This window comes from Anabrus simplex, chromosome 1 (assembly GCF_040414725.1).
Source record: "Anabrus simplex isolate iqAnaSimp1 chromosome 1, ASM4041472v1, whole genome shotgun sequence".
NCBI classification, from domain to species: domain Eukaryota; kingdom Metazoa; phylum Arthropoda; class Insecta; order Orthoptera; family Tettigoniidae; genus Anabrus; species Anabrus simplex.
The window spans coordinates 688178781-688465362 of record NC_090265.1 but is presented as its reverse complement, the minus strand read 5'-3'; the positions used below and the strand labels follow the sequence as shown (position 1 = coordinate 688465362).

The window sequence follows — 286582 nt, the reverse complement described above, 5'->3', positions numbered from 1 at the left end:
TAAGAGACAAGTGGTCTAGTGTACTGCAGAAGAACTCAGGTTATTCAGTGCTGAAAAGGGTACATCAGGTAATGGATGGGGAAAAGGTAGACTTACCAAGTGAAATTGAATTGAAAAATGTAGATAAATTTCCTATGCCCCTCTAACATCTGTGAGTGTGGAGCGTACTTTTTCTGCTTTCAAAATGATTTTAACAGACAAAAGACACAGCCTGACTGTGGAAAATTTGGAGAAGATTATTGTTATGTACTGTAAAGCAAACTACGAATGAAAGTACTGTAGGAATGTTCCTGACAAATAATAAACACATACTCCATTCGCGTTTATGCCGTTATTGGATACCTACAGTGCTGTAATTGTGTACAGTGATTTTAGTATTAAGGTTTTAGATCAGTACTGATAATGGTATATCATATAATCCATAACTTTTTTTGTCACATTACTTTTTATATTGTTTTTGATAAATGTCTTTTTTTATTATGCCTTAATTTTGCAGTTATTTCGGTTAAGAATAGGGATACCACGTTTGTTAAAGTAAAAAAGTATCACGATACAGTTTAAGTGTATATTGTAATATTTTAAGCTCTATTTCCTGCCTATCCACACATTTTTAAAACATATTTTAAGTGCCTGTTTTCTCTTTTAAAAGCCTATTTACTTGTTTTAAAAGCCTATTTTAGGCACCTAATTTTTTTAGAGCCTAAAATCCCAGGTCTAGTTATAAGATATGCACAACACCCATTTGAATTTTATACAAAACAATGAGTTCAGAAAACAATATAGATTTGACAAACGTACAGTATTAGATGTACTAACGATGTCTGAAGATTAATTGCGGAAATATAATAATCGAGGATCGCCCATATCTCCAATAATACAGTTGCTAATTTTGTTAAGACATTGTGCTACAGGTAAGAGTAAAATTATTGTTACTATAGTGCAAATTTTTTTGCACTTTCTACTCGTCGTGTTATCTAGTTAGGTTAAGGGATGATCAGTACAGATTAATGCATTCTTATGGTAAATACAATAGACTCTCACACTTCCAAATCGATTCCGCTGATTTACGAGGAGTAAGCCAGCCCTCGGTATGTAGAATAATCATAAGAATATCGATCCTGATTGCCTGAAAGAGACCACAGTTTGTTTTGTTCCCAAATGAAGCTGAATGTCGAAATAATGCGCGTCGTGTGTATGAAAGATCCCGATTCCCTGGAGTGGTTGGAACTATTGATTGCACCCATGTACCAATAATAAGTCCAGGTGGCAACCCTACTGCGGTAATAGGAAAGGAATTTTTACTTTCAATTGTCAAGGGCATAATCAACCACAAGATGAAGTTTATTGATTTTGTGATTGGTTGGCTGGGTTCTACATATAATAGAATTTTCAACAACAGCAGGATTTGTTTAAATTTGAAAAGGGACAGCGACGTGGATTACTTGTTGGAGATAGCGGTTACGTTTGCAGGCCATTCTTGATGACACCCCTTAGTAATCCTCAAACACCACCGGAAGAAACAGAGTACCTCCCACATTCTTGCTAGAAACGTAGTAGAGAGAACATTCGAAAGCTGGAAGGAAAAATTTCAGTGTTTATCAAGGAAATTTACATTGAAATTAAACAACATACCTACTCGATCAAATTCCATTATTATGCCCAAACTTCAACTTCTTTACGAATATTATCAACAACGCCCTCCAAAAAACGGCAGATACCCAGCGATATATCTGGCTTACGCAGAGTTGCATATTCTTCGCTGCTATGTACTAAGAACACCACAATTAATCATGCACGCATATTCATACGAAACCCTTAATTTTAAACCTCAGATTATTATTCAATCTCCCTCCTTATCACCTCACCCCCCACAAAGTACCGCATCAATTATGCCAACAGTAAAGAAACTTAAAATATCACCAAGCAGAAATGACATAAATACGTATACAGATGGAGCAAAGTCCCAACATGGGGTAGGAGCAGCATTTTTTTAAATTCCAATACGCACAGGTTTTCAGTATCACTTACCGAATAATATGACTGTTTTCAGTATCACTTACCGAATAATATAACTATCTTCACGGCTGAACTCTTTGCAATTCGACAAGCTCTATCATATGTGCAACAACCTGCGTTTTCGAAAGTAAACATTTTTACGGATTCCCAAAGTGTTCTCCACACCCTGCATATCCCCACGCAGTCCTACAATGGTTATTTATATGAGGTTAAACAAATGCTGTATCAACTTGAACATTCCGGAGTCTACATTACTTTAATATAGATCAAAGGACATTCTGCACACCCAGGTAATGGTCAAGCTGATCTAGCCGCTAAAGAAGCAAGTAACTCCTTATCAGATCCCCTTCAAATCAAAGTACCTATTACCGATTATTTTCCATTTATCAAACATGAAGCTCGTCAATCTTGGCAAAATTTATGGCAACGCTCGGCAAGTACCAAAGGGAAATTCTTTTTATCAGTTGCAACCCTATATTCCTACAAAACCATGGTACTTAAACGGATCCGATACTCAACGTCGCAATATCATACGATTAAGATTTAACCATGCATTAACGCCCGACTACAAATACCGCTTTAATATTTCTAACCTCCCATACTGTATCTGCGGACATCGCAACGGAGATAGTAACCACCTGCTCTTTCAATGCCCTCAATATGCTTCCCCTCAACGTATTTTATTCAAGCAATTAATAAAAATGAACATACCTCTGCCAACAAGCATCCAATGTTTATTATTTGAACCATCACCCCACATAATTTCACTTTTAAACCAGTTTCTTGAGCATACCAAATTAACGTTGTAAACAAACGACCTTCTTTTGTTTTAACAGCTATCATAGGTTTTACACTCCTACATTCTTTGTAACCCTACCTCCAATCACTATGCCTCACTTTTGAATACAACCGCTACTTAACCTTTGGTGTTAACTATAACATGAATTTATGTGTGAATAAAATACCGTAATGTGTGAGCGTGTGAATAACAAGTCTTATTTAACAAATATGAGATGATAATACATACATACAGTGACTGGGTAATAGTACAAACAAACCTATGAGCAAGAAGAAGAAGAAGAAGAAACAACCTACCTCCCGTCATTGTGGCTACCATTGTACTCCATAACATTGCTGCAGATCGTGGTTTCCTGAAAGAACCTGATGAAGGGAATGAAGATGGTGAACATCATGACTGACGTACACCCCAAATGTTGGGAGCTGTAGCCAGAAGACATATCACAGAACGATATTTTAACTAAAACTGTTCTGTGGCTATCTAACAACATTACCCATTCATAAATGCATTACCACAATTATATAATATCATTTGCTTCATAAAATTGTTTTATTAATGCCCTAAATTCTATTTTATAATAATTGTGCACATTTATATAATAATAATAGTGTGTACATTAATGTCAGTCATTTGAGGTTAGGTTAATACATCCATTATTGGTTGTATTTTGCTTTCTTTATTTTATGGAGTTCATTCATCTGCATGATAGTCAACTTATGCAACTCCTCTTGGAATCTCATCCTCGCTGCATGGACCTCCTTCTCCTGGTATATCAAGTTCCCTCCTGGCTTGCAGATATGACACTGCCACAGCTCGTGGTCTAGTCACACCTTTGGACATACCGGTAATTTTTCTTCGTTCTGTGGCTTCCTTTTTCAGCTGATGATTCTGCCAGTAATGTAGGCCCACTCTCAGCTCCCAATGTTTCCAGTACTTCAGTGACTTTATCATACAACACCTCCTGTTCTGTCTCCTTTCACCCATGAATCCATCACTGTCAAACTCACTCGGAACTCAGATTAAGGTGAGGTACCACACTTTCCACCATTGCCAGAAACCTGTCATCCTTGTCATCTTTTGTACTAGGCCCTCCACCAGTTGCAATACTTCCCTTTCTTTGCTCCATTTTGTGTTGTCTGGATCTAAATTTAATATTTTTCCAACACTTTTTCAACTGCTCTTCACTTCTCTTGCTTGTGTTAGCTATACTACGAAATTTTACACTAATGTCCTCCCACGCTTTTAATTTTTCCCTCATAGTAACACTGTCTGTGTTTTTGTTTTCAACTATATCTTTCTTCTCTTTCACTAGTTCTAATAACACCTCCCTTTCATAGTTGTTGAAGGCTTGCAATTTTTTCTTTCCATCCATCGTCGAGAAATAAAAATTAACTGGATTGGAATGAGTTTAGAGTCCAATGTGATCTATAATGCAGGAAACAGCTGAATTTCTTCTTCTTCACCTTCATTATTAAGAAAAAAACATTGAGTAATGGGAGATGCTACACTGCTCTTCCAACGTTTCATTTCCAACTTCATATCTAATTCTTAACATCGTAACGTACCAAAGTCTACTTTGTAAAAGTTGCGTCTATGAAACAGACTTCCACGAAACTCACTCACTACACAAACTTACGTAAGTCAAAGTCTCGTTCATGAATACGACCCTGAGGTAAGGTGCTCTTCAGCGATGAGTCTCGCTTTCAGCTGTTTTCATCACGCAAAATCAGAGTTTGTCAGACACTGAGAAATTCCTACTGGAATGTTTAACCCCACCAGTGGAAGAAGGAGGAAGTGTAGTCATGGTTGACATAACCTCACACACAGTGCGATCATTTGACTAAATTACTAATACTAAATGGATGTACATCACTTCATAGCCTTACATACAAGTAATTAATAATTCAATATTGATATTTGCATTAGTTACCCATCAGCGAGAGAATATTGTTTTCAAGGTATATCTGTTTATCACACTTGAGTCAATATCCCCCTTATAACTTGAAACAATTTCCAACACTGTCACACTCTCTTGGTCATCACTATTTAACCACAGACAGACTACCTCACTCACACAGCTCTCCTGTTGGCGCTGCCGAAGTCCACAGTTCGCAGTCCAGCAGTTCCATCGGGGACCACCACATTCCCATGCTGGGTCCGGTCGACGGGGTCTTCATTCCTGGTGATGGTGATACACAGGTCCTCACTTGGCATTCGAAGCACCGCTGGCTTTCCCCTCGTTCGTACCTTTGTGTTCTGTCAGGTGGCATCCTCATTTCGATTCAGACCCCATTGGTTCTCTGTCACCTAGAGGGAGCCCCACTGGCTGTATCATTGCCATCGCTGCCTCTTCCCCTGGAACATCGTCTGAGCCTCCCCATAGTTCTGCTCCACGCTGGACATCCTCCCTGGACAGTTCACGGTGCCGTGGAGCTTACTGCGACTGTCAAGCGCCTTGGCCTTGGTGTCTTGCTGGTACGGCCCATTCACCGTCGCGTCGTCAGGTTGTTTGGTCTCTGTGTCAAACACCTGCGGCGCTCCATCGGCGTGCTGAGCGCCCTCCCACAGCCGGATTCGGCATTTAGCTAGCTGGTGGACACCGCTGTGCCCGCCAAACTCTTCCACAGCTTCCTCGCAGGTCGAATGACTGCGGGCTGCGTCGTACTTCCATTTTCTGCCCACGAAGTCCAGCAATCAGGTATTCGGCTCCCTCTTCTGACATCAAATCCGGTCTTGAGCTGGGCCTCCATTTTCCCCTCAAGTTTTCCAAACTGGGCCTGAATGAAGGAAATTAACTGTTTAAACATCACCACAGTCCTCTGGTCGTTCTTCATTATCGATTCCAATGGATTCTAATAATCCTGTTACACGGTCGCCAGTTGATATATCCACAAAGACGCACACGAGATGCTGTTGGTTGGTACAATTATTTTATTCACATCTATTTATAAATTAAACACACACATAACCTTAATCACTGCTGTTACAAACAAAACACATCACAAACTGCTATTTTAAAAAACCAGCTGCCTGACACTTCAATATGGCGACTGCATCCACTGCGTGTCATGAGTTCACAAGTTTATCTTTTTACACCATAACTCTACTGAACAATAACTCGCTAACCAATAACTAACTCTTACCGTCAAGATCGTCTATATATCCTGACCAGACTTCCAGAAAGATATGTTACAAGAAATACCTTAATGGAAATTCCAGACTGCCTAATATATAGATTATAATGTACAGAATATTCTCTATCGTTATAGTGCCTATTACGAGGGCAGATCAGAAAAGAAGTTGCACTTCCCAGTTATGGCCATTTATTACACCACCTATACAACAGCAACACAACTATAACAACATACACTGTAATGTCACTTTTCCACATAGTTTCCAAGAGACTCCAAACATTTCTGCGAACGCACAACCAACTTGTCGATGCCGGATGCATAGAAATTTCCTCCAGCGTTCTGCAACCACTCGGAGACAGCGGCCTTCACCTCCTCATCGGTCTGGAAACGTCGACCACCGAGCTCCGTTTTGAGCTTACCAAACAGATGAAAGTCACATGGCGCTAGGTCGGGACTGTAAGGTGGATGTTGCCAGACCTCCCACTTGAAACGCTGCAGCTGTTCTCTCGTTGGTGGGCCTTATGAGGTGTTGCGTTATCGTGCAACAAAATCACACCGGCGCTTTTCTTTAACCCTCTCATGCATGAATTTAAAAAAATTAAATTAAAAATAGTGTAATGTGATTTTCCTGGTTAAAATGACCCTATTAGATGATACAAACATAAAATACAAAACGAAGTTACCATACTTGGCGGGAATTTGATGTCCTCATATGAGGACACCATGCATTTAGTGGAATAATGTCAACGCGTAATACATTTACTACTTTGGTTTATTATACTAGTATTTACAAGAAATTTTTACACCTGGGGCAATTGTGTGAGTACAGCGAAATCACACTGGTCCTACAGTGGCATTTATATGTAACTGATGTACTTCACATGTTCATATTTCAGTCAGTGGTATGGAAACTCCGAAAGCACTCTGGAAATAGTGGTACATTATATTTTCCACAAGTATACCGGGTTTTACATGCGCAGTTTTTGTCACGCGTCTTAGCATTTCTAGCCTCTGTTTTCTGTGGATAGTGTCCTACTCCATCCATCCTCTTTTCAGCAGGCCCAGTATGTGTAGCCTGTTTCTTCAGTGGTGATGATGGGCCATTTTTGCTTGGCCGCCCCCTCTTCCTTGGTGCTTCTCCTGTCTTACCACTGAAGATAAGTCCTGTTGCCACTCGGCTCTTGAACTCAAGCAGGTCCATAGGGGTCTTGCAGTCCATTTTCCACAGTAACCAAGCAGTTACAACTGTGACATTTAGCACATGGTAAAAAATCCTCATGTACCATCTGCAGTTCCTTATACCTGTAAAGAGCCACCAAGGAGTCCATGAGATCAACACCACCCATATTGCAGTTACGTATTCATATACCCTTCGGTCTGTCAATTTCAATGAATTTCTTCTCCTTTCTACACCATCTTCTGGCCTTACCAACTGGTTCTAAGCCTGCATATGAAGAAATGATATGAAGTGCCGAATTATCAACCCACCAGATTACTGTCAAGCCAACTGTTGATGTTGTAACTGATGAGCTTCCTCGACCCTCTTTCTTCAGGTCCTTGGCATCTTTCAGTTTTTAGTAGTATCCTTCAGCCTATTCTCTGAAGGGCCCTACAAACCAGGTATCAATTCTTTCAGTTTCAGCACAAGGGGTAAGTTACATGCTGCTATCTGGTGGAAATGTTGTGAACTACTATAATCTTGTCCTACAAACATCACTCGCTCATCTGATAACATTACAAACCATTTGGAGAATCCTGGAAAATAAATATTGGATGAAGTTGAGAATACAAGCTAACCTCAAAAATAACATATGGTAGTTTGATGCATGATGTCCTCATATGTGGACGCCCATATTATACCAATATTGTGTAAAGACTACAAACCAGAATAAGCTGAATTATAGTGGTAATGATAGTAGAATGTACAAAATGAAGAACTACCCACCTACCTTGGGCATTTTCAAGATAGGAACAGCTCAAAACAATTGGAAACTATGTTGACTTCTCACAAAATGGTGAACCATAAATATTGTGTTTTCAATTATGCCAATTAAATGCTCCCACCTGCTGGTTCTTTCAGAAACTGATGTTTTCCACTCTTACCAGCCTAAAATAATCTTTTAATAACTTTACCTCCGTCTTAGGGAATTCCAGGGAATAAATAATGCCTAAAAATTCGGATGTCCTCATATGAGGACACCATGCATGAGAGGGTTAATCGCTTTACGCAACGGTGCAACGTTTGACAATATGACGCCGCGCTGATCGTCGTTCCTTTCGGCATGAATTCCACGTGCAGCAAACCCTCCATGTCGAAGAACACTGTCCCCATAACCTTACCGGCCGAAGGTTGAACCTTGGCCTTCTTTCGTTGTGGTGATGAGGGGTGCTCCCATTCCATTGATGTTCGCTTCGTTTCGGGGGTGAAATGGTGGACCCACGTTTCGTCGCCTGTGACGATTCGCCACGGAAACCCATTGCCATCTGCAGCATGGCGTTGCAAAAATGCCAGGGAGGATTGGAAACATTGCCCTTGTGCTCATCGGTGAGAAGACGTGGGACCCATCTTTGACACAGCTTACGATATCCAAGGTCCTCGTGAACAATGGCGAACACACTGCCATACGACATGTTCAGCTGCATTGCGATTTCTCTCAGTTTAATGCGCCGGTTCTGTCTAATGATCGCATTCACACTGTTGACCTTTGCATGGGTCCTGGACGTTGCGGGCCTGCCTTCGCGATGGTTGTCCGTGATATCCGTGCGTCCGGCTTTGAATTGCTGACACCACTTTACGATACCTTGCCGGGAAATGGCCCGCTCCCCATACACAGCACTAATTTCACGATGAATGTCCTTGCAATTCTTCCTTTTGGCCCATAGGAATCGGCTTGTCGCACGCACCTCATATTTGGAGTGAACGTCCAGTTGACGTGCCAATGCATTTGGCCGCTATTCACACAATATTAGACAAGACACCAGAGCGACCTGCCTAACAGACGTGTGGGCAATGTCTGTCCCTTTCTCCGCTGTGCCCACGTTTGTGACACACAGCGCGCTGGTGCAACTTACCTTTTGATCCACCTACGTATCATTCTGGAAGTTACAGTGTGTTTCACAATTATGGATTATAAATTACATATACAGGCAAGAATGAATTATATACATATTCTTACATTAATTGAACTGATATAATTGTTTACATACAACACATTTTTCATGACATAACCTCACAATACGATTTGACTATATAAATAATAACAATAGTATATACTTGCGCGACATAACCTCACACACAGTACGATCATTAGGCTACATAAATAATAATAATTCGAGCTCGATATTTGCATTAGTTACCCATGGGCGAGAGAATATTGTTTTGAAGTTATATCTCTTTATCACACTTGCATCATACTGTGAGACTGCATGTCACCTGTGGGCACCAGTATTCTCCCATTTCATTTTGGGACCATGGATTCCACAGAGGACACTTGTACACCAAGAGAATAATATGCTTCCCTCTGTTAAAAAGCTTAATGGTGATTATTACGTGTATCAGAAGGACAATGGACCATGCCGCAGATCTTGCTCACACTTGCGTAGCTTGAAAACGAAGCCACCTCGAAGTTCAGACCTCAGTAAAGTTGAAAACTTACGGAAAATTATTGGACTTCGCATCACCATCTCCCAATCTAAGAATGTGTTGGACCTCCATCAAAATTTCCATTATCTGGATTGACTATGCTGTAAGGGCCGAGCAGCTGCGAGATAGTGGGTTCGAACCCAACTGTCGGCAGCCCTGAATATGGTTTTCCGTGGTTTCCCATTTTCACACTAGGTATATGCTGGGGTTGTACCTTAATTAAGCCCATGACCGCTTCCTTCCCACTCCTAGGCTTTTCCTATCCTATCATCGCCATAAGACCTATCTGTGTCGGTGCGACGTATAGCAACATGAAAACAAAAATAACATCTGGAATGAAATTACAAATGAGGAGGGCCGTAAGTTAGTCAGACATGCCCCCTGTATTCATGACTCTCAAACAGGCTGGAAGTCCTACTGGGTATTAGGTACCATTATAAACTATTCCTTTTGTAATGAAGTTGTGTTATGAATTTAGAAAATATTAGAAGAAATATTACCGGTTTAACACTCTAAATCCAGAAGAAAATTGCAAATTCAGTGTTCGTCATTTACAGCTTCTAATTTTTTCACTTTACACTAGCACTAATCATCTTAAAGGATTTGATACCGGAAGAGAATTTATTCCAATCCCTTATGGTCCTGTTTACGAAGGAAAACTTGCCCACATCAGTATGTTGGTTATTATTACACTACTGTTAGTGACAATTGCCACCGGGATATGTCACATTTGCGAGGTATTTGTTAATAATAATTAGGTACTTCGGTATATGACAGTGCAATGTGTAATTGTGTCTAGTTGTACGCGACAACTTGAAGACGATGTCCCAAATGCAACGTAAGTCGTGGATGTCGGTTATTTTGAAGAGATGCCACATGGCACAGCCCGCTGTATTTTTTATTCAAAAGAAGTAAAATACGTCTGCAGATTAAACTTCTGGGATGGTCCGACACTTAAAAACACATGAGGAGGAATAGTCACAGAACACCTCTGGCCCGGTCTGAATCACAAGAAGGTACCCTGCCGACGATTGTGAGGCATCCAGGTAGGTTTACATCCTAATAACAGTTATTAACACATTATACCAGTTATTCAGATAAGAAGTTCACTTGAAATAACTCATGAACAGTTTAAGATACTGGCATTCTGTCTTCACTTTCGTTAATGGTATTAAGGATCTCATAGTTCAACATGCAGTGCTTTCCTAGGCTTTTGACAGAATTTATCGTCACACACGTTTCCATATGAGAACTGCTAATGATAACTATCAAACTTACACTCGTAGTTACTGGGACGTCGCACAGCTCGCAGCGCACGAGAATCGGTCTCGAGAGCGTTGCCCATCACCCCCGCTGAAAGAATTAGAGCAAAATCAGGCATTTTAGATTACACGTTCCACTCATATGTAATGGGGGTTGCATATGTAGCAAAGCACGTCTTCCCCATCTCAAGTTCGAACATTGTACGCCTCTAGTATCCTATCTACAGTTATTCAGCTAAGATGGCCACTCCAAATATGTCGTGAACAGTTTTAAGACACTGACATTCGTTTTTCACTTTCGTTAATAGTATTAAGAGGTTCAGAGTTGAACATGCTGTGCTTTTCCAAGCTTTTGACAAAATGTTTTGGCTCACACGTTTTCATGTGAGAACGTTATTTCACGCAATAACTGCCAATGATATACTATCAAGTTTACAGCCGTAGTTACTGGTACGTCGCACAGCTCACACTCCAGGAGGATCGGTCTCGAGATTGTGACGGCATTCTCGAAAGTCGAGCGAGAGCGTTGCCCATCACTAAGTTTCTCATTACATGCAGCACAAGTATGCGAATGAATAGGCTAAATACAGAAACTGACGGGTACTGTAGGTACATTTACCTGGATACTAGAGGCGTGCATATTCGAACTCGAGACGAGGCAAGACGCGCCTTGCTGCATATGCAACCACCATTACGCACGAGTGTAATCTAAAATGCTTGAGTATGCTCCAATTCTTTCGACAGGTAGGTGTACATCGTTATCAGACCCCACATTCAATATCATATGACCACTGCTTGTGTTTATCGATAATTTGGTGACAAAAAAAATAATTCCTTACAATGTTATATAGCATTCGCGTCATAATTAGGTATTTCGGTATATGGCGGTGCAATGTGTAATTGTGTCCAGTTGTATGCGACAACTTGAAGCCTGTGTCCGAAACGCAACCTAAGTCGTGGATGTCTGTTATTTTGAAGAGATGTCACATAACACAGCCTGCATACTATCGCTGAATAGGAATCGTCACAAAACACCTCCGGGCCGGTCTGCATCACAAGAAGCTACCCAGTCGACGACAACTGCGAGGTATCCAGGTAGGTGTACATCCTATATATAGGCTAGTTATTATCAAATTACACGGGTTATTCAGCTAAGAAGTCCACCTGAAATCAGTTGTGAACAGTTTAAGATACTGACATTCTGTTTTCACTTTCGTTAATGGTATTAAGGAGCTCATAGTTAAACATGCAGTGCTTTCCTAGGCTTTTGACACAATGTATTGGCACACACGTTTCCATATGCGAACTGGTGATATACTATCAACCTGCCTGCCAACCCTTCCGATTTTTCCCGGAAACTCCGGTTTTTAACTCGTCTTCCGATTTATTTTTACTTCTTCCGATTTTTGACTAATATAACCTCTAGTGCGGCCAATACTCTTCCCTTAGGATAAAGGATAAATTCTTATATGATTGTGTAGTTTACGAAACGTCATTTTCAAGCGTATTTATTTGATGCTTTATTTCGTGAGTGTTTCGTCCGTCGCCTTCGTGTATCGTGTTTTCCGCTTACCACAGCAGCGTGTGCGTTTTATACAGCTGGGGATTCGGGGCGGCAATCGTCCTGCAAGCAAGAGAGGCTAGCGCGCGCTAACGACTCAGATCGGGTCGAAAGAATGAGTTTGTTATTGTGTTGTTCGCGCGCTGTTAACATCGTTTCTGTGCGTAGTTTCGTCGGCGTTGTAGGCCACGTGTTTTTTTCTTGCATTTCTGTGCTTTTCTCTATCAAAGTCGTATGTAATAATGTATGGGGCATATTGAATTGTTTTGTATGTGGTAGTTCCGCGAATTTAAGTGCATAATTGTAATGAATTGAATGTTTTCAAGGGGGCTGTGTCCATGACAGCTTCTGTTATTTTCTTATCTCGTTATGGCCAAAAAATATAACAAACGTTATCCCTAAGTGTTCAGAGAAACCTATAAATTTCCGTTCAATTTACCGTCTGATAAAGGAAATTACTATATTTTCTCGCGTAATTAACGCCCTTGCATAATTTACGCATCCCAATTTTTTTGGGTCCAAAGTGGAGGAAAAGAAAATGTTCACGTACTTGACGGTCCCACAACTTCGAACATCCATCACTCAGCTCCGGATGCGTTTCGAGATAAAGATGTTAACTACTCAAGTAGCAGGCTTCCTAATGCGAAAGCGGGCATTCCAAACACAGGGCAACGTGCTGTTATTAGCCGTCAGGAAATCCTACTGCACTAGTTTTACGAGTATTTTGGGTACGGGACATCCCTGTGATCTCAAAATTGTGTGTCAGTCCAAAGTATTGGAGTAATACGGCCTCATACAAACTCGCGGTAATCAGTTACGCCGAAACATACGAGACTAGAGCAGCGGGCAGCAAGTATTCCGTGTCCAAATGAAATGTGTGCTACCGCGGTAACAGAAGTGCACTTCAAACGGCCAACAAGTCTCGCAAAGCATTTCGCGGACCAAAACGCGGTAAGTTTCCGCAAGTAGAGGATTATCTGCTTGAATATATGATTTAGTTACGCAATGTTGGATAAGCCGTTTCTCACGAAATGCTGTATTTTAAAGAAAGAGAAGTAGCCGCGGCACATGAAATGAATGTTTTGAAGGTTAGCCGAGGCTTGATTAATTTTATGAAGAGAAATTGGACTTTGTCTTTGACAAAGAACAACATTATGCCAAAAAAAGACAAATGAGTTCAACCATTTTCATCGCTTTGTGATTGAGAAGCGTAAAATGAAGGAATATTTGATCTCCGTTATAGGAACCGCAGGTCAGACGTCCGTCAGTTTCTATATACCACAAAGTCGAAAAGTCGATAAGAAAGGAGCATACAGTTTTAACGTATGCGCTACCGGAAGCAAAAATCAACGATGTACTGCAATGCTCGCTGTAACAGGTGATGGCAGAAAGCTTGCACCTTATGTCGTTCAATAACGAAAAACAATGCCTAATGCAAAATTTCCGCGAGTGATCCACGTTCGTATTCAAGAAAAAGGGTGGATGGATACGTCACTCGTACAAGATTGGATACGAACGGTTTGGGGTAATGTAGCAGGGTCTCTCCTTCGATGCCCGGCGCTTCTCCTGTTGGACAGTTGTGTTTTTTTTTGTTTTTTTTTTTTTTTGTTTTTGCCAGTATGTCATTGAGGTCGTATGGTCAGCTCGTAATGGGAAGAATATTTTCCAGTGTCGATACTTCAAACCCACGTGTCTAACTTACCTGATGTACTGGTACCCCAATTGGACTTTTCAGAAAAAATCTCACGCCGGGATTTTACGCCAAATGACGATAACCGCAAGTGAGTTGAACCAATTGTGTTTATATTATATTTGATGTATATTTTAAATGTAAATGAATTGCCAATAATTTATAAATATCTGAATTGCTTGAATAATTTACACATCACAAGTTTTCGCCTGTATTTTTCGGCAGAAAAGTGCGTTTATTACGCGAGAAAATACGGTGTTATGCATTTTGTTGCGTGTGTCGGTGTGACATAAATATTATTATTCCTATGTAAGTGTCATAAATGAGTGATCAGGTGCATTTTCTTGTAACCACTTTTATGTTTTCTTAGTTTAAGATTTTAAATTTAATGGTGAATTCGCATTGTAACTGCACATACGTATGCCTTTTATCCTGACCTTTTTTCACGTAGATCTTGGTGGAATATATGTGATGAAATCAAAGAATTAAAAAATCTTACTGTTTTTGGTTTCTAAAAGTTGGCAGGTATGTATCAAGCTTACACTCATAGTTACTGGGACGTCACAAAGCTTGCAGCATAGGAGAATCGGTCTCGAGAGCGATGCCCATCACCCCTCTCGAAAGAATTGGAGCATACTCAGGCATTTTAGATTACACGTTCCACTCATGTGTAATGGTGGTTGCATATGTAGCAAAGCATATCTTTCCTCGTCTCCAGTTCGAATAATGCACGCCTCTAGTATCCAAGTCGGTGTACATCCTATCTACAGTTATTCACAAATTATACAGGGTTATTCAGCTAAGATGCCCACCTCAAATAAGTTGTGAACAATTTAAGATACAGTACTGAAATTCAATTTTCACTTTCTCCTATGCTGCAAGTCTTGTGACGTCCCAGTAACTACGAGTTTAAGCTTGATAGTATATCATCAGTTCGCATATGGAAACGTGTGTGCCAATACATTTTGTCAAAAGCCTAGGAAAGCACTGCATGTTGAATTATGAGCTCCTTAATACCATTAACGAAAGTGAAGACAGAATGTCAGTATCTTAAACTGTTCACGACCGATTTCAGGTGGAGTTCCTAGCTGAATAACCCGTGTAATTTGTTAATAGCTGTATATAAGATGTACACCTACCTGGATACCTCGCAGCTATTGTCGTCGACTGGGTAGCTTCTTGTGATGCAGACCGGCCCGGAGGTGTTTTGTGACGATTCTTCTTCAGCTATAGTATGCGGGCTGTGTTATGTGACATATCTTCAAAATAACCGACATCCACGACTTAGGTTGCGTTTCAGACATAGGCTTCAAGTTGTCGCGTATAACTGGACACAATTACACATTGCACCGCCATATACCGAAATACCTAATTATGACGCGAATACTATATAACATTGTAAGGAATTATTTCTTTTGTCACCAAAATATCGGTAAACACAAGCAGTGGTCATATGATATTGAATGTAGGGTCTGATAACGATGTCGAAAGAATTGAAGCATACTCAAGCATTTTAGATTACACTCGTGCGTAATGGTGGTTGCATGTGCAGTAAGGCGCATCTTGCCTCGTCTCGAGTTCGAATATGCACGCCTCTAATATCCAGGTAAGTGTACCTACAGTACCCGTCAGTTTCTGTTCTTAGCCTATTCATTCGCACAATTGCGCTGCATGTAATGAGAGAGTTAGTGACGGGCAACGCTCTCGCTCGAGAATGACGTCACAATCTCGAGACCGATCCTCCTGTAGTGCAAGCTGTGCGACGTACCAGTAACTACGGCTGTAAACTTGATAGTATATCATCGGCAGTTATTGCGTGAAATAACGTTCTCATATGAAAATGTGTGAGTCAATGCATTTTGTCAAAAGCTTGGAAAAGTACTGCATGTTCAACTCTGAACCTCTTAATACCATTAACGAAAGTGAAAAACGAATGTCAGTATCTTAAAACTGTTCACGATATATTTGGAGTGGCCATCTTTGCTGAATAACCCTGCATAATTTGTGAATAACTGTTGAGAGGATACTAGAGGCGTGCAATGTTCGAACTTGAGATGGGGAAGATGTGCTTTGCTACATATGCAACCCCCATTACATACGAGTGGAACATGTAATCTAAAATGCCCGATTTTGCACCAATTCTTTCAGCAGTGGTGATGGGCAACACTCTCGAGACCGATTCTCGTGTGCTGCGAGCTGTGCGACGTCCCAGTAACTACGAGTGTAAGCTTGATAGTTATCATTAGCAGTTATCATATGGAAACGTGTGTGACGATAAATTTTGTCAAAAGCCTAGGAAAGCACTGCATGTTGAACTATGAGCTCCTTAATACCATTAACGAAAGTGAAGACAGAATGCCAGTATCTTAAACTGTTCACGAGTTATTTCAAGTGAACTTCTTATCTGAATAACTGGTATAATGTGTTAACCCTCTACTGCATATTGCAACAAATAACTTTTCACCTGTGTAAATGGATAAATATTATGGACAGAGGTAGTTTTACGGCACACCTTCAACTGTACATTCAATTAAACACATATCGCAGTGATGCCTTTTTTTTTTTTTTTTTTTTTTTTTTTTTTTTTACATAAGACAAAACAGCCCTACAGCCGAAGGTACTCCTTCCACCCCGTCAACATCCACCGTTTATTTTACGTGGGCTCTCCCCATCATATTACCACAGGCTTCAGGAGTACCTCTGGCTCAACCTCAAAGACATTACCGACCTACGGTCGTGCAAGTATACTTGCGCCCTGCAATACGTACCCATGGCCAGTAGGCAGTAATGTTCGGTCTTTGAATGTTAAAGGCTTAGGGTAAAATCGTGGAAAATCGTATATATATTCCAATATGGCAATCCATATTTTACGTGGGCCCTCCCCATCATATTACCACAGGCTTCAGGAGTACCTCTGGCTCAACTTCAAAGACATTACCGACCTACGGTCGTGCAAGCTGTACTTGCGCCCTGCAATACGTACCCATAGCCAGTAGGCAGTAATGTTCGGTCTTTGAATGTTAAAAGCTTAACGTAAAATCGTTGGAAAATCGTATATATATTCCAATATGGCAATCCACATCACATACGAGTGTTAAGCTATTAGGCCCAGTTAAGAATTGCTGGTATATCCAAACCACTGAGCGTATGTTGAACATTAAAGCTTGAAATTTTCTTCACCAAACGGAAACGAAAAATAATTCATGCAGTAGAGGGTTAATAACTGTTATTAGGATGTAAACCTACCTGGATGCCTCACAATCGTCGGCATTGTACCTTCTTGTGATTCAGACCGGGCCAGAAGTGTTCTGTGACTATTCCTCCTCATGTGTTTTTAAAGTGTCGGACCACCCCAGAAGTTTTTCTGCAGACGTATTTTACTTCTTTTGAATAAAAAATACAGCGGGCTGTGCTATGTGACATCTCTTCAAAATAACCGACATCCACGACTTACGTTGCATTTGGGACATCGTCTTCAAGTTGTCGCGTACAACTAGACACAATTACACATTGCACTGTCATATACCGAAGTACCTAATTATTATTATTATTATTATTATTATTATTATTAACAAATACATCGCAAATGTGACATATCCCGGTGGCAATTGTCACTAACAGTAGTATAATAATAACCAACATACTGATGTGGGCAAGTTTTCCTTCGTAAACAGGACCATAAGGGATTGGAATAAATTACCTGCAGCAGTCTTGGATAGATTCTCTTCCGGTATCAAATCCTTTAAGATGATTAGTGCTAGTGTAAAGTGAAAAAATTAGAAGCTGTAAATGACGAACACTGAATTTGTAATTTTCTTCTGGATTTAGTGTTAAACCGGTAATATTTCTTCTAATATTTTCTCTTCATGGAATTGCTTGTTGTAGTTGTTGGGTCATTGTGCTAACTTTACATATGACGCGAATACTCTATAACATTGTAAGGAATTATTTCCTTCGTCACCAAAATATCGGTAAACACAAGCAGTGGTCATAATATGATATTGAATGTGGGGTCTGATAACAATGTACACCTACCTGTCAAAAGAATTGGAGCAAACTCAAGCATTTTAGATTACACATTCCACTCATGCGTAACGGTGGTTGCATATGCAGCAAGGTGCATCTTGTCTCGTTTCGAGTTCGAATACTTTACGCCTCTATTATCCAGGTACGTGTACCTACAGTAGCCGTCAGGTTCTGTACTTAAACCACTCATTCGTGTACCTACCAGTGCATACAATGCCAGAATGCGTATCCTTTATAATTATGTTATACTGCGTTAAAATAGACCTCGGTAGAAAAGAACGCCTTAGTCGCTTGTTAATACGTATGTACGAAATGGAGAAGGCCCGTGGTTGGCTATTCGCATACTCGGCACACACAACGTTCAATTCCGACACCTGTACGCCTAACGACACGCTGCTCGCCGCACAATACAGGGACAACGCTCTCGAGATCTCTCGAAATTTCTCGCGAAAAATTGTGCCTGCGCTAGTCTCGAGAAATCCCGAGAAATCTCGAGACCTAGTCTCAGACTGCCCATCACTAGCTCACAGTTCAAAACGCAGTACTCTCCCAGGCTTTTAGTAAAATTTATAGGCACATAGTCGGTTCAGAGGGACCCGGGTTCGATTCCCGGCCGGGTCGGGGATTTTAACCTTAATTGGTTAATTCCAATGGCACGGGGGCTGGGTGTGTGTGACGTATTCAGCATTAGAAATCATCCTACGTAGGGCCCTCATCTTCAAAGACATGCGGGTTGCCTAATAGGCCGTCTAGAACTGACACACCAAGTACGGTTATATAGAGGAAAGTGCTCCATGCAAGTGTCATTCCGTGCATATGTCACCATCCGAGATCTGACACACCACGTATGGTTATATATGAGAACTGCTGATGATATACTATCAAGCTTACACTCGTAGTTACTGCGACGACGCACAGCTCGCAATGCAGGAGAATCGGTCTCGAGATTCTCGCGAGAGTCTCGAGATCTCTGACGTCAGTCTCGAGAGTCTCGAGTGAGAGCGTTGCCCATCACTAACTGCAGGTATGTCAAGAGCGTAGGTTATCAGAGTAATTCTACAAACCCATACACAGAACTGGTTACAAAGCTCGTGAACCGAGTTGACAACTACTTTAATATACCATATTTTATCACATATTCTTCACGCTTTGTTGAAAGAAAGTCTAGTCTCAAAATAAGAGTGCATAAATTAATGTGAAAAAAAGATTTCCAGTACATTATGGGCCAATTATGTAAACATCATCGACTGGAGATTAGTTTTTAATGTAAGTTCAGAAACTGATCGTTCCGGCCCCCGTGGTGTAAGGATAGCGTGCCTGCCTCTTACCCGGAGGCCTCGGGTTCAATTCCCGGCCAGGTCAGGGATTTTTACCTGGACCTGAGGGCTGGTTCGAGGTCCACCCAGCCTACGTGATTAGAATTGAGGAGCTATCTGACGGTGAGATAGCAGTCCCGGTCTAGAAAGCCAAGAATAACGGCCGAGAGGATTCGTCGTGCTGACCACACGACACCTCGCAATCTGCAGGCCTTCGGGCTGAGCAGCGGTCGCTTGGTAGGCCAAGGCCCTTCAAGGGCGGTAGTGCCATGGGGTTTGGTTTGGTTTTCAGAAAATGATCTAAGATCAACGAATCGAAGTTCAATTTTGATCCCAGTTCATATGTGAGCGATGGCAACAGCGCAGAAACAGCTGAGTATCGCGAGTCTCGTTGAGCTTTGTGAATCTGTTTTCCTTCGTATTTTGTGTGCCGAGCAAAAGAAAGAAGGAAAAAATGACTGAAATGAAGCAGAAAAAGGACCGTTCTAATTTTCCCGAGGAGGACAAGGATGCCCTAGTTAAAATCGTACTGGGCGAGTTGGCCGTGCGTTTAGGGGCGCGCAGCTGTGAGCTGGAATCTGGGAGAAAGTGTGTTCGAGCCCCACTGTCGGCAGCCCAGAAGAGGGTTTTCCGTGGTTTCCCATTTTCACACCAAGCAATTGCTGGTGCTGTACCTTAAGGCCACGGCTGCTTTCTTCCCACTCCTAGGCCTTTCCTATCCCATCGTCGGCACAAGACCTATCTGTGTAGGTGTGACATAAAGCCAATTCTAAAAAAACACGAAGTAACTTCACTCCTAGCCCCATCCTGAGACAAGGGAATCGTCTTTACACAACCCCAAATGTTCTTTTCTATTGCTGACCTGGTTGTTTCATGGGCTCGATTATAAGGTCGCTCTGCAGCTGTTCCGGCATGGAGTACTGGAGTCAGCAGGTAACGACTACACTGTTAGCCACTGTCTCCGAGGAGTAGGCCTATGCCTTCTGGAATGTCACCTGTTTCGAAGTGAGCATGCACTCGTAAATTAATGAAGATATTGGTATCGTGAGCAGATCCTAGCCATCTTGCTACGATCTTTAGGAACTTGAGCCGAGCATCACAAATAACTTGAACATTTATCGAAAACCATCCATGAAGATTCCTATGAACTTCTGCGTTATCACCCCCCGGAGATATTATAGGTATGTGGGTACAATCTATAGCACCTAAAACACCAGGGAAGTGTTGTACATTGAAAAATCATGCATGATTTTCCTCACATCAATTTGTTCAGGAGGCATTTTGATAAACTCGTGTTTCAGTGCAGCAATAAGATTAGATACGCGATGAATGGCTCTGCAGACTGTCACTGCATCTACAGTACATGCAGTAAATCACCAACGACTAACTGAAAACTTATCTTGATTAAGTAGTTTCATTTTCCGTATTGATAGTTAACATGTAATATAGATAAGAAAAGGTTCCACCTTATCAATACCAATTTTATTTATAAAAGATTAACTTACAGGACCAGTTTCAACTTTTTGAACAGTCATCAGCTGTACATTGGTACCTTTACATAAGTCAAATATTGGTTGAATTGCCTTTCCAAATGGAGAAGTTGTGGGGAAGCACTATGTCCAAGCATTCAAACTGGGCATGTTTAAGAGTAAAAATTGGTTATATGGTACAATCTAGATAGTTAAAAGCGAGTTCCTGCCTAAAATTTGTGTAAATTAGCTAAGTTTTAAAAGTACAGGTATGTTAAACACTCTAACATGCATAACACATGTTAAAATCACATATTAAAATCCTTTATAATGGTTCAGATCACTTCATTGGAATGGATTTATACGTCTTGCGTATGTCTATATTGTTGTTTGAGTCCAATGTAGATGAAGAATGTCAGTGCTTGCGTTCATGGGCAGTGCTCTCATGGGGGTTTCTACTATATATTAAGATATATCCACTTGTATATTTGATAGGTTTATCATATTGTTAATAGCAATTCCAGTGACTTATGTAAAGGTACCAATGTACAGCTGATGATGTCAGTTCAAAAAGTCGAAACCGGTCCTGTAAGTTAATCTTATATAAATAAAATTGGTATTGATAAGGTGGAACCTTTTCTATATTACATAACTGAAAACTTCCCGTGGCAAAGAATCTCAACTTTAGTAATAGCATGTGCATTGGAGACAAAGGTTTGTTTCTCTTGGTAGGTTTAACTAGAATATCATGCAACCTGAGTTCTAGCTGTTCCACAGTATGTTTTCCCAAGCGATCCCTCAGTTAAAACTTCTTATCCCTCAATTCTCTCATTGGATTTCCTCTTTCACAGAACACACGGGGAGCCCGACAAAATGAATCATTTTCATCATCAGAAGATATATCTGAGAAATCTGAGTAATCAGACACCTGTAAAATACAAACAAGATAAGATAATAATGTAAGCAATTTATCAAGGTTATGCTATGGAATTATTACATTACACTGCAGTAAAAGAAGCGTAATATTGCCTATATACGGACAACAACTATAGCTAGCAATGTATGAGGTTAGACTTCAGTGTACTTTTTTTTACCATTTATCGTAACAACATAGGTAATATTTTATTAACAATCAGCTGTTCTTGTATCTCAAGTAGAAAACAACTCCTTGAACTAAGATTAAAGAATTTGATCGGAGAAATTTCTCCAGTCAAAGTTGATCTTAGTTCAGTGCGATAACGTTTATACAATACAAATGTCCGAGTTTTGCGTAAATTGATCATGAACCGACATCAATTTCATCTGATCTAAGATCAAACGGTTTATACAATCGGCCCTATGTGTTATAGTAATGCACTTAGTTGCAACATAATTTATACTGTCATCTGTATATATAAAATAAGAGTTTTGTCTGTACATTGCTCAGAATTTAAAAAGAATTCTATTTCTGTATCGGTCGTGTCCACAGTAACAGGGAAATGTACTTTTTAATTTTCTGTAATTTCTGTCTGTATGTACGTACGTTCATCATGAGAAAACGGCTGAAGAGAATTTAATTGAAATCGGTATGTAAAGTCGAGGAATAAATCGCTACAATCTAGACAAAAATAATTTTATTCAAGCTGAGTGAAATGGTAGTTTAGATGAAGGCCTAAAATGTCATTCTCAAATATTTATGTTATTGGTAGTCCTATCGATAAATACTAAATAACTTACATTTCTGATCATTTATGTCTTATACATTTTTAATATACCAGCTATAATAACAGAGATATTCACGAATTCGGATTTTGTTGCTAAATCCATATCAGCACAGAGTCACGAGAAAATAGATTAACAGATTTTAATGAAAACTGATATGTAAAATTGAGGAATATGGAACTACAGTCTACATTATAAATAATTTTATAAGATGTCTTAATATCACAGAGTCGGAAGGAAACTAAATGTGAAGGCCTACAATATAGAAAGCTCATAAATTTGATCAACAATAACATTACAATGACCGTTGTTTATTTTGATGTGCTTTGTGTCTTCTGCTGTCATTCATCTCCGTTAAATGGGAATACTGCTGCGTACAGAGTATAACAACCTGCCTGAATATTGGCAGGAAGTAGTTGGAAAGTTAGATATCTCTCTCTTCTTTAGCATGCCATTCCATTGGTTTATAAATTTTCTGATACTACTGGTACACAACACACTGGTTCATCACATTCCAGCTATTCAATCCCTACTGAGGCATTGATTAGAACGAGCAGTGTGTATATTTAATGGAATAATGGCAGAGGAGTGTTCACGGCTGTCTGCAGCCTGGTCATTCCAGCACTGGAACTTTGGACCGACAGTGTAGTACTGATGATAAAGATGTTGATTCCCATAGGGAACCTGAAATATTTGTTCCGAATCAGTAAATTTATAATATAGTTGGTCCGTTATTGGACATTATAAATTTTCCAGCTAACTCATTCCTGGTTGCCAGTGTTTCGCCCCAGTGTGCCAAGTTGGGCTCCTCAGTTGGTAAATGGCACACCCACCAAGACGCATGGCTAGTGCACGAGATAGCTGGAAAATTGATAATGTCCAATAACGGACCAACTATATTGGTATTAGCTAGTACTGTTCGTTAAAAGTGAGAAAATGTGCGGATTACATTTGATCGAGTATTTTGTACGATAATATTCCTTTTATTATTATTTATAAGCTTCATTTTCTGTATTGATTGGATTCAATTTATAGACAAGAAAAGTGTTCCACCGATCAATACTTATTTATTGTGAATGAATTATTACACTAGTACTGGTTTTGGCCTATCATGGCCATCATCAGCTAGTACATAACATTTATAGTCATTAAACAAAATTACAAAGATGTTACGTTAGATATATTTTACTTCCATTCTTCATTAGACATTCGGATGATCTAACGTAACATCTTTGTAATTTTGTTTAATGACTATAAATGTTGTGTACTAGCTGATGATGGCCATGATAGGCCAAAACCGGTACTAGTGAAATAATTCATTCACAATAAATAAGTATTGATCAGTGGGACACTTTTCTTGTCTATTAAAAAAAAAACCATTCCTTTTAATCGCTACATTCCTACTGACGTCATTGTAATGACCTATGTTGACTTCAGTTAGGAAAGCCACAAAGACAGTCTTTCTGAGAATTTCGTAGCAAAGTACGGAGTCTCCTAGACTTTACAATGAATGAAAATGAGATGGTGTCTGTCTGCTCATTTATTTGTTTATTCTTTGTTTCGGACAGGTTCAAAAACTACTGGACTACTGAAATTTGTTAAGGTTACAGCTTGGAATCCCAAGTCACGCAAGGAATACTTTTGATTCTGATATATTTCACTGTTTCGAATTAGTAGGTTTTTTTTACAGGGGTATGTCCCAAATTTGAGCAATTATTGCTCTGCATCAACTAAAATAATGGGTAAACGGCTGGCCATGTTGAGAAATGAAGTGCACCGAGTGGCCTTCAAATTAAATTTTATACAAGAACTATAATTATAAGTTTCTTCGTTAGTAACGGTTTTCATGAAAATGAAGATTTACTGGTTGTGGTCCACGGCAAAATAACTGAATTAATAATGGGTGAGGGGCTGTTGTCGCCTTCATCAATGAATAGGCTAGTTATTTTGCACGTAAGTAGGGGTCACGTGAAGCTATATTCGTCATCATTCGTATATTGTTCATTTGATAACAGGCAAGCTGAAGAATGAGCATGCCATTCTACAGAAAGCTTTTGGAGGCTGTAATTTTATTGATGAAAGTGCTAAACTTGCTTATCCATGTTTGAGAACTGTTGCGGCTGTACTTTATGTATTCAGACATTTTTATTGTCATTGTCCTATTATTTATATTCTTTGTTTCTATCTTTTTAATACTGCATAGGTTTAGGATTCATATTTTGTCAGTTTATAATTCACATTTCATTTTGTGTCACTAACCATTTTATAATCCTTGTTCATACATCTGTACGAAGAGTGCCATTAATAAAAATGAGACAGACTCTGTTTGTTTCTTTGTTTGTTCCTGATAGGCTTAAAAATTACTGGACAGATTGACTGAAATTTAGTAAGGATTTTGCTTGAAATCCTGAGTCACGCAAGGGATACTTTTGATTTTGATATATTTGACCATTTTGAACTAGTGCGGGGTGCGGGGGGTATGTCGGTATGTCGCAAAGTTAGGCAAATTTTGCCCTACAACTAAAATCATGGAAAAACTGTTTGCCCTATCACAAAATGAAGTGCACCCTGTGGTGATGAAATTTAATTTTTTAAAATTTTCCTTGTAACATTGACAGTTTGAGAAAATTCAGCTATCTTGTGTTTTTTTGGCTGTAGTCTACGGCAAATTAACTAAAGTAACAGGTAAATGTTTGGCCCTATAAAAAAAATGAAGTGCACCACATGGCCTTAAAATTAAAACTTCTACAACAAACATCCTATGCATTTTCTTCGTAACGTAAAAGTTTTCAGGAAAATTCGGCTTTCTTGTGTTTTTGGCTGTCGGCTTCACCAATGAATAGGCCATTTTGCATGTAAGTAGGGATCACGTTCGGCCGTGCTCATCATTATTCGTGTTAAGTCATTACAGTAAAATATCAGTATAACAAAATTTTGGTGACCTCTGAAATTAATTTGTTATACTGAAATAAATCAATTCTTAAGAACTCACCTAGTATTATATCAGTTAGTAATTATTTTTAGGGGAGGAACTACGAGGTCATCTGCCCTGTTATATCTGTTGCACGATCTATAACTTCAAAATACCATTATGAGTTACAGTATTGACAGATGTTTTCAGAAAATCTATTTTTTACATTGTACCAGCAAGTCTACACATTGTTCCAGAACCTCATTTTTTGAAAAAAGTATGTGATTTTCTTCTGAACAGATCCAGACACAAAAGCTCGTTCCAAATAGTCACCAACCAATGCACATGAATTTAAAACAGATTTTGACACATCACTTCGTGACACAAGAAAATCTTGAAGGCTACGTGCCATGTTCATTGCCTGCTGAAGAGTGAAGCTCTGTCTATCACAATCATTTTGGGGGTTGTCTTCCTCTTCCTCCTCATCACATGGATCGCTTATCATTCATAATGTCCTCCACAATTTCCTCATTGGTGATTTCTTAGTGGACTATTACATCACTATCTACATTGATGTAGTCGGTAAGACTTACCGTAGATGGCACATCCAACATTGTACACAAACGCTTCCAATTCTCCTCGGTTTTCACAACATCCAACACTTCACTTTCTGCGATGTCTTCTGTAAAAACCACTCCAGCTTTTCTAAAGCAGTTTGTGATTATGTCTGCATTCAGGAATTTCCATGCAGCATTAAACATCTGGATTGCTCCCAATTTGTTTATGTCTCTTTGTGGCAACATTCGTGCACAGCATTCGATGGACCACACAAGCTCGATAATGCCGCTTTACTGCATGAATTATACCCTGATTGAGCGGCTGCAGAATTGAAATTGTATTTGGAGGCAAAAATAAAACTTTTACATGCTCCAAATGGCGAGGCACACAATTATGAGAAGAGCAATTGTCCAATAATAGAAGAATTCTCCTCTTTTCGGCCTTCATCCAACGTTCCAAGTCCAACAACTACTCTTTGAATAGCACAGATGTCATCCATGCCTTAGAGTTGTGCCTGTATTCACAGGGCAGGTGTTGCACCCCCTTGAAACAACTTGGCTTCCCGAACTTCCCAATTATGAGAGGCTTCAGTTTGTCCGTCCCTAAAAGAGCTGTGATACGTTCTTTTGAACGTTTGCCCCGAAAACACTTATTTCCCTTGAAATCAAGGGTTTTGTTCGGCATTAGTTTATAAAATGACGCAGTTTCGTCTGCATTATAAATGTCTGCTGGCGAATATTCCTTCAAGGCATCCATTAGAGTATCCAGCCGCAATGAAGATGCAACTTCCTTCGGGGCATCGTTAGCTTCACCAATTATAATATTGTGGGATATGCCATATCTCTCCCAGAACCTATGAAACCAACCAGCACTACCCATAAACTCAGGTGAGCCAAGCGAACGTGCGAAAGATCGCGCACGCTCACTTAACAGTGGGCCATTTATTGGAATGTTTTTACTCCGCATTTCCACAAACTACGTATAGACGGCTTGGTCCACCTCCTTGTATTCCCGATCTTACGCTGTGGACCTAGGGCATTAGCATCAATATTTTCCTCTATTTTACTTTTTTGTTTTCAAAAAGTAGAAATTGTTGACGGGCTAATGCCATACTTCTTCGCTACTTCTCCTTTCTTTCTGTCTTTCTCTACTTCCGCAAGTATTTTACATTTTTCACTCAATGAAAACTGCTGTCGCTTCTGCTTATCCATTTGCGATGATATGAACTTATTTATTTAACGAAATGCACAAGAACTTTGCAAGTTTAATTATATAACCTTAACAGAAACATGTTGCTTACGAATTAAATACAAAGAAAAAACATGCAATGCATGATGCGACGAAACTGTTGCATTCATTGGTGGATTACATACATCGCAATCCTACTCAGCGAATAGTGTGACGTCTTCACTGATCTCTATACCTGGATGGCTGGTAGCTTGGGTAGCAGTAAGCCGAATAGAAGATGACTGGCGCAGTAAGATGGCAGTGAGCGCACGGTGCAGTAGACCACGAGGAGCGCGCTTGCTTTGTTTATGCTTAGTTCAGTGACGCCAGGCCTCTTGATTGTAGTTCCACGAGTGTTCTGTGCTTTGTTATTGCAAAGTAAATAGTAGTGTATTTTACGAATTTAGGTTTGTTGCCTTGTGGATTACAAGATTCAATTTAAATATGTATGTGTTTATCTGAGTCCGTCTCTGTGGTGTAGTGATTAGCGTGATTAGCTGCCACCCCCGGAGGCCCGGGTTCGACTCCCGGCTCTGCCACGAAATTTCAAAAGTGGTATGAGGGCTGGAACGGGGTCCACTCAGCCTCGGGAGGTCAACTGAGTAGAGGTGGGTTCGATTCCCACCTCAGCCATCCTGGAAGTGGTTTTCCGTGGTTTCCCACTTCTCCTCCAGGCGAATGCCGGGATGGTACCTAACATAAGGCCACGGCCGCTTCCTTCCCTCTTCCTTGCCTATCCCTTCCAATCTTCCCATCCCTTCACAAGGCCCCTGTTCAGCATAGCAGGTGAGGCCGCCTGGGCGAGGTACTGGTCATTCTCCCCAGTTGTATCCCCGATCAAGAGTCTGAAGCTCCAGGACACTGCCCTTGAGGCGGTAGAGGTGGGATCCCTCGCTGTGTCCGAGGAAAAAAGCCGACAGATGATGATGTGTTTATCTGAAATATGAATGAAGAAACATTCTACGGGGTATTAACATACCGCAGTGTTCAGCTTATGGATGTACAAACAGAACCGATCAGTAGAAGGAGAAATCATTTCATCGGGGAGTTTTATACTGTACATAAGAATCTTCCTAGGGTAGTGTTTTGAGTTTTAGGTTTATTGTATCTTATTTCGCATATTCCGGGAGCAAAATTGCAATTAATTTTTGTAGGTTTCCTTTCTCGAGACCCGAACATCTAAGATCCTTGATTAGGAGTATCAGGCGGGAGAATTGGGAGCCTTCTAAAACAGCTGTTCTCTGCTTGGATCACTTAAGAGGAAGACTGTTTTGATAGAAATGGACAAACTGTACACCTTAGAAGTGATGTACAGCCAACTGTTTTCAATTTTACTGAACATTAACTGCAAGTAAAAATTTACTTATATTTTTTTTATTTCTCGTAATTAAACTGACGGTTTTGATGAAATAATTGACGTGACCTTATAACAATCTTAGAAAATGAAGTCTGGGGGAATTCTAGACCTTATTTACATCAGTAATAATTATGGGTGGGAGAAGGGAAAGTGTGGTGGATTTTTGGGGCTATCCCATTATACAATTCGTGGTATTTGGGACTCTTAACTGGTGTTACTTATATCTGATGATGACTATCAATATCGCTTTGCTAGCTGAATTTAATTAAAGAGGTCTGTAATAGTAAATTAAGCTGCAGGTAATGTGATATATTGACAAGTTTTGAATATTTGCTGGTTTTATAAATGTGTACATTTGCTTCAATGATATTTTAATTTGATAATATGCGCGTTATTTCATGGAAACAGGAAACAGAAATTCATTATCAAGCACCGATTACGAATGTCGAATCTAGGCCTGTATAGTGAGCTATGTTTATAGGTACATCATTTTAAGAATGCATAATTTCATGGCATACATGTATACAATTTACAGCAATGTTTCCAGAAACTGGTTTTCACTTGTATTGTGTTACCGATCGCTAATTGCATGTATTCAGCACCTAAGTTAATATTTGTCGGCCGTTATTATACACTCATGTTTATTGCTATCCCGGAGATTTAGTGACCTCGGAATGACGTGTCAGTGATCCCAATGTCCTTATGTTTTGAGTGAACATGTCTCTATATTTTTAATTATTCCAATGCGCCATTAATTGCGACTTAAAATTGACTATATTATCATTGCTTCCCCATAAGGAGAGCTCTAGGTTGGGTACGCCAACATGGCTAACCGCACGCTCAACTTGGCGTACTTTCTCCTGCAGCGGAGACCTGCCATCAGCGATCCATGTATAGAGATCAGTGGACGTCTTATATTGGTTGATGGGCGAAGCCTATTGGTTACACAAAGCGTAGCGTTCATTGGTGGATTGCAAACTTGGCACTCCTAGACAGGAAAACTTAAAGGGTCCACCTTTTCAATACAAAAATGTTATAGTTTTATTTATAATATATATTTGCACTTGGAACTAGTTTCGACGCTGTTTGGCGTCATCATCAGCCAAAATGTGGGAAATAGGCCAGCATGTAGGCATTTATATTACACAAGGCGTTGCATTAAACAATACACATCTTACAAGGAGATAAAAACAGGGACGAATATAGAAACAAATGAATCGTTGAGAAAGCAAAAGTTATACATATTAAAAATAGCCTTAACCACACATCTTGCAGTGCGAAAATATTCGTCTTGAATGATTCTTGACTACAAAACACACGCGCACACATTTCTGAAGAGCCAGCAGGCAGGAAAAAGTAAAGTGAAACCTTAAGAGTTCTTCTGAGAAGAGTTCATCATTTTTTCTATGTTCCGACTAACTAATGAATTCTCCCTTGAGTTCCTGATAAACATACACAACAGGAAATTCTCCTTCACTCTCAACAGTAGCTATAAAGACCAACGGTAAAATTTCATTTTAAATATTGTGCAGAGACGTGAAAGCATGATCTTGAACATGATATAACTTCTACAATTAACCCAATTTTTTTACACAAGGTGTTACATTAAACAATACACATCTTACGAGGAGATAAAAACAGGGACGAATGTAGAAACAAATGCATCGTTGAGAAAGCAAAAGTTATACATATTAAAAATAAGCTTAACCACACATCTTGCAGTGCGAAAATATTTGCCTTGAATGATTCCTGAATACAAAACGCACGCGCACACATTTTTGAAGAGCCAGCAGGCAGGAAAAAGTAAGGTGAAACCTTAAGAGTTCTTCTGAGAAGAGTTCATCATTTTTTCTATGTTCCGACTAACTAATGACGTCTCCCTTGAGTTCCTGATAAACATACACAACAGGAAATTCTCCTTCACTCTCAACAATAGCTATAAAAGACCAACGGTAAATTGTATTTTAAATACTGTGCAGAGATGTGAAAGCATGATCTTGAACATGATATAACTTCTTCATTTAACCACCTTTGAAAGTCTCTCTCTATTTACATAGCTTCATTAACACCACCATTCTGTAGATGCACAAAATAATCTTGTAATCTTCACAGTTCCGGTATTCAGCTCGACAGGAATATAAAATTGGTATTAAGGAATACGTTTTCTGAGAGTTTGGAGGTTGACTGTGCCAGTATTTGTGGTGTATTGTTGCAGCGTTACGTTACAGAAAACGTATTCCTTAATACCAATTTAATATTCCTGTCGAGCTGAATACCGGCCCTGTGAAGATTACAAGATTATTTTGTGCATCTACAGAATGGTGGTGTTAATGAAGCTATGTAAATAGAGAGAGACTTTCAAACGTGGTTAAATGAAGAAGTTATATCATGTTCAAGATCATGCTTTCACATCTCTGCACAGTATTTAAAATACAATTTACCGTTGGTCTTTTATAGCTATTGTTGAGAGTGAAGGAGAATTTCCTGTTGTGTATGTTTATCAGGAACTCAAGGGAGACTTCATTAGTTAGTCGGAACATAGAAAAAATGATGAACTCTTCTCAGAAGAACTCTTAAGGTTTCACCTTACTTTTTCCTGCCTGCTGGCTCTTCAAAAATGTGTGCGCGTGCGTTTTGTATTCAGGAATCATTCAAGGCAAATATTTTCGCACTGCAAGATGTGTGGTTAAGCTTATTTTTAATATGTATAACTTTTGCTTTCTCAACGATGCATTTGTTTCTACATTCGTCCCTGTTTTTATCTCCTCGTAAGATGTGTATTGTTTAATGTAACACCTTGTGTAAAAAAATTGGGTTGATTGTAGAAGTTATATCATGTTCAAGATCATGCTTTCACGTCTCTGCACAATATTTAAAATGAAATTTTACCGTTGGTCTTTATAGCTACTGTTGAGAGTGAAGGAGAATTTCCTGTTGTGTATGTTTATCAGGAACTCAAGGGAGAATTCATTAGTTAGTCGGAACATAGAAAAAATGATGAACTCTTCTCAGAAGAACTCTTAAGGTTTCACTTTACTTTTTCCTGCCTGCTGGCTCTTCAGAAATGTGTGCGCGTGTGTTTTGTAGTCAAGAATCATTCAAGACGAATATTTTCGCACTGCAAGATGTGTGGTTAAGGCTATTTTTAATATGTATAACTTTTGCTTTCTCAACGATTCATTTGTTTCTATATTCGTCCCTGTTTTTATCTCCTTGTAAGATGTGTATTGTTTAATGCAACGCCTTGTGTAATATAAATGCCTACATGCTGGCCTATTTCCCACATTTTGGCTGATGATGACGCCAAACAGCGTCGAAACTAGTTCCAAGTGCAAATATATATTATAAATAAAACTATAACATTTTTGTATTGAAAAGGTGGACCCTTTAAGTTTTCCTATCTTCCATTCTCGGTTCAATACGGACAAAAATGAAATTCTTAGATTTAAATTGGCACTCCTACTCAGCTAACAGAGCGACATCTTACATTGGATGAAGGGCGAAGCATATTGCATACCTACCAACTTTCCCGATTTAGGCGGGAGACTCCCGATTTTCGACAGATTTTCCCGCCTCGTGATTATTCTATTATTTCTCCCGATTTTAGCTTATTTTTTGGTGGACTTCAAACATTTGTTTTCAAATCCCGCCATTTCAGCTTTTGTATGCAAGTGGCCAGAAGTCCTTTGCTCATTGGCTGCTTTCAAACAAAATATCTACGTTTATTAATGCGAGAAATGTGCGCGAATGTGCAATGTTTATTGAAACCTGTATATCGCGACGCATATATCGATCGTCAATCTCTCGTTCTCGCGTGCTATGTTCGTATTCATTCACATCAGTCTAGTAGATTCTAGAGATTAGTCTCTAGATATGGAGCCGTTTTTAGTAATTAATGATAGAATTTCAATGATAACAACTAGTGACTTCTCTAGAGATTTTAGGAACCATTTGGAGACAATTCTGACTAATTTTAATTTATCTCAATATAAATAAAATGAGTGTGTGTGTGTATATTGTTCAGAATTTATAAAGTAACAAGGAGAAATGCAGGTTTCAATTTTTCGTACTGTCTGGCTGTCTGCCTGCCTGCTGCCTGTACGTATATATAATACATACGTACGTACGCGCATCACGAGAAAACGGCTGAAGAGACTTTAATGAAAGTCAGTATATAAAGTTGGTGAATAAGTCGCTACAATCTAGGCTATAAATAATTGTGAAATGGTAATTTAGGGGAGGATCTAAAATTTAATTCTCACATATTTATGTTATTATTGGCCCTGTTGATAAATACTACATAGTTAAAGTTATATATTATTGAATTTCCTATCATTTATGTCTTATACATTCTTACCGTACCGTCTGCAATAACAGAGATATTCGTGAATTTGGATTTTTGTTGCCAAGTCCATATCAGCGCTGAGGTACGAGAAAATGGGTGAACAGAATTTAATGAAAATCGGTATGTTAAGTCGGGGAATAAGGAACTACAGTCTACGCTATAAACAATTTTATTCACCTCGTTCGAAATGGCAGTTTAAGAGAAGGTACCAACATTTAATTTTTAATTACCTATCTAATTGGTCCTATTGAATAGTACTACATAACAAAAGTTATAGAGTGTGCAATTTCTGATTATTTATGCCTTATTCAGTTTTACGGTACTGACTATAATAATATTGTGAAGATGATTATAAGAATGAGAAAAAAGTCATGAAGGAACGATCGCTTGAATAATAACACAAGATGGAGTCATAAAAGAAAGGAGGACTCACCTTACATTAGATGCTCTAATATCACAGAATCGGAAGAAAGCTAAATGTGAAGGCCTGCAATATAGACAGCTCATAAAATTGATCGACAATAACATTACATTGCCAGTGGACTTGAGCGAAATAAAATAGCTCTCGTGGACCACACACACACCCCCCCCCTGTGGGTGGGGGATGCAGACAAAAAGTACACCCACAGTATGCCCTGCCTGTCGTAAGAGGCGACTAAAAGGGGCGAACTAGGGACGTTTGAATTAGAACCATGAGACTACGAGTACTTATAATTAGTACCTCCATGCTGGGTCGCTTTTACTTGCACGTAGTACCACTGTGTTAGGTACACAACAGATTTGTGATTAGTAGCGATAGTGTGTGAATCGGTGAGTTTTACAGTACCTGTGATTAATACCACTCTATGAGTGACACCATGGATCTGTCTTGCCTATGGTTAGTAGCCACTATGTGAGGAACAGCACGTTTTGAATTGTGGTCAGTGGATGATTTTGGACTTTTAAATAGTCATTACATTTCGTCTCATTTTGTACCATTACGGGTCGATGACCTAGATGTTAGGTCCTTTTAGAAAACAAGCATCATCTTAAATGGAATAATGACACAGGAGTGTTTGCAGCTATCTGCGGCCTGGTCATTCTAGCTTTGGAACTTTTAACTGTTACATTGACATTGTGGTACTTTTCTTTAAAAGCGAGAAAATGTGCTGTTTTTCATTTTATTGAATGTTTCATATGAGAGCATTACTTTTAATCGTGACATTCATACTGACATCATTGTAATGACCTATGTTGACTTCAGTTGGGAAAACTATAAGGACAGTCTTTCTGAGAATTCTGTAGTAAAGCACGGGTACAACAGGTAGTTATTTGAAACAAAAAGCATTGCGCTTCGCATAATCATGCGGGCGCTTGATGCAATATATAAATTTATGCATTTGCTAAGTAATGGCATTTAAGTGCATGACCGATACATACCTGTGGAGCACGAGTTCATACATTTTCGGAAGGCTTATCAGATAAAGTCAAATAAATATGAAAGTTTATTTGTTCCACCTTTTCAATACATAAAAGAAATTAAAAAAAAAAAAGAATTAAAACTGTAGGGACATGTTTCGCTCTTCAATCAAGAGCATCATCAGCCTATATCTCAAACTGAAAGGTAAATAATCAGGTACCTGATTGTAATTAAATTAAATATAAATGTGAAGATGATACAAATGGTGAGCGAAATGGTTGACAATAGTTTAAAGATTGAAATATGGATAGTCGTAAAATTTATATACCCTCCTGAAAGTCCTTGTTTAAATATAGCAAATAGGTGTCCTGTGGAGGTTGAGGGCATAATAGAAAACTAATAGATCCTAAACATATTGATTAACACATTAATGAATAAAATGTAGCTGACAATTCCAAATGGTGCATTAATACATTGCTCACTTCAAGTGAGGTCTACAGTAACTTGCTATGTTGAAACAAGAAGAGTAGTAGAGAAAATTTATCACTGTTAAATATTTCGAACGTCGGGAATAAATCAGAGTGGAGTTCAGATCCAATTCTTAAAATTTTTATAGTGTGGAGACGCTTCTGTGGTCCATTTTAAGTGAGGTTTATAATATTATGTGAAGAAATAAAATTGTAGTCCAGATGTCCGAGAGAAGAAGGGTGCTTGATGGTAAGTGGCTTGTCAAATGGTAGTTGGAAGGAGTAACTTGTGTAGAATTGAAAGAGAAATTAGGATTGAAGTCTGAAACAAAAGGAGAATTGTGTGTTAAAGAAAGGATTTTAAAGAAAGGAGAAAAGAGAAAATGAAATGTGTAAATTGCTTACCTTTTTAGTAATGTTGAAATAGGTTGGCTTAAAGAAGAGTTGAAGAGAAAATGTTTGTAATTTCATTTATTTTCAATTGTAATAGTATTAAATGGTTGCTATGGTAGCGATGAAATGACTGATATTTAAGTTACTAGTGTTGCGGAATGAAGTGAGATTAGAGGAGGAGAGGGTTGAAGCAGTGCTAAGTTTATGTGCTGTTGGCTGTGGCGGGTAGCAGGAAAATTAGTTTAAATCTTAGAAAAAAATAAAGATAAACGAAAATCAGTATCAAGAGGAATTCATATAAAAATGATCTATACTAAAGTCGATCTTTAGTGTGGAGATAAATTAGTCTTCCTTTCGAATTACGGTGCGGGAGTGAGGGAAAGTGTGGCAGTGAACAAACATAACTTTTTTAAAAAATATATAGAACAAAATAAAGAGAAACGATATCATCAGTACCAAGAGGAATTCAAATAAATGATCCGGTCTAAAGTCGATCTTTAGTGAGGAGAAAAATTAGCATACCTTTCGAATTACGATGCGGGAGTGAGGGAAAGTGTGGCAGAACAGAAGGTGTTACTTGTTGTTTGAGCTTCTGGTATTATAACGGTGTGAGAAATTGGGAGGTGGAAGTGGTGGAGGTAGGGGGTTGCGAGGGGTGTTAAGTTTATGTGGTGGGATTATGGGTGTGGGTGGGGTAGAAGTAGTGTTTTTTGGAATTAATGGGGATTTGGAATTTAATAATTTAATATTATTTAGAATGTTGTGTTGATTTAAATTTAATGTTAGCAGTAATTTTGGTAAAATTTCGTATAGTGGGTTTTTTATTTCAACTAAATCGTTGAGGTTTAGATTTTTGTTATAGTATTGGTCTAAAAATATATAGATGTTTTCTAATTCATTCATTAATTTTCCTTTATTTTTTAAATAATTGTGAGGTCTTGATATATAGTGATTAAGTGATGTCCGGTTTCTTTCATATGAGAACTCATAGCTGAGAATTTGTTATGTTTGATAGCATTAAAATGTTCTAAGTACCTAGTTTGAAAGCTTAGGCCTGTTTGACCAATGTAAGAGGCGCCACATTGTTTGCATGCGAGTCTGTATATGCCTGAACCTGCGTATAAATTGTTGTTAGAGTTGATTATGTTGTGACTGAAGAATAATTTTTGGTTAGTGTTGGATGTTCTATAAGATATGCACGTGTTTAGTTTTTTTATGGGGTTTGAAATTTGGTAAATGTTTGGATTGTTGTACGTGAAAGTAATGAACTTATTCTTTTTGGGTTTGTCAGGGATGAGGTTTGTTGTTAATTTGAGTTTGATTTTGTTGATTAAATTGTTAACTGTTTCCAGTTTATATCCATTATTTTTTGCTAAGTTTTGTTATATAATTGAGTTCTGTATTTAAGTTAATAGGTGATAGAGGGATTTTAAAGGCTCTGTAAATTAAGCTGTGAAAGGTAGCTAGTTTATGGGATTTTGGATGTAATGAAGTATTTTTTATTGTTGTTGAGGTGTGGGTAGGTTTTCTGTAAATTTGGAAGTCAAAGTTATCGTTATTACGTGTTACTGTGATGTCTAAGAAATTTAAGGATCCGTTGATTTCATCTTTAGTAAATTTTATATTTTGGTCTAAGTTGTTTAAAGAATTTAAAATATCAGTACTGTTATTGAGTTCTTTATCAAAGATTACAAATGTGTCATATACATATCGAAGCCATATGTTATAAGTCCTTTTATATTAGTAGAAATTTTATTATGTTCTAAAGAATCTAAATAGATGTCGGCTAAGATGCCGGATAAAGGATCTCCCATGACTAGTAGTGTTGGGCAGACCGGAACATTCTCTTGTTCCGCAACATTAGGAACTTGAGGCGGAGTGTTTCGGTACAGAGTGCCGAGACACGGGACACAGGACACAGGACTGTAACTGCGTCCTAGAGAGAACTTCAAGAGGCAACAGGACATGCTCCGCTTCAGCTGGAATGTGCCTGAACCGAACGTGCTGTGCCAAGGCCGCACTAGATAGATTAGTTGGCCTTGGCTGTCTGCCTGTCAATACCGGCTGTGTGCCGCCCTGTGTTGGAGTGTCAACATTTTTTCATCCAGTTATATCTTTAATTCCAAAGCGATGACCCGTGTTTTTCTTGGGCTTAAAAGTTTCCTTAAAGGCCAAATTAATTTTTAACATCAATTCCCGAGAAAGTAATGAGGGAAATTTTCGAGATATTGAAGAAAGTAAATGGAAGTTGAGAGGGAAGGAATTCGAAGTGCAGAGAGCATAAGGCAGCGCGCACATTGGGACGCAGGCGAAGCAGCTAAAGCAGTGCAGCGCAGAACAGATTTTTGTAATCCACATAAATCATTGCACCATCGCAAGTTGACAGACAGGGCAGGACAGAGCAGAGCAGGCCGGTTCTGCACCTACTTCCGCCTACCACGCGCAGTCTTCGAAATACAGTTTCCTGCGCACGTGTCACGCACTTAGTTAAGAAATGGAGGAGAAAATTACCACAGCCATTCAGTCTCACCATGTTTTGTAGGTACTATGTGAATCATGTGGACTGCAATGCAGTAAGTATGTATGTATGTATGTATGTATGTATGTATGTATGTATGTATGTATGTATGTATGTACGTATGTATGTTCGTGAGAAAATGGCTGAACAGAATTTAATGAAAATCGGTATGTAAATTCGGGGAATAAGGCACTACAGTCTAGGCTATAAATAATTTTATTCACGCTGCGTAACAAGGTAGTTTAGAGAAAGGCCTAACATGTAATCCACCGAGCAAGTGGCCGTGCGGTTAGGGTCGCGCCTCTGTGAGCTTGCATTCGGGAGATAGTGGGTTTGAACCCCACTGTCGGCAGCCCTGAAGATGGTTTTCCGTGGTTTCCTATTTTCACACTAGGCAAATGCTGGGGCTGTACCTTAATTAAGGCCACGCCCGCTACCTTCCCAATCTTCCACCCTTCTTCCGTCGCCGAAAACCTTCGATATGTTAGTGCGACGTTAAACAAACAGCAAACAAAAGAATGTAATACTCGTATATCTATGAAACAATCCGTGACCCAAGTTCTCGCAACATATAGAATTTAAGACAAAGATCTAATGCTGATTATGGAGAGCATCACCGCCGACTCCGTCGCCGTCATCCATCATCACATTTATGTGAAGAGATAAATACGGAAAATCATTTATCATGTCTTGTCAAATATAAATGCAAACGCGTTCACAACAGATTGTCAATGTTGATTGATTTTAGTATCTTATGTCTTGTGACAACTAGATGAAAATCTAGCAGTACATTTGTAAATACATATTTTTCCCTCTCCCCCACTGTGATCCTATTAACGAATTTACCATGCAAGTTGGTCGTGTGGTTAGGATCGCCTTGCTATGAGCTTGCATTCAGGAGATAGGGGGTTCGAACCCCACTGTCGGCAGCCCTGAAGATGGTTTTCCGTGGTTTCCTATTTTCACACTAGGCAAATGCTGGGGCTGTACCTTAATTAAGGCCACGCCCGCTACCTTCCCAATCTTCCACCCTTCTTCCGTCGCCGAAAACCTTCGATATGTTAGTGCGACGTTAAACAAACAGCAAACAAAAGAATGTAATACTCGTATATCTATGAAACAATCCGTGACCCAAGTTCTCGCAACATATAGAATTTAAGACAAAGATCTAATGCTGATTATGGAGAGCATCACCGCCGACTCCGTCGCCGTCATCCATCATCACATTTATGTGAAGAGATAAATACGGAAAATCATTTATCATGTCTTGTCAAATATAAATGCAAACGCGTTCACAACAGATTGTCAATGTTGATTGATTTTAGTATCTTATGTCTTGTGACAACTAGATGAAAATCTAGCAGTACATTTGTAAATACATATTTTTCCCTCTCCCCCACTGTGATCCTATTAACGAATTTACCATGCAAGTTGGTCGTGTGGTTAGGATCGCCTTGCTATGAGCTTGCATTCAGGAGATAGGGGGTTCGAACCCCACAGTCGGCAACCGTGAAGATAGTTTTCCGTGGTTTCCCATTTTCACACCAGGCTAATGCTGGGGGTGGCTGTACCTTAATTAAGGCCTCGGTCGCTTCCTTCCCATTCCTATTCCATCGTTGCTATAAGACCTATCTGTGTCGGTGCGACGTAAAAAATATAAAAAATAATAATGAATTAAATTCTTTGCTTAGTACATATGAACGCCGAACATCGGTAACATAGAAATATTGTTCAGTCTTGTAAACTGGCGAAGGTGGTTGTTTTTACTGCGATTGTCTTAAGCTGAATAACCGCGTTGCCATGAGCACAAGGGAAATCGTGAAGATGACTAACAAAATGAGAAAAATCGCGAATGCTTGAAGAAAAAGAAAAAAAGAGCCTCTTTACACTGGATGCCCCAGTATCACAGAGTCTAAAGAAAACATGTTATTTCTGAAAACTGACGAGACCCTGCGTGGCAATGTGCGCTCACATCCACTTCACAATTTCGTAAGCTTTGCGCTGTTCTGCTCTGCTCTTCCCTGCTCTGCGGCCAACTGCTTTTCAATGTGCGCCCGGCCTAACAGCACGAAAGTACAACAATGTATTCATCCAGTTATATTTTTAATTCCAAAGCGACGACCCATATTTTTCTTGGGCTTAAAAGTTGCCTTAAAGTCCAAATTAATGTTTAACGTCAATCCCCGAGAAAGTGTTGAGGGATATTTTCGAGATATTAATTACTCACTAATTACTCACAATACATGCCAATACATTCAACTGGTAAAAATATTCCTGAATTGGTTACTTTTAAACACCTGCATTGTCATTGTAACCGTGCTATGTGTATTTTATATTGACCGGAAATATCTTAACCTAAAAGCAGCCTTTAACGTGATTATTGGGCGCGAATTTCAGTGTTCCGACTGTTCGTTCACGTTCCCTGCAGCTTTATGCTGGACATGGCCATAACTACACACATGCACACACCACACAGCACGTTCCGTACAGGCACACTCCCAGTTCCCACTGGCGCGGAGCATGTAATGTTGCCTCTCGAAGTTCTCTCTACACTGCGCAGTTACAGTCCCGCGTCCCGTGCGCCCACTGCACAGTTCAGCTAGTAGGCGAAGGGCAGTGCATAGTGGCGCTTCTGTTGGGACAGCGAGTCAGTGTCTCCGGCTCGCTTGAGAATGTTTCGGAACAATTGACACTCGGTGTTCTGGAACAGCTGAACATAACTGTGCACCGGCACCTTGTGCCGAAACAGGGACATAGAGCCCAACCCTAATGGCTAGGCCATCTTGATGGTAAATTTTACCATTAAAAGTAAAATAGTTGTTTTTTAGGACAAAGTTTAGGAGTTTTAAGAATTCTTCCAATTCAAGTCTGCGGAGTTTACTGTGTTTAGAGAGGTTGTTTTTGATAATATTTATAGTTTCGTTGACTGGTACGTTAGAACGCATATTAGTGATATCAAAAGAGCACATAGTATGGTTGGGTGATAAGGTGAATTTTTTAAAAATATTACAAAAGTCAACAGATTTTTTTGGGGGGATTTATTGTTAAAAATGTAATGTTTTTCGAGGTAATAGAGGTGTGTAATTTTCGGCCTTGTACCCTCGTTATAGCAACAGCCGGGCTTTGAGACAATAGCAGATTTGACCAATTGTATCTCCTGATTTCTCATCAAAATCTCCTGATTTTTGGTTTTCTAAAGTTGGCAGGTATGATATTGGTTACACAATAGTGATTGCCTTCTCAATCGCGTACGGTGCATATATGGAAAATGGCGATCATATCGTCTGAATAACGAAATAATGTAACAAGAAAAATGTTGGTCATAAAACAGGATGAATTTTAGTTTTAATTTGAGAAAATATGGTCAAATTGGTAAAGAAAAGAGCTCAGTTTTAATTTGTTAAAATGAAATATTTTTACACACAACAAATAGGGAAAAAGGAAGGGACGAAAAAAATTTCGTTATTCTGAAAATTTCATTATACTGGTGTTCGTTACAGTGGAATTCTACTGTATTCATTTGTTAACAGCCCAGCTGAAGAATGAATGCGCCATTTTGTGGAAAGCATTTGGAGGCTACAGTTGTATTGTTGAGTGTGCTGAGCTTGTTTATCCATATTTGAGAAGCGCTGTGGGCTGTATTTATTTATTCAGTCATTTTCATTTCCTGTTTCTATTCTCGTCATTGCCTAGTATGAGTTTTGACTGTTTCTTGCCAAGTTTCCATCTTAGGCCAGAGAGATCGGCGCACTCCGAGTATGTGGACCATGGTGAATTTGGCACCATAAGAACACATTGCCGGGTCTTCCACCTTTAGGAGGTAAGGGTGTGTAGATCTTTCATGACCTTTCCTCAACCTACACAAAATGATGGCCTCTCTCCCAGAAGGCCAAAATGAGGACCGCCATTCAGAAGTTGTCTTCGTACAGTTATAAAAATTGAAGGATGATCCACCTATCCAATACACATTAATATTTGATGCAAGTTATATTCACATTAAATACATCATGGGACAAGTTTCAGCCCGATAAGGGTTATCTTCAGCCATTACAATTCATGTGGTAAGAGAACAAAACACATAACTTATGTTTACAATAAACACTTTTGAGAAAATTCTGCTATCTTGTGTTTTTGGCTGTAGTCCACAGCAAAATAACTGGTAAATGGTTGGCCCTATTGAAAATTTTTTTGTTTTAATCTAAGATTGATCAGTCCTATGATAGACACACAAAAACATATGCCCTTAGACACTTTAAAAATCAATTCTATGAACTATTATGTAAGATAAAAATATATTTTCAGTCCTTGTTAATAAAAATCTAGTGCAGTTGATAATGGTAGATAACTTATACAGCTTACATCAATCATCAAGTGTGACATAGGATTTGGTAGTCTAGTTATTTTGCGATGCCTACCTCTTGGCATAGGGCCACTGGCTGCACGGTTTACACTGTTATTGGAGCAGGGAGAACCTGCACACCTTATATACCCGCCATGGTAGCTCACAAAGCATGACATGTGGACTACACACTGGCAACATCCAAATGTAGGATATGACTAGACTGTGTACCCCCAAAATTACTGATGAGATATCTGCCAATTACTACCCCTATTAAACACAAAATGTGAATCAATGCCGACTGCCAGAGGAAACTCCCAACATTTTAAGGTAGGTTATTGAACTACAATTTTGTTATATAATTTCTTTTGACTGAAAGACCTTTTATTTTTTGCAAGACAGCCTTGTGGAAGAATAGTATATTTTGTGAACAAGACTGAAGAAATTAAAAGTCAGATATTATTCAGCTACATGATGCTCAGTAATCAACTGAACTTAGCAGTCTATGACAGAAGATGGGATAAGAACTTTAAATTTCTGCTGGACCAATAAGAAGTATTTCACCCTAGTGATGGGCAATGCTCTCGCTCGAGATTGATGTCCTTCATAATTATGTTATACTGCGTCAAAACAGACCTCTGTAGAAATGAATGCCAAATTGCTTGTTGACACGTATTTACAAAATGGAGAAGGCCCGTGGTTGGCTATTCGCATACTCGGCATAAACAATATTCAGCTTCGATTACCTGTAGGCCTACGACACTCTGCTCGCCGCACAATGCGGGGACACCGCTCTTGAGATCTCTCAAAATTTCTTGCATGAAATAATGTCTGCGCTTGTCTTGAGAAATCCCAAGACCTCGTCTCAGACCGCCCATCACTATTTCAACCACAACATCTACGATATTTCAAAATTATTTTTTATTTACAAAATGTAACAGTACAAAAATATAGATATCACAAAACAAGGAACATATTTTTTTTAAAAAACAATCTCTTTTGGAAACATTCTGGTTGTTCTTGAATGATTAAGTTTCCACTAAACAGATTATGGATATCATGTACCATTTCCCCACCTATTTTGGAGCGAGATGCAACTATTGAGGCACTGAAAATTGGTGTAAACTTAAAGATCTTAACAGATTAGCAACAGTCAACAACAATATTTTATGGTAGTGAGAAACACACCATGCAAGCTTCTGTATAAACCTTCCACTTTCTTGGTTCTAATTGTGCATCTTCTTCCATCATTTTCAATCACCTAAAAATATGCCCCCTTTTTTCTTGTTCTCTTTGTGGGTCAGCTTATTATTTCTGACAAATCTGAATGATAATCAACTAAATTTATGACCACCAATTAGTGCTTAGAGGTGGTACGTGGACCATTATGAAAAAAAGATCATAATACACAGCTGATCTTTTGACACAAACTGCTGTGCAAGATCAGTGGAGAACAGTGCATTCTGGCTCAGTCAAGATTTCCATGAACACTTCAAAGAGCTATCACAGGTGCACTGAAATTCTCAAGACATCAATGCAAAGTGACGGAATGAAGAAGTAAGTAAAGGTCTGAAGCTAGCAGAATAACATGAGGAAGACTGGCACCAGACCACAGAGGAAACAATAACAGTAGAAAAAGGTCTGGTGGGCAAGATTACAAAAGGTAATGGACAGTTCTATGTACAAAAGGTAAACAGAATTGGAAATACTAATGGGATATGAACTGAACATATCTTGGTCATGAAATGGCAGAGGATAAATAAATTATTTTCACATTACTTTCAATGATTTACTGCCATCTATCACACAGTTCCCTAAATGAAATGAAATGTCGTATGGCTTTTAGTGCCGGGATATCCCAGGACGGGTTCGGCTCGCCAGGTGCAGGTCTTTCTATTTGACACCCGTAGGTGACCTGCGCGTCGTGATGAGGATGAAATGATGATGAAGACTACACATACACCCAGCCCCCTTGCCATTGGAATTAACCAATTAATGTTAAAATCCCCGACCCGGCCGGGAATCGAACCCGGGACCCTCTGAACAGAAGGCCAGTACGCTGACCGTTCAGCCAACAAGTCGGACACAGTTCCCTAAGATATCCATGAACACATTGTTCATAAGTTAAAAATAGCAATGTAGACAACAGGCACCAATGAATTTACTCAAGTCACTGGTGATAGCTCAAGAAGTAAGATGCATGAATGATTATGAATTATGATTATGAATTTTAAAATCTGTTTCTCCAGCAATCAATTTCATACAAATTTGCATACAATCTGCTGCCTTAGTATTATTTCTGGGAATAATGTGATTTCAATAAACACTGATCTGTAAAGTAAACTGCAGTATTATAGTGAACTAATGAGTAACCAATAATAATATTCTTAAAAATTAAAAATAAACGTATTCAGTTCCCATGGGTGTAGAACATGAACTAGGATAAGAATGATACTGTGTGCAACTGAAGAACACAGAGGAATTCCTGAGAGAAAATTATGGGAAGAAGGTCCCGCTCATAAAGTGTCTTTCCTCCCAAATTTCCATATAAAATAATAAGGATAACAGATGTTAAAGTGTAATCGTCGCATCCTTTATTTTCAATACAAAAATCGGACTTTAAACCTTTAATTACATAATCGTCGCACGTCCAAATTTTGTTCACTCATCTGGTTAAAAGGTAAATGGAACTGCAACGTAAGTTGGACATGAATGCGCAATTTAAATACGTGTATGGTTTATGGGCAATTTGGCAACACAGTCACGTTTGCGACATGTTGCACAACGTATAAATAAATAATACCGGTATATGTACGACGCATGGCTTACCGGTAGACTATCGGCAGTTTGACAGCGTGGTCGCGAGACAGTGTACTATTTATTCACCACCTACATATTATGCTTACCGGTAGGCTATCGGCAGTTTGACAACGTGGTCGCGAGACAGTGTACTATTTATTCACCACCTACATATTATGAGTTCCCATTTGAAATACATAAGGCTGTAAGTTATCGCTTATCGGCAACGTCGCCAGGAAATACCGGCTAGGTAGGTTGAATGGACCTCGAACCAGCCCTCAGATACAGGTAAAATTCCCTGACCCGGCCGTGAATTGAACCCGAGGCCTCCGTGTAAGAGGCAAGCACGCTACCCCTACACCATGGGGCCAGCTCCTGTGTTATTGCGCACGAAGTGAAATCCAAGACGATAACGCAGATTTCCACGGAATTATTCAGCCGAATTATATACGATGTCTCAGTTGTCATCGCTAGACTCTTATCTTACTACTACGTCATAAGTGTCCGGGCATGGGATGAAAACTTTTATCCAAGCAGTCAAGATAATTATTATCCAATGCTATTAAAGTTTTATTTTATAAACTCGTCAGTAATGTAATGTAAAATCATCAATAACTGGGAAGAAATATTAACCTAATTACCGTATGTTTAAAAGAAATTGAAAAAAATGAATGTTTGTTACTGACGTCTCGGAATACAGTCAACTATACAGTAGATCTACACCGCGCTAGCTAGAGCTCCGGTTTGCGAGCTTTGCGCAAGCGCAGTAGTGTGTCGCAACCAACGAGCTAAACTGATAAATTGTTGCATGCTTCCTTGCTGCCTAACAGTATTGGCTGCTCTGGAATGGACAGATCACAGATGCATTTATTTATTTCAGATTTACGTGATTACTGTAGACATGTTTGCGTGAGAATTTAAGTTTTTAATTTGTGTTTTGGGTGTTTGCAGAAATAATTTGTTTTAATAGTGAACAATTACGGAAAGTCATTTATATCGCAAAACATTAACGTGTGAAGCATTTATAAGCGATTATGGGTAAATATAGAAACTATTCTGCGGGCTTCAAGCTAAGCGTAATTGCCTTCGCTGAACAGCACGGGAACAGAGCGGCAGAAAGAAAATTTTCTGTGAGTGAAAACTTGGTGCGTGACTGGCGGAAAGTAAAAAAACAAGCTAAAAAGCACAAACCCTTCTAGACGCGCGTTTAGAGGTCCTAAAACAGGGAAGTTTCCTATAATTGACGAAGAAGTGTTTAGGTACGTCAGTGAAATACGTAACAATGGCTGCAGTGTATCATATGAAATGTTACAAATTAAGGGACAGGAGGTAGCGCGCAAACACAACATACCGGTAACTCAGTTTAAGGCGACTCGTGGGTGGATTAAGGGATTCATGCGACGACACAATCTGTCAGTGCGAAGGAGATCAACACTAAGCCAAAAGTTGCCTGCTGATTACACGGACAAGATTGTAAATTTTCACCGATTTGTCATACGTTTGCGCAAGGAAACTTCGTACTTGCTTTCTCAAATCGGTAATGCCGATCGGACTCCAATCTTTTTTGATATGCCTCGCAACAGCACTATTGCGCTAAAAGGATCACGGAGTGTATTAATGAAAACCAGCAGTAGTGAGAAGTTGCGATGCACGGCAATGCTAGCCATTACAGCTGACGGGAGAAAGTTGCCGCCTTACATCATTTTCAAGAGGAAAACGATGCCTAAGAATATACAGTTTCCCTGTGGAATTCATGTACGAGTGCAACCAAAGGGTTGGATGGACGTAGAACTCATGCTGGACTGGGTTAAAACTGTGTGGAATAGAAGACCTGGTGCACTACTAAAACAACCAGCTCTGCTTGTTTTAGATAGTTTCCGAGGTCACCTCGTGAATGAAGTGAAGCAAATTCTCACTACAAATAAGACACGACAGATAGTCATTCCTGGTGGCCTAACATCTGCTTTGCAGCCACTAGACGTATGTGTTAATAAACCCTTTAAAGACCACTTACGTTGATTTTACAACGAGTGGATGATGAGCGGCGATCAGCAATTGACGCCCGCCGGAAATATCAGGCGTCCACCCTTGGACTTGTTATGCTCGTGGGTGAAGAAGAGTTGGGATCTTATACCACCTGAACTAGTCTCCAAGAGCTTCAAAAGGACTGGGATTTCGAATGCACTAGACGGTTCCGAAGATGACGGAGTGTGGCAGGGAGATGAAGAATCTGATACTGGTATTAACAGAGGCGAGGACGGCGCATCAGATAGCGAAACCTGCGATAGCGACACCGAAGATTTGGAATAAATTGCATACCGGTAAGTCCGCATTTCACAACAAAGCGATAATTTTTTGCAAGTGTAATATTTTAACTTTAATACTCAAATTAATGACAAATTAACTTAATACGTTCATTTTTATTTTCAGGTTGGAAAAACGTTCGCCGAATTGTTGCGAAAAATTATGAATTTTGTTTTAGACTATTTTAATTATTTTGATTATAAATGCGAGTATTACGTGCATCTTAAATTTGTATCAAATACAATTTAGTTATAAATACATTTTTTGAGTAATACAAATACTGGTATTAAATATTCATCGTATAATGGTCGCACCCTACAATTTTTTTCGAAAATTTTGGTATAAAAAGTGCGACGATTATGCCGTGAAATACGGTATGTTAACTGAAGTGAGTGATAGCAATTATTCTCAAGAAAAAGGCTAATTGAGTGTCTGTAGATCTTGATGTATATATATGATACAGTGGATACTACACAACTTCGACAACACAAATGTCACAAAATATCTTTCAGAAGACAAGGACCTCAAAGAAGGATTTTGAATGTGTTGCTCAAGTTGTAATGTCAAGGCCATTTAACTACCTGTAACCAAGACAAATAAATGCAAATGAAAAATCCAAGTAAGGGCTGAGTGATAGGAAAAGTGTATTTTTTGGAAGTTGAAGTGATGGTGGGTTTTATAGAAATGCTGAATTTTGAGCTATGGCTAGTTATATATGTATTTTACATAGCATGAAGCTAAGCAAGAATTGATTCAAACGCCACTGTATGTACGAGATGCAAGGCATTTAAATACCACCTTGAAAGACTTTACCAGTTTAAAATAATCCTCCTGAAAGTACCCTAAACCTTTCATCTGCACCTCAGTTCAGTTCTCAGAATGATTTGCCACATGTTGATGGATGGTTGCTAGAAAGTCTTGGCAAGGACAAATGAAACCTAAGTCTGAATCTTCCCTGGCCCTGAGTGCTATATGATCTCATATCCCTGAGCATGTAAGGATAGGAGTTTCTTCCTAAATATACAATTTATCTTCCATACTTTAACTCAAGAGTGAGTGCAACATCTTTTTGCTGGTCTCGTACACGAGAAACAGAGCAGCAGTAGCAGGAATAGTCCGCACTAGAGTAGGCTGGAGTCCATTGTAGAGAGCAGTAATACCTGCAAATATAAATATATATTCCAAACATTATATGACTTGTGTCATAATATGCAAAAACTTTGATATACAGCAGGTACAAATAATCGCAAACTGTTCCATGTAACAACTTAAATCTTATCAGAACTGGAGCACCAAAGACAATGGTATAACACTCTTGCTACACAATTCCACACAGGATGACGAGGTATGTTATAAAAAATAATAAAACCTATTAAAATATTAACTGAATGCTGAAATATCTTCAAATGCAAAGTCTTAGTGTGGCACGATATAGTGGTATCTTTCCTAAGTAACTAGCCATTTGTCATGCATTTCTGAACAATAAGCTTCCATAGGTAATACACCAGATTTCTAAAATTTTCAACAAAAAAGTGACATAAAAATATCTTTTAAAACAGATAATAATAATGCAACAATTCTACACAACACAAATTCAATTAATAATATAATAAAAAATTATACACATCAGGTGTTTATATGCTTAAATGTAGTAGCTGTCCGTCCATCTATATTGGCCAAACAGATAGGAACATTGACACGAGTTGCTTAGAATATGTAAATTCATATAAATATAACAAATTTTCAGCCATGGGAAAACACAGGATGGACTCAAACCATAAATTCACAAATATTGACCAAGATCTGAAAATCTTAAAAGTGGTTAATAAGGGCTCGCTGCTCAATATCCCTGAAAATTATTTCATCCACCTGGATCAATACTTTAATAACAATCTCAACCTAAATGAGATATCAGGAAAACTAATCCCTTTATGTGATCTATTAATTCCTATTTTCAATAAAAATAAATTAATCTAAACCCCCTTTTTTATTTTCCTCCAAATTCCCTCTAGCAATCACCCACCATTCCACATCCCTCAGCCCCACCTTAGGCTACACTATACCTCTCTTCTCCTCCTCCCACCTACAACTCAGCTCTATTCTATTTCCTTGCTTTTGCTCTTTCAACTTTTTCAAGGTTCCATACTGAAAATAAATGAACATCTCAACACTTTCCCATCAACATTATTCTGTTCACATCTGTTTCAGCTGAACTGAATTCAGGAAGATTTTTCAAGTACTAGTATTTTAAGTGTTTTACCTGGTCTTTTGGGAGGGGCATTATTCAAATTTTGTCTTGCCTTTGACTGATGATGGTCTCTAGCAAGACCGAAACTAGTTTCAAATATACGTGACATTTTTTAGGTTACAATAAATAAGTATTGAATAAGTGGAAACATTTTAGCCCTTGTTTTGCATTAATTAGTTGTCACTCAGCAGCTGTTAGTTTGTGAATGTGTGTGGCAACTGTCAAGATACCTGAAAATTACAAGCAGATATTATCAACATTTGCTTCTGTTTCAAACTGGGGAAAACATTTATGGAGATGTGCCAAAAATAATAGACAGTTTATGGTCATCAGTGCAAGAGTCATACACATTGTTATGTGTAGTTATAGCGTTTTAAGGACAGTTGACAGTCAACAGACTGTTTAGGATAGCCCTCAACGTTGTGCGACAACACTTGTGTTACATAAGTTCCTGAAGTCTATTGATAGTTTGTACGAGCTTGATAGGATCATGTCATTAAATTCAGGGGAAAAATTAGAAATATGTCAGAAACTTCCAAATTTCGTTCCACAACTCCTGACTGGGGACCAAAGAGACCTATGAGTTTCCATCTGCCAGGAGCCTATAGAGTAAGCTAATGAACATGAGAACTTCATAAAATTTCACATGTTATGGACATTAAACTGCAATCATCACAGGGGTCGGAAAAAAAAAAAAAAAAAAAAAAAATCTGAGACTAAAGAAAGTGTGACAGGTCAAGTCAAACACGAAAGTGTTGTTGATAGTCCCTTTTGTATCAAAAGTGTTACCTGCACGTCATACAGTAAACTGATGTTTGAGAGCAAATTTCCAGAGAAAAAGACCAGGAGAAAACTTCTGGAGCCTCCACCATGACAATGCACCAGCTCATGCATTGCTAATGATTTGTGAATTTTTCACCAGCACAAAGACTACTTTGCTTCCACATCCACCTTAATGACCTAACACAACCTCAGTAGAGTTTTTCTAGGCTGCAGGCGAGTCCCTGAAAGAGTTATGTTTTAAAAGTTTGGTAATGTTTTAAAGAGGCCACATAAAAAATAAGTCTGTTAGAAGGGGGAGGGTTAAAAGAATGAGATTATTAATGTGTAGGGAATGGGGTATGTGCTATGGCCTGCTCCAAACCGAAAATCCTTTTTACCTCATTCTCTTTAAACTGCCTGATATAAACTTCTTAATGACTCTCTTCAACGAACTACTGAAGAAGTTATATAAGCAGATTCTTGATTATCCAAGCTAATTGAGGGTAGAAAAACCATGGACAATCCACAACTAAGGTGAAATAGATACTAAAAGCATTCAACTGTGTCCTCATGGAACAGGTGTGACAACCACTTCAGTTGCAAGGAGGACCACAATATTATATCAACGTGGTGAGAGACATGTACATTAATTCAAGCACAGGAAGTGAAGGGTAGCACAGGAGTCAATAGTGGTTTTGATGTTGGGGTTGAAGTTTTCCAAGGCTCAACAATAAGCACACTGTTCTTTAACCTTACCATGAAACATCTCACATGAGACAACAAAAAGACATCCAGAGTCCTTCACTTTGGAATATCCTATATGCAGAACACATTTTGCTGGTGTCTGAGAAACTCAAAGACTTACAAGAGAAGCTGGACAAATGGTAAGAAGTACTGGAAACTAACGGACTGAAAATAAGTCAAGAAATTAATGGAATATATGTATTGCAAGTTCGACTCTGATGAACCTGAACCTCACAACCAACCACATATCCAAGGTACACAACTTATAACACCTTAGGTCAAACAATCATGCAATAGCAACAATAAAGAAAACAAACATTCTTTTTACATGTCCGAACCATCTCAGTCTTGCTTTCTGTATCTTCAGTACTAATGGTTCTATATTTAACTCATCTCTGATTTTAATATTTTGAATTCTATCTCTTCTTGTACTTCGTTTTCTCCCTTTACCCAAATCACTACATTCCAATGTCCAGTCTCCTTTGTAGTTTGTTTTCCCGCTTTACCCAAATCACTACATCATCTGCAAATAACAAAGCATTCACTTCATCACAACTGATGGACAAATGGAGACAGCTGACAGGTGTGCTGTGTGACTGACACTTGCATATCTGGATCAAAGTAAAAATCTATAAACAGTTACATGAATGCTGACCTCTGATAAAACATCAGGAAAACAAATTACATCCCATCATCATCATCATCATCATCATCATCATCAATGTCCCACTCCGGATACCAGGGTGTGGTAAACAAGCCGCCGCCGCCGCCTCCTCCTCTCCTTTCTGTCCTTCCACTTTTGCTGCTCCATTACTTCCGCCACATCCAATCCAGCTTCTCTAATGTCCTTCCAAAACTGATCCATCCATCTTCTTCTCGGTCTTCCAACTGGTCTCTCTCCCTTAACTTCTATTTCCAATTCCCTTCTTGCTACCCGTTCCTTTTCCATTCTTTTTACGTGTCTGAACCATCTCAGTCTTGCTTCCTGTATCTTCTGTACTAATGGTTCTATATTTAGCTCTTCTCTAATTTTAATATTTTGAATTCTATCTCTTCTTGTCTTTTTAACCGATGTTCTTAAAAATTTCATTTCTACTGCTTGGATCTTACTATCTTGTCTCTTATCAGTTACCAGCATTTGCAGTCAGTATGTTACAATTGGTATGAAATACTGTTTATATAATATTAATTTCATACTCTTGGGTATTTTGTCATCCCATAAAAGCTCTGCGACTTGATAAAATGTTGTACCTTTACTTAGTCTGTTATTAATTTTAGGGTTGATTTCATTTCCATTAATAGTGCTACCCAGATATGTAAACCATTCTCTGTCTATGTTCACTTGGCTTCTCTTCTTCTCTTTTCCACAGTGCATGACTACAGTTTTCTTTTTACTAATTACCATACCAAACTCCTTCAGATTTTCATTCCAAACGTCCAGTCTCCTTTGTACATCCTTTTCTCCCTTTACCCACATCACTACATCATCTGCAAATACCAAAGCATTCACTTCATCACTACTGATCATTTTTACACGTTTTATGATTTCATCCATCACTATAATAAACAATAATGGCAACAGTGCACTTCCTTGCTTGAGACTTCTTTTTGTATAAAATGTTTCAGAGTCACCACTCCCCACTTGAAACTGCTTTTACTCTCATGATACAACATTTTTATCTTGTTAACCCCTTTAGTGGGTATGACGTCTTTAGACGTTTTCGCGCTGGGCTTCTACAGTGGGTATGACGGCATTAGTCGATCGTAAAATTTATCGCGTAAGTATCTTGACGGTGAAGGCATACGGCGTGTCCATGGAATCTATCGCATTAGTTGATATGTTTTCCACAAGATCACGCTGTGTATTGTTTTTTAGAGCTGTGACGGCTTCGTGAAATGCATTTGTTTTTGCGCCTTGCAGGAAGTTCCCGCGCAGCCATTTATGTCGCGAAGCATGGCTTCCAAACGTAAAGTAGATCGGCAATCTCTCCGAAGGTGTATTGCGTGTTGGTCCCAAGGGAAGAGGAAGGAAACATCATACTGGTGTCCTGACTATGAAAAGGCTTTGTGTGTAACATGTTGTTTTTGCCTATATCACACAGATAACAATCCACAAAACCTACAATCATCCTGATTCAGAACAATGTAAATAATGTTAGTAACACATTTGGATTCATAACAATGTAAATAATGTGCATAATGTTAGTATCACATTATTGAAAAATAATAATTACTAACGTATTAGATCAAACTAATTGGGTACACATTTATGAAGGAAATATTTAAATAACACAAAGTGGGGAAAAAGTACCCACGGCAGGTTACGCATGTGGAGAATTTAGTACCCAGTTAAGGGGTTAATTAATGATTTTGGTACATTTCTTTTCAGTAGATGATTTCCTTGTTCCTTTCCAGACGTTTCTCCATTATTGTTTGCACTGTAAATATCAAGTCTATTGTTGATCTACTCGGTCTAAAGCTATATTGTTCTTCCTCTAACTGTATTTCTATTATATCCCTCAGTCTTTTGTCTATGACCTTCTCCATTATTTGTAGTCCATGTGAGAACAGGGTTATACCTCTATAATTTTCACATTTCTTCCTATTTCCTTATTTGAACAATGGTACAATGCTTCCTTGTTGCCAATCTTCAGGTATTCGTTCATCCTTCCATATGGCATTGAGGGCTCCATATAGCCACTCTAGTACAATGCTTTCTGCTGCCTTAATCATATTAGCATTGAATTCATCTTTTCCACTTGCTCTACCTGTGGTCATTCCTTTCACTGCCCTTTCAAGTTTCAACCATGTTATCGGGTTCTCTTCTTTTTCTCCATCTATCACTTCCATTTTCTTATCTCCTTCTTCCTCTGAGCAGTCATCCTTATTATAAAGTTTTGCAAAATACTTTGCTATCACCTTCTGAAAATGAAATGGTGTATGGCTTTTAGTGCCGGGAGTGTCCGAGGACAAGTTTGGCTCGCCAGATGCAGGTCTTTTATGTGACTCCCGTAGGCGACCTGCGCGTCGTGATGAGGATGAAATTATAATGAAGACTACACATACAGCCAGCCCCTATGCCAGCAAAATTAACCAATTAAGGTTAAAATTCCGTACCCTGCCGGGAATCGAATCCAGGACCCCTGCGACCAAAGGCCAGCACGCTAACCATTAAACCCCATGGAGCCGGACACCTTCTGAAGACCCTTTTCGTCATGTACTATGAATCCATCTTCTCTCTCTAATGCCTTGATTTTTTCTTGATTTTTTCTTTTTCATTTTATTACTCTGTATAATAGTTTCTGATTTCCTGGACTATCTTGCTCAATTTTTTTTGTAAACTCTCCCCAACATTTCCCCTTTTCTTCCTTGATACTCCTCTTTAATTGTAGTTTCAATCTTTTGTATTCCATATGTAACATTTCTTATTCTCATCCCTCTGATACATTTTTTAAAATTTCCCTTATCCATTTCTTCCTTGACCTTATTCCTTTCTTTTTTTCTTTTTTAGTTTTTTCTGTCCACCACAGTGTCTCCTTTCCCTTAACCTTTGCTTTTGTTTTCCAGCATACCTCAATTGCTGCTTCCACAAATGTCTGTCTTAAATTGTCCCACTCTTCTTCTCCACTATGTATTTCTATGTTAGGCAACTTACTTTTTATCCAATCTTGGAATGCCATTCTTTTATCCTCCTCCTCCTCTAATTCCCAAATCTTGATCTTTGGTTTTTTCTTCAGTACAATTTTAGGGATTTTTACTTGTTTTAATTCCACAATTAATAATCTATGATCACCTTCCATACTTTCACTGAGGATTAACTTCATATTCATGACGTATCGTCCCCCTTTTCGGTCTTTTATTACAAAATCGATGAGTATTCCATACTGTGCATCCCAACTATATCGGCTGATCTTATGGCTATTCCTCTATTCTATTTTATCAGGTTATTTCTGATACAGAAGTGCAGCAGTTTCTCTCCATCTTCATTTCTATCACCATACCCATGTGGGCCCAAAACATTCTCATATCCCATTCTATCAGTTTGGACATGAGCATTCAGATCTCCCATTATCATGATCTCATCTCCAACAATATGTGTTTCCAGTTCATTGAGGAACTCTTCTTTTTCTTCCACACTATATCCTGTCTGTGGAGCATACACTTGTACTATCTTCTGTAGTTCCTTTTTACATGTATGTGCATTATTTATAATTCTTTTCTTTACATACTCAACTTCAGTTATTGGTTCAACATCCCACAGGAATAATATATATATATATATATATATATATATATTAAAAAAAAGCAAAGGTGGAGTGGTGGAATAAACCGCCGCACCAAAAAGAAAAAAAAAGAGCAAAATCGGAAGTCGGACCCCTACTAGACAAGCCAGCGAAGAACCAATTGTGCTGGTATAGGTGTCATCCTCCTGTTGTTATTTCTTGATGGATGTAATATTTTTGCATCTCTCCCTTGGCAGAAGCCAGAGCAAAATGTAACTTCCACCAAAGTCTCAGTCTCATTTATGACAGTAGGAAAGCTGGTGAGGTATGGGCGGCACAGGGTAAAGTTATTCAGACCACCACTACTGCATCTGAGTATTATGAAAGGTGTTCCTCCTATGGCCTGTTGTGCTGCAACAGCACTTTCTGTTTCGGCAAGGAAAGCAATGTCAAACCACCTCACTCTTCATCTTGCCTAGTATGCCTCATTTTGGCACCACCATCGGTTTTGTGTGGTTTCCATATAATCACATACCTCTGGTGGTGGAATTTGAGGACCCAACCTCCAGGCTAGATGCCAGATGTCGCTCTGTCAGGATTAACAGAGTAAGCTATCTCCACGGTCACATAAACTTCGATAGTGCTGAGGTGGTTGAGATCAAAAACATCCATCGATCAAGGTTCATGACAGAGGCAACAGTAATTCACTGCAATCCATTCAACATGAACAGAGATGATGGGTATCAAATGAGCAATATCTGGTGCCCCATTCTAACACCTGGGGAACAGAACCACTCAAGACAGAACACAATTAAATTAAAATCTCATAATTTCTCAAGGAACCAACAAGCATTGTTACAGGACCAAGGAATAGTCGACGACTGGCAACCATTGGCAATCAATCCTGTCTGAAGGCACAAATACAAAGCCGTGAAACTAGTTACAAGCTAAAACTTGCCACGAAGGTAAGTTGTTATTTTCATTAAACCATGGCGTACCAAAAGTATTAGTGAACATATTTTCATATTTTTTTATGACGTCACCCCGCCCCCCCCCAAAAAATAATCTGAATAATCTCATAATGATACTAACTATAGCCTGTGGCTCTGTTCACGAATTGTTTATAAATAATTACACCAAAATAAAGCTAAGCTTTGGAATGAGCTGAAGCTGTACATCTTGTCTTCAGATATGGCCAGTTCTGCTGAATGAACATACCTCCACCGGTCCACATGTTAGGAGATTCATTTACTAAGTGTTTTCAGAGGGAATACAGCAAAAACTATTCATTTCAAATATTTGTCTTAAAAAGCCTTGTCATCGTCATTCATTCACTTCCCTCTGGTGCTGGTTATTTTCATGAAGTTCTTAGGTTTTCTTAAGTCATGTGAACATTTTACTCTTCTAGAAACTGTAGTAAAGATGGACCACCATAAAAATGTTCATCAATCAATCAATCAATCAATCAATCCTGATCTGCATTTAGGGCAGTCGCCCAGGTGGCATATTCCCTATCTGTTGTTTTCCTAGCCTTTTCTTAAATGATTTCAATGACATTGGAAATTTTTTGAATAGCTCCCTTGGTAAGTTATTCCAATCCCTAACTCCCCTCCCTATAAATGAATATTTGCCCCAATTTGTCCTCTTGAATTCCAACATTACCTTCATATTGTGATCTTTCTTACTTTTAAGGACGCCACTCACACTTATTCATCTACCAACGTCATTCCACGCCATTCCTCCGCTGACAGCTCGGAACATACCTAAGACGAAACGCTGGTTAATAGAGCAAACGCCTGAAAAGCCTTACATCTGATATGTTTTGACATGCTCTATTGGTAAAAAAATATCTAAATCCCTCCATAGGAATTTAGAATTTTCCATTCAGAATTGCTAGGCAAGCAATAATTCCATTGTGGAGATTTATCTCCCGTATGCAGTTATCAGACTGTGCCTCTTATATAGGCTTCTGATAAGCTTACCTGCATACACCCAGCATCAGTGGGTAGGGTCTGACACATCCCACTCTGACGAGTCTAGTGTCAGACCTAAGACGAAACGCTGGTTAATAGAGCAAACGCCTGAAAAGCCTTACATCTGATATGTTTTGACATGCTCTATTGGTGAAAATTCCCTCCATGGGAATTTAAAATTTTCCATACATACCACTTAGTCGAGCAGCTCGTCTTCTTTCTCCCAGTTCTTCCCAACCCAAACTTTACAACATTTTTGTACTCTTTTGTTGGAAATCACCCAGAACAAATCGAGCTGCTTTTCTTTGGATTTTTTCCAGTTCTTGAATCAAGTAATCCTGGTGAGGGTCCCATATACTGGAACCATACTCTAGTTGGGTTCTTAGCAGAGTCTTATATGCCCTCTCCTTTACATCCTTACTACAACCCCTAAACACCCTCGTAACCAAGTGCAGAGATTTGTATCCTTTATTTACAATCCCATTTATGTGATTACCCCAATGAAGATCTTTCCTTACATTTACACCCAGATACTTACAATGATCCCCAAAAGGAACTTTCACCCCATCAACACAGTAAATAAAACTGAGAGGACTTTTCCTATTTGCGAAACTCACAACCTGACTTTTAACCCTGTTTATCATCATACCATTGCCTACTGTCCATGTCACAACATTATCGAGGTCATTTTGCAGTTGCTCACAATCTTGTAACTTATTTATTACTCTATACAGAATAACATCATCTGCAAAAAGCCTTACCTCTGATTCCACTCCTTTACTCATATCATTTATATATATAAGAAAACATACTGTAAAGGGCCAATAATACTGCCTTGAGGAATTCCCCTCTTAATTATTACAGGGTCAGATATAACTTTCCCTATCTAATTCTCTGAGATCTAGTTATTTTCTAGAAATATAGCAACCCATTCAGTCACTCTTTTGTCTAGTCCAATTGCACTCATTTTTGCCAGTAGTCTCCCACGATCCACCCTATCAAATGCTTTAGACAAGTCAATCGCAATACAGTCCATTTGACCTCCTGAATCCAAGATATCTGCTATATCTTGTTAGAATCCTACAAGTTGAGCTTCAGTGGAATAACCTTCCTAAACCCAAACTGCCTTCTATTGAACCAGTTATTAATTTCACAAACATGTCTAATCTATATATTAAAAGAATTTATGAAAACTAAAGTCAGTCATTCCAGCCATTCTATCCGGTCGATTTCCTTCATTTTTAAAAAATGAAAGGTATTCATGCACAGTTTTATTATCAAGTACTGTAAATCACTTAACTCCTGCCTTCCTCAAATTATTTGATTTTTTTTCAATTTTCTGTCTCTTTGAAGCAATCATATCTTTGGTGCTAATTGAGGTACGGAGTTCATTTTGGCCTAAGAACACTCTGTGGATTAAGTTCTTTCATTTCAGCTCGTAACTATTTAAATGGGTTGATTCTGAGGAAAGTTATGAGTGCACATTCAATTTGACATCTCATTTCTTCAACATTTTTTCTCATTGAAGCAATCATATCTTTCATTCTAATTAAGGTACACAGTTCGTTTTGGTCTAAAACACTCAGTGGATCAAGCGCTTTCTTTTGAGGTAAATTGGTAGATTCTGAGAAAAGTTATGAGAACATTTGTCTCCATGACAAAGATGAAGAACTTTTTAACAGTTTGGCGCGTAGTGTTGTTCCAAGGAACGTTTAATTCAATTTCTTTGTGTGATGTATTTTCAAGTGTTTTGTTGATATAATATTCTATTACCTCAGCAGATCATGTGCTTTATTTCATTAACTCGAATCTTTGCAAATACATCCGTGAGGATAGTAACGAACAACACCATACTTTGTACATTGCGGGTGGAGCCAGCGAGAAACTGCTAGTATAGGCCTAATCAGAAAGAATGCCTTCCCAAAACTTACATGCAACGCATGTCAAACTTACTGGCCTGTAATTTTTCAGCTTTATGTCTATCACCCTTTCCTTTATACACAGGGGCTACTATAGCAACTCTCCATTCATTTGGTATAGCTCCTTCAACCAAACAATAATCAAATAAGTATTTCAGATATGGTACTATATACCAACCCATTGTCTTTAGTATATCCCCAGAAATCTTATCAATTCCAGCCACTTTTCTAGTTTTCAATTTTTGTATCTTATTGTAAATATCATTGTTATCATATGTAAATTTTCATACTTCTTTAGCATTAGTCACCACCTCTATCTGGACATTATCCTTGTAACCAACAATCTGTACATACTGCTGACTGAATACTGCTGCCTTTTGAAGATCCTCACATACACACTCTCTTTGTTCATTAATTATTCCTGGAATGTCCTCCCTGGAACTTGCTTCTGCCTTAAAGTACCCTTCCATTTTTCACTAAAATGTGTATGACTGCCAATTATGCTTGCCATAATGTTATCCTTAACTTCTTTGCTAGATTAAATTTCCTAGTAATTTCCTTCAATTTATCCTTACTTCCACAGCCATTTCTAACTCTATTTCTTTCCAATCTGCACCTTCTTCTTAGTCTCTTTAGGTATTTCTCTATTATAATAAGGTGGGTCTTTAGCATTCCTTACCACCTTTAAAGGAACAAACCTGCTTTCACATTCCTCAACAATTTCTTTAAACCCATCCCAGAGTCTGTTTACATTCTTATTTACCGTTTTCCACCGATCATAATTACTTTTTAAAAACTGCCTCATGCCTGTTTTATCAGCCATATGGTACTGCCTAATAGTCCTACTTTTAAAACCTTCCTTTCTATCACATTTATTTTTTAACTACGACAAAAACAGCTTCGAGATCACTAATATCATCAATTTCTTCGGTTTCCCTATAGAGCTCATCTGGTTTTATCAGTACCACGTCCAGGATATTTTTCACTCTAGTTGGTTCCGTCACTTTCTGAATCAGGTGTCCTTCCCGTATTAGCTTATTTGCCATTTGTTGGTCATGCTTCCTGTTGTTCGCATTTCCTTCCCAATTGACATTTGGTAAATTCAGATCTCCCACTACAATCACATTCCTTTCCACGCCGTTTCCCACATAGCTGAATATCTTATCAAATAATTCTGAATCCTTGTCAGCACTACCCTTTCCCGGTCTGTACACTCCAAAGACATCAAGTTGCCTATCATGAGCTATCAATTGGAGTGACATACACTAGCATCAGAAAGTTTAGACTCGCCTACGAAAATTAATAATTTTCTTCAATAATTGTTTTCTGTGTGATGATTAGTGGTACTTTTGTTCTGTTACTTATGTATGGATGCTTTCAGCACTTTCATAAAGCTATTTCAGTGCATACTGCAAGATTTTACTTTATCTTTTCAAAGAAGTTGACAGATTTACAGTCCCCAGCTCTTACTGCCTGCTTCTACCTGGATAACTTCCAGCCCTTTCCCAGGTAATAAACATGCCTCTCTCACGTGATTACTTGTCCTTCTTGTTTCCTCGCTGTCTTAGAAGTTGACAGTTGGCCTACAGAAGTTATCCTGCGCAGTTGTATGTTAATCTCTGTACCAGATTGTTTATTTTCTACATTGTTGTTATCTGGACATAACTACGGAAACAACACACATCTAACAATCGAATATGGGAAAGAAGGCTAATATAACCCAAATCGAACCAAAAAATTGCAGAAAAATTTAAAATTTCAGAGTGCAGCATTCACAGAGCAGTGAAACACAGAGATGAAACGGGTAGTCATGAGGTTCGACCATGCAGTGGACGTCCAAGGAAGACTTCTAAAATTAGAGATAACCGTATTTTAATCCTCAGTAAGCGTGAAAGAAGGTGTACAGCGATAGATATTTGCTCAGAGATAAATAAAACAAGAGAACAACCTGTGTCTGTGACAACAGTGAAAAATTGTCTGCTTGAGGCAGGATTGTTTGGTTGCGTGGCTGCACGGAAACCATTGTTGAAAACTGTACACAAGCAGAAAAGGCTACAATGGGCCAAAATACATAACTAGACCTTTCAACAATGGAAACAGGTGCTTTGGATGGATGAATCTAAATTTGAAAAATTTGGTTCCAACAGTCGCCAATACGTTTGTCACCGCCCCGGCGAAAGGGTTATGAAATCCTGCATAATTCTGTCTGTGAAGCATGGAGGAGGAAATGTGATGGTGTGGGGATGTTTTGGAAATAATCAGGTTGGTGATTTGGTGAAAGTAGAGGGAATACTGGAAAAGAAACAATATCACCGTATCCTTTTGCGCAATGCCGTGCCATCTGAAATGAAGCTGATTGGTGAAGGATTTGTTCTACAGCAGGACAATGATCCTAAACACACCTTTCATTTGTGCAAGCAGTATCTGGAAAGGAAACAACTGAAGAAAAATTGCAATTAATGGTCTGGCCTCCTCAATCACCCTATCTGTCACCTATTGAACTTTTGTGAGAAGAACTTGACAGGAAAGTGAAAGAAAAGACACCAGGTAGTGTGGATGGGTTGTGGCAATGTCGGTTAGAAATGTATAAATACCGAGACTTTGGAAAAATTAACAGTTAGAATGCCACGCATCTTCTTCTTTTTCTACAGCTTTTCCCATACCTGTGAGGTCGCGGGTGCGAAGTGTGTCGCACATGGGGATTTGGCCCTGTTTTATGGCCGAATGCCCTTCCTGACACCAACCCTTCATGGAGGGATGTAATCACTATTGCGTGTTTCTGTGGTGGTTGGCAGTGTAGTATGTTGTCTGAATAGGAAGAGGACGTGTTGGAACAAACACTAACACCCAGTCCCCAGGCCAGAAGAATTAATCAGAGGCGATTAAAATCCCCAACCCGGCTGGGAATCGAACCCAGGACCCTCTGAACCGAAGGACTCAACGCTGACCATTCAGCCAATGAGTCGTAGAATTCCACGCACCTGTAAAGCAGTAATCAAAGCAAAGGGTGGACACATTGATGAACAGGCAGTGCGATTGCTTAAGATGTTTTGATTGTATTTCTAGCTCCCTGTGAATGATCAGTGTAAAGGAAAATCTAGTGAAATGTGTAATAAAACTAGTTAGTTCTAAAAACATAGGTATTTCCATGTTGATTTTCAACAAATAGCCCCTAACCTTCATTGTCAGTGAAAATTCATGGGTGAGTCTAAACATTCTGAACATTAGTGTCACTTAAAGAGTGAAATACGCATTACTATGAGAAACTGAAACAGTGAAAACAATTTACAACAAGTAACTACTTTGAAGTAAATTAAGATGCTTCAACATCAAGTACGACTTTATTAGAAGACAAGAAGAGTGAACCAGTGGATTTGAAAATTGCACAATTGAATGTGATTGAAGAAAATACTTGTGAACAACGTTGAAATTGCATTGATGTACCTTGGAGCAAGTATTTCAAAGCAGCATTTCTGGACAATGAATTTGGTTTTCCGGGTGAGGTTTGCGACAGACTTTGGTTTATGAAAGACGTGACATTGGCAATGAAGAGTGAAAACTTCATTAGTATATTGTGAGAAGTATTTTCCACATTCAAATGTAGAGAGATTTTACTTTAATTTGTATGTTGTTCAGTACAACTATCCCAACACATTGAGCAATTCATTTATTAATCTTACTTTTACTCATAATATCACTCCCGAACTATTAAATTACGTCTTTTATTTCTCATATCACAGACCCATACTACACTGAGTTATTAGCCACATTCCAAGTGTACCACGTTCTACTAAATAAAATGTATTATCCACATAATATTTGTCTTTTATTTGTAATAAGCAAGTCTACGAAACCATCAAAACCCTGTGGCCGTTACAATAGTGACAGACTCCTGCCAATGCCAGCATCGCTCATACCTCAGACACTTTCATATCGTCAAAGCCAAGAATAAGACTAAGACAGGTCTTGGAGTTATCTTTATAGTTTAGAGCCTACCATGTACACATAATTATTTTTTTCTTTTATATGCAATTAAATAATAAGATGAAAAATAAGTGATTTCAAATCCTTTACAATAATTTCAGACTACTACTACTACTACTACTACTCCCATTGACCTCCTCGTTGTAGAGAGAAAACTTAGGCATTAAAGGGGTGCAACTATATCTGCTGAAGAAAAGAAAGCCTCGAGGAACCAACTCGTACTAGACTGGCAAGACCGATGGGATGGCACAACCGATGTTGGCCAATGGACAAAAAAGCTAATACCCAACATAGGAGACTGGCTTAAATGTAGACATCGGCAGGTAGAATACTATCTGTCGCAGATCCTGACAGGACATGGAAGATTCGGCGTGTACGCCATGAAGATGGGAAAGATGCAGGGAGATGGTTGTCGGTACTGTTCTGAAAGGGATACAGTAGAACACACGTTTTTCTACTGTGTTCGATGGGAAGAAGAACGAAGGAAAGCCTGCTAACAACTTGGCCGACAACTCACGCCAGGGAATCTGGTTCAGATTATGTTACAGAGCCCGTCTGCCTGGAACACAGTAAAGGCAATGGCGACAAGCATTATGGGGATGAAGGAAAAAGAAGAGAAAGGAAGAACTTAATAATATACATCACTCCATTCTGATGTCATGCCGACAAGCAGTTCCAGAATGGTCTGAGTGAAGAGGGCAGGGGTTTTTAGTTGGTGGAAATCCGACTCCTACACAGAGTGAAGTCTTTAAAAGATTTTCCCCTGCCATAACAAAAAAACTACTACTACTACTACAGATAAATGTTCCCGGCCATTTCCTAACCAACTCCAAAGCGGAGTGCATGCATACAAACAGTCAGAACTTCACTAAACATTGAAGGACTATTAATTATTTTTCAGCATAGGTTCACTATTATTCTTAACTCAGTTGTCAGGAAACAAATTATTTACACTTTTTGTACCAGGACAGTTTCACGCTGTGAATATTAAGCGGACCCTACACGGTCAGTAATACTGAGTCAATAATACTGACAGTAAGCATCAGTACTGTAGTGACCTTACATGATCATTATTACTGTCAATATTTTCGTCAGTACTAGTGTACTTGCTTACCATTGCGGCATTCTATCAAAATGGATCGTAAAAGACGGGCATGTGTAGCTATCGTGTTAGCACTCTGCACGAAACGCAGTGTTAAACGTAAACGATGGGTTAAAGATTGGCTTAGAAAAAGAGAAGAGTATTCTCATATGAAGTTGTTGTGGGAAATACAATATACTGTGCCCTACTGCACTATAAAGTTCCGTCCAGGCGAAGGCCGGTCTCGAACCTAGAGTACAGTAGTGAACGAACTCTCACAGACGTGAGCTGGTGCACATAGTCTTACCTGAACACTGTCCTCTTCAATCAGCCGGTAGAGCGCTCTTCTCAGGGATAATATGGGTATAATGGGGCAACATAAAGCTCAAACACTAGGACATGTGCCTACTCAGGTAAGAATTCGACTAAATAAAAAATTAAAATAAATATCTAACAGAAAACACCGCTGCATTCAAATTTTAACAAATAGGGATTTATTACATAAACTTGAATTATTTACAAATAAAAGATCATTTCAATATGAGATGGAAAAATGACGCTGAGCCGATGACTATCATTTCACCGCCTTCACAAAAACACGTGAATCTGCAACAAGCATGTAACCATAGTGTAAGTCACGAAGTTTAGAAAGATGGATATCTGCTTAATGACACAAAAACAATGATTCCCTTAAAAATTTACAATGCCTCGCGCCGTCGAACCCCGGTGCAAACAAAATCACCACAAAATGTACAATGACCTGACACGGTCACGAACCCTAGTCCTATGACAGGTAAGGTGTCCAAGATACCTATGCAAACAATATCAAAGATCCAATCAACACATACAAGGGTGTCAGTATAAAATGGGGCAGTGTTAAAATCTTACGTAAAACAGATAGGACATAAAACAAATCTCTCTCTGCTCTCAAACCATGAAGGTCGTTTCTTCCCCTTCTGGCATACTTGAAATACTGCAGACGACCAACACACCCGCCTGTGACGTCAAGCTCAATGACCTCCATTCTCACCCCTCAACTTGCGGCAGTTCCCTTATTTACGAGCTCAAACGGGAAGACAGGCTAAAGTCTTGCCTTTCAAAGAACACATCACGTAGTCAGCTGTTAAAGCCCTCATTTAAATATACCTGGGCTATCTGCCCTTGTCTCCATACTTCAGCAATCTCGCTCATCTTACTTATGCCTCTCATGGGCTAAATCCTGGTGCTACAAAACACTAATCATTAAGCGATCGTCACATTGCCATACTTGGCATTTCCAAAATATACTCAATAAACTCTCAATGGTTGGGCTCTCTCAGGCCGACTGCAAATCTTACTTTTGCCTCTTATGGGCTCCAATCTCTTAATACCTGGACTCGCTCGCTCTATCAATGAATCTGGGTGAATTACTGGTCACGACTTGGTCATAATTAAACACTTCTACGTCTGCAGAAACAAATGCCTGAATGTGATCTAATAAAAGTACCTATCTGTAGACTAACCTCCTATGCCCAACTGAGTTCGATCAGACCCTTACACAAACATGTACTTCAAAATAACGCAATCAAAATGAACTATAAATTCGCTAACAAGGACTCTACAAATAACATCTTCCTTAAAGTACGGGGTTCGAGTTTGAGGCCTAGCTCTATATTACAAGGGAAACTCTCCTATTAACACAAATATGCTGACTGACGGCCCCCATATTCCTATCTAAATTTAAATGACATGCTTGAAACAGAATTGGAAAGCTCTGACCTTAAAATAGAAGACATAGCGGAGCGGCCATCCCTGTGGACCACTGGATCTACCACATTCTGATAGACTGCCGGGCTTGCATCAGATACTGTTGACCATTTGGAGACATTCTTGCTGGTGTGGCGTCTTCGTACAGCTCCCTCTGTAGTCGGAAGGTGTCCTCTTCGATGTTGTGCTGGTCAGGTGCTCCCAATGTTCCTGGCTCGATGCCCGTTGTTGTGTTGGCTTCAGCTCCTGGTTGTGGCTTCTTTGGAATGATGCTGTCAAACACTCGTTCTGACTTGATGCTGGGGTAAATCTTTGCAGAAATAGCAGTACAGGTAGTCGGTGTAGCTTGAAGACAAAGCGTTGTTCTCAGGACCAACACGCCGTATGACGATTCGTTCCTGCAGCCTCTCGGTCTACGAATGACCCTGATATGCCCTGGCGGCCTTAATTTATAATTCCGGGTGGCGTCATCAAGCCACTTGGCTGCGTGCAATCTTAGCGTGCCCGGGAAAATTTTCCCGCATTAATTATCATGAGCGCAACTTAGCGAATGCATTAATTAATGCAGCCCTAATGCCTATCAAAATAAAGCAGATATAATACAGGTTGCAATTCTTGTCTCAAATCCAATGCAACTCTTCTGTAACCAAAGATATTAATTTATTTCATTCTTCCCTCCTAGAATAAGTTTAGCCGGGAACTGGAAAGCGTCCACAAGCTTCATCAAGAGGCTTCGCTTTGGACATAACTCCTTCTAATGGGTTCTGGAGATTTCTCATAATGACGCTCGCACTCACTTCACATAAGAACGCTTCTTCTGGCCCCCTTTATGACATATACTGTAAGACATCGGCTTCGTGGGTGGCCTAGTATTATTCCACTATCCAATACTCAAATTGATATAATTGCACCAATGAACAGAATGGTTCATAGCCCCCCGTGAACGACAAAATAAAATTTTGTTAAGAATTTTATTTTCCCAAATTCCAAGATCATTTTCTCATTGCAATTATATCTGCTGTCAATATTCAAAACTTCAGGGCATGGGACTATCTTCAGCGACAGACATGATAGCCTCCCTATCCTTCCTAACTTGGTAATAGGCATCCAGCAGAGCTAGAAATCTCCGGTGGTTACTCTCGCAGTCTTGACACTCCGTTTCTTTGCGCTGCTCAGATAGCTGTTGCTGGTCGCCTGGAGAAATCATATTCACTTCTTCTTCTTCTTCTTCTTCTTCACCATTGGGTATCTCTGGTTGTTCTTCTTCGCTGTCATTTCCATCTTCTTCCGGAATGATAACCTCCTCTCTGGCAATATTTTCGGTCTCTTCGTCCTCAGGTTCTTCTTCCTCTTCTTCGCCTCCTTCTTCTTCTTCTTCTTCTTGATTGTCTAATTGATATTGGCCGGGTTGGAAAAAGGGCTTAAGGTTTGATGAGTTAAAGACCTGAGTCACTGTAGCGTCCAAGCTTTGGACCTTGTATGAGTTATTTTCATAACTATGAATTATTCTATACGGTCCAGTGTATAGCTCAGCGAACTTATGGTAGTATCTCTCTGTAGGGTTAGAGACAGTGGGTGTCTTAACTAACACTAACTCGTGATCTAGTTACGGATCCCTGTTAAATTCATCTTAAATTCTCTTCATTCGTCATGATGTTCAATTAATCTAATTCATAAAATAAATTTATAACTACTGGTTATCATCAGTTTTCTATTTACAATACTACTTATATACAGTGGTGTTTATCTAAATGGCTCTTCTATTTGCCAAACTTACAGAAGTTCCCCGTCTCACGGCCATTTCGCAACTTTCTTCACACCCTGTCTCATTCATGCGGCCTTCTAGCCTGCAGAGGTTCCTGGCACTACGTGTTTGTTTCCTTCTGTAGTTAGAGAGGTTCCCTCTCTCTGTTCCACTCTTTCTTTTGTGGAGTAAGAGACCTTCCTTTCTCTCGGTTTTCCAGTCACTTTTCTTCCGCCTTATTTCACGACATGCGGAAAGCCACCTCTTCGCAACAGCACGTTTTCTCCTCAACTGTTCCACGTAGCTTCTCGGTTCAAGAATTCGTCCCTCTTTCATATCTTCTTTTCGCCGCTTCTTCTTTCTCTTGATGGTTCCAATCTTCCACCTACGACGTATTTTCACTTGTTTCCCGAACCAACCAAACTGGTATCGGTATTTTTGGTTCTTCTTGCGTCTCTTGTATGACTTAGTTCTCTTTCCTTCATTTCGCTTCGAATGCTGGTTATACCATTGATCGTCTCCTTCATTAACGGCTGCTATTTCTTGAAGATATTTTCCAACCGTTTCCCTTTGATTATTTTGTGCGTCCCCGTTCGGGTCTCCAATTTCTATTTGTCCAGAAATCCCTTTAACGTTGTTCGCTATTTTCCTTCCTATATCATCGGCCTCGACCTTGGATACTGTCACACATTCCAGACTCTTTTCTTCCCCCGCAGAATTTACGAGGTATTCGCCCTCAGACGTCGTCGCGTAGTACTTGAGCTCGGCCCCTTCTGACCGGACTATGGCTATGTTGCCGGATCTCTGCACAATGTGATTCTTGAACTGCTCTTCTTCTCCTTCCTGTAGCCAAACCAAAGTTGCCGTTTCCCCAGCTTCCTTGCTTATTGTGTCATTCAATCCTTCTTCTGAGGCTACAGTAATATTCTCGTTTCCTGGTGTATCTTCCCTTTCTGCTTCTGCCTCCTGAACCATTGGACTGTTTGTATCAGATTGCTCCATTCGCATCACTTCATTTTCGGGCGGTTCAACCGGTGAATCAGACTGCTGAACTTCTGTGATAATTTCCTCCTCGGGCACCTTATCGCCGACTTTACCTTCCTTATTCTCTTCCGTGGTTTGCTCTTTCCTCCCAACTCCTTCTCGAGTCCTCGCCTCCATACTGTCTTCTACTTTCTGCTCTATTTTTTCTAGCCTCGCTTGCGTATGGTCTATGCGATCTATTGCTGCTACCAGGTCTTCTTTAACGGTTCTCAGTTCGGACTGGGTCTCCTTATCTTTTTCTTCCATGCGCTGTTCTATTCCCTCGATACTATTCTTCACTTCCTGAATTTGCTTCTCTACCGTTCTGTGCGATTCTTCCATCTGCTGACTCAACTTCTCGGTCGTGGTAACACAGCACAGCCGTACATTTTCTATCTTGGTATCTAATTCTGCTATGGTATCCCTAGTTGCTTCATTTTCAGAGGCCAATTGCTCCAAACGAATGCTAGTGTGTTCCCTTAGCTCGGTTATTTGGTTAGCTACCCGTGTTTCGGTGTGTACTACTCGTTCGGTCACCTTTTCTTCGCACTCCGCGATTTTCTCCGTAAGTTGCTCGGTTACGTGTACTTTAAGTTCTTTTATCTGATCCGAGTTCCTAATTTCTTGTTCTTTAAATTGAGCACTGACTTGGTCGTTCAAACGTTCCCCGTTCTGAACCAAGAGCTCACTATTCCTATCCGCTTGTCCTTTAATAGCTCCTACCTCCTCTTTAAGCGCCACAAATTGTTCTTTCATCTGCTCTTTATCCCTAGTTTGTTGTCCTTGAATAATTCTTAGATCCTCTCTAAGCGCCACAAAATGTGCTTCTCTTTTGGCACCCTGTTCTTTTATCTGCTCGCTGAGTTGCCTCAGCATCTCTCCTATGTCTACCGACATTCAACTCACTTATTATAAAGTCCGGCGGGAAAAGCCGCTCCGTATGTCCTCGATTAAATTTCAAATACTATAAATTTCCTACTCTTTCTAATTTATCAACATGTTCCTACTGCTAAACTCTCGAACTTTCAAAGCCTAAATTGGCTACCTCAATCTAATATCATGTCATTCAAACATATGGTAACCGTCAGTACAACACTATGATACAAAAATATATACACAACACAAACATAGAATTCTCCCACACAATGTCATAAACCAGCAAAAACTACCACATGCACAAATCCAAGCGATCCGATTATACACCTGTAAAACACAACACCTTGCATGTCAAATCCCCGCACGAATATCATCCATCACTCCCAGAAAACCACACAATCAGCACATCCTCGCTAAACACCACCCACAGCAATATCCATAAACTAATGGTAAGATCAAAGACAGAACATCACAAAATACCTCTCTGAACTGGCAGTCATTCAACCTCACAAGTTTAACAACATACTCCAAATATATCACCAAGCTAACAGTACAGATCACAGACCAAACTTGGTATACCAGCACAACACGTAATTGAATGCAGCTGTCATAACATATGCCTGAAATCAAGTCTTGCACGACCTTTATTTACCAAAATATCAGGTCCTGCCTTTATAGATACACATAATGACCTATAGCCCTATTTCATGGGGAAAATCAACAAAATACCACTTGGTTGTGTGAGCTCGTTTACACAAATATCAAGCATCACCTGACGGCATAATAAAATAAGCTGTATGACCCTCCTTACTGCAATATCGGGTCCTCAGTTAGCCACACCAAGTTCACAATGTAGACAAAGGCGCTCTGGTCCCTTTTACTGAAATATCGGGCCATTCGTTACTCGTCGTCATTAATACCATGGCGCTATGGTTAGCCCTTTTTTCAAAGTTATCGAGCCCCATCGTTGCTTGGTCATTTATACTATGGCGCTATGGTTAGCCCTTTACGGTATTTCGGCCACCACGTTGCTCGGCGCCATTAATACTATGGCGCTCTGTTTACACTGTCTGGGTAGCCCTCATTACAGCAATATCGAGGCCCCACGATGGCTTGCGCCATTAATACTATGTGCCCTACTGCACTATAAAGTTCCGTCCAGGCGAAGGCCGGTCTCGAACCTAGAGTACAGTAGTGAACGAACTCTCACAGACGTGAGCTGGTGCACATAGTCTTACCTGAACACTGTCCTCTTCAATCAGCCGGTAGAGCGCTCTTCTCAGGGATAATATGGGTATAATGGGGCAACATAAAGCTCAAACACTAGGACATGTGCCTACTCAGGTAAGAATTCGACTAAATAAAAAATTAAAATAAATATCTAACAGAAAACACCGCTGCATTCAAATTTTAACAAATAGGGATTTATTACATAAACTTGAATTATTTACAAATAAAAGATCATTTCAATATGAGATGGAAAAATGACGCTGAGCCGATGACTATCATTTCACCGCCTTCACAAAAACACGTGAATCTGCAACAAGCATGTAACCATAGTGTAAGTCACGAAGTTTAGAAAGATGGATATCTGCTTAATGACACAAAAACAATGATTCCCTTAAAAATTTACAATGCCTCGCGCCGTCGAACCCCGGTGCAAACAAAATCACCACAAAATTTACAATGACCTGACACGGTCACGAACCCTAGTCCTATGACAGGTAAGGTGTCCAAGATACCTATGCAAACAATATCAAAGATCCAATCAACACATACAAGGGTGTCAGTATAAAATGGGCCAGTGTTAAAATCTTACGTAAAACAGATAGGACATAAAACAAATCTCTCTCTGCTCTCAAACCATGAAGGTCGTTTCTTCCCCTTCTGGCATACTTGAAATACTGCAGACGACCAACACACCCGCCTGTGACGTCAAGCTCAATGACCTCCATTCTCACCCCTCAACTTGCGGCAGTTCCCTTATTTACGAGCTCAAACGGGAAGACAGGCTAAAGTCTTGCCTTTCAAAGAACACATCACGTAGTCAGCTGTTAAAGCCCTCATTTAAATATACCTGGGCTATCTGCCCTTGTCTCCATACTTCAGCAATCTCGCTCATCTTACTTATGCCTCTCATGGGCTAAATCCTGGTGCTACAAAACACTAATCATTAAGCGATCGTCACATTGCCATACTTGGCATTTCCAAAATATACTCAATAAACTCTCAATGGTTGGGCTCTCTCAGGCCGACTGCAAATCTTACTTTTGCCTCTTATGGGCTCCAATCTCTTAATACCTGGACTCGCTCGCTCTATCAATGAATCTGGGTGAATTACTGGTCACGACTTGGTCATAATTAAACACTTCTACGTCTGCAGAAACAAATGCCTGAATGTGATCTAATAAAAGTACCTATCTGTAGACTAACCTCCTATGCCCAACTGAGTTCGATCAGACCCTTACACAAACATGTACTTCAAAATAACGCAATCAAAATGAACTATAAATTCGCTAACAAGGACTCTACAAATAACATCTTCCTTAAAGTACGGGGTTTGAGTTTGAGGCCTAGCTCTATATTACAAGGGAAACTCTCCTATTAACACAAATATGCTGACTGACGGCCCCCATATTCCTATCTAAATTTAAATGACATGCTTGAAACAGAATTGGAAAGCTCTGACCTTAAAATAGAAGACATAGCGGAGCGGCCATCCCTGTGGACCACTGGATCTACCACATTCTGATAGACTGCCGGGCTTGCATCAGATACTGTTGACCATTTGGAGACATTCTTGCTGGTGTGGCGTCTTCGTACAGCTCCCTCTGTAGTCGGAAGGTGTCCTCTTCGATGTTGTGCTGGTCAGGTGCTCCCAATGTTCCTGGCTCGATGCCCGTTGTTGTGTTGGCTTCAGCTCCTGGTTGTGGCTTCTTTGGAATGATGCTGTCAAACACTCGTTCTGACTTGATGCTGGGGTAAATCTTTGCAGAAATAGCAGTACAGGTAGTCGGTGTAGCTTGAAGACAAAGCGTTGTTCTCAGGACCAACACGCCGTATGACGATTCGTTCCTGCAGCCTCTCGGTCTACGAATGACCCTGATATGCCCTGGCGGCCTTAATTTATAATTCCGGGTGGCGTCATCAAGCCACTTGGCTGCGTGCAATCTTAGCGTGCCCGGGAAAATTTTCCCGCATTAATTATCATGAGCGCAACTTAGCGAATGCATTAATTAATGCAGCCCTAATGCCTATCAAAATAAAGCAGATATAATACAGGTTGCAATTCTTGTCTCAAATCCAATGCAACTCTTCTGTAACCAAAGATATTAATTTATTTCATTCTTCCCTCCTAGAATAAGTTTAGCCGGGAACTGGAAAGCGTCCCCAAGCTTCATCAAGAGGCTTCGCTTTGGACATAACTCCTTCTAATGGGTTCTGGAGATTTCTCATAATGACGCTCGCACTCACTTCACATAAGAACGCTTCTTCTGGCCCCCTTTATGACATATACTGTAAGACATCGGCTTCGTGGGTGGCCTAGTATTATTCCACTATCCAATACTCAAATTGATATAATTGCACCAATGAACAGAATGGTTCAATACCGAAGCAGAAGATTATCGGAACTATCTCCGAATGAGTGAGGGTACTTTCGCAAAATTACTAGGAATGGTAGAGCCTTTTCTAATAAGGCAAAATACAAACCTGCGGTGCTGTTTATCGGTCGCAGAGAGATTAGCGGTGACATTGAGGTATCTTGCAACTGGTAGACATTTTGAAGATTTAAAGTTTTCCGCTATAATGTCACCAGTTCCGATCAGCACAGCAGTCGTGGAAACATGTGAAGTATTGTGTTACGTTCTGCAAGAGCTCATAAAGGTAAGACATTCATTACAAACATTTGTTTATTATAAACAGAAGTTACAGAATATCAGGTCTATGTTTTGTCTAATAATAATAATAATAATAATAATAATAATAATCAGGAACTGAACAGCATTCAAGTACATAGTAGGCTATTATCCAGAATATTAAACCTAGTCCATTCATTCCCCGGCAGGTTTAAAAGTTGTGAATAGGGTGATCATATTTCTGTCTATAGGAACGTCTTCAGATGTTTCAATGTACTGAACTTCAGGTTGGGGGCTCGGAACATGCACCGAAATACTTGGACTTGCAGATGTAGATGTAGAACACGATGGAGAGTATATTGTGTCATATGAATGCCTAGTGTTAACATTCATTTGCACTGAATTATTATTTAAGTTACCCAACCTAGCCTCAAATAGAATGTCACTTATTGCCTTTTCGGCGTACAATTTTTGTCGAGGTTCTAATTCTTTCAGTTGCTGTGCCCATACCTTTGCTAGATTATATTCTTTGTCATCGTCATTTGAGGGTCGTGACAAGTAGTCACACGCTAAAGCAAGCAGTTCGTTTTGTTTGGAAGCCTTTCCTTGAACTCTCCGCTTTTTAATTGGTGGCTGCATTTTATTTATTGATGACATGGATGTTGTAGGGGTAGGTGATGACGTCATCGGGCCTGTTTCAACAGGTGACTCGCGTAGATCATTTGATGATTCATGCTGGGCCCCCTGAAAATAGACAGGAATGATTGCTTAAACTGTGCTTTATGTAAACACGTGTTTCATACTCTACCCTCTGAAAGTAAAATTAGACCTACTCTTGCAAAGTGTGTATCTATCATTATTTATAATGCAATATATAAAATTGTTAATATTATTAAAGAGCATGGTTGTAGCTGGGTTGAAACAAAAATTATTTTAAGACTAGGAAGGAAACTTAAACACATACTACATGTACATTATTTCGTTGTTTCAGTTGCCTTCAACACATGAAGAATGGAATCGCATTGCACATGGTTTTGGCTCACAATATCAGTTTTGGAACTGCGTAGGTGCCATCGACGGAAAACACATTGCTATAAAGAAGCCTTCTAATTCTGGGTCCCTGTACTATAACTACAAGGGATTCTTTAGCATTGTACTCCTGGCAGTGGTTAATGCAAACAAGGAGTTCATCATGGTAGATGCTGGCATTAATGGACGCATATCAGATGGAGGTGTGCTTTTCCATTCTCAATTTGGTGAATGTCTCCAGCATAATACTCTAAACCTACCAGAACCGTCGACACTGCCATATTCATCCGACAAGCACCCATTCGTGTTTATAGCCGACGAAGCGTTTGCCTTAAATGTGCACCTAATGAAACCCTATTCACAGAAAACATTGAATGACGAACGGCGGCAATTTAACTATCGCCTTTCTCGGGCGCGAAGTGTAGTAGAAAACACTTTTGGTGTACTGTCAAGCAGATTTGGAATCTTTCAAAAGTCTATATGTCTCGAGCCAAAAGAAGCAGCCATAATAACAATGGCCTGCTGTTATTTACATAATTTTCTTGTAAAAGAAACTAATCAAACCTATTTACAATCAAGTGCTACTGAAAACCCAGGTGAATGCACACTTTTAGAACTGGGAGGTACTTTGAATAGGAATACCTCGACAAATGCCAAGACAGTAAGAGACAACTTGTGTAAATATTTTTGTAATGAAGGGAAGCTTCAACAAAAGGTTAACAATGGTGTATGTACCGAAAAGACCCTTGTACAAGTCCGTACTACAATAACCACACAAACATAACTATGCAACTTAGTGGTCTATTGAAAACGAAGATGGAAGGTATGCTATTGTTATACCATGTTCCTTTCATTTACAAATGTCGCAATGGAGGATTATGTACCACAATGTGGGGCATATTTGCCATTCTTAATCTATGGAATGTACATTTTAAGCACTTGCATCTTGGTTTTCCACAATGACAAGGTTGTACAGGTATACTTTATAGACAATGTTCTGACATGCAGTCAACAATCAAGTTACAGAGGTTTGTAAACATTAGTTTCATACACGCTGAAAAGACTCGGACTTTAACAGGGGTCTGTTTGGAACTTATACCTGTTAATGAAATTAAATGGTGTGCCAGTATTTAATATAATACGAATAACACTGTACTAACCTCCTGTGAATCCTCTTGCACGCTGAGCACGGCAGGAACTTCTGCTTTATTGAGAAACTGAAGCGCATAAAATACCCACGACGATGGTTGGTATATATCATCTGCCCCAATCCCTGAGCGTTTTGATTCCACTATCTTCTTTAATTCCTTGCGATAATTTGACCGTAAAGTATTAATTTTTTTCCTCACATCCTCACGGGTTGCATTTACTTTTAACTTCGAGTATACAACCAACAGTCTATCGAGCGCCCTATTCCGTTTATTTTTATTCATGTACTCTGGGTTGGAAGCATCCCACAGTTCTGGCAGCGTTTCATACAGCTCGATAAACTTTTGCAATACCTCGCGATCAGCTGGCTGTTCCACAGGCACCTCTACTTGGCCTTGGTTAGAAACACAGCTGCCGTCCATCGCTGCTCCGTTAATACTGAGAGAAATAATGACGAGCGCACTCACACGGTCAGTATAACTGTCAGTATCCCCACCACTCTACAGTACTGATGCTCGCAGATCAGGAAATCCGGATCTGCTTCAGTACTGGCCTTCATTCCATCATTCCAGTCCACACGCGGTCAGTATTACTGTCAATATTTTTCGGTACTGACAGTATTACTGACCGTGTAGGGTCTGCTTAAGACTGTATCCTCATCTTCACCTGAAAAACTTGCACTAGATGATCTTTCATCATCAAACTCTAAATATTCATCATCATTTGAACAGTCTAAACCTGTACCAGCACATAATTTCATCCCTATCTAAACACGTACGTTCAATGGGTACCGCCATCTTGCCGACTGCATGGCTCTTTAAACATTGTCAGGAAATCCAAACAAAAACTTAAAAAATGAATAATCAAAAAGAAATGTGACTATCTACTGTGCAATATCATCCACAACAGAATTCGATGATTCGATGATCTATCCCAAAAATGGCACTAACATTCAGCCTGCGACTAACATGAGATAACTTGGGACCTGTCCACAATGCTCAGCCAGGCAAACAGGAATTTTCTCAACTCGTATGCATTGTGTGAAAGGTGAAGGCAGAAAATGGGAGCGTGAAAAAAAAAAAAAAAGACACTTTTATCCACTAAACTTTACACAAATGCATACTGTATATAGAACAAAGTTGTTTTTGGACATCAGAGTGATTTTTCTACATATTTTGCATTTTGCAGGGTATGTTGTCCAATAATAAAATAAAATCTGCTCAAGAATTCACATGCAAATGATGACAAGAATTAAACAGCTGTAATATCTAAGGAGAAGCTCACCCTCTTGTCTGAATATTCGCAACAACACGGAAGTCATACTATCTCGCAGACCCTCTACTTGTATGCGGGACTTTACCACATCCACAGGAAATATGATAGTCCAGAAGATCATTCCTCCCACTGCTCCTGCTATCATAGTACGAAATGGGCCTGAAACATAACAATATACATTTAGTTCTCCTTAGAGTGGTTTCAGACCCCAGAAGAGATGTTGGGATCAGATTTTCAGTATGTGGCAGGTAATTGAAAAATGTTCTGCAAATCTAGAGGAGGCATAATGAAAAAGAGTGCCAAAGGGAAAGATGTTAGCCATACAGAGGAATTCTGGAATTAAAGGTAGATTATTAGAAGCAATGAAAGGCATTTATGTTGACAACAACTGGCACACAGTGAGAATTTATACTAGAATGAGATCTTGGTTCAAGGTACTTACAAGGCTGTAATCTTTCATCTTCGTTGTTCATAGCATACAGGTTCGATTATAAAATGGGAGCGAGGGATTCAGTTACGTGGGAATGTGGTAAGCCTGCAATCTAATATTTTAGAACCTGCAAGTAGGTGCAATGAGTATGATATGAAAATTAGCTTTTCCAAGACTACAGCGATGTCAGTACGGAAGAAACAGAAGAAGATTGGATATCAGGTTGGGAATGCGAATCTGGAACGGGTAGATAATTTCAAGTATTTAGGATGTGTATTCCCCCAGCATGGTAGTATAGTAAGTGAGATTGAATCAAGGTGCAGCAAAGCTAAAGCAGTGAGCTTGCAGTTGCGATCAACAATATTCACAAAAGCAATTTAATATAATGGAATCCACCTTTTCAATACATAACTGTTGCACATAGGTTATGTTACAACATTTTAATTATAATGGTACCGGTTTCGACACGTACACAATGTCATCATCAGCCATATATAAACCAAGCAAGTGAATAGATATTGCATATAGAAACAAGGCACACAGATTAAATAAAATTCATATAATGTCACATTTAAAATAGTTCGTGTAAAATGTCTAAAGATAGCTACGCGTTAGCGGCGTATCAGTCTTGACCTGAGGCACTTTCTGTGTTTTTTGCTATGATGTAATAAAAGTTTTTGTGAACACATTAAAATCTTATTCATAATAGGTACTGAGGAATAGTCTGATCACTGCTGGTAGCATGGTCTTCTTAGGGCATTAGAATGTACATGTAAGTCCTATTGTATTGTGTAGGACCGAGGTTCCTCGGTTCAAGCGGAACGTAAAACCTAGAGAAAACAGAGAACTGATTTGAGTCTGGAGTTCTGTAGAGGGCAAGTCAAATGAAGCATGGATGTAGAAAATCAAAGGATGGAGACTCACCTTGCTGCAGCGTGCTGGAAAGTTTACACTATGGAGAGGAGTTGACAACTGAAGCAGGTTTACGGGTAAAGGTGGTTGGGGGAAATATATCTAGACTCCTTAGAACATACAATAATCGATAATATTTTGGTCTAGATACGTCGATGACACTTTGGTAATACTTGATGATAGGACTACTAGTGCTAACACCACCCTTGACAACCTTAACAAAATAGATCCAGATATTAAATTTACCCTCGAGTCGGAATCCAACAAACAAAATTAACTTTCTAGACCTTACAATAAACAGGCTCCCATCTTCCCTAACATACAGTGTTTATAGAAAACCCACACAAACTGCAATAACCATAAGACAGGATTCCACACACCCACATACACACAAATGCGCTACCTATAACAGCATGGTCAACCGCGCATTTAAAATACCAATGTCAAAAGCAAACTTAAAGAAAGAACTAGACACCATCCGTTCCATTGCTAAATCTAGGTAAATTCAGGATATCTTATTCATAAGTTAGAAGTAACAGACATGAAAGCAGCAAGAATGACTGCTGGTACAAACAGGTGGGAACAATTTACAAAGGTAAAAAATTGAGTGTATCCTCTTAATTCAATACATCATATAATTCCATCATTAGATGGAGTAAACAAATTCAAACATGTTTCAGCTCGTTTTGGGCCATCTTCAGTGAAAAAAAGGGGAGGGGTTGAAATAATTTACATAATACAAGCTAAAAAATTCCAAAAAACATAATGAAGGAACAAATGAAAAAACAAAAGAGAGACATGACGGAAACAAAATTGGCACAATATACAATATTTACATCATCATGTGGAGCTAAAAACAACTCGCTGCGATAAAATACAGTGAAAACAGGGGTTAATACAAAACAATTGAAACTTAAAACTGTGTTACCTAAGAAGAACAGAAATGAAACCAAATGATACAGATGGAAATGAACAATAAGTGCACATAGTGAGGTTGCAGACCTCTTAGTTTATAAAATATTGTTTTTGTAACATTTCAAAAACAGGATGAAATCACTGCATCGAAAATTCAGGGCGAAAGTCTGTCTTTGTTGAGACACTTTCACATCGAATGGCTAGGAGGGGAGCGGGAGCGAAAAAGTTTGAGAAACCAAGCCTGAGATAACGTGGGTGGGGAAAACAAAAGTTACTTCATGGGAAAAAAAAAAGTTTGAGAAGAACACCAAGGAACTTCAGAAACATGAATAACTTACCAATTTCATCTTTAGTTTTTCCAGGAGGTGTAAGCAATTCTCTAGTGCCCTCATAGCCACCAAAGAAGAAGAAGTACCCAGGCATCTCCCGAGCAAGTGTGGAAGTTAAACCTCTGAATAATCCTGGAATTCCTTCCTGTTGGATGATCTTTTGGGTCAATGAATAAGGACCTAATTTTACCTAATGCAATATTAAAAAAAAAAAACACCATTTAGTGGGCTGCAATATTATAATGGAAACCAAATATTGATTAACAAAAGCTCTAAAGCCCTATACAGAATGATAGGAACATGTGATAAGATAGACAAAATGACAGATCAGTATCAGAAGAGGGCGCAGCAGAAAAGGAGACAAGGATAAACATGAAAACACAAAGGGACAAAGACAATTTCCACATCTTTATAATCAGCCATCTTCAAATATTTAGGCTCCCTTCTCATCAATCCCAATCTTCTCTATTTATTTCTAATCAGATGCTGACTAGCTCATTTAATACTCAATGAGGGACCATCCTGGAAGGTCATGTTCGATATGGGAAGAGTGGGATACGGAAAAAAAAAAAGAAACATATTAATAGAGGAAAGTGGAAGAGACAAAAAGATAAAGGTGCTTTTCCAGGTTTCTTCTCACCCCACACTTGCCACATCAGTATTGAAGATCTTTCAAGATGGATAAACACAGGAAAATTGAAGACATTCATGCACCACTTTCTATCAGCAAGCCAGCTTCCTCATGCACCGCTCTTAGCAGTCTTGTGATCATCGCTTGACCCAGGCCCTTCCATCTTATTCTGCATCACTATGCAAACTTCAGCCAGCAGCATCAAAATTTCAAAAATGATTTAAATCAGCAAATTAACTATGTCAAAATAGGCCAAGTATTAACCTTGCTGCATGGAAGATCAGAAATCTTGTTGTGGGGGGGGCTGTACAGTTTTACAACCAACCTCCAAATCAGTTTATATCTTCCAAGATGATTAATTCAAAATTTTCAGTGTAAAAGTACCATCATCCACATGTTCATTTCAAGCTGCTTAGCTCAACATTTTCCAGCATAAATTTACTTTGTGTAAGTGTTTGAGCATTTTGTCATTTGCTCATTTCAAGTGAACATTTTTTTCAGCAATTTTTTTGCCATTTTCACAGTATTGCCAGCTTCTTGCCATTATTTTCAACCATAAATGCAGCTGCGAGCTTGCACTCGGGAGATAGTGGGTTCAAATCTTACTGTCAGCAGTCTTGAAGATGATTTTCCATGGTTTCCCATTTTCAAACCAGGCAAATGCTGGGCTGTACCTGAATTAAGGCCACAATCGCTTCCTTCCAACCCCTAGCCCTTTCCTATCCCATCATCACCATAAGATCTCTCTGTGTCGGTGCAATGTAGAGCCAATTATTAAAAAGACATATAGAGCTATTTTGCTTTATGTCGCTCCGTCTTATGGCGACAATGGGACGGGAAAGGCTAAGAATGGGAAGGAAGTGGCCGTGGCCTTAATTAAGGTACAGCAACGGCATTTGCCTGGTGTGAAAATGGGAAGCTACGGAAAACCATCTTCAGGGCTGCTGACAGTGGGTTTCGAACCCACTATCTCCTGGATGCGAGCTCACAGCTGCGCGCTCCTAATCGCACATATATAGCATACAGACATTCAGTCTCCCTCTTGTCAGTCTAACCATTTTTATATTATTATAAACCCCACTTGTTCTAAGCAGCAGAAACGTCTCTTTACTAATTTTAAAAAATTGTGTTTAAACTCCACTCAGAGTTATTAACTACATTCTTCATCATTATCCTGATGCTTGAACTGTTCAAAACCCGATAATTTTATTTAACACCCTCAACCATCACAAGGCACCACTTTACTTGTTCCAGCGTAACAATTTTATTATAAACTTCACTTGAAGTGAGCAACGGTAACGTCTCTTTACTAGCTTTAATACGTTTTAATACTCCATTTGGAATTATCAACTACATTTTTTCTTTTATCATTATTCTAACGCCCTCACCCTCCACAGGGCGCCACTTTACAAGGTTTAACGTAACAATTTACGTTCTTATAAAATTACCAGTATACAATTTGTTACCAATTTTTAAACAAGGACATTCAAGAAAGTGTATAAATTTACGACTATTTGTTTTTTAAGACTTTACTAAGGCTTCATTTTAAGAATATCATAACTATTGTTAACCATTTGCTCACCATTTGAAGCACATTTCCATCATCCTCACTTTCATATGTAATTTTAATACAATCAGGTACCTGATTAATTATCTTTCAGATTGAGATTAAGGCTGAAGATGCCCTTAATTAAAGGGCAAAACATGTCTCTATAATTTTATTCAAGATTTAATTTCTTAATTAAAATCTCTATTTATGTATTGAATAGGTGGAATAAATAAATTTTAATATTTATTTGACTTCATTGTACGTTTCAATACGGACCAAAACATGAGAATTATAACATGTAATACCATAATGTCCTGCCGGATTTTCATTGTCTCCTTCAAGGATCCTTCATCCCCCTTTGTACAGTTTCCCAAGCTCATGGGGGAAGTTGTTGAATGGTTTCTGCACAGATGCTGAGGTTTTTCCCCAGTACCGCACGTGTCTGGTCATTATTAATGAAATGTAGTGTGTCCCTAACGTATGACTCAGCGAATGAAAGAAGAAAGACTGCCAAGACACGCACTGGAAAGACAGACGATAGGGAAGGGAGGACGAGGAATACCAAGATTATGATGGATGGACTCTGCGAAGAACAGCAGAGGACAACGGTGTCAAATGAAAAGGTGAAATGATGACTATGACGATGATAATGATGATGATGATTTTAGAATGGAAATATGAACCCTTACCAAAAAAAGGCAATTGTGAAAATAGAGACAAATAAGAGAAATGATACATGACGGTTTTTGACATATCTCCCCACTCCATTAATTATTAAGATGTAAGCTGAGAGGGACACAACTTTTCTTGGTGGGAAATTTCTTGGTCCTACTCCTTACAATAATACGTATTCAAGAATATGCAATTACTAGTCAATGACAGGATTTTAATGCACAACAGAAAACACTTTGCCAAGGTATCATAAATACTCACCACATTTTGACCAGGTTCTAATGATCTCATCTGCATTTCTCTCATGGCCTGAAGCTGACATTTTATAAGCTCAGTTGGACATAGGGTGAAGGAGGAGAAGAATGCAGCAAAGAAGCCAGCAGTTCCATTTGCCACAATTCCCAAATCTTCTGTTCTCTGCATACAAATAAAATAAACTTTCACATTACACTGAAGATGGACAGGCACTATATTAGCTAATGCAGCAAGTAACATAATTTGCACCTCTGTGTGCAAATCTTTCAGTGGCAGCTGCTGGGGTGAAGCTAAGGAAGCACCACTTCAGCTACTGATAAATATTTAAATACGAAATGTTGTTCCACATAATTTCTAAATTCCTTATTTCACTGTCCAAATATCTGTACTGGGAGAATGTGACAAGTTACTATTTTTCTTTCTACACAGTGCTCAGTCGGAGCTACTAAGGCTAAGGACACCACTAGGAAGAGGATGTAATAGGGTCCACTACTGTATTGTTGGAACTTTCTGGTAGGCTGAAGCTCTTCTGCCCTTGCCTTTCTTTGGCTGATACCTTCATTTTTTTATAGCGTTGGATTCCTTCCATCTTTTCTCTCTGATAGTGTTATATAGAGTATGATTACCTAGTTGTACTTCCTCTTCACCACCACCACCTTTACAAAACCATAATGGATAGCTGCACGTTTCCAACTGGTTGCCATGATAACCAAGTAGAGTTTATGCAAGACTAAAACGAGTTTCAAGTCGAAGTGCATCTCTTTTCTACATTTTTCTGGAAGATTCAGAAGCACACTGTAGCTGCCTTTCACAGGCTGGTTCACAGACAAAGCCAAACGTGAATTAACAGTAAATTTAAAGCCATCCCTTTTCCCTTTCTTATAGTATATATCTCATTTTACCTCCAGTACTTTCAGCCTGTAATTTTCTTTCAAGCACAGCAGTTAGTTTTGTATTTATGTGTATATGTTAAAATTAGCTACTGCACAGTGAAGTTAAAAGAAAGAATAACTTAACTAGTCCTTGCTATAAGTGGTAGTTTATTATTAATATATCTTGGATGTGAAATGAATCCACAAAATGATGTAGTATGTGTACTGTATTACCGTCACCATTTTTGTGATAAAATGAAGAAGAAAAAAATAAGAGATGTATTGTTAGCAAGAAGACCAACACCAGTTCTTAATTCGACTGGAGGATGGAGGGAGCAGAATCCCTGCTTCCAAAAGAGCTTTTTCTTTGGTTCATCCCGCGAGCTGCTACTAACATCTTTAGTTTAACATAGATTCAGAATCAACATGACACAGTCCAATCTCTTTTGAATATTACTGAAAGAAGCTGATTAGAAGGGAGGGAAAAAAATACACCATTTTAACATGATTATTGACAGGTGATATATACAGAGGCTACAAAATAGGTTATCTAAATTTTAATACTATTGCCATTTAAAATCGTTACTATCAATAGGATTGGTTCTGTGAATTATTACAGATTATGTATTTATATATTTATACAGAGGTTAATAAAATACACTCCCCTTAGATATGAGGACTGTAAAGGCAAAACTGATGTATCTGTTCAGAAGGCATCAAGCACAATGCAGTGATAAGACAATGAATAACAGCATTCCCAAGGTTGGCCACGAAGGTTTCATGCCCACAGCCGGATCACCAATCCCAAATAACTGACCGACATCTGGTTAACTTGTATCAAGATTAAGTTTCTTTAATGATTATAAACACTCTACAGTGTGATAGCAGTAGTGCCAGACCTGTAGCTTAGATCCTTTCCAGCAGAACAAAGATGACCTAGGCCACCATAGCTCAAATGGTAGAGCAACCGACGCAAAATCAGGAGTTTGTGGGTTCGGATCCCACTGGTGTCCGGTTGGCCATTTTTGTCCTGTACTTAACATCTCTTCAACATGTACTACATGTACATAACACGACCTAATACGCTAGAAGTTGATTTCGATTACAATACATGAATATTTACATCTCTAGAAGGTTGGATTATGCTGGGTATTGAAGTAAATTCCAGCCTTCAGCCAATTTAAAACATTGCAATACCATGATTTGAAGAGCCATTGACGGAGAAGGACAGAACTTCCCAGGTCTTAGTATCATCACAGTTTCTTTACTGAACCAAAATGAGAAAGCACACCATTAAGAGTGGAAACTAGACAACTGTTTAAAACATTCCACCACCACCACCACCACCACCACCACCACCACCACCACCACCACCACCACCACCTACAGCAGATGGTGCCAAACTTTCTCCCTATCCTACCTTTTAAAGGAAAACATTGTCAGACAACAACTTTCCAAATGGGCTTTTTATCTGCTTTCACATGGTGGCAGATTTGATGTTAGTCTGATAAGACACCATGTAGGGTTGCCAGCCAGTTCTGCTGCAGAAGAAGTTACTGCTGGTGCTCACTAGTGTTGGCTACTGAATGCATGATTTGAAGCAGTGTATCGATTCATTCAAGTGTCCGAGTGAATCGATTCACAGGAAAGGCGAGCTCATGGCACACGATTCAGCTTACTCCCAGTGGACAGTGCTGAGTGGCGCACTCACTGGACGTTGACGGGGAGCCGAGCTTCCGCTGCAGCGAGACAGTGTATCATGGCACATCGAAAGAATCGTGAACGAGCGTGGCTCAGTGAGACACATGATACACACGGCTCCTTATCGGCTCACTGGACACGCGGAGAGCCGAGCTTCCGCTGCAGCGAGACATACAGTGAGCCATGCTAGACTGAAAGAATCGTATGCTATAATGGACTCTCGAGCTCAGCTCATTTGAAAATAATACCCATTTGCATTCACTGTCCTCTTCTTACAGGGAGGTTTAAATAATAGATGGATTTATTTGCAGTGTTAAAAAGGTAGTCACAACATAATTCTGAAGTAGCTAGTAAGTAGGTAGGATATTAGGTTATACTATTTATTAGTTTAATGAATCTTAGTATTATAACTTAGTTGACATTTGACAGTTAAACTCGACTCTAGCCTGCCCTATGACTATGAGTCATGGCCACTCAAAAGTACCTGTTTTATATTGGGAAGAACGGCACAGTATTCTCTCAGTTCATATGTCACATCGTTGCACAAGACTTCAATCATATGTGGACAGACGCAATAACAGTATGTTGAATCAGAAAACCAGGGGGCTACTGTACATCTCGGGTAGCCTATACAAAATATGACGATTTAAAAAAAATCCTCAGCTGATAGAAAAATACTTTTTTTAAAAAAAAGACTGAGCGAGTTGTCGTGCGGTTAATATCGCGTGGCTATGCGCTTGCATTCGGGGGATGGTGGGTTTGAATCCCACCGTCGGCAGCCATTAAGATGGTTTTTCCGTAGTTTTCCCCATTTTCACATCAGGAAATGCTGGGACTGTACCTTAATTCAGGCCATGGCTGCTACCTTCCTAACCTTTCCCCACCCTGCGTCGCCGGAAACCTTCGATGTATTAGAATAACTAGCATTTTTTCTAAGAAAGGAGTTCATAGTATGAAGACCAGATGGCAGCTGCGAGCACTGAATGCTGTTGCTGCTGTCTTACCAGCACATACTACACAGATGCAGTAGGAGCGGTGACCAATGAGCCGTGAATCGGATCACTGTATCGATTCAGTAACGTGAACGGAATCAAATGAATCGATTCAGTAAAATGAATCGAATGTCCCATCACTAGTGCTCACCTCATTGATGCTGTAAGAAAAAAAAGAAAAAAGGAGATACCTCGAACAAACTTCCATTCTACAATCATTCCAGAAGGTTTAACTTCCATCCTTCAACTACTCAGTGTTGGTAAACAAGCTGTTCAAAAATCTCATGTGGTACTTTTATATAGACTGGATAGCAATTGGAAACTACACACTGACAAAAAGTCCATTGAAACAGTATGAAAGTGGACAGTTCAGGCCTGGCAACTTAGACATAAATTATTTCACACAGTTTCTGAGAGGGATCAGAAGACCAAGCAAGTGGCTGTGCAGTTTGGGTCACACAGCTATCAGCTTGCATTCGGGAGATGGTGGGTTCAAACACCACTGTCGGCAGCCCTGAAGATGGTTTTCCCTGGTTTCCCATTTTCACACCAGGCAAATGCTGGGGCTATACCTTAAATAAGGCCACGGTTGCTTCCTACCCAATACTAGCCCTCTACTATTTCATCGTCACCAGAAGACCTATCTGTGTAGGTGCGGCATAAAGGGACTTAAGCTGTTATCGTAAATGTATGTGTAAAGCAAAGTGACATTCAATTGAAACCAGAAGGCAATATGTGAGGAGGGAATTGAGAAGGGTGGCAAGACGTTCTAGGAAAATGACTGGTGTCACAGATACGCACCTGTGAAGTAATATTCGCTACAATCTTTTGACAGGCTCCATACCCAGTAAACAGCACAGAGTTTTCTGCCACATTAGCGATTATTGACGGTACAGTGCCTGCATACAGTCCTCGAGCTATTCCTTCCTTTTTTAAAGTCTGTTGAAAGCAGTGTGCCATTCCTTGATATAGAGCAGGAAATGTTTGCATCTTCACCTTCACAGTATCCAATGGCTGACCAACCAACACCATTGCCACACCACCTGAAAAATCATATAAAAATAATCAGTATAGCATATTTCAGAATATTTATTTTTTAATATTCTTTCAATAACTGTTAGCTTGTTTGTTTGTTTGTTCTTTCTTTGTTTAAATTACAATATATGTTATTCTCATTTCTTGGATTTAACAGCTAAAACCAATAGTTTTTCCACCCAAAAATTCACGCATTTCATCTTCCACGTCAGGTGATACCCATTTAAAGGATTCTTGTTCAATTTGCTACCTAATTTCAATAATTCTTTGCATCAGAACTTGAAGAAGCTGATGATTATTTTGATTTATTAATAAAATCAATTGAGGAAAATGAACTGTGGGGGAAACCGGGACATATTTTCAACATAGATGAAACCAGCCTATAGTTAAACAAGTCAGGCAAAGTTGTTGCCATTAAGGGGAGCAAAGATATTCAAGTTTTGACTTCTGGAGAGAAAGGAGAAACAATATCCTTAATTGCTTGTTGCAATGCCCAAGGCAATTTTCTTCCACTGTATTGCATATTCAAAGGTAAGAATAATAAGTGTGAATTTGAAGATGCCATGCCACCTGGTTCAGTGTTTACTATGAGCCCAAAATTGGCGTACGTGAATTCTGAAATCTTTATGGACTGGCTAAGGAATCATTTTGCTCCCCGAAAACCCTTTGGCAAAGTACTTCTTATATTAGATGGACACACATCCCACATGAACTCTGCTGAAATGCTTAATTTTACAGTGCTGAATGATATTATGTTACTTTGTCCATCAAGACACAAAATTTACTTCCTGCAGCCATCATTAGATCGTGGATTTTTTAAGCCTCTGAAGTCTTATTTCTACCAGGCTTGTGAAACTTTTATTCAAAATCATCCAGATCACCCAATCAAAATGGCTTCAGTTTGGTTCGCTTCTGAATAGAGCCTAGTCTCGAGCTACAATTCCACTGATTGGCACGTCCCGTTTTAGAGCTACAGGTGGTTTTCCTCTAAACAGAAATGCCATCCCTAATCATGCCTTTAGTATCTCATACAATGCAGTTCCTTCAACAGACCTGTCTCTTTTATCCATTGCAGTCTCTCAAGATAATCCAGGACCTTCTACATTGACCCTAAGTAGGGCTAATGAGGTACAAATCATGCAAAAATCTGACGAGAACAACTCCAGCGCATTGGTAGGCCTAAGCAAAGGAAACAATCGGCTGCCCATCTAACCGATGCAAAGTTTATTACTGGGAGAAGAAATAAAAGCTCTCAAAGCAAGAAAATTGGTGTTCCTCACATAGTGGCAGTACAGTAATCAGAGGCGCTGCCGAGACCCATGATACTAATCATAGCCAATGTAGACCCATGGTGTTGAATCATATAGTGGTACCAATCACAGGCAACTCCCAAACCCATGGTGTTCCTCACATAATGGTACTAATAACAGGTAACGCAGACCCATGGTGTTTCTCATATACTGGTACTAATCACAGGTTTCTCGCAGACTTCTGTTGTTCTTCATATAGTGGTACTAATCACAGGTAATATAAATCCATGGTATTCCACATATAGTGGTACTAATCACAGATGCTGTAAACCCATAGTGATCCACCCACCTCCCCACCCCCCACCCCCCATGATACTACACAGAAAACAATGGTGTTCCTCACATAGTGGTACTAATCGCAAGTAAAGTCGACCCAGGGTGTTCCTCGTGTGATGGTACTAATCACAGGTAATATCATGGTTCAAATTCCATCATCTGTTGGACGCCCCCTTCAGCCGCCTCTTACGACAGGTACGAGATACTGTGGGTTTATCCTTCATCTGCGTCCCCCACCAACAGGGGTTGTGAAATACACAAAAATCAAAAGTATCCCTTGGGTGACCCAAATATTTCAAGCTACACTCACCACCAAAAATAGCGAAACACTGCGTATTTCAGACAAAATTTAATGTTAGCCCATTTGAAATCTAGTAAAAATCAAATATTATGACATTACAACAACATGGCACTGTATTTAAAATTACACAGCCCATTTCAAAAGTTTCAGACCAATAATTGAGGAACATTATTGATCGAGACAATCACAACAGTCCACCAACACGAATATGGAAATGTCGAAACCTTGAGCTCTACACAGTTTCACATGCAGTCCATTTCTCCACATGTTTTCAACACATTTCCATTGCCTCAGTAACGGCAGTTACAGTCCTCTAGCCGCAGTTGTGATTCTATCAGGCATGCTCAGGATGCAATCTCGAATGTTCTCTAGTGGTATGAGGTCCTATTCTGCCTGGAGCACAGCCCGAAGTTGAGCCAGTGTGTCAGGGGAACGACTCTTAGCACGTCTCCCAAGCATATCCCAGACATGCTCCATCGGGTATAGGTCGGGACTACGAACAGGGCACACCATGCAACTTCATCCAGGTACTCGCGTACACAAACTGCAACGAGCGGGCAAGCATGCATCGGGATAAAGTTCTCGCCAATGACAGGTTCAAAAGGCACCACATGATCCACTAAAATCTCCTCGATGTATCAGTGGGCTGTCAGACTTCCATTCTCGACAAATACTAGCTCTGTGCGCGCATCAGTGGTAATCCCAGCCCAGATCATTGTTTATTTAATTGCCGGTTTAAAATCTTTAAAGTACATATTAAATTACATTGAGACAAAGTCTTCGATCTTAAAAAATAAAAATACAATTCTTAATAACTAAATTATCAATTACATTGATAAAAGTATCTTAATAACTGAAAATACAATTCTTAATAACTAAATTATTCATTCAGTTATTCAATTATTCGGTACCTACAATAACTTTCTGACAGCTTTCAGTGGGATGTTAATTCTTAGTGTTGTGGCAGTGTAGCTGCAAAACGTTTTATGAATACGGATATTGACATGTCGAAGTCCAAGTTATTGTCTATGTTAACCACTTAATTATAGTTGCTATAACCTATAGAGTGGTGGATGGTGGTGGGTGGTCGTCAGAGCTCTTTCATTCCTAAACGTGCTGCGTTCTCTTGAGTGCAAGCGAGGTACTCGAAAATTCAATAGGGACAGTAAATATACTGTATCTATTTTACTGTTTAATAATTTATGCAGGTACTTGGCATTGATTATTTTTCACTGAATTTCAAGGCAGGTCATTCCGACACTGGTTAGTAAATTTTTGTATGGCAGCATAAATGGGTACAAGCCATGTGTTTGGTGATGAAGGAATCTTACAAAACGTTTTTGCACTCTTTCGATTAACTTAATATCACAGAGCCTCCATGGAATGGTGTTCTTGCAGAGAATGTACAAGATGAATAACGTTTCCCAAACCTTGTCCATACTCTTGCCCTTCCATCTGGTGCCCTCAAACAGAATCTAGATTTAACCGTAAACAGCACTGAGTCCCACTGCTCCTGTGGCAGACCTCTTGGACTTCAAATCTGCTTTGTAAAACCTCCTTCTTACTGATCTTCGCTGTTGTTTGTGCCCCGTACTTGCTGCAAATGATTTCTGGCCCACACAGCTATTGTATGAGGATCGCGAAGGATTTGCATTACGAGAAAGCAATCATCGTGCTTGGTAATGCTTCTTCTATGAACAAAACTGGGCTTCGTATTATAGATATTGTCCTCTCTGTACCTTTTAACAGTTCTGTACACCTTAGAACAAGACGTGCCTGCAGTATAACGTCTGTTAAATAGTGTATACTGTACCCATCCTCCACTAATGATGCCACAGCCTTTGCTGCGTTTTCAGGTGACAAAGCCATTATGACCTGACTTAGAAGTGAGACTAACTGATGTAGACAAGTTGTAACGTCCACAAAAATATAAGGCACGAGAATTCACAGCAATAAACTTTAAGAAAGCTGTTTGTAGTTATTTTTGTCCAAAGGCAGGAAACAGTATATTAGTGTTGAGACTGTCACAATCAATAATGTTTTACAATTATTGTGCTGAAACTTCTCAAATGGGCTAATTAACTTATGATACAATGCCCTATTGTTGTAGTCATAACATTTATACAAAGTTTCAAATGGACTAACATTGAATTTTGTCTGGAATATGTAGTGTTTCAATTTCTTTGCCAGTGAGTGTACATCCTAACCAAATTTCAGCTCAATCAGTCCAATAGTTTTTGAGCCTGTCTGAAACAAACAAACAAACAAACAAACAAACAAACAAACAAACAAACAAACAAACAAACAAGTAAAACACCATCTCATTATTATTAATAATACAGACTTCTGAAAAAAGTTGGATAGCTCAGAGCAGTTAGCTGATGATGACATAGAATGACCTTGAGTACGCACTCTATACTGATAGTCTTGTTTGAGAGTTACATCAAACACTACACCAGCAGTGACCAGAACTCACACACTCTTGGAGCACGTGAGCTCAACCAAGTCTGGCCAATGCTCTGGCTATCCCCTACCACTGTGATAATTGGTGAAAGTGTCTAAGAGAGACAGATGAACTCTGACAGTTGTAGCAGACTACAGAGAGAGCTTGATTGATGAAGCAAAATCCATGTCCACTGCCTTCGTTAATCAAACATAATACGATGACAAATATATTAATTATTATACACCAATGCATATTTCTCCTTGTGGAGCAAAGGGCATCCAGGAAATCTCTCCATTCAGTACGTTCTGTCACCAGGTTTTTAATGTCGTCCCATGTTTTCCCAATTTCAATCAGTTTCTCTCTAACTGTTCACTTACAAGTGCTCCTAGGTCTTCCATACTTCCTCTTTCCTACTGGGTTCCATTCCAAACAGACTTTTCAACTGCCCCATCTTGTTTTCATAATATGTGTCCTATCCATCCTCACTTTTCCTTCTCTGTACATCAATGGGTCTTTAGTTGGTTTCCTTCCACAAGCTTTTGTTTGTGATCAATTCAGGCCATCTTATATTGATGATATGCTGCAGACAGCAATTCACAAACATTTGGAGTTGGTGTGAGATTTATTTAGTAACCTTCCCATGATTCACAGCCATAAAGGAGAACAGACTTCATGTTGATACTGAAAAGTCGGATCTTGATTTTTCGTGAGAGGTTACTGTTCTTCCAAATGGTGTATAGTGTAGTAAAATTAATGAGCTGTTTGCTTTCCACATTCAAACCTTGACATCTTCCTCTGTGCCACCAGTCTGTGTCATTATGCTCCCTAGGTAGACAAAGGAACTAACTTCTTTTATTTGCTTGCCAGATGTGGTGAGCTTGATTCTCACCTCCTTTGTCTTTGCAACATTTATTTTAAGACCAGCAGCTGCTGACTCTTGTTCTAACTCCAACAGCTTCCACTTCATGTCTTTATTGTCCATTAAGATAAGTGTCCGACTCGTTGGCCGAATTGTCAGAGTACTGGCCTTCGGTTCAGAGGGTCCCGGGTTCGATTCCCGGCCGGGTCGGGGATTTTAACCTTAATTGGTTAATTCCAATGGTCCGGGGGCTGGGTGTTTGTGCTGTCCCCAACATCCCTGCAACTCACACACCACACATAACACTATCCTCCACCACAATAACACGCAGTTACCTACAAATGGCAGATGCCGCCCACCCTCATCGGAGGGTCTGCCTTACAAGGGCTGCACTCGGCTAGAAATAGCCACACGAAATTATAATTATTATTATATTAAGATAAGTACCAAATTTCAAATTCATAGGTAAAATGCAATGAAACGGCGTATGGCTTTTGGTGCTAGGAGTGTCCGAGGACATGTTTGGCTTGCCAGGTGCAGGTCTTTTGATTTGAGGACCGTAGGCGACCTACGCGTCGTGGTCTGAAATGATGATGAAGACGACACATACACCCAGCCGCTTTGCCAGCAGAATTAACTAATGATGGTTAAAATTCCCGACATGCCGAGAATCAAACCCGGAACTCTTGTGACCAAAAGGCAGCACACAAACCATTTAGCCATGGAGCCGGATAAATTCATGTGTTTAGACAGAAATAAACAAATATTTCCAAATATTGAGTGTGACTTGATAGAATCTGATTATGTTCTTTTAAGAACGAATCACGTCATTCCTTGTTGAAGAGTGTATTCTTTTTACAGGTATGTTATCTATATATATAAAACTAGCAAGATACCCGTGCTTCGCTACGGTATTATACTGAAATTTATAATTGAATGCTTAATGTTTTATATATAATCCGCCAAAATTTGCGATCTGACTCCTTTTCTGAGAGATTACGGCAAAGTTCCTCCCATTTTTCAATCTTTCTTTCCAGCAATCAATTTCATACTTCCCGGGCTAGGTCCAGGTATTCCACCTGGTCAGTTGGGTCCCTAAATCTTTGCCATCTTTTCCTATAAGCATTTTTAATATGGATCAAATCCTTGAGGAGATCTGGCGTGGTGTCGTCTTGGGAACCTTGGCGGTACTGAACCCGCAGCCGGACTGCATTCGTAGTCATTACACGGCCAGGACCCATTTCCAGCGTGGTCCACACATTTTGACGACGGTTCAGAACATTATTATTATTATTATTATTATTATTATTATTATTATTATTATTATTATTATTATTATTATTATTATTGATTTTCTGGACCCCACAGCAAGATGCGAGACCGCTGCTTGGTGGTAAATTACATCTGCTGCCATTGTCATTGCTGACAATGTGAACAGCACCATTGTCGTGCGTAGAAAAGTGCGTGGGATTTCTGGCGATACGAATTAAATACTTCCGTGCATTATTGACGTTATTATAGAGGTGAACAATTGCACGGTCAATATCATTCCTATCATTTATTTCAAATGTGTTTAAATTTTTATTTATATGCCAGGAGAATCTACTGTATTTTAAAAATGTTCTCCTAAGGAAAAGATGGCTTTTGAAAACGAACCCAGAAAAGATTAAAAATGATCGGTTTATGATCAGAAATAAGTACATTGAAAATCCACAGCCTGTTTCCAGTCATTCAACAGGGTCAGGAATGGAATGAATGAAGCCCCCATCTGGCAGCGAAGATAGGAATTGTGCCGGCTGCCGAAGCCTGTCACACTCCTCTGGGGCAATGATTAATGAATGACAAATGAAATTATATTGGAGAGTGTTGCTGGAATGAACGATAACAGGGAAAAACACAGTACCTGAAGAAAAACCTCTCCCGCCTTCGCTTTGTCCAGCACAAATCTCACATGGAGTGACCGGGATTTGAACCATGGAACCCAGTGATGAAAGGCAATACATTATGAACAGTAAAATCAATTAATCTCAACTCATTTTTCACACCACCGCCGTTAAGTTGATTCACCCCTCCCCCCCAAAAAGAAGGTGTGTTTCTTTATGTTTAAAGGAGATTCCAAATACTAATGTTCACGTCTGTTACCTTCAGTTTTGAGATATCCCCATAAAAGTAATTCACTTTTCTTCACCTCCTTTCACACTGCCCCCCCCCCCCCCCCCCATTTAAGTGAATTTTCTATTTTTTTATAGTAAGCATCTTCTAAATACCAATTATCACGACTCTAGCATCTTCAGTTTTTGAGATGTGTGTCCTCATAAAAGGAATTCAACTCCATTTCACTCCTGCTCCCCAAGATGATTTCCACCCGTAACACGTTTTTCTTTATTTTCAAAGGAGATCCAAATAACAATTTTCACTTCTGTAACAACTTTACTTTTTATTAGATGAAAGTATCCTCATACAATTAATTTTTCAATTCTTTCACCCGCCCTTCATTGGATTTTCTGAGAATACGTGTTTCTTTTCTTTTAAAGCAGATTCCAAACACCAAATTTCACGTCTGTAACATCTTCACTTTTTGAGATATCAGTATCCTAATTAAAAGAATTCAACCCCATTTTCAGTCACTTTTACCCTCCACCCAAGTGTTTTTTCCCGAAAACCAAAAATACACGTCTCCTAATTTTTAATAGAGATAAAAAATACCATTTTTCACTTCTGTAACATGTTAAGTTTTTTAGATATACTGTAGAAATTCTCATTTTAAAATTTCACCACCTTTTTAGTTCCCCTTAAATGGGTTTTCCAAAAACAAATCACCTATGTTTCTTTACTTTTACAGCAGATTCCGAATACCAAATTTTACGTCTGTAACATATTACGTTTCTGATATATTCTAAAAATTCATCCCAATTTGTCATTCCTGTTTAACCCCCATTAATTGGACTTTCCATTAACAAAAAAATGTGTTTCTTTATTTTTAAAGGAGATCCTAAATACCAATTTTCAGGTCTGTAATATCTTCAGTTTCTGAGATATAAAAATCCTCATTAACGGCATTCACTCTTTTTCACCCCTCCTACTGGGATTTTCAGAAAACAAAAAATACGTGTTTATTTATTTTTAAAGGAGATTCTAAATACCAATTTTTACATCTGTATACTTTTGATGTTTTGAGATAAAGATACAATCATTTTAAAAATTCACCCCCCTTTTCACTCCCCATTATTTCAATTTAAAAAACAAAAAAATGCGTTGAACCCATGACCTTTGTGCCCTAAGAATTTTAAGTATGAAAAGTTACTACATTTCTGAACATTTCTTGATATCACGAGAGTGACACGTGGCAAGGAGGTAGTTACTTTCCGTCCCACGCTCTGAGATGTGACGTCATCCGCACGTGTCAGCAGTGGAAGGATACAGAAGCAAGTTTATGTTGAACAGATATAATTAAATGAAAGAATTAGTGGTGAATTGCATTATAATGAGGGTCCTGTATTTATCTATAAGACAATTGGTCTTAGCAAGACAGATTTGAGACTGCTAAGCCGTTTTGGTGGATTATTTCAAAAGGGCGCGCATGTCTAGCGTCCCCACGCGAAGTCGACAGAAAATAGTGCCTATCCAATGAGGTCATTTAACCAGTTAAATTAATAAGTATAAATTTTAAATGTTCAGGATCACTACTGCTAGTGAGTTAACAAATATATGGTTACATCCAAAAGTCTTTTAAATACAGTTCATTTCAGTCCAAAAAGTTATGCAAATTTTCTTGGCAGCAAAGGGAAAATGCCTGGAGAGAGGGGGTAATGGCTATAAATATAGAAGGGACACCATGATAAAACCCCTGCATTGTGTTATTGAATCTTGAGCGAGAGAGTTAGACTGTTCTGTAAATCAAGTGACAAAAAGTAGACTAAGTTTGACGAACAGATTTTGGCCGATGTGGCTGGTGACTTATATCCAAGTAGATTTAGTTTGATAAAAAAAAAAAAGACGGTCAAGATACCGCAGAAGATTAGAAAGTTGTAAAATATTTATGTTGTAAAAGTAATTTGTGTGCGGGCAGTAACTACCATCAGTCGAGTGCGATCAATGGAGACACATGTGAAGGGTATTTCTTTTTTTATGTTTTATTTCCAGGAAAATAAATAAATAAATAAATAAATAAATAAATAAATAAATAAATAAATAAATAAATAAATAAATAAATAAATAAATAAATAAATAAATAAATATTATGATGTACAGCCAGAAATGTAAAATGGCTAGATAAGTGACGGAAGGTCACGGGTGAGCCAAAAGATGGAATCCGACGTAAACTTAAGGTAGGTGCCTTGCCATCTTACCACCTACTATATCTTGTTTTGTGATGTCAAACTTATGTGCATTTGAAATGGGTTTTTATGACGCAGTTGGTCACCCATATGTTTTTTTGGGGAATGTCAGAAATATGACGAAAGGTCACTTGTTTTATTTTCTGCTTGGATAAATTTTAAAATATTGCAAGTGCCGTGTGACATGTAAAAGTTATTAGTGAGGGTTTCAAAGTGATATCCCGTCCAGAGTAGATTGTCATTTCCGTGAATTTATTGCCTATAATTTTGTGATGTCAAATTAAGATAATTTTATCTGACGTAAAATTTCTCTGTTTGAATTTTGACGAAAATGATGTAAGAAATCCATGGTTACACATTTTCAATCGAGTGGAAGCGCGCTGTCGTGTTGAGAAATGTAGAGCGGTGAATTCTGTCATGAAGTGAAACGTTATTCTATGTCCATTTAAACTGTGTCCGACTGACAATAAAAAAATAGTAGAATTTTGACAGTCATTTTGTGAAAATCCAGTTTGGAAAATACGAGATCATTATGAGAAGTGTTCATTATTAATGTATTTGTGCGTATTATGCGTCGTGGATTCTAAGTATTTTATTCCAGATTTTTGTCAGTGAGAGCCGTCAAGTTGAGACGAGAGTTCAGATTTGTCATATGAGCTGAGATAGGATTTGTGAATCAGGTGATTGGAAGCCTGTAAATGTGCTGGGATATGTATAAGCCCGAGGGAGATTTTGTGTAATGTTTGGGATGGAATGTAGAACTAGCGAATCCACGCCGGTATTAATTTGTGACATGTACAATTATTGTAGGGCATTTTGAAGTATATCTATGTGCATTTTGTTGGTCAGAAATATCGTATTTGTTTAATTATGTCGGCGAAGTTAAAGGTGTCATTCTTAGAAGCCAGTCAGGCAAGACGAAAACAGATGTTTCATATCACAGCGGAGCGGTGGTCGTGTCTGAATGCCGTCAGCTGATAGGAGTTCGCAGCTCAAGAATAACGGAACGTGCAGAGTGTGTTACGCATTGAAACGAGATTGCATTTCTTGGCAGTGGATAACATTAACTGTTGGATCTAGTTGATATTTTCATCCGGGAATAACGTGCAAGTTGTTGGGTACTGTGAATTTGTTTAATTGAGATTGTAATGTACATTTGTGACCACGAACTTAGAGTATAATGAGTAAGGTTAGCCAATTTCAGGGCTGTCCAAAATATAGAGCAATGGTAAGGATGATTATTTTGTTTGTGAGGGGTGCACAAAGCTTCACGGAAATGTTATGACAAGATATTACATCGTAATCGGTTTACATTGTACGGCGAGTTACTTATGGTTTTGTACTTAATTATCAGGGTTATCCAAGTAGTAATAATGGTTAGTATTAGATTAAATTAAAGTGTGATGTCACAAAACAAGATAAATTCTGGAAATAAGTGATGTACATTTTTTCCAGCTACAGGGATAAACAACCGACGATATACATCCAACATGATTTAAAATGAATTACGTAAAGACTTGTGTAGGGACTTGTGAAAGAAACCACTCGTCCATGGAGATAGAATTTGTTGTTCATTAGGATTTTCATTAAATTATTTAAATTTATTTAATTATTAAATTCAGTGGAAAACGTATTTTGAAATAACTTTAAATCAAGCGAATAACTTGAAGATGCATTCTGGAAATCTTAGTTTATTTTTCTGGGAAGTATGTAAATGTTAACGTAACGATTAAGGGGGCATAACCAAAGGTAATGGATTTTACTGCCACAAAGTATTGTGAGCATTGTTGTTGTTGTTGCATTATTTAACTTTGATTGATGGAGCAGTAAATGTGCTGGGGTTAGTAAAGTGGAAACTTTGGTCATCAACCGATGTAACTTAATTGTGTTTAACCTTCAGCTTAGAAACTTGGATGGTCATGGGGTCATCAACCTCAGTGACTTAGAGTAGGGCCATATGCCACCGTAGCATCATTTTCCTTGTGGTCATCATTCACAATGACTTTAAAGTAACTTAGAAGTTTAGATGTCGGTCCATGACATAGTCGCAGGTCACATCGATTCAATTAAGGGTCCATGCCGTATAACCACTGTGTGGCACACACCGATTGGACTGCCTTAATTATACCCAGAGTCCAGAGTTTGTGTTACGAGGACTGGACCATAAAGAATCACTATGATGGTACATGGAGTCTCACATGGAAGCCGAATTTAAGGATTTCCAGACTCTCTTTTCTTTAATTAATAATTGAGACAATGATTTCTAGTAAGGATGCCCATCAGGCACTTATGTCAAAGGCTCACACCAGTGTTCTGACCTTCTGTGTAAAATGATTGTGGTGTCCAGTGTACACAATTGGATCCCAATGATACCGATGATAAATGATTAATTCTTCAGAGATTACTTGAATAAATAGGAATATTTTTGAACAGACCTTTCATTTGAGTAGATAGATTAGAATTACTGAACCCTACCTTTTACCACAGCAAGTGACGAAGAACCCGATACGACCAAGAGACAGAGCTCATGAAATTTTGCTGATAGGTAAGGAAGGTAGGTATCCTTCATAGTGGACCAAAGAGTTCAACGTGTTTCTTAATTTTTAAAGGAGATCCCAAATAACAATTTTCAGGTCTTTAATATCTTCAGTTTCTGAGATATAAGTATCCTCATTAAAGGCATTCAACCCATTTTTCACCCCTTTTCAGCCTTCTTATTGGGATTTTCCGAAAACAAAAAAATCTGTGTTTCTTAATTTTTAAAGGAGATTCTGAATACCATTTTTTACATCTGTAAACTTTTAAAGTTTTGTGTTATAGATACACTCATTTTAAAAATTCACCCCCCTTTTCACCCCCTTAGCGACATAATATAAAAAATCCTCCCTTAACAAGCCCCTACATTGTAATATAAGTGTATCCTCAAAATTTCATTTCTTTATGTCCAGTAGTTTTGGCTCGGCGATGATGAATCAGTCAGTCAGTCAGTCAGTCAGGACATGTTCTTTTATATATATAGATAACTTGTCCTGACTGACTGATTCATCATCGCTGAGCCAAAACTACTAGACATAAAGGTATGAAATTTTGAGAATTCACTTCATGAGGATACTTATATCTCAAAAACTGAAGATATTACAGACATGAAAATTCGTATTTGAAATTTTCTTTCAATGTAAAGAAACACATAATCTTTTGTCTTTGGAAAATCCACTTAAGGAGGGTGAATGAATTGAAAAATTAGTTGAATTCTTTGTATGAGGATATTTATATATCAAAAACTAAAGATGTTAGTATTTGGAATCTCCTTTAAAAATAAAGAAACATGCATTTGGTTTTTTTTTTTCAGAAAATCTACGTAAGGGGTGTGGGGTTGAAAATGAGTAAATAAGGAGCTGAAATATGTATATGAGGATAGGATACTTTATCTTAAAAACAGAGTCATTACAGATGTGAAAGTTGGTATTTTGAATTTCTTTTCATAATAAAGAAACACGTATTTATTTTGTTTTTGGAAAATCCACTTAAGGCGGGAGAGGGGTGGAAAGAGGTGAAGAAGAAGAAGAAGTTGAATTATTTTATGAGTACACATTTATCTCAAAAACTGAAAGTGTTACATACGTACAGACATGGAAACTGGTATTTGCAGTGTACTTCAAAAATAATGAAACACGTGTTTTGTTGTTTTCGGAAAATCCAGTTAAGGGGCTGAAAGGAATTGGAAAAGTGGTTACATTTTTAAAATGAGTACCGGTACACCTACATTATATGTCAAAAACTTAACATGTTAGAGACAAGAAACTTGGTATTTGGAAAGTCCTTTAAAACTGCAGGAACATGTATCTTTTTGTTTTCGGAGAAGGCACTTAACGGGGGCTGAAAAGAAGTGAAAAATAGTTGATTTATTTTTTATGAGGATACTTATATCTTAAAAACTGAATCTTAGACGTGAAAATTGGTATTTGAAATCTCTTTTAAAAATAAAGAAACATGTATTTTTGTTTTCGGAAATACACTTTAATGGCAGGGGGGTGAAGGACTGATCAAGGGGTTGAATTCTTTCTATGGGGATACTTATGTATATCTCAAAAACTGAAGATGGTACAGATGTGGGAATAGAGGGGTGTATTTATGTATTTATTTTTTCGACTTGAGAGAAGACTGTTTCTCACTCGTACAGTTCTATGTCGCATGGTCGCCTTAGCCCCAAAAGGTAATACCACAAACATGGTTTACAAAGAATTTCTGGGGTAAATAAAACTCAATTTTTGGGTTTTTTTATACTTTATAGAAATTTTCAGATAATGTCTTAGTACAATGCCGAGGAGCGATTACTTCGATCACATTATGAAATCCACGCCAGCGAAGTCGCGGGTAATTGCTAGTAGTGTAATATTTATACTGAACTTGTGTGTTCAACAGACTGAAAAGCTTTTAAGTTATATTTGATAGCTTATTGTTACAGATTTGTGCATAGCCCTAAGTAAGCCAAGGACAAGAAAAATGGACCTTTAAATGTTGAAAAACTGGAACATTCATTTAGAAGTCTGCATTCGTATTGCACAAAATGCAACCTTCTCAGAAGAGATCAAAGACTTGAAACATGGTGGCGGCTTCTCTAAGAAGAGTCAGATAAAGAATCTATGCCCATTCCTACACTATGATATTCTAAGTCGCGCCGTGCAAAAAATCAAGAGAAGAGGTGACAAACAAGCTGGAATGGTGGAAAAAGGTTTCAGAAGAAAGGGACAGGAAAGTAAGCCGAAGTAAAGTCTAGTGCCTATGCTGTAAGGCAGGTGGAAGATAACTCCCAAGCTCTGGGATTGCAAGGTGATACCATCAAGTCAGTTACTGAGTTTCATCACTTGGGATCTATTATAGAAAAGGATGGAGATATTACAATAGAAGTGTTTTCCACAACATAAGCAGGAAGGAAAAACTGGAAAGAGATAAGAGGAGTGCTCTGCGATAGGAAGGTGTCAAAGGGATAAAGAAAAATTGCACAGGCCAGTTATGCCGTACATCACAGGAAGAACTACCTATGTCAGCAGGTTGGAGGTAGCAAAGATGAGGAAGCTTCGATAGATGTGTGGTGTCATTAGAAAGAATCACCTCCAAAATGACCATGTATGGGGCACTCTCAAAACTATCAACATCGAGGCAACAATTCAGGAGACATGATTAAGGTGGTTTGGCTACCTAACACAGAAAGACAAAGATGCTGGCAGAAAGATTATACATACATAAGATGAGGGGGAAGAGGAAGCGTGGGCATCCAAAGAAGAGGTAAATGGACCTGGTGCAAGAAGACCTGACGGGAAAGAACTTAAATATTAAGTAACGCAGGACAGAGAACAATCGAAGAGACACATAAGAAACAGCAACCCTGCATAGTGCGGGATAAGTTGTAGAAGAAGTAGGGGAACCCGGGATAATTAGAACATCATATAAATACCATTATGTAGGAAAATAAAATACAAAATAGAAAAAAAACTCTTGCACAAATTGAGTAACGCTCTGTAATGTGTGGGACTGCAGAAATATAATTAGTTACTTTTTGGTATGTATATAACGTTCTAATTACCCCGAGTTCTCCTAGTACAGAATATGTCAAAATAGAGTTTTATGGTTTTAATACTTCTGTATCCTTCATCCTGGAAGCTAAAACATGTAGTATGAAATCGGGGCCTGTTCCACAACTTTTCAACTTTGCACTTTTCACTTTCAAAGTGCAAAGTCTTTCTGTTCTACCATGATCTAGGTTTTACTTTTCAATTTCTTTGCAAAGTGAAAAGTCTCTGCGAATGAGTGATCCACTCAAGTTTATTCCATGGGCAAACTGTATAATATTCCATGATTTTAATGCTATATTTTTCGTGGCGAACTTGGCAGTATAACTGTGGTACTGGTAGTTTTAAAGTTTTGATCATGGGAAAGAAAGATGATTACAAGAAGCTGGCTGTGCTAGAAGTTGTCAAAGAGAAACAGGACATCTTTTGGGCAACTTTAAAAATAATCTCTCAAAAGATAAGCATCAGTATTAATGAGAGTACCGTCAACACAGCCACACACAGAAGGAAATTCACCTTTCATCAGAAATTCTGTCGCTATATTATGTGGGTAATCAGGCCAACGTACTATGTTAGGAAATATTACATTTACTATAACGTCTACAATTCTGGTAACAGTTATGCAAATAATTTATTTTAATATCCCATGCATTGCTGCTACACCATGCAGCTGGGCACCATTTCCTAACCAATGTAAGCATGTAAGAATTTGTCCTCTTTCGGAAAGGGATTGACTTCTTTTTGTTGCATGTTTCAATAAATGACCATCATTTCAAGAATATAGTCAGCCTGTGTTTGGGTAATACGAAAACACTTGCGGAATTCCGACAAAGTGTGGTTATGAAAATTAATCCTGTTTTTGTACATTCTCTTGTTGGATTCTTCATCACTGTCCTCACTTGATGATAACAAAAACTCTCATTGTAACATGTTTACATCACTAAACCAAATTCTATGCCCAGAAACTAGTGTACATACTTGTTAATTAACATATGAAAAGGAAATCATCTCTTTGCAAGATTTATGAAAACTTTTCACTTCATTTCTTTGCACTTTGCACTTCTGTACCAATGGAGGATCATAATAGGTTTGAAAAGTGAAGAGATTCCTAACTTTTCACTTTGCAAGCCAAATCTGAAAAGTGATGGTGGAACAAAATCTGAACTGAAAAGTACAAAGTGAAAAGTTGCAAAGTTCATTCATGGAACAGGCCCCAGTCACTTCTTTATAATTGTGCATGTTATTAATATAATTCTTTATTAGAACAAAAGAGGAAACTGACAGATTCCTGTTCAGAATTACTCATTTTATCATGTAGCCATGCAGCGATGATCTGATGTCTTAACTGATCATTCTATTAAGTTTCATTGCAATTGATGCCTTCAATACACCACATTCCCTTTAAAACTGCAACATTTTCTTTTTAAAGCAGTAAATACAACCTTTGTGGCCAAATTCCTATTACCATTAAGTGTAGAATGTCTCAATTGATCATCACAGGTGGTAAAGGAAACCAAAGAGGAATTCAGAAAGGGAATCGCAATCCGAGGAGAGGAAATCAAAACCCTGAGATTTGCCGATGATATTGTTATTTTATCTGAGTCTGAAGAAGATCTGAAGAAATTGCTGACCTGGGGAAGGAGTACAAGATGAAAACAAATAAGTCTAAAACAAAAGTAAAATGGAGCACAGTGGAACAAAGTCAGGTGATGCAAGAAATATTAAATTACAAAATGAAGTCTTAAAGGAAGTTGATGAATGTTTGTTACTTGGGTAGTAAAATAACTAATGATGGCAGAAGTAAGGAAGACATCAAATGCAGACTAGCACAAGCAAGGAAGATCTTTCTTAACCCTCCGTTAGTGATGCATGGTGTCACAGAATGATGGCATGAACGAATGCACCTCCTTCTTTGCCCGTGGAGTGAGCTAGCTGTGCATCAGGTTACCTTCATCAATTTCATTCTCGAGTATACTCACCACTGCACAAGTCTGAATGATAACCGTACAGGTCAGTGGAAGTCTTTTCGGTCTCACACACCGAGGTCACTAAGAGCGTACACGGTCCAACAGACCAAAGTCACCGATCTCGTTTGATGGTTGCATGCAAATGAAAGGTATGATCTAGATTTTTGTGGATTTATGTGTACTCATTTGCTCATTATATTCCGGAGCCAGATATTTAGTCATAACTGCCCATCTGCCAAAATTGTCTGGCGTAAATTCCTGACTGTGTTGGCTACTGACATAATGAAGAACCATGCCGTTCGAAGAGTTTCTATTTCCAATATTCCCAGATTAATCAGAGAGAGGCTAAAGGAAATTTACAACTTTAAGGAAGATGTCCAACCTAGATTAGAACCATCAAAGGGAGTGGGAAGGTGCAGGGTCTGCACATCTAAGCAGAACCGGAAGACAAAGTACTTCTGTAAGAATTGTCATAAGTATTTGTGCCTTGAACACGCAAATGGTGTATGCCATGACTGTCTTGAAGGTTAACTGTGTACTGATGCAAATTTACAAACTTTAGATCTCAATCATGATTGTTTGTTTTCTTTTCGATAGAGTTTATCACTGGATATTTTGCTAATTTCACTTGTCATAACTCAGTTATAATTTCCCCTTATTACTGCTTATAGATTACTTAAGTGTATTTTAAATAAAGGTTAAAATGATAAAACATTTATGTATTATACCCTTCCTTATAAGAGCCTCCGTGGCTCAGACGGCAGCGCGTCGGCCTCTCACTGCTGGATACCGTGGTTCAAATGCCGGTCACTCCATGTGAGATTTGTGCTGGACAAAGCGGAGGCGGGACAGGTTTTTCTCCGGGTACTCCGGTTTTCCCTGTCATCTTTCATTCCAGCAACACTCTCCATTATCATTTCATAGCATTTATCACTCATTACTAAATCACCTTGGGAGTGGCGACCCCATTGTAATAACAGCCTATATATGTTTCATTCATCTCATACCTGACCCGGTCAATGACTGGAAAACACGTTGTAGGTTTTCATTTTTTTCATTTTTCACCCTTCCTTACAAATATACTCTAAGATAATGAAAAGTTTGGAATTATTTAAGGCCAGTCTACTGGACCAAAGTCACTAACGTCGAGAGTAAAATTCAGTCACTAACGGAGGGTTAAGAAAAGAAATTTGCTCACTTCAAACGTTGTTATAGGAATTAAGAACACTATGGAAGTGAAACATGGACAATAACTAGCTCAGAAAGAAAGAGAATAGAAGCTTTTGAAATGTCGTGTTAGAGAAGAATGCTGAAGGTAGGATGGGTAGATCAAATCACGAAGGAAGAGATACTGAATCGAATTGGTGAGAGGAGATCAATTTGGCTAAATTTGACAAGAAGAAGAGAGAGAATGACAGAACACATCTTAAGACACCCAGGACTTGTTCAGTTGGTTTTTCAGGGAAGTGTAGACAGTAAGGTCGTACCGATACAGATAGGTCTTATGGTGACGATGGGATAGGAATGGTCTAGAAGGTGGAAGGAAGCGGCCTTGGGTTAATTAAGGTACTGCCCCAGCATTTTCCTGGTGTGAAAATGGGAAACCATGGAAAACCATCTTCAGGGCTGCCGACAGTGGGATTCGAACCCACTATCTTGAACTTACTGAAGAAAAGCTCTCCCATGCTCTACAAATTCTAAGTGGTTATTACTAAGAGAACCAACTAAAGCCAAACCCATCAAAAACACAAGTCTGTGCCTTCCACCTAAAAAGTCAACAGCGAGAAAATTGCAAGTGATTTGGGAAGGTAAAATATAACACTGCTTCACTCCCAAATATCTAGGAGTAACTCTTGACTGAGCACTAACCTATAGAACACACTGTCTGAACACCAAAAGGAAGGTACAGTAGAGTCTCGTTAATCCGAACTAATTGGGACTGGAGTCTGTTCGGATTAACCGGAAAATATTTTCTAATAATAATGTTACTGTTTTTATGTCCCGCTAACTACTTTTACGCTTTCCGGAGACGCCTAGGTGCCAGGATTTTTTCCCACAGGAGTTCTTTTACGTGCCAGTAAATCGACTTACACGAGGCTGACATATTTGAGTACCTTCAAATACCACCGGACTGAGCCAGGATCGAACCTGCCAAGTTGGGGTGAGAAGGCCAGCGCCTCAAACGTCTGAGGAAAATAGTTTCTACAATACAGTATAGTACATACTTCAATTTGAAATGTCCAGTCATAAGCAGTTACATTAATAAAATACTGTATAACATTATAGTAAGGTAGTTAAGAACCTGTAGAGGAGAAAACAACTAAAACTAGGTTAAAACTTGTCACTATGGTAAAAGATACTAACAGAATTTGTAAAGATAAACGACCAGTGATTGATGGTTTATGATGTGTAATTATGTTTGCATTAAGTCATTCTAGCAAATACGACAAATAAAATGCAAGTAAATCTTCATTCTATAATATGTTCTTTCATTTCAATGAGGAGAATTTTTTTAAATTGAATGTTTCAGTTCGGATTAACTGGATTTCAGATTAACGGGACTCTAGTGCATTTGGAAGGAACAATATTATCCGGAAATTATTGGGTAAAATTATCGGGTACAACCTGGGAGACGCATCCTCTCCTTTTAAGAACTTCAGCAATAGCCCTCTATTATTCAGCAGCAGAATATGCCTGCCCTGTCTGGTGTAATCTAGTCATGCTAATCAAGTGAATGTCGCCTTAAATGAGACCTGCAAACCCATTACAGGATGTTTGAGATCTACACCACTTGATAAAGTTTATTGTCTAGCAGGTATCCCACCTCCAGATAATCACCATGAGTGTGCATCGTGACTGGAGAAATCTAAAGCAATGAACCTGGCGACCCATACTTTATATGGGTACCAACCAGTAACCCAACAGCTCAAGTCAAGGAAAAGCTTTCTCCATACAACTGAAAGCCTCACTGAATTACCATTCAACTTCAGAGTGAATTCATGGCGTTCCAGATCTAGCCACCTTGCAGGATGGATGGCGCCTTCCGAAAGACTTCCTTTAGGCCACAAGGAAAGCTGGTCAACATGGAAGACACTCAAAAAGTTGCGTTCAGGAGTTGGAAGAACAAAGACCAACATGACAAAGTGGGGTTTTGTCTGTGACTCCACTCTATGTGAATGTGGTAAAAAACAGACAATGAGCCATCTTCTTGTTTGTAACTTGTGTCCAACTACTTGCTCTCTCCAGAATGTGATCGAAGCTACCAAGGAAGCATGTGAATTAGCTGCATATTGGTCACACCACATTTAATTAAATTTGTATTTATGTAGAGCTTAATTACATCATTACCTGCCATCATCAGAAATGATTAATGGTTATAGTACCAGATTTGTTATTGTGCTGATATTATTGTAAGTTATAATGTATGTTTCTGACACGATTAAATAAATCCCCCGAGTGCAAGCTCACAGCCGCGCGCCCCTAACCGCATGGCCAACTTACCCGGTATAGGCAATAAGAATGGTAGGGGAAGACCAAGGTATGAATATGACAGGCAGATTAGAGCAGATGTAGGATGTGAAAAGGTTAGCACAGGATAGGGTGGCATGGACAGCTGCATCAAACCAGTCTATGAACTGATGACCGGGCGAGTTGGCCGTGCGCGTAGAGGCGCGCGGCTGTGAGCTTGCATCCGGGAGATAGTAGATTCGAATCCCACTATCGGCAGCCCTGAAAATGGTTTTCCGTGGTTTCCCATTTTCACACCAGGCAAATGCTGGGGCTGTACCTTAATTAAGGCCACGGCCGCTTCCTTCCAACTCCCAGGCCTTTCCTATCCCATCGTCGCCATAAGACCTATCTGTGTCGGCGCGACGTAAAGCCCCTAGCATTCATTATGAACTGATGACTTAACAACAACAAATCATTCTGCCCAGTTTCATTGCAGTCGGGCTGATCCAACTCAAAAAACAGTTCCCTTGTTAGAGATGTGAAAGAAATTAGCTTCATATTACTTTTTTGCTTGAGGGTTCTGTTTGATACACCTTATTCTTCACCTGAGAAAAATGGTGAATGTTCATTGCTACTGTTTAATTTTGAGTTAGATGTCAATGTTAGATGTGCTTTCATGATCTGGATAGGACCTTCTCTCTGCTTCTCACAAGCTTTTTACTGTCAAACGGGTCAACTTTCTTTTTTATTTACGTCGCACCGACATAGATAGGTCTTATACCAACAATCTGATAGTGGGGTTCGAACTCACTATCTCCGAACTCACAGCTGTGCGCTCGTAACTGCATAGCTAGCTCGCCCGGTGGTCAGCTATCTTAATCTTTATAGTGCACTCTCTTCATTGAGGCCCAAAACAACATTTTTAGTAACTATTTTCAATTGTAATACATTACATAAATTATTTGAATGATTATCCATTGTTGATATGTAGTAACAAATCACGCCAAATCAACAAAATCGACAGTCACAATAATATACAAGAACACAAGCTACTTGTCTAATTGTCTAGCAGAAGGAGAGAGAGATGACTAAGTTCACATCAACAATGCATCCTTAGTAATTTAATAATCTGTTATTTACTGATTTCATTCAATAATACACTTCAAATGAGTGAGTGGGCTGATTCCCATGCATCCGTGTAAGATGGCATCAATGATTGATTCTAATGAACAGGTCACTTGTGTAAGCCAAATTATTTACATGATTACTATCCTGCCAATTGAAAGAATTTGTTAGTTAACCTCTAGAAATAAACAACAAGGATTCCATATTACACATTCGCATCACACTCCCAACTATTGTGAACCAAGGAAAATTATCAGATTTTAATAAAAATTAGGATACTGAATGTCATCTCACAGACAGTATGAATATTTGTCTGGCTCCTTGACCGAATGGTCAGTATACTCGTCTTCCATTCAAAGGGTCCTGGGTTCGATTCCCACTGGGCCAGGGTTTTTTAACTTTGTATGGATATTTCCTCTGGCTTGGGAACTGGGTGTTTGTGTTTATCCTAATACACATCTCTTCATCTACACACATCAAACTACCAACCACCACAGAAAGACGCAATAGTGATTACATCACTCCACATATGGCTGGCAGCAGGAAGAGCAACCAGCTTTACAGCTGGGCTAACTTCACACAAGTGCCGACTCAAGAAAATGTGGGACAATGGTCAGGAAGAAAACAGTATTAATATTCAAGTTGATAGATGCAACCCTCCAGGAGAAAATCAATTAATAATGAAAATAGATTTCAGCCCTTTGTGTATCATCATCTAGGTATTCTGGCTTATGGCAGGTCTTGTCATGGGATGAACCTCTTCCTCTGTTGCCTGTCCTGCGCCAAGTTTTTCATGTCCGAATATTTATTTCCTTTGATATTGTCCAACAATTGATATTTTTTCCATCCTCTTCCTTGTTTGCCTTTCACCATTCCTTCTACTCCTTCTTTCTGTAAACAGTCCCTCCTCAAACAATGTCCGATCCAGTTCATTTTTCTCCTTCTAATGATTTGCAACATACTTCGTTCTTCTCCAACTCTTCGTAATACTTCCTCATTCCTTACCCGTTCTTCCCATTTCACTTGTTCTATTCTCCTCCATACCCACATCTCTAGTGCCTCCAATCTTCTCTCATCTTCCTTTCTCAATGTCCAAGTCTCTGCGCCATACAGCGCTATGCTTCAAATATAACACTTTGTAAGTCTTTTCCTCAAATCTTTGTTTAGTGGTCCACAAAGTAATTTTGATTTTTTTTCTTAAAGCCTTCTTTTGCTATGGCAATTCTTTTCTGAATTTCTGTCATGCAGTACATATCATCTCTGATCATACTGGGTGTTTATATTTATCCTAATACACATATCTTCATCTACACACAACACATCAAACTTCCAACCACCACAGAAAGATGCAAGAGAGGAGAAAAATTCACAGAGAAAAATGTTGGCCTGTTTTACAATTTGTCAATTTTCAACACAAAGACATCCTTCTTACAAATACTACATAAGAAGACTTAAATAGCAGGAGCAAGGTCAGAGGAAGAGGCCAGCAGTTGTTCAGTATTCTTTTGTAAGCCTGCACGCTCTGCCTATTGTGTGAGATCTTATGCAGTTCATGACCTCTTCAAAAATACATATTGCTGCGTAAAAATCACAGGAGTCTTCAACAAATAATTTCATTCAGTAGCTGGTTCCTCAGAAAGCAAGAACAGAGAATTAGGTAAGTGGTGGCAAAGGAAATGATCCTGTATATCTATCAATAAGAATATTCTCAATTTTATTTACAATTAATTGCTGCTGGCTACTATTCATAATTGTGCAATTCAATATCATAGCACTGAGTTATAATCTTATTTTAGAGCCAATGATGTCCAGCTCCTTGTCTGAATGATCAGCAATGAGGCCTTCCGCTCAGAGGGCACTGGGATTGATTCCTGGCCAGATGGGGGATTTTGTTAATTCCTCTGACTCAGAGATTGGATGTTTGTGTTTTATCCCAATACACCCTTCTTCATGCACTCACAACACATCACACTAACAATCACCACAGAACAAACATACGGCAGGAGGAGCATCCAGCTGTAAAACAGGGCCAAGTCCACATGTACAACACAGTCCACAACTGCGATCCACAAGGTTGACTAAACAGCAGCAGAACAAGAACACAAAAATATATTGGATATACTGATCATTATTCTCATCTACATTATGGAAAGAACAAACAAATGACAAATCAAGTCATAGCCTGTGGCTTTTCCTTGCATCTGTCTGTATAGCAAAAAGTAGCTTGCAGTGATAACTCAGCCTCATTTATGGCTGTGACAGTATGGGAGCTGCTGGGGTATGGGTGGCACTAAGTAATGACATTCATTATGTTATTTGCTTTACGTCCCAGTAACTACTTTTACAGTTTTTAGAGACGCCGAGGTGCCAGAATTTAGTCCCTCAGGAGTTCTTTTACGTGCCAGTAAATCTACCAACATGGGACTGACGTATTTGAGCACCTTCAAATACCACCGGACTGAGCCAGGATCGAACCTGCCAAGTTGGGGTCAGAAGGCAAGCGCCTCAACTGTTTGAGTCACTCAGCCTGCAGTAATGACATTCAGACTACAACCAGTGTGTCTGGACATTATGAAAGATGCTACGCATAAGGCCAGTCATGCTCCAACAGCGGAAAGTCAATGGTTTAACGTTGCACTAACACATCGAAGGTTTTCAGTGATGCAAGGCTGGGAAAGGGCTAGGAATGGAAAGGTAGAGGCTGTGTGATTAGGGGTGCGCAACTGTGATCTTGCATTCGGGAGATGGTGGGCACTGTCGACAGTCCTGAAGATGGTTTTTGAAGTTTCCCATGTTCACTCCAGACAAATACTAAGGTTGTACTTTAATGAAGGCCACGACCACTTCCTTTCCCACTCCTAGCCCTTTTCTATCCCATCGTCGCCATAAGACCTATCTGTGTTGGTGCGACGTAAAGCAACTTGTATAAAAAGGCTCCAACAGCACTTTCTGGCCTGATGAAGAAAGCAGTGGCAAACTACCTAACCAGCCTCCAGGCTGAATACTTAAAAGACGTACGCTCTGATTTTCATGTTCTTGGCGAGTGTCAAACCTGTTTAATAACTTGTGGTGTCACGTAGCTATTAGCTTGCATTCAGGAGACAGTAGGTTCGAACCCCACTGTTGGCAGCCCTGAAGATGTTTTTCCATGGTTTCCCATTTTCAGATCAAGCAAATGCCAGGGCTGTAACTTAATTAAGGCCATGGTCACTTCCTATCCCATTGCTGCCATGCGAAGGTGTCGTTGCACAGTAAAGCAAATTGAAAAAAAAAAAAATTGTGATGTCTATAATAGGGCACTACGTATTTTGGTCTAGAATTTAAAAAGGTAATAATTTACAGAAGGGGAAATAAACACTATTAGGTTTAAAAATAATTTAATATAATAGGGCACTGTGTATTTTGGTCTAGAATTTAAAAAGATACGCCCTAATCATTTACAGAAGGGGGAATAAACACTATTAGGTTTAAAAATAATTTAATGTAGTAACAGACAAAATATTTGTACTGGTAACAAGGAAAATCAAATATATGTATAAAAAAATGGATAGAAATAAATGAATACTCTCTCCCCAGTGGTCAGGAATTAGGGGATGGGAGCATTCTATTATATTACTCATACTCATATCACAGTATTACCAACCTTTACCATATGCTAAGCAAACTAGGCATACCTCATTTTTTCAAACATAATTTCCTTCGTCAGAGTGGGGATACAAAGCTGAAACAGGTAAATAATTTGAAGTATTTAGGATGTGTGTTCTCCCAGGATGGTAGTACAGCAAGCGAGATTGAATCAAGGTGCAACGAAGCTAATGCAGTGAGCTCGCAGTTGCAATGAACAGTATTCTGTAAGAAGGAAGTCAGCTCCCAGTCGAAACTGTCTTCGTATAGGTCTGTTTTCAGACCAAATATGCTTTACGCGTGAAAGGTGGGTGGACTCCAGATACCTTATTCATAAGTTAGAAGTAATGGGCATGATTGCTGGTACAAACAGGTGGAAAGAATGGTAGAAGGGTACTCGGAATGAGGAGATAAAGGATAAGTTAGGAATGAACTCGATGGATGAAACTTTACGCATAAATTGGCTTGGGTGGTGGAACCATGTGAGGCAAATGACGTAGGATAGGTTATCTGGGAAAACAATCAACTCTGTTATGAAGGGTAAGAGAAGTAGAGTGAGACCAAGACGATGATAGTTAGATTCAGCTTCTAACGATTTAAAGATAAGAGGTATAGAACTAAACAAGGCCGAAGTACTAGTTACAAATAGAGGATTGTGGTGGTGGTTAGTAATCACAGAGGCTTGCAGACTGAACACTGAAAGGCATAAGAGTCTGTAATGAAGATGCATGTATTGTCCCCGTTTCTACCATCACGGTAATTTTTCCCCAGACTTTTAGCCGCTCCCAGGGGTGCTCAGTTCGAACTATGATTTTTTTTAAATGCCCTAAAAATACATACACCCTGGACAATGGAGAACATATAACTAATATGGACAAGGTGAGGTCAACTAAAAGCTATAAATAAAGTAAGGCGAAGCATGACGTCAGTTTTAGAGGAAAAACTGTTTACTAAAATAAACAAGAAAAAAATGAAAAAAGAAAATAGCATAAAGTATAAAATCATCCAAATTTTTACATGACTCAGAATTTTTCTTTCAGCTCGATCACGACCATCTTGAGAATCAAAATAGAAATCATACAAACATACAATTGTATGCTGACACTCATACTTAAGATATCATATCAAATCAAATCCTTGAAGTTGATTAATTTTTTTAACACATTGGCTTGCGTGCTCGCACCACACACCTGGCTTTATTTTTGTTAACACCTTCAACTGTAGATGAGTACGTTCCCCTTTCCTGCACACTTGATATTGCAGTGGGATCCCTAACCTTAAGAAAAGACGTGATTTAATGTGCAAAGGGGAGACAAAAAACTAATCTAACTGTACAATATATAACAAGCTAAGTGGTAAAATATCCTACAAATATATACATCCTGAATCATGAGCACAACAAAACACTGTGGGTGGGAACCACACACAATAAAATCACATAAAAGGCAAATATACACATTCAAAGAAACAAAAACATGTCATATTTTCCAGGGCTCACCAAGAAAAGCATGCGGCATTTATGCAATCCTCACTCACTCAATGACTAGATGGAAAATATAAGGAGATAAATTTACAATGAGCAACCCTTCCTATTCAACGTAGGTTCCTGATATAAATTATATGGCACAAAATCAATCAACTGGTGGACTTTATAACGACACGCACAACTCAACGTGGATTCCTGAAATAAATACATGACACAAATTCATAAAAATAACGGAGTAGGCTTAAATTTTGACCACATAATTCAACGTTGGTTTCTGAAATAGATTACATGACACAAAAATATTCCTCAGCGCAGTAATATCATGAAAGAAAAACCAAACAAAACATCGCGATATAAAACATCTCGTCCACTGCAACATGTAGTGACCTGGACAAAAACCAATAAAATCATCACAAAGTATAGGCCACTAAAATAAACTCTCCTCAGTAGACACACATATCACCCTCGCCAACACACGGCGAAATGACTCAAAGCGGAGATTCAATCTCCCAAAATAATGCAGCAATCGTTAAAAAAAACCACAGGGTCCAACCCTTTACACACACCGTTCAACAGTCTACCCGAGGCAAGTCACAGAAACAATGTCAATGTGACTTGAGACCGACAAGGTCATCTCCATTCGAGACGACAACTTTTTTATTTACAAATGTTACACGTTTTATTCGTAGTATTGACGGTCTCACTACACTCCTCAGCATAGTGTTTTATTTAACAGTCAGCAAGATCTATTAGACGAGAGGACTTTGCACCTCAATGTGTTTTTAACTCGCTAATCATGATCACTGTCACTTCACATCATTACGTTTTTTAATTTGTTTGTATATTATGTAATCATTGTTTTACTACTGAAGATGGCCTTGAGATTAGGCTGAAACATGTATAGACTTTGCTTCATCTAACAGATGACTTGAATTGTATTGATAGGAGGATTTTATAAATATTTTCTTTTGTAAAGTAACATTCGCTGTAATATCATAATCTGAAACTAGGAAATTGCCACATAGACAATCGATAATGTCTGAACATCAGAAAGTTACTGAAATATCTCCATCTTACAACTCAAGGAACTCGCATTAATGATAATAATAAAAATAAATTTACAGAAAATTGATTCTAATTATTCGGAACTTAGAATTCGAAACCGGGTTCGAGGAACTCTTGAATCAAATGATAATTTACACTCATGTTGATATTCAAATAGTTGTGAAGATGAAGCTATCAAAATTTGCGGATCCAAACTCCACCATCTCACACATACTCATTCATGCATCATGCAAGAAATTCCAGAAAATGTGATGGCATGTTTCCGTACACTATGAGCTCCCATCAATAATACTTTAATCTACTCCTTCCTGACTTTAATTTGAATCCTTATTTACATTTGCATTTAAGCCCCGAGGCGTACACTGCATTTCAAACATCAAAGCAAAACAAATCCAAATAAATGAGGCTAAAATAAGAAACTGACTCATAAAAGAAATTATGCTAACCACTTAGCTAAAAATCTGCATAAAATAGAAAGGAAGCAAGCTGTGACCTTATGCAAATGGTCCGCATTTACGTTACAATTATATTTACATTAACAAACTTCCTAACATTTACTTTAAATAGGACGTAGTCCTTCCAAACAAAAGCTAAATTTACTGAAATTAAATATCAAAACTAACCTGTCCCCTTTTGCAACATTAAAACATGTTCACTCTCACATAATTACATTGAAAATTTTGAACTCATCCATTTGACTTATCGCCGCCAGCCTTTCGGACAGCCGGCCCCCATTGTTTTAACCAGCCATAGCGAAGATGATGCCTTCAGAAAAGGCTTGGATCAATCCTTGGGTCTCCATCCTGGTGTAGAACTGTGATCTCATGGTCTCTGTCGCTGCTTCTGCTTCTGGATGTCGTTTAAAACATCCCCTCATTCACGGTGTAGGAAACTGGGTCAAGATTAACCCACCATTTACTAGAATACTACAACCGGAGTAATTTCCACTTACCGTGAAACCAGTTCCCATTCAGTCACGGAACAACTTCTCTTATCTAATCCCGTAACTAGGCCAAATATTTCCCATTTAAATGCAGGACTGGAAATAGTTAAGTTTATGCCCTCGGGAAACTATTTACACAGGCTGCCTACTAAGCATTAAAAATGATTAAATGAAACTGTTCTCTCCGTCTGGAAATCGAAAATTAAATGCTATTTTCCCAGTATTTGAAAACTTGAATAGATTAAATGCAGACTAAGTGTCTTCCAACAAAATTAGAAGTCCCCACACGATCACTCATGTGAATAAAAACTTCTGCTCACGATGTTACCTGCATGAATCTCGCGAATAATGTTGCTAGCCCATGCGCTCATCGCTTTTATTAATTCATCCTCTAAGACGCCGTTGTATCCTCGATCAGGGCAATCACTCGCAGACCAATGTCTAGCCAAATTGACGGTGACGCTATCGTATCATTGGTCCAGCACATCACGTTCGTGATGCTCACTTCAAACGTATATTTCCAGCTCCTGTAGCCTCTCGCTGGGCCTCCGAAATGTTTTCCGTTGGTCTGGCCATTGGAGTTCTATTGTTTCTTTGTTCTGCTTTGTGTACATCATGTCGAAATTCCTCCTCCTAAAATTAGCTGGCGAGCAAATAAACCTGAGCTCCAAGCTCCCTGCAGAAATTGCGACATGGGCTGCTGAATGTAGAGTTCCCTGCCAGTTACTAGTACTTAATAAAACTGAAATATTCTCTGTACATTCAAATAAATGACTGATTAATTACATGGGCACTTCAATAAGGGCTCAGTATGTATGTATGTATGTATGTATGTATGTATGTATGTATGTATGTACAAGAATGCATGTACAAGGGTAATCCCAAAAATAAGGTCTCCTATTTTTTTATAAATACAGAACACTGTTCGTGTGGCTGTTGGTCACAATATTGTGAAGTGTGTTCCCACGCTCGCATATAAACATGTGTACGCCACACTGAGGTACTCAGTCTTGGCTTGGCAGCCATTGAGAATGGAGCTCCCGTTGGATGTTACCACCAAGTGTGAAGTGCGCTCAGTTATTTGGTTTTTGAACACAAAAGGTACTAAACTGATTGAAATCTATCGCCAATTGACGGAAGTGTATGGCAAGTCGTGAACGGATGTCAAAAATGTTTGTAAATGGTGTAGAAAGTTTGCAGCCAGTCGGACTGAAATTCACAACGAACAAAGGAGCGGGAGACCGTCAATTTCCATAGAGACAGTCGTGAAGGTTAAGCAAATCAAGCGTGAAGATCGGCAGATCACCCTGCATGATCTCTGCACTTTGGTTCCTGAAAGTGCTGCTCACAGAATTTTAACGGAAAAGTTGAAATACCGGAAGGTGTGCGCAAGATGGGTGCCATGCATGCTGACTGAAGACCACATGCGGCAACGAGTTGATTTTTCCTGTGCATTTCTTCAACACTTTGCAGCCGAACAGGACAACTTTTTGGACTCATTTGTCACGGGTGATGAAACCTGGGCGTTCCACTTTACACCTGAGACCAAGCAACAATCATGCCAGTGGCGGCATCCCTCTTTGCCAAAGCCGCGGGAATTCAAACAAACACAGTCTACCAGTAAAGTCATGACAACTGTGTTTTGGAATCGAAAAGGGGTATTGCTGGTCGACTTTATGCCCGCTGGGACCACAATTAATGCTGACAGATACTGTGAGACCCTGAAAAAACTCGGACAATTCAGAACCGGGAGAAGAGGAATGTTGAGCAAGGGCATAAACATTCTCCATGACAATGCTCGCCCGCACGTCGCCCAGCAGACCATTGCTCTCCTGCAACAGTTTCAGTGGAACATCATCACCCACCCACCTTATAGTCCCGACTTGGCACCCAGTGACTATCACTTGTTCCCTAATTTGAAAGAACATTTGGCTAGAGAGCGATTCAGCACCGACGAGGTGAAAGATGAGGTTCACAACTTCCCGAACAGCATGGCGGCGAGATGGTATGACATGGGCATGAAAAACTGTTACAATGTCTACAAAAATGCATCGATCGAAATGGTGATTATGTAGAAAAATAGCTAAATGTTTGCTGTAAAATGATGTAAACCATTGTAGAAATGAACAGGAGACCTTATTTTTGAGATTACCTTCGTATGTATTTATGTATATAGTATTCCCCAGTGTCCAATGATCAGGAACTAGGAAACAGGAACATTCTTATTCTATTACTCATATCACAGTATTATCAACATTTACCATTGCTAAGCAAAATAGGCATATCTAATTTTTTCAAATATAATTTTCTTTTTCCTACAAAAATATTGCTATACAGTATATAGTTAAAGAAGTGGAATTAGCATCAACACATAACAAGTATTGCTCTGCGAGTCCTTAAGAATAACCTATTATACATCTTTTCGAATAGTGTCATCTTGCTGAAAACTACATCGGGAGTTATTCCGTTACAAGTGTTTACTAGTATATGTTACATGATGCTTCTCATGTAAATAATTAATGACTGTTCATGCAGCGGGATTCAATCTGAAGTCAATTGTCTTTGTTGATCGCTCTACTATCACTACATTGATATAAAAAGTGTTATGGTTTGGAATTTAGGAAACTGCTCATCTGCCAAAAGTTGAAAAGTCCTTCAGGCTTAGGACAGTACTACGTATATATACAGGATCCACCAGAAAAATGTATACACTCTTTACGGAACAGAAACTATTTATTGTGTGGTTTGTTTTGTGTTTTGTGTTTTTTTTTTTTTTACATTAAAATTTTGATTACACATGTAGTACTGTCTTCAGTTAAACATATGATTACATGAGATGTTCAAAATGTTCACCGTTGGCTGCCAGACACATAGCAGAATGACGAGCGGTCGCTGCAACTACGTCCATCAAAGCTTGAATGGCGATCTCTGCACATGCCGCTGTAATCTCCCGGCGAAGGGCCTCCAGCGTGAGCTTACGTCGATAGACTTAATTTTTCATACTTCCCCACAAGTAAAAGTCCATAGGGGAAAGATCTGGCAACCGTGGGGGAAACTCAATGGGCCCTCGTCATCCAATCCAATGTCCCGGCAGATTGTCATCAAGGAAAGCTCGTACTGCTACATGGTAGTGTGGTGGCACCCCGTCCTGTTGGTAGAAGACTTTATCATCAGCTCCATAAAGCACACGTACAGCTGGTAAAATTAATGTGCGTAACATTTCCAAGTACACTGCTCCAGTGACAGTACCATCAGAGAAAAAGGCTCCTAGTAAGCCCCTCGATGACAGTCCACACCAGACATTAACCCCTGGGAGATTGACCGCCTTGTCCACATGAACATGCAGATTTTCCTGAGCCCAACAGACACAGTTATGTCGATTCACTGTTCCATTAAGTGTAAATTGGGCTTCATCAGACCACACGAACTTCATCAGAAATTGTTCATCTTGGGTCACCATTTGCTGATACCATTCGCAAAATTGCATTCGTCGATCGGGATCGTCCTCATTAAGCGCATGCAATAATTTTGGGATGTAAACTTTCCACTTAGCTGTTTTCAAAATTCGTCGTACACTTGTACTGCTAATCCTCACTTCCCGTGCACATTGCATAGCAGACTTCTGTGGAGAATTCGCAAAACTTTCCAACACATGAGCCGAAGAAGCAGGACTGGTAGCTGTGCGCGTTCTTCCCGATTTCCCTTTGTGAATATCACAAATCATTCCATGCGTTTAATTGTTAGGCGTGTTGGGGGTTCTGTTCCAAACTCCCTCCTCCACTGACGTTGCACTTCAACGGCATTATCAAACCTGAAAAACCACTTCAGAATGTACTTTCGTTGCTCGAACGTCAAGCGTGCTCCAGCCATTTTGTTTTCCCACTATCGTGATGCAAGTAACGACATCTGTTGAGCAAAAGATCATGCTACAACATTTAGAAACAGTCATAACAGTTGACAATGTCCATATCCTGATATCATCTAACAAAGAGTGTATACATTTTTCTGGCGGACTCTGTACGCAGGGAGAGTCACCAAACATTATCAATGGCAGTATTTCTTAACCAATAAGGAATTTTGAAAAACAACTTTCACAAACAGAGCAGGAGAGGGGCTAAAAAAAATTACTGGATATAATTAATTTATAAATGGACAGTAGTAATAATTTTCAACACAAAATTATGTATTTTTAAATGTAAACCCCCTATTATCTTCAGTGTAATTGAAAGTAGAAGAAAGGAGGTTAATAATGGTGTATGTTACAAAGTAATACGTTAATTCAAAACTTGAGTAACTGTAATGTGAAGCTGATGCTTCAAAATACCTCAGAAGTTCATTCACAAGTTGTAACAAACCTGATGAATGACCAGAGAGCAGCACATGGCTTTGCATAAGATGACTACAATGTTTCCGTATTTAGAACGACTAAAACAAACACAACATTACAGTCAAAATCGGAACTAGGAAGCAAAAACAAGCTTATCGAGGTCTGACAAGAAAAGGATGTAGGAGAGTTGGAGTTCATGAGAAGACAGCCTATTTAGTTGATGGCAGTGTATGAAAATATGAAGTTTGTCCTTGTGCTTCTGCGTTTGTCTTTGCCGCCTCTTTCTATATCTTTCTCTTCCCATACTGACCTTTATCCTATTACGTGTTCCTTTCGATGTTCCTATCTTTCTATACACTTGTACTTGTTTATACCTTGCCTATGTAAGTTACTCTCACTCTCCATTTCATCCTGACATATCAGCAATGATTAAGACTGCATGTACCTACAAGTCAGTGGGAGAAAGAAAAAAATGATTTGATAGTTTTTAAATTGCTTATCACATAGATACCAGTGTAAATAATCATCTAAGTTTCATCTGCCTATCTTTTAATAATTAAAAATCTGAGACCATTACCATTCCCTAGCATTTCCTTACATCAATTTTACATAGCGTAAAATATGACAGACTGGAAATAACAGAAAAATCCATCGTTTTAGACCTCTGAACAAGCAAATGAACATTGAAAATGTTCCTTCAAGAAATGTGGAAAAGGGAACTTTTAGGACATGAAGGAGAAGTAAACCATGAGATTGCTTACAAGGTACACAATATTTATTACTGTAATTATATACATTTTTTGTCAGATGTATTTGAGTTTCTTTCTTTTCTTTCTTGCTTCTTGAACTCGCCACTAATGATGTCTATAAACATTGATAGTTTCATCAGCTGCTGGACTCGTGATTGACACATGCTCAACATGTGACTTCTTTTGTTTGAGTACCGATACAAGTATCGCTCTGCGAGTGCTTAAGTATAACATATTATATATCCTTTCGAGTGGATCTTGCTGAAAACTACATCGGAGTCATTCCATTACAAGTACTGATCTCCAAGTGTTTACTAGTATACATTACATGATGCTTCTCATGTAAATAATTAATGACTGTTCGTGCAGCTGGATTCAACCTGACGTCAATTATCTTTGTTGATCGCTCTACTATCACGACATCTTTATCTGACCGACCACTCGGTCCTGGTTCATCACTAAATTTCACCACTCTTTTTTTCCACTTTTCTAACTTACTAAACAACGTTTACGTGCTGGTGGCATAATGGCACGCAGCATAATAGCGCACGACATATGTGATTCAATGTTAGATAACATAACCTCAAACCGGAAACTCATTGGTTGACTAACTCTACCACTAGTAACGCTACTGTCACATCATACTTGACCCCCCTTTAAATCGACCTGGAGAGTTTAGTTTTGCAAAATTCAAAAATTAGGCATACAAATTTTTTAACAAGGTTCAATATATTTATTGAAATATTTAAAATGAACATCGGATAATAATTATGGAACAAGTTCATTTTTTTAAATTGCCTCTTTTTTATGGGTTTTTTGTGAATAACATTTGGACCGGATATGATTTCCAACATTTTCTTTTTCCATTTGATAGAGCTCTCCAAAACACACGTTTTGACACCTTCACCTTCACCTTCAAAACTTTAGTCACAATTGAGTGAAATAGCTTAACTTTACATTGTTTGCTAAAGTGGGGCCCTATACTGTGTGATCTAAGAAACATTTTTAATGTTAAAACACTAGTACAAAGTTTTAGCTCTAGCACATTTGCTGATTAATCTTATTTAACATACAATTCTCAAAGACTGGAAACTTCTATATGTTTCTATACATTTTAAAATCAACAGCAAACAGAGTATTTGTTCAGACAATACATAGGCTTAAATTAAAAGAATAAACTAAAAACATTTGTTTACATACCAAGTGAGCCTGCAATGAAGTCAATTGCAGCATCTTTGAAGTTGTCTTTGGCATGTTCATCATTAACCATAGCTGCACTATCTACAACTGAAACAGACAAGCACAAAGCTATTCAGGTCAAAGTCCAAAAGCACAAATGAAACAGTTTTAAGACACATACTGTTATCACTATGAAAGATGTAGGTGGACAGGATATCTCAAGAATATAGAAGCATAAACCATGACAATGAAATAATGACATATTCTCCAAACACCATTCTGATTATGGTTTCATCATCATCATCATCATCATCATCATCATCATCATCAATCACTCGTGTTCTACCTCCCTTTTGCATTGATGGTTTTAAGGGGAGATCCTACATATATTCTGGGCCAAAAACAAGGACTTGGAGCTAGTACACTCCAAATTTTTGGGGCACATGATGGACTTTTTCTTTGCATGAGCAGGCATCTTTTAAAGATCCTGTGGAGACATTTGATTTAAATTTTAAAAAGCTACATTCTTAAAAAAGGGAGCCATAATTTTGAAACTTATCGCAAGTTCATTTAACTAGGCATGGCCACTCCAGCTTTGCTTTTTCTCAATAACAACGTTCTCCAGAATTCAAAATGCTCCAAACAAACCAGTTTTAATCTGATTAGCTTCAAACTTTGTAAGAACATGTACCCTATATGTTTATTCAGAATTTATAGAATTATTGAAAACTTTCAGAAATTACTTGAGACAATGCACGCACTATAAATGAGCTCTTTGACCTTTCTAAGCTTCATAAATAAGTTTCAAAAGAGAAAACAAAAAACGGGTATGTCTGGAACATTTTGAAGAGAAATAAAGAAGTATTTCTTAAAAATAAGAGCTATAATTTTGAAACTAACTGCACAATTGAAATAAAATTTTGAATTTTTTCCTAATTTAGACTATATTAACAGTCTCACTAATTTTGGTCAATCAGGCTAAAATGTTCAAAGATACAAAATTCAGCGGGGTCCATCTTAAGATATGTTGGAGGCTGGAATTATAACCTTGAAAGGATGTTCCTTAAAATACGAATGAATCTATTGAAGCAGGCCATCATTCTACTGGCAAAAATATATACACATGATTGTTTTTGTCAATGTGATTCGCCCTTTACATTATACAAAATTTTAGTAATCCAAACTTTTTTTGTCTTTCAGTTAATCGCTGGTCAGGTATTACTGAAAATTATGAACTTTCCTTCGCGCATTAATTTGTTAAACTAATATTATGTGGCATCTCTAGTAGATGGAAAGAGACTGCTTCTAAAATTCATTCACCATCTGTCGTCGTCATCAAACAATGGTAGTTATTACTGTTTTAAGAGGAAGTACAAATGGACAACCATTCTTTATTAACAATAATCAGGTCAGACACTTCGAAGAATGAAGATATTGGTAATAGAAAGGGAAGAGCCATGATGGGCGTGAAAATAAAAAGACATCATAGGTCTTGCAAATCTAATACTGTCAGGATCGCAAAACAAAAAGAGTTGACCAAAGGAGGTTGGATAAGAAAGATGAAGGCAAGGAAGTAAGTGGAAGCAATGCCAAACTCAGCTAGATGAGGATGCTTGTTCTTTCAAGGGGCCTAACAACTAGGTCATCAGCCTCTAATGATACAAAATGAAAAAATAATAATAATAATAATAATAATAATAATAATAATAATAATAATAATAATAATAATAATAATGTAAAAAAATTTAAATTTACCTACTGATTAGAATTTTAAAGATGATAACAATAAAGAAAATGATTATGAATATAAAATAATCAGTGGAACTAATTTAGAATTCACTAATTCACAAATTTTCTTATAAAATGATTTTAAAAATAAATTAAAATGTATTCAATTGGAATAAGGCATTGCCTTTGAAACAAAATAATATATTTCATTCAGAGTAAAAGTTTCAAAAATACATTAAAAATACACAGATATATAAAAATAGAGTTAAAAGAATAAAAACAATGTTAACAAAATTAGAAAAAACTTCACATTTAAACATGATAAAACAGGCATAGGACAATAGCGTTTGTTGGCGTTTTCAAATACCACCAGACTGAGCCCGGATCGAACCTGTCAAGTTAGGGCCAGAAGGGCAGCGCCACTCAACCCGGCATTATGATTATTATTGAATGATAAGAATTTCATTTGGTCCATATTGAACTGAGATTACAATTTAATTAATAATATATTGTGGTTCCAAGATTTAAACATGCTCATCAAGTTTCATCATACCAAAGCCCAACTTTACAGAAAGTGCCTCGTGACAACATAAGACTATCACGCCGCCAACGCATAATAATCCTCATATATTTTATATAAACTATTTTAAATGTGTGTTGGTATACAAATCCCTTAATCCGCTGAAACACAGGGTGCCATAGGAAACATGCATCTGCGCTCAGATGGCCTTCATTTAAACCGCAGTGGTATGTATAAGTTAGGAAATTTGTTTGGAAGGGTAATAGGGAGGTACATTCAGGGAAACGGGATGACCTAGGGAGTGGTGATAAGGGAACTGGAAATCAAGTAGGGATGACATAAAATTGTTAGTGTTGAACTATAGAAGTATTGTAAGGAAAGGAATAGAATTAAGTAATTTAATAGATATATATTTACCAGATATTGTAATAGAGTTGAATCATGGCTAAGAAATGATATAATGGATGCAGAAATTTTCTCACGGCACTGGAGTGTGTATCGTAGAGATAGGATAGGAAGGGTGGGAGGGGGAGTGTTCATTCTGGTGAAAGAAGAATTTGTAAGCTACGAAAAAGTTAAAGATGAGACACATGAAATTCTAGGTGTAAGGCTCATTTCTAAAGATAATAGGCAACTTGATATATTTGGAGTGTACAGATCGGGAAAGGGTAGCACTGACGCGGATTCGGAATTATTTGATAGGATAGTCGGCTATGTGGGAAACGACATGGAAAGAAATGTGATTGTAGCGGGAGATCTGAATTTGCCAGATGTCAATTGGGAAGGAAATACGAACGACAGGAAGCATGACCAACAAATGGCAAATAAGTTAATATGGGAAGGACAGCTGATTCAGAAAGTGATGGAACCAACCAGAGGGAAAAATATCCTGGATGTCGTGCTGATAAAACCAGATGAGCTCTATAGGGAAACTGAAGTAATAGATGGTATTAGTGATCATGAAGCTGTTTTTGTGGTAGTTAAAAATAAATGTGATAGAAAGGAAGGTCTTAAAAGTAGGACTGTTAGGCAGTACCATATGGCTGATAAAGCAGGCATGAGGCAGTTTCTAAAAAGTAACTATGATCGGTGGAAAACGGTAAATAAAAATGTAAACAGACTCTGGGATGGGTTTAAAGAAATTGTTGAGGAATGCGAAAACAGGTTTGTACCATTAAGGGTGGTAAGGAATGGTAAAGACCCACCTTATTATAATAGAGAAATAAAGAGACTAAGAAGGAGGTGCAGACTGGAAAGAAATAGAGTTAGAAATGGCTGTGGAAGTAAGGAGAAATTGAAGGAACTTACTAGAAAATTGAATCTAGCAAAGAAGGCAGAAAGGATAACATGATGGCAAGCATAATTGGCAGTTATACGAATTTTAGTGAAAAATGGAAGGGTATGTATAGGTATTGTAAGGCAGAAACAGGTTCCAAGAAGGACATTCCAGGAATAATTAATGAACATGGGGAGTGTGTATGTGAGGATCTTCAAAAGGCAGAAGTATTCAGTCAGCAGTATGTAAAGACTGTTGGTTACAAGGATAATGTCGAGATAGAGGTGGAGACTAAGGCCAAAGAAGTAATAAAATTTACATATGATAACAATGACATTTACAATAAGATACAAAAGATGAAAACTAGAAAAGCGGCTGGAATTCATCAGATTTCTGGGGATGTACTAAAGACAATGGGTTGGGATATAGTACCATATCTGTACTTATTTGATTATTGTTTGGTCGGAGGAGCTATACCAGATGAATGGAGAGTTGCTATAGTAGCCCCTGTGTATAAAGGAAAGGATGATGGACATAAAGCTGAAAATTACAGGCCAGTAAGTTTGTCATGCATTGTATGTAAGCTTTGGGAAGGCATTCTTTCTGATTATATTAGACATGTTTGTGAAATTAATAACTGGTTTGATAGAAGGCAATTCGGTTTTAGGAAAGGTTATTCCACTGAAGCTCAACTTGTAGGATTCCAGCAAGATATAGCAGATATCTTGGATTCTGGAGGTCAAATGGACTGTATCGCGATTGACCTGTCTAAAGCATTTGATAGGGTGGATCATGGGAGACTACTGGCAAAAATGAGTGCAACTGGACTAGACAAAAGAGTGACTGAATGGGTTGCTATATTTCTAGAAAACAGATCTCAGAGAATTAGAGTAGGTGAAGCTTTATCTGACCCTGTAATAATTAAGAGGGGAATTCTTCAAGGCAGTATTATCGGACCTTTATGTTTTCTTGTATATATAAATGATATGAGTAAAGGAGTGGAATTGGAGGTAAGGCTTTTTTTTTTGCGGATGATGTTATTCTCAATAGAGTGATAAATAAGTTACAAGATTGTGAGCAACTGCAACGTGACCTTGAAAATGTTGTGAGATGGACAGCAGGCAATGGTATGTTGATAAATGGGGTTAAAAGTCAGGTTGTGAGTTTCACAAATAGGAAAAGTCCTCTCAGTTTTAATTACTGCGTTGATGGGGTGAAAGTTCCTTTTGGGGATCATTGTAAGTATCTAGGTGTTAATATAAGGAAAGATCTTCATTGGGGTAATCACATAAATGGGATTGTAAATAAAGGGTACAGATCTCTGCACATGGTTATGAGGATGTTTAGGGGTTGTAGTAAGGATGTAAAGGAGAGTGCATATAAGTCTCTGGTAAGACCCCAACTAGAGTATGGTTCCAGTGTATGGGACCCTCACCAGGATTACCTGATTCAAGAACTGGAAAAAATCCGAAGAAAAGCAGCTCGATTTGTTCTGGGTGATTTCCGACAAAAGAGTAGCGTTACAAAAATGTTGCAATGTTTGGGTTGGGAAGAATTGAGAGCAAGAAGAAGAGCTGCTCGACTAAGTGGTATGTTAGGCATAGATATCAAAGATAATTTAATAAAAAACCACCTATTCAATACTTTCCACGTTTAATGTGGTTATTCTCTACATGATTTTATGTAGACTTATTTGGTCAGGTACATGCTTCACCCATTATTTTGGGCATCTTCAGCCTGTAAACAACCTTTAGGTCAAGGTTTGGGACCTTTTTAACCAATATAAACATACCAATATATACACTATATACAATATATACATTATATACAATATATACAAACATAAGTTAATACAGTTAAGTTTTTTTTTTGGTCCTAATCTATCTAATATGAAGAATGTCCAAAACTAAAATGGATCTTCTTTTCGGTAAAGAGGATTGCATATCGGGGTTTATGTGACCCCTATATCATATTAAGTTCTTGACGTACCGTGTCTGGTGACAGGATGTGTCGTCAACAATAAGTGGATAAACCCCGATATGCAATCCTCTTTACCGAAAAGAAGATCCATTTTAGTTTTGGACATTCTTCATATTAGATAGATTAGGACCAAAAAAAAACTTAACTGTATTAACTTATGTTTGTATATATTGTATATAATGTATATATTGTATATAGTGTATATATTGGTATGTTTATATTGGTTAAAAAGGTCCCAAACCTCGACCTAAAGGTTGTTTACAGGCTGAAGATGCCCAAAATAATGGGTGAAACATGTACCTGACCAAATAAGTCTACATAAAATCATGTAGAGAATAACCACATCAAACATGGAAAGTATTGAATAGGTGGTTTTTTATTAAATTATCCTTGATATCTATGCCTAACGTCATCTTCAATACGGAACAATAATGAGAGTTGTTACTTGTAAGTGGTATGTTGCGAGCTGTCAGCGGAGAGATGGCGTGGAATGACATTAGTAGACGAATAAGTTTGAATGGCGTTTATAAAAGTAGGAAAGATCACAATATGAAGATAAAGTTGGAATTCAAGAGGACAAAGTGGGGCAAATATTCATTTATAGGAAGGGGAGTTACGGATTGGAATAACTTACCAAGGGAGATGTTCAATAAATTTCCAATTTCTTTGAAATCATTTAGGAAAAGGCTAGGAAAGCAACAGATAGGGAATCTGCCACCTGGGCGACTGCCCTAAATGCAGATCAGTATTGATTGATTGATTGATTGATTGCTTGGTTTTACAAAAGGCTGATGATGACATTGAAAACATGTCAAAACCAGTACCTTCATAATAATAATAATAATAATAATAATAATAATAATAATAATAATAATAATAATAATAATAATAATAATAATAATAATAATAATAATAATAATAATGTTGTAATACAACTTCTGTACAACAGTCTTGTATGTATTGAAAAGGTGGATTTCCTCACATTAAAATTACTTGTGTGATTCTCAGTTCAATACTGAAGAACCATGAAGGTTTTAGATAAAAATTATTTATTCTATCATACATGTTTCAGGAACAATATGCATTCCCTTCATCAGAGTTTTTTTTTTTAATTTCTTTTTTTTTCTTTTTTTTTTCTTTCCTTGATTTGACTTCACTGATGAAGGGAATGCATATTGTTCCTGAAACATGTATGATAGAATAAATAATTTTCAATCATTAAAAGTGTATTGAAAGGTGGACCCAACATAAACTATTTTAAATAGTTTCTTTAATAGATTTAGACATGTCAATACAGGATCAAATAAAATATCTATTACCAAGCTCGACAGCTGCAGTAGCTTAAGTGCGGCCAGTATCCAGTAATCGGGAGACAGTGGGTTCGAGCCCCACTGTCGGCAGCCCTGAAGATGGTTTCCCATTTCCACACCAGGCAAATGCCGGGGCTGTACCTTAATTAAGGCCACGCCCGCTTCCTTCCAATTCCTAGGCCTTTCCTATCCCATTGTCGCCATAAGACCTATCTGTGTCAGTGCGACGTAAAGCAAATAGCAAAAAAATATATATATATACACCTATTATGGTTAAGTTTATCAACAACAGGGAATTAAAAGATTCTGGTCTGGCTGTGTTCACAAATAGACAGGCTAACAAATATACACTGAGTGGCCAAAAGTCATGGGAAGACACTGAATGTGATGTTAATAACAAGTTGCTCCTCTGAGTGCCCTCAAAATGCCAGCAATACGGCGAGACATCGACTCTACAAGGTTTTAGAATAATTCTGGAGGGATCTGGACCCACGCATCTTGCACTGCTATCCATAATTGGCCTTGTGTAGTCGGTGCGGGGTTCATAGAGCGTACAACATCGACAGCATCCCATAAATGCTCGACTGGATTAAGATCGGGAGATCTGGAGGGCCAATCCATAGTTGTAACTTCAATGGAGTGCTCCTTCAACGAACTGCATGCCACCAGAGAACTGAGATATGGCGCATTGTCCTGTTGAAATATGGCATCCCCATCAGGGTACTCTAGCACCAAAAAGGCATGCAGATGGTCTGAAGGAATGTCCACATATAGTGCACCTGTCAGCGCTCCCTGAAGCTGGACAATGGGGCCTAACTGCGACCATGAGAATGCCACCGCCGCCCAGACCAGAACTGAGCCACCTCCCATCTGGATACAAACCTTGATGACACGCATGATCCATAGCTTCATGTGGCATAAGCTATACTCTCACGCGCCCATCAGCTCGATACAACTGGAACCGAGACCATACCACACACCACCACTGTCCCATGGTCCATTGCCGATGTTCGCGGGCCCATGCACGTCTTTAAGCTCTGTGTCGAGGTGTCAGCAAAAGGACACAAGTCGGTCGTCGGCCGGTGAAGCCTATGCGGTGCAGTTGCCTTCTTACAGTCCTGGTAGAAATGGGTTCCTGACTCCCAACATTCAACTGTGCAGAGATCTGACTCACAGTAGCCCATCGAGCACCCAGTATGGTTCTGCGGAGACGACGTGATGTATGTTCATTAAACACCTGTGGTCTTCCCATGCGGCGGTTTATGCGGGTGGTAACATTCCCTCTACGATATTGAAGATCCACCCTCGACACTGTTGACCTTGGAAACCCGAATTCACGTGTAATCCCCGCAATGCTATGACCAATGTGCCCTGCGCCAATGATCATCCCACGTTCAGAGTCAGTTAACTCGCAACATGTTGCCATCTTCATGACACCGATGTCTGTGACAGACTGCTCAGCTATGCCGCAGCTGGCCGCAACTCTCAGGGTTCATACACGGCACATTTACTAATGGGACACCCCTTCCCATGACTTTTCGCCACTCAGTGTTTGTTACATTACAAGTTCAGTTTTTTAGTAAGCGACTAAACATTGAAAATTTGCATAAAAGTTCTGAAAAATTGGCAATTTGCCCCTCTAAGTATCAATTCCGACCTCTCATGTGGAGTACCATTAGAAATCCTTCTCTAACTCCAAGATGATGGTACCAAAACAGCTGCCCTAGAATCGTTAAGGGTCGAGAATGTGAAAATATTTTGATCTGCTTCATATCAACTTCTGAATGTAAATTCTGACCCATTGTGTGTATATAAATGAATACAGAATATTATGCCAACAGAATGGTACCACTGTGGTAGATGTTCATTAATCAAGGCAGAAGTTATGGTGTACAAAATTTTGTAAATTACCAAATGTACTGAAACATATGCCCGGGCTATATAATTAGTCATCCGTGTCACTACGCGACTAGTTAGATAATTTAGATCACAATAAATAACATCAATAACGTAACAGTTGTAAGGATACAATCAGCTAATCAGTTTTTACGGTATTTCATTTCATTTATTCATTGACATGACAAATGCCCACTACTATGCCATTCAGGTCTTGAAGTAGTTATCATTGGACACCTGTAAATACAACTGTACTGAACTGACTAACGTGTCTCCATTTCACCAAAAGTCAGACTTTCGGCAGACAACGTTGTCACAAAACCTAAGCAGGACAGTCCCTCCCCTGCCTTCACTACGAAGTATTTTTTGAATCAAAAATGAGTTCATCTTTAATGAATTGTGGTTTTAACTGCATTACACAAAAATATTAAAGATGATTTAGTGAAATTTTACACAAAGAACCTTGCAAAATAATAGAAATGTCCTTTCAATATTTTCTTTATATATACATTTTGACTGTAAATAACATGCTGGCAAGAAGTCTGAATTGATGCTATTCTAGAAAGCTTTTACAAAACAACAGAAATTCATTATCATGTTTGTACGGTAACTTATACTCCTTGTGCAAAAACTCAAAAACTCGTGTGTCAACTCTACGATCCTACAATTCGACTATGACAGTTGCATACCAAAGCAAATTTTACTGCTGTTCTTCTTCGCTCTGGAATAAACTTTCTCCATGGATAAAACACCTTACACTACTGCTAAAAAAAAAAAAAGCTAGGTACCGTATATCATAAAAATCAGGAACAGAGGCACTATGTTGCATGTGAGGCTTACTTCCCTAACTTCCAAACAGAACTGTAATTTACAACTTAGGGAAATAAGTAACATCACTATGTAATACCAAATTTCAAAAGCTATCTATGTATGTAGTGAGCAAATCCCTCTTCTTCAAAAGGAACATTCGTTACTTAAACTACTCTTCTTGTTTCCCCTGTGGATGAGAGCAGTACAATTACACCCACAATATACCCTGCCTGTCATAAGAGGAGACTAAAACGGCGGCCCGAGGAGCTTTTAACTTGGGAGCGTGGGTTGGCGACCACAGGGCCCTAACCTGAGCCCTGGCATTACTTACACTTGTGCCACACTCCTCACTTTCATCTATCCTATCCGACCTCCCTTGGTCAACTCTTGTTCTTTTCCAACCCCGGCGGTATTAGGTGTCGAGGCCTAGGGAGCCTTTCATTCTCATGCCCTTCGTGGCCTTGTCTTTCTTTGGCCGATACCTCAATTTTTTGAAGTCTTGGACTCCTTCCATGCTTTCCCTCAGATTAGTGTCAATAGAGGATGGATGCCTAGTTGTACTTCATCTTAATTCTACTCTTTAAACTCTCCAACTCCCTTTTGAAAACTAGATATTATTCTTCAACTATCAGTACATAAAATATAAAATAGGTCTATGCAATTGATTATTCTATTACAGTCCTGACGACTGAATGCCGAAAGACCTGTAGGCTTACTACTAACAACAATAAAATTTACAATTGAATAATAAAATGCCTATGGTGCCGGAAATTACTATAAATTAATACTTGTAAAATGTATGGCCAGTCTCTTGAAACTGATTGTAGATGAAACAGCATTATTATCATCGATCAGACAATTCCCCGCGACTGAACTTGGAAAGTAGAAATAAGGTTAAGTAGAATTTAAACTGTTAACTACGATGGTTTAGGTTTCAATCAACTGATTCTTTTCTTCATACGGAATGCAGTCGTAGTGACATTTGATGTTATAACAGTACCATCTGCATTACAGTAGTCATATTGATCACTAACGCAATTCAAACGAAGGAGCATACTATAAAAAAATACACGTGACTCGTGCCAACACGTGCGTTCTTAAGACTTATTGATGACCTACCGGTACCTAACCTTCCTCAACGTCTACGGCACCCAATCGTATGCAAATTGCTTTCTTTTTAGTAACGTATATCCCTGTCCTACTGGAAAGAGCAAGCCTATATATAAGAATGTTCCTGAGATACATGATAATGGACAGACTAGCATAACAGCAAAGAGCCACAGAATACACTACTAAGGTTCTAGCACACATTCAAGGTCCATTCAATATAAATAATGTTACGGGCCACCAGCTGATCTACAAGTCAGCCGGTCATCGTCGTCGAGCCGGATTACTTCTCCTTGCTTATGCCCACTCTTCCCAACAGCCCCTCAACATATCTTTCGCATATTTTAAATTACTGTATTTTAAAGACGACTAACAAGACTCACCCTGAACGTCTATCAAACGTGTGCTTGCTCAACATCTTGATTTTCTTCTTTCTGATTAACACATGAATGCTGTGCGTCACGAACGTGACGTCGCAATATAAAAAAATAACGAAGGCATGGAGAATTTAACCTTGGCGCTACTATCGCTAGCAGCACTCAGCACATTCATGTTTGATCTTTCTGTTTGCATATTTCTCTTTCATGTCCATGATGCTTTGCCTTCACTATTAATAAGCTCAGTTGCGCTCCCAAATGTCCTGAGTGTTCACGTGCACGATCCGCATTGTCCGCAATCAACAAATTCGCTTTTAACTGCGCGATGTTTCATCACGGTCAGTGCTGTGCTATACAGACCGAGTGAAGAAGTGCAGCACGGGTGAAACACGGTGATTGACTTTCAACCTGGAGTTCCCTTCATCAACAAATTTCAGTGGTTGTTCTTAAAAGTGAGGACTCATTCGAATAGTTCTTAAAATTTATGCATAAGCCAATGCCCAATGGCATTAAGCTACCTACTTTGTTCTTGGATATGTTGATTTGCATAGCCTACTTCGTCTAATTACCAAATTTTTCTTAAAGCTTCGAGATACCGGTATTTGACATGAAATTTAACACTTTGTCTTACAACATCCTGGTCATCAACATAAGTCAAGTGTTATTCTGGTTTTGTTGTTGTTTTTACCTTGCTTGAATCGAATTGTCGATCACCAACTTGATTACATCGGCGGTGCTCGTGATTGTTGTCGGTATGTATTCGTGTGATACGGTAAGTCCTCATTTGCTGATACAGGAGTCTCATAATCTATGCCGTTGATAATAGACCTACCGCAAACAAAAACGCCGAACGTCTTACATATTATAATGCACAATATAATGTTCTTGTTGGGTTCGTGGAGGAATGAGTTAGCTGGAAAATAATGGACCATTTATATGGTATTATAAATGTACTCATTCGGGACAAATATTTCAGATTCCCCATGGGAATCAACATCTATATCATTCGTGGAGGTTTACTCACAAAATATGGAACGCATGTCCACCATCATTCGAAGTAGTGTCAAATTTTGACGCCTCCAAGTACCCAAACCATGGATTTTCAAGCATGAAAGTTTGCCGTGTGCCATTCCACACAACATATTATGTGTTGTCGGTGTTGTACTGCATGTAAGTATATACTGTATACGGTATTTGAAATGGAACCTCTCGTTGATGGGCTATTTTTTAAAGTTTGTATACAATTGCAGCGATAATACCAGGGGCGGTGCGTAGTATTGTTGCAGGGTTGCACAACTTCCCATAATGTTGCACTTCATATGTCGTCTTTTCATCTAATGTTTTAATTTAATAAACCTAACATCTAATCGAAAACAAGTTAAAATCAACCATCTTCGGTCGTTCTCTGTACTAATGCTTCGTAACCGAACAACAAACTCTGCTGGCTTCGAATCAAACTCAGGGGGTTTGCTTTCCTACGGCAGCTCCCTAGCGGACAGCTGGGCGCAATGTACCTCAGCAGGGACGAGCCTAAACCTGCATAGTATCAAGTAGCATGCCCGTCAGTGTCGATCTGAGGGAGTTGCACGAGACTAGCAAGTCCCCTACCGAGAAACAATTCCAAATGTCCCCGTTAGACTGCGCCACACTGCGGAGATAACTTCATTCCTGCGTTATCTCCTCTCGCAAAGGTAATTCATTTCAACCTTTTAAATTTACAAATTTCATTTACGTTGCATCGACGCAGATAGCTCTTACGGCGACGATGTGATAGGAAAGGGCTAGGAGTTGGGAGGAAGTCGCCGTGGATTTAATTAAGGCACAGCCACAGCATTTTCCTGGTGTGAACATGGGAAACCGCGGAAAACTATCTTCAGGGCTTCTGACAGTGGTTTTGAACCCAGTATACCCCGAATGCAAGCCCACAGCTACCCGACCCTAACTGCACGGCCAACTTGCTAGGTAATTTCTTTTTCACGCCATACCAGACTACCCACAATATTACCAACATCTTGCTTCAATGAAAAACAGGGCGGCAAATTTTCAATTCAAGTGAGGCAAAAGTAACTGTACCAGGCTGAGTGGCTCAGGCGATTAAGGCACTGGCCTCCTGACCCCAACATGACAGGTTCGATCCTGGCACATTCCGGTGGTATTTGAAGTTGTTCAAATACGTCAGCCTCGTGTCTGTAGATTTACTGGCATGTAAAAGAACTCCGACACCTCGGCGTCTCCGTAAACCGTAAAAAAGTCGTTAGTGGGACGTAAAGCCAGTAACATTATTATTAAGAGTAACTGTAGTTACAGTGTATAATTAGCCTCTAATTTCCTGGGTTGTAATTGCCAGATATATTACATTTTTACTGGGAATGAAGTTCATTACTTAATGATAATAGAGTTTCTTGTTATTTCTGTAAGCTATAAAAATGTACACTGAAAATATTGTTTCAACACCCAGTTTCAGATACCACCAGCCGCCACTGGATAATACCATCTATACGTAGGTGAGTGGCAGCTGGCAGTAGAAGAGAGCTCATCTCAGTTGTATCAACAATCAATGTAATGTTATTGGTGATCGTGATCACTCTTATCGGCTTAGGACATTGTAGGCCACCGCAAGTAGGTTTTTTTTTCCTGCTCGGTGATAGACCATCCGAGTTCAAGGAAGTCTTCCATTTCTGGCTCCCTTGACGTCCTTATCTCTTTTTTTTCCGCGTATTCCTTCTCATTTTGGTGGTTATCTTCCGTATCAGTATGGGCTGACACGTAGCCTAGTTTTGTACGTTAGAAAAACAACACAACAACGACCATCATCGCCATTTAACTCGTTACTTTTACAATTGAACAATATTGGCGACATGGTGGAATTTGCACAAATCCGTGCCTTTGGGACATAAATAATCGGATATTGTATTTTGTGCACATGTGTTTTTTGGAATAAATATTTCCGGAGACATGTTGAAAATATGGCGAAAAATATAATATCCACGAAATCTCCGTTGTTGTTGTTGTTGTTGTTGTTGTTGTTGTTGTTACATGATAACAGTGCATAAATCATAAGAACTTCTACACCGTCTTTTGGTCCGCTTAATATTGCTACACCAGTGTAACTTAAACTAATCGAATAGTATGTATGCCCTTGTATACTCTCCGAATAACCTCGAACTTAAATATCGACCGAGCGAGTTGACCGTGCGGTTAGGCTCGCACAGCTGTGAGGTTGCATTCGGGAGATAGTGGGTTCAAACCTCACAGTCGATAGCCCAGAAGATGGTTTTCCATGGTTTCCCATCTTTACACTAGGAAAATGCTGGGCCTGTGCCTTCATTAAGCCCACGGCCGCTTCTTTCCCACTCCTAGCTCTTCCCTATCCCATCGTCGCCATAAGACGTATTTGTGACGTAAAGCAAATTGGAAGAAAACCCCACTTAAATATCGAATTTCAAGAAATTATGTCAAGCCGTTTTCCTGTGATATTTACACAAATAACCGGACAGACATACAAAAATTAAACTGAAACCACGTTCAATATTTGTATAACTATTCCGACATAAATACGAAGTATGAGGCAAAAATTTGAAGTGTACAGACAAAATTTTAATTTGATTTATTAGATATAAGCACACACTGAGTACTGGAGCATTCTAAAAGTTAACACGTAAGCGGTTTCGTGTTTTAAAACTGCACTAGAAAAAGTAAACCGTGGTTACTTTGTGACAGGCGCGCGCCAAATACTTATTTTATATTTCGCGGGTATGCATCGACGTCTTGACAATGAACAGCGTGTGTTTTCACTCCTCAGTAACGCTGCTACCTGTGCGTACAATGACAACTTCTTAAGTGTTGGATTGTTGGCGACAGAGAGCCTTTCGTGGTATTGTACAGAGCAGAGCGCGTGGTTTTGTGAACAGCGGGAAACTTCTGTAGGCGACAGAAAACCTTATTGAGGTACACACATCAAGTTTAGTGGAAATCTTAATTTCATGTTTCCTAATAAACCATGCAAAATTCGCATGCCTTTTTTTTTTTTTTTTTTTTTTTTTTTTTCCTACAAGTTGCTTTACGTCGCATCGACACAGGTAGATCTTTCGGCGACGATGGGAATGGAAAAGGCTAGGATTGGAAAGGAAGCGGCCGTGGCCTTAATTAAGGTACAGCCTGGTGTGGAAATAGGAAACCACGGAAAACCATGGAAAACAATCTTCAGGACTACCGACAATGGGGTTCGATCCCACTGTCTCCTGAATATCGAATATTAGCCGCACTTAAGCGACTGCAGCTATGGAGCTCCGTTTTGAGCTTTCTTTCAATTATTTACGCTAAAATAAAATGAAAACGAGAAGTTTAAGGGGTAACTTTGTGACAACAATGGCTCTGTCACAAAGTAACCCCGCTGTTCTAACATCCACACATTATCATTAAAGACTTACACCTTTCAGCGTTCAATCTGCAAGCCTCTGTGAATATACTAAACGTCGCCAAAATCCCCTATTTGCAACTAGTGCTGTGGCCTCAATTAGTTCTATACCTCTTATCTTTAAATCGTTAGAAACTGAGTCTAACCATCGTCGTCTTGGTCTACCTCTACTTCTCTTACCCTCCATAACAGAGTTCATTATTCTCCTAGGTGACCTATCCTCCTCCATTTGCCTCACATGACCACACAACCGAAGCCGGTTTATGCGTACAGCTTCATCCATCGAGTTAATTCCTAAATTAGCCTTTATCTTCTCATTCCGAGTACCCTCCTGCCATTGTTCCCACCTGGTTGTACCAGCAATCATTCTTGCTACTTTCATGTCTGTTACTTCTAACTTATACTGAGATATCCTGAGTCCACCCAGCTTTCGCTCCCGTAAAGCAAAGTTGGTCTGAAAACAGACCTATGTAAAGATAGTTTCGTCCGGGAGCTGACTTCCTTCTCACAGAATACTGTTGATCGCAACTGCGAGCTCAGTGCATTAGCTTTACGACACCTTGATTCAATCTCACTTATTATATTACCATCCTGAGAGACACACAACCTAAATACTTGAAATTATCGAACTGTTCTAGCTTTGTGCCACCAATCTGACATTCAGTTTACCTACTGACATCAATTTAGTCTTCGGAAGGCTAATTTCCATACCATGCTCGTTGCACCTATTTTCAAGTTCCAACATATTAGACTGCAGGGTTTCGGCACAATCTGTCATTAAGACCAAGTCGTCTGCATAGGCCAGACTGCTTACAACATTTCCACCCAACTGAATCCCTCCCTGCCATTTTATACCTTTCAGCAGATGATCCATGTAAATTATTAATTTATTATTATTATTATTATTATTATTATTATTATTATTATTATTATTATTATTATTATTATTATTATTATTATTATTATTATTCGTGATTTGAGTCGGCGCTGTCATGGTGGTTCTCTATGTATTCGGTTCATTCACCTATTTTCAGATCTTACTTTTCCCCCATTTGCCCTGATTGCTGCTACTGCAGCACATTAGATTGCAGTATGTACCTGGTGGAATGTCTGGTGTTTTTCTAAATATATTGGTAGAATGTTGGCATTCAGCTTTTCAATTATTATTATTATTTTTATTATTATTATTATTAGAAAGGGCGCTCGAATGGGCATTAGGATTTACAATATTCACTTATCGACATGATTCTCCCTCCCTGATTTGAATAATCTACCTTTAATTCCACAGTCCCCCAATATGGCGAACATCTTTTCCCTTGGTACCCTGCCACATGCTTTCTCTAGATCTACGAAACATAAACACAACTGCCTATTCCTCTCGTAGCATTTATCAATTACCTGGCGCATACTGAAAATCTGATCCTGACAGCCCCTCTGTGGTCTGAAACCACACTGGTTTCCATCCAAATTCCTCTCAACTACTGATCTCACCCTACCTTCCAAGATGCCAGTGAATACTTTGCCTGGTGTACTAATAAATGAGATACCTCGATAGTTGTTGCAATCCTTCCTGTTCCCTTGCTTATAGATAGGCGCAATTACTGCTTTTGTCCAATCTGAAGGTACCTTACCAACACTCCATAATAATCTTACTACTCTATGAAGCCATTTCATTCCCGCCTTCCCACTACACTTCACCATTTCAGGTCTAACTTCATCTATTCCTGCTGTTTTATGACAATGGAATTTATTTACCATCCTTTCCACTTCCTCAAGCGTAAATTTCATCAACATCACTTTCCTCCTCCTCATGAGCTTGGCTGTTGGCAACACCACCAGGAAGATTTACTTTTACGTTGAGAAGATGTTCAAAATATTCCCTCCACCTCTCCAGTGATTCCCTGGGATCTATTATGAGTTCACCTGATTTACTTAAAACACTGTTCATTTCCTTTTTCCCTCCCTTCCTAAGATACTCTATTACTGTCTAGAAAGGTTTCCCTGCTGCTTGACCTAGTCTTTACAGGTTATTACCAAAATATTCCCACGACTTCTTTTTGGGTTCAACAATTATTTGTTTCGCTCTGTTTCTTTCATCTACGTACAAATCCCTGTCTGCCTCGGCCCTTGTTTGGAACCATTTCTGATAAGCCTTCTTTTTACACTTACAAGCTGCTCTCACTTCATCATTCCACCAAGATGTTCGCCTTTTCCTATCTTTACATACAGTTGTTCCTAGGCATTCCCTTGCTGTTTCTACTACAGCATCCCTGTATGCCACCCATTCTCTTTCTATGTCCCGAACATGCTTACTGTCTACTTTTCGAAACTTCTCACTAATCATACCCATGTACTTCTGTCTAATTTCCTCGTCCTGGAGATTTTCTTCCGTTATTCGTTTGCAGACAGATTTCACTTTCTCCACCCTAGGCCTAGAGATACTCAGTTCACTACAGATCAGATAGTGGTACAGACCGATGTTCTAAAATTGCCTTTTATTTAATGTGGAGTCGGAAAGCGATGTTCCACTGAACCGAAGCAAGAGTGTATATGTTTTGTTAAGATCCAATTGAGAATTAAATGAAAATTGTCTGAATAATCTACTTTGTGGATTCAGGAAATGTGGTTTTTGCCCTCTGAACCGGCCAAAAGTACTGAAGCACCTGTACAATAGGACAATGGATGTAGAAGGTGACGCTGTGAAACGAGCTGTAAGTAAATTTCATTGACCACCCGAATCACAAAAGGGGGTGAGGTAACAACTAATGGCCGAAGAAAGGAGAGACATATAGATGTGTCACCTGGAAGAGGCATGACAGCTTCAGATTTCGACACTGCATAGCTGCGCCAGTAGTTGCCAGAGGATATTTAAAAAGGTCTGCGCACACCAACGCGGGAGCGGGAACGATCCCGTCGCGAACTATTATGAGTACAGTGGGATATGGATACATTCACACCGGTGCGTCACTCTCCCACCTACATGGCAGGACTGCTGCGAACCATTTTCAGTTCGCAGCATGCAGCGTTTTCCCGCGTCCCGCATTCATTGTGACAGTAGGAATGGTGACTGAACTGTTGACAGAGTGCGTTAAGAAACATCCAATGCTTTACGACATGAGTAATGAAGATTACAAGAATGTAAGGAAGAAAATTTATGTTGTGGGATGAAATAGGAAAAGAATTGAGTATTACAGAGCACGCCGTAGGATGTCACTATTATTATTATTATGATCAAATAAATCTCAATTATGAGATATCCCGGTGGATATATATTCTCACAATACTATGGGAACGACGTTAAATGAAAACATAAATTACCTAACGACAAGAAATTATACGAAAGCAAGACATTGGAAGAAATTATAACAAAACCAGGAATTTAATGATAACGAAAGAAGTACAAAAGAGCAATATATGAAAACCATTTTTATTTTCGTAAATTTAAAATTATTTTTTCTACAGCATCGTTCTGTGGGTCCCCTCTACTGAGACCAAGTCTGCCTATTAAAGCAGTTTCATTGCTGGGCAACGCAGGGCCACATCCAGATGAAAATGATCTAGTATGTGATGGAATTCGTGCTTTATTTTTGCTCCCTAACGTAACAAGTTTGATACAACCTATGGATCAGGACGTTTTGGAATGTCTAAAAACTCTAAAAAAGAAAGTATAGGCACCGCTTGCTACGTTCACTCCTGGAAGCAACTGAACGTGAGTAAACCATCACGAACTTCTTCAAACAGCTAGCCATGAAGGACGTAATGTATTGGACGAACTTCGCAGCGACCCGGGATGGTAGGTTTCGCTACCGCTCCCGCTTCCCGCGTTGGTGTGTGCAGACCTTATTAAGTAGCGGGCAATCTGTGTAATTGCTCAATTCACACCGGGGAATAGCCACTAGAGAGAGAGAGAGAGAGAGAGAATGGTGTCCTATAATGAACTTCTCCCTGCTCTTATATTAAAAATGAAGAGCCTAAGGGTTAGGACAATGCGAAAACATCCTACTGGATAACTTTTCCTCGACTGCCTAGAGGATTACACTATACGATACATACATTGGTTGACGATCTAAGTGAGGGTTACAGTAAATTTTTCAACTATCTTCGCATGTCAAAATCATCATTTTACGAATTGCTTAGCTACATCAAAGAAGATATAACGGGAAACGACACAGGACTAAACAAGTATTTCCCAGTAGAAAAATATTGGTCCCCACACTGAGGTAAATCATACCATAGTCGTTACTTTGTTTCTCATTATAAATCTTTACAATTATCCGTAATTTTGAAAATCGTGTTATTTGAATCCATGACATATTGTTTTAATTAATCATTAGTAACTGACTTATTAACTCTTCTGATAAGGTTGACGCCAGGAAGGGCATCCGGTCGTAAAAAATCGCTACGAAGATTCATTTCACTTCTTACCCGACCCCTTAGAGACACGGGCCAAGGGTTGGACATACATTAGTTATTGACGGTTTCATAGTCAGTCGGCGGATACCGAGTGGGTCGCCGGCTGGTCCGTGGTCCGACAGCTCTGCACTCTGACCGACCCATCGAGCAGAGGAGGGGTGGGCATGGCTCTACGCCTCTGTATTCCGGAGACGGAGAGGGGCTGGTCCCCACGATCGGCTGCTCTGAGAATGGTTTTCACTAAGGCGAATAGCGGGACAGTTCCTTTTCCTAGTAAAGGTCACGGCCGCCAACCTTTCACGTTCTCCGCACATCTCCGATACAAATCTCCTGTCCTGATAGACGGCGTCACTGTCTACAACAGGAGGCCCGTCTCCTCTTTCAAGGGGAGGAATGAAAACATTTATAGTAGTGGTTCATAGTTGTTGCACGCTAACTAATTATTCCTAACGTAATATACCCTATTTATAATAATTATCTGCCTGCTCTCATTTCTTCTGCCTGCTCTCATTTCTTGATGGATGCACTATTTTTGTATCCGTCTCTTGGCACAGGCCACAGCAAAGTGTAGCTTCCACCGAAGTCCCAGACTCATCCATGGCTGTGACAATATGGAAGCTGCTGGGGTATGGGTGGTGCTGAGTAATGACATTTGGAGTACAACTAGTGTCTGTGTGTTATGAAAGGTGTTGCTCATAGGATTAGTCGTGCTGCAGTGGCACCTTCTGGTCCAGTGAGGAAAGCAATGGCAAACTACCTCACTCCTCATCTTGCCTAGTACGCCTCATTTGGACTTTGCCATTGGTTTTTGCAGTTTCCCTATAACTGCATAGCCTTTGGTGGTGCTATTTGAGGATCCAACCAGCCTCTGGGCTGATGACCTAACAGACACAGACTACAAATTTAAATGATGTAGAATTTTTATGATTATTACGCATTTCTACACTATAGAATCTAGAACACCAAGCAATATAATGGAACAATGGTGCTAATTTAAATGATGTAGATTTTTTATGATTATTACACATTTCTACACTGAATAGTAAAAATGTAATAGAATCGGAAAGAAAGTTGCTTTACGTTGCACCGACACAGATAGGTCTTATGGCGACGATGGGACAGGAAAGGGCTAGGAATGGGAAGAAAGTGGCCGTGGCCTTAATTAGGGTACAGCCCCAGCATTCGCCTGGTGTAAAAATGGGAAACCACGGAAAGCCATCTTCAGGGCTGCCGACAGTGGGGTTCGAACCCACTATCTCCCGAATACCGGATAGCCTACTGGCCACAATTAAGCGACTGCAGCTATCAAGGTCGGTAGTAATAGAATCTAGAACATTCTTCTCGCTCAGGGTTTTTTTTCCTTCGAATACCGGTAGGGCCTACTTGAATGAAGTTCATTAAAATGCTGTCGGTAATTTTTACCATCATTGATTAATTCCGCTGGCACGGGGACTGGGTGTAGGCCTGTGTGTCGTCTTCATAATCATTTCATCCTCATCACGACGCGCAGGTGGCGTACGGGCGTCAAATCAAAAGACCTGCACCTGGCAAGCCGAACATGCCCTCGGACACTCCCGGCACTACAAGCCATACACCATTTTATTTTACTTATTTGCTTTTACTTCGGGATGTCCGACTCCATGGCTAAATGGTTAGCATGCTGGCCTTTGGTCACAGGGGTCCCGGGTTCGATTCCCCTGACACGGGGACTGGGTGTATGTGCTGTCTTCGACATAATTTCATCCTGATCACGACGCGCAGGTCGCCTACGGGAGTCAAATCAAAGACCTCCACAAGGCCTCTGTGGAGGCCACACGTCATTATACCTCGGGATGGAGCAACACCAAGAATCAAACCATGATCGCCGGGATGATAGGCAAGCAGCTAAAGTGCTACACCACTCTGTTGCCCCAATAATAACAATAATGATATTGTGTATAGTCGTCACTGGGCAAAAGAAACCTCGCAAATCCTTCGGAGTAATGTTTACAGAACAACTCCAAAACTGAACTGTCGGTCGGAGAACTGTTCCTTGCATTTTTATTACTTAATGATAGTCCATTTATTCGAACACTGGAGTCTAGTGTTTCCTTCTCAGGCAGCGCGGTAAGCCTTCACCAGTTGGAGAAACGTGGTTTTCTCGTGAGTGGAATTACGAGGTTTTCATTACCTAGCAACGACATTGAAATGAATGAGTGGGTTTCGAAACAAAAATTTTAAAAAGCAATAAACATAAGCAAGGATTTCTACATGCCAAGTCAATGGGAGGTACAACCTGACACATTTTAGAATGAGTAGTTCGGAAAGGTGAAAACAGTTAGAAGCTACAATACATTTGCGTACCCCTTGAGACGACGACGCGTAGTGGTTCGTGTACCACACTTGGTTACCACTGCTTTATACAATACTAGCTGATGTACCCGTGCTTCGCTACGGAATTCTACGTTGTATACGGAATTCTAAAGTACACGTTGTGAGCAAGATTGTATTAAATTGCATAGCTCTTAACGTTACCCTACAACGCGACGAGGAAGTCACCAAAGATCTTTTCTCATATGAAGACTGAGTTAGGGAATTTTCACTGTAATGGTAGACCCACTTGCATACCATCACTCACAATCAGGTTGGGGAGTTTTCATTATAATGGTAGACAATAACTCTCCACCTGCCTTTTTACATCCTCAGAAAGACTGTCTTAATGGTTTTCCCAACTGAAATGAACATAGGTCATTACAATGACGTCAGTAGGAATGGCGCGATTACAGGCAATGCTTTCATATGAAATACTTGATCAAATGAAACACCATACATTTTCATACTTTTAACGAACAGGACTACACTGCCGATCTAACATATCAAAGTTCCAGAGCTGGAATGACCAAGCCACAGACAGCTGTGATTCGTGAACACACTTCGTCTTTTTTCGGCGGGAAGAGGGTCGAATAGTGGAGACTCTCAGTGCAAAAACTATGCCCTTTTACTAATCTGTTTCCTAGGAGTACCCGATTAATCGGAAAATATCAATTCACTACACTGGCGGCGGAAAAATCTATCTGACTTGGAGGCAATTTTTCCTCCAAGCCAGAGGAGAAACCCCTTCACTGATAATTTGGAATAAAATGAATGTAGAATTTAATAAAAGTGAAGAGCAAGAAGTTTTTCTTAAGAAACGGCTCTTTTCAGGGTTGAATTTTGAGTTATTTAGTGAATTGTGGTGCTATAATTTGTAATAGGCCTAAATTGTTTCTAGACCAGACCATACTACTACTACTACTAAGTCAGCCTCTGCCTTAATTATGCACACTGCTCATTCAAACAGCGCGTCAGAGTAGGGATCGAATAACTGGAATACTATGAAGAATCAGTGTGTTACGTACCAGCTGTATCAGAAAATGTATGAACCAGAGGAATGGCATGCTAAAGAAGAGAGAGATCTAACTCCCCGGCTATTTCCCGCCAATATTCAGTCAGGCTACTATACTCAGTACGCAGAGTAATCCCATCTATCGGAGTTGAGAGGCAGCATAGGAGACAAATAACATCACAACAAACCAATGTAATGTTATTGTTGATCAATGTTATGCGCTTTCAATATTGTAGGCCTTCACATTAGTTTTCTTCCGACTCTGAAATACCACTCATCATGGTAGGGTGAAACTGAATAAAACATAAATGATCGGAAATTGTATTCTCTATAACTTTTGTTAGTACTTTTCGACAGGACCAAAATTATAGGTATTTAAAAACGGAATTTTAGGCGCCTTCCCCTAAACAATTTCACCCAGGGTGAATAAAATTGTGTATAGCTTAGACTGTAGTGTCTTATTCCCCGACTCTATATACCGATTTTTATTAAATTCTGTTAACCCATTTTCTCGTGGCTCGGCGTCGATATGGACTTAGCAACAAAAATACAAATCCTTGAATATCTGTGCTATCATAGCCGGTACGCTAAAAGTGTATAAGACATAAATGGTCGGAAATTTAATTCTATATATGGTTATGTTGTTTTATCGATATGACCACTAATAATATAAATATTTGAGAATTAAATTTGAGACCTTCCCCTAAACTACCATTTTTTCAGCGCGAATAAAATTATTTATAGCCTAGACTGTAGCGACTTATTTCCCGACTTTGCAAACCCATTTTTATTAAGAGAGGATTTTTGGATATTCCGTCGCTAAGGGGGTGAAAAGGGGGTGGGGGTGAAATTTTAAAATGAGTGTATCTATATCTCTAAACTTTACAAGTTTACAGATGTAAAAATTGGTATTTAGAATCTACTTTAAAAATAAGGAAACACGTATTTTTTGTTTTCAGAAAATCCCAATAAGATGGGTAAAAAGGGTGAAAAAGTGGTTGAATGCCTTTAATCAGGATACCGGTACTTATATCTCAGAAACTGAAGATATAGCAGACCTGAAAATTGATAATTTTGATCTCTTTTAAAAATAAAGAAACAGGTATTTTTTTGTTTTTGGAAAATCCAATTAATGGGAGGGTGAAAAGGGGGTGAATTTTTAAAAAGAGCGCATTTATATCTCAAAACTTTTAAAGTTTACGGATGTAAAAATTGGTATTTAGAATCTTCATTAAAATAAAGAAACACGTATTTTTTGTTTTCGGAAAATCCCAATAGGAGGGGTGAAAAGGGGTGAAAATTGTTTGAATGCCTTTAATGAGGATACTTACATCTCAGAAACTGAAGATATTACAGACCTGAAAATTGGTTTATGGGATCTCCTTTAAAAATAAAGAAAAACGTATTTTTTTGCTTTTGGAAAATCCAATTAATGGGGGGGGGGGTGAAAAGGGGGTGAATTTTTAAAATGAGTGTATCTATAACTCAAAACTTTTTAAAGTTTATAGATGTAAAAATTGGTATTTAGAATCTCCTTTTAAAATAAAGAAACATGTATTTTTTTTTTTTGTTTTCGGAAAATCCCAATAGGAAGAGTGAAAAAGGGGTTGAATGCCTTTAATGAGGTTACTTATATTTCAGAACCTGAAGATATTACAGACCTGAAAGTTGGTGTTTGGGATCTCCTTTAAAAATAAAGAAGCACGTATTTTTTGTTTTTGGAAAATCCAATTAATGGGGGTGAAAAGGGGGTGAGTGTATCTATATCACTAAACGTTTGAAGTTTATAGATGTAAAAATTGGAATTTAGAATCTCCTTTAAAAATAAAGAAACACGTACTGTTTTGTTTTCGAAAAATCCCATTAGGAAGGGTGGAAAAGGGTGAAAAAGGGGTTGAATGCCTTTAATGATGCTACTTATATTTCAGAACCTGAAGATATTACATACCTGAAAATTGGTATTTGGGATCTACTTTTAAAATAAAGTAACAGGTATCTTTTCGTTTTTGGAAAATCCAAATAATGGGGGGTGAAAAGGAGGGGGTGAATTTTAAAATTAGTGTGTCTACATCGTAAAACTTTACAGATGTAAAAAATGGCATTTAGGATCTCCTTTAAAAATAAAGGAACACGTATTTTTTTGTTTTCTGTAAATTATACTGAAATTTATCATTGAATGCTTATTGTTTTATATGTAATCCGCCGAAAACCGCGATCTCACTCGTTTTATGAGAGAATCCGCCAAAATTCGTGACCTGACTCGTTTTCTAATAGATTACGGAAAGTTTCCTCCCATTTTTCAATCTTTCTTTCCGACAATCGATTTCGTACTTCCCGGGCTAGGTCCAGGTATTCCACCCGGTCAGTTGGGTCCCTAAATCTTTGCCATGTGTTCTTATTAGCATTTTTAATATGGATCAAATCCTTCAGGAGATCCGGGGTGGTGTCGTCTTGGGTGCCTTGGCGGTACTGAACCCGCGGTCGGACTGCATTCTTAGTCATTACCCGTCCAGGACCCGTTTCCAGCGCGGTCCGCACATTTGACGACGATCCAGAACATTATTGTTATTATTATTATTATTATTATTATTATTATTATTATTATTATTATTATTATTATTATTAGATGTTCTGGACCCCACAGCAAGACGCAAGACCGCTACTGGGCGGTAAATTATATCTTCTGCCTTGTCATTGTTGACAATGTGACCAGCAGCATTGTCGCGCGTAGGCTAGTGTGCGGGATTTCTACCGATACGAATGACATACTCAGACCACCATTCTCAGAGGTCCCGAGGGACCAGTGACGGATTATAGCCCGTCGACCTTTTAGGCCTTGAGTGCTATTTCAGAAATCTAAGTTGTTGGAGTCATAGCGGGTGTGATGGAAGGTGGATTCTTGTAGGGGATCGAACTGACCAGAATATGGCCTGTGCCCCTTACGGGGCGGATGGTGCCCTTTGTAGGGCGAATGTTGCGGGGGGGGGGGGGGCGTTGGCTCTCTGATACCAGAGGCCAACGGAGAGAGGGCGAAGCGAAGTAGGGTGACCACGCCCGATGTTGCTTGGTCTTAATGTATTTTTAAAAGTGCTCATAACAAGAATGACATACTTCCGTGCATTATTGACCTTATTATAAAGGTGAAAAATTTGACGGTCAATCTAATTCCTATCGTTTATTTCAAATGTGTTTAAATTTTTATTTATGTGCCAGGAGAATCTACTGTACCGGTAATCTAAGAACGTTCTCCGAAGGAAAAGATGGCTGTTGAAAACGAACCCAGGAAAGATTAAAAGTGATCGGTTTATGATCAGAATAAGTTAATCGAAAATCTACAGCCTGTTTCTAGTCATTCGAAAGGGTCAGGAATGGAATGAATAAAGCCCCATCTAGCGGCGACAATAGGAATTGTGCCGGCTGCCGAAGCACTCCTCTGGGGCAATGATCGATGACTGACAAATGAAATGAAATATTGGACAGTGTTGCTGGAATGAATGATGACAGGGAAAACCGGAGTATCCGGAGAAAAACCTGTCCCGCCTCCGTTTTGTCCAGCACGAATGTCACATGGAGTGACCGGGATTTTAACCACAGAACCCAGCTGTGAGAGGCCGGCGCGCTTCCGCCTGAGCAACGGAGGCTCCTTATAAGTACATTATGAACAGTTACATCAATTGGTCTCACCTCCTTTTACACATCACCGCCGTTAAGTTTATTTACCCTCCCCCCCCCCCAAAAAAAGAAGGCGTGTTTCTTTATGTTTAAAGGAGATTCCAAACACCAATGTTCACTTCTATTACCTTCAGTTTTGAGATATAAGTATCCCCATAAAAATAATTCACTTTTTTCGCTTTCTTTCACTCTGTTCCCCCCGCCCCAAGTGAATTTTCAGGCAAAAAATACTTGTTTCTTTAACAGTAAAGGATCTTCTAAATACCAATTATCACGACTCTAACTTATTCAGTTTTTGATTTATGTGTCCTCATGAAAGGAATTCAACTCCATTTCACTCCCTCCCCCCAAGATGGTTCCCCAAAAAACGCGTTTTTATTTGCTTTTAAAGGAGATCCAAATACCAATTTTAGTTTTTATTAGAATTATGTATTCTCATACAGTTAAGTCAATTAATTTTTAATTCTTTCACCCCCCCCCCCCCCCACCAACCACTTCATTGGATTTTCCGAGAATACGTGTTTAAAGCAGATTCCAAATATCAAATTTCACGTCTGTAACATCTTCACTTTTGAGATATCAGTAGCCTAATTAAAGGAATTCAACATCATTTTCAGTCACTTTTACCCCCCCCCCTCTCCACCCAAGTGGTATTTCCGAAAACTAAAAATACACTTTTCTTTATATTTAAGAGATAAAAATACCATTTTTCACTTCTGTAACATGTTAAGTTTTTGGAGATATACTGTAGAAATTCTCATTTTAAAATTTCACCCATTTTTAGTTCCCCTTAATTGGAGTTTCCAAAAACAAATCACCTATGTTTCTTTACATTTACAGGAGATTCCAAATATCCACTTTTTACGTCTGTAACATTTTACGTTTCTCAAACATTCTGTAGATATAGTCTTTCAAAAAATTCACCCCGATTTGTCACTCCTTTTTAACCGCCATTAATTTTATTTTCCAAAAACAAAAAAATTCGTGTTTCTTTATTTTTAAAGGAGATCCCATATACAAATGTCCTGTTCTGTAATGTCTTCAGTTTCTGAGATACATGTATCTTCATTAAAGGCATTCAACACATTATTCACCCTTTTACACCCCTCCTATTGGGATTTACAGAAAACAAAATAAAATACGTGTTCCTTTATTTTTAAAGGATATCCTAAATGCCAATTTTTACATCTGTAAAGTTTTACGATGTAGACACACTAATTTTAAAAATTCACCCCCTCCTTTTCACCCCCATTATTTGGATTTTCCAAAAACGAAAAAATACCTGTTACTTTATTTTAAAAGTAGATCCCAAATACCAATTTTCAGATCTGTAATATCTTCAGGTTCTGAAATATAAGTAGCATCATTAAAGGCATTCAACCCCTTTTTCACTCTTTTCCACCCTTCCTATTGGGACTTTCCGAAAACAAAAAAATACGTGTTTCTTTATTTTCAAAGAAGATTCTAAATTCCAATTTTTACATCTATAAACTTTAAAGGTTTAGTGATATAGATATACTCATTTTAAAAATTCACCCCTATTAATTGGATTTTCCAAAAACAAAAAATACGTGTTTCTTTATTTTTAAAGGAGATCCCAAACACCAACTTTCAGGTCTGTAATACCTTCAGGTTCTGAAATATAAGTAACCTCATTAAAGGCATTCAACCCCTTTTTCACCCTTCCTATTGGGATTTTCCGAAAACAAAAAAATACATGTTTCTTTATTTTAAAAGGAGATTCTAAATACCAATTTTTACATCTATAAACTTTAAAAAGTTTTGAGATATGGATACACTCATTTTTAAAATTCACCCCCTTTTCACCCCCATTAATTGGATTTTCCAAAAGCAAAAAAATACGTGTTTCTTTATTTTTAAAGGAGATCCCAAACACCAATTTTCAGGTCTGTAATATCTTCAGTTTCTGAGATGTAAGTATCCTCATTAAAGGCATTCAAACAATTTTTCACCCCTTTTCACCCCTCCTATTGGGATTTTCCGAAAACAAAGAAATACGTGTTTCTTTATTTTTATTGAAATTCTAAATACCAATTTTTACATCCGTAAACTTTAAAAGTTTTGAGATATAAATGCGCTCTTTTTAAAAATTCACCCCCTTTTCACCCTCCCATTAATTGTATTTTCCAAAAACAAAAAAATACCTGTTTCTTTATTTTTAAAAGAGATCAAAATTATCAATTTTCAGGTCTGTAATATCTTCAGTTTCTGAGATATAAGTACCGGTATCCTGATTAAAGGCATTCAACCACTTTTTCACCCTTTTTACCCATCTTATTGGGATTTTCTGAAAACAAAAAAAATACGTGTTTCCTTATTTTTAAAGTAGATTCTAAATACCAATTTTTGCATCTGTAAACTTGTAAAGTTTTGAGATATAGATACACTCATTTTAAAATTTCACCCCCCTTTTCACCCCCTTAGCGACGGAATATCCAAAAATCCTCTCTTAGCGAGCACTTACATGTTAATATGAATGTATCCCCAAAATTTCATTTCTTTATGTTCAGTAGTTTGGGCTCGGCGATGATGAATCAGTCAGTCAGTCAGTCAGTCAGTCAGTCAGGACAAGTTATTTTATATTATTTATATTATTATATATACTAATTATATATAATTAGTATGGATTTAAATACTACCCAAATCATCTACAAGACAATTTCAACATTGCTGTGAGGAGGTTGACGCCAGGAAGGGCATCAGTTCGTAAAACTCGCTACGATGATTCACCTCATCGCTCATTGCAACCTTGAGTAGCCGCCTACCATAGCTGTTTAAATGCCTACTTTAGGCTACGTCGCAACGTTTGGGCGAAGATTTTAGTCAACCCTGAGGATAAAGGAGAAGTAGCCAAGACGTCACATGTGTTCGTCTTCCGGGAGGTGTGGCTTGCAACGTTGCACACTCAGAGGCCACTCCCAACTCTATTTTTTCGGGAACTGATTAAGGTGTTTCTATGGTTAAACATTCTGGCTATACCAGCTTTTCGTAATCAAGGAAAACAATTAATTAACTGTAATTTAATTGCGATGAAATGTACAGGATGTAATCCCACCCCAATATATGGCATTTAATTGTTTGATCAGCGCTGACAATCACTTAATAGGAACGGTTTTCCAAACGCCCTTGCGTCTCTGATAATCATAATTATTTAATGCCAGGTTATTTTTACTTTGGTTTTTGAGGATAACAATTATTATTATTACTTACTATTGAAGTGAATGGAAGATTTTCTTGAGGAATTCTGTTACTTCGACAGTGATCCACTGGTATTTCACAATCGTTGGCAGGGGAGTTGATCGTAGCACAGCTGGTCGATCTCTTGAGTACGTGGTGCATTCAGTCAACAGCAGTGGCGGCTCGTGCATTTAACACTAGGGGGGGGGGGCTGCATGAATAATTACTGAATTTTACCCTATTTATAGATGAGCTGCATTCGGCGAGGCTTGTAGGTTGAAAATATGCTGTTAACCTTCTCATTGAAATTTGGTATTTCTATCATCAAAGTAGTTCCATTGACAGCATTGCCAGAGCTGTCGGTCTTTCTTCACCCATAGTGCTGCGGAGGTACGTTTTTATCCTCTTTATGGCTGAGAAACACCTTTCTGGTTCACTCGTGGTAGTTGGCAGAGCTGTTGCAATGTGAATAAGTTACTACTTATGAAAGTGATGGCTGAAGATTGTTCGAGCTGATTAACTGAAGCAGCTGGATAGCACCAGACAGTGATCTAAATTCTTCTATGGAGTGTAAAATAGATAGTTCAGTTTGTAGTTATTCTTTGTCAAAAGTAGGAAAAAGTCGTACGCGGTCATTTAGCTCTTTCTCAGGAAAATCTTATTTTAAGGAAGAAAAATTTGATGGCATCACCAGGTTGATACTTGGAGATGATTTGTAAATTTAAACCGGCTATTTGCCTGGGTTATGGTGACAGATTTCCTTGGCCGCAGACACTCTTGTCTCAGTTTCCTGAACATGGCGTCGTTTGTTTACATTTCCGGTTTCAGAATTTTCAGTGGGGTCCAGTATTGTATTTCTCACATCATTAACAGTTTTAACAAAGTTTGAAACATGGCAACGAATTTTTTCTACATCTGCCTGGCGATTTTGAAGTTGATTGTATAAAATAAAAAATATATACAAAATAATATTCTTATGAATAAAATACTGGTATATTCAGCTAAAAAGAATCAAAGCAAATCCACCTCTTCTATATTCAACATTAAATCCCGAAACCAATTCTGACTCCCCTTCCGCGAGGCATGATATGATGAAAGAATTTCAGCCAGAAGTTGAACTCTTCATCCTGAAGGTACTTGTACAAAGTCGATGATGCTTCTCTGATTGTGATGTCACTTGAAGACTCAGATTTCATCAGTAGTTCTAAGCAATCAATTAAAGCATTTTTCTCGAATACAGTATTGACTGTTCTCGATTTAAAATTCCATCTTGTGGCTCCAGCAGCAAGTATCCGTTTAGCCACACAAGAATCTAAAACAGACACTCTTTGGCGTGATCGAGAAAAGAATGCCGGTATTGAAGACAAATTTGCAAAATAATATTCTTGCTTTAGTGTTTTGCTTAGCAGCTCTCTCCATTATCAAATTAAGTTGGTGTGCAAATTCATGTATAAAATGGGCGTTCGGGTACACTTCCTTAACTCTCTTCTGCACGCCACTGACGGCACCACTCATAACAGACGCGCCATCGTACGTCTGGGCAATGAGTTTATTCTTCTTCTTACCTTTCAGAATAACGCCAGGCTAGGAAAGAATACATTCTGAAATAGCCCCTTCATTTTGACCAGAAGGATTAAAAAATCCCCAAAACCGTTCTGCAAATTACCTTGCGAATCACAGTACCTTAGTACAAGAACAAGCTGAAATCCATCCGACACATCCGTCGTCTCGTCATCCATGATTGCTAAAAATTCAGACTCGGATACCTCTTCCAAAATAGCCTCTCTGCATACCTCCAGCATACACTACAATTCTTTCTGGACCATTTTCGATGTTCCTTTGAAACACGAAGCACTCTCTCTCTAGATGTGACTTAAAAACAGAGTCTAGTTCACTCTTGTATTTAATTAAATTCAGAAATATACCAGGATTCTCGGAGTCTGCCCCAGGGGCTCTGAACTTTGGAGCGTGGGTTGGCGACCACGGGGCCCTTAGCTGAGTTTTGGCATTGCTTCCACTTACTTGTGTCGGGCTCCTCACTTTCATCTATCCTATCCGACCTTCCTTGGTCAACTCTTGTTCTTTTCCGACTCCGACGCTATTAGGTTTGCGAGGGCTAGGGAGTCTTTCATTTTCACGCCCTTCGTGGCCCTTCTCTTCCTTTGGCCGATACATTCATTTTTCGAAGTGTCGGACCCCTTCCATTTTTCCCTCTGATTAGTGTTATATAGAGGATGGTTGCCTAGTTGTACTTCCTCTTAAAACAATAATCACCACCACCTTCTCGGAGTCTGGCCTCTCGTCATGTCCTCTCAACGCCAGTTCGTTTGACCCACAAAACTTAATACAGTTTATTATTCTGGATAGTACTTGCCGATTTTTGCTTACTTCACTATTATGGCGCTGTACAGATTCCTCATAGGCCTTACTTAAACCCTGGCGCATATCTACGGAACCTAGAAAAGCTATGTCTAGCACACTGTTCACATGTTTTTCTGATTTTTCATGTTTCTTTATTTTATCACTAAGTCTCTTCAGATCACGAACTCCTCATCAACCCACGCACTGCTTGCTCCTTCACTGGCACTTCCAGAAATAAGGCACGGGAAACAAAAAGTGCATTTTGAACTTCGCACCCATACAACCATTCATGTTTACTATATACATCTGGATTGAAAATTCTTGTGTACTATGTGTCACGGCTCTTACCAGTCTGAGAGATTTTAAATTCAGGGGTAGGTCTTCCTCGAGCTTTAATATCACACTTTTCATTTAGGGTTAAACTTAAGTTTGATAGATTTTGAAAACTGCACTGAGTTAACAATATTCATGTCGATGTTAGAACTTCTTCTATCGCAATCGGTGGACAACAAATAAGACACGCTGGTCTGCAATGCATGCAGAACGGACCGCTAGAGCAGGGTTGGCGGGCGCCTTATAGCGCATACGGAGGGGGAAGCGGATTCAAAGCCTTATGGCCAGATTACAGAGCCATGTCCTGGCAGTCCCAAGAGAGGGAAGTGGAATCATACGACATTATCATGTGAAGAGAAGCATTCAATTATTACGCTATTCCAGAGTAGAAAATCAAGTGTTAAAGGAACTCGCAGAACAGATTGACTATATTTCCCTATTGAATATGTAATGTTGCTTCGTGTAAATTATGTGTGAAGAGCTGGGGGGGGGGGGGGGGCTGCAGTCCTGCAGACCACCCACTAAATCCGCCACTGGTCAACAGGTGTCGAGCAGTCTGTGGAGATTTTTCCGGGCAGCTGCAGAGTGGTGAATCCATTATGTTCATTTTATGGAGATAGGGTTTAAAGCGACCATGATTTGTAATAAATTGGGTGGTTATGAAGTTGGGCCAGATAGATGAGGACAGTCTGTGTGGCGTTTGGTTCCTCCCTTCATTCCCCTCTCCCTTCATTGTCGAGCCAGTAGGGCATGTGGGCAGGCGGGGAAGCAAGTGCCTTCCCCTCCGCGTGCGTTTCGTTCATGCTAGATATCGGTCCTCGTACTTCCGTTTTCTTCACCTCCCCTCACTCTTCAGATGTGTGCATGTGTTAACGCGTCTGATGGATGTGACAAACGAGAGAGAGAGTGTAAGCAGGTACTGGGTGGTTGTGAGGGCTGTACTGATTTCTTGCCTGAAATGAATATTTCTGGCCACGAGATACTAAAGATTTCGAGTATACACGTTGAGAGCATTTGGGTTAATCCAAGGCCTGATTTCGAAGCTTTATTCAAGGACAGTCTCCACTTCGTGAGGACGTGTTTGGGGCTGTCAAAATGGTAGATACATTTGTAGAGAGTGCAATGTTACAAGTAAAATGGCAAAGGAAAATTACAGACTTCTCTTAAATACGAATTTGTAAGTATCCAAAATAAGAATGCTCCCTATTAAGGCATAATAAGGATGGTTTTAAAACACCAACTTGTAGATGTAAAGAAAAGATAATGGAATTGGAGCCGAAGTAGTGTACACGTTCTTTTATACCTCGAATATTCGACAACTTGAAGCGTTTTCAGCCTCCAAAATCACTTCGAGATATCAAAGTTCGACTGTAATTGCATATCCAGAATCCAAAACTAATATATAGATACAAAAAAGGAAATTCTATAACATTTGTAGCTAGTAATGGAATATACTAAGGAAGTCCGCGACAGCTTGTTTTTGCCTGCAACAGATATCTCGTAACATCCCCTTTTGTGGTTACTGTTTTTAAACAGTGAAGTGAGTGAAAGAATGTACTAAAGATCTTCACAATCGGATGAAACTAAACCTCGCAGTTAGGAAGAAAATTGAGTATTGATCCGTAATATAAGCTGCAATATAGTACAAGGATTCGATGTATAGTATTCATTAATAACTTATTTTGTCTATCCCTTAGTCCCATTTCTTAATACGGTGTTGGGGATGAGGTGAGATGGATGAATATGGCATGTTTTTACGGCCGGATGCTTTCCTGATGCCAACTTCACCCGGATGCCTTTCCTGACGCCAACTTCCGTTGAGGAGCTAACGAAGATACAATTAATTATGGTAAATGAAAATAGGTAAGGCGATGGAACGAATCGGCTGTGGTTTATGAATTGGAACTGTCCCTACATTTGCCTGGAAGTGAACACGGGAAACAACAGAAAATCATTCCCAGGATAGCTGACGGCTGGGCTCGAACTAACTTAGCCTACTATCCGCGAAACTATCACTTCGGCTCCCTAGTGTTGAATCGGTAGACTTCGCTTATCTTAGAGATATGGATTGACAACTTATAACATAAAAAGTGAGTCCGTTATAGATATATATCGCCGGTCAGACATCTGGCGGTGTAATCACATATCTTGGAATACTATTGTTATTTATACAATAAAAAGAAAATACGAATTTAGCTGAAAACTGAACTTTTGAAACCTATTATAAATCCAATTACATCACAGGAACACCTTAGAACTCTTACTCGGAAACATCACAGAAAAATAAAAGCTGCCGCATATACGAGAAATCATTTTCCACGTTTAAGAGAAATAAAACATGTTCTGCCTCTCAAACTAACAAATCTCCAGGCAACCCTGGTAAGAAGACGTAGGTCAGGCTGGGTGATTTAAGAAATGTACATATTTTGTTGAAACAATATGATGATGCAAATTTGCTTTTCCCTAATGTAATGGCATTTTGGCAAGTATTGCTTATAGGGAAAGTTTGAATGTTTTGAGGCTAAATTTATAGATTTTCTTTCTGTTAGTAGGCTTCAGGTTAAAAGGAATATTGTCCAGCTATTAAATGTAAATTCATTGAATCATCTGTGTAAGGAGTGTGCCGATATTTTTGTTGACAAGTGTTTTAATATGATGATACAATGCTTTTAAATGAGAAAAAAGAAAAATCTAGCCGTGAACGTTCAGGCAAGAATTCTAAAGCTAAAAAAGTAATGCATAAATGAAAGATCAAGCCCTTTCACAGCAGTCCATTTCACATCTTGATTATATGTCTAATTTCAGTCTTTAAATAATAACCTGTTAAATAATTCTTCATTCATTTATCCAGAATTGCTTTAGCAACTCTGAAGTTAATATCTTAGTAACACTTTCTTTCTAAATCTGCTTACCCTCCAGGGTCGGCTTTTCCCTCGGACTCAGCGAGGGATCTCACCTCTACCGCCTCAAGGGCAGTGTCCTGGAGCTTCAGCCTCTTGGTCGGGGGATACAGCTGGGGAGGATGACCAGTACCTTGACCAGGCGGCCTCACTTGCTATGCTGAACAGGGGCCTTGTGGGGGATGGGGAGATGGGAAGGGACAGACAAGGAAGAGAGAAGGAATCGGCCGTGGCCTTAAGTTAGGTACCATACCTGCATTTGCCTGGAAGAGAAGTGGAAAACCACGGAAAACCACTTCCAGAATGGCTGAGATGGGAATCGAACCCACCTCTACTCACTTGACCTCCCGAGGCTGAGTGAACCCCGTTCCAGCCCTCGTACCACTTTTCAAATTTCGTGGCAGAGCCGGGAATCGAACCCGGGCCTCCAGGGGTGGCAGCTAACCACACTAACCACTACACCACAGAGGCGGACAACACTTTCTTTCTAGACGTAATTTATTTATCCATTTCCGTATAATACATTTCCATTGATTTTTGAATTTAGCGCGAATTTTCAGGTCAAGCCACTAGCAGCGCCACTTGCGACTTGTCTCCCATTTTAACAAGGCTAAATCCGGAAGTGTCGCGTATTGTCTCTACTGTATTTGCCGGCGTAGCTCCCTCCTTACTTCCCACCCTTCTCGCCAAAGTAAAAGCAAGTATAACCAAATACAGTAGAGACAATACGTGGCACTCTGCGAGATATCGAAGAACAGCGATTAGAGCTCTGTCATAAGAGCATGTGTATTTGTGTGTGAAGTTTTTGGGGTTATTTATGCGTTTGGATTAATTTGATATAAGTAAATAGTAGCGTGTGTCATTCTTTTATATCTCCTGTCAATATGAGTGGAAAGATATATGCTGCATTTGGCTGCAATAACTATGAAGTGCAGAAGAATTCGCTGTATTTCTTCCGTTTCCCTCGTGACAAGAAAATATAAGTAAATATTTTGTTTGCATATATATTCTTCCAGTTACAAATATATTTTTATAGAAGGCCTACTTGCTAAACTTCTGACCTGCACGACCCATAGGCCTATTACTGGCTTAAAATATAAGAAGCTTATTTTATTGTATTAATTTTGCAGTTAACCTTCAATACGGACGAGTTGTAGGTGTGATCTGTGGGTTTTGATTTAATTCAGGAAAATACATATGCATATGTGTGTGGCTAGTTGTGTTCCAAGTTGCCCCATTTGGAATGCCGTAATGCGTTGTCAAGCACTGAGGAAAATATGGGTGATTTAAGAAATGTGATGATGATGATGATGATGATGACGCAAATTTGCTTTACCCTAATGTAATGGCAAGAATTGCTTATAGGGAAATTTTGAATTTTTTTGCGGCTATATTTATAGATTTTCTTTCTGTTAGTAGGCTTCAAGTTAAAAGGGAAATTGTCCAGCTCTTAAATGTAAATTAACTGAATCATGTGTGTAAGGAATGTGCCGATATTTTTTACTGAAAAGTGTCCTAATGTGATGTAACTTACAATGCTTTTAAATGAAAAAAACAAAGTTCAATCTAGCCGTGAAAGTTCAGGCAGGTATGCTAAAGCTAAAAAGGTAATGCATAAATGAAAGATCAAGCCCTTTCATAGCAGTCCATTTCACATCTTTATTATACACTGACTGACAGAGCAAATGCAACACCAAGAAGGAGTGGTTCGAAAGGGATGAACGTTGGGGAAAAAACAGAGACGGCACGGACGAATAATTGATGTTTATTTCAAACCGTTATGCAGGTTACACAATGCGCACGGCATCCACTCAGTAGGATGTAGGACCACCGCGAGCGGCGATGCACGCAGAAACACGTCGAGGTACAGAGTCAATAAGAGTGCGGATGGTGTCCTGAGGGATGGTTCTCCATTCTCTGTCAACCATTTGCCACAGTTGGTCGTCCGTACGAGGCTGGGGCAGAGTTTGCAAACGGCGTCCAATGAGATCCCACACGTGTTCGATTGGTGAGAGATCCGGAGAGTACGCTGGCCACGGAAGCATCTGTACACCTCGTAGAGCCTGTTGGGAGATGCGAGCAGTGTGTGGGCGGGCATTATCCTGCTGAAACAGAGCATTGGGCAGCCCCTGAAGGTACGGGAGTGCCACCGGCCGCAGCACATGCTGCACGTAGCGGTGGGCATTTAACGTGCCTTGAATACGCACTAGAGGTGACGTGGAATCATACGCAATAGCGCCCCAAACCATGATGCCGCGTTGTCTAGCGGTAGGGCGCTCCACAGTTACTGCCGGATTTGACCTTTCTCCACGCCGACGCCACACTCGTCTGCGGTGACTATCACTGACAGAACAGAAGCGTGACTCATCGGAGAACACGACGTTCTGCCATTCCCTCATCCAAGTCGCTCTAGCCCGGCACCATGCCAGGCGTGCACGTCTATGCTGTGGAGTCAATAGTAGTCTTCTGAGCGGACGCCGGGAGTGCAGGCCTCCTTCAACCAATCGACGGGAAATTGCTCTGGTCGATATTGGAACAGCCAGGGTGTCTTGCACATGCTGAAGAATGGCGGTTGACGTGGCGTGCGGGACTGCCACCGCTTGGCGGCGGATGCGCCGATCCTCGCGTGCTGACGTCACTCGGGCTGCGCCTGGACCCCTCGCACGTGCCACATGTCCCTGCGCCAACCATCTTCGCCACAGGCGCTGCACCGTGGACACATCCCTATGGGTATCGGCTGCGATTTGACGAAGCGACCAACCTGCCCTTCTCAGCCCGATCACCATACCCCTCGTAAAGTCGTCTGTCTGCTGGAAATGCCTCCGTTGACGGCGGCCTGGCATTCTTAGCTATACACGTGTCCTGTGGCACACGACAACACGTTCTACAATGACTGTCGGCTGAGAAATCACGGTACGAAGTGGGCCATTCGCCAACGCCGTGTCCCATTTATCGTTCGCTACGTGCGCAGCACAGCGGCGCATTTCACATCATGAGCATACCTCAGTGACGTCAGTCTACCCTGCAATTGGCATAAAGTTCTGACCACTCCTTCTTGGTGTTGCATTTGCTCTGTCAGTCAGTGTATGTCTAATTTCAGTCTTTAAATAATAACCTGTTAAATAATTCTTCATTCATGTATCCAGAATTGTTTAAGCAATTTTGAAGTTAACATTTTAGTAACACTTTTTTTCTAGACGTAATTTATTTATCCATTTCCGCATATACATTTCCATTGATATTTTAATTTAGCGCGAATTTTCAGGCCACGCCACTAGGTGCGCCACTTGGGAATTGTCTCCCATTTTAACAAGGCTAAATCCGGAAGTGTCGCGTATTGTCTCTACTGTATTTGGTATAACTAAAAGTTTTGCGGACTATACATTGACCATTGTTTATTGTGATGTGCTGTGTGTCTTCTACTGCCATTCATCTCCGATATATGGGATTACTGCTGCATCAGCCTGCCTGAATATTGGCGGGAATTAGCTGGGGAGTTACAGTATATCTCTCTCTTGTTTAGCATGCCATTCCTCTGGTTCATACATTTTCTTATACTACTGGTACGTAACACACTGGCTCATCATAGTATATCGGTACCAGCTATTCTATCCCTACTCTGAGGCACTGATTGGAATGAGCAGTGTGAACACTTACGGAATGAAATGAAACGGCGTATGGTTTTTTAGTGCCGCGAGTGTCCAAGGACAAGTTCGGCTCGTCAGGTGCAGGTCTTTCGATTTGACTCCCGTAGGCGACCTGCGCGTTGTGATGAGGGTGAAATGATTATGAAAACGACACATACACCCAGCCCCCATGCCAGCGAAATTAACCAATGACGGTTAAAATCCCCGACCCTGCCAGGAATCGAACCCGGGACCCCTATGACCGAAGATCAGCACGTTAACCAATTATTAGCCATGGAGCCGGACAATTTACGGAAAATGGCAGAGGAGTGTTCGCCGCTGTCTGCGGCTTGGTCATTTCCAGTTCTGGAACTTTGGACAGTTAGATCGACAGCGTAGTACCGGTACTGTTCGTGCGTTTTTTCTTTGGATCGAGTATATCATTGCTTTTATTCGCGACATTTCTACTGACGTCATTGTAATGACTTATGTTGACTTCAGTAGGGAAAACTACAAAGTCAGTCTTTCTGAGAATTCCGTAGCGAAGCACGGGTACGTCAGCTAGTCTATGTACAATATATAAAATACGAGTTTTTTCTTTTCTGCACATTGCTCAGAATGTATAAAGAATGGCATTTCTCTACCAGTAATGTCCACAGTAGCCCTACCGGTAATAAGGAAATGTACTTTTTACTTTTTTTTGTAACGTATGTCTGTCTGTATGTATGTAGGCCTATGTACGAGCATCACGAGAAAACGGCTGAAGAGATTTTAATGAAAATCGGTATGTAAAGTCGGGGAACGAGCCACGACAATCCGGGCTATAAATAATTTTATTCACGGTAAGTGAAATGGTAGTTTAGGGGAAGGCCAAAAATGTAATTCTGAAATATTTATGTTAGTGGTCCTATCGATAAATACCACAAAACTAAAGTTATGTAGAATTAAATTTCCGATCATTTATGTCTTAAACATTTGTACCGTACCGGCTATCATAACAGATATATTCATGAATTTTTATTTTTGTTGCTAAGTCCATATCAACGCCATGCCACGGGAAAATGGGTGAACAGTATTTAATGAAAATCGGTATATAGAGTCGGGGAGTAAGAAACTACAGTCTAAGCTATATACAGGTTTATTCACGCTGAATAAAATGGTAGTTTAGGGGAAGGTACCTAAAATTTAATTTTTAAATTCTATGGTATTGGCCCTGTCGAAAAGTACTGCATAACAAAAGTTATAGAGAATACAATTTCCGATCATTTATGTTTATTCAGTTTTACCGTACCGACTATGATAACAGTGGTATTTCAGAGTCGGAAGGAAACTAAATGTGAAGGCCTACAATATTGAAAGCTAATAAAATTGATCAACAATAACATTACATTGACCATTGTTTGTTGCAATATTCTTTGTCTCTTATGTTGCCACTCATCTCCGATAGATGGGATTACTGCTGCATACCAAGTTGGGAAGTTAGATAACTATTCCTCTGGTTCGCACATTTTCTGATACTGTTGTTACGTAACACACTGGTTCATCATATTATTCTAGTTATTCGATCTCTACTCTGAGGCGCTGATTTGAATGAGCAGCGTCCACACTTAAAGGAATAATAGCAGAGGAGTTTTTTCTAGTGGCTTTACGTCGCACCGATACAGATAGGTCTTATGGCGACGATGGGATAGGAAAAGGCTAGAAGTTGGAAGGAAGCGGTCGTGGCCTTAATTAAGGTGTGAAAATGGGAAACCACGGAAAACCATCTTCAGGGCTGCCGGCAGTGGGATTCGAACCCACTATCTCCCGAATGCAAGCTCACAGCTGCGTGCCCCTAACCGCACGGCCAACTCGTCCGGTAATAGCAGAGGAGTGTTCACGGCTCACGGCTGTCTGCGGCCTGGTCATTCCAAACTCTGGAACTTTGTACTGTCAGATTGGCAGCGTAGTACCGTTCGTTAAAAGTGAGAAAGAGTGCGGTTTTTCATTTGATCGAGTATTTCACATGATAGCATTGCTTTTATTTGCGAAATTCCTACTGGCATCATTGTAATGACCTATGTTGATTTAAGTTAGGAAAACCACGAAGACAGTCTTTCTGAGGATGTAAAAAGGCAGGTGTAGAGTGAGTGTCTGCCATTATAATGAAAACTCCCCAACTTGATCGTGACTAATGGTAGGCAAGAAGCCTTACCATTACAATGAAAACCCTAACCCAGTCTTCACATAAGAAAAGACTTTTGGTGACTTCCCCGTCGCGTTTTTAGGGTAACGTTAAATGCTATGCAATTTAATAAAGTCTTACTCACAACGTGTACACTACCTAACCTAGAAGTCTGTATACAATGTAGAATTCTGTAGCGAAGCACGGGTACATCTATGTACAGGGTGAACAAAAATGCCGCACTTGGAGGTCGGCATGGGATTCCTCATTCCATTGCAAGACAAAAGTTTCTATAGCCAAATCGGATCTGGTGCTGTTGGAAAACAAGTCGAAAACGAGAATCTGACAACACTGTCACATCCTGCAGCACATCGGAATGTAATAGAGAATCGTGCATCATCCCGCTCTACCGTACCTGCCGTCGCAGCTCACTGAGTAGACGGCTGGGTTATCAAACCCACATGCACCATAGAGCTACGGGTCGAATCTATGTCAGGTTTCTTTTGTGTGTGTGACGTCAGGTCCCTAGTTCCGTCGTGTAACTGCGTTTGTAAGCATGACATCCTGTTGTCACGTGACAATAGTCGAACACATGATCCATTCAACTGAATGCATGAGTCGACTAACCACACAGTGCACAACCATAACTGGTTCTGTCAAGTGAATGTAGGGCGGCTTCCTGATGGAGTACACAAACGGCGAATACGTCGATATTCTTTTAGTGTTGAGTGCATCCGATAACCAAGCTTCTGCTGCTGCTAGTGAGTATGCAACACGGTACCCTCAAAGGCGCCATCCCGATACGAATATTTTTCGTCGCCTTGAACAACGCCTGCGGGAAACCGGTAATCTTCGTCCACAAGTGGTGGACAGAGGTCGTCCAAGAACAAGACGTACTCCACCAACAGAGGGAGACATTCTTGAAGCCGTTCACCAATCACCTCAGCGAAGTACCCGCGATATTGCAAGGCAGTTCCGGGTATCTCAAACACTGGGGTTTGACGTGTTGCACAACGAAAAACTGCATCCATATCATTCCACGTTAACTCAACACCAGCGGCCAGAAGACCGCATTCAACGAAGTTGAAGACAACGAACATTTTATAAAGAATGTGATATGGAGTGACGAATGTAGCGTCACTCGGGAAGGTATTTTCAACCATCACAACGGCCATTATTGGTCTGACCACAACCCACATGTCACCCGTGAACGTGGCTTTCAGGCACGCTTTGGCATAAATCTGTGGGCTGGAATCGTGGGAGGAGTGCTTACCTATTGCCGGACAACTTGAATGCGCCCCGCTATCCTACGTTTCTGGGCAATACTTTGTCTGACGCTTTAGAAAATGTTCCACTTGGTGTTCGGCGACAGCCATGATTTCAGCATGATGGTGCACCGCCACACTTTGGAATGACTGTGCGTAACTCGTTAAATGAAGGTTTCCAGGGGAATGGTTTGGTTGTTGAGGTCCAATGTTCTGGCCTCCACGTTCCCGGACCTTAATCCACTAGATTTTTATTTGTGCGGACACTTAGAGGGACATGTTTATAGTACTCCACCCATGGATGTACAAGGCCTAATAGCTCGCATGTATGCTGCATCGGCAATGGTGGATGCAGGTGTGTTGCGTAGAGTCCGGCAAAGTATGCTCCAGCGAGTGGCGAAGTGTTTGCAAATGCCGCTTTGAACATCTGCTGTGAAGTGAACGTTGCTCGTATGTGTACGTACTGGCTCTGTGAAGATAAGACTGGACGTCACACGTGCACTATGGAATTATTGTGCGAAGCATAACGGGCAATCCAGTGTAGCCTACCTACTGTCCTGCATTGTGTTTCCTTGAACCGCATTGGATGGAGACGATGTTACTGTTACTGTATCCACTATTATGTTCTACGCATTGGCTTTATTTTTGCCATGGACGAAACAAAGTAGTCGTTTACGTCTTTAAGAACTTCATGTTATGTTTGAATGTTTAAATGAAGGTAACTGTAACGGTAAGACAGAACATAGTATATTGCATAGTGGAGGTGTACTTTGGATACAATTTGATACATTAACTGAAAAAAATGGCGCGAACGCGACTTGAAAATCGGCGCGCCCGCACAACCGGCATTTATGGCATTTGCCTCGTCTCACTGAGCTAATGAGACAGCTCCGGCAGAGCGCTGAGTTGGCCACGCTGTGCTTGGCCACGCTGCACGCCGTTACAGCGTTGCCAGAGCCTGGTTTCTTAACTCGCATTTCTATTAAACCTATTGGTGAAATTAGCTTTTGCAAGATAAACTTTTGTCGTGAATTCCGACGAGGAACCGTATGCCGACCTCCACGTGCGGTATTTTTTGTTCACCCTGCATACAAAATAAGAGTTTTGTCTGTACATTGTTCAAAATTTAAAAAAAGGATGGAATTTCTGTATCAGTCATGTCCACAGTAACAAGAAAATATACTTTTAATTTTCCGTAATGTCTGTCTGTCTGTCTGTCTGTCTGTCTGTCTGTCTGTCTGTCTGTCTGTCTGTCTGTCTGTCTGTCTGTCTGTACACGCATCACGAGAAAACAGCTGAAGGGAATTTGATGATAATCGCTATGCAATGTCGGGGAATGTCTGCCTCTATGGTGCAGTGGTTAATGAGATTTCCTGCCACCCCCGGAATCCCGGGTTCGATTCCCGGCTCTGCCACGGAATTTGAAAAGTGGTACGAGGGCTGGAACGGGGTCCACTCAGCCTCGAAAGGTAAAGTGAGTAGAGGTGGGTTCGATTCCCACCTCAGCCATCCTGGAAGTGGTTTTCCGTGGGTTCCCACTTCTCCTCCAGGCAAATGTCGGGATGGTACCTAACTTAAGGCCACGGCCGCTTCCTCTTCCTTGTCTATCCCTTCCTATCTTCCGATCCCCCACGAAGGCCCCTGTTCAGCATAGAAGGTGAGGCCGCCTGGGGGAGGTACTGGTCATTCTCTCCAGTTGTATCTCCCGACCCAATGTCTCACGCTCCACGATGAGTCCGAGGGAAAAACCCACCCTGGAGGGTAAGCAGATTAAGAAAGGAAAGTCGGGGAATAAGTCGCTACAATCTAGGCTATAAATAATTTTATTCGGGCGGGCTGAAATTGTAGTTTAGGGGAAGGCCTAAAATTTTATTTATGTTAATAGTAGTCGTATCGTATTGAAAATCAGTGTGAAAAGTTGGGGAATATTTCGCTATAATATAGGCCATAAATAATTGTATTCAGGTTGAGTGAAATGGTAGTTTAGGGGAAGACCGAAAATTTAATTCTAAAATATTTATGTTATTAATGGTCGATCCTTAACAAACCTCGGTAGGCAAAGTAGGAGAATAAGTCGCTACAATCTAGGCCATAAATAATATTGTATTCACGCTGAGAAAAACGGTAGTTTAGAGGAAGGCCTAAAATGTAACTCAAATATTTATGTTTTTAGTGGTCCTATAGTAATGAAAATTGGTATGCAATGTCGGGGAATAAGTCACTATAATCTAGGATATAAATAATTGTATTCACGTTGAGTGAATGGTAGTTTAGGCAGTAGCGGCGATTAGGGGGGCCAGGGGGGCAGTCGCCCCTCTACTTTGTGGAGAAAACTTTGCCTTTGTATTCCATTTTAGCTGGATGAAACAAGGAATTATAGGAATTATTAAAACAAGCAATTTGTACAAGCCCTGTTGTTTTATCAGCTAATCATTTGCTTTAATTAATCAATAACGAAATTATTAGTGGAAATACGCAACAAAGTCGTTCACGCGGTTAACCGATTTGTATAGCGCCAGTGGAGACTTTTTATGTGCTGTGAGGAAGGGCACGCGCGCATTCGTTAGTCTGGCAGTCTCTTTAGTGTCTGTTAGTTTTTTTAGTTTTTAGTCAAATACTAAATGATTTTTAATTATATAATCACGCCGTACGTCTATTTAATTGTAATACATGTGCAATATTGTTCCTCTCGTGAAAGTTTTATTGTATAGTATTGAATCAAAATCTCAAATATTATCATCACAGTTTAAGTTGTTAGGCTGAGAATACCTCTCTGTCGATATTCCATTTAGTAGCGTTCTTTTCCAGTTTTAATATATAACGTATATACACCCCCCTCCACCCACGCTATATCCCACAAACTCGGGTACTTTGTTGTCTTTACATTTTTTGCCCCCCTACTTCTATTTCCTAATCGCCGCTACTGAGTTTAGGGGAATGCCTAACATTTAATTCTCAAATATTTATGTTATTAGTAGTCGTATCGATAATTACTACACAACTAAAGTTATATAGTAGGCATTAAATATCCGACCATTAATAGGCGACGATGGGACAGGGTAGGTCTAGGAGTGGGGAGGAATCGGCCGTATCCTTAATTAAGGCACAGCCCCAGCATTTGCCTGGCTTGAAAATGGGAAACCACGGAAAACTATTTTCAGGGCTGCTGACAGTGGGATTCGAACGCACTGTCTCCCGAATACTGAATATTGGCCGCACTTAAGCGACTGCAGCTATCGACGTAAAGCCACTAGCAAAAAAAATTCTAAGTCCATATCAGCGCCGAGTCAAGAGAAAATGGGTAAACAGAATTTAATGAAAATCGGTACATAAAGTCGGAGAATAAGAAACTACAGTATAGCAGGGGCGGTTATTCCATGGAATTAAGGGAATGAGTCGTTCCCTTAAAAAAAATTACACAAAAATATAGTAAGTGGGGCAAATACTGTAAGGCCCACTTACAGATAAACTGCCGTTTGCTCTTAAAGTAACAGAGATACAAGAATTTGCTTCAAATAAAAAATGTTCCTTGATGTATCTTTTCACCAGATATCACAAATAAATAATTGTAAATGTATCCGTGGTTCCCACATAGCACAAGTATGTAATTAATGTAATTGGGCCTTATTTCCTGCTCTAACATGTAATAAGGCCAAAAGCGGAAGAGTACCTTAACCTCATCACTCTGGGCAATTACCGCGTCAAACTGGAAGAGGAAATGACATGTTTTATAGATAAGAAGTATTAAAAGATGTTCATTAATTCAAAAATATTTATGTTGACATTTTTAAATTGAAAATATAATATGGAACATTTCACCATGTTAAGTTAAGGAGACCCGAATTTTCTTCTTTAAAAGTTACAGGGAGTATAATTTCCTCTGATCTTACTTCGAAAAACTAAGCTAATGTGCTTTTAAAAAACTAAGCATAACCACTAAATATAAAATTCTTGAAATTTAAATCACACAAACATTCAAAAAAACTTAATTTTCAGACAAAGTCATTTTTAACTTTTTCTTTCACTTATTTAAAAACTAATTTACTTTAAGATAACATTTAATTCTGCATGAAATAAGAGTCTTTGATGTTTTGAAAACGGAGCCTGAAAACAGTCGTTTATAGTCAGTCAACACACATTTTCATCTCTTCTCTTGTTACTTCAGTAACGGTCACTGCGAGGGGCGCAGCTGAAATCTCTGACAGGAGTGAGCGGCTCCTTACGCTCCGCTGGTACTATGGCCACATGCATTTGCTAACGTAAGTTTGAGTTTCATCTATGCCGCCACACAAAGCAACGCTCCGCTCGCTACTTGCACTGTGGCCGAAGCCTAACGCTTCCCTTGGTGTTTTTGACCGAAGCCACTACTCACAAATGTTTTCACGACGCTGGGATAACGTCATTCCAGATCTCCTGTCCTCCTGGCTTTTCTAAATTACGTACCAATACTGGGAATCGAATCCAGGCCGAGGAGCTAGCATGCTACACTGAGACCACCGCGGTAGTCTTTCATACAAAAGTAATGTGTAAGAACATGTCTTCGACTTCAAATTCAGATCAATAGCAATGTGCACACTGGATAAAAAAATATAAAATTATTTGCTTATTTAAAATAATTTTAGTCTATTTAGTATACATGTGAAACATTACGACCTAAAATAACATAGGGTTAGCATATTTTTGTATTAAATTGGAACTAAATCTTTCGTAGCAGCTGCAAAGCGTGGGCCTTATTTCCTGCATCGTGACTTTGAGGGTTTTTGATTGCATCATCTTGTGTTCTTAACCAAATTCGATAAAATGGACACCGTTTCATTAATTATTTAATACACTATTAGATACATATATTATTGAAATGCTATCCCAGCACTAACATTCCTTTTTTTTTTTTTTACTTCCCTTTCCAAAGGAAAGTTATTAAAATGAGATCAACTCCCTTTCTCGAGTCTTGACTCTGGCCTAGCAACCAAATACTGAGGATGGCCGAGTTCTCACTTTCTCCAACACGTACGAGGCATAGACAGTAAGCAGACATATAGGTTCACTACCGACCAAAGAAGCGGCAAATGCGAAAATCAAACAGTGGGCGTAATACCTGCTGGGCCTTATTACCGCAACCTACCTTATTTATGCGTGTTATTGCAGCCAGTATTTATTTTAAATTTTGTGTCGTTTTATATAACGTATAATTAATTTTATTTTAACGTGACAGTGATGCGTGGGCAGTTGAGAGTTGCTAACATACGTCTGTCTCCAAGAGCTGTGCAAGGATATGCTGTCAAAGCCGTTCCTTAGGCAAGTGGTCTGCCAGGCTCGACCATGGCTTCATTCTGGTCCTTTCGTAATTATTCGCTTGGGTTCGGGAAGCTCCTCCCAAGGGAATGTATCTCACGATTCATTCCGTTCTAGAGTATTTGTATGTGATAAAACTTGTGAGAAAAGGGTTTAATTGCGCTTGTGTTTTCATCTGAAGTGAAATATCGTACAGTGAGTACCACTTATTTACGTCACGTTATTTGTGAAAATTACACCAAATTTACGTGCACACATATAAATTAAAGGAACTACTGCGATGCTGCCGCCTTAGAAGGGAATGCATTCACTGTGCTCATTCTCTGCTTTGAGTCTCTGAAGCATGACGATCCACTACACACGCCTCGTACTTTTTCGGCTGGGTGGCCCTCCACTTCTCTACTCAGTCGGCCCAAGAAAAAATAAATCGGCAGACGCCTAGTTGGCTGTCGCCACAACCATCAACCATGTATACCTGCCTCATCACAGGCATGGACACCGCTCTCACGGAACACTTCATTCTCCTCGCGAGTCCGGCTCCCCAGTCTCCGATGTTGTCAGGCTTCACGATCGATCAACCTCTCTACCTTCCACGCAGGTCCTGGCCTACCTGCGAGATCTAGATGACACGGAGGCCCTCGAATCCAGCGGCGCGACCATCAGCGGCAGACTTCATGAAGTGGTACCTACTCCAGAGTACATATTCCAGCAAATGTTCCATCATCCTTCCACCCCTCCTACTGTTAACACCCATCAACCTCGCACGCCCCAGCAGCTCTCACTGTCCCTACCACTACTACTACTACTACTACTGTACCTTCACTACTTCTGCCCACACTACTCCCACCCTTACTGCCACGACTAGCCACTCTTCTCCTATCATGTCCACACCCATCACCTCCCTAACTGCCACACTCTCTAGTTCCCAGCAACCCTCTATCACCCACACCGATGCCACCACCGCTGCACAGCCTGCCTCACACCGGAACGCCGCCGCCGTAACGCCAGCTCCTCCGCAGCTTCCATCTCCGAGCTGTGTCATTCGAGGCATAGATCCTGCGAACACGGAACAGGACATACTGAGCGAACTCCACACGGCAGGCGTCCCAGCCCGTCGAGCGTACCGCATCTACAACACCCTTGGTCCAACGTTCATGGTACGCCTTCAACTTCCTCTGACGAAGAAGTCCATCATCTGATTACCTCCGGCGTCCGCCTCCACAGTCGGCACTACCGAGTGGTGCACTCTCGCTCCCCACCCCATACCGTGCGCTCCCTTCCTAACCACTCTCCTCGTCGCCCCCGACCAGACCCGCCACCCACCCCACCCCCGCAAGCCGTTTACCTCCCTGCTCCCCAACCCAACTACTTTTTCCCGTCCCTCCCGATACTCGACCTTCTTCGCCTTCTCGCTACCTCCATCGCCAATATTACAACGAACCTGTACTTCCTTACATCGCAACCCTATTATAGTACTCCTTACTAAACCCGTACATTGAACCTGAAAACTGTACCAGTACTCTATATGTAACGAATCTTAATATGTTACTCTATGTAACACTTATCTTTTTCGGTATTGCTCGCCCGAGATATGCAAATCCATTTCTTGTCATTCCTTTGGTGTTTGTGGGGTTGCGCTTGGGCGGGGTGTTTTGTGTGTCTTCCCTGGGGCCTGGCTTGTTGTCGCGGTGCCTCTGTGCCACTCCATTATCTTTCCTCCTCTTCTTGTATGTACAAGGCATACACCAAATGTTTATTTTTCCTTCACTTCTTTTTCCCACCACCAACGGCCAAAGAGCTACTAGTTTAACTGATGGCCCGCCCACTCGTCGTATGACGAGTGGGAATGAAGTATTCGCTTTGATTGATTGATTTTTTGAAGCATGACAACTGTCGGCGCGAGTGAGGAGAGCGGAGGGGCGTGTGGATGCGTATTATAATCTCTCTTAATCCAGGGCATGAGTTCGAGGGCTTTTCAAGACAAGAGTAATACAATTTCCGGTGGCAGACCAATGCCTGATTTACCGGGCTTAAAAACTAAAACGAAACGGTGTGTTCGACACTTTAATACAGAGCAGTATGGAAATATAGGCTGGTTATGTGCTTGTAAAAAACATCGAAACTCTACTCTTGGCCTTGCGTTCTATTTTCAAATGAAAAGGGGATGTGGAACAGTGTAGACTTCGATGACATGAATAATTTGCTTACAGCATCCCAGCGTCATCAGCAATCACAAACACATATCTGATCTGAATTTCTGTTAACAACTTTCGGAACGACCAGAGTAGATTTGCAACTCGATCAGCAGCGTAAACTGGAGAAATAAAACCTAACGAGTTGGTAAAATAGAATAGAAAGGTGATCCAACGACTGACTGACGTTGTAATGTATCTTGCAAGACAAGAACTTCCTTTCAGAGCGCATGCAGAAGATAAAAGCTCCTTAAATCGTGGAAATTACATAGAACTCATAACGCTGCTGAGCAAGTATGACGACACACTGGCAAATCATTTGCAGAAAGCAACCGTGTTCATAAGTCTTTCGAATCAAGTACAAAATCATTTAATTGACGGAGTAGCCAGTGTGTTATTGACCGAAATAAAGAATGAAATATCACAGTCACCATTCGTGGCGATTATTATTGATGGAACTACTGATATTTCTGGCCATTCCGAACTTTCAACTGTTGTTAGGTACACGTCTGCTGATGGAGAAGTACAGGAGTGATTTCTTGGATTTACCGACGTAAGCGCCGATCGCAGTGCTCTTGCTCTTGCAGATCACGTGTTCCACATAATGGACGAGTTCAACAGTGGTTCTAAACTAGTCGCTCAATGTTACTATGGAGCCGCAGTGATGTCACGGGGCCTCAGCGGTTTACAGAAAAGAGTGAAAGACAAATACACCGACGCTATATTCATACATTGTTTTGTTCACAGACTGAACCTTGTCCTTACACAGACAACTTCTAATATAAGGTCTTTATTTATGCTTGGAAAAGTCTTTCTCGCTCGACCTTGGCCGCCAGTGACGGTTCAGTTCCCGGTTACCGTGCGTGCGTAAGTACGGCAGAATACGGTACTCAAAAACATTATCATGTATTTTACTCACCATGCTTACAGTTTATGCTCAAAAATCATTATCATGCATTATCACGCATTTATCATGCATTTTACTCACCATTTTTACAGTTTATGCTGAAAATGTTCCCCATGCACTACCAAAATAATCGGCATCTCCTAATAAAGTTTTGGTTACTCTACCAAGTTCTTCAGCATTGATGGATGCAATTGCAACGCGTATATTGTATTTTAAGTTCATCTAGTGTATGAGGGTTGTTCCCATAAACTACATTTTTTAACATTCCCCACAAATAAAAATTACATGCCGTTAAATCTGGGATACGAGGGGGTCACAGATTTTTACTTATGATCCTCGTACCAAACACGCTTCAGTAAGGAAATAACGAACTTTACGTCTATTTTTATTGTTTACTGACCTGTAGGTTTGAATCTCTTGGCCAGTTGTTTTATTGTCCGATTGACAGGAATGGGTCTCCCTGGAAATTTCGCTCGAAACTTTTGTCTTGTCTTAGCGCACGATTCTCTGCACTTAATGTAAGTATTATACAGATATACACATTCACGTAACGAATATTTCACATACATTACAGCACTATACACAATCACAATAAAAAACTATACAATACGACATACAGTACGCAGTAGCTTCATTGAACATCCTACTATCTCGGAGCTCAGCTCTCAACAACTGCAGAGTGCCGGAAACCGCGCCCGCCAGCGGCCGGTAGCGACCTATCATCGGCGGCCAAGTTCGAGCGATAAAGTCCCTCCCAAGCATAAATAAAGACCCTGTATAAAGGAATGTAAAACATTCTTCATGACTCTGAGTAGCTTGGCCCCTTTCTTTTTTAATTCGACGAAGAGAACTGCTGCATTAGTTCAAGACGTCAAGAGACGATTTCCTAAAGTCTGTCCAACACGATGGAATTACAACGGAAGACTTGTTGAAACAAATCGTAAACAAAAAGAAGAATTAGTTCAGTTGTTCGAGAATATCCTTGATAATCCAGAGCAGTGAGATAGTCAAACGTATCACGAAGTTCGAAGTTTTAGCAGTGTTCTCTCGTTATTCCAGTTCAATTTCATTTTAGTTTTCAGCGAGATATTTTGCTTAATCGATTCTCTCTTTGAAATTATTCAAACGAAAGCACTAGACGTTAATTTCTGTATTGCCAAAGTACAGGAAATAAAAAGTATCATTCAAGAAAAAAGAAATGAATTTGAAAGAGTACGGAACGAATGTCAAGAGAGCTACGAGCTGCCAAACAAGAGGCTACGTCGAAATGAAACCTGCGACATAAATTCACACTACCGTCGCATATATTGCGCGATATATGACAATATACGAACCCAACTAGAATTTCGATTCCAAGCACTCGAGAAATTAACATTTTTACAGTTACCGGTATTTGATCAAAAGAACACGAAGGAAGCAGCATTCTGTTCTTAGAAACAAAGTTACGGTCAGCATTTTGACTTCGCCCGTCTCAGAAGCGAGCACAGCGTAGCTTATTCCTCCGATGAGTAGTGGATTGTCATCCTTTTTTTTTCTGTACGTCGCACTGACACAGATAGGTCTTATGGCGACGATGGGATAGGAAAGGCCTAGGAGTTGGAAGGAAGCGGCCGTGGCCTTAATTATGGTACAGCCCCGGCATTTGCCTGGTGTGAGAATGGGAAACCACGGAAAACCATCTTCAGGGCTGCCGACAGTGGGACTCGAACCCACTATCTCCCGATTACTGGATACTGGCCGCACTTAAGGGATTGTCATCTTCTGCCATTTCTGAACTGTTTAAGTAATGTGCGTTGATTTCAACTATCCCAGTGTCCAGTGCTAGTGCCTAACGTTCATTTTCGGCACTTCGGAGAATCCGCACCTACTACAGAAACACACACGGACAACACAGACTCTCGAACTTGTCTCTGCTGTCGATTGAGAAGACTTTACTGAAATTGAAGTCATCAAAGAATGAAGAATAATTCGACAGCCTTGTCATAGAAGAATTCATCAAGAAGGAGAGGCGAATGGAATTAACATTCAAATAGCGCAAGACAATGTAAGTTATTGTATTTATTTTACTGTATATATATCTTCTTAGCTTATGATATGGCATCCCTTACTGTAAAAAGAAACGCGCCGCCACTGCAATCTACGCTATAAATAATTTTCTAAGACGCCCTAATATCACAGAGTCAAAGAAAATTAAATGTGAAGTCCTACAATATAGAAAGCTCATAAAATTGATCAACAATAACATTATATTGACCATTGTTTGTTGTGATGTGGTTTATGTCTTCTGTTGCCACTCATCTCCGATAGATAGGATTACTGATGCGTACCGAGTATTTTTTTTAAAATTTGCCTTACGTCGCACCGACACAGATAGGTCTTATGGCGACGATGTGATAGGAAAGTGCTAGGAGTGTGAAGGAAGCGGCCTTGGCCTTAATTAAGGTAAACCCCAGCATTTGCCTGGTGTGAAAATGAAAAACTACGGAATACCATCTTCAGGGCTGCCGATAGTGGGGTTCGAATCCACTGTCCCCCGGATGCAGGCTCACAGCTGCTTGCCCCTAACCACACGGCCAACACGTCCGGTCGTACCGAGTGTAACAGCCTGCCTGAATAGTGACGGGAAGTAGCTGGGGAGTTCGATAACTTTCTTCTTTAGCATGCCATTCCTCTGGTTCATAAATTTTCTGATACGTAGCACACTGATTCATCATAGCATTCGAGCTATTTAGTCCCTACTCTGAGGCACTGATTGGAATGAGCAGTGTGCTTATTTAACGGAATAATGGCAGAGGAGTGTTCACGGCTCACGGCTGTCTGCGGCCTGGTCATTCCAACCCTGGAACTTTGGACTCTTAGATCGGCACCGTAGTGCTGTTCGTTAAAAGTGAGACAGTGTGCGGTTTCTCATTTGAAGTATTTTATATAACATTGCTTTCGATCGCTACTTTCCTACTGACGTTTTTAAAAATGAACTATGTTAACTTCAGTTAGGAAAACCACAAAGTCAATCTTTCTGAAAATCCCGTTGCGAAACACAGGTACATCAGCTAGCCACGTATAAAAAGTTTATTCCGTGTTAAGAAAACAGTATTGTTCTTATGAAATGGCGTATGGCTTTTACAGTAGTGCCGGGAGTGCCCGAGGACATGTTCGGCTCGCCAGGAGAAGGTCTTTCAATTTGACACCCGCAGGCGACCTGCGCGTCGTGATGAGAGTAGTAAAAGTCAGGGGTTCGGCGGCCACCGCTAGCACAGGCCCTCGGCAGAGACCCCCACCGCATTGACCTCTGGCTAAGACTGCATGCTTAACTAAACATCCGCCATCTTGGATGGGATTAACCTTACCATTTACGCGTAAGAGAGCAAGTCTAACCTCATGGAGGGGTCTAACCTCAGTTTTACAGCCGGATGCCCTTCCTGACGCCTAAGAGAGCGAGGTTAACCTTACATCCGCTATCTTGGAGGGGCTTAACCTAACTTTTTACGCGCAAGATAGCAAGCCTAAACTCATGGAAGGACCTAACCTCAGTTTTACAGCCGGATGACCCTTCCCGACGCCAATTGCACAAGATGGCGTCTATACACAGCTCCTTATGAGACGCTTAAGGGCGCTTACGCAAGAAGGCGGTCGCAAAATGGCTGCTATACATAGGCTCTTATGAGACGCCCTAGGGACGATTGCGCAAGATGGCGGCTATACATACCTTCTTATCAGACGGCCTAGGGGTGCTCGCACAAGATGGCTGCTATACACAGACTCTTATTAGACGCCCTAGGGACGCTTGTACAAGATGGCGACTATCTAATTCTACAAGATAGCGACTATACATAGCTTCTTATGAGACGGCCTAGGGGTGCTCGCACAAGATGGCTGCTATACATAGGCTCTTATGAGACGCCGGAGAGACGCTTGCGCAAGATGGTGGCTATACGCAGACTCTTATGAAGAAAGCTAGCATAGAGGCTACTGCACAAGATGGCGGCTGCTGTTATGCATGCGGTGGAGGGCAATTTGAAATTCCACGAGCTCTTTAAAGCCACGTGATTTTTGACAGCGGGCCATCTTTAGTCAACAGAGCATCGTGCTGCCATCTTTAGCTACTACCTTAGGTACGTGGTAGCGGGAAATTAAAAAAAATCCACGTGCTTTCTTGACAGCGGCCATCTTTAATTAACAGGGCATCGTGCTGCCATCTTTAGCTACTACCTTTGAAATGTGGGGGCGGCCAATTTAAAAAATCCCACGTGTTTTTTTGACAGCTGTTAGCCGCTATCTTTAATTACATGCACATGGCTTACTGCTATATTGGTATGGAATTTAACAGGACAAGCAAGTAATCTGCGTTTCTTACGATCATAGTTATAAAGCAAGCTGCTCTTCTCAACATACTTACCGAGCTGCCCTTCTCAACATACTATTATCTTAGTTTTTTAAACCAAGATGCTGTTAGAGATGCGGGCTATGGGTGATTACACAAGATGGTGGCGACAGCCTAGGGGGCGATTGCGCAAGATGGCGGCTATACATAGGCTCTTATGGAGAAAGCTAGCTTTGAGGCTACTGCACACAATGGCGGCTGCTGTTATGAAGAAAGCTAGCTTACAGGCTACTACACAAGATGGCGTCTATGCATGGGCTGTTATGGCCTTCTCCTTTGTCAGGGCATATCTCTATCGAACAAGTTTAAACACGCATCGCGAAAGCAAGAGTGTGCACGTGTTTTTAACCTGCAGCGATGACGTCATCATAGTTGTGCATGTTTAAATTTGATCGTTTTCTCAAGAATGAGCAGGTGTAAGAAGGCAAAGGAATGCAATAAGTACAACATTTTGAAACAAATATAATATTTATTTACAATGTACTACAATAGTGTTCGTTTTGCTGCTGACAAGGTTGCTATGCTTCTTAACAACGTTTTGCGAAGTGGTAGCATGCTTCCGAAATTGTAATGCCTCCTGCAACATTCAAATTAAACAAAACGTTTAGAAATATATTATACTAAGTACCGGTATGTTATGCTTTACAAAAAATATAATACACTTCTTACACTGTCGTTATTCATTCGGTTTATTCCTTTTCTGAATCATCGTCATCAGGTACTGGAAAAAGTTCATCCATACACTGTGTAGAGTGTTCAATCCTCGGATTTGGTCCATCCCAATCATCATCACCATTTTCCCCTCGATGCTTGTAATGACGCTGACAGGTTCTGCATAAAGCGACATCGATTGACACCTTACTGTACAGAGGAAAGATGTCCCAAAATCATGTACGTAAGGGGCAGCGTACGTAGATAAAAATCCTGGTAGTAAACATTGAATCAGATGTTTCGGCATGTTTATAGAACATCTAAATAGCCTTACTTACTCGTGTGAGATAAATAAGATGTTGCGTATGAGCATGCGAAATTGACATGCTGTACGTCTTTATCCGACAAGGCAAAACATGTTGACTATTAAACAGAGAACTTTTATCGCTACTGTGCTTCATCAAGACAAGTTACAATTAGCACACACTAGAATTGATTGTAGAACAAGACGAAAGATGTTGGCTATTAGTGTTCAGAACAGAAACACTTATAACGCAAAACATTATAAGATTAATCTCTCTGTTGATACAGTCGCACCCTTATGCAATCAATGCGCACACATAGAATTGCAAATGTTGTATATCTCCATCTGACATACTTCTTCTTAATCACTGCAGATAAAATAATTACTACATAGCAGAGGATACCTTTGTCCTAAGGAGATGGAGTTTTGCGCGATTCGAACCCATGCAACAGAAAAAATCTGTATAGATTTCGAACTCTCAAGGATGAAAGGACACATCCTCCTCCGTAACGCACCTTCCTTGTAGGGCTAATGGGCTAATATGATAAAGGGCTAATGGGCAAAAGGGCTAACGGGCTAATGGGCTACTAGGCTAAAGGGCTAAGGTGCCTCTCCTCTATTTATCCGGGCTTGAGACTGGCTCTACATCTTGAGCGGAACTAACACCCTAAGGAAGGGAGAATGTTGGAAAATAATCTATACGAATATAGCTACTCGATCGACTATGTACTACAGAAGGATGACTTAGGTGAGGGTAAGCGCTGAGATTGTAGGAAGGTGTTTAAGCTGTTGTACTGTCGAGCGAGAGCTATTACCTAATAATACCTACACGTCGTATTTCTTACTCTATTTCAAAAATATCTGCTTTGTACTCTGTGTAACCAGCATTTTGATGGGCTCTTGGTAGTTGCAAACGTTTTACGAGTACGTTGGGGTCTTTACATTATCTTATTTCTCCATAGGGTAACAGAGGCTTGTTGTGAACTTTGAGCCTATATGCAGACAGTTGATATGTAGGGACTTGTTTTGATATAATACGTGCTTCAGCAGTAGCGTTTCCAGGTACAAACTTAACTTCTTTCGATAGCAATGAAGCGTTGAAATGTTCTTCTTCTTCTTCTTCATCATCTTGCATCTCTTCTTGAGAGCCGGGCTGAGTGGCTCAGACGGTTGAGGCGCTGGCCTTCTGACCCCAACTTGGCAGGTTCAATCCTGGCTCAGTCCGCTGGTATTTGAAGGTGCTCAAATATGTCAGCCTCGTGTCGGTAGATTTACTGGCACGTAAAAAGAAATCCTGCGGGACTAAATTTCGGCACCTCGGCGTCTCCGAAAACCGTAAAAGAGTAGTTAGTGGGACGTAAAGCAAATAACATTATTTATTATCTTCTTGAAATCTCTGCAGTGCGACAGAACGTGTAGTAGGCTTAGAAAACGAAGTAAAATCATCAAGCTCTAATGGCAATGAAATATTGAGATCTTCATTTTCTTCTACTTTTCCTTTACTACTGTTTTGATCAACATCATTGTCCTTACTATCATAATCATGATCTTCCCTATCTATATCTTGAAGTTTGTGCTTAGTAACAGAACTTGTAGCAGGACTAGACAACAAATGAGAATTAAAAATCTCTCGCAGAGGTGTACTTTTTAAAAATAAATCAATGTTCGATTGACTACGGTTGAGCTCTTTGTATTTTCTCCTCGATGAAGCTACATTACACGCGGCTTCGTGACATTGAGGGTTGTATGCGTTCTTGAACTCCCTTCTACAATGTTTGCATTGAAAAAATGTCCTACATGATATCTCATGACGTCTCTTGTGATAGCTTCGGGAAAATGCTCTTCCACACTCTTTGCAAATATACTTAGAAATAGGTTGTTCCATGAATGATTCTTCTTTAAATCTACTAGACACTTGTTTCTCTGTCGCTTACTTACCAGAGAGGTATTACACCACAGTAGTTGCACGACCAGGGAAAATTAAATTAGACAAGCAGTTACCGAAATGTTCCCAACCGAAGGTCGTAGCAAGGCGTGGAAACAACCCGAGCCCATTGAGGTTAGGTGGATTAAGTGATAAATAAATGTTACTGACTAAATTAAAAACCAGTTTCACGTTAAACAGGGACTTTTTAATGTAAAGATAAGAAATGAAATGACAAAATTACAAGTCCCTAAGAAGAAGTTAAGAAAAAAAAATTTAAGCCAAGAAATACAAGTCATTAAACTTTGACCAGGGTTAAAATTAAATAAGTCTGTTTTCGCAATTCGGTTCCTTGAGCAAATTATCAATGTTTAAACATAAGTGAAGAAACGGAGTACTTATGAGAATCCCAACTCCGAGATCTTAGGTTAGTTACAAAATGATAATGGAGTAGAAAAGTGCTTCTTCTGACTACTTCAAAATTAAACCAAATGTAATCCAGATAAGCTAAGTCACTGATCACAAGTTCCATCAGGAACAAACATCAGGAACACCAAATTAAAAACAAACTTTTACGTGATAAATATACACGAAGAATCACCCCAAAAAGGAAATACCATTACAGGATCAGATTTTTAAAACATTAACCACCGCGTAACACAAATTACGAAGTCACATATCCAGTCAAACGTCAAATATCAAGGACCAACATAACACAATTACCGCAAGTCAGATGTCAGAATTAAACAGACGCCAGAGCATTTAAATGTCAAGTCAAACACGGCATACATCCCCACATAAGGTTATGAATGTAACCATAGCAACGAGGTAACCTGACCAAAAAAAACCCAAAATGGCGGTTCCCCGAACAGTTACCTATCCGAGACAGAACTAGTCGTCAGAAACAATTTTCAACCCTTATATTCACTTTATTTCACACTTTAGTACAGACAATACGATATTTAAGATATAACTGGTTGAATTACCTCAGGCGTAAGTGATAAGGATTTTCATTTCTAAATCTAGTAGTGCAGGACACATATTTGTTACTAAAATATCTTTTGATGTATGAATTACCTTTAAGAAAACGTGCTCAGAATGATTATCAAACCAAATAATCCTACAAATCATTACATCGAAGCCCCAGAAACACTGGAACTGTAATTATTTCTCAACAAGATAACCTTAAATTACGGATTCCTTTTGTGCAAATAATTTCTTACTTTCCGAAGTAATAAAGTTCACATATCACGATTTAGATGAATGTATTCCAAAACCATTTAGTAAGAAACAAACGTCGTTAAGCCTTTCACTTCATGGTAGTCCCGGGATCAACAAGAATTGAAATGGAACTTACAGATATCCAAGTTTGAAAGCAAAATAAATCAAAGAAATTTGGCGTATCGCCATATGGTGATACAATCACCTCGGATCAAAGGTTAGCATTTTTCCTCCTTCTTCTGCTCAAATGTATTCCAAAAGTCCAGTTGCAACAGAGAGAGTTGATCCTTCTTGTCCAAATCAATTCGTAATGATAATTGCCAATCACTCGATTGTCGTTAATGCATGGAGAAAAAAGAAGCTGAGTTAAGTTGGGAGACTGCTGCTAGATGGCAGTACAATCTCGACAGCATGCTTCCTGATTGCTAGCGCTACAGTGGCGCATCCGTACCGATACTACCTTGCAGAATAAAATACTTCTAGTTCATTTCCGATGAGTCGAATTAATTATAAAATTTAGTATTGATCAGAAGGCAACTTGACAAGTGTCCAGGCACACCACAATACGCATCCGAAATCCGTGACAACTCTCTACTTCGATTATGCGAACAGCTTAGCGATTAACGGTAAACTAACACAAAAGCGTAATACCAAGGTAGCAACAGTGACGTTTAACCCCGTCAAGATGGCAGCAGTGAGGTTAGCGATGTTCTGTTGTTGGATTTTAAATTCCGCGCCACGACATGCAGATGAGGTTTAGCACCGTGAAGATGGCAGTAGTGAGGTTAGTGATGCTCTATTGTCCTTAAAAGTGAGGTTAGGGTTCATCAAGATGACAGCTGTCAAAAAAGCACGCGGCTTTGTTTAGAAACAAGAGCACGTGGTCGTGACTTCCGGTCACGTCGTATGCTAAGTTAGCAAGCGAAGTTCAAAATCCACGCCCACATGGTTAGAACTTGTCAAAAAGCACGTCGATTTTAAATTCCGCGCTCTACGCCCGTGATGAACCAGTGAGTTACGTACCAGCAGTACGGTATCAGAAGATGTATGATCCAGAGGAATGATATGCTAAAAAATAAAGTTTTCTAACTCCTCAGCTATTTCCCGCCTTTATTCAGTCAGGCTATTATACTTGGTACGCAGCAGTAATCCCATCTATCGGAGTTGCTAGTGGCTTTACGTCGCACCGACACAGAGAGAGGTCTTATGGCGACGATGGGAGAGGAAAGACCTATTAGTTGGAAGTGTCCGTAGCCTTAATTAAGGTACAGCCCCAGCGTTTGCCTGGTGTGAAAATGGGAAACCACGGAAAACCATCTTCAGAGTTGCAAACAGTGGGATTCGAACCCACTATCTCACGGATGCAAGTTCACAGCCGCGTGCCTCTAACCGCACGGCCAACTCGCCCGGTCTATCGGAGTTGAGCGATAGTATAAGAGAGAAAGTACATCACCACAAACAATGGTCAATGGAATGTTATTGTTTTCTTCCGACTCTGAAATAGGCCTACCACTCTAGTAGTGTAAGTGGAGAGTTTGGCAGCCACCTCTACCTCCGGCTCTCCGGCCACCTCCACCTCCACACGCTATCGGGAGAGGTTTCCACCTCATTGACTGCGCTGGCTAAGACTGCATGTTTAACCTCACATCCGCTATCATGGAGGGGCGTAACCTAACTTTTGACGGATAAGAGAGAAAGCCTAACCTCATGGAGGGGCCTCACCTCAGTTTTGCGGCCAGGTGCCATTCGTGACGCCAATTGCACAAGATGGCGGTTATATACAGCTCCTTATGAGACTCCTTAAGGGCGCTTGCGCAAGATGGTGGCCGCAAGATGTCTGCTATACATAAACTCTTACGAGACTCCCTAGGGACGTTTGCGCAAATGGCGGCTATATAATTCTACAAGATGGGGGCTATACACAGCTCCTTATGAGACGGCTTAAGGGCGCTTGCGTAAGATGGCGGCCGCAAGATGGTTGCTATACATAGGCTCTAATTAGCCGCCCTAGCGACGCTTGCTCAAGATGGCAGCTATAAATTCTACAAGATGATGGCTACACACAGCTCCTTTCGTGACGGCTGAAGAGTCCTTGCGCAAGATGGCGGCCGCAAGATGGCTGCTATACATAGGCTCTTACGAGACTCCCTAGGGACGCTTGCGCAAGGTGGCGGCTATCTAATTCTACAAGATGGCGACTATACATAGCTTCTTATGAGACGGTCTAGGGGTCCTCGCACAAGATGGCTGATACACATCGGCTCTTATGAGACGCCCTAGGGATGAAGTCTTATGTACAAAGCTAGCTTAGAAGCTACTGCACAAGATGGCGGCTGCAGTTGTGAAGATCCTTATGCATGCGGTGGAGGGCAATTTGAAATTCCACGTGCTCTTGTTTGTAAACAAAGCCGCATGCTTCTTGACAGCTGTCAGCGGCCATCTTTAATCAACCGAGCATCGTGCTGCCCTCTTTAGCTACTACCTTTGACATGTGGTGGCAAATAATTTAAAATCTAAGTGCTTTTTGACAGCTGTCAGCAGCCATCTTTAATCAACAGAGCATCGTGCAGCCATCTTACGGTACTAAACCTCATCATTTAACATCTAGTGGCGGACAATTAAAAAAATCCACATGCTCTTGTTTGTAAACAATGCCACGTGCTTATGACAGCGGCTATCTTGCATCGCTAACCTCAGTGCTGCCATCTTTACGACACTAAACCTCATCCTTATGCATATGGTGGCGGGCAATTTGAAAAATCCCACGCGCTCAACAAAGCCACGTGCATTTTTGACACCGGCCATCTTTAATCAACAGAGCATCGTGCTGCCCTCTTTAGCTACTACCTTTGACATGTGGTGGCGGGTAATTTAAAATCTAAGTGCTTTTTGACAGCTGTCAGGAACCATCTTTAATCAACAGAGCATCGTGCAGCCATCTTACGGTACTAAACCTCATCATTTAACATCTAGTGGCGGACAATTTAAAAAATCCACATGCTCTTGTTTGTAAACAATGCCACGTGCTTTTGACAGCGGCTATCTTACATCGCTAACCTCAGTGCTGCCATCTTTAGGGCACTAAACCTCATCCTTTGATATGTGGTGGTGGGCAATTTGTAAAAGTCCACGTGCTCTTCAAAGCCACGTGCTTTTTGACAGCGGCCATCGTTAATCAACAGAGCATCGTGTTGCCATTTTTACGGCACTTATCCTCATTGTGGTGGCGGGCAATTTGAAACATTCCACGTGCTCTTGTTTGGAAACAAACCCACGTGCTTTTTGACAGCTGACAAGGTGACAGCTGCTTAGCAATTTAAAACATTCCGTCAGTTGTTATGGTTAAACAACAAAAACTTCAGTGCATTCGCGCACCTAACCTCTCATCTACCATCTCGAAGGGGACTATCCTTAGTTCTACGACACGATGCCCTTCCCGACGCTAATTACACAAGATGGCTACTGCTAGGTTAGGGCTACTACACAAGATGGCGGCTATACATAAGCTGTTATAACTTCCTCCTCCTCCTCAGCCTCTGTCACAGCATAGCTTTATCGAACAAGTTTAAACGTGCATCGCGAAGGCAAGAGTGTGCACGTGCTGCAGCGATGACGTTATCGTGCATGTTTAGACTTGTACACAAACTTACGAAGCTGCTGTTCAAAACATATTATGACTAGAATTTCATACTATAGTTGATATCGATAAAGTGTTGAGAACACAAAATAAGTAAATCGCATACTATAGTTCGATGTTGTACGTGTTCACAACACTCCATTGTAGGACTAGAATCGAACACTGTTCAGAGAGATACATTTTTCTTCTCAACATACTTACTAAGCTGCTCGTCCTCCTCTGTCAAGGCATATCTCTTTCGAACAAATTTAAACATGCATCGCAGAAGCAATAGTGTGCACATGCTGCAGAGATGACGTCATTGTGCATAAGTTGCTGTTGTAAGCATATTATGACTAGAATCACAGTCAATGTTGTTACGTCGAACAAGTGTTGAGAACACAAAATAAGTAAATCGCATACTATAGTTCGATTTTTTAAGTGTTCAGAACGCTGTATTGCAAGACGAGAATCGAACATTGTTCAAAGAGATACCTTTCCCTTCTCAACATACTTACTGAGCTGCTCTTCTGAGACTATGACATACTTACGAAACTGAACACTTTCCTTCTTGACGTACTTACTCTTATTCTCCGAGTATTTAACTAAACTTTCAAGAGGAAGGAACGGGAGGAGGTAAAGGAATACCTAATCTAAAAAGAATATGCCAATTCTGCATTATTTATTACATCTTGTATGTACAAGTTTCATCTCGAATCGTTTGCCGTAGTGATTTTTGCTCGAAGTTTGTGTACTTCTCCCTTCTCAATGCAATTCTTGTATATACATGTTTTATCTTACAGTGTTCGAGCACCTTTCCCCTTCTTGTGTGTACAAGTTTTAGTTGATGCTGTACCCCCATGGAACACTGGTAAGGGAATCACTATCCTATAAACGTTTGTTATCGCAAGGAAACAATGAACATTTATTTTGTTCGATCGTATACATATGATGTTTACGTAATTAAATCCTTTTTTGCATACAGAAAGCGGCATTTCTAGAAGTATGTATATCGCGAGGTGTAAACGGCTAACGACACTTGTACGTACGCCTTTAGCTTTTTAACGGAGATGTAAGTAGAGGAGCTGCAGCGAACAAAGCTAAGAAACCGACCGATAAGAATAAACTTTTAGAAAAAATATTCAAGAAACCAACTAATAAAAAACAGATCAAACTGTAGAATGTTTTATTGGCAATACTGAAAACAAAAAACCTCCTGTTACAAAGAAACCTGCTTATATAAAATCTTAATTTGAAGCTGTAGACATTATACTCGTAAATTACTGATTGGTGGGAATGACTTGCAGTATAGCAGAGCAGAGAAGTAGAGAAGTAAAAGTACAACGAATTTAAAAAGATTTAGGGTTTCGTGTTGAAATTGTTCGCAGCTTGTCAGCTATGTTGGCAAACGATAGGCTGTCGGTGTTAATAATTGTGCAATACATACAATTTGATATCGATGAAACTGACCGATAAGAAAAAACAAAACTCACTTTAAGCTGCAACATCGTCTGTAATTTACTGCAGAAAGCTTGTTAGTACACACATAGTTGATTATGCAATACATGTAAAGCTATATCGAAGAAACCTGCTGATAAGAAAAAGCTTACACAGGAAAGAAGCCATAGTGTTGCAATGTCTGTTGATGCTACAGCAAACAAAGCTATTACAAAAAACCTACTAATAAATCGGCAGTATCGTTACACAGGCGAGAAGCCATACTGTTGCATTGTCCGTTGATGTTATAGCAAACAAAGCTATTACAAAAAACCTACTAATAAAGCTGCAGCATTGTTACACAGGAAAGAAGCCATACTGTTGCAATGTCTGTTGACGGTGCAATTGAAAATACTGTACCAGTAAAAGAGCCCGACTCTCAGATTAAATTTTAAAGTAGCATGAATATAGTTCTCAGGGCGAAAAACTGGATTAATTGTAGCTAGGGCTCGGTACAGGAGGTAGGGACCTATCTACAGAAAAACTTTGACTCTGATTGCACAAGAGTTTAGTCATGAATTTGCACATCACCTCTAAGTAGAAATGGATTGTCTTCCTCGTATTCCAATAGTATGGCTCGGGTTCTCCAGCTCACCAAGCCAAGCTAGTTGAAGCACGTTCCAGAAGACTCCAGGGATTCCAGGGACTCCAGATACTCCAGACAGAGGCAGCTGGACTGTCTGGATTGACGGCAAGTAAAGATGTCTCGAACTCTGAGGCCCGGGTTGAACCCCGGTGATCCAGGCGATGTTGTAGATAGTCATGTACGACCTCAGCCCAATGAGACTGAGAGGATTGATGTTTCCAAGGTCACTAGTAGCACTGAGTCCATGAAAGCCTTGGATGATCAATTTATAAGCAGAGTTCTTGATAATTGTACATCAAGACTTCCAACACTCCTAAAACGATATGAGTGGTATTAATAATTTTAGAGTTCATCACTAGGAAAATCCTCGTCCCTGAATAACTTTTGGCAACGAAAAATACAAGTCCCTTCTTGTGAAATTATAGTTAAACTCAAAGTTCATTACTGGCGAAGATGCAAGTCTTTGCCTAAACTCGAACGAAAAAACACAAGTCCATTTACTTGGAAGTCTGAATATATTTAAAGTTAATCACTGGTGAAATTCATAAAGTCTTTGAGTGACCACTGACGGAAACACAAGTCCTTCCACATAAGTAAATTCACTGACGAAATTTATAAGTCTTTTAAACCAACACTGGCAAATGTACAAGTCTTTGAGTAAATGTAAGTGAAATCCTAACTTCGTTTAAAGCCGTTGGAAAGTTAAAGTTCATCACTAGCGATGTTAATCAATCACTGTCTATTAGAAGGATGAGTTCCTCAACAGTCGCAAATATTCCACGTAAATAATACAAGTCCATTTCACGAACACTTAGAAAAATTCCAATCTCGAATACTCGTAAATAATACAAGTCCATTCAATGATCACGTAGAAAAGTTCTGGTCTCGAACACATGAAAATAATACAAGTCCATTTAGTGAACACTTAGAAGAATTCTGGTCTCGAACCCGTGTAAATAATACAAGTCCATTTCATGAACACTTAGAAAAATTCCAGCTTCGAAGACACGTAAATAATACAAGTCCAAACACTTAGAAAAGTTTCAGTCTCGAAGGCACGTAAATAATACAAGTCCATTCAATTAACACTTGTAAATATTCTAAGTTCAATTACGAAGACTTAGAAAATTTTCTACAACACTCGTAGTCTTATGAGTCCACTTTATAGTACTTGGAAGAATCGTCTTCCCACACTTGTAGAATGACAGAGTTCCACGATGATAGTAGCAGCAAGAGTGTCCCCGCTGACTACTCAGCTGAGACTGTGTGAATAGGCTACAGTAGGTCCTCCTTTTATTAGATTCGGGACGTCTACGTCATAATACGGTTTGATTGAATATCTCCCGAATCCCTCGATGGATTTGCTTGAAACTCGAGCATTGGGACGTTTAGGTGATCCCAAACAAGATGACATATCGCTCGACTCGCTAGCATCATTATTATAGAAATTTCAAAATTTTCTCCATCGAACTCTCTAGAACAAGTGACGTGGAATCCAGAAAATACCAGTCAAGGCTGGTAACACGTGTTGAGACGAGCGGGCGGTCTAGCTAGCCCCTGTGGCTACGTCACAGCTCACAGTCGTCATACACTCGCTGCTGGTAAACAAACCAGGCGCTCTCTTAACCTTACGCGTGGTAAATAAACGTAACTTATGCTCAAAAATACTTATGTACAGGTCGTAACCGGTACAATACGTAACGATGACTATTGCTTTTTATGGTGCATTGCTATGGCGTTGAAACCAGCAACACGTAATCATTCAAAAACATTTCCATATAAGGATGTGTTTATTCAGTTGCAACAGTCATTAAATTTTGAAGGTGTTTCTTTTCTTATGGATTTAGCAAACAATTCTACGTTTGAAAAAAGCCCGAATTTTTCTTTTTCTGTATATGGTGTTGACGGAGGTTATATTGTAGGGCGACTTTACACCGCTTCTTCTTGCAAACAACACCATCTTCATCTTTTATACGTTTTGCAATGAAAACACAAGCTACTACTGCTTGATATCTAATCTTTCTCGTCTGTTAAGTTCTCAGCTTTCATTACACTATAGAAACAAGTATATATGCGACCGATGTTTGCAGTACTTTTCCACGGAGAGCATCTTAGGAACACATGTAAATAATTGTGCAACACATCTTGCCATAAAACTTGTTCTGCCAACTACGGAAAATGCAGAAATGAAGCTTGTAAATTATTGTCGACAGAAACATGTTCCCTTTACGGTTTATGCAGATTTTCAATGTTATATTGTTCCTTTTCAACGTTGCCAACCCGACATGAGCGAACCCTACACGGATTACGTATAAAAGCACACTCCGTTTTCAGTAGGTTACAAAGTCGTTTGTTCGTACAATACATAACTGTCCTTTCTTTAGGATGTATCGAGGCGAGAACTTTGCGCCATAGCTACTAAATGAATTAAAAACAGTTGGCGGAACGCGTTTATACGCTTATTTTACAACCAGTGCCGATTAATGCAAATAGAACGTTGATTTTGTTCTTCTATTTCTAAGTAGACTAAGGCTCTAGTTTTCTGCTTGCTTCTCTCGTCGTGCATGCTTTGACTCGAATCCTGACCAGGTCCGTCGGATGGGGACCGTCAACAAGGGCATCCGGTCGTTCTTTGAGCTGACTGATAAGAAAACTTGACGGAGATTATATTGTAGGGCGACTTTACACCGCTTCTTCTCGCAAACAACACGTTTTGCAATGAAAACACAAGCTACTACTGCTTGATATCTAATCTTTCTCGTCTGTTAAGTTCTCAGCTTTCATCACACTATAGAAATACTTCGAAGTCCTGACAGGTGCACAAAATTCGTTCACCATATTTTGTTGTTTCTGTGCAGTTAACAAAGCCATATCAAAGAAACCAACCATAAGAAACTTATTTTGAAGCTGCACTCAAAAACCGACTAATCTGTTATTTGTTGCAAGACAAGGATTTAGATTAAGCGCTATATAAATAAACAGCTAATTTTTCTACAAAAACATTACAGGAAGAGATTAGAAAAAGAATTTCGATCTAACGCAATACGCGATTAAAAACATGTGTTTAGTTTCCCAATTCATAGTTATAATTACGCATCAACAAAACTAATGACACAAGGTTTGTTCTCTATTCTACGGTATATAATGCAAATAGAACGTTGATTTAGTTCTTCTATTTCTAAATCAGTTAGCACACTAAATCTATTGGGTAGAAAAACTGAAAAGTCCTTACAGGCGCATAAAATTCTTTCCCCAAATTTTTAATCACTTTAAATTGCTGATTTTGCGGTAGACTAGTCAGTGGCTTGGTATTTGGAGTTGAAATATGAACTATCTGGTTAAACTTCTCCATGGTTTTCTACAAAAAAGCTAAATTCTATTTTCTAGAATTTTTAAAACATATGATATCAATAAAAAGAGATCGAAACATACCTTAAGATGTGCACGATTCAAGACTGCGACTCAGATAAATAACGATTAAAGACTGCAAAATGCAACTCGGATGAATAACCGATAATTCTTGATGTACCTAGAAAAAATATTAATGTATGTCTGTAGCTTGAAAGATAGTCTAGAAAGGTGAAGTGAAGTAAGCACGTCTTGCGTTGCACATAGTAATCATAGGATAGGAAAGGGCTCGAAGGTTTAGGATGGGAAAGGGCTCGAGTTTGTTAACAGGTAGCCTGTTATTACTGAATAACTGCCTGAGAGTAGCACATAGTGATGAAAGGAAAGGAAAGAGCACGAAGGTTAGTTGGGTTGTCAACAGAACTGCCTGGCACTATCCAACAGTTTTTGTTTACCTTAAGTTGAAGACTCCAAACTGAAGAATGGTTACTGGAATAATGTTAGCGGCAGACGATGATTTTTCTAAGAACGAAGAAAAGAGTCGTAAAAATCTAAATAATAATAATAATAATAATAATAATAATAATAATAATAATAATAATAATAATAATAATAATAATAATAATAATAATAATAATAATAATAATAATAATAATAATAATAATAATAATAATAATAATAATAATAATAATAATAATAATAATAATAATAATCAATTAAACTTACTTTTAGCAGACATGAATCATGATGGTTACTTCGTTGAAAGTAAGGGAATACAGTAAATTGCCTATTCGTTTTATAGGCATACACGATTTTAGCACGTTACACACTCGGGTACTTCAACTGTTATGCGTCACTACATCCGGTGGACTGCGACTTGTTACTAGGCAGCAAAGCAAAAGTGTTTACGTCTGCGGTACAGTTATAACACACGTTTATGCATTAACTTCCTTCAGCACAGGCCTTCAGAGTGAGCAGGGAACTTTTCTACGGCAAACAAAACTGCAAACCCTTAAGTTTTTAGATTGAATATTTAGCTGATAGGACGCCTTCCGAGTTCTGTTTCCTGAAGAAGGCAGCGGCAACCGCTGATAACATGGCGCATGTTAGAGGGTGATCCTAGGGCTCGGAGCTGAGTAAAAAGAGAGGGAGCCAACGTCTATGGTATCCCCTGCCTGTTATCTTGGAGCGACCTCTTACGGCCTTTGAGCTGGGCCGAGAACAACACGAGACGTCGAGGTGGCAGAATTTAGTCCCTCAGGAGTTCTTTTTCATGCCAGTAAATCTACCGACACGAGGCTGTCGTATTTGAGCACTTTCAAATATCACCGGACGGAGCCAGGATCGAACCTGCTATGTTAGGGTCAAAAGGCCAGCGCTTTAACCGTCTGAGCTACTCAGCCCGGCCCGGCAAGAGAGAACAACACTTACTGGCCTATAGACTCTAGAGCTCTGAACTAAGTCTGCTGCTGCTGTGTAATTACTTATGGTACAGTTGCGAGCGAGCGGTGGACTTTGAACTTGGCGAAAAGTGCTGTGTCCGACATTCTTTTCGATAAGCGAATGTATACTGGCCGACTCTTGCAGCAGCATGAAGCTCACTCTCCCTCCCAGCAAATACAACATTAAACAACAATTACAAACACATCCCCAGTATTTGTTGCTCGAGACCCTACTCTAGCACCAAGGGGTCGGCTTAACGCCCCCCTATTATCAGAGTAACAGCTTTTTAGGTGTAAAAACCACAGCCTGGCACATAGCCTGCTCAAGGCTTGCAGGCGCTTTACGCGCGACGTAGTACAGCTTCCCAGGTGTAAAAAAAACACAGCCTGGTAACGGCGCATAGCCTCAAGGCTTACAGGCTTCAAGATGTTGCAAGCAGGCTCTGACCTGAGTCCTGGATAAACTCCTTCAGAGCTGTAAGGGGGTGCAGCAACCTTCAAGCCCTTGAGTTGTGTCCTAGCTAACATTATCGACCAACAGGACTCGAAACGCCTAACCTCAGTGTACGCCCGACAGATAAATCACGACCAACAGCGTTATGCAGTGCGAAGTAGCGGGGTTCGAACTACACTGTCGTCAGCTCCAGAGATAGCAAATGCTAGGGGGCGGCTGTACTACAACGGCCGCTTCCGCGCTCCTAGCCCTTTCCTGCTCCATAGTTTAACAACGTAAGAATCTGTTTTACGACCGGATGTCCCTCCTGACGCCAAAGGTCTAACAAAGAACAGGACCTGAATTTTAAATCGCAAGAATCTGTTTTACAGCTAGTTGCCCTTCCTGACGTCAACAAATAACAAGACCTGGATTTAAAAGTAATGTATATTTTTGCTAAGTCACTTCCGTTTTGCAAGCTGTAGCAGAGAGGTTGCTTGCTTTGACTCTGACTTCGTAGGTCTGAAAAATGCGTTCTTACAGTTGTTGCACAAGAATAGTTAAAGCATGTTAGATGCAAGTCGTGCTGAGCAGCAGTCGCTCAAGACTGCTTGCTTCTCTCGTCGTGCATGCTTTAACTCGAATCCTGACCAGGTCCGTCGGATGGGGACCGTCAACAAGGGCATCCGGTCGTTCTCTACAAGACACCTTTGCTAGCAGTTTGCTTGCTTGCTTGTCCTGCTAGCAGTAAGCTATATGCATGTAGTTAAAGATGGTGCATGACAGAATTTTTCAAATTGCCTACTACCACATGCGTAAACTTGCAGGCATGTGGATTTAGCCAGCACTAAAAAGTTTTGTTGATGGTCGCTGTGGAATTGCACGCTACTACGAGTGCCGTTACGGCATTAGCGGTGATTAACGATGACAGCTTGTCAAAAAAGCTCATAGAATTTCAAATTGCCGCCACCACATGCCAAAGGTATGTGGATTACTGTCGTAAAGATGGCAGTACGATGCTCTGTTGATTAAAGATGGCCGCTGTCAAAAAGCACGTGGCTTTGAAGAGCACGTGGAATTTTTCAAATTGCCCGCCACCACATGTCAAAGGATGAGGTTTAGTGCCGTAAAGATGGCAGCACGATGCTCTGTTGATTTAAGATGGCTGCTGACAGCAGCAGCACGATGCGTTGTTGTTTAAAGGTGGATAACAGCTGTCAAAAAGCACGCGGGATTTAAATTTGCACGCCACCACATTTTAAAGGTAGTAGCTAAAGATGGCAGCACGATGCTCTGTTGATTAAAGATGGCCGCTGTCAAAAAGCACGTGGCTTTGTTGAGTGCGGGGAATTTTTCAAATTGCCCACCACCACATGCATAAGGATGAGGTTTAGTGTCGTAAAGGTAGCAGCACTGAGGTTAGCGATGTCAGATAGCCGACATCAAAAGCACGTGGCATTGTTTACAAACAAGAGCACGTGGAATTTTCAAATTGCCCGCCACCACATATTAAAGGATGACTTTTAGTTCCGTAAAAATGGCAGCACGATGCTCTGTTGATTAAAGACGGCTCCTGACAGCTGTCACAAAAGCACGTAGATTTTAAATTACCCGCCACCATATTTGAAAGGTAGTAGCTAAAGAGGGCAGCACGATGCTCTGTTTATTAAAGATGGCCGCTGTCAAAAAAGCACGTGACTTTGTTGAGCGCGTGGAATTTTTCGAATTGCCCGCCATCACATGCGTAAGGATGAGGTTCAGTGTCGTAAAGGTAGCAGCACTGAGGTTAGCAGTGTAAGATAGCCGCTGTCAAAAGCACGTGGCATTGTTCACAAACAAAAGCACGTGGAATTTTTCAAATCCCCGCCACCACATGTTAAAGGTTGAGGTTTAGTGCCGTAAAATGGCAGCACGATGCTCTGTTGATTAAAGATGGCTCCTGACAGGTGTCACAAATGCACATAGATTTTAAATTCCCCGCTACCACATTTCAAAGGTAGTAGCTACAGAGGCAACACGATGCTCTGTTGATTAAATATGGCCTCTAACAGCTGTCAAAAAGCATGTGGGTTTGTTTACAAACAAGGGCACGTGGAATTTCAAATTGCCCTCCACCGCATGCATAAGGATCTTCATAACAGCAGCCGCCATCTTGTGCTGTAGCCTCTAAGCTAGCTTTCTTTATAAGAGCTCAGGTATTGCCGTCATCTTGCGCAAGCGCCCTTAAGCCGTCTCATAAGGAGCTGTGCATAAGCCCCATCTTGTAGAATTAGATAGCCGCCATCATGAGCAAGCGTCCCTAGGGCGTCTCATAAGAGTTTATATATAGCAGCCATCTTGCGGCCACCATCTTGCGCAAGCGCCCTTAAGGCGTCTCATAAGGAGCTGTATATAGCCGCCATCTTGTGCAATTGGCGTCGGGAAGGATATCGGGCCGTAAAACTGAGGTTAGGCCCTTCCATGAGGTTAGGCTTGCAGTCTTCCGCGTAAACAGTTGGGTTAATCCCCTCTAAGTGGGTGTGGGGTTAAGCTCGCTCTCTTAGGCATCATGAAGGGCATCCGGCTGTAAAACTGAGGTTAGGCCCCTCCATGAGGTTAGGCTTTCTCTCTGACGCGTCAAAAGTTAGGTTAAGGCCCTCCAAGATAGCGGATGTGAGGTTAGACTTGCAGTCTTAGCCAGCGCAGTCAGTGAGGTGGAAGCGTCTCCCGAGAGCGTGTGGAGGTGGAGGCGGCCGGAGAGCCGGAGGTGGAGGTGGCTGCCGAACTCTCCACTTATACTACTAGAGTGGTAGGCCTATTTCAGAGTCGGAAGAAAACAATAACATGGCATTGATCATTGTTTGTGGTGATGTTCTTTCTCTCTTATACTATCGCTCAACTCCGATAGACCGGGCGAGTTGGCCGTGCGGTTAGAGGCACGCGGCTGTGAACTTGCATCCGTGAGATAGTGGGTTCGAATCCCACTATCTGCAGACCTGAAGATGGTTTTCCGTGGTTTCCCATTTTCACACCAGGCAAATGCTGGGGCTGTACCTTAATTAAGGCTACGGCCACTTCCAACTAATAGGTCTTTCCTCTCCCATCGTCGCCATAAGACCTCTCTCTGTGTCGGTGCGACGTAAAGCCACTAGCAACTCCGATAGATGGGATTACTGCTGCGTACCGAGTATAATAGCCTGACTGAATATTGGCGGGAAATAGCTGGGGAGTTAGAAAACTTTCTTCTTTAGCATATCATTCCTCTGGTTCATACATTTTCTGATACCTTACTGCTGGTACATAACTCACTGGTTCATCATAGTATTGCAGCTATTCGATCCCTACTCTGACGCGCTGTTTTGAGTGAACAGTATGCACTCTTAAAGCAGAGGCTCACTTAGTAGTAGTAGTAGTAGTGGTAGTAGTAGTAGTAGCAGTAGTATGACCTGGTCTACAATTATAATTTAGGCATATTCCAAATTATAGCACCACATTTCTCTAAATAACTCAAAATTCAACCCTGAAATTAGCCGTTTCTTAAAAAGAGATTCTTCCTCTTCACTTTTATTAAATTCTACATTCACTTTATTCAAAATTAGCAGTGAAGAGGGGGTTTCTCCTATGGCTTGGCGGGAAAAATTCCCTCGATACAGATAGATGTTTACGTCGCCAGTGTAGTGAATTGAGATTTTCCGACTCATTGGGTACTCCTGAGAAACATATTAGTAAAAGGGCATAGTTTTTGCCCTGAGACTCTCCGCTATTCGACCGCCCCCCCCCCCACCGAAAAAAGACTTAAGAGTGTTCTCTGATCACGGCTGTCTGCGGCCTGGTCATTCTAGCTCTGGAACTTTGGACTGTTAGATCGGCAGCGTAGTACTGTTCGTTAAAAGAGAGAAAATGTGTGGTTTTTCATTAGATCGAGTATTTGATGTGAAATCATTGCTTTTACTCACGCCATTCCTACTGACATCATTGTAATGACCTATGTTCATTTCAGTTCGGAAAACCACTAAGGGAGTCTTTCTGGGAATATAAAAAGGCAGGTGGAGAGTGAGTGTCTGCCAGTATAATGCAATTCCAAAACCTGATTGTGACTGATGGTAGGCAAGCGGACCTACCATTACAATGAAAATTCCCTAACGCGGTCGTCATATGAGAAAAGGCGTTTGGTGATTTCTCCGCCGCGTTTCCAGGGTAACGTTAAGAACTATGCAATTTAATACAGTCTTGCTCACAACGTGTACACTACCTAACCTACAATTCTGTATACAATGTAGAATTCCGTAGCGAAGCACGGGTACATCAGCTAGTAGTAATATAAAACTGAATACCATCACAATGTTGAAACACAGCCCCATAGGTTTTGCGTGCATCAGGATGACCTCGCGCTGCATACTTAGTCAAATGGGCGGTGAATCAACGCCACCTGGAGACAACCCATAATACGAATATTTCCAGAGTTGTCCGTGGCGCAAATTATCACAGATTAGCAGAAGAGAAGAAGAGGAGGAAAAGTGAATTATTGTTCTCGCAAACACCAAAATTAGACTTGTTTTCCACAGGTTCCAAATTATATCTTAAACAACTACTCATGCAATGACGAAAATAAAAATGATGTTACCTGCACAGAAAACTTTAACCGGGCGAGTTTGTCGTGCGGTTAGGGGTGCGTCCGGGAGATAGTGGGTTCGAACCCCACTGTCGGCAGCCCTGAAGATGGTTTTTGGTGGTTTCCCATTTTCACACCAGGCAAATGCTGGGGCCGTACTTTAATTAAGGCCATAGCCGCTTTCTTCCCACTCCTAGCACTTCCCTATCCCATCGTGGCCATAAGACTTATCTGTGTCGGTGCGACGTAAAGCAACTAGCATCCCATTCAAAACTGATAAGTTTACACCCACTTTTAGTTGTGTTTCCATTGGTCTGCTGTTGGAACTGTAAGTGAAAATCGTGAAGACGATCTATTACCAAGAGAAGGCATTTTTAATCCAAACAATTACCCTTATTCTTGGCTTTTGAATAATGTTACTGGATACTACTGTACAAAAGTGGAGTGAAACTGATTCAGGACATTTTCTGTAATTCTATGCGGATGTATCCAGACAATTTAGCGATTTCTGACAAAAGAAAGAAAGAAAGCTTTTAAATTAAGGTATTAAACCGTGAATATCTGGTTTATTCCTGCAGCCAACGGTCTGTTTTGTGTTCCTTGTAAACTTTCTGGAGGGACATCCCAATTTGCAACAACTGGCTTCAATGATTGGAAGCACGGAAATCAGCGGGACATGGGAATTTCCACTCTCATCGTGATTACGTGGTAATATTTAAACGCCGGGGTACTGAATTGTGCAGAGTTGACAGTCGTCTGCTCTCTCCGTTAGAAGTATTATTATATTATATTATTATTATTATTATTATTATCTATATATTAAAAAAAACTATGGAAACTAAAGTCAGTGAGTTCGGCCATTCTATCCAATCGATTTCCTTCATTTTCTTAAACTGAAAGGTATTCATGCACAGAAAGTTATGAGTGCGCATTCAATTTGACGTCTCATTTTGTCAACATTTTTTCTCATTAAAGCAATCATATCTTTCGTTCTAATTGATGTACACAGTTCGTTTTTGGTCTAAAAACACTCAGTGGATCAAGAACTTTCTTTTGAGGTAATAACTACTTACATTGGTATATTCTGAGAAAAGTTATGAGTACATTTGTCTCCAAGACGAAGATCTTTGAAGGACTTTTTAACAGTTCGGCGCGTAGTGTTGTTCCAAGGAACGTTTAATTTAATTTCTTTGTGTGATGTATTTTCACGTGCTTTATTTCATTAACTGGAAACTTTGCAAATACATCAGTGAGGATAGTAACGAACAACACCATACTTTGTACATTGCGGGCGGAGCCAGCGGGAAACTGCTAGTTATTATTATTATTATTATTATTATTATTATTATTATTATTATTATTCGAATAACCCTTTTGAGGGTACGATAAATCAACTTTGGTTACTTTTTTCTTTGCATTTAACTTTCTTCGTCTCCAAACTTCCTTCATTTTCTAAGAATGTTGTTCCTTTTCCCCTTGAGTCCATTTTCTTCCGGTTAATTTCTTTATTTCCTGAAATCCTGCCTGTCTTGAAACGTGTTCTGTTTTCTATTGTAACTTATCTATTTTAATTCCAGGGTTTTTCATATCCTTTTCAATTTCAATGACCCACGCTGGCTTGGATTTGAAACTGTTCAGTAATTTGAAGATCTGTTTAGTTAGTCTATTGTTATTCATTCTATAAATGTGTTCAAAATGGAGTACTTTTTCCTCATTACAGTTGTCAGTTTTTCAACTTTTAAATATAGCTCTCTGTTTGATCGTAGTCTAAATTCGGCATTGTTGTTTCTTATAGGTCCCAGTATTTTTCTTAAAATTCTTCTTTGAACTTTTTCTAAATTTTCGATATCCCCAATTCTTGTAAGTTTAAGAGTTTATGCTGCATATAAAATTTGTGTCCGGGCCATCGTTTGATAATGTCTTAATTTCAAGTTCCAGGATAGAGATTTCTTAGTGGATATATTTTTGTCATATGAACATCCTTTCCATTTTGTTTACTCTTATATCAATAGCTACCTTTTCTTTTGTGTTGTTTGTTATCCGTTCTCCCAGGTATTTAAAGCAATCTGTCCGAGATATTATGTTTTGTTAATTGTGATATATTGTATTATTACTTAATGGTATTAATGTTTGATAATTTACCTTGGAGGCCTTCTACGGTATTACTTTATTCATTATATAAAATAATAGTAATTGCGATTTCGTCTTATCAAGTTCAAGGAAGGGGGGCGGGGACGCAACATTATTTGGGCCCAGAGGCGTTGCAATAATTTAATTCGACCCTGATGGTCAGATAAAAAAGATAAAAGTGAGGAGACTGATACAAGTAAATTGAGTGGAGTGGACGCGCTCTACGGCTATTGACGCAAATTCAACATTGGGGCGACGAGTGGGTTCTCATTCTACTATCGGCTGTCCCGAGAATGTTTTTCTGTGGTTTCCCAGTTTTTTACTTCCAGGCAAATGCCGGGATAGTTCCCATTCATAGGCCACAGCCAATTCCTTCCATCCTTCCAGTATCCAGTATTCGGGAGATAGTAGGTTCGAACCCCACTGTCGGCAGCCCTGAAAATGGTTTTCCGTGGTTTCCCATTTTCACAACAGGCAAATGCTGGGGCTGTACCTTAATTAAGGCCACGGCCGCTTCCTTCCAACTCCTAGCCCTTCCCTGTAACATCGTCGCCACAAGACCTACCTGTGTCGGTGCGACGTAAAGCAAGTAGAAAAAAAAAAAAAAAAATTCCTTCCATCAAACCGAAACCAAACCCAATGGCGCAACAGCCTCGAAGGGCCATGGCCTAACAAGTGAACGCTGCTCAGTCCGAAGGCCTGCAGATTACGAGGTGACGTGTTGTCAGCACGACTAATCCTCTCGGCCGTTAGACAGGGCTGCTATCTTACCGTCAGATTGTAATATCTTAGGCTGAGTGGACCTCGAATCAGGCCTCAGGCCCAGTAAAAATTCCTGACCTGGTCGGAAATCGAACTCGGGACTTCTTTCCACTACTTTACCCACTTTCATTCACCCTCATTTATTTCATTGTCAGTAGCTCCTCAGGTGAGGTTGGAATCGGGAAGGGCATCCGGTCGTAAAACATATCATAAATTCATCTCACCTCATCCGTATCAAGAAACGTGACTAAGAGGTAGGTCTAGACATACATACTGATCCAAGTTAAGAGGAAGCAATGCCAGACAAGCTAAGGGAACCGTGGTTGCCAACTTACACTCTCAATTGAGAGGCCCGAGTCCCGCTTTTTTAGTTAACTACTACGACAAGCAGGGGATACCGCGGGTGTATTCTATTGCCCCCATCCACAGGCATTTTCCCTCCTATAGCTTTTGTTTTTGGGCGTACCCCCCCCCCCTCACAGAATGAATTCAAACCCCCGAAAAACTTTCCTGGATACGGCCGTGGTTACTAGACGATAATTTAATGAGGCCGCCTGTTGCCCATGATCGTTAAGACGTCGGGTATATAATTATGGTACGACACCGTGTTAGCTGGTTTGAGTCCTATTGCTCGAAAAAAGTCATCATCAGAATGTTGGCCAACGAGGTAGGGGAGGTGGTGGTAGGTCTATACAATTTCTAATCACGAGATTGGATTCATTTCCAAACCTCTCCACAATATTTATATGGTATGAGGGCATGTGATGCACCTGATGGTGATCCATCCGTCGGATGGAGACGTTAAGCCCTGAGCAGACCCTTGGTTGTATTCTGCAGGAATAGGCTATGTGTTGGCACCGGATTTCATCCTCTCTCCTATCATGTCTTTTTTTTTTTTTTTTCATCTCAGTAACTCCTTTGATGAGGTTGACGTCTGGAAGGGCATCCGATCGCAAAATCTCGCCAGGCAGATTCATCTCACTTCATACGCGATCCCATAGAGAAACGAGACAAATGGTGGACATACATACAGTACCTACTGTAGGTTACTATAGGCCTATTACCACTGCTTTCATGGTGTACAGGCCGAACTGTAGGAAGCGCGCAAGCTCATCACTTGATCGATTAGGGCGGTCTAAATGAATGTTATGAATTGTACCTGTGAACGTAATACGTAGCAATTGAGAGCATTCTTTGGATAATTGTGACTGTTGAAAGACAGATCTTCCTTTTTAAGTAACTCATATTGCATGCTTGTTCTCTAAATTTATCACATCAGGATTGACATAAACAGTTATTACTGAGATAATGAGACGTCATAGTTTAGGTAAGTATTTTATTTTCGTGTGATGAGTACCCATAATGTAAATTCAAGGAACGTAATGCTTCTCACGGAATTTATGCATTGAATCGGTGCCATAAAGGACATTTTTGTGGAACTATAATGCGTTGCGAATTTAAATAAATTGCCACAATCTCCAAACGTTGTGCGTATCACGGCGAATATCCTGCTGTGTAAGTGACTATACACTAATATTCTTATTTCTTTTCAACGAAGACAGGAGACACTTCCAGAAGACCAAAATCCTAACCGAAAATGTAAATGTTACGATGAATACAGGCGTAAGTTTCACTCATTTTCCCGAGCTGATGAGCTCTGCTTTTGACTTTCTTCTTGCTATGTGGATTTATGGCAGTGCGTTTTATTGTTAATACAGTAATATTCTAAAAGCAACATAGATGAATCAGAACCAAGTGAGCCTACATCTGTGTTATTTCTTGGGTGAGGTAATATTGAGAACGTGCAATAAAAGCGGAACCCAATCTAAAATGTAGAACTAAATGCAGTTTATAAAACCCAACCTTCTGCTAAATGATTTTGGCATTATTATACTGTAACTACACTTAAAACAATTTAAATTAAACTATTGTTAGTAGACAATATTTAGGTATTACGGTACAAGCAATGAAACTTAATTCCCTGAAGGATAGCGCCAGAACCGAGCGAGTTGGGTGTGCGGTTAGCGGCGCGCAGCTGTAAGATTGCATTCGGGAGAGTAGTGGGTTCGAACCCTGCCGTCGTAATGTACAGTACATGCTGTACTGTAGCTCGGATGACGTCACACAAAGAGGCGAACAGTTTCCTCAGTCTAACCCGCGCAATGCAAGCACATGATACGTCTGTGCCTTGTAGTTAAGACATATTCTCAAATGTTATATTGAAATTGAAATGAAATGGCGTATGGCTTTTAGTGCCGGGAGGGTCCGAGGACATGTTCGGCTCGCCAGGTGCAGGTTTTCGATTTGACTCCCTTAGGCGACCTGCACGTCATGATGAGGATGAAATGATGATGAAGACGACACATAAACCCAGCCCCCGTGCCAGAGAAATTAACCAATGGTGGTTAAAATTCCCGACCCTGCCGGGAATCGAACCCGGGACACATGGAGCGGAAAATATCGTATTAATAGACCAGGTGAGGTCATTTCTTTAACACCTGTAATCATTTGACCTATCGAAAGATAGGTCTAAGTAATTTTAGGAGAAGTAGATTTAAAATTTGATTTAAAACCATCTTCATGGGACTGCCGACAGTGGGGTTCCAACCCACGATCTCCTGAATGTAAGCTCACAGCTGCACGAATCTAACCGCACGGCCACTCGCTCGGTGTCAAAATTTAACTGGCCAGGAAAATGGGCTAAAGGTGTGCTTCTGCAACATGACAATGCCCGGCCCCACACTAGCCGAGAGGCCACCGCTGCCATTGATCAAATGGGATTCACGGTGCTGCTACAACCACCATACTCTCCCGACTTGGCACCAAGTGATTATCACCTGTTCGGGAACATGAAGAAACCTCTGCGTGCTCGACGTTTTGCGGATTTTGCAGAACTGGACACAGCTGTCAAGGAATTGGTACGCAGCACTCCGAAAAAATGGTTTCAGAAAGACTGACACAGGAGATTATGTTGAGAAGGTGGACGTAACAACTGATGTGTAGTGTACTTCATTTGGGTAGAAAAAAATAAAGTGTAAAATATATAGTACGCCCTTCGTATATCTTAAGACTGAAATCGTACGAAGGCTTTCTTTCTTTCTTTCTTAATCCGTTTACCCTCCACGGTTGGTTTTTCCTCGGAATCAGCGAGGGATCCCACCTCTATCGCTTCAAGGACAGTGTCGTGGAGCGTGAGACTTTGGGTCGGGGGGATACAACCGGGGAGGAGGACCACTACCTTCGCCCAGATGGCCTCAACTGATATGCTGAACAGGGACTTGTGGGGGATGGGAAAATTGTAAGGGAGAGAGAAGGAAGTGGCCGTGGCCTTAAGTTAGAAACCATTGCGGCATTTTCCTGGAGAAGTGGGAAACCGCGAAAACCACTTCCCGGATGGCTGAGGGAGGAATCGAACCCCGCTCTACTCAGTTGACCTCATTCATGTAACCGGAATTGCTTTAGCACCTTTGAAGTTAATATTTTAGCAACACTTTCTTTTTAGCCGTAATTTATTTATCCATTTCCGTATATACATTTCCATTGATATTTGAATTTAGCGCGAATTTTCAGGATACGCCACTTGCGACTTGTCTCCCATTTTAACAAGGCTAAATCCGGAAGTGTCGCTACTGTATTTGCTATCACCTTCAGTCCGACACTTTTTATACACAAAAAATTAACAACGTCCTTGTCTCTTGTTCGTGATTTATGAAGCTTTATGAGATAAGTACATACATTGACACTAATACTGGATCCACGTTGCAAAGTCTCGACACACACACACTCACACTCTCTCTCTCTCACCAGACGACATCAATAATGCCTTTACTCCCATCCTTTCAGCCAGTGCAAATCATTTATAATCCCTCTTTTGTGTACATGGAAATTTTTAGCCTGGCTGGTCCTAAATCCTCTGCAGGCTTTTTACCTGCGCTCTGTGAAGTTAAACCTCTACTTACCGGTACCCAGAAAAGTATGAGTATGGACGACTATCTTGAATCCCCACTGTCGGACGAAAACACAACCGAGCTTCAATTAAGTTCGGGAAACAAACTGACCTTCCTGAATTTCAGACAAGAGATATTCATCATTTTTAGAAAATTGCCAATGTCACTGTTAATGTTTATTGTGAGATCATCCCGCGGCCAGGTAAAAGGCGGTTGAAAAACACGACCGACTGACCGACCGAGTTGGCCGTGCGCTTAGGGTCACGCAGTTGTGAGCTTGAATTCGGGAGATGGCGGGTTCGAATCCCAACGTCGGCAGCCTTGAAGATAGTTTTCCGTGGTTTATATTTTCACACTAGTCAAACGCTCGGTCAGTACTTTAATTAAGGCTATGGCCGCTTCCTTCCCACTCATAGCCCTTCCCATCCCTGCGTCGTCGAAAACTTCCAATGTGTTTGTGCGACGTTAAACCACTAGGAAATTTATTAAGGCCACTGCCGCTTCCCTCCCACTCCTAGCCCTTCCCTGTCCCATCGTCGCCATAAGACCTATCTGTGTCGGTGCGACGTAAAGCAACTAGCAAAAAAAAAAAAAAAAACCACGACTCTGGGTCATACCAGTATCAGTATTTAGTGGCCTTGGGCTACTGTGTACTCTTTGACCTTGGGAGTTAGCCTGATGCGGGATCGACCGTTTTCACTCCTCGCGGCTTTAATTGTACTTCCATCTTCACTCAACAGATAGTGACAGTGCGCGCGCCAACATGTGCAGTAGAAATGGAAATGCAACATAGAAAAGCATCAACCACTTGCAAAAATTTGTAATTGTTCTGTTCCACAGACAATAATTTACAACGGAAACAAATAATGCCTCTATTAACTAAAAAAACACAGCCAGTCCCTTCTATCTGTAATGGATAAGATAAGATTTGACCATGACAGAGCAAAAAGAACAGGTTATATGAACGTAACTGAGTAGTATTGTAACACATTTCATCTTGAAAGGTAAGATATAACACCGTCTCTTTACCGAGTAAGATTCTGAGCTAAATTTATTGTTCTACATTAACATGCTCGTCTTAGAAATAACGTATTAATTAGAATAATATAATAGTACTCCAAATTCCCTCCTAGATTTTGAGAAACTTAGTTCCAAAACGGGATTCTTTAACATGCGAGTAAATCGACCAATACGGTTTTCAATTTTTAGAATTAAGCACCCCCAAATGTTTATTGGTTCCTCGTTCTGGGATGCGATTCAACCGTGAGGAGAACCCCTCAACCTGCGCTACGAAGCCGGTCACCTCGGTTTCAGCTCATCAAGGGAGACCCCCAGCTATGGGACTAGTTCAGATTGTAAGCGGTTTATCAACGTCAAAACAAATACATGTCCGAAGGTTTTGCAATTGGCTTTTAACGAGAAAATGTCCAGCTTTACATTTAACAGCATGCATACTTATTGGCAATTAGTACCGGTATGTGAGAGTTTCGAGCACCACTGGTCTAGAATTCAGCGTCCCTAATTTTACGCGGGCTGGTCGGGTCTGAGGCACGCCGGTGCCTTATATTTTTCATTTTATTTACTTTCTGTCTTTTTATTTTATTTTCTCTTTATGTAGGTACGCTGTATCTTTACAGTGTTAACCCGCCCTATTACAAATGAAAGCAATTCATGAAATTGCCAAGAATGGATACGGCAAACTTATAGGGCCTATAATTTGTAAATAAAACTTTCTCGAAACAACTAACATGGTGCTGATATTTTGTTATAAAATGTAAACAGTTTCATTCTCTCCATCTCTTATGATAATTGCACTAGTGGTTTCACTGGCAGCGATTAGAGGGGCGATCGGCCCGCCCGCCCCCCCCCCCCCCCGCCTCCACCACCACCTCGTGGCGGAAAATACATCTTTATTCAGGTTTACCCGCCTAAAAACTAGAAATCATAAGAAAAAACAATTTATGCAAGCCCTGTTGTTGTATCACCTAATTATCTTTGCTTTAATTTCTTACTGGTTGGGCTTCAGCAAATTATAACTTTTTTTGTGTTTATTTTCAACAAGCCGTATTTTTTAGTGAAATTGCTACTGATCATTTGAAAATTCATAAATGCTAGTTAATTGTATTAAGTGTTAAATTATTCCTTTGGTGAACATTTTATTATTGCATAGTACTAGGGACTAATGTTTGCCTTTGTGGTGTAGTGGTTAGTGTGATTAGTTGCCCTGGTTCAATTCCTGGCTCAGCCACGAAATTTGAGAAGTGGTACAAGGGCTGGAACGTGGTTTACTCAGCCTCGGGAGGTCAACTGAGTAGAGTGGGTTTTGATTCCCTCCTCAACCATTCTTGAAGTGGTTTTCCATAGTTTCCCACTTTTCCTCCAGGCGAATGCTGGAATGGTACCTATTATGATGCCACGGTCACTTCCTTCCCTCTTCCTTGTCTATCCCATCCGATCTTTCCATCCCCCACAAGGCCCTGTTCAGCATAGCAGGTGAGGCTGCCTGGGTAAGGTATGGTCCTCCTCTCCAGTTGTATCCCCCAACCCAAAGTCTCATGCTCTAGGACACTGCCCTTGAGACGGTAGAGGTGGGATCCCTCGCTGAGTCCGAGGGAAAAACCAACCCTGGACGGTAAACAGATTAAGAAAGAAAGAAAGAAAGAAAGAAAGATTAGGGACTAATTCATTTCTCAGTAAAACAGTTATTACTGTAGTTAAGTTGTAAAACTGTTAACCTTTACTTCTCTGTCCAAATTTGCTCAGAGAGCATGAAAAACATACCATTTGATAGGTCTATTTTAAATTTAACAGTCATCTTCCCCTCTCTCTCCATAACCCCCAGACCATCAGTACCTTTTGTTGTCTATATATTGTGCCCCCCCCACCCTCCCCCTGCTTCTAATTCCCAATTGTCACCAAGAAGGGAGAAGAAAAGAAAAATGAACAGCAGGCACTCCTCGAACGTGAGACGCCTGCATGAGATCAGGGGTGTTGACCACTAGACCAATGGTGCTACAAATACTCACAAGCAAATTACTAACAGACATGCTGGCTGTTAAATTTAAAAGACCATTTTTTCAGTGAATAAAAGGACCAATGGTACAGCTCTTGGACACATATCCATTTTATTTTTGGTGTAGATGTCCTAGTTCCGTTTCTATATAGGGTCGAGTATGGAGTGAGATAAATCTTCGTAGCGACTTTTTATGTCTGGATGCCCTTCCTGGGGTCAGTCTCAGCAGAGGAATTAACGAGATGAATGATGTGATATGTGATAATAGGAAGGGAGAGGTTGAAACCCGGTGCCAACATATAGGCTACTCCTGTCAAATAGCATTCAGTGGTCTGCTCAAGGCTTAACATCTCCATCCAATGGACGAATCACCATCAACAACGTCATATGCCCCACACTCTATACTAACACTGCGTAGAGGATTGGAATTGAATCCAGGCTTTTGGGACACAGTCTAGCGATTAGAACATGTATACCACCACCTCTCCTAACCTGCTGGCCAACATTATGATAGTGAAGCTTTTTTTGACCTACTGGACTCACACTGCCTAACTATAGTGTCACCGAGCTCGATAGCTGCAATCACTTAAGTGTGGCCAGTATCCAGTATCCGGGAGATAGTAGGTTCGAATCCCACTGTCGGCAGCCCTGAAAATGGTTTTCTGTGGTTTCCCATTTTCACACCAGGCAAATGCTGGGGCTGTACCTTAATTAAGGCCACGGCCGCTTCCTTCCCACTCCTAGCCCTTCCCTTTCCCATCGTCGCCATAAGACCTATCTGTGTCAGTGCGACGTAAAACAACTAGCAAAAAAAAAAAAAAAAAAAAAAAAAAAACTATAGTGTCAGGCCATACAGTCCTGATGCTTTAACAATCATGGTCATCAAGTGGAATTTATTCAAAAAATTTGAATTAATTTGGTGACCCCATAGCTATGGTCTCCCCTTTGTCAGTTACAACAGTGGTGTTCAGAGGGTGGGCAGGATTTTAGTTGGAAAATATGTACTACAGGTGGTCACCTTTTCTACATGGATTTACAGAGGTCATTTTTCTTTTCTGGGAGTTGAGATCATCTGCTGGAGTATGGATCCCATAGGATTAATAAACATAAATCTGTTACGTGCTTCTATGTAAAAGCTCTTCTAATTGGAGTCATAACTATTTCGTTCAGACTCTGCTGTGGATACTGCAACAGTGTTGACTGCTGACAAAAGGAGGATGGGGGTGGGGGGTGATCTGTTTGGTTCCTCCTCAGTTTTATCTTCCTTGTGCTGACACTTTCCTCTTCATATAATTCAGGAGAAGACTTCAGCACATTCAAGTAATTAGCAAGATTATCATTGTCAGAATATAGCCGTCTGTGAGATGACTGTGTTTGGTGCAGTCTGAATTTGACTTCTGTAGAAATGCCTACCATTAATGCATTGATTTTGTTTTGTTTTTTGTTTTTAGTTAATGGAACATATTGATGAAATACACATGATGCAATATGCTCTGTCTGTGTGCCGAGACATGCAAGCCTCCATGGCATAAGCAGGAATCACAAAAGGCCATGGGTGTCTGGGACTGTACAGACAAAATCTGAATGCATAAATGAAAAAAAAACTAAATATTGATCAATAGAATATTATAAGTACCTACTGGAATACACCATGACTTTCTAGCAGGCATGGAAACCTCCAGTACTCATTTAGCAATTTTTTCTAACTAGTATTGGCCCAACTAAACCCCTGAGGGTGGGGATATCTAATGACAACATACTGATGGCTGACTTTAAAATCTCCTAATGTACCAGTAGTTAACTTATCTGTACCTCAGAAGTCAAGTATCATAACTCAATTCTCATACTTTTCAGGGGAGGAGAAAAACTATCCTTTACCAAGTGAGGTTACTGCACGGTTGGGGCAAAGCTGTGAGCTTGCATTCAGGAGATGGCAAGTTTGAACTCCACTGTCAGCAGCCCGAGTGATGGTTTACCGTGGTTTCCCATTTTCACACTAGGAAATGGGGGCTGTACCTATCTTAATTAAGGCCATGGCTGCTACATTCCCAATCCTAGCCCTTTCCCATCTGTGCATTGCTGAAAACCTTTGACGTGTTTGTGCGACATTAACCACTAGCAAAAAACCATTAAAAAACGATCTGCACACTTCTTTTGCTCTCATTATGTGTGCATAGTTTGAACTTTATACATTAAGCTATGTATTCCTTTATTATTTTACTGTATTCATTTTTAACATACTTTTTGTGGGATTTGCTAACAATACCACTAAGTGATATGGAAGGTATGGAAACCTTCTTTAAAGCCTATAATGGATGCGGATAAAGCTAGGAAGTACTTCTGTATACCTCTAAATAGATTTTCTTCTAACAGTTCTCATGATATCAGAACCTCAAATCTTTAAAAATAGAGTTTTTTCTTAACCTCTGAACAGAAATATGCCAGCATCAATCATAAATTAACTATTGTATTGAATAAACTACAGCTGTGTGGTAACACAAAGCATCACCAAAAATTTTAAAAACCTGTTTAATGTTTTATATTGTACCAGTATAGTATGTTAAATTTGCCACTTCTTGAGTCCTCTACCTCCCAGAGCAAACTTCTGGGCGAACTTTCATCTTAATTGGACGTAAAAAATATGTAGTATTGACTATGAGGATTAAAATAGTTTTTTGTACAATTTTGTAAGTAGTTCAACCGTCAGTTCGGATTCAACAATGAGATTCATAGTCTGTAATAAATTCTGGATGATCTACTACAGAGCTTTATTTTTTACACTTGATCAGTAGTTCACCTCTCTGCTACCAAGCGTGCACACAGCGCACACTCTCACATTCCTTACTTCAAATACTGTGTATACAGTACAATACAATACAATTAAATCTTACCTTATAACAGATGCTGCATGTGTTGTCCTCTCTGGGTTATACAGCAAAGCACATTCTGACTGATGCGAGTGAGTTCTTCCAGGTTTTAAACAATGGGTCCGTGTAAATCTGTATAGTTTGAGATTTAGGAGCTTTGTTGCTTTGTGTGCAGAAAAAAAACCAAAACCCCTACTTGCACTGATTTCGGGAGAGATTCATTCAGCAATTGTTCAAGATTTGCATAAATTTCATCTAGCTTTTCCCCTGTTAGAGCTGTTTGTTTGCAATTGCGTTTCTTGTTTTCCACGGAGCCAGTACTGTCAAACTTATTCATAATATTGTGATTTGCTGCTCTACGAGGTGGCACTTCACCAGGAAAGTTCCAACCAAATTCAACACGCACCTGACGAGCTGATTTGTATTTAAAATACTTTTTGCACACGCAGATGCACTGCTGTAATGAAAACATCTTTGCAAGTTAACAATCCAGGGCTTCGACCTTCGAATGAGCACTCGCCATCGTAGGCTACTGACAGGCTTTCAAGGACAGAACCAGCGCTATAGTGCACAAGACAGCGGAGAAGGAAGACACTCTGTCATTGTTCAAAAGTTAAAAATAAAGACCTGCGTGTTAAGGTAAAAGGTCCAAGATCATCTTCTTCTATTAAGGTGTAAATTCTGGCTTCACAAGTGGGGAAAATCTGAAGACCTATTCTGCGACTGTGATAATGTGCCTCAGACCATCCAGCACGTTGTTATGGACTACCCAAAAGGACGATTCAATGGATCTGTTCAAGAATTACATAGTGCCTCTACAGAAGCAGTGGACTGGCTGAAAAGTCTGGACATTAAGTTTTGAATGCTGACCTGTAAATTACATACTTATTTAAGAAATATGTATTTATAATGTATCCTTGTTTTGCCATACGAAATAATAATAATAATAATAATAATAATAATAATAATAATAATAATAATAATAATAATAATAATAATAATCTGCTTCCATTTACTTGTAGCTAGGCTCCTCTCATTCATCTTTCTTGGTTTACTCTTGTTATTTTCAATGTTGGTGGTTTTCAGTTTGTAAGGCCAAAAGAGTCCTTCATCATCCTTCATAGCCCTTCTCTTACTTCTCTGCTGGGAAGTGTGGCTCAGTTGGTAGAGCGCTGGCCTTCCAAGCTCAACTTGGCGGGTATTCGATTGTGCTCAGAGGTCAGTAGATTTTCCGACATGTAAAAGAACTCCAGTGGGACAATATTCTAGCACCTGAACTTCTCGAGAAACTGTAAAAGGAGTCAGGGTGGACTGGGGTAAGTTGAGTATAAAAAACAACCTTTTTTATGTTTAGAGACCCATATCTTGTTACCATGATAGTATTTTCCAGTGAGGTTTTTATGTTAGTACAGTGACCTTCTAGAATGTCTCTATTGCATTTTCAAGTTGCCCTCTTCTTGTCATAATAATAAATCTAAGTTTAACTATATCCAATTTAATTGAAATCGACTTTCAGCCTATTAGGTCGTGTTATGTACATGAAGTACGTGTTGAAGAGATGTTAAGTACAGAACAAAAATGGCCAACCAGACGCCGATGGGATCTAAACCCACAACCTTCTGATTTTGCATTGGTTGCTCTACCAATTGAGTTATGGTGGCTTAGGTCATCTTTGTTCTGTTGGAAAGGATGTAAGCACTACTGCCATCACACTGTAGAGTACATGCAAGTCACCCATTGTGGGCCAAGTCACTGATGGATGTAATATGTAGTACTGAATAAAACTTGCTTTAATGTTCTTGCAAACTCAAATTACTTCAACCGTAGGCAAATGTATATAGCCGATGATAGAATTTGCACATTAGGTAGGAATTTAAAAATGTTAATTTAAGAACATTTCAAACCAAAAACACATACTTACAAATTTTAAATATCTCCCATTAAAATAAGGGACAAAAAACACTTCAGATAATTGAAGGGGTTAAAGTCAAAGTGGTGTAAGTCAATTTTCGGTAGAAGTTGACTTAGGCACAGAAAGGCGATGTAGAAATAAAAAACTGTTCATAGAAAAAGTGGAGTAAGTCAGAGCTTCACTCATTTCGTCGTTAGATGGCAGCACAAGTTAGACTGGTAATGGATCATCTGTTTTGCTGATAACTGAAGTGGTGTGAGTCAGACTTACACCAGTGTGGTTGTAATTGTTCCGCGATTTTCATCGAGTGTTGAATGCATGCGTGAATACTCAAAGAAACGATGGATTCTGAAATAAGTTTAAGTGATCCGTTGGATGAGCTGGAGTCCAGTGATGAATGGGAGCGTGAACAAGGAGAAAACACATCAGAAACAGATGATGGTAAGTACTATTCACCTTCTAACCTCTCAGTTACTCACCTACTAACCTATTTTGTTGCAACGTTTTTAGCAAGTACTTACATTAGATTATGCCTTAGGTCCTTTTGGTCTACTATTCCCTGAATAATACACCTTTGTAATCGGTTCGGAAAAAAAGAAAGGAAAAATGGAGAAAAATGCATGAAGAGTGATGTTTTTAGTGAATTTTCTGTGATTATTGAAAATGGTCGTGTTGAGTATCGTTTTTCACGTAATTTTGAATGCTGAATCGAAGCTTCCCCTGCAGTTTTTTATTTCGGTAGTAAGTGTAACAAGATGTTTGTTGTTTCAGAATCAGAAGGAGATGAAGAGGTAGACGGCGGACGCCAGCGCAACCATTCCAGCGAATTTCCTACTGCTGGAACTTCTGAGAATCGAGAAAACGCTCACCCGAGAACGAGGAAAAGACAAAAAACACGAAAGTAAAGCTCAAAAGCGAAAGCGAGCACGAAATTCAGGGCTCCCGTACGTGTCCTCTAGAGGAAAAGAAGTGGCCGGTAAGCTGTATCAGAACTTTGATTGTAAATGTAAAAAAAAGTGTGTGGAGAACGTACCTGAAGTGGCGAGGCGAGAAATTTTCGACACCTTTTGGAAGCTAAGCAGTTTTTCTGAACAAAACGTATTTTTATGTGGTTTGATTGTGCAACAGAAACCTAATGTAAGACGCCCACGAAATTCAACGAGAAATGCAAAGTCTGTTTCAAACAGCTTCAGATTCCAAGTCAGAGGCAATAGCGTTACTGTGTGCAAGCGTTTTTTCTTACAAACACTCCAAGTTTCGGATGGGCGAATGACAAGGGCAATACAAAAAGTACGAGAGGGTCAACAACCAGGAAGTGATGGCCGAGGACGCCATCCCCCCAAAAATAAAACACCGGAGGCTGCCATGAATGGTGTGCGTGACCACATAGCATCTTTCCCATCGTATCAATCGCACTACAGTAGATCAGAGAACCCTAACAGGAAATACCTTCCTCCTGACATGAATGTACGTACAATGTATGAACTGTACAAAGAAAAGTGCACGGAAAAAGGTGATATTCCTGTTTCTGAAGCCATCTACCGTCGAACCTTTAGCAATGAGTTCAACTTGCATTTCCACCGGCCTCTTAAAGATACGTGCACCAGATGCGATGTGCTTGACAAGAAGATTGAAGTGTGTGAAGATGAAGACGAATCTACAAAGCTGAAGGCTGAAAAAGAATTACACCTCAGAAATGCCGAAAAGGTGAGAGAGGCTAGAGATCGGGACAAAGTGAAAGCACGGGAAGACGAATCTTTCTATGGTCTGACATTCGACCTCGAAAAGGCTTTGCCATTTCCTGTTTTGACGACGTCCGTGGCTTACTATAAGCGGAATATGTATTGTTATAACCTTGGCTGCCATGAACTTGGAACAGGTTTAGGCTTCATGTTCTGCTGGGATGAAACGATCGCTTCTCGTGGGTCTCAAGAGATTGGTTCCTGTATCGTCAAACATCTTGCAGCAAGAGCGTCATCTGCTAGGCACATAGTGTTGTACAGTGACGCATGCACGGGCCAAAACCGTAATATTAAGTTTTCCTTGTACCTCATGAAGTACATACAGGGCCCTCAAAGCAATGCAGAAATTATCGATCACAAATTTATGGTAAGTGGCCACTCTTTTCTACCCAACGACGCTGAATTTGGATCAATTGAATCGTACGCAAAGAACAAGTCCATTTATACTGCAGACGACTGGTACAGTATCATAATGAAGTGCCGAAGGAACAATCCATTCATGGTGACGAAAATGAGCCGAGAGGATTTCAAATCTGTTGCAAAGTTGGAAAGTTGTATCACGCGACGAAAGAAAAATGAGAACAACATTGCTGTTAATTGGTTGAAAATTCAATGGATACGAATTTTGAAAGATCAACCTTACACTCTCTTCTACAAAGAAACTGTGAATGAGGATATCCCATTTTCTAAACTAAATCTAAAGGCAGCAAAGCCCGGTAGGCGACATTCTCTGGCCAACGTTTCTCAAGATGTTTTGTACCCAAGGGGAAGGCCTGTTACCGAGGCTAAAAAGAAAGATATGCTTGATCTTCTGCCATACATTCCACCAGTGAAACATGAATTCTTCGTTTCCCTGCGAACCACTATTGAAGAAGGTGAGGAGCTTGTAGATGTTGGACCTCTGGAAATTGTGGAAACCACATATCCTGATGAAATAGACTGAATCCGTATTGCCATGTTAAAAACATTAAGACTCCATTCGTGATAAAAAATTAAATTGTTTGTATTATTCTTATACTTTGTGTAATGTTCAATAAAAATGTGTTTGAGAAGTGCAAGTCAACTTTACATCATTTTGTTGATGTCCATAGTGGTGTAAGTCTTTGGTTTTAGGTCATACAGTGGTGTATGTCACAGGCTTTGGTAAGGCACAGTGGTGCAAGTGACTTTGGTTAGTGCGTGAGGTACAACTTTTGAGCAAAAAAAATTTCAAATCAAGCCTAATCCCTAAGTTTGGACCTACGTAGTACCTCTAAAACAATACCATCACAAAAACTTGTCTACTGAATTAACTACAATACCTTTCGCATTATGCTCATTTCCTAAAAACGATGATAAAGTGACTTACACCACTATACCTTTCACCCCTTCAATTGTCCTTCATCCATCCATTCACTATCATGAGTTTCTGGAAAAATGTAACGATGACCGTCCTCATTACATTTGGTTAAAAATTTGACTGAATATAGTTTCTTCTTGCAAACATCCAGTGCTATTACCTTCCCCCTATACTACTTCACTATGTTGCAACATTCACTTTGGTATACCCAAATTACCTCACTTTTTTGAATTGCAGTTTACCAACAAACTGTTAATGGATTTATTTAAAACATGTGTAATGTATACATAACTGAATTTGTTTACTGTATGAGAACTAGTTTCTCAGCAAGACCGTTTTGAATGTGATCTGTCTCTCTAAATACTAATAAACAAAAATATAAACTATTTTTTCAAGCAGTATCAGTTTGACCTACACAATTTTTTTAACATTACATCATAGGAACCTGTGAAGTCGAATATACGGGGTGGTCCACCAGCCCCTTGCGGACCCAGTTTTATGCATCCCTTCACATTTACTACAATTCTGAAAGACATTGGTCCCTCTCCCTAAACCGGAGTAATATAACGAGATGTGTGTTTACGGGCTAGAAGACAGCAGGAATCATGAGCACACTACTAATTCATTATGGGTACCTAGATTGAACCTGTAAAACGAGTACAGATACGCAGAACACGTACTTTAAAACAGGAGGTAGAAGCATAGACCGGGAGCATGGTCGTTTGTAGGCTGGGAAGTGGGCGCAGTAGATCAAGTGCCGCAGTAGCTCACATGGCAAGTGGGTGGGGAGATATGTATTAGTGGACAGTGCTCGGGGTAGGAGGTTCGAATCCCGCATAAGAATTTTTTTTTAACAGCCAGTTGCCTGGGATATGGTAAGGTTTGCATACTTGATAGCTTCCAAGGATTGATTTGTTTGTTTGATCCTGTAAAAGACTGTATGTGAATGAGTAAAATTAAGAAATATCTACTTAATTAGTTTGATTATTCAGGAATAATTTTGTTATATGTTTTTTAGTTATTTTCTAAATTTTATTTATTCAAAAATTAGTTTTGACAGACTGAAGAACCTAACAGTTATAAATTAATCCGAGTGGGAGGAAAAACCTGTATTATTATTATTATTATTATTATTATTATTATTATTATTATTGTTTTGTTTCGGTCATCTATGATCCACGTTTGACAATCTTTGTAGTATTTTTAGCCTTCTCTGCCTTCACTCTCTGCCAGTATATTTTCATCCTTTCTCCAATTTCCTTCTTCTGCTCTTCTGTATAGGACCTCCCTTTTCTCAGTAGCATTTCCGCAGTCTTCTGGAAACCGCAGAACGTTTTGACAAGTTGTCTAAATCAATCCTGCCATGATCCTGAAGAATTCAAACATTCTCTTTGTTAGTCTTTTTAATAATAATAATAATAATAATAATAATAATAATAATAAATATTTTTTTAAGAGTCAGATAATTTTAATCTTATTTTGCCTTTCAAAGCAAGAATCACCTCCAAGGCAATGCAAAAGTGTATTTTACAATTGAAGAAGAAACATTTTAGAAGCTATGAAGTAATGAGATCAGTTCTGCCATGGTGCAGATAGTAAAACATTGGCCTTCCACCATTGCATTCTGTATTCACATGCTGTACTGGGATATTTATACTGAACAAAAATGTAGTTAGGACAAGTTTCCTCTGGAATCTCCAATTTTTCCTGTCTGTATCTGTATATTGTTCTAATAATATTTGTCATCATACCTCTTCCTGTGGGTGAGGTGGTAGAATTCATGCATAGTATCCTCTGCATGCCATGAGAGGGAACTAAAAGGGGAACCAACAGGAGCTGACAATTTGTCAACATTGGTTGACAACAACAGAACTTCTAGCTGAGTTGGACAGTGTTTCCACTTACTTGTGCTAGGCTCCTCACTTCCATCCTTTCTATCTGACTTCCCTTGTCTGAGTTCTATGTACCTATATTGTCAATAAATTCTGTGAATAGTATTTCAAATGCACTTCGCATCAATTTTACGACGATGCTTGAGAAGTCACCTGGGCGACAGCTCTAAATGCAGGTCATTTATGATTGTTTATTTGTTTTATATATTTGTTTAATAAATGAATATTAAAATAATGATAAAAGTATGGAATTTCATTCACAGTTTGAGTACAATAATCAAATTGTTTCTAGTAAGTTCTGTAGCTCAGTTGCACTTGTATCATTTGAGTGAAATATTTGCAACACTGGCGCAGAGGGTAATATATTACTGAACCCTTGCAAGCTACATTACCAATTGGACTTTAAGGAGGCATTTTAATGACATTGTATACTTTTACTGTATCACAACATATTTTAATATCCATTTCATGTATCTATCCATATATCATAATGTTTGTCATTGTACTGTACATATAGCTCTTAACACTAGTTTTATTACTTTATAAGAAGATATTGTTTAAGGACTTGACAATTAATGTGTACTCAATTAAGGCTGCTGATGACCCCAAGTAGGGTCGAAACTAGTCGCTGGTAATACTTTGTGATGTAAATATTGCATTACAAGTAATGTAAAGTATTGAATAGGTGGAATAATACAATATTTGTGAAATCAAATTAGTTGCAAAAGGTTGGGCCTCTTCCATTTTTTCCCCTGATTTGTGCTAAGAGAGGATGCTCACCCAGTTATATATCCTCTTCAAACTGTAACCACCACCAGCACCACCACTAGAGGAGTGCAGTAGGCCTTGCAGTCTGGCACTGGTATATAAAGAGTGCATTTCTTTCCCAAGAGAGAAATATCGTGAACACTATAGGAACCGTCATTTCATTGTTCATGGCCTTCTGTTCGGTACGTGAGGAAGTTGATTATACAGAGCATCATCACTGACTCCGTGGCCATCATCCACCATCACATTTATGTGAAGAAATAAGTAGGGAAAATAATTTACCATGTTTTATCAAATATAAATCAAATGTATTCACAACAGATTGTCAGAAAGTAAATAAACTCGTGTCCTTATCTGTAGGTGGTGCAGCTCTTTTGAGGCATACCACTATTGGAGGAGAGCTGCATGTACTATTTTTAAACACATACTAGCCCTTCTGCCATTCGGGCAGTACCTAGGAATTGGGTCACCAAGAAAGGCAGCTAATAGTGCTAACCATTATGCTATGGAAGTGGACACAACAGATTGTCAATGTTGATTTATGTTAGTACACTGTGTCTAGTGGCAACTAGATGAAAATTTAGCAGTACATTTATAAATAAATGTTTTCTCTCTCTACTGGTAATCATCTCGCTAATGTTCTTTTTTCCCATTTCATGTGATGATACAGACAATTATCTCGCTAATATTCTTTTTCACTGGACTGAGTGGCTCAGACAGTTCGGGCGCTGGCTTTCTGACCCCAACTTGGCAGGTTCGATCCTGGCTCAGTCCGGTGGTACTTGAAGGTGCTGAAATACATCAGCCTCGTGTTGGTAGATTTACTGGCACATGAAAGAACTCCTGTGGGACTAAATTCTGGCACCTTAGCGTCTCCAAAAACCGCAAAAGTAGTTAGTGGGACGTAAAGCCAATAACATCATTATCAATATCCTTTTTCTCTTTTCATATGATCATACAGACAGTCGCTTTCTCAGGAACGTTCCTCTAGTTAAAGTAGTCTATTATCTGCTTATCACTTGCCTTAGGCTCTAGCCCACTGTTGACCATGATTGTTAAGGCATTGTTAGCTTGATCGAGTCCCGTTGGTCAAAAAAAGTTTCACCGTCTGAATGTTGGCCGGCAGGGGAGAGGAGGTGGTGGTATACAATTTCTAATCACTAGATTGCGTGCCAAAAGCCTGGATTAAATTCAAAATCACTCCGCAGTGCTCACATGGAGTGAAGGCATATCACGCTGTTGATGGTGATTTGTCCGTTGGATGGGGGTTAAGTCTTGAGCAGATCCCTCGATCCTATCCGACAGGAGTAAGCCTTGTGTCGGCACCGGGTTTCAACCTCTCTCTTCCTCCTGTCATATATCATGTCACTCATTTCATCTCATTAACTCCTCTGATGAGGTTGCCATCAGGAAGGGCATCCAATCATAAAAACCCGCCATGACAGATTCATCTCTCCTCATACCTAACCCTGTAGAGAAACGGGACAAGGTTTGGACAAACTTGCCTCAGGCTCTAATAGAGGTGCTAAGCTGGGTGCCCGTTGAGGCTAGCCCAGTGCGGCCAGGCTGGCAAGACGTAAATGCGGGCAGTTTACATAGCAAGCATACATCATAGTGAAGCAAGAGAGTGAACGCACTTTGCAGGAAGGGAACGGTGACTTTTAATTGTTGTTACAAAGCTCTCCCCCACTACTCACCAAAATGCTGAATGGGGTACGGTGTTTAAGAAACAACGCTATAATTGCAAGAAAACCAACATTTACAAGAGATTCCTTTTTGATTTATACTACAGTCAGTTTTCTTTTCTTATATTTATACATTTAAAAAAAACTAACATGTTATAATTTTTGTTTTATTGTACAGTTTACAAAGGTACATGGTTTAAGTGTACAGGCTCTGATTTACAATTCGTTGGATGGGTATGACAGTATTTCCATTTAAAAAAAATTACAGTCCTGCGGGTGCCCAGCACTGTAATTTTCATGACAGTTATATTGTTCAACAGTTATTTACTGTATATTTAAAAACTTCTGCTGTTCCAATTTTAATGACAAAACCAAAGATAATGTAATTGGTTAATGTAACATAAAACATATTTCCATGTAATGAATAGTCTGTTTCAGAATATGTTCTTTTTACTAAAGTGATCTATTTTTGTATGTTTTAGGGTTTGTCGTCTGAGAGCAATGGCTAAATTACCGTCAGTGAGCGATCTCACATCACTGAGTAAAGAGGAAGTGAAAGCTTTCTTTAGCAACATTGACACAGTTCTGGTGGATTGTGATGGTAAATATGAATATTTATCATCCACACTAAGTGTAATTTTTAAAGTATAGTCTAAGAATTGTGAAATCCACTTACATGTGACATCTGACTTTTTCTTGGTCATCTCTTCTGACCTTGAGGGTGTTAGGTTTAGCAAAACCTTGGAAGTTCTTCTTTTTTCTTGTCCTTCATGGCCCTTTCTTTTTTTCTGCTGACACTTTCATTCTTCCAATTTCTTTTCTAATTAGTGTTAAGAGATGATGATGATGATGATGATGATGATGATGATCATCATCATCCTTTCTCCAGCTCCTGCCAGGTGGGGCATTTATGGCACTTCTTCACCTTCCTCTCTCCTTCCACCATTCCTGTTTTCATCATTTTGTCCCTGTCCAGGTTTCTTCTTATACTCCTCTTGTCTCCTTCTCACTCTCGTTCCCTCAAACTTCATCTCCTTTATCTGTCTTGGTATTCTTTCCTCCTCTATCCTCTTTTCTTGTCCGAACCATCTTAGTTTACTGCTGTCAATACTCTTACTTGGGTTTTCCATTTTGACCTCCTTTCTTACATCTTCATTTCTCAATATGTCTTTCCTTGTCTTTCCTATCATACTTAGGTATTTCATTGACTTCTACTCTCCTCCGCACTTGTCACTGTCTCAGCCACATAGGTCAATATGGGTGCATAATACATTTCGTACATTACCTCTTTACACTTCCTTGGTACAGTACTTCCTTATTCAGACAAGGTTTCTCACATTCTGGTAGAATGCATTGTCCTGTTGCACTCTCTTGGTAATCTCCCAGTCTAGCCTTGTATTCTGCATTAATTCACACCCTAGGTATTTGAAACTGCCCACAGTTTCAAGGGAATGACCACCAGTTTACACAATGCCTTTCCCTTGTCTTTCTCCTCTAGATATCACCATGGTCTTGCTTTTCTCTGCGCTGATTTTCATACCATGCCATGGTACGAAGGCAAATCAAATATACAGAGGAATTTGAGGGTACCATTGCTCTTAGTAATAATTCTGAGGTGGGGCTTTGCCAGGATGTTGGTGGAGGTGTCTGGAGAAGGGGTTTGCATACGCTAATGACAGTGATAGCTGGGCTGCTTCAGCACTCCATGAGTGAGCAAGAGGTGCACACGTCTGTTGCGCAATGCATCATTATCAAATTTCTCGCAAAAGAGGGCACCAAACCTTCTGAAATTTTGAGATGGCTCTGCGCACAGTTTGGGGAAGAAACACTTTCCTGACTCGATTGTATGAGTGGGCCAAAAAATTTGTGGCAGAAAGAAATGCTGTGGAAAATGAACCTCATGAAAGGAGACCACGGACAAGCATCACTGCAGACAACATTGTTGCCATTCTTGACATTATTGGTGAAGATCGGCGAATAAAAATTTTGCAAATTATTTTAGCCATAGGAATAAGTTACGGAAGTGTTCATACCATCATCCAAGATGAACTATATTTCAGAAAATTGTCTGCCAGGTAGGATCCTCGTCTCCTCAACCAGGAACAAGACTTTATGCCAGGGAGTTTGTCAGAGACTTCCGCTAATGGTTATGAATTTCATGTTTTTGGTCCGTATTGAACTGAGAATAATATATAAGTAGTAATAATAATAACAACGTAAACGTTTCCACCTTTTCAATACTAAAATATATTCACACATTCTGGTAGAATGCATTGTTCTGTTGCACTCTCTTGGTAATCTCCCAGTCTAGCCTTGTATTCTGCATTAATTCACACCCTAGGTATTTGAAACTGCCCACAGTTTCAAGGGAATGACCACCAGTTTACACAATGCCTTTCCCTTGTCTTTCTCCTCTAGATATCACCATGGTCTTGCTTTTCTCTGCGCTGATTTTCATACCATACCATGGTATGAAGGCAGATCAAATATACAGAGGAATTTGAGGGTACCATTGCTCTTAGTAATAATTCTGAGGTGGGGCTTTGCCAGGATGTTGGTGGAGGTGTCTGGAGAAGGGGTTTGCATACGCTAATGACAGTGATAGCTGGGCTGCTTCAGCACTTCCGCATCGATACGAGGAGGAAGGAGAGGATTTCTTTCATATTGTCACTTGTGATGATAACTTATTACACCCCAGAGTCAAAGAAAGCAAGCATGGAATGGCAGCAAAGAGGCAACAAAGGTCCAGTCAAGGCCAAAACATGCCTATCTGCTGGAAAGGTGCTTGTGACCATTCTGGGATTCCGTGAGCATTTTGATAGTGGATTTTCTTCATGAACAAAGGCCAATTAATGCAGCCAATTACTGTCACCTTTTGGGTGAAGCAAAAGCTGTGTATCGCAGCAAGCGATGCTGGCAACCAATCCAAAATGTTATTCTTCTCCATGACCAATGCAACGCTGCATTCTTCCGCTTTAATGCGGGAAAAACTGGAGGAAATTCACTGGACACCTGTGGAACAACCTCCTTACAGTCCAGATTTATCACCCTGCGACTACCATTTGTTTGGACCACTCAAACAAGACCTAGGAGGACAGCGCTTCAATAATTATGCAAGTGTAGTTGAGTTTGTGTGCAATTGGCTCTGCACACATCCCTCTTCTTTCTATCAGGATGGCATCAAAAGCTTACCAATCTGATGGACAAAGTGTGTATTGAAGGCAGGACACTATGTAGAAAAGTGATCTCTACATGTGTATTTCTTTTGGTTGATGCAATCAATTTAAAAAAAATAATTCCCATTTGTATTTTATCCATCCTCATATTTCTCCTTAAAACAAATACCATCTCTAGGACAGACAGTATACTTGTAGGTCCTGTAATTTCAAGTTCCCATGTTTAATTCTGGCTTAAGCTGATGGCCTGTAAAGGTGTCTAAATGCATCAGCTTTATGTCATAAATTTACTATTGCACATAAAACAATTCCTACAGCCCAAAGTTGTGGACCTCAATATCTAATGATTGCCAACAGTAATAGAATTGTTAGTTTTATCAGTGGGAAGTGTTAAATCAAGTCAGTAATGATTAGAGAGATGTTGTTGTTTTGGTCATCAGTCCATAAACTGGTTTGATGCAGATCTCAATGCCACCCTATCCTGGGCTAACATTTTCATATCTACATAACTACTGCATCCTATGTCCGACTCCATGGCTAAATGGTTAGCTTGCTGGCCTTTGGTCACAGGAGTCTCAGGTTCAATTCCTGACAGGGTTGGAAATTTTAACCATTGTTGGTTAATTTCGCTGGCACAGGGGCTGAGTGTATGTGTTGTCTTCTTTATTATTTTATCCTCATCATGATGCGCAAGTCACCTATGGGAGTCAAATCAAATCAAAAGACCTGCACTTGGTGAGTGGAACATGTCCTAGGGCACTCCCAGCACTAAAAGCCATATGCCACTTCAAAAATACTACATCCTACATCTACTGTAATCTGTTTGTCGTATTCATACCTTCGTCTACCCCTACTGTTTTTACCGCCTACACTTCCTCAAAAACCAGCTGAATAAGTCCTGGGTGTCTTAAGATGTGTCCCATCATTCCGTCTCTTCTTCTTGTCAAATTTTGCAAACTCGTTCTCCTCTCACCAATTCGATTCAGTACCTCTTCATTTGCGATTGGATCTACACATCTCACCTTCAGCATTCTTTTGTAACACCTCATTAAAAAGCTTCTATTTTCTTTCTTTCTGAGCTAGTTATTGTCCATGTTTCACTTTTATACAATGTCACACTCCAGGTGAAAATCTTCAAAAACATCTTTCTGATTCCTATATCATTGTTTGAAGTGAGCAAATTTCTTTTCTTAGGTAAGGCCTTCCTTGCTTGTGCTAGTCTGCATTTAATGTCCTCCTTACTTCTGTCATCGACTGGGCAAGTTGGCCGTGCGGTTAGGGACGTGCAGCTGTGAGCTTGCATCTGGGAGATAGTGGGCTTGAATCCCATTGTTGGGAACACTGAAGATAGTTTTCCATGGTTTTCCATTTTCACATCAGGCTGTACCTTCATTAAGGCCACGGACGCTTCCATCCCACTTCTAGCCTTTTCCTATCCCGTCGTCGCTGTAAGAGCTATCTGTGTTGGTGCCACGTAAAGCCAACTGTAAAACAAAAACTTCTACCATCATTAGTTATTCTACTACCCAAGTAACATCTACTTCCTTTAAGACTTCATTTCCTAATCTAATATTTCCTGCACCACCTGACTTTGTTCAACTGTACTCCATTACTTTTGTTTTGGATTTATTTATTTTCATCTTGCACTACTTCCCCAAGACTGTCTGTATCATTCAGCAATTTCTCCAGATCTTCTGCAGACTCAGATAGAATAATAATATTGTTCTGGGGTATTCTGTGGAATGCAGAAGTGAAGGAAGGTGCAGGTTTGAATGGGTCTATCTACGATAGTCCAAGATTAATTTAAAACTTTAAAATAAAGGTTATATTTCTTTTCAGATATTAAATTTTAACAAAACAACAAGATATCAGGTACAGAGGTAGTTTTATACAAAATAGAAAAGCAGAAAAACCGAGAATTGGTAAGTTACATTTTGAGCTCCAAGCTCATAATTTACAAAGGTCCCAATATCACTAATGTTGTGTTTAGTTAGATAGACAAGGAGGGAAATCTCCCAAAACACAATATTCAAGAGCACTTTCCTCCAACAGTTACAAGTTACAGCCTTCCAAAAGCACCACTCAGTATTACACAAATATCTATTACATTACATGAAATGAGCCTCTATGCTCTGTAATTCAACCAGGGAGACTGCATCCCCAAACCCTAACCGCCTACTCAAGGCGACTTTTATACTAGAGATTAGAGCGTCTTCGCTCAATAAAATTACACTTTCAGGCCTCTCTAGGCATAACCTACATTTTACAAAATCATATCAATTGCCTTTTTCAGTTTATACAGGGGTATCTAGTACCCATTCTACTGAGACTTTATGGAGATCAACAGGTTCAATTACTGGCCCCAAAAATAAAATGAATGGAGGCAGACACTTGCGCTCTGTGAAATCAAGAGGTTAAAACCCTACTTGGGCTTGTGGTCCGATGTTGCAGAGGCTAATCCCAAACTACTGAGGTGACTAGATGGACAAGTTAATTTACTATTTACAAGGGAAAAATAGTTACAAAATCGTAGTCACCTCAAGATTAATTGAAGGGGAATTCGAAAGGGTAATGCACTCTCTATCCCCATTTTTCAGTTAAGTACTTTGACTTACTTGAACTTTTAAATGAGAAGGAAGGAAGTTTACATTTTAGGAAATTGACTATTACATAGTTAAAGATAGGAACCTTCCCCTCGACTACTGAGATAGAAATATTCTGGCCAGTACCTGGGCTGGTGTTCTGCTTACCGAAGAATGAGGTCCTCCGCCTCCTCTCTTAACACACACACTCAGTAATATGACGATCAATAAGACAAGTTAGCTCGAAAAGGTGTCAGCTTTTATACCCGAGAGGAAGGTTCGAGAAGGCTCTGGACTAAAACCAGACACACCCTCTCATTTTTATTGGACAGTCAAAAAGTTACAAGAAGCCTATGCTTGGCTGAAAAATAAATACACAATATTTATGATTGGCCAGACTCCAAAGCTGGTGGGATAAGAAGGAAGGGTTGCCACCCTTGAAGTATCAAAAATAAGGAAAGTCAATTCAGTTCAGAAAACCTATAAACACAAAACTTCTTTAAATTTCTAGTTATTCCACTTTGCACCAGAGTGCATGACATCAGTTCTAAAATAGAAATATCTATGGAGAAAAGTCCAAACTTCTTGAAATAGTTGTTGCAAACTGTGATACACCCAAAAAAATATAAAAAAAATAAAAGAAATCCAGTCAGTTTAGGAAACCTTAAAATAATACATTACTCTATCACTTTAGTAGTGACATCTGTTGATCAATGTCCCAACTTCTTGCACTAGATTTTTCAAGTTTTGTATGTTAGATAGCGTTCTTCAAGGCACTTCATTTAAATGCACGGGGTTGAGGTGTACCTCCTGGTACAAATATCATCGACAAATCTCAGAATTTTTATTTGCCCTGCTTGGATTGTGATTCCTTTTCCAAATACCTCCTTGATTTCCTTTATCGTCTGTTCTGGATTGTTGTTTCATTTTCATAGCCTTTGATTCTTATCTCTGAAGACTGATTTTTGTACAGATTTAGAGAGATAAGAGCATGAAAAGAAATGCATGATAGGATAAACACAGTGGCAGGACAGTGTTGAAAGAAGGAGGAATAGGATGAGGAAACGAGGACAAATGCAAGAACACAAAATGACAAGGACAATTCCCAAATTTTCATACATTAACATCATATAGGTGGGCTTTCTATTCATTGATCCCAGTGTTTCTGCAGCCATTTCATCTCAGCTGCCTGATAAGGATATGTCTGCTTTCCAGCTTCTCCAGGAGGGCGGGCTTCAACACTTGTTTAGAGGTCTTGTTTACAGATTTTCAGTCCTGATGTGGGAAGTGTTGGATGTGAAGAAAGCCGGATTTTTTCTAGGGCCTCCCCATGTGGGGGTGGGCAGCAGTGCTCCTAAATAGGCATGTCCAGACACAGATCCAGGACTGAATTCCTGAGTAGTGATATGTCTCGGAAAGATGACCATTACACATCTGCCACCAGTGTGCAGATCTAGACTAGAAGCTCCCAGTTTTATCCAAAACCTACTCCTGCCTTCCTTATCCCATCGCTGTTGGACTTTGGAGCAGGGTTGTAGGTACCTGAAATAAAAATATGGGACAGATGTGCAATCGAGGAAATCAACGAGCTCTTATTCTACAAGTTATAAACTTTGTTTAAAAATATTATGCCTATTATTATGTTGATATCATAGTGCAGTTTATTAATATATGCCTTAACATTTATACACAGACTGAAACTTACAGTACCTACCAAGTTGGCCACATGGTTTGGGTCATGTAGCTATGAGCTTGTATTCAGGAGATGATGGGTTCGAACCCCACTGTCGGCAGCCCTAAAGATGGTTATCTGTGATTTCCCATTTTACACCAGGTAAATGCTGGGGCTGTAGCTTGTCTTAATGCCATGGTCATTTCCAATCCTAGCCCTTTTCTATCCCTTTGCAACCATAAAACCTGCCTCTGTCGGTGTGACGTAAAACAAATAGGAAAAAAAACACCTTAGTTTATTTAATTATTCATACCAGTTCTTTCAATTTCAATATATTTTCATTTCTTTGAAGTGCTGCTAACAGTTTTTTTCCATTCGTAGCACTTTCATAAAAATCTCTGCATGACATTGAAGAAAAATTTACAGAAATGAACAGCTGAGACCTAATCAAGTCAACAGAACATAATATTTCTCACAGCTGACAATTTCACATGAACATGGGATGGACTCGGACTACCTCAGATAGCTGTCCATTATTACGCATCTTATTCACCAGGAATGACAACCTGAGAACTGCAAACAATAAAATAAAAAGCAATTTAAAAATCTACAAACTCACATCAGATAAACCAAGGAGTGAAGATATCTGTCCTCTTTGAAAGAAAGAAGAAAAGCTCTTGGTACTTATCGGAGTTGGCGTATTTCTCTTGAGATTCAAAATACGGGACAATTGCTGTCCCAGATAGGTAATGTCTGGGACGCAGGACATTTAATACGAATATGGTACTGTCCCGTAAAATCCAGGACGTCTGGCAACCCTGCTTCAGAGAGTGAGGGAAGATGTGCAGCCAAAAGTGCCACTGGTGTGAATTTGTTAAAAGTAAATCCCAACTTGCCGGGGAAACACAACACACTATAATATCAGAGCCAGATCCTGTGGCACACATGAAATGATACATATGATTGAACACTGTGACTTCAATGAACTACCACAGAGTCAGAATATAGTCGAGATGCGCTTCCACACCTTGTCTGCCTGGCCTGATCTCCTCTACCTGTACGACACTTGGAAACCGAACAGTGAACAGTCCTCCTCCGTCTGTTTTGCCGTTGAGCCAAAAAGCTCGATGACTTCCAGTGTCAACCCCTGAAATGGAAATACATCAAACTGAAAGTTCAGTCAGATACTGGGAACTTTTAAAATCTATTATGTGCTCCTTTCAATGTTCCTGTCTTTCTATATATAGCATGATTTATACTTGTTTGTTCCTTTCCATTACATATATTGACTTATTGAGTGCAGTGAGAAACTTATGTATAAAGAAATTAAGAGTAGGGAATATTTATAGGAGTGAAGTGTTTAACAGGGGTAACGAATGTTGGGGTCTTTTTATATCTGCTTTTAAAAATATTTTCTTATTCTTTTGTAGGGGTTCTCATTTGTTCTGGTGCTTGATTGTGATGTCAGGTAATGGTAAACATTCAGTGATTTGTTGTGGTGTTTTTGTATATAAAATGAACTAAGTGAGAGACAGAAAGACGTGTTGTGAAGGTGCTTCTCAAGATAATTCTTTGAGATACGTCAACAAAATGCTTGGAGAGACAGTGATCTAATTCAAGCAAGGTAGGTCAGATCTGAATTTTCAGGGGAAGATGGAGGGGGAGATTAAAGTCTCCTACATTTGATGTTCCGACAGGGAAGCCTGGGAGTTGTTCCCCTCTCTCACAGAATTTCATGAGGGAAGAGGGAAAAGAGAGGAAAGGAAGGGAATTGGTGGGGGTGTGCCTCCCCCCCTTCACCGTCTAACAACAGGTTAGCCTTTGGAAGGTTGCGGGGGCGATCCAAGAGAGGGAATATCACGTTGACTGAGCTCAAGTTCAGTCATCACAGACTCAACACATGGAACCTTTTTTATGTTTATTTCTGTGTATATTTCCTCTACGTAGCTAATGGAGAAATCTGTAGTGTTGTGGAAGGAAGTAAAGGTATGGTATGGTATGTGATGCGATGCGATGCGATGTGATATATTGACTTATTGGGTTCCTTTTCTCCTTTTGTGTTTGTCCTGTGTTCCTAATCTTTTAACACCTGTATTCATCATTTCTCACTCCTCCCTTTTCCTTTCTTTATCCAGCTTTCTTCTTTGCACATCAAGACTGAGGATCTTTCAAAATGTGTGTTGAATCCCACTCTTTTGATGAAGCTGGGAAATAGAAATGATGTTGTTGGATGCAGAAGAATGAGAATTCATGGGGAGAGAGTGCCTGTTCATTTAAAGACAGCAGTCTATGAAAATGAGGAGATTGAGGTTATTAAATCTGAATGCCAATGACAACATTATGTCTCTCTTTGATTCTAGGTGTGCTGTGGTTTGGTAAGAATCCTCTGCCAGGTTCGATGGAAGTGATAAACAGATTGAAGGAACTAGGCAAGAAAGTATTCCTTGTTTCAAATAATGCCACTCACACTCCGGAGCAGTATGTGAAGAAATGTAGCATGTTTGGGACCAAGGTAGATAAGGTAATGTGTAGTAACATTCTTACCCACTTCTCAATCATTGCGTTAAGACATTCACAGTTTTGTAATTTCCACAGGCTTTTAATCCTTACTATAAGAAAATAATAGGTTGGTACATTATTTAAAGTCTCGTTGCTAAACTGAGATGAAGAGTGGAGTGCCTTATCGCCACTCCTGTTCATCATAGTAATGAACTGGATTGTAATATCTGTCAAGAAAATATACCAAACACATTGGTATTTACTGATGATGTATTGATATGGGAAGAAACAGAAGAGGAAGTACAGGAGAAACTGTCTCTTCGGAAAAACTTACATTTGTATAAATACGTGCCACCTGCCTTAACCGACAAGTTGAAAGAGAGTCCGATTCCTGCTGAATATGCTTATTCAATTATTGATTGTTTATTAATCAACCACCTATTCAATACATAAAAGTCTTAAGATTAGGATTTTATCCTTGTTACATTACTTGGAATGGGACTCAAAATTAAATCAGGATCTTGATTTATTGTTAAAATGTGTATTAGAATTTGATATTTATATACTTAAAAACTTGTTAAGCAAGTCCTTATGAAATAGTTGAAAAATAGTTGTGATAATGTATTAAAGTATTAGAACAACAGCATAAGCTATAATCAATAATTAACTATATCTAGGATACATAGTATAATAGCATATGGTGTCTATGTTATGTAATCTATAAAACTATTATAATTTCATTGTTTGAACTATAGAAAACTCATTCCAACAGGAAATACCCATTAATTAAAATGTTAAAAATACATATAATGTCAACATTAAAATTATAAAGACATCTGGTTTGAAGTCCTGAGTATGAAAGATTAACTTTAATTAATGACATTCTTCATAAAAATGTATAAACGTATGTTGTAATTCACAAACATTGAAAAAGAGTTCAGAGTATTAAAACTTCAAAACAACAATATATGAAGTTAAATTATCATGAACACATTATAGGTCAACTTTCATTGTTGTAATATTGGTAGAGAACTTAAAGGAGCAAACAGCGCAACTTGAAGAGGCTTGAAACGTGTTATTACAAGCAAGCTGGTCGAAAGGGAACAATCAAACCTTGAGTTAGATGTTGTTAATGGGCAGAATTGCCGAGTGAGTATTGAAAGTCTGCAATTAAAATATATAATTTATTTAAAATATATTGTTTATAGGGAGTAAACTGACTAAATGAAGTTAGTGAAAGTTAGTATTGGCACTTACCCCTTAGACCGCTGTGATGTTATCTAACTGTGTTGAGTATTTTAGAATTATTGGCAGTTCCTACTTTCGTGCTGTAGCTGTGAGGCTGTGGTGGAGGGGAGGCGTGCTTGGGAAAGTGGAGCCATAGGATTATTTGTTGTGTGCAGAGGAGAGTTGACAGGAACAAGGGAAGGGGAGGGGAGGAGTGTACCTGCTGAACCGGTGAGAGTATTTATTGACTTAGCATTAAAGATTTAGAAAAGTTATCTTGAGAATTTAATTCTTGTAGTAGATTCAGAATTTGTTCATAAAGAGTTCTGGTTTTTGTTGAAATGTTTATCTAGATATATATATATATGTTTTCAAATTCAATCATTAACCTCGATTCTTTTTATGATATTTAGATCCCGTTCTCTTGTGGTGAATTGATGTCCAGTATCCCTCATGTGGATACTCATCTCGGAAAATTTATTGTGTTTTTGCGCGTTATAATGTTCTAAATATCTAGTTTGAAAACCTGCGGCCTGTTTGACCAATGTATGAAAAATTACATTTCGAACAAGTGAGTCTATAAATACCGGAACCTGAATAGCGGTTATTAGTTAGATTAACTGTGTTGTGATTAGAAAATATATTTTGGTTAGTATCAGTGGCGGCTGGTGGTTTAAAAGTTCAGTGGTGCACAGTTTTTACCAATGATATAATATGATTACAGGCTAATTTTCAAATCTAGATACATCAACAATACCCTTTTATTATTAAAAATAAAACAAACATTTTATATTTCTATTTTCAGGAATATTACTATAACGCATTAACATTTTTTCATTTAAAAACTCTTTTACCATACTGAAATGAAACACTTTGAGGTAGCCTAATTCCGGTATTGAAAAAAATATCCTTTTGTAACGTATCTGGTTTCGAAATTAAACGTCGCGTGGGCCTTCCCATTCGTTTCACCTCGGATTGTTCCTCAGCAGTCCGTTGCGGAAACGGCTCAGACATTAAAGACTGCACCGAATTCATGATCTGGCAAAATACCACTAACTGATAAAAACGCACAATAATAAAAACACACATGCTGACACGAATGTTTACACAATGAAATCAATAATCTACTTAGCTTGTACGCACATAACAAAGCTCACGATTATATTGAAAGAAATGGCGGTTTTTATTATCAAATTTAGAGACATTAGTTATATATCCAGCCACGGCCGACTTGATGCGTCGCTCTAGCCAGGACGAATAGCTCCAACTAGCTCCTTACCGAGCGCAGCAAGGGATCCAACCGGCCGTGATCCAGCAGATGAACTTCCATCTGGTGTCACTAGATGACACTCCTGTTCTATAACAGAATCTCACATTGAGCAGCAACGGTCTCTAGCGACTTCGCTAGTAGTTGGTTACGTAGGAGCACGGCCGATTTGATGCGTCGCTGTAGGTAGCTCCTTAGCGCAGCGAGGGATCCAGTCGGCCGTGGTAGGAGGAGCCAGGTTGATAAACCTCCATTTAAGCAATGTATAAGAAGCCACGCCTATCTTTTCCTCTCCCCGCGCACCCCTCTAGCAGCCTAAAAGCACACTTCTAGCAGCCCCGCGCACCCCTCGAGCAGCCCAAGTTTCATCCTACCTCAGGTTGACTTCTCGCTGCAAACTTTTCAACTCCTGCAATGAACATCTAAGAGTAGCGGCTTGTTAAGTACCCTGTAGTCAATATTTGCTCTTTCAAGCTCTTGAAAGGTTTGTCTTGCTGAATAAAAATACAGTAGTTGAGTAATCCAAATGATAAAAGTTTACCTAAAATAAACATAAAAATTTAATGGGGGTAGCGCAAACCTGCAACCTTATGGAGAAACCGCCCCTGGTTAGTATTCTGAGTTTTGAAGGCAATATTGATCTCTTGTTTTTTTAGGGGATTAGCAACTTGATGAATAAGTTGGATTAGTGTAAGTGAATGTTACATATGTCTGTTTATTAGATTTAATTAGATAAAGATTTGTTGTTAATTTAAGTTTAACTTTGTTAATGATTTTATTGATCATATCAATATTGAAACCATTAAAACGAGCTATCTCTTTTTTATAATCTAGTTCTTTTTTTAAATTGCTTTTGAAAGAGGAATTTTTAAAGCTCTGTACATTAAACTATAGTAGGCTGCCTTTTTGTAAGAATTTGGGTGTAGTGATGTTTTATTGTTAACAGGGTGAAGGAAGGTTTTCTGTAAATTTGGAAATTAAATTTGTCAATGATACGTGTTATGTTGATATCTAGAAAATTTATGGAGTTATTGTTCTCATCTTCTTTTGTGAACTTTATATTACTATCCAAACTGCTTAGGAAACTAATAATGTTATTACTATTATTGTGTTGTTTATCTATTATGACTAACGTAATGTTATTTATTTATAGCCCATGACTAAACCTTTCTGGTGATATATTTTGTTGTTGAAAATAAAGTAATTATTGTTCAGCACAAAACTTAGTATTTTAATACATTTTTCTATTTCAATTTTGCTTAGGGTACTACATTTAAAGAGATTGATTTTGATAATATTAATGGTTTCATTGATCAGAATATTAGGGTACATATTTGTAATATCAAAAGAACATAATGTATGGTTGGGCTGTAGGTTAAATTTATTTAAAATATTGCATGAATCAATAGGGTTTTAAATAGGATTTTCATTATTGAATTTAAAATGATTTTTAAGAAAACTGTGGATAAATTTTGAGGTTTTGTATGTGGAACTGTTTCTGCCGTTAACAATTGGTCGAATGGGAATATCTTTCTTGTGAATTTTGGGCAAAGCTTTAGCGGTGGGTATTTTTGGGTTCATGTTGATTAGTTTATGGTATTCATGGTCATTTAAAAAGAAAACGTTGAATTTTTAAGGAGTGTCTTTAAGTTTCGTTGTATTTTTATTATGGGATCTTTATTATTGGTTGTATAAGTTTTATTGGAAAAGAAATCTTCAGTTTTTTTAATGTAGTGATGTTTGTTTATTAGAATAGTTGTACTCCCTTTATCAGCTCTAGTTACTACCACATTGTTAGTGTTTATTTTAGTTTTTAATTCTTGGGTCTGAGATTCTGAGTTGGTTTTTATTTTATTAACTAGGGTAGGTAGTTTCTTTTTTATTTCATATTGATATCATTTTGTTTTTCTAAAGGAATTTTTTCTAAATTAGACTCAACCTCTGCAATTGTAGTGATTACATCATTAATTTTATGGGGATTGGGCCAATTATATTTTCATAAGGACTTGCTTAAAGTTTTAAGTATATAAATATCAAATGAATCGGTTATTTGAGAAACCACATATGTCCATTTTTGGACAAAATGGGTTTAATGCATATATGTGAACATTATATGTATTCACATCTTTCATAGAGAAATCATACATGTCCACCTAATTTCAAGGGTTTTACTGGGACCTTGAAAATCGTGTTTATTTGAGTAAGCACACATGTCTAGGACATGAGTTGTTTCTCAATTAAACATTTCTGGTGGCAACCATATGAACTAATGACACTAGTCTCTATAATTGTCGCTGTTAGACAGCTGTTGTAGTTCATCATGGAAGAAGTGAAGTCGATATGGACATTAAGGGATGGAAAAAGGGACGTAAACAAGTAGAGTACAAGTGTGAGATTATAAAGAAAGCTTGCGTTAAGGGCTTACAATATGAACACTGGAAAGGGGAAATAATGCAAGAAAGACATCATGGGGAGCATGCAAGTAAGTATACACAACATAACCTAAAATATTAACTTCAATGTTTGACTGCCTCAGCTTCTAGATGTGTTTATTGATGTTTGTTTTGGTCTATGATTCAACAGATGTGCAAATCAGTGCTACAGGAGGATTACTGAGGAGCAACAATGGGAAGTGTTCAACAAATTCAGAAGTTTTGACACCAAGAATGAGCAGGACGCATATTTACAGAGCCTGATGGAAGTTGTCCCAAAACAGAGAAGAAGGCCACGTGTTATGGATGGAGGTAAATAAAAAAATCAAGGATTCAAACATAGGATATCAACGTCATCTTCAGGACAGTATGTAGTATGTAAGTCTGCATTTATTGGTATACACGGTATCACTCTAAATCGAGTCCGTAAACTGGCTAACCTACTAGCTGCAGGAAAATCTCCTATTGATAAACATGGAAAATGTGTTCCTGGTAATGCTATCAATGGAGAGATAACAAGTGCAGTCATGGACCATATAACTTCTTTTCCATATAAGGAAGCCCACTACTCCAGAAAAGACTATAAGTATCTAGATGAGAAACTTAATGTCAAGCAGATATTTAAACTTTTCAAGGATATGCATCCCGATACAAAAGTTAAGTATCACTATTATCGCAAAGTGTTCCTAGAATGGTTCTCTCTGTCATTCGGACGATCTCAAGTTGACGTCTGTGGTGATTGTGAAGGATTAAATATTAAGATTAAAAGTAAAAGTCTTAATGCAAATGCTAAGCGTGTGGCACTAGCTGAGCTCCAGATTCACAAGCATAGAGCTAAAACGTTTTATGGGAAAGTCAAAGACGTGGAAGTGTTAATGCAGACAAGGAATGATATAGCAGCTATCAGTATTGATTACATGCAGAATCTCCACCTACCCACCATTCTTGTTCAGGAGTCATTCATTTTACCTTTGGCAGCTCATACTTAATGTTTTTGTATTCATGATCACAGAACAGGAAAAGCAAAATTTTTCGCGTACTATGAAGGTGTTGGGACCAAAGGCCCAACCACGTTTGTTCATTTATTATACAATACCTTGAAAGTGTTCCACATGATGTGAGGGAATTACTTGTGTTTTCCGATGCTTATGTTGCACAAAACAAAAACCACTTAGTCCTACGAATGTGGCTAACACTGACAGGCCAAGGTCGGTTCAATGTCATACACCACTATTTCCCTATACGAGGTCACTCGTTCATGTCCTGTGACCGAGATTTCAGTGTCATCAAAAGGAAGGTGAGGAGGACCGACAGAATTTATTTGCCGAAGGATTATGTTGAACTAATAATAACATCAAGCAAAAAAAATCAATTTACAGTCATTATGGTGGAAACCTCTGATATTCAAAACATGGTGGCCCCAGTTTTACAAGAAAAATACTATTTCTGTAGAATCATATGGTAAGCATTTAGATAGAGAACACAAAGTACCTTTCCAAATAAGCAAATTTAATTATTTTACCTTCAACAGTGACATGAATGGATCAGTAATTGCAAGGCCCTACATTGACAGTGTGGTAAGTCATACATTTTGGCTGTCCGCAACATCTTCAGTGCCATCATTACCCACTATGAAAGCATACCCAGAAGGCCATCTCCCAGTCAATGAGCAAAAAATCAAAGATGTGAAGAAACATAGATATTTACCCAATGAGGATGAAATCAACAGCTTCTACTACAAGATTTTCTCCTGGTCTACTGTTAATAGGCAGGATGCATCTGAGGGCCTTGACTGAAAGACATGACAAGACATTCTCTTGGTGTTGTTGTCAACAGAGAAGATGTCCCTAAGCAACTATAATAAGTGATATTGTTAAGACGGACAATGTTAGAAAATGTTCTGAATTTTTGAATGTAAAGTTGTTGTATGAAGGGAAATTTAAAGATGTAATTTTATTATATAATAAAAGTGTGATATGTAGTGTGCTTAAATGTTTGTAAGCATTAAATAACCTCATTTTGTTATGTTTTTACAAGCAAGAGTTATTTTATTAGAGAAATCACACATGTCCAGTGACTTTCAGTCCCCATATCACTCTTGTTTGAAAACTTTTTTTTTTTTCAAAACTGACCAGAATTATTACAAAAGATGTGATAAATAATCGGTATAAAAACTAGACACAAATTCCAAACATTAGAAGCTGTAGGCAGTTTTTTCCACTTTTCTCAAAACTAGTAGTAGTGGACTTTTGTGCTTTCTCAAATAACTGATTCAAATTCGAATACACATTTTAACAATAAATCAGGATCCTGATTTAATCTTGAGGCGATACGATGGCTGAAGGTGCCTGCAAAAAGGTGAAACATGTCCCATTCCAACTAATGTAACAAGGATAACATCCCAATTGTAAGACTTTTATGTATTGAATAGGTGGTTGATTAATAAACAATCAGTAATTTAATAAGCATAGTGAATTTCAATATGGATTTATGATATTAATTACTTGCAATCCTGCTGGATATGCGAGCACATTACCTTTCTTGGACAGAGCTGGTTCTCTGCTCCATCTACTGCAACTGGACTGTGATACAAATATTCTGCGCTTACTTTGCATATCCCCGGTACTTCATTCTAAAACTACCTTCTTCTATTTAGTTATCCAGCTACTTCTTTGTCAATCATGTGACTCTCCCACTCCCATGATGTCAGTTCTATCTCTTGTAATTTTCTGAACAAACTTACATTCATATAAATACATGCCACCTGCCTTAGCCGGCAGGTTGAATGAGACTCCGATTCCTGCTGGATGTGTGAGAACGTTACCTTTCTTGGACAGAGCTGGTTCTCTGCTGCATCTACTGCAACTGTCTTCAGGTGAGAAAGAGAGAGAAAAATAATGTGTTATACCTTCTTTTACTATTCTATTCTTCAGGTTACTGACGTAGCTGGAAGTCATCGACTTACAGGGCACTATTTTGCATTGTGTGTCAATGTGCTACATACTTTTGAACTGCTGTAGGTCTAATTCTGTCATTCAGTGCATCCGAACAGTTCTAACTTTATATGTATTATGTAAATCCTCGTGTGTTTCGGACTCATTGCTTCGTACTTCTAATAACAAACATTTTGTGGTCGTGTCTCTCGGGTTCCTAACTTCCTTCATTCCCCTCCCTATCCTATATCTTGTTAACAGTTTGGTATCGATTCAGATTGGATACTTTTGTATAAGAATTTAAGAACTTTACCCTCTAGTCCATCATTCATTTAGGTATTTTCACTGAATTTGATTGTTGGTAAATTACTTTTTTTTTTTGTTGATCTTGTTAAATAATTAGCTTATTTTCTTGCCTAATTTAATATTGCGCTTCTTATTTATTGTCCAAATACATTCCCCTGGCATGTTAGTGTTTGTAAAATTTTCTTTAGAGATGTATGCACATGTATGGATTAGGTCGACTACTTAACTCAAACTGTCATCACCACTTTTTTTAATGTAATCACCTGATCATCTTGTGCTAACATTTTTTGAGTAACTTATAATCTTAAAATCACATTGGAAATTATTCCTGCTATAGTAAGTTGTTATCTCCTGCTGATCAGAAATGTATACAGTATATTTATTGGAGCAAAAGTAACTGTTAATATTGAAACTATAATTTTCTTTAACTATATTTATCATTGACACTCTACATTTTTGGAACCCTCTGGGGCTTATGATCTGATATTCTACTGCATGTGCCTACTATAATAACTGTTTAATTATTATTCTTGTCCTCCTTACCTGTTCTCTATTGTCAAACTCGAACTCGCCCAATAACTTGTTACAGAATTTGAACTGAAAGTGGGCAAAGACCATAGGTATTACTATGAGCTGAAAAGGAACAAATTCAGACAACTGTTTGGAGGGAATCAAATTGGAATTAGCTTCCCACTTTAAGTACCTCTTTGCGTAGGACCGACACATATAGGTTGTATGGCGATGATGGGACAGGAAAGGGGTTAGGAGTGGGAAGGAAGCAGCCTTGGCCGTAATTAAGGTACAGCCTTAGCATTTGCCTGGTGTGAAAATAGAAAACTATGGAAAACCATCTTCAAGGCTGCCAACAGTGGGGTTCAAACTTCAGAAGTATAATCTCAAAAGATAATATATTCAAGCAGGAAATAACAGTTCTTACAATCAAGCCACTTTACTTTGGGATTAAAAAAAAATAGGTACTCCAGAAAGCCAAAATACTTATATATTACACTTATTTTGTACAAATTCTCATCATGGTTTGGAGAGGGAGATCTCAGTAGAATTCAACCAAAAGAAATGAAATTCATCAGATGAATTAAAAGATCAGAAATGAAGTGAATAGGAAGGTTCCTTTTGTCATTGTTATAAAGAAGCATAGATTGCAGTGGCACAGACAGTGAGAGAACTGCAAGGAAATACTTCAATATCAAAATAGAAAGAAAAAGACCAAGAAAACATTTGAAGAAATTAGGGATGGAGGGAACAGGATTCACAAGGGAAGATGTACAAGAACAAGAAATGCATGAAGATAGGAAGAGTGGTGAGCTCTTGTATACCACACTTAGGAAAATGGAGTTGGAGAATGATGATGATGATAATATGACTGACCATTAGACAGACCGATTAATGTAAAAATGGACTGATAATTCCATTGTATCATCCCTTATATTGTCAGCCCTGCAGTGTAGGGGTAACGTAGCTGCCTCTTACCCAAAAGCCCTAGATTCGATTCCCGGCCAGGTCAGAGATTTTTACCTGGATCTGAGGGCTGGTTCAAGGTCCACTCCACAATTGTGATTACAATTAAGGAGCTACCAGACAGTGAGATGGCAGGCCCGGTTTAGAAAGCCAAGAATAGCGGCTGAGAGGATTCGTCACGACACTACATAATCAGTAGACCTTCAGGCTGAGCAGCAGTTGCTTCGTAGGCCATGGCACTTTGGGGCTCTTGTGCCATGGGGTTTGTTTTATCCCTTAAATCAACTCTCAGCACCTCCAGGCCTGGATTTAGGTACAGAGCCGCTCCTAGCAGTGCTAAAATTTGCCACCATTACTCCCAGAAACAAAAGAATTTATAAATAGATGGGCTGAGGGGCTCAGATGGTTGGAGCGTTGGCTTTCGTATCAGCTAGGTAGACAGAATATGCATTGAGGAGGTATTGACCAAGATGTGTAAAGAAAAATACCTATGTAGGACCGTTAAGATCAAGAAGCTCTCCTACTTTGCCCCATCTCATGAGGCGCCTGGAAAGTTAGTCTCTCCTCCAAATAATTATACAAGGGAAGATCAAGGGGAAGAGAGAACCCATACGTCTCGGCTGGAGAACCTGCAACAGTGGTTCGGACAAACAACTATTGGAAAGGTGCCATAAACATCCCAACCCAGCAAGAGCTGGATGAAGGAAATTAATGATGATAATGATGATGATGATGATGATGATCACTGAACATATGCCTGACTTCAGTGAAATGCCAGACATGTTAGATAATCAATTCAGTTCAATTTTATTTACAAGTAGGTGATGATAGTGAGAGACGAATGGCATCATAATTTTCAAAATTTCATACACCATGTAACTTCTGTCCTAATTGTCCTAAGTCTACAGCAATTGTACAATTGTGTCAGACGTTAGATTCTCTATTCACTGATACATTATGGTTCAGACAGTCGATATGAAGCAAATTAAGAAATTCTTGCATTTTCAACTCCACACAACTGTGTCCCCAAGAGCCATAAGTAAACCGTTGTTGTACTTTCATCTCATGCTCAGAGAGGGCCTTCAAATAATACCTTACTGGATGGGGTCAAAATTGATTTTTTAGGTAGTCAAACAGACCACATTTTGCATATTTTCAAAGTTTACAGTTACTGATTGGAGAACTGATGATTTTCATAGCACAATTTTTATATTTTTTATTTTTATACAGGCCTGTGAAGTAAGACGATGTACTGTCAAAACAAGAGAAAAAGCCTCCTTCTGGAAACTGCTGCCCTAGGCATCTGCCTAGGTTGCCTAGTTCTAAATCGAGCACTGACTATCACTACTGTTATTTAATGTTAGTTGCCTGTGTTTAAGTTTCATACTGGACATATAGCCTTAGCGATCAAGGCCACCAGGTGGGCTAATTCGAGTCCTGTTAGTGGAAAAAAAATTTGTTATCAGAATGTTGGCAGCCAGGGCAGGAGAGGTGGTGGTACACAATTTCTAATCGCTAGATTGCGTGCCAAATGCCCGGAATCAATTTCAAATCTCTCCGTAATGTTCATGTGAAATAAGACCTTATGAAACTCTTGATGGTGATTCGTCCATCAGATGGGGATGTTAAGCCTTGATCAGACCCTTTTGGGATTATTCAACAGGAGTAGGCTATGTGCTGACACCAGGTTTCACCCTCTCTCTACCTCATTATCACCAACATTCAAAATTATTTCAATCATTTTTGAAAGCAAAGCAAACAGTGAATTTATACATTGTTTCTTTATGCTGTTTTCTACTCTTCTTCTACTTCTTTCATTTCACCCTCTTTGAGGTACATTGAATCAATCATTTCTCTATGTGTTGTTGTTTTCTTAGTGCCCAGTATTTCTTCATTCTTTCTGATCTTCGTTTCCTCTCATCTTCCAAGATAATAGGTTTGGCTTTTAATGTAGATTTGTCTTGGAACCTTATATTTTCGTCTTTAGTTATTACTTTAGTTGTTCAATCGAATAGTGAATTTTCTGTAATTTTTAATTCTACTAGGTCTTTTTGAGTTTCTTTAAACCAGTTAGGTTGGGTTTCTTTTTGTGGTCACAGAAGAAGTAAAAAATTTGTTTGGTTAATCTATTAGAGTTCATTTTGAGAAGATGACCGTAAAAATTTATCCTTCTTTTTCACATAGTATCTGAGAGTTTTTTGGTTTTCTTGTAGAGTGTTTCATTCTTGATGTATGTTATCTTATTATCCTGAAATTTTGGCCCTATGATCTTTCTTAAAATTTTCCTTTTTTTTCAGTTCGAGTTTCTCTGTCTAGCCTTTGAAGTTCATCTTTAGTGTTTCTGCTGTGTATAGTGCTTCTGGTTTAATCACTGTTTTATAATGTTTCATTTTGGACCCGCATGAAAGGGGTTTCTTGTTGTATGTATTTTTTTGTTAGTTGGAAGGCCAGATCAAGTTTATTTTTCTAGGATTCCATTGCTTTGCATTCCACAGCATTCCAACTAATCCATTATCCAAGATATTTGAATTCTTTTACTATTTCAACCTTTTGTTCTTGGACTTTGAGATATTTATGTGGATGTTTGTTGTTTTTCATGATATTGGTTTTTTCTAAGGAGATGCGAAGACCTATTTTAGCTGCTTGTTTCTCTAGTTCAAGGATTTGCTCCCTTGCTTCCTCCATTGTTTCAGCAAACAAGGCCCTATCATCTACTAATTTTGTTTTAAAATTGTACATCCCCTCTCCAAACCCCGAAAGTGGACTGTTTACCCATAAAAACCCCCACAAATATTTCTCTTTGGCCGGGTGGCGCCACACCTTTAACAACGCACCCAGCTGACGCAACAAAGCAAATAAGCTTGACACCAAGATGAAGTCAGCTTTCCCTGTAATGTATACCTGCATTATCTATGATGTTGGCCCAGCAATCCCGGACGAAGAGATCCTTAAGGAACTCCGTCTGACCGGCACCTACGCCGCCACCAGACTGAATGAAAACAGCGCTCCCACAAGGAATTTCTCTTATATTCCCCATCGCTGGAGGACTATTACAATGCTATGGATAATGGGTCTATATTCAAAGACAGCAGTATTACTTAGAAGAGACCTCATCGAAGCTACTCGCCCAGCTGATGATAGCACAGCAACAGCAGTCGTCCTCTCCCTCCACCTCCCTAACCACCACCACCACTACTATTACCTCCACTCATGCCACCTCCAACACTCCTACTATCACCACAGTAACAACCCACCCCTCTCCCCTGATGACATACCCCCACCACCCCCCGCCCAGGGCCAACAGGAAGAAACAACAACAACGCCACCAAATGAATCCAACATCTCTCAAGCACGACAACCAACATCAGACATAGCACAACCATCAACACCACCACCATAGCCCAACCAGAACAACACATACAGCTGTATTGCCTGCGGTGTGGAACCTAGCCTACCGACAGCAGCAATTCTCCAACAGCTCCAGCAGGCAGGAATCCCGGTGCAGAGAGCCTTCAGAATTCGCAACAATGATGGGCCAACGTACCTAGTACACCTGCACCTGCCTATGCCCGAAGACGTCCAGCGACTAATCAACCAAGGGGTATACCTCAAGGGACGTCATCACCGGATAGAACCGTCCTGCTCCCCTCCTCAAACCCCCAACCAGCCTAACTTAACCCGCCACCGCACACGTCCCCGGCCAGCACCCCCTATTGAACCTCCCAGTCCACACTTGGATATCCAACTATCCACCACCCCCACCTAGAAAACTCCCTCCTCTGCCTAACCTCTTAAACCTCCTGCTCACCTCTCTGGTAAACTTCTCATCCCTGTACCACATCCTAGCACTCCACCTTCTGTCACAACCCAGCGAAACCCCTCAGTATGTAACCTGGTTATAAAACACTATGTATCTCTTGTATGTATAAATCCATGGATGTATGCACTTATGTTTAATAAAGCACTAGAGAACAGCACTTCCCTTAGCCAAGAGGCCAAACCTCCAACACACCCTCACTTAATACATCACCGTTCTTCCCTCTTCCAATTCCTTCAATCCTCCAAACCTTCCAAATCTCCTGGCCAGAGATAAGGCGTTACCTTTTAGGTGGCCCGCCCCTCCCCTTCAGGAAGGGGAATGAAAACCTTTCCTAGGTCCTAGAAGTTAAAATTGTATTTGTTTTTTCTCCCACTTTTGTTGGGATTAAACAGATTTTTGGGTTACCATAGTTCAGATTAAGGAGACTACTGTATATAGTTTTTCAATCTCTGTTGTTATACTGATTTGTTTACTTCCAGAATGACATCATTATTCCATCTGTAGTCATTGGAGAATATCTTAAAGATCAAAACTTTAAGGGAAAAGCTTTTGTAATTGGATCCCAAGCAATGAAACAAACCTTGACAGATTTGGGTATTGAATGCATCGGCGATAATGTAAGTAAACTCTAGCTGTTACATTAATAGAGGGCTAGATTTACATCAGTATCCTCTGTCCATTACAAACTGCTGTAAATGATACTGTACCAATTAATAATTTGAGATCTGCAGTAATCATTTAATTTTTTGTGGACATTTGTGTCATTTTTAACCCTCAATTGGTATCATACATCTGTAAGACGACTGCAAAACTTTCCAAGGCCATCCCGTCTCCTTTCCTCAGCCTACTGCTTTCTTCCTTTGGGTAACTCTCAGTTGGAATGTTGTTTCCCTGCAGTGAAGGTGGGGTATCATTTATTTTGTTTGACCTTCAGTAAATGCATAGTAAAATTCAGATTGATTTTTTAAGTCTAACATGTTTTTCTGTATATTTTAAAAATCATAGCTACATCTGGACATATAAAATGTTTTTAGTTTTAGTTATACAGTTATATACGTATAAAAGTAAGGTAACATATTCTGTGATGAGGAAAATTGTGCTTTCTAACAAACATAGATTTTGGACCTCAAAATGTAAATTTATGTTTTGAGTTTTACATTGTTTCTATGGTCTTTGTATAACACTGACATAGCAGGAAAATAATCGTAATAATGATCATTTCTAGATTTTTAAGGAAAAACAGAAGTATCCTCCTTTTTGGAACATCATTCTAATATTCTAGTATTTCCTCCTGGATTTGTAATGTTTTCCTTCTACCCTTTGCACTGACATGTTTGAAAACATATGTTGAAAGGAATTAAGTTGAATAAATAACAAAAAGTTAAAAAAAAAAAAAAAAAAAAAAAAACCATTGCTGCTGATGGGCAGGTTTTCACTGTAGCTAAAAAAAATTGTAGCTGCCGTTCAGCAAGCTGTGACTTCACTAATGATACTGTTGAATGCTTCTATAAGCATAAAATATACTAGTTATGAGCATAAGTTAGGAGCTCTTCTTTCAAGGCATTGATAACATAGCTACAGATAGGTCTTATGGCAACGATGGGCCAGGAAAGGCCTAGGAATGAGAAGGAAGCAGCCGTGGCCTTAATTAATTTGCCTGGTGTGAAAATGGGAAACCACGGAAAACTATATTCAGGGCTGCTGACAGTGGGGTTCAAACCCACTATCTCCCGGATGCAAGCTCACAGCTGCGCGCTCCTAACCGCACAGCCAACTCACCCGGTATTTTACAATTTTATTGAATTCACCAACAAATACAAAACAAGCACCTCATTTTTCTACATAATCTCCCGAATTTGACACACATTTTTGCCATTGAATTGACAACTTTATGTCCTCGAAGAAGGAACACGTTTGCAGCCAGTTGTGCATGTACTCCTCTACTGCTGCATTGTCATGAAATCGCTTTCCTCTCATTTCTTCTTTCAGTGGTCCAAGTCATATCCTTCCCCCTCGTAGCTATTCAGATGCCTCTAACAAACTTCCTGGCATAAATATTTTTGTTCCTGGATGAGGAGATGTGGAATCCACCTGGAAGTCAATTTCCGAAGGTTGAGTTCATCACCGATAATGGCTTGAACACTTCCAACGCTTATTTGTATGAGTTAAACAATTTCAGAAATTTTTATGTGCCAGTCTTCACGTTCAGCACGCATGTTTTCTGCAGTGATGCTTGTCCATGGTTGTTTTTGGTGGGGTTCATTTTCCACTGCTTCCTCTCCTGCCAAAAATTGTTTGTGCCACTCATACACCTGGGTCTTTGAAAGAGTTGCTTCCCCAAAATGTGCATGGAGCCTTCTCAAAATTTCCACAGCTTTGGTTCATTCTTTCACCAGAAACTTGATGATAATGTGCTGTGCAATGGACGTGTGTAACTTTTGCTCTCTCATGGCGTTCTGAAGCGAGCGGTCACTCTGCAATGTGTGACCCATCAAGACCTCCACTCCAGACATCCCCACCCATTTCTGTTCACTACCAGAGCTGCTAATTTTAAATTTCAGTTTATATTTTATGCACTTTCGTATTATACACTGAAGGTAACTTTGCAGATAAGGAAATGTGCACAGTACACAGAAAGGAGGCAGTAATTCTTGAGAGTCAATCATATTCATTTGTTACAGGTGATACTCCCTCTCCTTTGGCTTGCACAACACTTTCACACTGACAGCTGTACCACGCTCTCTATCTAGCCCTCTCTCTCTGCACATCAAACTGCCAAGATATGTAAAAGTACGAATAGCTGTAAATAAACTGTCTTCGCCGTATGTGCTTCTCACTTCATTTCATTCGTTTAATACTGATTTGCATTTAGGGTTGCCACCCAGGTGGCAGGTTTCCTATCAGTTGTTTACGTCTTTTCTTCAATGATTTCAAAGAATTTGACATTATTGAACATCTCTGTTGTTAAATTCTTCTAATCACTAATTCCTCCTCCCATAAATTAATATTTGCCCCAATTTGCTGTCTTCAATTCCAACTTTATCTCCACATCATGACCTTTCCTATTTTAAAAAAACACTCAAACTTATTCATCTACTAATGTCAACCCTATAACTCCTTTAAACAAACCTCCTAACTAACACATATCCCTGCAGATGAAGTGAAGACCATTCAAGTGCAGATTCCTATCTCCTACCCACCCATCAGTGTGTACAAATCCCACTCCCAGTTTCCAGTATACCCACTTCATAGTTGCATTTAAATTCCTGATTACGTTCCATTTGGTATCCCTCCTATAGAGAATTCCACTGAAGACAATTTCTGCTTCCTTAAACATCTTTGCACTCCCATAACCAGATCCTACACATCCACACGTCTGCACGATGTTCAGCTGTCCTTATCAACCTATTCAAATCTAGTTCTGTCCAATCCTGTAAGTTCCTTAGCCAAGAAGGTTTCCTTTAGCGCGACCTCTACGTCTGCCAATTTTACCTTGCATGATGAATTTTAGTAGGATGTGCTTTTAATTCCTCATAATATCCCCAAGGTAGTCTGTCTTTCTTTTCTTGTTCGTACACACCAACATTCATTCCCTCCTCATGTGCCTGAGTACGACAACATTGGAAACTTCCACACTTGTTCAACTTGTTCCCCATAAATCTTCATAAGGTTGTGCATTTTACGAGTTCTAGTAATGGCCATCGCCTTTGTCTTCTCAGTGTTAATTTTGAGTCCAAGTTTTCCCCTTCTGTTATGATTCTGTCTACCAGACGCTGAAGACCTTCAGTACTGTCTGCCAAGATGACAGTGTAATTTGCATACCTCAGATTATTATTGTTCAGCCTACCGTTAACTTTTACTCCATCTTCCGCTTCTGCTCAGAGTACAGATTATACAGCAGGTGAGATAATGCACATCCTTGCCGTACTCGCTGTTTGGTTCTGCGAGCGTGAGTCTCAGAGTTTCCACTTCTCATGGAAGCTTCGTGATGGTCATAGTCTTTTTGATAAATCTATTCCTGTTGTGTTCAGAATTCGCAGGAGTTTGGAACTTTTCACAAAATCGAATGGTTGGGCATAATCAATTGAAGCACACATATATATATATATATATATATACATCTTTAGACTGGTCTCTACAATTTTGTAAAAGTGTTATCAGGCAGAACACATCAGGACAAGAACAAAAATTTACCTTATGACAAAGAGGATGTGTTACAATGTCACTGTAAAATTTTGCTATAGCCTAAGTGGGATTGTTACTGATGAAGAATCCATGGTTTTAATATATTGTGTTAAATTTGTTTGTGTAGGATGAACTTCAAGAAGAAAGTTTAATTGGATTTACTGACAACTTGAAAAGTTTAGATCTTAATACTGAAGCAGTTATTTTAGACTTCGACTTGAAATTGAACTACCTGAAGCTGGTGAAAGCAGTGGTTCTTCTGGGGCAATCTAATTCCACGTACATTATAGGTGCTACTGATTTTAATGTACCGATTACACCTGAAATCACAATCCCAGGTAGGTCCTTCTTCTTTAATGGTAGACCATACCTGCCAACTTTCCTGATTTAGGCAGGAGACTCCCAATTTTCGACAGTTTTTCCTGCCTCCCGATTATTCTATTATTTCTCCCGATTTTAGCTTATTTTTTGATGAACTTCAAAATTTGTTTTCAAATCCCGCCATTTCAGCATTGTACGCCAGTGGCCAGAAGTCCTTCGCTCATTGCCTGCTTTCAAATGAAATATCGATGTTTATTAATACGAGAATTGTGCGCGAATGTGCGATGTTTATTGAAACTTGTATATCGCGATGCGTATGTTGACTGTCAATCTCTCATTCTTGCATGCTATATTTGTGTTCGTTCACATCAGTCTAGTTGATTCTAGAGACTAGTCTCTAGATTTGGACTCTGTTTTAGTAATTTAGTGACAGAATTTCAAAGATAGTGACTACCAAATTTTCTAGAGATTTTAGGAGCCATTTGGAGACATTTCTGCCGAATTTTAATTAATTACTTGATAAAAATAGTATTGCGCTTCGCATAATCATGCAGGTACGTGATGCAATGTATTAATCTATGCATTTGTTAAGTAATGGCATCTAAGTGCATGACTGATTCACACGTGTGCAGCATGAGTTCATACTATTTTCGGAAGGCTTACCACAGACCGTTCATCTCACTCACATACTTTCTGTGAGGGAATAGACATGTGTAATTTTTAGCCTTGTAGCCTCATATAGCAACAGTTGTATTTTGAGACAATAAGTATTATAATATATACCATAGTACTCCTGCATTGTGCAAGACATATAGAATAAGCAGTTTTAACTAATTGTAACTTTGATTTCTCCTGATTTTCATATAGAAATCTTGTGATTTTTGGTTTTGTAAAGTTGGCAGGTATGGCAGACTGTACTGAATGCTCAAAAGCCTGCTTACTGTGTAAACAGGAAAGGGTATGATACTGATGACTGACTTAATCAAACCCTCTCATATGCAAACATCCAGATATATAATTCAGGGGAGTAGTTTGAACTACTTACATCTCAGAACTTCTTATATTAATTTATAAGGACACTTTCATGGCTTATATCAAGTGACATGATAATCTTTGGATTTTTACCGTATGAAAGAAGTAAACTGTGGAAATTTGCAGTGACGCTGCTCCACATTCTCAGAAGAGAAACTTGACAAAACCTTCACAAAATGTAAAGGATTGCCACAGTCTACTTCTTCTGCCTAGCATTTGTCCTTCCTAGGTGCAGGGTCCCCTCCTTTTCTTACATGCTAATTGCCACTTCTCCCAATCGAGGGCATCATTGGGGGCAACGCTGAGGAGTTTCGTTTCCTCCTTCAGCCAGTCAAGCCAGCATTTCTTGAGTCAGCCACAGAGTTGGCGTCCTTCTGAGCTGAGGTAGAACGTCCTTTTTGGCTACAGACTATTCATTACCCAATGCATACGAGCCTCTCACATTTTCTCTTGTATTGGTGCCTCTCCAAGGACAGCCCGGACATCTTCATTCATTATGTGATCTAGTATAATGGGACCCAGTATCCCTTGGAGGATGTGTATTTCCATGATACCCAAAGCTTACTCATCTTTGATGGTGACCGGCCAACGTTTGGATCCATTAAGTGTGACTTGACATACTACATTCTTGTAGAACTTGGCATTCAGATGGGGAAGTATTCTGCGGTCGGCAATGACTCCAGTGATCTTCCTCCACTTTTGCCAGGCCATTGCCACAGGTGAGGCAGCTGAGGTAAAAAACCCAAAAGATTATCGGTCTACTTATAATCAAGTTTGTGTTCTTTTCAAAATTTGTTTTCAAAAGAAATCTTACACAAATTTTATTTTAATGACACTATGCTTTGACATTATAATGTTTCATTTCTTTTTTTCACTGTTATACTGGAACATTTCTTTAAACAGTTCTTAATTCAGAAAAATGTATGAAAATGCTACTTATAAATATACACAGAACTAAATGCACAATAAAACAAGCCAATCACAGTATCTGCTTGATTTTTATGGGTTATCCTCCACTTGTCCTATAAAGCTCACTTTTTCTTGTAGAGAGACACATTTTCATTTTCTGTCACTCATGGCTACTGTACACAAACTTATTGGTTATCTGTATTAATGTGAAAATAAATAAACTTTCATTCCTACCGTATGTAGTGTATGATAAAGTATAAGCTTATAATAAAATGAAATCTGACTAAAAAAAACCAAAAATTATTAGGTGCAGCTAAGAATGAGACTTGGAGAGCATTCTGTTCTCTACAATCATCTAATAACCTTTGGAACATTACAATAAAATGATTGGGAGACCTGGAAATATCATTAAAACTATCAAAACTTTAGAACAGTGAATGGTTTTACAACAACCACCCAAGAAACAGCAGAAGTATTTTGGAGAAATATTCTTGGTGGTGGTAGTGGTGGTGATTATTGTTTTAAGAGGAAGTACAACTAGGCAACCATCCTCTATATAACACTAATCAGAGGGGAAAATGGAAGGGATCCGACACGCGTGAAAATGAAAGACTCCCTAGCCCTCGCAAGCCTAATAGCGTCGGGGTCGGAAAAGAACAAGAGTTGACCAAGAGAGGTCGGATAGGATAGATGAATGTGAGGAGCCTGGCACAAGTAAGTGGAAGCAGTGCCAGGACTCAGCTAAGGGCCCCGTGGTCGCCAACCCACGCTCCAAAGTTCAGAGCCCTTGGGCTCCTTTTAGTCGCCTCTTACGACAGGCAGGGGATACCGTGGGTGTTATTCTACCGCCCCCACCCACAGGGGAAGAAATGTTCTTCCCCATTGAATTACAAGATAGGGGCTGCCTGGCTGAGGCGGTAAAGGCATGCTCGATTCACCCGGAAGGATGTGGGTTCGATTCCCTGTCAGGAAGTCGTAACATTTGAGAAACAAAATTTCCACTTCTGGAGGTGCACATGGCCCTGAGGTTCACTCAGCCTACACCAAAAATGAGTACCAGGTTAATTCCTGGGGGCAAAGGCAGCCGGGTGTGGAGCTAACCACTCTACCTCACAAAGTGCCAAGGTTAGGGATAGTGGAAGCCTTTACCTTCCACCCCTCCCAGGGCTTTCATGTTGTATACAAGAACAGGTAAACAGGAACACAACTATATTTTATTGCTTCAGATAGTCTTAACAACATATATACATACATTCAAATAAAACTTTCCTCGAAGCAGTATGAAAATTATAAACAGTTAACGTTGCTTGTAGACTGAAGTTCAAAAAGAATGTACACTTTATATACATATATACATGAATCTATCTTGATGCGAAAGTCCATTGAAAAGCTAGAGTTCTTGATAGTTGAAACTATCTGTTCTATACCGTCACAAGTGTAATCAGTAGCGAAAGCTTGCACTAATAGAATATTAGTTGTTTCTGTAACTTGTCAGGAACTGACATTGAAATGCATAATTAGTAGAATACTAATTGATGTGATTGAGCCTAGGTGGGACTGAGGGAATACTGTCATCGGGCTCGACGTAGCTGCGGGAAACGGGAGCGGAGGCAGTAACCCGAGGTGAAACCTCAAACACTCAGAATCAGTCCACCTATTCGAGACACCTTTTTAAGAGGGATAGCCTCCGTGTTCAACATTCGGCGTAATCTGGTGCTGGGCACTGGCAAGTCCTCGCCTGTGGCTGGAAGGCAGCGCCTTTATATAGCTGGCTGATGTAACAGGCAAGCGCAGTGCAGACGTCTCGTAGAGTCGAGAACAATCCAGGCTGTTGCATGCGCGGAGCAGGCAGCGCAGTGCGAGGAGCGCGCAGACACACGATATTTCATGGCCTGTACGGAGGTGACTTTGCTTTGCTATTGAATTACAAGATAATAATTTTTCAGAATATGTATTAGAAATTGTTCAAATTGCCCCAGACACAAGAGATCATCCTCCCTTTACTTTTGACAAAATTCAACGAGTAATTAACAAACAAAGTGATACTAAATCACCAGGATTAGATGTAATTTCAGCCAATATAATGTACAGCTCTATGGCTAAATGGTTAGTGTGCTGGCCTTTGGTCACAGGGGTCCCAGGTTTGATTCCCAGCAGGGTCAGGAATTTCAACCATAATTGGTTAATTCCCCTGGCACAGAGACTGGTGTATGTGCTGTCTTCATCATTTCATACTCATCACGATGCTCAGGTCGCCTACGGGCGTCAAATCAAAAGACCTGCCCAGGCCTCTCCGGAGGCTACACGCCATTATTATTATAGCCAATATAATCAAGTATATTCATGCTTGATGCCCAAATTCTTATGTATATTTTATGTGTGTCTGAAACTTGGTACATTTTCAGACTGCTGGAAGGAGGCTGCAGAAAAAATTATTCTGAAACCAAATTCCTCAAATAAGGCTAATGTAAAATCGTACAGACCTACATGTCTGTTGCCACTGCTGGGATAAAAATTAGAAAATCTACTGACTGGTTGTGTGGTGTTCCATCTGCATAGAAACAGTCTCTTAAATAGTACTAGTTTGGATTCATTACACAGAAATCAACACTGAATGCAATATGTACAGTAGTTGAGTGGATGCATGGAATATTTTCTGAAACAAAGACTGCTCTGCTGATTTCATTAGACATTTCAGGAGCCTTTGATAATGCATGGTGGGTGTAAATATTCCAACATTGAAGAAGTCATGTCCTAGAAATTTAAATGTGATAATTAGAAATTATTTTAATAACCGCAGCGTAAAACTCGCTATGGGTGACTCCATATCTATTCAAACTGAAGGTTGTCCTCAAGTGTCTGCATGTATTCCAGGTTTCTGAACAGTACTTTATGATGATTTACTGACATTGGAATTGCTTCCTGATCAAATTTGACAACTGTAACTAACACAGCTTTGGATGCGATTTATAACTGGGGATGTAAAAGTAAGCTGGAATTCAGTTATCCAAAAACAAATGGCATGTCATTGCAAATAAACCGACCGCCCGCCCGCCCGCCCGCCCGCCCGCCCGCCCGCCCGCCTCGCTTACCTTCATATTAGATTCCCTTTGCATTATAGGTTCTCACAATACACACAGTAAGAAACTAGAGGCAAGTACTGTTGTACTGTTGGTAAACAATGTTGCCTGCATTTCTGTGTGACTCTGGGATTGTTGAACAACAGTTTATTTTCATCGGTATGTGGTATTCGTTATGTTGTAGAATCAACATCGAGTAATGATGATGAGAGTTTGAAAGCACTTGTAGACAGTGTTTTTTAAGTGGCGATTTTGGCAATAATGATGTTTTGGAAAATGAATCCCAGTTCGAGGTTAGTGGTAGCAACAGAGAAAGTTTTCTCAAGTCGCAGAGCATTGAAGTAAGTGAGAGTGAAAGTGCCATGCCAGGTCCTTCCAAACGCATGTGGCCGGTGATACAAAAGAACCTTAGTTATTGGAAATTGGAGAATAAAGACAATAATCCTGATATATAGCAGTGTTTCAGAAATACAAAAAATTTAGTCTTCCTACTGTCCGAAGTTGTGATGTTTTGGAGTACACGGATCTGCTCTTTTTTGAAATAATTTAAAATGAAACACTTGGACCACAGCAAACAGTCATTCAAAGATAAAGCGTGGGTAAGTCATAACTTTCAGTGACTTGAACGTGAAATTTGAGTGAATTATCTGCATTAGTATTTTATGCATGTTTTTGTGTGACAGGTACGCTCAAACTACTGGTAGGCAAATTAAATCAGATTCCACAGTCATTAATGTGGCCATTTATTGTGACCGTTTTAATTTACCTCAATGAAGTGCCCCAGCAGTCCTTTCTCTTTTTACTAGTCCAAAAACAAGTGCAAGGTGGAGCAATGCTCTTGTCATTGGCATGAGGCCAGCTGGCTACTTTGTCAGTAACTTTCCATTACGTCATGCTCTGGTGATGTCAACAACTACTTTGAATTGTATTTTCAGCTTTATTATTGTGGTTATTGTTATTATCATCATATTTTAATTGTTTTGGAAATTATATTGGGGTTGTTTAATGAACATTTAATAGGCTTGCTAGTTTACTGATAATTTTCCATTACATCACTGGAGCATGACGTTTTCTTTCTCACAACATTCTGGCTACATAAATTATTAATCACATACTAAACATAATTAAACAAAGTTCACTTTACTGTATTGAATAGGAGGAGAAAACTTTGTAATAAATTGTTATACAACTAAGTTGCTGTTAAACCTGGTGATGTTTTATTTGATGTACAGAACATCGCCCAGGTTCCGAAGAAAGGATCACAAGTTCAAGTGCCTGCGAGATGCAGGCACTTTGATGCAGATGTGCACTTCTTAAATAGTTCCCTTTTTTTGGATGATACTAATCGTTGCTATATTTTAAATGTTAATAAAATCTTTTAGTACTGGTAAGTATTCACTTCTATATTCTGATACCTCATTGCTCCAACAGGTTCTTGCTGCTCTACCTGCTACTCACCCTTTGTTTAATTGTACCTCTTCGGGTATTTAAATTGTTTGTGTACCAAATAAGAAGGTTCATTGTGGATGTGCTGTTTGTGAAGGGAGTGGCTTTATTATTAAAAGAAAATGTTTGGTTTCATACAGAGGGCTTAAACTTTCCCCTTTACCACTTTACTGCACAGTAACCAACTAATGCTGCACACACCAATCTAAATATTTTATAATTTTTTTCTTTTTGTTTTAATAATAAAGCCGTGCATTTCATAAATGGCACAGTCATCTTAAATAGTTTCTGTACTTTGTCCAGGTCTGTTGAGAGTGTGAACCTCCACTGTGCTCTTATCTACCCACATTTTCTTTTCTACTCTTGTCTAGAATGATCCTTTTGTTTCCGTGACTCCTTGCAGCTATCTCTCTCATGGTCTTCATCTAGATCTCCCTCCTTCTATATTCATACTAAACATCCTTCATGGCAGTCTTTGTGTGACTGTGTCATTGTAACCTTGACCTGAATGGGTTTCTCCCTTCAGTATTTCTCTCATTCTCTCATATCTCCTTTTGTACAATCTTATCACTCCAGTCCTGCTCCTCAGGAACTTTATTTAACTGGCCTGCATTTTGCTTTTCTTTCTTTCTTTTTTTCTTTCATTCTTTCTTTCTTTCTTTATCCAAGTCTCTGATGCAATATGGAAACGTAGTAGGTATTGTATAAAATTCCTGTATGTTTCTGTGGTACTTCTCTGCTCCAAATTAGACTTCTTACACACTTTTAGAATTCACCTGCTTCTCTATCCCATTTGTTTATTTCCTTCCTGTTTCCCCACTTTGCTCAATCATACTTTCCAAGTACTTAAAACTTTTCACCTTCTGTAGTTTTTCTCCTCCATACATTATCACAATAGATTGTTTATGTATATTAGAAGAAGAATGCATTTTTAAAAAAATTCATACTCTTCTTGATAATAATATTTATTTGCTAATCATTAAATTTTCATGTTATTTTGTTTACGATACAGGTCCAGGTTACTTTGAAAATCTTTTAGCATCTGTAACCAAACGCAAGCCCATTATAGCCGGCAAACCAAGTCCTGTAGTTGCAAAAGTCATCTCGAAGAGACATCCTCTAGTGCCAGAAAGAACAGTCATGATTGGAGATGCGTATGTATTGCTAGTTTTTCTTTCTATTGAACATAATAATTGTGGTGTGTATGATGCACTTGAGAGGGGGTAAAAGATGTTAACGCTCACTTTCTGATTTATAGCAAATGATCCATTTATGATAGTGGGATGGAATTGTCTGTAGATATCTAACATTTATTTGGTAGAGTTCTTGTTAAGTAATGTTTTACTATAGGTCTTTATTATCTGAACATATAATATGAAGGGCATTTAATATATAATGCAACACATTTTATTTCTCGGCCAATTTTGGTTTTAAAAAATTGGAATTTTGTTTGGGACATCTTTGAATATTCCCGCTCTTGTCTCGTAGAGTTTCATTAATTTCCGATAGGTGGCAGCGCTAGAACTAGCCTTCAAAATGGTGTCTGCAGTGGAGGTGTGTACCAAAGAGAGAACAGTTATTGAGTTTCTTTTGGCAGAAAATCAGGGCACCACAGATATTCATAGGTGCTTGCAGAATGTCTATGGATGTGTGGCAGTGGACAAAAGCATGGTGAGCCTTCTTCACGACAACGCAAGACCTCACACAAGTCTGCGCACCCGACAGGAGGTGACAAAACTACAGTGGATTGTTCTTCCTCATCCACCCTACAGCTCAGATCTCACGCCTTCTGACTTCCATCTGTTTGGCCCAATGAAGGATGCACCCTGTGGCAAGCACTACTTGGATGATGGGGAAGTTATCGATGCAGCAGTATGTTGGCTCTGACATTGATCAGTTGAGTGGTACTTTCTGTAGCTCTCCCCTTACCTTCCTCCTTTGATTAGTAGGATGAAGGATGATTATCTTTTTGTACTTCCCCTTAAAATAATTGCTACTGCTACCTCGCATACCATTTCCTAAATTGTATTGTAAAAGTGGTGGTGGTGCTTATTGTTTTAAGGGGAAGTACAACTTGCCAACCATCTCCTATATAACATTAATCAGAAATTTAAAAATGGAAAGAATCTGACACTTCGACTAATAGTCACCAAATGAAGATACCGACCAAAGAAAGACAAGGGCTACGAAGGGCGTGAAAATGAAAGACTCCCTAGGATTCGCAAACCTACAGTAATACCATCAGGGTCAGAAAGGAACAAAAGCTGACTAAGGGAGGTCATATAGAATAGATCAAATTGAGAAGCCTGACTAAAGTAAATGGAAGCAATGCCAGGACTCAGCTGAGGCCCCATGGTCACCAAACCCATGCTCGCAAGTTAAGAGCCCCTGAGGCCCCTTTCAGTTGCCTCTTACGACAGGCAGGAGATACCATGGGTGTATTCTTTGTGTGTGTCCCCCACCCACAGGGGTTATATTGTAAAATACTACACAATTACCTGTATGGGTTTCTTTTTACAACCTATCCTTACCAACATGCGAGGCTCTATCCTCTTCCTTATAGAGCTGGAAAGCAAAAATGAGCTATTTGGGCACTGACAAGGAATGGATGTAGCAAAACTGAGGTTGATGAGGAGAATCCTTACGTATATACAGTATGTGAAGACTACTGTGTATTAAGATGTCAAGTTCGTCTGGTGTCATGTTTATCACTAACTCTCCATTCTGTTGGTCCCTCTTCTCACACTGACCTTTCATTGTGTTTTATCGTGATATTTGTCCACCTCTGTAGCATAACAGTTAGCACTGTTAGCTGCCATCCTCGGGGGCCCAGGTTCAATTTCCAGCACTGCCAGAAATTTAAGAATGGCAGGAGGGCTGCTTTGTGGTTAAAATGATACATGCAGTCCACCTCCAGTGGGGATGTGCGTGAAAGAGCTGCACCATCTCAGGATGAAATAAGTTCACTTGATCGTCTGTCTTAAATAGAAGATCATAATGGGTTTAGGGTAAATTAAGAATAAAATTTGGTGACCCTTGATAAGTATTATTAATTATAATTACATCAGTATGTACTTACTCACGACTTTCTTTACTATGGCAGTGGACTTAATCATATCTATTGTTACAATTTTCATAAGATGTAGGGTGTCTATCTCTTTTGAAATTCTTTGCTTTAGTTTTTTGTAATGGATTCTCAAAATGACGATACTCATACTACGACATAGCCGTAATTTGTTAAATATTCAATTACTTGTACTATTAGTCCACAACTAGCCAACAGCCAGGGTTATGTAACACAAAAAGATCATAATAATAATAATTATTTGAAGCTAAAACAAGAGTAACTAGACAGAGATATTCAGACTTCACAGACATAGTAATTGACATTCCTTGGTGCCAACTCTGGACCTCAACAGCTAACAAAGATGATGTGTCCAAGTGCAGTGCCAAAATATTGAGACTTCGCAGACATAATACTCAACATTCTTCTCTATCAGCCTGGCCTGAACAGGTACGGTAACAAAAGATGTCACATTCAGATGCAATGACACTGAAGAAAGTCCTGTGTGCAGTGAAATAGTCGTAGGAATATTCATATATATTTTTCTGTTTTAATAGTAATATTTACTAATAGTTCCCAAATTTTACTCTTTACCCTAAACCCATTATGATATTCTGTTTAAGAAAAGAATAAGCATAAAATTCCAGGGATATTCTTGCTTCTCGTAACCCCATGTTTGTCCTTATCTCCTCGTTCAGTTCTTCCTAGCTTATTAAATTAAAGATCATCAGCACTTGCTTGTTTTCTCCCTATTACTCAATCAAACATTGAACTAAATTACCCTCATATCATAGAGTGCTGAAGAATTTTACAGTAAATTAATCGATAAAAGGATAGTACAAATAAATCATGTAAATACTACTTGATCTACTACCACAATAAAAACTAGGTGTTTTCTAAACAGATTTGTGTTTGATAAGTAAACCTTTCCTGGACACTGTGAAATAAATTAACCTTTATCACACACTTTGTGGTGTACTGTATACAACTCTGCCAACTCATATACCTACTGTACATCATGACATTAGTGATTCTGTTTTAATGTGAAGAGGAGATAACACATTATAATGTGGCATTTTTTAATTGCTATAACATAAAGAAAGATATTTTTAAAACTTGATTATATTTTGTACATTACCTTATCCAAGTTGGTTTAAAGAGACCTATGTACTGAAGAAATGATCAGTTTGCTGTAACATATCATAATATTTCTGTTCTTCTAGACAATTCATGGCCTACTATATATCATAGCTTACTCCATGTGCTTCAAGAGACTATTGCCTTTGTTATACTCAGGACCATGAAATGCAGGACTTTTCAAACCAAAAGCACAGGCACAGTGGTTCCATCTTCTGTCACTAGGTGGCAGGCTTTTGCCCTGTCCTTGCCAAGAAATAACATTCATGAGATTGCTCTTCAAAACATTAGTGGGTCTTTCTTGTCTTATTTAATGTTTATTCTTAAATACTGATATTACTTTTAGTTTTTTAAATGTTAAAATAGTGGTTTACAGATTTGCTATGTTTGTGAGTACTGTCTTGGTACACTGCTGAATTCCATACTATATTTCAGACGATGTGAAAAAGGAAGACCAAGCAGAGTAGGCTTAAGCTTAATGTTAGCTTTGGCTCTACAGTTGTTAATTCGGGAGGCAGTTAGCTGGTTCTGCCGTTGGCTGTCCTGAGAATAGTTTCCATGTTTTTCCATTCTCCTTTTCCCCAAACTGAAAGAAAAATGTAGAATTGTAATTTCCAGGCAAGCTTGTTAGACAAGCAGTCTTTGATCACCTAATAATTACCGTAAAGTGGGGTAACTTCGGCCATACAGGGTAAATTCGGCCACTGATGAATAGCAACACTTATTTTCTCCTGCCTATACTGAAAAAGATGAATCACTTGCAACAACTAAAATGCACTATGCTCTATCAACAGTCAGTAGTCCAAGAAACATTGGTGGGCTCATTGTTGAGTCAGTCGATTTTTTTCGCAGCCCCGGCTGTTGACTTGTCTGGTAACAGCAGAAAACTAACTGTTCTCTAGCCCCAGCATTCGATTCTCTATTCCAGTGCTTTATGGGGTCAAAATGTAAGTCCGTCTGGTAACCGATCAACACAATTTGATGCATTTTATTCAAATAGGTTTTTCAGGGAATAGTTTTGTGATAAAAGTTGTCCCCTTCCGCAGTAACTTCGGCCATGCCAAGAACATATAGGAAAACATTACGCAGCCACAGGTGTTGTAATTCCAATCCTGTTTATTTCAAGAATACTTTAGAAGAGATCAATAAAGGCACAATAACAATAAACGGGGAAGTTTATCCCGATAGGATGGGGAAAGACAGTTCCCATTTCCAAAGATAAATAGACAGATATCAGTTGACATGGATGATACACATTTAGGAACTTGATTGACGGCCCAAATATTTTCTAATTTAGAAGACAGTGTATTATGAGGACAGTCTACAAGATTGCTTCTTTTCCGACCTCCTCCTCTCTCCATACAATTGGGCTTTATGATTTTTGTACCTTTTATTTATTATCTTTTGTACCATTACAAATATTTTTGCAATGCAGCATGTAATTTGTAATATCATACAATGCTTGTATGCTTAGGCTAAATAAAATAGTGTCTTCTTTGGGGAAAATGTGAATTTGATCACAATACATCTGTTTCACCACAAATCATTTTAATTTGTTTGTGATTGTTGATACTGGGCGTTCTGCAGGTTTTTAAAAAACATTCACCGTGGCCGAAGTTACCCCAAAACATGGGGTAACTTCGGCTACTCTTTCGATAGTCATAATTCATTACGGAATAATAATTAGAATTATGTTCATATTTAAAAATGAAGAACAAATATGGAGAACTTATATTTTTCGGAAAATTTCAGGGAATATTTCACAATTTAATTTTAAAAGTATGTGAGAAAGTGGCTGTAGTTACCCCATTTTACAGTACTGTAGTTCAAAAATTGAAAGTGTTTCCAAATTCATTCAAACATTTATAAGTGAAAAATGTATTCAGGAGTCACTCCTTGATATTATTGTAACAATGTTTTTCAAGCCAATACCGGTATTTAACAATCGTGAAAGAAATGACACTCTAAGTCGGAATGTGCTAAAGTTTGATTCACAGTACTGCAGCAGTGTTCAAAGGTACCGGTATAAAATGTTTATTATTAAAACATTTATTTATTAAATGTGAATTGAAAGTTTTTGTTCCCATAAGTACATTATGTCTATTAATTCAATTCAGATGTGATTAATTGGGTATCCCTGACTAATAAAATCATCAGGTCTTGACTGTGCAATCTAGCGGTGCATTCTCAAACAACGCTGAGTTGATTCTTATAACAGCACTTTCATGGCCTTGAGTAGAATGGTGGCAACAAAGAGACACTTGATTATGATACATAATGTCAAAGAGTACCGGTACATAGGTACTTACTAGGCCTATAACAGTGTAAACAAAGAAATCCCAACAATTCTAATACATAACCTTACTTCCTTTTAATATGTTTCTTTCCATAGAATTTATATTTTTGGTATGGTATTTGATAAAATTATGTATGAAACTTGTGTGGCATGAACTTTTTTACAATCTAATAATTTAAATCTTTGTACTCAGGCAAAAAAGGCCCACTGTACACACAAGTTGCATACTTAACTGTTATAATAATAATAATAATAATAATAATAATAATAATAATAATAATAATAATAATAATAATAATAATAATTATAATTATAATACTTTATTAACGGTAATACCATTTTACATAACAGTACAGAAGAATAAACAAAACAAAACACACTAAAAAGAAAGTTCAATGGAGTATAAGTAGAAAAATATGTACAGATATATACACAGGTTATATTTCAAGATATTACAAGATTATGTTACAAGATGTGATCTAATACTCAATATTCACTCAGAAAAGGTTCCAAAATAGCATTTAATGACATAACTTTGTTTTGTATTTCCAGAATGACTCAAGATGTCCTCCTGGGGAATAATTGTGGATTCCATACAATTCTTGTGTTATCTGGTGTGTCTTCCCTAGAAGATGCAACACGGTATCCCGATAACAAGCCTACTTATTATACTAGCACCCTTGGAGACTTGCTGCCTTTACTACAATAATATGAATAGCATGTACAATTATGGACTTACAGTAGTGGGTCAATTAATTAATTATATTCAATGATCTCCCTTCTTTCTGTATTTAGCTACGGTATTGCTTATCATTATTGCAGTATGACCAACTATCCTTTTCAGTGATGTCAGCGAATAAACTGAAGTGCATACAGGCTTGCTTCATCATTTTAGAGCCCAAAAATGTCTTCAAGTATGCATATCAATAGATAGATCTGTATTACCTGTGTCCTTACCTCTTAGCTTTCATACCTTTTTCTGGATGAAGTCTCGCTCTGTTTAACAGGTAATAACTGAACTGAGATTTCCTTGACTATGTACCTTAGTTGTACTTCCTCTTAAAGATCATACCACTATGTACAGGCATCATTAGTGGTGGTAGGTTGATGAGTACAAACAGAGGGTTGGCTGCCTGCTGCAGGGGCTGGGGTTATTAGACAGTGCATTCTCTTCTTCGTTCAGGGGTGGACAAGTTATTCTGTAACTAGCAGGGCTCAAATGCCTTCACAAGTCAACAGGGGTCAAATTTTTTTTACGTGGGTGACATATATATATTCATATCAATAATGATGCTTTGTTTTATTTCCCTTTACAGTAGTTTAAAAAAATGTATGTGTACCCCTTGATCCCATTTCTTCAAACAGGTTTGGAGATGAGTTGAGATGTTTTCATGGCTGGATGCTGTTACTGACTTGAACCTCAGCTGAGGAGCTAATTAAGTTGAAATGAATTATGGTGAATAAAATTGGTTAAGGATCTGGAAGGAATCGCTTGTGGCCTATGAATAGGAACTGTCCTGGTATTTGCCTGGAAGTGAAAATGGGGAAACCACAGAAAACCATTCTCAGTTCAGCCAACGCTGGGATTCGAGCCCCACATGTTTCCTGAATGCAGAGTTTGGTTCCATAGCCGAAGCATGTTAACTCGCGTGGCCAATCCGCTTGGTACAGTAGTTTAAATAATACTGTTTATTATTTGATTATATAATTTGAGAGTCTTATAAATATATATCGAATGAGTTGGCCATGTGTTTAGGGGCGCACAGCTGTGAGCTTGCATTCGAGAGATAATGGGTTCGAACCCCACTGTCAGCAGCCCTGAAGATAGTTCTCTGTGGTTTTCCATTTTCACACCAGGCAAATGCTGGAGCTGTACCTTAATTAAGGCCACAACTGCTTTCCACTCCTAGCCCTCTCCTATCCCATCATTGCCATAAGACCTATCTGTGTCGGTCCAATATAAAGCAAATTGAAAAATAAAACTTTATAAATTTTACTGATTGAAAATATTTAAGTTGTGATACTTCTTAGGTAAAATTCAGACTTATTGTAAAAATGTTATGTTGTTAATGTTGTTTTTCATTTAGATTGCTGAACTTCAAAAAAATGTGTATGCTGGTACAACTTAAATACTATAAAAGTCATTTAATCCAACAAAAAATATGAAAGGATATAGATTTTTAATTTATTCTACATTGTTTAAAATTAATCGTATGCATTGCATCTTTAATGATAAATTTATCTCCAAAATCTAAACCTCTAAATAACCTGTCCACTAATGTGCTTGAAGTATCAACATAAGGCACAAAAACATGCCTGTTTACCCTTTGAACCAACAAATTGGGAAGCACGAGCTTCGTTTGCATCGACCAACAATCGCTGACGATGACTGTTCCTATAAAACCATATGTTCTGAATTTGGGCACTGAATGTGTGAGTGGACTAGGTACCACCAAGATGGGGTAGAGCTAAGACAGAACAAGATGAACCGAGCTCGATAGCTGCAGTCGCTTAAGTGCGGCCAGTATCCGGTATTCGGGAGACAGTAGGTTCGAACCCCACTGTCGGCAGTCCTGAAAATGGTTTTCCTTGGTTTCCCATTTTTACACCAGGCAAATGCTGGGGCTGTACCTTAATTAAGGCCACGGCCGCTTCCTTCCCATTCCCAGCCCTTTCCTGTCCCATCGTTGCCATAAGACCTATCTGTGTCGGTGCGATGTAAAGCAAAAAAAAAGAACAAGATGAAAACATGAGTGTCATTTGCAAATGTTATTATGGCTCTGTTATCATTTTATTTGTGAATATACTGTACCTCTAAATTTGAAAGTTTGGAGATGATAGATGAACATCCAAGCTTAGAACCATAATGGGATATTGCCAATGAAGACGATCTCATGGTCAGCTGATAATGCATTCTACAGCCAAAAACTTTATTGAAAATGTATGTTTAGCACTTTATAATATACTTTCTTTAGCAAAGTAATATCACAAATCAACCAGTGTTACGGCTAGATGCCTTTCTTGACACCAACCCTCTGTGGAGGGATGTTGTGTCTTTCTGTGGTGGTTTGTAGTGTGTTGTGTTGTATGAAAATGAGGATTATATTATGTCAAACACAAACACCCAGCCTCCAGGCTAGAGGAATTGACCACCCAGAGTTAAAATCCCTGAATCGATCAAGAATCGAACCCAGGGATCTCTGAAATAAAGATCTAATTTTGTGTGGCTGTCACATCTGCAGAGTTGCCAAGTACTACAGATTTTCCATAGTTTCTACAATTTTCTCTCGTATACTATGAAATGAACATCATTTTGGTTCCATATTGACAATTATATTGAATAAATTAAAAAACAAGTATAATTGTTCACCTAATGAGCCCGCAACATGTACTGTTACTTTTAATCTCATGTTTTTTCAATCTTGAATTGTGAATAAATTTGAATGTATTAACTAGGTGGAACAATTTTATACTAGTTTTTTAATTGATATCTCATATAAAATGGCAATACCGAAGTGGTACTGATTATTACAGATTTCACAAAATCAAAATGCTCTATATAAATTCTCCATTTCTCCTGTGAACATTAAAATAAAGTTTCATACATTGCAAACTCTGTGTTAGAAATCAGTTCATGAAAAGATGACAAAATAGCAACATTTGCACCTTTAACAGCCAGCGTAACATCTTGTAAATTCTCAGCATGTCTGTGCGCAAACGAAAGTGGAGACCTGGGCTGCTTCAGAACACCGTGAGTGAGCAAGAGGAGCACACGTCTGTGATTTGGTAATGAGTTCCCTGCACTGATTATTACTTCCATTGCATGCTTTTGCTGCAAATTTTATGTCGTGCAATACAAGCATTTATTTTGGTAAAGTTAAGAACAACATAAACTAAAATAAGTTGTATGGATGTAAGAGCAATGAAGAGCCAAGTGACCGTGGAGTAAGACGATCGGGATTGAATCAGTATTACTGAAAGCAGTACATAGAAGTGCCTAGGACCATCGAAAATTTCACTGAAACATGTGTTCTTTGGAGCATACAAAGGTATATCAAATATAAATGGGAATTTGAATGTTCCACTGCTGTTAGTAATAATTCTGAGGCGCGGCTTTGCCAGGATGTTGGTGAGGGTGTCTGGAGAAGGGATTTTTGTGCGCAAACGAAAGTGGAGACCTGGGCTGCTTCAGAACACCGTGAGTGAGCAAGAGGAGCACACGTCTGTTGCACAATGCATCACTATAAAATTTCTCGCAAACGAGGGCACCATACCTTCCGAAATTTTGAGACAGCTCCGCGCACAGTTTGGGGAAGGAACACTTTTGCAAACTCGAGTGTATGAATGGGCTAAAAAATTTGTGTCAGGATGAGAAGCTGTGGAAAATGAACCTCATGAAAGGAGACCGCTACAAGCATCACCGCAGACAAAGTTGTTGCCATTCGTGATATTATTGGTGAAGATCGGCGAATAAAAATTTTGCAACTTGTTTTAGCCGTAGGAATAAGTTACAGAAGTGTTCAAACCATCATCCAAGATGAAGATGAACTCCATATCAGAAAATTGTCAGCCAGGTGGATTCCTTGTCTCCTCAACCAAGAACAAAAACTTTACACCAGGAAGTTTGTCAGAGATTCCTGCGTCACTACGAGGAGGAAGGAGAGGATTTCTTGCGTCATATTGTGACTTGTGATGAAACTTGGGTGCATCATTACACCCCAGAGTCAAAGCAAGCAAGCATGGAGTGGCGGTGAAGAGACGTAGCAGGTCCAGTCGAGGCCAAAACACACCCATCTGCTGGAAAGGTGCTTGCAACTGCTTTCTGGAACTCCGCAGGCGTTTTGCTGGTGGATTTTCTTCACGAACAAAGGACAATTAATGCAGTTTATTACTGTCTCCTTTCGGATGAAGCAAGTGTTGCATATCGCAAAAAGCAATGCTGGCAACCGATCCGAAACGTCACTCTTCTCCATGAAAATGCAAGGCCGTATACTGCTGCTTTAACGCGGGAAGAAACTGGAGGAAATTCACTGGACACCTCTGGAACATCCTCTGTACAGTCCATATTTATTGTCCTGTGATTAACATTTGTTTGGACCACTCAAACAAGACCTAGGAGGACAATGGTTCGATGATGTTGCAAGTGTACAAGAGTTTGTGTACAACTGGCTCCAAACACATTCCTCCTCTTTCTATCAGGAAGGCATCAAAAATTTACCAATCCGATGGAGCAAATATGTATCGAAGGCAGGACATTATGTAGGAAAGTGATCTCTAAATGTGTATTTTTTTGGTTGATGAAATCAATTTGAAAAATAATTCCCATTCATATTTGATGCACCCTCATACAAATGTGATTTTTCAGTTATGCATGAAGAATGCAATGACTGTCCACGCTATGGAAAATTTTAGAAAATTTAATTAAACATCAAGGGTATGGATGCATCGAAGGGCAGTACAAGATGCTTTCATCTTTTATTTATTACAAATGCATCAGTAATAATGTTACATGGACCGAATGGTTTTTTTTACACTTTTTTTTTTTTTTTACCTATCTGCAGAAGACCATGCTACCACATTTGAAGGTTGGCACCTCTGTATCTGGATGTAGCCCGTGTAAGGCGACTAAAGAGGATTGTTGGCATCTACCATGTATTGAAAACTGCATGTTATTGTGGTGGAAGATAGTGTGTGTAGTATGTGAGTTGCATGAATGTTAGGGACAACACAAGTACCCAAGATCAAAGGTAAGAAAGGTTCACCTATTCTTACCTTTGAGTGTGACTAATTGTCAATATGGATCCAGAATGAAATTTATTACTTATGACAAGTACCCAGTCCCGAGCCAAAGAAGTTAACCATTCATGTTCAAAATTCCACACACAACTGGAATCAAACTCAGGGCTCTGAGGCCATAGAGGCTGACATAATGTAAATTCTTGTCCTCACTTTCCTCTAGATGGTGCAGCTCTTCTCAGGCTCACCACCATTTCCAGCTTGTACTACCAATCTTAATCTCTAACAGGAGCAGGAATCGAATCTCGGTCTCTGAAGATGGCAGATAACAATTTCTCTACTGAAGTTGCTTTCCTGCCTGGAGTCCCGCCACAGCTGCAAATCTGCATAAACTTAAAAAAATACAAAGTTGTGTGGAGAGGCTAATAACTTACTGCTCCCATCTTCATTTGGCTAACCTCCTCTCAATAAAAACCATTGTCGAAGAACCAACTTGATTTTTCTTCGAAAATCCCTAACTGGCTCTGTTAACCTTCACCTTTTTTGCTGCCTTTCCCTATCCTTTCTCCCTCTCCGCAGAGGTGTTAATCTTGTCCCTCTATTTGCTCGTACCTCCTACTACCAGTCCGGTTACTATGCCTGCTCCTCACGACTCTAAAATGTGCTACCACCCAAAATAAAAGCCCTGCCTCTAATGCAGTTTACGATACGTGTAAAAAAAAAAATGTGGCAAATCTTTGTGTATACACAAAAGGGAGTGTAAGTGTTGTTGAGTGAATGAATTACTGTACGAGTTTAAATATGTGAATAATGTAATTATTGCAAATATTAGCTTAGTGGATCTATGAAGCTGTTAATGTATGTGGGACTTGCCCTTTTACAATAGACCATCCATAAAATCTGTATGATTTGTAGCAAATAAATAATAACAATATGTAATAGTAAGACAAAGCACTATAAATACAGGGGCTGACAAGCAAGCAGCGAGATGCATTCTCCACATTTAAAAGCTTTTTGGGAACATGGTCACTGTTACCATAGCAACAAGTTGGGTGATATTATTGAGCTTTCATGACAGGAGCACCAAACTTCTGCCTCATCTTCCGAAAATAGGGCTATAGCTGAAGAGTTACAATTTAAGAGCATTTTTTTCGAGCAACATTACATATTTTCTCATGTATCCTCTGCATACTGTATTCCATTTTAAAATTTCTTCTCCGTCAGTATTGATATCCATTTTATAGTAATTATCATTATCTCCATGATATAGGCTTTTGTGCTTATGCTGTGTCAAAGAAACATAATGAAACTCTTTACATTTCACAGAGAACTTTGCTCGTTGTCTTCAGATGAAAATCTCAACTGTTCATGAAGAAGACTTCGACAATAATAAGGGTTTGAATTTAAGAATGCTTAACTGTTAGTTGCTGTAAGTGGTATGCTCATTTGTCACCACCCCTGTGGGTGGGGGATGCAATGAAGAATACACCCACGATATCCCCTGCCTATCGTAAGAGGCGGCTATAAGGGATGACCAAGGGATGATTGAATTAGAACCATGAAACTACTTGTGAATAGTACCATCATGCGAGGAAAGCCATGTGTCACTTTTACTTGCGAGTAATACCACTATGTTAGGTGTACAATAGGTTTGTGATTAGTAGCAGCAGAGGTGGTTCACTGTGGGTTTCCAGTACCTGTGATTAGTACTAGTATATGCGGAACATCATGGGTTTACGTTGCCTGTGATTTGTACCATTAAGTGAGAAACACCACGAGTCTGGGCATTGCCTGTGACTAGTACCACTATATGAGCGACACTGTTGCTCTGCGTTGCCTGTGATTTGTATCCACTAAGTGAGGAACAATACGGGATAGTACGAGGCCCTGTGATTAGTACACCTATGTGAAGTGCACCATGGGTTTGTGTTGCCTACAAATGGTGCCATTATGTGAGAAACACTATAGGCCTATGTTACCTGTACGAGGTATAATACTTGTAAGTAGTACCATAATGTTCAGAACACCCTTGATTAGTACTGCAACTTGAGAAATACCATGGTTCTACCCCTAGGTATTTTACTGGCGATGAAATGAAGTGCCATATGGCTTTTAGTGCCAGGAGATCCCAGGATGGGTTCGGCTCGCTAGGTGCAGGTCGTTTGATTTGACGCCCTTAGGCGAGCTACAAGTCGTGATGAGGATGAAATTATGATGAAGACAACACATACACCCAGCCTCCGTGCCAGGCAAATTAACCAATGATGGTTAAAATTCCCGACCCTGCCAGGAATCGAATCCGGGACCCCTGTGACCAAAGGCCAGCACGCTAACCATTTAGCCATGGAGCTGGACTTTACTAGCGATAAGTGCCATTGTGAGGGACCGTTGACCTGGATATTGAAGCCCTTCAGACAACAAGCATCATTGATTCAGGATTGTGCTTTGGAAGCAGTTCCTTGGTCAATCATATAGTTTCTGGGAAGGTGAGACATTGTGGGTCGGATCCACTGATTGTTTTAAATTCATATTCAGCCATTCATTCTTCGTCATCAGGTTTTTGAATTCTTGTCTGTAAATGAATTTTGTACTTTTAAATTGTCATTGCATTTTGTCTCATTTTGTACCATTAGGGGCCGATGACCTAGATGTTAGGCCCATTTAAACAGCAATCATCATAATCATTTGTCACCAGACGGCTCTCTGTATGCTGGCAGAGCGCTAGCATTCCAAGCGGGAGCTGACGACACCTTTAAGTTCATTCCAAGTGAAATTTGTGCTAGACAAATGGAGGCGGGACAGATTTTCATCTTTCATGCCAGCAACCCACTCCAATATCATTTCATTTCATCTGTCAGTCATTCATCATTGTCCCACAGGAGTGCGACGGGCTTCAACAGCTGCCACAATACCTATTATCGCCGCTAGATGGGGTCTTCATTCACCTGATTTCTGACCCGTTCGAATAACTGGAAATAGGCTGTGGATATTCAATGAAGTACCGGTACTCCCCGATGTAGTGGTTCTCTCCTCACTCGTCCACCTGACAATGCATAATACATTGGTACTGGCATTGCGCCAGCCACTGGCGTAGCCAAGGGGGGGGCCCAGTGGGGCCGGGCTCCCCCCCAAAATATTTCCTGAAACTAGAGAAGATCAGCCGTTGTTTTACGTACGGTACGAACAACTTAAAAACGTACGCCAAAATGTTAAGTTAATGTAGCGACAAGAATCTACTAGCAGGGCTCAATAGGGCCATACATAATTCTCCATATTTGTACTGCTTGAATGAAAGGAAGACACTTAGGATTGTGATGCGCGGGGATATTTCCCTGTAGAGGCCTCAGTATTGGGAATGTAACCGTGTGTTGACAAATGTTAAGACATGAAGAAAGGGGCAATTAGCAGGGGATTACTCAGTAGGGGGCCGGAACGTGACCACCGAGATAACCGGGGGCCACGTCCAGAAACAGTTGCAGGCTTACAACATCTTGTCAGCTTTTGCATATCGGTTCCAGGAAACAACAATGTCCTAGGGATCCTCGGGTTGTACCGTGGTTGAGAGATGTGCTGTGTTTAAGTTGCAGCGTTGGGAAGACTGTGACAGGATTGTGAGCTGCACGTTAGTTCCTCATTTTGTGCCATATAAGTAACCTTTTTTGAAGAGGAACCGTTTTGTCACTGAGAAGCCAACACTATGTGCATCCTCGGTAAGTTATGAAAAAGTTTTTTTACTTTTAAAATAGCAAGACAATCGCGGAGTCGTGCCTAAGTTCGATAGGTAGGCCTATATGTTTTGTCAAATGCCTGGGGACTGATTGGAACCTCAAATGGCACCGTCAAAAGTGCGGGTAATTATTTTGTAATTGGCAGGCGTGATAACTCCATTCCAATGGTTCTATCTTCTCATCAGGACGGCCCAGGCTTGAATCGCAGTCGATACATGAAACATTTTTAAAATGGGAAGTCACGTTCTATTGATACGGATTCTACTTAAACACTAGATCCCGTCCCTTACGTTTCCTTACACTTTTGAGCCAGAACCGCATCATTTATGGTGGCGTATTTTGAGTATCCAACCATTCTTCGGACTTACCTTGTACCTTCAATGGTGAGTGTATGTAGTGGCGTACCCACAAAATAATTTCAGTGGGTGAGGTGTAAGTCCAGGCCAGTAGTGTGGATAATACTTTTCCTTGGAAGGGGCTGTGAAAAGATTTTTTATTTAGAATTTGCTTTACGTTGCACCGTAGGTCTTATGGCGACAATGGGAAAGGAAAGGGCTAAGAGTGGGAAGAAGCGGCCGTGGCCTTAATTAAGGTACAGCCCCAGCATTTGCCTGATGTGAAAATGGGAAACCACAGAAAACCATCTTTAGGGCTGCCGATAGTGGTGTTTGAACCCACTATCTTCCGGATGCAAGTACACAGCTGTGCGCCCCTAACCGCACGGCCAACTCGCCCGGTGGATATAAAAAGAAAGCCGGTCCTACCGAGTGCGGTGACGGATCTTCAGTAGATATTGTTGGTTTTGATTGTTACCATGTAGAATCATAGCTTCTGTGCTCTTTAACATACACCGGCTGCATTATTGAAACTGTTCGTAAAATTGATAATATCGTTCTTCATTTGTGAGGAAGTAGAATCTTTATTTAATTTGTCCTCTTAAAAAAAGGAACCACTTTGGTACTACACTCCGTGAAGGTGACTACCTTCAGGCCGTACATATTTTGATTACGGAAGACTCCAGGAAAACTCTACTGCACCCAAAAACAAGGTTGTGTCCTTCCCATCCCATGCCTTTCTTAACTCTGTCAGTGCCGGGAATCGAATGCAGGATGCGTTAAGTCAAATTTGAAAATAAGGAGACCTTAGGACAGTAAGAAAACGTACGCCTTAATAAATGCTCATCATAAAACCTTTGTAAAATTACTAACTGCATCTATTTATAACAATAATCACAAACGCCTTCTTTTCATGTGGCTCAGTTGGTTGTGTCTCTGTCCTTCTGAGTCCGAGTTCGCAGGTTCAAATCCCGGCTTGGATCGGTAACCCTTAAAACTGTGTTGACATGGCAACAGCTCAGTGTCGTTGGTTTCTGACACATTAATAAAAATTATACATACGAATATTAGCGTCACAAAACTCTAACTTTATACTACTATATACTGTATCCCAGGCTTGCGAGGAAAGTAATTAACAATTTACTTTACGTCGCACCGACACAGATAGGTCTTATGGCGACGGTGGGATAGGAAAGGCTTAGGAGTGGGAAGGAAGCGGCCGTGGCCTTAATTAAGGTACAGCTTCAGCATTTGCTTGGTGTGAAAATTGGAAACCATGGGAAAGCATTTTCAGGGCTGCCGACAGTGGGGTTCGAATCCACTATCTCCCGGATTATTAAAAACTCTTAAAAATGGCTAATCCTCAGGAATGCACACATTCATACGTCAACCATTCAGTCAGCTGTCCTCAGCAGGTAGTTTCGGCAGGTGACCTTAAATCGTTATTTAAAAAAGGTAGTTTCTCTGACCTGAACTGGCAGGGAATTACATAATCTGGCGACAGTCACCACAAATTATCTATTAATTTTATTTGTGCGGTGCAGTGAAATAGAAAGAATGAATCTAGAACGTGTATTTAAGTTGTGAAATGATGATAAAAAGATGAATTTAGAAGAAATATACATTGGCTGACTTTCAGCTACCACTCTGATCACCATCGTTAAAGTGTGTAGCTGCCAACGTTTATCAGACATCAGCCATGAGACAGCCTGATAGTATGGGGTAATATGAACATTGTACCCGATCTTGTAAATAAATCACAAGCAGGTATTCAGTGCTCGTTGAAGTTTAAGTGTTTCTTCTTTCATCATGTCAACTAAAACAATGTCACAATAATCAAGAATAGGGAGAACGAGTGTCTGTATTCGTTTGGCCTGTAGCTCAAATGGAAATACATCCCTCTGCCGTTTAAGAAGGTGAAGAACTCCAAAAATCTTTTTACGTGTTTGTTTCGTGTGATCAGACCAATCAACTACTTCATTCATCATTAAGCCGGGATTTTAAACCGTTTTACTGTAGGGAATAATTCAGTAGGATAGGCGGGATTGCGACATTGTTTGAGCAGCTCAGTAATTTTCGTGATCCAATTATAATTGTCTGAGTTTTTTTGCAGTTTAGTATAAGAGAGCTTCGTTGTGCATATATAGTACACTGAATCGTCTGAGATCCCTGTTAATATCTTGTCTTGCAGTGTCGATATATGAAGATCGTCAGCACAGAGGTCATGTGTGTTATTTCCTGTCACAGATGGTATGTCATTGATAAAAATACAGAAAATTAGGGGCCGTAGAATACTGCCCTGTGGGGCAACCTAAGTTTCATTTTCCATTTAGAGGCCTTGTTATTTACTGTTACACGCTGTTCACGGTTACTCAAATAAGAACTGAAAACCTTAAGCACAGCCAGGTCGAAATTTAGCAGTTCAATTTTCTTTATCATAGTCGGAATTACTATAGTGTCAAAGGCGCTACTGAAGTCAAGAAGGATACGTATAGTGAGCAGTCGTTTGTCCATAGCATTTCTAATGTCTTCAGTAACCTTCAAAAGTGCTGTCGCAGTACTGTGACCCTTCTCAAATCCAGATTGTAAAGGGTACAAAAGAGCATTTTTAGGTATTCCAGAACTTCGTTGTGCATATACAGTACACTGAGTCGTTGGAGATCCCTGTTAATATCTTGTCTTGCAGTGTCGATATAAGAAGATCGTCAACACAGAGGTCATGTGTGTTATTTCCTGTCACAGTAGTCAAGAATAGGGAGAATGACTGTCTGTATTCGTTTGGCCTGTAGCTCAAATGGAAATACATCCCTCTGCCGTTTAAGAGGGTGAAGAACTCCAAAAATCTTTCTACATATTTGTTTCATGTGATAGGACGATAGTCAGAGGGTGATTGTGGGTCTAAACTCTTAGGTACCGATATAATATTGGCTGTTTTCCAGACAGTAGGGAAAGTTCCATTTAGTAAACAGTATTTCAGTATGTGCGTCAGCATAGGCGAGATAGCACCCATAATGTTATGCATAAAAGTAATAGGAATACCATCTACACCTGTAGTCTTTGATTTAATCGAGTACAAAGCCTTTTAACCTGATTTTCTGTGACACTGTGAAATGTGAATGGTGGATTGGCTGGAGCAGGGCGGTGAGTCGGTGCAGTTAATTTGGGTAGGTTGATTATTTATTCTACTAAAGTAATCGTTCAGTTTGTCAAGTGGAATGTCAGGAGTTGTCTGTCTCTGTTGATGTTTTCCTATTCCCAGAGCTCTAAGCTGGTCCCGTGCGCGATTAGAATTTAAGTTGTTAGCTAAATTCCGAAAATATATACATTTTTAAAAATTTCTGATTAACTGCTTTGTGCGATTTCTTAAGATGCGGTTAGATTCGAAGTCTGTGTCATCTAGGGTTTGTTTATAATGTCGAAATAACGAGTCACGGTGGGCCATCATTCTCTTGCCTTCATCATCTAGCCATGGACAAAAAGGACGAGAAACCTGTATTCGACCGCGACAATAAAGGAAGCATTCTTGTTTTCATATCCAACATGCTGACATAATAATACAAGAGCATAGTAAAATACAGTATATTATAATAAAGCAGGCACTTTATATGAAACAATAAAATATTTCTGCCGGTAGAGACTTCAGTCTTTTTACATACAAAGTAGGTACCGGTATCGGTTAAAATTAAATGGCGTGTAGCTTTTAGTGCCGAGAGTGTCCGAGGACAAGTTCGGCTCGCCAGATGCAGGTCTTTCGATTTGACTCCCGTAGGTGACCTACGTGTTGTGATGATGATTAAATGATTACCCAGTCCCCGTGCCCGCGAAATTAACCAATTATGGTTAAAATTTCCGACCCTGCCGGGACAATCGACAGAAGACGCTGAAATAGTTGAAGAACATCTTAAACCCATTATTCCAACTATTCAGGCTCGAAAAACTATAATTTTTGAGACACCTAATCCACCTAAAAACTTAAAAACAAAGTTCGAGCTTCAAAAAAGTCTGTATCCAGCATAATACAATTGTGTGAGTCGAGAGAATGTTTCGGGAGGGAGCCGCTAGCAGCTGAAAAAGCGAACCGAGTGAGAACGAACATAGCCGGGCGAGCTGACCCGAGTGACTGGGCTGACTGCTCTCCCGAGCAGACCCGAATTGCTGCTCTTTGTCAGCCCCTAGAACCAAGTCAAAAAATTGCCGGATTACCACGATAAGCCTACAATATCGGAATATGCAGAAATCTCCTTCTTTGAAGTACGGGAAGAAATCGTGAATATACCCGAAGAAGTACATGTTACATTTGTGACTCCCATTTTCAAAGACATCAGCACTCAAAAAATACTACAGGTAATTTGGTTGTTGAGCAAACAATGCGTAATCCTGATGCCATATTGCTTTATACAGGGTTTGTAGACGTCCAACATTGTAATTTGGTGTTTGAGTGAAAAGTTTGTTTTGTTTATAAAAGGTTAATTTCAATCGGGTGTAATTCTAAAATGCAGTGCTGTGAAATCCGAGTACACAAAATATAAGACATATAATGTGAAGCCTATTTTAGGAGTACCTGATGACATTATAGCAGGGGAATATGAATGTTTTGCTGGAACAGGCCCCAAGGCATGTTGTAAGCATATTGCTGCTGTAAGCTACGCATTAGAGCACTTCCCCAAGACTGGTATTATTCAGTGTTCAGAAACATGCAGCCAAACTTTTCAGCATACCCCTACCAAACGGTTGAGGCCAGTTAGCCCTATGAAAGTGGAATATTTGCCTTTGGAAGAAGTTTCGCTATTATAATATCAGTTGAACCAGTTATAACACTAGTCGAGGGGTATTTCTGTCTGAAAGCAAGGGGGCTGTTTTCAAGGACATTTTCTCTATGAGGCCAAATGTTCAACTCTTTAAATTGGCAGTACATGAAATTGATCCAAACATTAAATATTCTCCCAACAGTAGTTTTATGGATTCCGAAGTTAAGGCCTAGTTCTTTGTCAGATTTGTTGGTCCTTGGCTTCATATCTGTCAAGAAGAAACACAATCTGGGTTCAAGAGGGAATAGCTGTAAATTGTATCTCTTTTCTCCCAGAACAGCAAACACAACACTGATTACATCCCTCTATATAGGGTTAGGGTTGGCGTCGGGAAGGACATCCGGCCATAAAACAGGGCCAAATCCACATGTGCGACACAGTTCGCACCCGCGACCCTACAGATGTGGGGAAAATCGGAGGAAGAAGAAGAAGAAGATTACTATTAGCTTCCGGAATCCGCACGAATCCACCACTCTTACTTGGATCCAAGGACACCCATTTCTTTTTTCGGTATTCTACACCACCTAAACTATGGAAGTTTGGACACCTATCAAAATAAAATTCTGGATGAATGCCCCCCCCCCCAAACTGAAATATGGTTACGCTACTGGCGCCAGTTGGATTGTATCCTGTAACTGACCGTTAGTCACATTCCGGTTACATCATGGGTCTTCCCGGATTTGTAATTACAGTAGAAGCCCGCTATAGCGATTATAGCATATATCGATAACTCCACAATAACGACAGTAGTTTGCGTAGCTTACAGCAATATGCTTACAACATGCCTTGGGGCCTATTCCAGCAAAACATTCATATTCCCCTGCTATAATGTCATCAGGTACTCCTAAAATACGCTTCACATTATATGTCTTATATTTTGTGTACTCGGATTTCACAGCACTTGAATTGAAATTAACCTTTTATAAACAAAACAAACTTTTCACTCAAAAGTCTGTATCCAGCATAATACAATTGTTTGTAGTTGAAAACAGGTGCTCCATCTATTTCCGATTTTCTAAATACGAAATAATCCATCAGATGCAAATTTGTGATAGTGATCTTCACCTTATGGCTGATGGTCAAATATTCAAAGGAACCGGCAATGGGAAACTCAAGAATATTCACATGCCTTTGGTGGTGGACAAAGGCTGTATCTGCAGTTTCTTGTAAGCCATCAACCTTTAAAAAATGCATGAATGGAAGTCTATAAGCAAGGAGAGCAAGTGCGTGTTTAAATCGTTGCCTACGTTATAATACAAGGCCTGGAAATAGAGCCCGTAAAACGCTATTGAAGTGGTCACTCTGAAGTTCAATGTCGGACCGCTAGGATCGCTTTCTTGCCCCCTTCTTCCTGGTTCGCGCCTGTAAACGTGTTTATTAACCGAGTTGGTTGTAAATGCATTATGTATTCGTCTGATGTTAAGCATTCGAAGTTCCAGTCATGGTTTATTCACGATAAATTAAAGGTAGTGGAATTTCGTTTCACAAGTTTCCAGTGATTGTTCAATGTTCGAAACATTATACAGAGGAAGTATTACGCATGAGATACGACTTCAAGCTGATGAAATTAGGCCCCTGTACCTAAGTTTTGATTCGAGTTACCGGCACGTCATAAGAATCGGGCGATGCCGAAATTTATCACTGGACTTTTTTTATAAACAATGCTACCGTGACCGGCGATCATTTGAGAGGCCTCATCAAACTCAGAAATCCTAAATTTGGAAACCAACCAGAAAAATAATTCGCCCAACAAATTTTGAGAAAATGAATGTAGCAAGAGCCAAAAATATTGTATTTTCCCATGAAATAATCTCTGGTTTGAAAAGTATGGAGGTGGTTGGTCCCGAAAGCATTAAATACAGTTGAAAATAAACGATTTGTTTTAGGGAGCAAGGATAGGGTGGCATGGAGGGCTGCATCAAACCAGTCTATGGACTGATGACTCAAACAACAACATAAATAACGCAGCCGCTTTATGTTAACAGTACATAAGATATGATTTCGATTGTTGGATATAATTACATCGGAACAATCAAAACCACCAATATTTATTGAAGATCCGTCACCGCAATTGGCAGGACCGGCTTTCTTTTCATATCCCCCTTTCGAGGTAAAGTCTTATCCACGCTACTGGCCTCGATTTATACCCCACCCACTGAGTACGCCACTGAATCTACTCACAATTTAAGGTACAAGGTAAGCCCGAAGAATGGTTGGATACTCAAAATGCACCAGCATAAATGTTGTCGTAATGATTCAAAAGTACTAAAAAAATTAAGCAAGCTTAGGGATCATGGGATTTTAAATCTTCTTTTCCTAGTGGCTTTACGTCGCACCGACACAGATAGGTCTTATGGCGACGATGGGATAGGAAAGGCCCAGGAGTTGGAAGGAAGCGGCCGTGGCCTTAATTAAGGTACAGCCCCAGCATTTGCCTGATGTGAAAATGGGAAACCACGGAAAACCATCTTCAGGGCTGCCGACAGTGGGATTCGAACCCACTATCTCCCGGATGCAAGCTCACAATCGCGCGCTTCTAACCGCACGGCCAACTCGCCCGGTGATTTTAAATCTTATAATCATTAGCGACGGCATCTATGGTTTTAAGCAACAAAACGTGACTTCCCATTTCAAAAAAATTTGTATGCATCGACTGCGATTCAAACCTCGGTCGTCTTGATGAGACCATAGAACAATTGGATCTGAGCTATCATTCCCGCCGATTACGAAATATTTACCCGCATTTTTGATGGTGCTATTTGAATTTCTAATCAATCCCCGGGCATCTGACAAAACAGACAGGCCTACCTATAGAACTTACGCACACATACGCGATCATGTCTTGCTACTACATGTTAGGGCTTTTGTTAGAATACAATACTTTTTTATAACTTACCGAGGATGTACATAGTTTTGGCTCCTTTGTCACAAAACGGTCCATCTTCAAAAATGTCACTAATATGGCACAAAATGAACTAACGTGCAGCTCACAATCCCGTCATAGTCTTCCCAACACTGCAAGTTAAATACAACACATATCTCAAGCACGGTACAACCCGACAACTGCGACCACGTGACATTGTTTTTTCCAGGAACCGAGTTTATACAAAAGCTGACACGATGTTGTAAGCTTGCAACTATTTCTGACCGTGGCCCCTGTTATATCGGTGGTCACGTTTCGGCCCCCTACAGAGTAATCCCTTGCTAATTGCCCTTCTCATCCTTTGAGATTTGTCAACACGCAGTTATATTCCCAATTCTGAGACTTCTACAGGGGAATATCCCCGCGCATCACAATTCTAAGTGCTTTCTTTCCATTCAAGCTCCTTCATTCGGTACAAATATGGAGAATTATGTGTGGCCCTACTGAGCCTTGCTAGCAGATCCGTTGTCGCTACGTTAATTTAACATTTCTGCGTAAGTTCTTAATCTGTTCGTACCGTACGTAAAACAACGGCTGATCCTCGCTCTAGTTTCAGGAAATATTTTTGGGGGGCCCGGCCAGTGCATATAGTAGGTACGGTTAAGTTACGTTGGGTGAAGCTGTTTGAATAAGAAAACTGAAACAGTTTGCCACAAAATTGGATCGATCATTTTCGGTTACGGTATCGTTTTCTCGCTATGTGCACTTGCTAGCTCTCTCGTCGACATCCGGAGGCGATATTGGAGTCAATTAGTAATATACGTCGACTGCTGTTCCGTAAAGCAAAATCGAAATGAAAGAGGGAACATTTCTTCGTAATATATGCTAAATTACTTGGTCGTTAGCAGTTGTCAATGCGTTAGAAATAAGGGCTGTGTAAACTATCGCTTAATTTTAATACTATACACTGAAATCAAGTAAGTATGGGATACACCTCAAGATATGCCAGAGCGCATCACAGATTTTGTAGGTTCGATTATATTTTCTCAGGACTGGTTAAATTTCAGTAAGGCTATTCCCGTGTAAATTTACTGCGAGAAGGTTATCACTTTCTACTGGCGCTTGATATACGTTTCCATGATACATATACGGTTAAGTTAGGTTAGGTAACACTGAATAAAAACTGAAGCGTTTGCCACAAAATGCGACCTTCGGTATCGTTTTTTCGCTATGTGCACTTTCGTCGACATTCGAAGGCGATGTTGAAGACGATTAGTAATACCCGTAAAGAAAATTAGAAACGAAAGAGGAGACTGGCATATTTATTTATTTAATGAGTCTATACAGAGTTTCCTCCCTTATTAAACCCTTTTTAAACAAGCTCTTCAACTCCGCTTACTGAACAGATACCGATACACAAACACAAGGAAACACAATAAATTACACTAACAAGGAATTAGATTAAATTAGCTATAATAAGCAATCAAATAAACCAAAATAGAGAAAATTAGTATGAATAATCTTTAATCTTCACCACGGCTTAATGGTCCCTTGTCAGCCGCTATTGGAGATCTGATCGCCATGATGATACGTCACAATAAAACATACGGTAATCTAATTATCAGCAAAACAAAACAAAATTATACGCACGCCAATTGAATGAACAAAAAATAATGACATAAAAACAAGAAAATTTAAACGAAATTAAATTATACGACACTACGGCAACATGTCGCATGGCCACCCATATGAAGGGCAATGCGCTACTTTTCCTCTCCTGGCTGACACAGCAAGTCATTATACATTCCACTCCTACATATTCACTCACAATCTGCTACAACTTGCTTACAAGCCATAACGTTGTGTCATCTGCTGAGTCTGTGACCTCTATTTTTTTACTGATTCCTCCTTGTGCACTGTTCTACTTTCAAGTTACGTGTCGTTATTTCCTATGACATCATTATCCAACTTCTTACTATTTAAATAAATTCATCACTCGTAACAAACCGGAAACACTTCAAAGCCGCAATAAACATATTTTCCAGTGTACATTCATTTACAATTCAAATGTCTCCCTCTTCCATTATTTCCAATCCAAACTCCACATTAGATTACAAATTAAATAACTAACTCTTAGCTCAAATAGAATTAACAAACACACACCACCTACTACCTAGTTTAGCTTCTTAGCAGTACCTCTAATCGCTCTCAGATCAAACCCAAACAACCTTACAGCCACCATTCATTATATCACCAAACTCAATAATTAATCACTCTTATATACCACCAAATCAACCTCTTACAAACAACAAAAAATCCCACCAATAACTTACTTCCTCTTAAATAATTAACAAACAAACTCCATCACTTACCAAATTTAGCTTCTTAACAATAACTCTAATCACTATTAGCCTAAACTCTAAACACCTTTCAGAACACTTCATTATAATAATTAATCACTCTTACACACCACCGATTCAACCTCTTCATATTACATTAAAAATTAGATGACTTACTCACCCTTCGCTCAAATACAATTAACAAGTACTCCACCACCTACCTAATTCAGCTTCCTAACCATAACTCTAATCACTCTAAGACAAAACTCCAATCACCTTACATTATATCACCAAACCCAATTATTAATCACTCTTACATACCACCAAATCAACCTCCTACAGATAACAACACAATTCCACCATTAACTTACTTCCTCTTATATAATTAACAAACACACTCCATCACTTACCACAGTTAGCTTCTTAACATTAACTCTAATCACTCTAAGACAAAGCTGCAACTACCTTACAGCCAACCTTCATTATAATAATTAATTACTCTTATATAGCACCAAATCAACCTCTTAATCATCATCACTCTTACCTTCACTTATAATTCTGATATATTTCGCTATACTCCACTTACACCATCCCTTAAGGCCTATACAATACACACCTCACCACCTACCAAATTTAACTCCTTAACATCTTCCAATCTAGTTATTTACAAACCGAATAACCTTTAATTATTATCTAACTATTGCTACTTTTTCATCATCACTTCTACCTTTTTCACCTATAGGTGTTTTAAACTCATGCTTCTCCCTTTAATCATAGTTCTTCTTGCTTCTGCTTCTTTCCTCAAACCATTATTTAAACTATGCGTTTGTCCACTTGCCATTTCTTTTGTTCTTCTCTTCACCAGCACTTCACTGATTTCTTCTACAAGCTCTTCTATTATCTCACTGTCCCTCCGTGCTCCTCTTGCTTGCCTTTCCTCCGAACTCGACGCTGTACTAAGCTTCCTCAGCTCACTGCTTCCATTTGTTCTTTCCTTTTCACGATGCCCGCCTTCACCGGCGCTGCTTTTATATAACTGCCTTTCTTCCGCTGTCGTACCCATCACTTCTTTCTGCATTAAGTCCTCCTCTGATACCCGTAATTTCGTCACAGTCCAAAATCTGACCCATCTGCCATTAGTTCCCACTAATTCCTGCCCCCTATTGTGCGCTCCTAATCCTTGAAATTTGGTCCTCACTAAATAATCCTTTAAGATTTTTAGATTCGTATTCCCTTCTCTTCCCATGTCTCTTTTAATCCGATATTTTCACTCTGTAGATTCCCCTCGTTTCTTATCACTATTTCAGCCATCATGGGTAATAACTTCACTTTTATAGATCTGTTTGCATGCGCTTTATCTATCCTTTCCGCATCATCTATATCTACTTCGCTAAAGTTAACTTTCTTGTTTTGGATGACGTCCACAACTTTTTAAACTGTCCCCAATTTTTCCTCACCCTTTTCTTCCATCACGTCATATACAAATAAACATTTTTTCCTACGTTCCTGACTACTATCTTCTATTTCTCTCTTCAGCTTCAACATCTCTTCCATATTTCTTATTTTCTCTCTGAGTAACACTCGCTCGTTGTTTCCCACTTTAGTCATTGTTTCGTCCGTTTTTCCTGGATCAATTGTCTCATATTTTCGAACTCCTTCACTTGTTCCTCCTGTAACACATTTTTAATCTGATCAAACTGACAAACTTCTTCCACAACCTCATTTACCACCCTCCTCATGATTACCACATCTTCCCACCTCATGTTGCCACTGGAAATCGGTCCGGGGCTTACTTCCACGCCCCCAATGACTAGCAGTATCATAATCACCGCTGCCACCTACATCTACTCACCCTTCATTCCCATTTCCGCATAACCCCTCTCTTCTGGCTGTTTCCTTTTTTTCTTCTTCCCTGCCATCTTCCAATAATTACCCAATATTTTTCCACACCAATCATCTTCCTCGTCATTTTCCCCTTCCCTCTTGCACTCACCGCTCACACTCCACTTCCCGCTCTACCGGCACACTCGACCCAGCACGTCCGCATTCGATGCTTGCTTAGGCTAGACTGAAAGTGGAGAACATGTTTTCGTAACAAATACGTAATAAACATGGTCGATAGCAGTTGTAAATTCGTTAGAAATAAAGGCTAATTAAATGATCGCTTAATTTAAATACTATACTCTGAAATCAAGTAAGTATACGATACACCTCAAGGTATGGCACAGCGCATCACTGATTTCAGAGATTAGCTTACATTTTCTCGCGTCTGGTTAAATTTCGTAAAGGCTATTTCCACGTAAATTTGTAGCGAGAAGTACTCATTTCTCTATTCTGGCGCTTGAAATATGTTTCCATTATACATATAGTACGGTTAAGGGAACCGGTTAGTGTGACATGACCAAAAATGGCTATTTTTGCTTTAGGCTCAAAAATTCTAATCTCTTTTCTGATTGTGGCAATATATATTAGTATTTGTGAGTTCGTTATGGATATTCTGATATAACCATGGATACATCCACGTCTTGTGGTGCCACGCCCTCTTTTTGTTTTCCAGCAAATTTCATGTTCTATAGTTGGGCCACGAGAGTTGAAGTCTGACGTTTAGCGCCACCGGCGAGAAAAAGTTGACTAAATGCTCGAAAATAGTCTATTACTATGGCAACAATAAGATAGATGCCACATTTAAGAACGCTATCGCAACGTGGGTTGGCTTGCTCTCAATCGTTTTTGTGATATTATTCGGAGTAGTATTGTGTTAGCTGCCTTAGTGGCTGTTGGTTTATGTAAAGACTTAAGTGTTTGTTTCCTGAATATTATTTTCGTTGTTAGTTTATTTTTTGTAAATTAATCAGTGGTTAGTTGTACAGTTCGATTCTGTATTTGACATGTGTATTTGTTGAGGTTTTTGTCAGTTTAGTGAATATGCAATCTCATATTTATCGGCAATGACGTGTTCTGTCTTAAATGCCGGAATTATTAGCATGAGTTTAGGAACGGGTAAAATATTGTTGAATTTCATTAGGCAAACATAGTTGATTAAATATTCAGCCTGTATGAAAGAATGATATGCCGCAGATTGAGGTAACTATGACAACGCAGCGCACTTCGTAGTTTCTCCTTTCGCCGCTCAAATGTCAGACTTCAACTCTCATGGGCCAACTATACTTCATGTAACTGAGAGCGGTAAAGGTTTTATCCTTTGGGAATGATTCTGTTCGTTACGTTTGCTAAACTGAGTCTGCTTCAACAACCTTCAATTGTTTCCCCGCCTACTTAATGTTTATATTTACATATCGTATCCTCTTCGGTTTACATTGTGATTGTGTTCAGCATTGTGTATCTTGCTTGTGATTTATTTTCTAAGTGTAAAAAGTGTTTTCAACACGGAAACCAGCAAACAAGGTCTGGGAAGAAACAAGCATGTTAAGAAGTTATTTTTGATGAGATTACTGAACAAGATACAACTCCACCTGCGTCCGGAGGTTATCAACGTCAGAAAGAGAAATCGACCGAAAATGCACATTTTATGCCGGCAGAGGAGCTGAATATTCAACAATGGAAGGCGAAATGAGAATAAAAAAGAGACGAGAAGCAATGAATGCCTTGGAATATTTTAAAATGGTGGAGAAGATCTTACTCGAACTTCAACATTTTTCTCAAAATACCATCTTTGCTCAGTTATGTACCCTTTCCTCGGAAACTACAAAGTGTACAGACGAAAAATCCCTTTCACATACTGATCAAATACCAACACACACACTATAGTAGAAGGGGTTTGATTTTATTAGTAGTTATTGAGATAATAATTAAATATTAACCAAAAATTGTCTTAAAACGCTCAAAAATTTGCTGGATAAGAATATTGTTATAAAATCAACCATAAAAGATATGACTATAAATCTGCTACAAAGTATTAAACGCGTGTATTTCATTGTATGTATTCATGACACTGTGTTACCTAGAACACAAGAAAAAGGATGGTACATAAAATAGCATTTTAGTTTTAAAAATTGTACACTTTCTTCACTACTCACTGGATCAATCAATCCCTACTACATTCAACATATTCATACCCACAAGTCATTGTAACAATACTTCAACATCTCACAATGATTGTTCAAGTAGTTTAGGTGATATTAAGGATTCAACGGCGACCTGCGTTCACACTCTCCGGCCCCATTAAGTTAGGTTAGGTGACGCTGTTTGAATAAGAAAACTGAAACGTTTGCCACAAAATGTGATCGAACATCCTCGGTATCGTTTTCTCGCTACGTACACATGGGAGCTCTCGTCGATATTTGAAGGCGATGTCGGAGTGGATTAGTAATACCCATCGACTGCTGTTCTCTAAAGAATATTCGAAATGAAGGATGATAACACGTGCTCGTAATAAATGCGTAAATAACGTGACCGATAGCAGTTGTTACTCGTTAGAAATAAAAGCTGAAGTAATCACTTAATTTTAATGTTATTGTTACGGGGATACCGTGGATTGCAGAGGTGTAAAAAGTTGCTGGGGTGAATGGGCGGACAGAGAAAAAATCGAAACATAATTCAAAAACACTAAAATTTGAAATGTTATTTCTTCGCTTTTTTCTGACTTTATAAATCAATAACAGTGGATAGGAAAACGGTGAGCTCGTCAGCTCTTATAACAATAGTGGCTTGAAAAACCTAAAACAATAAGGTACTATAGAAAAATGATTTCGAAAATATAAGTTTGTAGCTCAAACGTTACACCATTATCAAGAGCACTAATGCTCCAATCAATTACGATCCAGGACAGGCATCGTCAATCTAGAGCGAAATGCCTCGGAGCCAGTTTGCTCCCCGCTCTCGATGAATGAGAGCAGCTTAGCGAGCAAGTAGGAAAGTTCACGACGTAGTATGTACTGAAGGCAAGTGGCGCAAAGGTATAGCACATCTTTCTGGACAGGTTAGATTGCGACACGATACGCGCGAACTAATGTGAGGTGACAATAGGTACGTATCCTCACACCACATGGCGTTCAAATCTAGTCGATAAATGTTTCATTTACTATGGAAGAGAGTTAAGCACAGCGTAGACCATCGACGCCAACAAGTTTCAAACCTTCCTGGGAAGAAGATTATTTAATATTTAAAGAAAATAACACAGCAAAATGTTTAATATGTAACATAATATTGAATCACATTAACATTTGATGAATATAAGGCGTTTTAAAGTCACTTATGACGATTTTATGAATAGGTTTCACGATTTTCAGGCATTAGAAAATGATATGTAGGTGTTCGCGACGCCCTTCTGAGTGGATGTGCAAACTGTTAGACCAGAACTACAGCTGGAACTGATTGACTTAGAGTGCGATCCTCAAATGAAAGATAGGTTTGCAAACACAAACTGTTTGACTGAATTTTATGTTCGTTTTCCACGGGCGAGATTTCCTAGATTGTACACATTTAATGCTCATTTCGTAAGTATATGCGGATCAACTTATTTATGTTAAAAGATGCTTTCATTAAAGGAAGATTAGTAAGTCTAGAAACAGAAGTGTGCTCACCAATGAAAACTTTAAATGTGTTTTGCGATTTGCCAGTACGCAAACGATTGTACCAAACATTGATACAATACGGTACTATCTAAATGAGCCAAAAATTCCCGTGAAGGAGGAGTACACCAATGATAAGTTTCATTTCGCGTGTTTAATTTGTTGTCATATTCATAAATGCCATACTGCGCCCTGGTGGGGGTGTGATAAGCGTCATGCAATTATAATTAGTTCTGGAGGAATATATATTTCATTTTCAGAAGCAAGAAGATCGTACTGTACATACAGTAAGAACAGGCCAGGCCGAGATGGTATGGTGAAACATGCACAGAATATTGTCCCCACTGAGATTAACCAACACAATGAACGGCAGAATTAGAATTCTCAGAAATTGTGACGAGGGGGAAAGAGAAAGGCACGAGTTGTTGACTAGTTGCGGAAAGTTTTCATAGCCCCGGGCAGTCTAGATAGTGGAAAGAGCGCAGAGAGCCGGGTGCAAATTTCTGAGAAATGATGGCCGGGTATCTCCATGTAACTAGCGGGAGTTGAACGCGGGGTTGGCACTGGAAGAAAAAAATATGGGCCTTCGCGGTCACGTGGTTTAGGTGGACCAATGGAAAAATTCACTTGACCAAAGCAAGGCGACAACTTCGTATTGTAAGAAGCACTAGCGAGGCTAACTCCGTGGATTAAACTGATAGAAGGAAGTGAATTATCAATTCAGAATAAAGTGGAATTTAGGAGCCTTACTATACCATAAAACTTATAAAAAGTTAATAATTGCGGGAGATTGCATGGTGTAATTCTGAGAATTCATGGACGCTATTCGTTGATTGGCTGAAGGCAAAGGACGCCAAAATAGAGCGCGAAACCCCGAGCCGGGATACGGCAGCTAAATTCGCAAATATAACGATTACCAGCGAACGATAATAGTTGAGAATTGGTATAGAGCCTTTGAGAACATAATTACATCATTGGATCATATATTAAAGCCACGGGCCAAACCGCAAAGTGTCGTATGAAGATATCGGGACTGCGCGTCCCAAGAT

At 39.5% G+C, this 286582-nt stretch overlaps 2 protein-coding genes and 1 long non-coding RNA gene across 13 annotated transcripts; 1 reads left to right on the top strand and 2 right to left on the bottom strand.

The window, feature by feature from the left end:
• Positions 1 to 43034: 43034 nt before the first annotated feature.
• On the bottom strand, positions 43035 to 204166 carry LOC136857330 (mitochondrial ornithine transporter 1). 5 transcript variants are annotated; one of them, XM_067135922.2, is made up of 8 exons: positions 132814 to 133004; positions 131574 to 131645; positions 122196 to 122282; positions 86927 to 87168; positions 82567 to 82722; positions 79463 to 79643; positions 76877 to 77026; positions 43035 to 48394 (listed from the first exon to the last, which is right to left on the bottom strand). In XM_067135922.2, the coding sequence occupies exons 2-8, from the start codon at positions 131623 to 131625 to the stop codon at positions 48276 to 48278; spliced, it is 987 nt and encodes a 328-aa protein (XP_066992023.2). In that variant the 5' UTR covers positions 131626 to 131645; positions 132814 to 133004; the 3' UTR covers positions 43035 to 48275. The 5 variants fall into 5 exon arrangements, with proteins under 5 accessions (XP_066992023.2, XP_066992027.2, XP_066992024.2 ...); XM_068225139.1 differs by lacking the exon at positions 43035 to 48394 and adding an exon at positions 73501 to 74158; XM_067135926.2 differs by lacking the exons at positions 131574 to 131645; positions 132814 to 133004 and adding an exon at positions 204128 to 204166.
• LOC136857331 (glycerol-3-phosphate phosphatase) lies at positions 110414 to 261069 on the top strand. 7 transcript variants are annotated; one of them, XM_067135928.2, is made up of 7 exons: positions 110414 to 110458; positions 219816 to 219934; positions 229124 to 229284; positions 243203 to 243340; positions 247036 to 247246; positions 254709 to 254850; positions 260746 to 261069. In XM_067135928.2, the coding sequence occupies exons 2-7, from the start codon at positions 219835 to 219837 to the stop codon at positions 260900 to 260902; spliced, it is 909 nt and encodes a 302-aa protein (XP_066992029.2). In that variant the 5' UTR covers positions 110414 to 110458; positions 219816 to 219834; the 3' UTR covers positions 260903 to 261069. The 7 variants fall into 7 exon arrangements, with proteins under 7 accessions (XP_066992029.2, XP_066992030.2, XP_066992033.2 ...); XM_067135929.2 differs by lacking the exon at positions 110414 to 110458 and adding an exon at positions 133438 to 133630; XM_067135932.2 differs by lacking the exon at positions 110414 to 110458 and adding an exon at positions 135641 to 135682.
• LOC136857332 (uncharacterized) lies at positions 224350 to 253051 on the bottom strand. The gene is made up of 3 exons (XR_010858527.2): positions 253017 to 253051; positions 226806 to 227910; positions 224350 to 226633 (listed from the first exon to the last, which is right to left on the bottom strand). It is a non-coding gene; the product is annotated as an uncharacterized lncRNA (long non-coding RNA).
• Positions 261070 to 286582: the final 25513 nt, after the last annotated feature.

What these genes read in the sequence shown, in the direction of transcription:
- LOC136857330 (XM_067135922.2), bottom strand. Translation starts at nt 131,625, where the DNA reads ATGGAGAAAGTTTATTCCAGAGCGAAGAAGAACAGCAGTAAAATTTGC. An exon ending in CAGCAGTAAAATTTGCTTTG is followed by an intron (nt 122,283 to 131,573) that starts GTATGCAACTGT and finishes TGTCTGTTTCAG; the next exon opens with TTGTAGATAGTGCAGCTATG. An exon ending in AAAAACTAAAGATGAAATTG is followed by an intron (nt 77,027 to 79,462) that starts GTAAGTTATTCA and finishes GTTATGTTTCAG; the next exon opens with GCCCATTTCGTACTATGATA.
- LOC136857331 (XM_067135928.2), top strand. Translation starts at nt 219,835, where the DNA reads ATGGCTAAATTACCGTCAGTGAGCGATCTCACATCACTGAGTAAAGAG. An exon ending in TTGGGACCAAGGTAGATAAG is followed by an intron (nt 229,285 to 243,202) that starts GTAATGTGTAGT and finishes GTTTACTTCCAG; the next exon opens with AATGACATCATTATTCCATC. An exon ending in ACCTGAAATCACAATCCCAG is followed by an intron (nt 247,247 to 254,708) that starts GTAGGTCCTTCT and finishes TTTACGATACAG; the next exon opens with GTCCAGGTTACTTTGAAAAT.